The sequence below is a fragment of the Desmodus rotundus genome, chromosome 6 (genome assembly GCF_022682495.2).
Source record: "Desmodus rotundus isolate HL8 chromosome 6, HLdesRot8A.1, whole genome shotgun sequence".
Lineage (NCBI taxonomy): Eukaryota > Metazoa > Chordata > Mammalia > Chiroptera > Phyllostomidae > Desmodus > Desmodus rotundus.
The window spans coordinates 144,879,157-145,081,743 of NC_071392.1; the positions used below are offsets into that span (position 1 = coordinate 144,879,157).

General features: G+C 45.3%; 5 protein-coding genes and 2 pseudogenes across 6 annotated transcripts; 4 read left to right on the forward strand and 3 right to left on the reverse strand.

Moving 5' to 3' along the window:
• The first annotated feature begins 13,290 nt into the window (after positions 1–13,290).
• Positions 13,291–27,904, forward strand: NIPAL4 (NIPA like domain containing 4). Its single transcript, XM_024577115.4, has 6 exons — positions 13,291–13,578; positions 17,009–17,248; positions 19,820–19,876; positions 21,068–21,158; positions 23,646–23,806; positions 24,462–27,904. The coding sequence occupies exons 1-6, from the start codon at positions 13,542–13,544 to the stop codon at positions 25,088–25,090; spliced, it is 1,215 nt and encodes a 404-aa protein (XP_024432883.1). The 5' UTR covers positions 13,291–13,541; the 3' UTR covers positions 25,091–27,904.
• Positions 27,767–106,247, reverse strand: ADAM19 (ADAM metallopeptidase domain 19). 2 transcript variants are annotated; one of them, XM_045185059.2, is made up of 23 exons: positions 106,061–106,247; positions 103,038–103,123; positions 98,936–99,006; positions 74,652–74,730; positions 67,181–67,257; positions 58,868–59,060; positions 58,152–58,217; positions 53,478–53,549; positions 50,018–50,184; positions 47,630–47,714; positions 46,836–46,975; positions 44,985–45,162; positions 42,529–42,618; positions 41,607–41,802; positions 40,229–40,337; positions 38,672–38,876; positions 37,953–38,030; positions 37,740–37,848; positions 36,765–36,909; positions 35,842–35,926; positions 35,314–35,538; positions 32,716–32,868; positions 27,767–27,889 (listed from the first exon to the last, which is right to left on the reverse strand). In XM_045185059.2, the coding sequence occupies exons 1-23, from the start codon at positions 106,125–106,127 to the stop codon at positions 27,884–27,886; spliced, it is 2,682 nt and encodes an 893-aa protein (XP_045040994.2). In that variant the 5' UTR covers positions 106,128–106,247; the 3' UTR covers positions 27,767–27,883. The 2 variants fall into 2 exon arrangements, with proteins under 2 accessions (XP_045040994.2, XP_024432705.2); XM_024576937.4 differs by lacking the exon at positions 27,767–27,889 and adding an exon at positions 28,571–31,959.
• On the forward strand, positions 82,242–82,854 carry LOC112319450 (large ribosomal subunit protein eL34-like; annotated as a pseudogene).
• Positions 106,248–128,329: 22,082 nt separating the features above from the next.
• Positions 128,330–128,930, reverse strand: LOC112319484 (translationally-controlled tumor protein pseudogene; annotated as a pseudogene).
• Positions 128,931–133,072: 4,142 nt separating this feature from the next.
• On the reverse strand, positions 133,073–151,812 carry SOX30 (SRY-box transcription factor 30). Its single transcript, XM_024576787.2, has 5 exons — positions 150,792–151,812; positions 148,966–149,205; positions 146,853–147,032; positions 144,195–144,687; positions 133,073–133,622 (listed from the first exon to the last, which is right to left on the reverse strand). Exons 1-5 carry the CDS (start codon positions 151,810–151,812, stop codon positions 133,241–133,243), a joined length of 2,316 nt encoding a protein of 771 aa, XP_024432555.2. The 3' UTR covers positions 133,073–133,240.
• Positions 151,813–163,074: 11,262 nt separating this feature from the next.
• Positions 163,075–170,550, forward strand: THG1L (tRNA-histidine guanylyltransferase 1 like). Its single transcript, XM_024576900.3, has 6 exons — positions 163,075–163,404; positions 164,224–164,400; positions 165,149–165,318; positions 166,314–166,402; positions 167,866–167,973; positions 169,041–170,550. The coding sequence occupies exons 1-6, from the start codon at positions 163,214–163,216 to the stop codon at positions 169,200–169,202; spliced, it is 897 nt and encodes a 298-aa protein (XP_024432668.1). The 5' UTR covers positions 163,075–163,213; the 3' UTR covers positions 169,203–170,550.
• Positions 170,551–172,194: 1,644 nt separating this feature from the next.
• Positions 172,195–185,789, forward strand: LSM11 (LSM11, U7 small nuclear RNA associated). Its single transcript, XM_053927376.1, has 4 exons — positions 172,195–172,686; positions 178,061–178,200; positions 180,117–180,200; positions 180,628–185,789. Exons 1-4 carry the CDS (start codon positions 172,245–172,247, stop codon positions 181,036–181,038), a joined length of 1,077 nt encoding a protein of 358 aa, XP_053783351.1. The 5' UTR covers positions 172,195–172,244; the 3' UTR covers positions 181,039–185,789.
• The last annotated feature ends 16,798 nt before the right edge of the window (positions 185,790–202,587 follow it).

The window sequence follows — 202,587 nt, forward strand, 5'->3', positions numbered from 1 at the left end:
ACTCCCCACTGCTGTGGCCTCGGGTGGCCCTCCAATCTCAGGGTCTCTGTTTCCTCGTATTCAGACTGGACAGAATACTCAGAGGCCCTCCCAGCTCTGATTTCCTGATTCTTGGTCACTGCCCTTCACAGACTCAACGTCGTCCTCAGCTATGTGTCATACCGTCCAAGGGTTTTCATCACCAGGGTTGTAGAGCTGAGCTGGAGTAGTTGGGGGACTCTTAGTCCTGAGAGACGCTCAGTGAAAAGAAGATTCCACAGTCAGATACATTTGGGGGTCTCCTTGTGCTCTCTTCCCCTCTCGGAGATCCGCAGAGCTCCGAGTCCTGCAGAGCCTCATCAGCCTGGACTAACACCACACCTCCTTGTGGCCGTGACCTCAGAAACCCATTTCTCTACAACAGTTAAAAAAAAAAAAAAGAAGCCCTCCCACAGGAGAAGGGCCACTGACAGCACAGGAGTCATGACCCCTGGGCACAAGTAGGGCAGCGGGGACTGGCAGAGCATCCAGGGTTCCTGATGGAAGGGGGCCAGATGTTGGCTGGGGCTGCCTTACCAAAACACCTCAGACTGGGTGGTTTAAACAACAGAATTTTATTTTCTCACAATTCTGGAGGGGCAAGTCCAAGACCAAATTGTTAGCATGGTTTCTTCCAAGACCTCTCTCCTTGGTTTATAGATGTCCATCTTCTCTATCTGTCTTCACATGGTTTTTCCTCTGTATCCTAATCTGTTATAAGGACAACAGTCATATTGGATTAGGACCCATTCATATGACCTCATTTTACCTTAATGACCTCATTAAAGGCTCTGTCTCCAAATACAGGACCCATGCTGAGGTACCAGGGGTTAGGACTTCAACATATGAATTTGGGGGTCACCATTTGGTCCATAGCCCTGGGGAAACGGAAGGGCAGGTCCGGGAAAGGTGTGGTCTCTGGGGTCCCGGGACTGTGTGAAGGCTGCACTGCCCTGACTTTGAGAAACAGTTCTCGAACTCCACTATTTGCAAGACTCTGTAATAGATTAAAAATCGATCCTGGCCGTGACCCAAAGGAACACACGGGGTTGTCGGATGCAGGAAAAAACATACACACCATGAACTATGTGGAGAGAATATGGTGAGTCTAATAACCGTGGGCAGTTACTGAGCTTTCTCCATGCCAGACTCAGAAAAAGTGCCTTAAATGCTTTATTCACTTAAACCTCCCAACAGCCTGAAGGAGGTAGGTACTATTATTTACCCCCATTTTACAGATGAAGCTATGGAGGCACTGGTCTCAGAAGGTAAGGGATGGAGCCAGGAGTGCAATAAGCCTGGATTCGGGTCCGAGCTCTTAACCACTAAGCATATGATAGTAACGCTAAGGGATCCCAAGAGACATCCATACAAAGAGTTTTTCAAGATCATCGAAAGGAGAGTGTTCTTCCAGCTGGGGACGATGGAGAGGATGAGGGCAATGTCAGGAAAGACTTCATAGAAGAGGTTATTCAAGTGTAAGGGATATTTATATAATAAATTATACATTATATAGTATAGAGTATATGTAAGTTATATATAATATATAAATTATGTTATAAATATATGTTATATATTATCTAAATCAATTTATATAATGAAATGAAAATATTTTCTAGTGTTTCCTGTAATAACAATAATTATATGTGACCCCATTACAGTCACATATAATTATTGGCCTGTAGTTGGCCAATAATTGAGTAGTTAAGTAGTTGAATGTAATATGTAAAATGCAGAGTTCATTCCTGAATCATTTGAAATCTTACTGACAATTTCAGGTGATGCTTCTTATCAGAGCAATATTTCAAGTTCAAGGTAATTTTTTAAATATATTTATTGATTATGCTATTACAGTTGTCCCATTTCCCCCCCTTCACTCAACTCCATCCTGCCCACCCCCTCCCTCCCACAATCGCCCCCTATAGTTTATGTCCATGGGTCATACTTATAAGTTCTTTGGCTTCTACATTTCCTACACTATTCTTACCCTCCCCCTGTCTATTTTCCACCTATCATTTATGCTACTTATTCTCTGTACCTTTCCCCCCTCTCCCCATCCCACTCCCCTATTGATAACCCTCCATGTGATCTCCATTTCTATGGTTCTGTTCCTGTTCTAGTTGTTTGCTTAGTTTGCTTTTGTTTTTGTTTTAGGTGTGGTTGTTAATAACTGTGAGTTTGTTGTCATTTTACTGTTCATATTTTTGATCTTCTTTTTCTTAGATAAGTCCCTTTAATATTTCATATAATAAGGGCTTGGTGATGATGAACTCCTTGAAGTTCAAGGTAATTTTTTAAAAAACTAAGCATTACAATGACTCAAGAAAAGTCTAATTTGGCATTACTGACAACAGAAAACAAATTATACAGAAATCTTGATTACAGAAAGTAGATCTTACGTGTTCTCACTACACCAAAAAGAAGAGGGAGAAACAGGTAACTGAGAGGCCAGGGACGAGTTAGCTAACGTGGTCGGGGTGATCATTTCGCGGTGTCTGTGTACATCAACGCATGACGGCGAACACCTGAGTACACACAATTTTTACTTGTCAATTGTACCTCACTGACGTTGGGGGGTGGGTGGACTCTTGCTTATAAGAGCAAGATAATGTTGCTAAAGGGAAGGTCAAAAAGTGAAATTTATAGAATAAATACATATTAATTTATGAATTACAGATGTCTTTATTTAACCATTCAGACGTCGCTGGCTCAACAACAGAATATGCAGAAATACGCAATGATAATTAAATTCAGTCATCTTTGGTATTTTCACCAACTTGCATTTATATAAAGCCAGTGACTTTACGTAGACTTTATTTTGTGTTATAAATGTATGTTTTGTCATCAGGAGGACCGAGCATATTTTATAACGGTTTAACAGCATGATTTAGAACTTTTGAGTACTTAGAGACTTGTGGTATGTGGTCCTTTTGCCCCAGACCCTGCAGACGGTGGGAGGGGCTGGCTCTGACCCTGCAGTCAGTTCTCCTGAAGAGAACAAAGCTGGAGGTGGGAAAGGAACAAAGACACGTCGGCTTCCCTCTGGGTGAGGAGGAGAGTAACCAGCCCCCACAGCCAGCCCCCACTTCCTCATCTGGTTTGATTTACTCTGATTGCCTCAGTCTGCGCCCCTTCCCAACCTGTTCCCAGCCGGTCCCAGATGCTGCGCTGGCTGGCTGGCCCGGAGCTTCCGGCAGAAGGGGGAAAGCGGAGGGTTTCCCTGGGAAAATATGCTGTGAGATGCTATCAGAGCTAAAAATATGTGGCCCCTAAGCTCCACCCTCATTAGTCAGGATAAAACCCAGGGATTTCTGCCTTCTGGAGTTTCAGACCGACAGGAAAAGGGGAAATCAAAGAACCCCTGGTTGGCTGGGGCTTAACCACTTTCTGGCAAGGAGCCCAGCCCTGAGCTGGAGAAAGCTCATTGGACTCATTGGTGGCTGCAATGGGCAAGGGGCTGACTCTGCCCCTGGGGACATCTGGGGTCAGCCTGGGGTCAGCCCATCCACAGCTACCACATATTCTCATCAAATGTACTTCCCACGTTGTCAGTACCCCCATTTAATACGGGAGGACCCAGACTCAGAAAACAAGGCGGGTTGAACAACCACACACCACTGGCCTTTTCCAGTTCATCCTGGGGCCCCAGGCCCCCCACCATGACACTCACACCTGCCCTGCAAACAATGCCCCCCCACCCCACCTCACCTTCCTGTCCACAGACTAAACCTCCTATCACCCTTTGGGTCTCACTTGAAACACCCCCTCCCTCTGAAGCCTAGGTCTCAGGGGCTCTGTTAAATACTCTCCACTTATTCTATATCTGACCTTCTTGCTGTTTATGAAAATTACAATTCAATATTGTGTGACCATTTCATGGACACAGGCCATGACTACAGGGATCGCATCCCTCTCGCTCGCCATCATAGTGCCTGTGCCTGTCACAGGAGGTGACATGTCACAAGTGTCCCAACTATGTCCACTGAATGAATCAGTCCCTTGCCCTCTCAAAGAAGCTTGCCATGTAATTGGTGTTAAGAAGCCAGTCTGGCTTAAAACAGCAGCTGTCGTAAAAGAGAAGAGAATAAAGGAGAATTGTCTGGTGTCAACTATAAATGCTATGGCCGTACTCTTCTGGGTGGTAGGGAGGACCTGAGGTGGGATCATGCAAAGGGACAGGGACAAATACAAGAAACTAACAGAGAGAGGGGTGGGCATGAGGTTTGGGGAATAGCATGGAGCAGAGCCTGCGGGAGCAGTTTGTGGTGGTGGCCATTTTCTCTCTGTCTTCAGCCAAGAATGGGGCAAAAGCAAGTAACTGGTTAAAAGCTGGTGGTTGAAAACCCAGCTCTGCCAGGAACTAGCCAGCTCTCAATCTCTCTGAACATCAGGATCCACACTGATAAGAGTTAACAGCGGTAATGCCTATTTCTCAGGTTGCTGCCAGGATCAAATGATAGTATGCACAAACCAGCTCCTCACAGCGCCTGGCACAGCGTCAGTGCTCAAGAGCTGGGACTGGTCCAGACAAGAGGTCTCAGCCAGCTAGAGGCGCCCAGTTTTTCCTCTGCACCCAGGTGCCCCGTGTCCTTCTCTCCAACCTGAGTTTCCACTCAGGGCTCCCCGGGGAAGGTCAACGTACATCCCAGAAGATCTCACTCACCTCTACTCCCCATTCAGTGCCAAACTCTCTTCCAACGGATTCAAGAACCAAAAAAGCGTAGACGAAGAAGAAACCAGTAGAAGGGACTGTCACAGAAGCTGGGAGGTCAGATTGGGATGTTCTTCAAAACCAGAAGGAAGAAGGCAGGGCCTACTACCTCAGCCTATCCCTCTGTGGCATGCTCCCGAGAGGAACCCAGAGTTAATTCACAGCACCTGGGGAAGGCCAAGGGGAGGCCAATAGACGACTGGTTAAGAAAACTGGCCTCATCTGTAACTTGAAGTGTTTCCAAAACCCCAGGCAGACCCAGGAATGCCTCCCCAGCCTTCGTCCTCCCCAGCGGACAGAGGGTGTGCACACGGAGAGAAAGCAGGCCCGGGGGGTCCCGAGACCCGGGACTGGTGCTGGTTTTACCACCTCAGCCTCATTTTCTCCGTCTTTAAAATGAGCATGGTGCCCAGATGACCTCCAAGGACTCTTCCTGCCCCGACGGTCAGAATTCCACCCTGAGACCTCAGGGGACCTGATAATGAGCGAAGGGAAACCCAAAGTCTTAAAAGGACGGCTCCAAACCCGAGGAGGTCCAGGGACACACTCCGTGGGTCCGCGGCCTCTCTGAAATAGTAGACACGCGCACACGTGCCTATTTTCTTCTTCAGAGAGAGTGGTTCCTGAACAGCCGCAGCTCTCCAGGGAATCCAAGGTCAACGACTTCTGCCCGAAACTGGCCAAGTTTAGAATATATTCCCACGGTCTGGGACACGCTGGGGGATCAAGCACCCGCCCACTCTTGGTACAAATGAGGGTGTGTTTGCCTCCTCTGGCTGCTTTTACAAATTACCGCCAACTGGGTGGCAACACAGATTTATTGTCTTACAGTTATGGACGCGAGAAGACCAAAGTCTGGTAATGTAGTCCCCAGGTTAACATCAAAGTGTCAGCAGGGCTGGTTCCCTCAGGGGCCCACCTGTCCCCGGCCCCTAGAGGCTGCAGCTCGTGGCCTCGTGACCTCAGTCTCTGCTTCCTGCCCCACACGGTCTTCCCCTCTGACTCTGAACCCCCTGTGCCCTCTTATAGGGACCCTTGCAGGTACACCAGGCCCACCCAGATATTCCAGGATAATCTCCCCGTCTCAAGATTCTTAATTTAATCACGTCTACCAAGTCCCATACTTTTTAAAAAAGATTTTATTTATCTATTTTTAGACAGAGGGGAAGGGAGGGAGAAGGGAAGACAAACATCAGTTGTGGTTGCCTCTCACGTGCCCCCCACTGGGGACCTGGCCCGCAACCCAGGCATGTGCCCTGACTGGGAATCGAACTGGTGACCCTTTGGTTCCCAGGCCAGTGCTCAATCCACTGAGCCACACCAGCCAGGAGAAAGTCTCATACTTTACAATCAAGGTAACATATTCACAGGTTCCAGGGATTAGAATGTGGTTTTTCACTTTTGTTTTTGTTTTGTTTTGTGTTTGCAGGGGTGTGGGTGTGGCTAATATTCAGCCTACCACAGCCCTTTCGGAGAAGTCAACCTTTTAAATAACGATACCCTTTAACCCAGCAATTTCACTTCCAGAATCTCTCCCACAGGTATAACTATACACGTGTATAAAGGTGTACGTTCAGGAATGTCCACTACAGCAGGGTTTACAATGTTGAAACCTGAAAACAACCTGTCCTAATTCCATCTGTAGAAATGGAATTAAATAAATCATGGAATAGTCCTACGTTAAAGTATTCTAAACAGTGCAGTATCCTCAACATAATGGAGTACATTTATATGGACTAATATCAAAACGCCTGCAAGATGTATTGTAAAGTGAAAAGAGCGGAATGAAATGAAATCTATAGATTGTGTTCCCCTTTGTTGGAAGAATATACACTTTTGTAGATACGTGTGTGTGACTTCTGGATGGATGCCAAAGAATTAGTTAGTGGTGGTGGCTGCTTAGAGGTGGCCAGGGGACTGTCACCCTTCATTACATACCCTTCTAAACGGCATTTATTTTTACTAAAAGTATGTATGGCTTTTATAATTTAAAAACCATATGTTCCAACTGAAATTCAGCACTTCGACCAATAAAGAGGTGGGGGTGGGGTCCTAGCTCTGAGGTCATCTTTTGGAAGCCAGGATTGGGATGTGTAGGGCTGGTCCCCGCTCCCTGTGACTTCAGCCCCCATACTCCTGCTACTCCCTGGTCCCTCCCGCTACAGGCGCTAAGAAAAGTGTGGTTAGTGTACAGCTGGGGAGCTTTGCTGTCACACACCTGGGTTTGTTTCAGGTGCCACCACAGACAGCTTTGCGGTCTTGGGCAAGACTGTAACCTCAGTAAAACCTCAGTGTGAAGTGGTGATAACACCACTTACCTCTTCGGGCTGACACAAGGACTAAAGTTAGACAAGGTGAGTCTAGCACAAGGCTTAGCACGCATCGACTTGTAGGTGTTATTCTGAATAAGAGCAACTAAGAGAAGGCAGCACGACCAGAGAAGGAACTTCAGTTCAGTTCAGTGCAGGCAGCTTCAGTGTCCTATTGCTTCCGGTCAGCAGCCGGGTCACGGGATCAGCCTGGCAAGATCGGGCTTCCAAGGGCCCCTGTGTGTGGGAGAGATAGTTAAATAGCCCCTTACAAGCCGTACGTATAACAGTCTTGTGGGGATGGCCTGGTGTTACTATTGCGGGCAGTTATTCCTATCGTGGTTAGGAGTAGATGTTGCGAAGGCCTCAAAAATGCCAGACTTTCCTTGGGTCGTTGCGAGGGCTGGAGATATTCTATATTCTTCTCAGGACAGCAGTTACAGGGGTGTGTGATATTACAGATGTAATAATACATTGATTTTCACACATTTTAACATTTGCACACTGTTCTTTATGAAATGCTGCCCCAATAAAAGCGTATGTTCAAAAAGTTACATTTTTTATCCTCTGGCCAAAAGCCAAGTGTTATTAGCCTGAGTTCTCCTGAAAGTCCATGCAAGATTAATAGTTTTTGTCGGATTCTTAAAGGGATGTGGGACCCCCCCAAAATTAAAACTTACCAGCGAGGCCCTTCCCCAAACTGAGGACTGCTCCTTCATGGTTCTGCTGGGGTTTGACTAACAGACCACTCTGGGCGGACCAGGCTTTCTGGGGACACAGGACATGAGTTGAAGAGGCACAAACATATTCATTGGACCAGTCGCAAAACAAACAATGAAATATTTCGTTGGAGAGCAAAATGCAGATAATTATCACTAGTTGATCTTTGGTCCAACTTCAAAAAGGGTGTGGCTTTTCATTGGCCCAGAGCCCTGGTCAGCAGCCAATCCCGAGGCGTGCCTCTGCCCACGCCCCTTGGCCCCCATCCCCATCCCCATCCTGCCTGAGGTCCTCCACGGTGGGGAGGTAGCTTCACCCCCTGCCCCACCTGACAGACCGGGAAGAAACCTTAACCCACGTTCTGGATTCCTTTGGGGCCCCTCATCCAGGCCCGCCTCGCAAACCAGAATTTCCAGTGTGACTGTGTTGGCAGAAAGTTAATGAGCAGCCCAGGAGAGCTGGGCACCCGCTGCAGCAGGGTTTGCCCAGTTGGGCAGAGCGAGGTGCCCGGCCCTTGGTTTCTCCCCTTGGACTGAGGCACGTGGGAGGGATGCACCACGGAGGAGGGTCCTAGCACACACGAGAGTAAGCAAGTGGCCCAGGACCACACCAGCTACAAAGTGTCAGGGCTGGGAATCACACCAAGGCTGTCTCAGTCAGAGCCCATTCTTTTATGTGAAGCTTTTATATAGCGCAGAGCCTGGCCTACATCCCACAAACACTCAACATACAAGAGTGACGAATGTATTCTGGGGGTGGGGTCTCATGCTCATGGCTGGCACCCCACTCAGGGATATGTGGGAATTTCCTGGGACTCAGCCTAGCACCCTCGCAGGAGTGTTCAGACCCACTTGGCAACAATGTGCCTTTGCCACAGGGCGTTGACAAATGGGCCTGAGAAGCTCCCGAGGACACAATGCATGCAGTGGGGCTCTGGCCATTCTTCTGCACCTTGAGCCAGCTCTGAGGGAACATCCCACAGGAGCACTGGGCAAAGCTGTGTCCCCAGGAGACCACACAGCCTCCGACTCCCAAAGACAGTCTGGGATCTTCCAAGTCTTGGCATGAGTGGGGGGATGTCTCAGCACTGCTGCAGGGGAGGGGACAACAGAGATACAACGTGGAGGCCGAGGGGACAAGCTTCAGACTCCTACCCTCAATCAATGAAAGACACTCTCTTTTAGGAGATTTGTATGTTGTCCCACTAAGTAACTTTCTGCTTTGAAAAAAGATTTTGCTGCCTACCCTCATCTCACAAAAAACCAAACAAACCCACTTTGATCTGGTGCTTCATTTCATTTCATTGTACATGCCCATTGTTCATTGAAACAGCCCCAGATGGAAAGGGCCTGCCCCAGGCCCCGGTGCGTGAGCGGTAGAGGGAGGACTAGAACTCACATTCTCTGACTTTTTTAACCCCAACCTCTCAGATATCAAAGTTTAAGATGGATTTATTTTTTTAAATCCCAAAGGGAAAACAGAACCTAAGTTTTGTACTTCATTTTCAAGTTGATTCTTCCCGCTTTAAAGCCAGAGGCTTCCCTCTGGCCACAAAATTCACTACATCTCTGTCCTCCCTGTCCCCATATACCAGATGCTACAGGTCCAAAGAGATGCAGGGTCCAAGCATTGCTACAGTCCCCTGGACCCAACCCCCTGAGGTCGCTGCCTGAGCAGTGAGGCAGCAGGAGGCAAGGGACGGGGAAGAGACCACAGTGAGAGCTTTGAGGACCTGCTCAGAGCCCGGCTTAGCCACTTTGTTATCTGCCTGACCTTGAACAAGTCACCAGACCTCCTAGACTCAACTTTCATCAGCTGTAAAACTAGGATAACTTCATGTGCCTCGTGATGCCTCTCTAAGGGCCGGAGTTCAACACACGTGAAGAACCTGCCACACGGAAGTCGTGCAACAAGTCATAGTTCGTCTCAGTATTATCATTTTAACTGTTGCTGGTTTTCAGTAGGACCTGAAGTTCTTTTCCGTGCATTGAGTGTGTTAGGCTCTCTGCACACCCACTCCAAGTTTAAGCAATGCCGCACGTCCACATAGATTCCCTGCAGTGAACTCTGCCCTCCATAGGAATTTGAAACCTCTTCCACCTGTAGGCAGATATTCTGATGAGGGAATCCGACAAATGCGGTGTGATCGGTCTGCTGGGTTTCATCTCGGCTCCACTGTTTACTCATACAAGTTACTTAACCTTCCTGAGCTTCAGTTTTCTCATCTCTGAAATGGGAATCATAGTTGTACCTAATTCACAGGCTTATTGTGAAGAATCAATAGGACAATGTGTGTACTGGCTCAGCCTTAAAAAGTGGGGGGGGGGGCAGGGAACCCAACTCATTATTTGCCTGAAGGTCAGCCCTCTCTGCCCAGAACAAGAGCACAGTGGGGGATAAAAGTGCTGGATTGGCATTGAAGTACCACCGGTTAGGAGGGTGATGTGGGCCTGACCGTGCCCCCTCTGTGCCTCAGTTACCCATCTGCAAACCAAAGAGGTTGGATAAGTTGAGCCCTTCCAGCTTGAACTCTGAAGGACAGCTGCCCCGTGTGGTTTCGGGATGGCCCCAGTGTGTCCCGCCACTCCATGCAGAGCAGAAGCAAGAAGGGGTCTGGGAGGAAGGCTCTGGCCTCCTCAGCTAGCACCTCGAATAAGACAGCTGCTCTGGGGACTCACAAGCCCAGGTTGAAGTTCTAACTATACTACTGCGTGTGACCTTGGGGAAGTCACTTCACTTCTCTCAGCCTCAGTTCCTCTGTCTATAAAATAACACCTAAAATGGTACCCAGAATAACGGATTGTAGTGACCACATAAGCCAGTGCCTTCAAAGTGCTTAGCACGCAGAAGCAGAAGTCAGCACTAACATGGTGTTTTAATCGTCACTGGTGTCAATTGGTGTGCACCCCATCGCTGGGCAAGGTGCCCTTCTTAGAGCCAGTCTGAGTGCACCTGTGTCCATTGCAAACCTTATTTCTAATGACAGTAAAGCTCTTTATGAGGACAGTGGCCATCCTGGGGACCTACCTGGAGAAGGCAGGCCAGCCTCTGCATGTCAACCATCCAGATACTCATGAATCCAGGTCAGCCTGAAGATGGTGATGGCCATCTGTCCTTCCCAACCTGCCCAGAGGACCATCTCTACAGGGCTGGGAAGCACAGCAAGCTACACCTGCCCGGCCCTTTCACCTGGGGTAGGAACGCCAGGAAGAGAAGTGACCTGAGTCTCATGGTGTGTTCCTGGATCTGGGACCACCAGGCAGTCCGGCAGCATCAAAATGAGTGTCTGTTGGATTCTTGGCTTCTGTGTTGGATTACAGGCTGAGTGTCCTCTCTGGGCTTCAGTTTTCTCATTTGAAAAATGGGATACTAACAGAGCCTGCTTCCCAGGGGTGTTGCATGCAACGATTCCATGAGCACGCATGGAACATAGCAAGCCCTCTGTAAATAGCTTTCATATTACTCCCGTCTCTACTCTCTATGGCTCCTTCCATGCTCTTTAGCCATACCACACTGGAAACACACAGGGCACTGATTTGGGATTTCCTTTTGGCTGTGAAGCTGTCTGGAACAGTAGCGTTGATCTGGGATTCCAGTCTGGAAACCTGATTGAAGCCCCGAATCTGCCTCTCTGTTGCTCTCGGAACTTCTGGCCGTTTTCCCTCTCTGGCTCCCAGTTTCTTCCTCTATAACAACACTGTCCAATAGAAATGGAATCTGAGCCACATGTATAATTTTTCATTGTTTAGTAGGAATGGAGAAAATTAATTTTATTAATAGAATGTACTTAACCCATGTATTCAAGATATTTTGCTTTTTTTTTTCTTACTACGTTTGAAATCTGGATGGTTTTCAGCTTGGAGCAATGTTGGCCCTTGCCTAGGACATTTTGAGTTGTCACAAGGAGGGGGGCAGGTGTGTGTGCATCCGAAGGACAGAGCCCAGGGAGGCTGCTAAACAGCCTGTAGTGCACAGGACAGCCCCTGCGACAGAGAGTGATGTGGCCCGAGCTTCAGCAGAGCCCGTTTCGCACACACAGTACACACGGTTCAGGTTAGCCAAGTCCCCAGTAGCCACTGGAGCTGGTGGCTACCGTAGTGGACTCTGTGGCTCTGTAATGTGAAACATGTAGGCATGCCCTTAGAGAAGCCAAGTTTTTTAGGAATTTGAGTTTTGGTAAACTTGTTTTTCTGCTCATTCCCAAAGAATTGGCCAAAGAAGATGTGGCTGGTTCGCCAGTGCCTGGCTGGCTAAGGACGGAGCCCATCTGTCCAAGGCTGGTCAGACTCTTCCAAAGCCACCCGCCCTCCCTGGGAGACTGAGCCTGGAGCAGACAGTGAACCCTATTGTTCTTTTCTGGGGAGACAATGCTGCAGGCCCTGCTACCTGCCTGACAGGGCTATTGTGGCTCCGGGAGAAAAGGGCTTTGTCAGGACAGCAGTGAGCAGCCTGCGGGTTCAATGGGGCCCTTTATGTCTACACCCAGGATGCGCTGGGTGGCAGCCCAGTGGAGGCCCCGCCCCCACCTAGAACAGATGAGGACCCGGGGCCCAGAAAGGGTGTGGAAGGCCCTCCAGTAGCCCCGGCTCCTTCCACCTCAGCCCACTGCCCTAAAACGTAAAATCGTCTAATTCTGAAAAGCCCTCGAAGTACAGGGTGAACTCAGTACTGCTCTTAACTCCCGGCAAGGGGGTGCAGCCCTGTACCCTGAAATGCAGTGGCTCCACAAATCACAGACGTATACACAAATAAGGGTAGTAACAACACACGCAGGCATCTGCATATCAGTGTGTGGGCTCAGTGCTAGCACCATGCACGGGGACCTCGCCATGCTCTCCCAAGACTTAACAAGGCGCTGCTGAGGGGACGTGCTCCACCTCCATCGGCCTCTGTTTTCACTGTCACACAGGGGTAACACACACTTCCTCGCCCTGTTTTTTAATGCTGATTTGGAAAACACCATTCTCTAGATAGCTCATCCCATTTCGCTTTCCCCCAAAATAAAGAAGGTTCTTGGGGCACAGGGACTATGTATGGGCTCATTTTGGTGTCCAGTCACTTCACTTCCTTCTTTCATTCAATTTACCAAGCTCCTAGCACCCATTCATTCCACCGATATACCCACTATTTACTGGGCACCGACTCTGTGCTGCTGTGTACTGGTGCCCAGCACTGTCAGACCTGTGTTGTATGAATGAACAAGGCAGGGAGGTAGGAAGACAGGAAGACAGGCAGGAAGGAAAAAACCCAGCATCCTGGACGCCCCTGGGGGGAGAGAGCCCCAACTGGCAGGAGTTTCCCCTTCCAAACCCCACGTCCCCACTTCCACCTTGGCCCCAAAATTGCCCCCTCTCCCTCCATCCTAGGGCCCATCAACTCTGTCACTGGAGAGGGAACTGGGTGCCTGTCTCGGCTTCGGGAAGGGGTGGCGCCCGGGATCCCGCCCCCTTGCCTCCTGCCCTAAGTGAGGGGCGGCGACTCCCTCGCGGGGAGCCTCCACCCCAGGTAGGTATGCGCTCCTCTGCGGGCAGCTGCAGTGCGGGGTGGGTGTTAGGGGGTAGTGAGAGGGGTGGGCCCGGCCATGGAGTTGCCCAAGACACCGGGTGACTCCTCCCCGGGGACCCTCCCCCTCTGGGGCGCGTCATTCTCCCCACCCCTGGGTCCCGACCCCGGGCGGCTTCTCACACGCCGGGCCAAGCTGGGGACAAGTCTCGGCCACCTGCTCCGGAGCCCGGGAGCCTGGGGCGTCATCCGCGCGCGTCGGTGCGTGCGCCCAGGGCCCCATGGAGTCGCCGGTCAGCAATGCCAGCTGCGAGAACGGTGGGTGCAGAAGGGGGCGGAGGCAGGGGATGCGCCGAGGGGGACGCGGGACCGCCTTTCCTCCCGCATCGCTCCTTTCATTCGCATCCTCTGCTACCAGGCGGCCCAAAACCGAGGGGAGGGGGCTGAGTGGGGCAGTGTGAGCTCGAGTTGTTCCCCACCCAGTTCTCAGGCCTGTCTTGGGAAGGAGCAGGGTTCTGGCCGACTTCCCCCATCTTGGGAGCCGGGTAACTGAAAGGACAGTGGGAGTAAAGGGGGCAAACGGGGTAGAGAGGAGGCAGAAACAGGCATTCTTGGTTGCAACAGGTCACCCTAGAGGTGTGGGGTCCCGGGTGTCATTTCATGTATAGCTGCCTCAGATTCTAGCACCTGCCCAGGTCTGGCTGTCTCCCTAGGGCCCACCAAAGACAGAGGTGAGAAAGAACAACCCAGGAAAGGATGAGGAAGGACCCTTGGCTTTTTGTTGACTTCTTACCATGAACTGAGAAGTAGGCTGGGGCCCTTTACCTGCAACATCTCTTTTAATCCTTAACACAACTCTGGAAGACAGGTGGATACTATTACCTTACTGTCTCCATTCTGGAGACAGAGAATCTGAGGCTCTGAAAAGTCTGGTGACTTGCTCAAGGTAATAGAGTGGGGAAATGGTATAGAACTAGGGCTCTTGGATGCTAAACCTGTGCTCATACCACTATGCTCAGCTCCTTTCTTGGTGTGTCTCCACTTCCCCGCCTCATCTTGGAATTGCGGCCTGTGGGGGAACCCTGTTGTTCTAACTTCTCTCTCCAGTGAAGCTTTCAAAGCCGGCCTGTTGGGTGTTGGCTGCCTTTGGTTTCCTAGCCAGCAAGGTAGTTCATTTTCAGCCTCACCTTCCCCTGGGGAAGAAGACGCTCCCCAGCCCTGGCATATTCTGGAAGAGAAGCAGGAATGCGCTGGCCCAACTCTGCTTAGCAGATGACATCCTTCCCAGAACTGGGTTTCCTTTGGCCCTCAGCCTTCTCTCATTTTCTTTCTATCCCTATAGGAGAACTTGAGTCAATGGAGGGTGCTGTGCCCCTTGGGTGCTTCAGGCCTCCCCAAAACAGTCAAACCCACAGTAGGCCTTTTGGTTCCACCTGCTGGAGATGCCCCTTCAGGAGGGCAGGGGGTGGACGTGGGAATGGGCTTGACCTTCCTCTTGGCCCACGTCCTCCCGGGCTCTGGCTCATTTCCTGAGCTCAGGGAATTCCCCAGATTGGATTCCTGTCTCAGATGAGGAACAGGAGTGAGCAATCAGAACGAGCTTGATTAGGGGCCAAGATGGCTGCTTGTCTCATCTTCTCTCGGTTGTGACACGTCAGAAAGAGAGCTCTGCCACTGTAAAAGACACACAGGTGTCTCCTGGGGGTTTCACAGCCAGCTGCCACTGGGCTTTTGTGTGACACGAGTTGGCACTTCCCCTTCTTGGGGCCTCAGTTTCCCCAGCTGAAAGAGGGCTGTTCCAGCTCTGCTGTTCTGTGCTTCCACGCCCTGGAAGAAAGCTCAACATTGCACTTACTCAGGTCATCAAGACGCCACCCTGTGCTCTGAGTATTCCAAAGCCAAAGCTGCCTGACCCTGGCCTTCGGGGCCCTTCTCGTGCAAGCGTGGTCCTAGGAGATGTGCCTGGCCCAGGCTTATATCCTTGACACAGGGGCCAGGTCTAAAGATGACACCATTAGAAAAAGACCTTCGACCACCAGAGGCCACAAATTCAAATGCCTCCCAGGGCCCAGCACACAACAAGAATGACTGAAGGGAGCTGGGTGGGGACTCTGGGGCGTTGCAAAGAGCGTGTTCTGTTTGGGGCGGGGAGCGCTGCTCTGCAGCAGCCAATTGTTGCAGTGGGGAGGGGTGCCCTGTAAGGTACCTTATATGAGACGCTCATATAAGGTAACCAAAAGCTGCATTTTTATGGCAAATCTCCTGATTTTTAAATATTGGTGAAAAATTCATGTTTTAAAATAACCCTGAAGAGACCAAGTGCAATGCCACCCGCCTTGCCACCTGTTTTGTGGGGGATGCATAGTGGGTAAGAGCATGGGCGTTGGCATCAGGTAGGCTTGGGGTCCAATTCTGGCTTCACCAGTTACCAGCAGTGTAGCCTCCGACAGGTCACCGAATGTACCAGGGTCGTTTCTTTAGCTAAAACTCGGGCATGATCGCCGTGCCATTTGCACGATAGGAAGCCTCACGGGAAGCCCTGGTGCATAGGCCCATGTGAGTCCTAGCACTGGAGGGTTATTGGTTATGCTTTGCACCATTTCCTTGAGCTTGGACAGCTTAGGTTTTTGACTAAGGGTCTGCCCCTCATGCCCAAGTTTGTCCTGTTGTCCTTGGTGGGTTTTTTTTTTTAAGATTTTATTTATTTATTTTTAGAGAGGGGAAAGGGAGGGAGAAAGAGAGGGAGAAAAACATCAATGTGTGGTTGCCTCTTGCATGCCCCCTACTGGGGACCCAGCTCACAACCCAGGCATGCGCCCTGACTGGGAATTGACTTTGAAGGAAATAACTTGGGTTTATAAGAGGAATTGAACCGGCGACTCTTCAGTTCGAAGGCCAGCACTCAATCCACTGAGCCACACCAGCCAGGGCTGTCCTTGGTGTTTATGCCAGAAGGGCAAGCAAGGGTGGGTTGGCTCTGGGGCATGAGGACTGATTCAGACTCTCACAGACTCTAGGACTCAGAAAGCAAACTGAAGACAGGTTCTGAGAGGGACACTGATTCTTCTGAGGCCTGAAGACAGGCCACAGCCACTGACCACGGCACCAGGGGTCTCCGAAGCAAGGCCTGGGAACGGTCAGTCCTAACAAACTGGACGCTCATATTTGATCATCCTCAGACCTAGAAAGGGCTCTGGACTCTCTTACCTCACTGTCTTGTATTACCTGTTAGGGATCTCCACTGTGGCTGAAGTGAGGGATTCGTAAGTGAAGAGGCCTCTGGGAGGGATGCTCTGCATATGATTCTGAGCTGTTGAAGGCCCAGAGGCTGGGGGGTGGGAGGGAAGTGATTCCAATGCCGGGGTGGGAATATAGATTCAACAAGAGCTTGGGGGTCCCTGCCTTTGTTTGGCGCATCAGAATTGCTGAGTGGTTTCAGCTGGAGTTCTAAAGTCAGTCTGTGTTCCTAGGCAAAGTGTGTGACCTCCCATGGCTCCCAAAGTCATATCTATGAAACGGGATTTCAAGGTGGCACTTGCCTGACAGGTGGTTATAAGCATTTGATGAGTTCATGCCAGCCTCGTGTAAGCACTAGTGAACGTTAACCAGTGGTTTCAGGTGGGCGGCCCAGTGTGTGGAAGGAGCCCCGCCGTAGCCGAAGCATGGGGCCCGAAACTGGTCAGTCTAATATTATTAAAGTGTGCCAATGTCCCCAGCATGCCTTCTTCACCATGGTGTTCCCATCTAGGTTCCTTCATCACCCTATACTGCTCCTCCCAGCAAGTTCTGTGCCAGATCGTCGGTGACCTCACCCCCCAGATACCCAGCAATGTCACCTCTCACAGCTGGCAGGAGAGGTTCAGGAAGAACTACAGCTTCTACGTCGGCCTGGGTCTGGCCTTCCTGTCCAGCCTTCTCATCGGCAGCAGTGTCATCCTCAAGAAGAAAGGCCTCCTGCGCCTGGTGGCCTCAGGGGCCACGCGGGCTGGTAGGCTCCTGGGGGTGGGCGGGGGGAGATGGAGATGGGGTGCTGGGCGCCTGAACCCTCAGCCAGCCCTGTGAACCTCCCTTCACTGCAGCAGTTTGAGACCCTGGCCTCGAAGGGCACAAAAGGCTCACCATCATCCCCACTGGAAAGCCAGCCCACCAATAGGAGCCCTTCCTTTATAATCCGGTATTTCCTGACAACCTCAAGCTCGGCCAATTGGGGTGAAGAGAGGGATAGTCTCAGGGCCAAGAATCAGAACCCCCAGGTCTCGCCCTGGTTTTAGTGCTTACTATCTGTGTCACCAAAGACCTGCCGTGACTTCCCTACAAATGGAAATACAGACACCTCTGCCTGGAACAATGCCAGACACTGTCACACCGAACTCCCTTATGGGCTGCGAAAGAACTGCTGAGTCTCTGTCCACAGGGATTTGCTTGCTTGGAAAATAAGATGTGTATCCATGAAACAATTCTTGAGAAATGGAATCATGCATAAAAGAATGTATTCACTTAATTATCATTTCTGGTGTACCTGCTGCGTGCCAGGTGCCATGTTAGACAAGGGCCTCCGTGCCCCTGTAGGGCATTGAATTGAGTGCAAGGGACAGGCAGGTCAATAGGCAATTGCTCTATAGTGTGTAAAGTGCTATTGAGGGGCAAATCGGATGCAGTGGCAATATTTTGGAGGGGCATGTGAAGCCTGGGCTTTGGGCATTTTTCTGTAGAAGTGATCCAACAGCTGAGACATAAATAGTGAGGAGATAGCAAGGTGAGGGGGAAAGAGGAGAACGTAGTGTTCCAGGCAGAAAGGACAGCAGGTGCAAAGGTTTAGAGGTTCATGGGTGACATTAGAAAGCAGATATGGTTCAAAGCGGCTGGAGCGTGGTGGGTAAGAGAGGGGTTTGGGGCCAGATCACGATGGTCTTGTAAACTAGGCCTCAGATTTTGAGTGTAATTATAAGTGACTTTAGGCTTTTGGCAGGGGAGTGACATGCTCTGATTTATGATGACAGAAGGTCCCTGGAGGCTGGGTGGAGAATGGATCAGGGATGAAGTAGAAGACCAATGAGGGGAGAGAGACAACAGAACTTGTGTGGGCCTGGGAAAGAGCAGTGGGCACGGAGACAAGTGTGGAGTCTAGCTCTGAAGGTAGAATTTACTGGGTTTGCTGTTGACTGGCTGGCTCCAAGGGGCGGGTAAAAGCATGAGTCCAGGATGACGCAGCTTTGTGACTTGAGCAACCGGGGAGATGAGGGTGCTGTTTTGTGAGATGAATAATGCAGGAGGAGCAGGTTTGTGGGAAGATGACGTGTTCAAGTTTGGACGTGCTCTATTTAATTTTCTGCTATTTTAATAGCTTTGGAGATTTCAAACCTTAAACTAAAATGCTTTCAGAGCTCTTAACTTTTATGGGACATTTTAGGTCCTTTAGGAACCTAAAGACCCTCACAACAAGTGACAGACAATGTCGGGGTTTTAAGAGAACTGCCTTTAACCTAACCATTATCATCATCATAGCTGATGTTATTGAGCACTGACTATGCGCCAGGCTCTGAGACCATTATGGGAGCAAAACGGACACAATGCCTGGCTTCACAGAGCTTCCATTTTAGTGAGAGAAGTGCCGGCAAATAAACAGGTCGATTCACATCACAAGCGATAAGCACCAGGAAGGAGAAGAGCTGGGTGTGATGAGGGAAAACCCCCAGGGGAAAGAATAGAGACACTGGGTCAGGGAGGAAGGTCTCAAGGGCAGCCCCCCTCAAGCAGAGACCTGTAGAGTGAGCGCAGATCCAGGCAGATATTGCTAAGGAGACTCTTCTGAACGCAGAAAAGCACGGGCAAAGTTCTGAAGGCCGAAGGACCTCATCATTTTTGAAGAGCTAAGAGAAAGCCTGAGCAGCTAGATTGAATATTTGGAAGCCATTGGCCAGCTATACGCGGAGTAATGACATACTCTCTTCTACGTTTTTAAAAGACCACTGGCTTCTATGAAAAGAATAAATTACAAAGGGATGAGAGATGATCCAGAGGAGGCTGTTGCCTCAACCAGGCCAGAGGTGATGATAGTAACTTGGAGTTGGGCGGTGGCTGTGGAGCAGACACACGTGAGATGAACTTTGGAGACGGAATCAGCAGGATGGACCAGATGCAGAAGGTGGAGGAGTGGGAGGAACCAAGGGTGATTCCCTGGTTTCTGGCTTAAGCAACTAGGGGCATGGAGGTGTCAGTTACCGAGTTTCATTTGGTGGGTGGATGGGAAGCATTGAAAATCAAGAGTCCCATTTTGGACGGAGTTGGAGATGCCTGTGAGCAATCCAAGAGATGTGGGAAAGCAAGCAGATATGCGATCAGAGTACATACGTGAAATAGGGACCCCAGCACGTAGAGGGTACTTATCACTTGGGGAAAGGATGAACTCACCTAGGAGGGGGCCCAGCAGCAAGCCCAGAGGGTTAACCACAGCTAACATAGATTGAACCCTTTGAGACTGTGGAGCAAAGGCAGCGGTAGGAAGGGTGCCTGAGAAAGTGTGGCCACACTCTAACTTTATGTCCGTGTCTTTCTACAGTGGACGGAGGCTATGGCTACCTGAAGGACTCGATGTGGTGGGCTGGATTTCTCACCAGTAAGTGGGGACTTCGCTACTAATGACAGTGACCTACTGAAGGCAGAGGCAGAGGTGAAAGGAAGGGTGGCTGGGGCGTTTCTGTCTCTAGTGTGAAGAGTGTGAATGTGAGGCCCAGATGTTTAGGGGGGAACCTGACAGTCTTTGCAGGTAGAACAGCTCACCTGAATCTCGGATCACTTTCCCAACCCAAAGTCAGTTTTTCGTCTATGAAGCATGTGTCCCCAGAGAGGTTTGTACAGAGCTGATAATGATAAAGGAGTCACGTCTCAACTTCCCCTGGAGCACAGAGAGACATCCCTGCCTATTGGCATCTCTTAGATTTCTACATGGCAGAAGCTGGCACTCCTGTGCCAACTGCACTATTCCACAGGCAGTTTGTGGGTTCACTCTGAACATGGCTGATCTGCCATGTCAGGTTTGCCCAGATTTGCACGTTCACATTTCCCCCAATTTCCACCCATCCTCTCTGGCTTTCAAACCCTAATTGTTTCCGATGGAAAATCAGCCAGCTTTCCATTTATAATCGCCTACTTCAGGTTTGGATTCCAGTCTTAGCCGGAGCTATCCCACTTACCATCTGCTTTCATGGGGCAGACCTGGGCCATTTTCTGCCAGCAGAGACAGAAAAGGCAGTCGCAGGAGTCTGCAAACTGGAAACTCAAATGGGAAGAACTGGGCCCTTTGAGAAAGACACTTTCTAACCCAGCTGCCTGTCTGTTGTGGACTACCCACAGTTGCCCTGGGAAAGGGGACTCTATGGACCAGTCAGTACCTGAGAATTGATAACTGTAACTGTTTCTTTATTCGATAATTAACACTTTCTAGAATTTACCTTAAAGATGCAGACCAATATTGGCAGTCCCTGAGACACATTTAACCGTGCCTGTACTAGAAGTCAAGACACCTCGAGAACAGGATGGTGTCTACCCACAACCATGTCGTGTGACCTTGAACTCTGGGTCTAGCTTCCCCATCTTTAAAACGGAAGGCTTTGACCAGGATGATCTGGGCCTGACCTTGATTGGATTCTCCAGGGAGAGAGCACATGAATCAGGATTTTAAGGGAGGGTAGCCTGGGATTCTATGAATGGTCAAATGCGGAATGAAGCCGTCTCCACCCAGATTCATCTAGGCAGGAGATGGGGAAGTGGAGCCACAACTAACCTCTTCTCTACCTTCATTTCCTAGTGGCTGCTGGAGAAGTTGCCAACTTCGGGGCCTACGCATTTGCTCCTGCGACGGTCATCACTCCTCTGGGAGCCATGAGTGTCCTCGTAAGGTTGTTGTCACCTCTCTTGCTTTCTCTGGCTCCTTCCTACTTTCCTTTCTTTTTAAAATTTTTATTTATTGATTAGAGAGAGAGAGAAACATTGATTGTTATTCCACTTATTTATACATTCATTGGTTGAGTCTTTTATGTGCCCTGACTAGGGATTGAACCCACAACCTTGGTGAACTTGGACGATGCTCTAACCAATTGAGCTACCCGGCCGGACTTCCTATTTTCAGTTTGTTGGGGTCTGGCACTGCCAGTGGGGTCAACTCCCACTAGCGATCAGGGACGTGGGTCGGTCCCAGCTCCCAGAAAGCGGCAGCATGTTGTTCAGAGCTCTGGCTCCTTGAATTTCTTGCTGTCAGTTGCTGTATTGTCCCCTCAACTTACCGGGCAGTGGAGGGGCAGGCCAAGCCCAAACCAGCGGGAAGCGCTTCCACCGCCACCCATCTGAACGTCTCATGTCAACGTTGTGATGCCCCAACAGGAGAAGCTTACAAGTGAAAAGCATGAACCCTAGATGAACATTCCGAGTCCTCACCTTAGCTCTCCCACTGCGTAGTTACATTACCATGTGCAAGTCACTTAACCACTCTAAACCCCAGTTTCCCCACCTGCCGCACAGGGATGCTAATAACACCTGCCTGAGGGCATTGCTGCAGGGACCAAATGACATGGTGCACAGACAGTGCATGGTTAGGCTGGCACTGAAGCATAACCATGGCTAACATATATGAAGGGCTTACTATGTGCTGCATGTTCTAAGTGTATTCTGTGTACTGTCTCATGTAATCCTGACATCATCCCTGCTAATTAGAAAGTAGGGGCAACCTGATGCTGAAAGAGGTTAAGCAACTTGGACAAGGTCACCCAGGTCCTAGGAGGCTAGGCCACGGTCCCCATCCGGGTAGTCAAATGTCGGAGTCCGGGTGCTCAACGGCTGTGCTGTGTTGCCTTGCAAACGTCTGCTAGCTTTAAAAATAACTGATACTAAATTTGTGTGTTTCCCATTGTCCCATTCCTCCCCAGCCACAAACATAGCCCCTCTGGGGCGGGGAGGGGGCGGTTCCTGAAGCCCCATTTGAAGCTGGAGCCCTGGCAAATACTAGCCAACCACACCCAGTAGTCATAATTTTCTCTGTTTTGGTTTACCTTCTTGACAATAACTTGGCAACATTTATGCAGTCAGAAACAAAACAAAACCAAACAAACAGAGCGGGGGCTCACATTGCACAGCTGGCTGGTGTAGCAGTGTGATCACGACTGCGTATCTGATCAGGTTACAAATCCCCACCCGCGGGAAGTTGGGAGAGTCAGGAGCTCTCCCATGTGCGACCCCTGCCTGTGCTAATGCCACCGGACCCACCGGAACGGGCATGTGGGTGACATGTTTTTGGTAGTTTTAGAGGAGATGGGAAACATCCAGAAGAACTTGGACATCAGTGCCCTCTAATTGGTTCCTAGGCTGGATAACAGATTTTTACCCTAAATTATGCTAACTTTGTAAAGAAACAAAAGCATGCCCTAGCGATTATATCTATCTTGCCCAATTTCCCTCGCTCCTTCCCTCACTTCTGCTGGCTCATCTGGAAGATGTGAGGGGAATGAAAATTACATCATCTAGGAACAGCAAGGAAGTGGAGGTGTTCTGCCCAGAAAAGAAAGAGAAGACACAAGGAAGTCAGAATTCTCCTTAGTGATGTGTAGAGAAAAACCATAGGCCTTACAAGGAGAGAGAATTGGAGCTAAATCCTGGCTCAGCAAATAGTCAGTCGTATGGTCTTGCCAAGTTGTTTTAACCTCTATGAGACTGTTTTCTCTTCTGTAAAATGGGGATAGCATATTATACTCCTCAAAGAGTTGTGAGATTCTAGGGGGGTGATGAATGGAAAGTTCTAGTGTAATCCCTGTAGGGTGTGTAGTACAGGCCAAAGGCACAGTGCCTGTAACTGTCATCGTGCTTGTTTATATTGGTACCTACAAGAGGAAGAAGGAATGAATTTGTTCTGTGTGGCTCAAGGAACAGAATGGAATAATCAGTAGAAAGCACCATAATTTTGGTGTATAATTAAGATGAACCTACAATGCATTCATTTGCCTTGTGAAGGGGTGAGCTGCATACCACCAGGGGTATACAAGCCAAGGCTGAAAGCCACCTGTTTGCAATGCTAGGAGAAGATGTGCTCATTGGGCAGAAAGTTAGACAAGAGTGCTTTGAAGCGCCCTTCCAACGCTTCTGCTTTGGAATACTTTCCGTCTCTAAAATGAAAGAAACTCACGTGTCGTCCTCGCTTCCTCCGGCACACACTGTAACCCTCCCGTAAGTGAGTTGCTATTGCCAGCAGCTTGGGGGGGCTCTAGAAAATCTTCCCTAAGAGAGACAAGTGCTTCCTGACCTGTCGGCTCCACGAGCCCTTGCTCAGACCCTATTTCTCTTGGGGGCGCTGGCCCAGGCCTGGCTGCCTCAGCCCCTCCTCCTGTCCCCACCCGCAGCGCCATCATGTCCTCGTATTTCCTGGGAGAAAGTCTGAATCTGCTGGGAAAGCTGGGCTGTGCCATCTGTGTGGCTGGCAGCACGGTGATGGTGATTCACGCCCCCGAGGAAGGAAAGGTCACCACCGTCGTTGAGATGGCCGCCAAGATGAAGGACACAGGTAGGCACCAAGCCTGGTTAGCAGGAGAGCGCAGGGCGCTGCCCCACGTGGGAGGGCCGACTGGGCTGGGAGCGTCTCAGGTGGAGAAGGCAAGACCACATACAGGATTCCCAGCCTGGGATATATTATGCCACTTAGCGTGCTGAGGATGTGCCAGGCACTGTCCTAGTGCTTCGTCTGCACTGGCTCAGTCAGTTCAGGCTGCTAAGACGGAATACCGTAGACTGGGCGGCTTATAAACAACAGACATTTATTTCTCACAGTTCTGGAGGCCGCGAGCAGGGGGCCGGCAGATTGTGTGTCTGGCGAGGGCCAGCTTCCTGACTCTTACCTCACCATCTTCTCACTGTGTCCCCTCTGGTGGAGGGGACGAGGGAGCTCTCTGGGGTCCCTATTTTGAGGCCACCGATCCCCTTCATGAGGGCTCCACTCTCACGACCCAGTCACCCCCCAAAGGCCCCACCTCCTCACACCCTCACCTGGGGGTTAGGTTTCAACCTAGGAATTTGGGGAGCTACAATCAGCCATACAGCGTGCGTGACCTCATTTAATGCTACAAGAAAAAGCTCTCAGTGGAAGGTCTTGTTATTAGCCTTGCTTTACAAATGAGGACACTGTGGTCCTGGGGGTAACCCGTCTCCCTCTGCTCCTGAAGGGTACATCGTGTTCACTGTGCTCCTGCTGGTGTTCTGCCTCATCCTCATCTTCGTTGTGGCCCCACGTTACGGACAGAGGAACATCCTCATCTACATCGCCATCTGCTCGGTGATTGGGGCCTTCTCGGTGTCTGCCGTCAAGGGTCTGGGCATCACCATCAGGAACTTCTTCCAGGGGCTGCCCGTCGTGCGGCACCCCCTGCCCTACATCCTGTCCCTCATCCTGGCACTTTCGCTCAGCACGCAGGTCAACTTCCTCAACAGGGCGCTGGACATCTTCAACACCTCCCTGGTGTTCCCCATCTACTATGTGTTCTTCACCACGGTCGTGGTCACCTCCTCCATCATCCTCTTCAAGGAGTGGCATAGCATGTCTGCCGTGGACATTGTGGGCACCCTGTCCGGCTTTGTCACCATCATCCTGGGCGTGTTCATGCTTCATGCTTTCAAAGACCTGGACATGAGCCAAACGACCTTGCCCCACACGCACAAAGACCCAGCCCCTCCTCCTGCCCCAGAGCCCCCTGCCATTATACTAGAAGACAAGAATGTCCTTGTGGACAATATAGAACTCTCCAGCACCCCGTTGCCGGAAGAGAAGGCCAAAGTATTTGTCATCCATTCCTAAAGCTCGGAATTCACGACAGAGAGGAGGAGCCCTGCGGGATAGCCTGACTTCTCAGTTTCGGAGCCACCTGGTCTTTTTCAGTGCAGCTGTGACCCCTGGGCTCTCTTTTCTGAGACGTTCATTTATACCTCATTGCTGCTTCCAGGAGAAAAAGCCCCACCCAGTGAGTGGGGGGGGCAGAACTTCCTGGAAACACAGCCTCAGTGACCAAACACCAGACTTACATTGTCGCTAGCAGGTCCCTGTACCTCCCTGCCCACGTGTTTCCTCGGTGCCATCCATATGTTGCTGGGAAGAAGACAGAACGTGACCTGTTGAATGTAGCACACAGATGCATCTAAGAACGTCCCTGAGATGTTGGTCGTCAGGAAATCCTCCTCTCTTGTTCTCCTGGGGCTGATTGGCCACTCCTTAGCCCGAGGATGCTGTGAGGCTGGCTCCCTGAGGCTCGGAGAGCCGTTCGCCACGCCTCCCCATCCACAGCCGACAGAGAGCCGGCTTATGAAAACTGTCTTGCTGCTTTTGCTGCTTCCTCTTTGGAGACAGAAGCAAGGCCTCAGCTGACCTTCTTACTGTGAAAGTCACCTGACGTCTCAGGGAAACACTTCCACCAGCCTCGCTCCACAAGCAGTGGGGCCCGGAGGTCAGCATCTTTGTTCCCATGGACTGCACCCCATCCTCCCCTTCTCTCTCTCTCTCTCTGCACCCCAAGGAGCCAGCCACTGAGACGCTCAGGCAATTATCTCGGAGCTCAGAGCAAAGTGACAACCACAACAAAAGATGCTTTGTAGCCACACTCTGCTGGCCAAAGCCAGGGTTTCATTTGCCTCAGAGCACGGCAATTGCACTGCTCTTGGAAGTACCCTGTCGAGCTGTTGACAGAATGCACTTTTTTTTCCTCAAGGAGTAAACCAGAATGATCTGGGGAGATGAGGAGAGTGAAGAGCAAAGTCAGGACTTGGCAGGAAGCAGGCACTGGCCCTGTGGAAACCCAGTTAACTTTTGTGTTTACTCCAGTGCCCAGCCAAGACCCCGGGCGAAGAGGGCTCTGGGTAATTTCTGAGCTCCTGCCTTTGAGGCTTGGCCAGTGGGACCAGCTTTAAACTTCAGTGACCAAGTGGGGTGTAGGTTTGGCATGGGTGGGTGCATTCTGGCTGTTGGCCCGATTGCCACCAAGCCCTCAACTCCACCGATGAGCTTCCCGCCCTGGGCAGCAGCATGTCATGATGCTCTAACACCACCTGCCTTGGGGACTGCCTTTGGTCCCCTCACGTTTGGCCAGAGGGGTTCACGAAACAAGAGCATATGGAGAGAGATATAATTGGTACCCTTCCCCTCGTGCCTTCTTTCTAACTGCAGGAGTGTGGGAGTTGGTACAGGGACCATTGAAAGGCAAGTAAGGGAGCCAAGTGCCTCTGTAAAGAGGGAAGACTTGATCCTCAGCCCCCAAGTTGGGGTTGCACCTCCCCTGTATGGCTCCATCCCTGTGTTTACATACCACACCCTAAGTGCAGCCAAGCCCAGGCCAAACTCTTGCTGGACTTGGACCTCCAAGGTTCAGCTGACCAACGGGCTGGCTTCCTGCACCTCCAGCCTTAAATGCCCAGTTTTTAATGAATGTGGATTTGTCTGTGACTAAAGTCAGTGCAACATGCTGGATCTTGAGCACAGAAGTAATCTAAGGACCCTTGAGAGAGTGGTCTGCAGGGTCAGGAATAAAGACCTCCGAGTGTGTTCACTTTACACTTGTGTCTTAGCCTTCCTGGGACACGGAACAGTTACTCTGGTTTCACTAGTGCTGGGAAGCTGGTCCCCGATCTCTGGAGGGTTGTGGCTTCCAAGGAAGTCCCTACAGAGGTTTTCAACAGCCGTCACTAGAGTGGGAAAGGCTGTTTTGGGAGCAGAGTCAGTAGAAGACACTCACCCCTTGTTAATGGTTGAAACTCCTAGGAGCCTAGCGTAGTGCTAAGAGCTTCACATAAATTTCTCTTTAAGTCCTTACAAACCCCCAGCCAGATATGCTTTTTAGCCTGACTTTATGTATGAGGAAAGGGTCTAGGGGAGGTCAAGTAATCGCCCAAGGCCACACGGCCAGGAGAGTCGACCTTGATCTCTGGCTCCCAATCCTCAGCCTTAACCACCAGGCAGTGAGAGTGTCTCCAAAGGTTCAGTTTGCCCCCGACTGCAGTCTGATGTGACTGTGTTCATCTCCTTTCGATCTGTCCTGTCCCCCCCTTCAATGGCAGCCGTCTGTGATTCCGCTCCTCAGAGTACACGGTGGCCACGAAGGCCTCACAGGTGTCCTGAGCACATAGTTGGCGCTCATAAAAACATTTATTGAATGAAGGCACAACACCATAGTCCTTCTGTGGCCAGATGCTCTTGGGGCCATCTCAACCCAGAACAGATCCTCACAGAACCTCATGTTAAACAGAGCGACTCTGAAGCTGATGCTGAGCACTGAGTGACAGCCGGGTGCTGTCCCACAGGGCACTTCACTGAGGATCACGCCCCTTCAGAGGGAGCTATGGTTCCCACCAGGGTTCTGGAACTTACCGCTATCACACGTCTAGTACGGCAGCAGATGCAGAATTTGAACCCAGGTCCGTGCAGCCAGGCTCTGTGTCTTACGCTGCTGACCAGCCTGTGACGATCAACAGCTGGACACTGCAGCTGGTATAGATGACAGTGTTAGGCAGGCAGGGGTGTTTGGGTGGAGGGGCCAATTGCGTGAGCAAGCATTTTAGGAGTCCGGGCATTTGTGTCCAATGCCTTTGACATCCTTAGGCAAACTCATCCCTACAAAAAGTTAGAAAAGTATAATCGGATATCAAGGACCCCTCCCAAGGCTTTTGTGAAGATGAAATGAGATCAACCAGCACTCAGAGCCTCGCGTGTGTCCAGCACCCAGTAAATGTTACCTCCTATCCTGGTTGTTATGATTCTGTCTCTCTTACGGAACCTCAACACTCAAGTGGGGATCGAATGAGAGAAAGGGGGTGGCACCCTTTTGCAGACTGAGAAGCACTAATGGATGAGCTGTTAGCACACAGTGCTCTGGGGTCCGAAAGCACGCCCTAGCCCCGCTCCACCCTGCCCATGCAGCCCAAAAGACCTCGGGCAAGGCCTCCCCTCTTTGACGTGCATGGTCCCTAGCAATTAAGATGAGAAAAGCAGAAGGTCTCAGCAGCCTCTTAACCTCATATCAGGGAACCCAGGATCACTCATGCCTTTAGTGTCCCAAGACCCAATTAAACTGGACCAGCCTATGTCCCGGTACACAGAGAAGCAGCCCCTTCGACTGGTCCCGGGAAACCCAAGGCTTCTGTAGAGCTCCAGTCTCCCCCCACGGCCCGATGGCTGGACTGATGTCTTTGCGGCTCTCTCCCTCTGAGGAGCCTCCTGTGACAGATCCTCTCCAGGCTGAGCGGGAGGACATCAAAACTCACACACAGAAAAGAGTCGCCACCAGACAACATTTCAAATGTCAATTTATTTTAATTAAATACAAACAAGGAAAAAAGGCACCATGGCCCATTCAAGTATTTTGCATAGATGTACAAATATTGTAAACAATTAATAGGTGGACAAGAGAGAAGAGGATGTTTTCCATGAATAATCTCCCAAATAAAAGAAAATTCACATTGCCCTGGATCCCAGACACTTACATACACACAGTGGATGGTGTGAGAGGATGTGAGGGAGGGTAACTCTGGGGGTGCTCGGCTTGGATTCTGCAGAACCCCTCTTAGCACCTTTCCAGTTGGCGTCCCCATGGCTTTCTTGGTGTCCAGCAGAGCTGTTACAGGCGCATTTCACACAATCACTGACTTTAGAACTGGTCCCTGATTTAAAGATTTAAGTATGCAAGTCTTCCACCCCCTCAGCCAAATAACAAATTAGAACAGAGGTAAGGGGGGGCTTTATTCAGAAGGATTATTGCAAGAGATGGCGAGACAACTGCAATGCGGCTGAGGGACCCCTGCAGTCCCGGGAGATCCGCAGACGTCTCAGAGCTGGGGCAGGGAGGGGCTTTTCTTTTAGAGGGAGAAGTAAACGAGGCTACAAGACCCGAGGGCAAGCCGGCAGTTCGGACTGGGAGCCAGGTGCCTGGGCTGAAGTTCCCACTGAGACAGGCAGGGAGCCAGGCGCTGTCTCCCTCGAGGTCCCCTGAGGTTTACATTTCAGAGATGGCTCCCAGGCTCTTGAGAAAAACATTTCCAGGGTTGTAAAGCTGGCAGAAGGCTAAACGAGCTTTTAGAAAGATTTATGTGCATCTTCATCTGCACACGGGACTGGTTAACTCACCCCACCAAGCCTCCGGAAAGCTCCTCTCCTTGCCCTCTGCCTTGAGCCTGGACCCACCCTCCGCCTGAGCCGACACACAGCCCCTGCCCCCAAAGGCCAGGCACAGAGATGGTCCCTGACTGTACTGCTAGCCAAGTTCACTCCTCCCTAGAAAAGCAAAGGCCTCTTCCTCTGAGCTTTGGGATGAGGGCAGATGTCAAGCAGCTTGCCCAAGCATTGTCCCTACTGCAGTAACCCTTTCAAAGGAAGTCCCTCCTTCCTTAGGTCCAGATTTATCTTTGTCACCTCCCAGCAGCCTGTGGGCACAGGAGGGAAAAGGGGCACCTCATGGCCGGTCTCACTCGTGGGCAGCCACCTTGGCCTGCCGGATTGGCGATGCCCGGCTCTCTGAACACAGCCAGGAGTGAAGCATTAAATAGAACCTGCTGCCAAAAGTCTCTCAAAATTTAACGTGTCAACCATCTTCCAGTTCACAGTACAGTTTGATGGGATGGAGGTGGTATTAAAGTAATAGCAAATAGAAACGAACAAGAAAGCAACAACCCAACTCTCTTTTGGTTACGGTTCCAGGGAGGGTGGACTTCAGGTTCACAAGGCTCCAGCAGCCACTGTGGCATTTTCCCTTCCGAGCCTTCTGCCTCCTGACTTGAGGGAGGAAAGCTGGACCAGCCACAGGAACATCTGTGAGCCATGGGGGTGCCTTTAAGGGTGATGATTTTTTTTGGTGGGGGTTTGTTTTCACCTTGACCTTTCTGGGACCCAGCATTGAGGCCTGGGACAGTTGCAGTAGCACACTTCAATGGCAGGTTGTCCCTGACTCGGTCGACAGCAAAGAAGGTTGAGACTGGCCATGGGGGACAAACAACCAGGGCCCATGTCAGGGAGACAGGGGCGTGAACATCATGACTCCCTGAGGGAAGAGAACCCCGTTTTCCTGAGATCTTTCTAGAGCCGCCCCACGTGTGTCCCCGGGTGCAGATCCCAAACCTCCCACTTGTCTACAAACCCACGACTGAGCACCGTTGTGTGCTGAGTACTGTAAGAGGGGCCGAGGGTGGAGAGTGAAAGCTCAAGTTTCTTCCTTTCACTGAGGTTTTCAAGAGCCGCACAGCACCTTTCAGGGGGTGGGAGACAGCGCCAGAGAACATTCCAGAGACAAGTCGTCTGATTTAGCAGAGCACCACACAGCCCTCCTGCCCGGCTCTGGGGCAACCCCCCGCCCGGGCTGGTCCCAGCTCTCTTTCTGCAAGCGCAGGTAAGGGCAGTGACCAGAGAGAACACAGGGAAGTAGACCATAAACCCCTGGCTGGCCCCAGCTCAGACTCTGTTCCCTCAAGACTGCTGACTGCTGTTTCTCCAGGGGCCTGCAGAGACAGGTGTGCTCTCTGCTCAGGGACCAGACCCGGGGACAGACGAGGGTTCCTTGGATGTCTGCCCCCTAGGCCACTACGCCTGCTGCCGTTCCTGGGGACCTTACCTACATTTAGGTCAGGGAGTAGGGGGGAGACCTTCACCCTGCTGAGGTCACAAAACACATTGAAAAATAATCGATGGAGCCAGCCCTGGAGGCAGGACCCTGACGTGTAGGTCCAAGCACCAGATCCCCAGGAAGTCAGGGCTGCCGAGGGTCCGCTCTCCGCGGCACCGCACATGGGGTGGGTCCAAGTAGGGGAGGAGAAATTAAAAGCGCAGGGTACGTGGAAAGTGCAGAAGAGAAAACGAGGGCAACCAAGGATCATCTTTGAGAGTCAAGAGTCGAAACCTTTGGCATTAGGGCTCAGAGGAGGCCTGGTGCTCCCCCTGCTGTCTACACTGCCTACAAATAGTACCTGGCTGAGTCAGAGTGACCCGTGTAAATACGGGGATGTGGGGGTTTGGGGGCAGTGAGGAGGGGACTGGATTTGTTCACATGGCAGCAGAGCCAAAAGCTGTGACTCCAGCCAAGCCCTGGGCAGGGGCACAGCAGTGGCTGGTGTGACCCCCTCGAAATCTCAGAGCTACAAAGGCTGGGTAAGTTCCCAGGCTCGGTCTAGCCCAGCACCTTCGAGGAAGACAGAAGTGATGGAAAGCTCTCGTGCTTACCCCCCACCACAGGACGAGGAGGGATGGCTTCTCCGAGCTAAGTCCTCCGAGACTGCGGGCCGAAGGGGACTTTTCCCAGCTAGGCATCCTGGCTCAGACAGCGGGCCGTGGACACCTTTGAGGTGAGGGGCCAGGCGAAGGGAGGCTGGAGAAGCTGCCATTCGTCCTCTCCTGCATCGGCACACCCCTCCCCCCACCCCCGGGCCTGTATATTGCACAAAACACTTGGATGCTATTGGATAGTGGTCCCTCTGGGCCTCCGAGGAGACTGGGGAGGTGCTGAGTCAAGAAGGAGATTTTCAGAGATGCCGTGGTTCCAGGGGGAGGGGAGGAGGGGAGGAGGGCTCAGAGGCGGCCAGACAGGCTTCTTCCAGATTGCGGTGTTCAGAGTCCTCAAGAATAGGGGAGCAGCCCCTTAGGCAGGTCTAGATTCTGGAGCTAGTCATCCCCCCAGCCCTGTGTGATCTGTAGTCAGGAAACTGTGGAGAGAAAGAGGGGGGAGGGAGACAGACATCAGCTACCTGCTGATCAGGGGGTCACGGGGAGCCGTCCTCTGGGTTTTGATGGGTCGGATGGGTGACAGCTGGCCAGCGACAGGAATGGTTTCCCATGGAAGTCTGTGACATGTCTGCTAGACCGTCAACCCCACATGGTGACTGACAAGCCATCCCCCTGCCTCTGCCCCAAAGCTGCAGCTCAGTGCACAGATCTCCTAGGGCCCCCTGGGAACACAGGGAGTCAGCCAGCTTCCTCACCTCCCCTGTGCCCGACTCCTGGGACGGCAGGTGGAGACCACATCAGCCCAGGGAAGAGCAGTCATTTGTGCGCGTCCTACCACAGGCTGGCAGTTTATGTAAACTAACTGCCTTGACCTTCATAGCAACCTGGGGAGGCTGGCTTCATGCTTCTTATAGCCTCTCTCCAGGAAAAGAAACAGACTCGGGAGGGTGACTTGCTCAGGGCCACCCAGCCAGTCAGTGGCAGATCTAGGTGTGAAGCCATCACAGCCCAGGTTTCTAAGCATCACCTTTCACATGGAACAAAAAACTCCCTATCACCCATTTAGGGGAGAGTCACACAGATACCGAGAAACATTACGCATTTGTCCTTGGCCTTTGTTCTGGAGGTTCAGCCCTACAACAAGCAGCGTGAACTCTGAGGTTTTCTCAACCACAGTCTTGTCCCCTGGAGCCCTCTGGCTTCAGCTTTTACCTCGAGGGCTTCCGCAGACTCACCTTTGAGGCAGGTGCTCCCAGAGGCCGGGAGTGGTGAGGGGCAGTGGCAGTGGGCAGCAGTATGGGGGCGCCGCCTGGCCGGGGGAGGTTCTTGCGGCCTGGCACCGGGTTAGCCGGGAGAGCCTTCTGGGGTGGCCGGGGCCTGGAGAAATCCTGGGGAGAAAGCCACAAGCCTCACTCAAAGCCCAGAGGGGCCTGTTCAAAAGAAAATGTTCGATACACTATACTCTTGGATCCTGTTTAAAAAGAAGTCATGCGCATATGTGTTTTAGTGCTCAGGAAAATGCCTTTTGGAGAGCAAGTTGGCAGTATCTATTAAAATCAGAAAGAATCATCTCCTGATCTAACAATTCCACTCCCTACTACCGATGTCAGAGAACTACCTGCACAGGTCCACAAAAGTGAAATGACAAGGGCATTCCCTGCAGCACTGTTTGCGACAGCAGAAGCAACAATAGATAACCGTAATTTCCACCGATAGACACATTGCCGAATTGATACAGTGACATAGGATGCAGCCTTCAGAATGAATGAAGCAGTGCTGACGTGGGAAGGGGATCCAGTGTCAGGAAGCTGAGGCACAAGCTACAGAGGACGGTTTACATAAAACACACCACCACGGGTGGCCCTTGCGCCCACCCCCAGTGTCACCGCAACTGGGAAGTCGGCAAGCTGCGCAGACCGAACTGGTAACGGAGGCTAGCAATGGGGTGAGTGGGGAGGGGGCTCGCCCAGGTGAACCCGTTATGTTTCCAGTAAGACCATATATGTGTATTACCTGTGCAAATAAAAATAAGATTGAAAAATGACTGGTTCGCTATGGGGGACACGGTGAAAGGAATTCTTTCCTCTCTGCGTTTGTATCACCCTCATGCTTCATCACCTTCTCACTAAGGGCCTTCCCAGACCACCTTATTTAGAATCACAACACCCCCACACCTGGCCACCCACGATGGACCTGGTGCCCAGTGCCCTGGGGTGAGGCCGACACCATCTTCCTTCAACAAGCCTCCAGCATGGGTTGCTCAGGATGGTCTGAACGGACTTGCTCCCTGGTCTCTCTGCCCACGCTCTGTTCTCCCACCACACCCGTGTCGCCATGCATTGCTCTCTCCCCTCTTACTCCCTTTCTCTCCTCTCCACTGCCATGGGCCTCCTACAATTCGTATGTTGTAGCCCCAACTCCCAGTGCCACCGAACGGGACAGTCTTTGGAGACACGGCTTTTAAAAAGGTGATTAAGTTAAAAGGAGGCCCTAATCCAATCTGATCGGTATCCTTAGAAGAGGAAATGTGGACGCACAGGGAGACCCAGGGCAAGCATGCACAGGAAGGACCGTGTGAGGACACAGGAGAAGCCAAAGAGAAAGGCTGCGGATGAAACCACATCTACTGACACCTGGTCTTGCACGTCCAGCTTCCAGACTGTGAGAAAATCACAGTCTATTGTTTAAGCCACTCAGTGGCGTTTGCTGAGGCTGCCTGAGCAGGCTAATGCCCTCTCGTCTTCTGGCTCCTTCCTCTCGCTCCCTCCCTCTCCCCTTTCTCTGTCAGCCTCTCCCCTCCCCTTCTGCACTGCTTTTCCCAGCCCACCCCTGCCCCAGGTGGGAAAACGGGAAAGCTGAGGTTTCACCTTATCAGAAAACCAAACCTGATGCTCTCAGCTCTGTCAAACTGTGACACTGCCCGTGTCCCAGGGGCCCTCCAAGACCTGCTGCCAACACCACAGACCTTAGGTTCAGAGACAGGCTGGGCTCCCATGGAGCCCTCTGGACGGTGCCCAAGAAAAGCAGTCCCGGGAGGAAAATAAGCAAATCCCCTGCTCCCCGATGGGGTCACACCCAAAACACACAGTTAGACTCGGGAAGGCAGCAGGTCCGGCCACCGCCCGGGAAACATCTGTGCATGTGCTGCGGGCGCTCTGCCAGAAGCTATGGCGGCAGCCACCAGAGCCCAGACACGCCGGGTAAACCAGCAGCCGAGCAATGGGGGTGGGGCACGGCCCAGACCCCAAGCCACCTCCCAGAGCACCCTGCCCCTGACCTGCCCCACAACGAGCCAGGCCGCACAGGACCTCCTCCGTCAGACGTCCTGGCCAGGGGGAGACTCTGACAGGTACACGTTAGGGGTAATTCCTAAGATGAGAGAAGTGTGAGGCCACCAGACCCAGGCTTCGCGGGTCAGAGAAGGCTTCTAGGGAGACGGGGCATCTAAGAGATCTGCACGCGAGGGGGAGCTGGGCGTTTGGGAGGAGGAAAGTGCACCAGGAAGCAGAAAAAGCATTTGCAAAGACCTAGAGAAGAGAACAAGACCACGGGGAATGGAAAGCAGCTGATTTTGGGTGGAAGGTAGGTGGTGGCTTGTCACAAACTAGGTCAACCAGAGAGGAAGTCCTCCGTCATTCAGGGGCTGCCTGGGGAGGGTATCTCCCCTCAGCTTTTGCTCTCACCCTGTAGCTACTGGAAGGCAGAAACGGCAGTCAGCTCAGACTCGGAGAGTTCCATCGTCCCAGCCTTGGTAACCCCCTGCCCCACCCCATTGCTGGCGGCCTTAAAAGCAATGAACGCCCCCAGCCCAGGGTTGCTGAGAACTCACTTACCTGGGAGAGGATGCAATTTGGTAGGGGAGGCATCGGCCGGCTTGGGGGTGGCCTCCTAGATGACTCCTTCCTCTCTACTTGGGACCCGGCCCCTGGGGGGTTCCTAGGAGCCCTGATGAGGTGTGCTGGCAATGGCATAGGAGGGGACCCACCATGCAGATAGTCTGGAGGGGGCCGGGGAGGAGGCTGGAGGGGCTTCCGTGGGGTTTCAGGGGTGTTGGTCACCTGTATGCGTAAGACAAGGAATGTCTTAAGACAAAGGAACCCTCAATGCACTTAAGAACTCAGGGGTGCCCTTGTGAGATGACCAGAGGCCGAGGGAGAGCGGGGTGACTTGCTAGATCCTGGGGATCCCAGAGGTCAGAGCCTTTACAGTCATCAGGGGATGTCAGAACCAACTGGATGTCCCTGATGCCAAGGAGGTGGCTTTTGTTATCAATCTCACGGGACACAGAGGCTCTTAGGAAAATCCAGTAGGGTCCTGAGGGTAAAGGAAAAGTAGCAAAGTTCAAGGTGCAAAGCCCTTACCTTCCGCTTGCCCTGGGGGGTCTGCAACTTGAACGTCGGGTTGGCATGGCCAGTTCCACTGCTCTGAGACACCCTGAAGGGACAGCTAATAACAAGGAATGGGGAGAAGATGGGAAGAGGGGGTGATCATTGAAGGTCAGTGCCTGGCCCCTCTAACCCAAGCATGGCTAGTAAGCAGCTGTATGTTCCCCCCAATCTGCTCTGGAGGAAGTGGGATTGGTCCCCCTGAACTGCAGCTTCCTAGGTGTGAAGACATGTGACAATGGAGAACTCCCAGGGAAAAGAGCTGGCTTTATATGAAGCAGAGTTTTCCTCCGCACCTTCTCTTCACCCTTTTAAGACCTTTCTCCCCCAAGGAGACAGCGATGTCATCAGCCACCAGCTAATAGTCCCCCTTAGGTATCGAGTCACGAGGACCTGGGCTTTAAGATCCCCTCCAGGACAAGTACAGTTTAACACAGGACTCAGAGACTAGACATCTTCCCCATCCCAAGGAATGAATGGCTTTAAAAAAATAAAAAACTCAGTCTTTGTCTTGAGCTGCTGTCCAGCTACCCCTGGGAGTGTCTTGGGCTAGTCATTCCTTCTCTGTTGCCTCAGTTTCCAGCTCTTTAAATGGGGAGCAAATCAATTAGATAAAGGGTGGGAAATATATTTCTTCAACTTGACTTGGGTGGGGGCATTGTGCCGAGAAGCATTCTGATGTGGAGACCACGCTCAGCAGAGGACACTCACAGTAAGGCCAATGAGCACTGCCTGCCACAGCCTTGGACACGGCCGAGGGGAGGAGCAGCGTGCACCCTGGGGCGGCCTTCCCGGAATTAGACCCACCACCACACCACCAGCTTTTCCGCCTGGTACCGCACACAGAAAGCACTATGATCCGCAACGGACCCCAAGTCCTTCACGGCACTCCATCGTACCTGAACTGTTGCCGCAGCTTGGAGGGAAGGGCGAAGGGCTTGAGTTGGCTCAGTTTGCTGTTCTGCTTGCAGCAGTGGTACAGGAGCGCCAGGGCCACCAGCACGAAGACGGCTGAGAACACTCCGGCCAGCACGGGGCCCACACCTTCCCGGAGCAGAACCAAGAGACTGAGACGCTGTCTGCGCCACAGCAGTGGATTTCAAACAACATATTCTGATTCTTGTTCAGATACTGATTTGCATTTAATGTGTGTTACTTATTTTAACTTAAAAATTATAATAAAGAGAATTTTTAAAAGGCTTGGAAACCAAAGGGTTAAAATCCTTGAGATGCCCAGGGGAAAAATGTGAGTTTTTCTGAGTGGTTCATAATTGTATGCTTTGTCCATCTAGCAGGGGTGTCCAGCCTGCAGCCCGCGGGCCGCACGCAGCCCAGGATGGCTGTGAATGCAGCCCAACACAAAATCACAAATTTACTTAAAACATCATGAGATGTTTTTGTGACTATTTGTCACAATGTATTTAATGTGTGGCCCAAGACAACTCTTCTTCCAGTGTGGCCCAGAGATGCCAAAAGGTTGGACAGCCCTGAAAAGGAATCTAAACCATTATAATGTGCTCCAGGTTCATGATTACTTTCCACTGGCTGAGGAGGACTGCTTGCCACCCCACCCCACCCCCAACAGGATGAGATCATTCAATAACCTACAGTCTGCCCTTCTCTCTCTCTCTCTCTAAGATGTTTCACTCTACTCAGTAGAAACGACAGAGGAAAAGCAACTGAACTGCGCCCCACACTGGGCTGCCAGATGCAGCTGCTCCTCCCATACGGCCTCTCTTTCTTTTGTTCTCTGGTCTGCAAAATCTGGATAATGAAGCTGACTCATTATCCCTCTGCAACAGGCCACCTGCCCTCATGGCACCCACCCCTCCTCACAAAGGTGGGCAGAGACCCCGAGCAGGCCAGGCACTCACCCTCGGGGGGCATGGGCCCACTGTCGATGCTGCCCCCCTGGCCGGGCGTGTCGCAGAAGGGTGGTGCCCAGCCATGGAAGCAGTGGCAGTTCTGGTTGTTGTTGCAGACCTGGAGGGAGGGCCGGGAAGAGGCATCAGCACCCTGGAGAGCTCCAGCCTCCCCACAGGGCCTGCACCCGGGGACCCAGCTGCCCAGCCCCAGGGCACGCGTACCCCGTGGCCATTGCACTTCTTCCCGCAGCCTGCCATTTCAAAGAAGGAGGTGTTCCTGCACTGTCCTTCGAAGCAAATCTGCAGTGAGGAGGAAACCGAATCGTCAGCTCAACCTGGAACACACGGGACTCAGAAAGGCAGCCCACTTCAGGCTCCTGCGGTGCACATTTGGAAACCGGAAAAGCCAAGGACTGGACAGCAGTTAACTAAATCCCTCTATTCCTCTATTTGTAACTAGTGAGAAAACAACACATACTATATTGTGAAATCGTATCTGATAACAAATGTGTTATTACATCCTATATTAGTGTATGTCGGTTATATGTTAGTTACTTCATTGTATATTATGTACTAAACTAACTATTAAACTTAAAAATGATGAGGATGACAGCGGTCCGCTCTGTGCCAAGTACTATGTCCCAAGTGTTTTATATGTTGTTTTTAAGAACTTCATTCTCAGTTAACTAGGAGACGGTTACCACTATTTTCCCCAGGCTTCTCTAACTGCTAGTCCACCTCTTGCTTTACATGACAATTAATGACGAGGACAAAAGTGATCGTGATAATGGCCAGCCCGTCCAGGCGCAGAGGTGTGGAGCTGGCTGGGCTTTGAGCCCGGGTGTCTGCGCTCACACCTCTCGGTCACTGCCCTCGCTTCTTGGTCACGGCCTTCTCGGTTGCAGCCCAGCCCCTGAGGGAAGCTGCAGGAAGGGACTCACATGGTTGTGGCCACACTTGGTTCCGGCCATCACCAGGCCTGGGTCCAGAATGTCACCCTCCTCCTGGGGACTTCGGTAGACGTGGGTGCCCCGACATCGGATCTGCCTCCCGTTCATGACGATGGTGGTGTCGATGGACACTGCGTTGGACTCCAGAGGCCGGGCCTCAGAACTCTGACACTGGATCTTCCCACACTTGGCATCTCTGGCCCGAGAGAAAGAGAGAAAGAGAGAGAGAGAGAGAGAGAGAGAGAGAGAGAGAGAAGGAGGTCCAATCAGAGGCTGGGGAAGAGCTGAGGCATAGAAGAGCTTAACTTTTCTTGACCAGGGTAACAGGCTTCCAAGCCTGGGGAAGGGGCAAAGGGGCAATGCACCCGCTCTGGGGACCCACCTGGTGGACCTAGACCAAGGGAAGGAAACAGGAACCCTGTCTCCGCGTGGATCCAGGCCAAGAGCTGGACGTAGGGAGTTCTCTTTACTGCAAGGACAGCAGCCTAAATGGAGCAACCTGTCCCCCTGTGGTCCTTGTACCCCATGTACCCAGGTGCTGCAACCAGAAGCCTGGTGTCATCCAAGACTCCCCATTCCCCCTTACTCTTGGGTTCAAGCAATTTTTAGACCCTGTCAATCCTCCCTCCTATACATCGACCCAAATTCACACCATCACCCTTTCTTATCTGGACACCAGGAAACTGACCTCTGCCCCCAGTCTTGCCCCATTGGAATCTGATTTCCAAATTGCTCTCGAGTCAAGTCCAAACTCTCTCAGCCATGTGGTGAAGACTTTTTATGATTTGGTCCCTGCCTAACTATCTGGTCTCATTTCTAAGCAGCCCCCTCTACACTGTGCCCCAACAGTGATATTAGACTTTATATCACATGTTATCAGTTCTTTGACCACTGGTTTTCCACTTCTCATCTCTCTGCCAGGGACCCTCTCCCATGTAACAGCACCCAATCCACCCGATCTAACTGGAGAGTTTGCTCAGCTCCCAGCTTAGGCGTAGCCTCCTTTGAGAAACCACCTCCACCCACTAAGATCGGGCTGGGTGGCTCTCTCCACATGTCCAGTATCCCACTGCATTGTTAATGCAAAGTGCCATGTACTCAGCACAGTATCTGGCACAGTAAACCCTCAATAGATAGGGGATAGGCGAGCAGACGGATGAATGGATGGATGGGTGGCTGGTTGGCTGAAATGAATGAATGAATGAATGAATGAGTTAATGAACGAGGCTATTCAGATGAGGGTGTAATTAGCAACCTCCAGAAGTGACCCAAGAAGGCTGACTCCCTGCCCCACTGCAGAAAGGTCCCAAAGGAAGTCTGACCAGCTTTCTAGGAAGCGCTGCCCTCCACACCCTTCCCCAGGCTTCCTTAGAGCTGAACAGGGCATTGTCCAGCAATGGGCCTGGGTGAGATGACTGACTCCAGACAATTTATTTAAAGGCCCAGCTCTGGGGCCAGCCAAGCTGCTGGGCTGGGTGGAAGGGAGGAGGACAGCAGGAGTTGCTTTGTAACCTGCTCTTCTCACGGGGTCCGCCCTACGGTCATTACCTCAAGTTGCACTTCTTGTGTTCCCCATTCATGTCCTTCCCGCAGTTTCCAAAGGTGTCCCCGGCCACATTCACTTTCTCGAAGCAGAGATCAGGGGCAGGCCGGGCTCCTGAGTGGGCAAGAAACATTTATCAGTACACTAGCCAGCTTGACTAGAAGTCGGAAGCCCCTCAAAGGGCAGAGCCAGTCCTTGGTAAAGGGTCAAGGTTAAGAAAGCTTTTTGGGAGAGAATATTCAGCCTTTTCTTCCTGGACCCCCTATTAGCCTATCCTATCCCTACTCATAGAAAAAGGTTTTACATCAGTTTTTTATACTTTATTGAGGTTTTATATCTGTGCGTTTGTATGTTAAGCCTTCTCTCTAATAATAAAAAAAAACAGGCCTTGTCCTTTTCCAGGATTTTTAAAAATAGGTAAAGACATATGCAAACTTTTAAAGAAATAAAGTACGTCTTGGGAAGTTTTCTAACTAGCCATCTCAGTTCTTATTTCTCTACATCCTGGAAAAGTAATTGCAATCAACAATGCATCTTCTAGAGATACCTGTCTACCTTCTAGATAGAATTCTTTTGCACCTTTTAGATGTAATTCCTCTAATAAAGAACGACAGCACAGTCTAGTCACTGTTCTGCATCTCGCACTGTTCACTTAGTTCACTGTGGGAGGTGATTTTACTGAGACGTGCAGAGCTGCCTCCTTTTATTCGGCTGCACCATGCTGCACTGCGTGGCTGTACCAGAACTGATCTCAACGGACCCTATGGCGGATGTGTACAGTCGTCACGGTAACCAACAACACTGCAGTAATTATCCTCGTGAACTTATCATCACCTACATGTTCAAGTAGAATGGAAGGCACATTCCTAAGTGGTAGAATGGATGGGTCCAATGATCAGTGCATTTGAAATTTTTGTGTCTCCAAATCGCTCTTCACAGGGGTTGTATCTGTTTCCCCACACTGTCCACACTGCTGTGTCGTTACTCTTCGTGTTGTGTTGTTACAGTACTATTATCACCATCACATCGTTACGTTAACTCTTCAGTCCTTGCCAACCTGATATATAAGAACCCTATCTTACAGTAGTTGTAATTCGACTTCAGTTAACGTGAATGTGGGTAAACACCTTATAGGTGAGGGCCGTTTGCATTTCCTTTTCTGTCTCCATCCTCTGCCCACCTCGCTTTGGGATTTTTCTCATGCGTTTCCCTGCTCTGTGCACGTAAACCCTCAAGGAACTGGGGGAACCCAGTCCACTGCCTCCCCTGGAAGTCTGCCCTGACCCAAGGGTAGGATGTGGAGGCGCTGTTTTGAAGCCAAGACTCCACGCTCAGCAGGGGGGTGGCGGGCGGGAGGAGGGCCGCGCACCGCAGCTCACTTACCAGGCCCCCACAGCTGCTGGCACTGCTTCTGGTAGGTGAGGCACATGCCGTTGTAGCAGTAGGCCTGGCCGCCCTCGCAGGGGGTGCCGTCCATCTGGTAGAAGTTGGTGGGACAATGAGCAGACTTGCCCGTGCAGAACTCTGGGAGGTCGCACTGCCGGGCCTGCTGGCGGCACAGCGTGCCAGGGGCCAGCAGCTGAGCAGAGGAGAAGAGGGAAAAACACCGATGTTTTGCCAGCCCTCACCCCTCCTGGCAAAGGGCTTGTGAGCCTCACTCTGGTGGAGCAGAATTTCCCATTACTACCATTTTACATGACCTCACTAGTTCAAACCGGCGCAAACCTCCTCCTCCGAATAGTGACCTGAGCTGTCCAGGTGTTTTCACAAATGCTAACTCACTTCCTCTTCAGAAGAAGTAGGTGAGAAATAATATTTACACAACGATCTACACCTGACTAAGTGCTTCAGTAGTAACGCCTACTTGTGTGGAGCTCCTGCTCCAGTGCCCTGTACAAATATTACTCCGTTTAGCTTTCATGACAGTTTTATGTAATATACTTAGCTCTGTTTTATAGACTATAAAACCTGAGACGGCATAGGTTAATGTATCCAAAGTTAATGTATCCACGGGGAGTAAAAGGCAAAAAGAATCAGGTCCATTAATATGTACACAGAGATACACACACAGGCACATATTATAAACTCACATATTCAAATATTCAGACCTATTCACACACATACATGCAAATGTCTATACACACATTTTCCCCTGGGCATCTACATGCATGCCCATGTGTGCTCATTATGTGTTAAGGGGGTCCCGGCTCCATGTGTCTGAAATTCTGTGGCCCCGTCCATCATGGCCACAGCAGGGCACTGGGCGGTCAGGTCAGAGCCCTGGGCCTGGGGGAGGGCCACTCACCTTGCACCGGTGACAGCAGGCGCCATGGGCACACTCGGCCCCTTCTCTCAGGGTGCAGTCAGAGGCGTTGCAGCACGGGTTTTCACATTCCTGGAGGGCAATGGGGGCGGGCGTGAGCCTCCGGGGCAGTGGGACCTGAGACAGGAGTCTGGGCGGGCTCAGAGCCTTCACCCGCCTCCCGCACCTCCCCACCCCACCACTCCCCACAGGTCCCCGGAGCGCCAGCTCCCTAGTAGGCTTTACCAAATAACTACTTTGTAGCTTAACCGCTAAGGTAATGTGTGTTTATGGTAGAAATACACACACACACACATACAATCATCAGTGTCACCACAACTCAGACACAACTCCATTTGGGGTGTGGATGTTTTTCCAGGCATTCTCCTATACATGAAGAGAAACATGCACCTATTTTATAAAACCACAGTATCTGAACTGCTCTGTAATGTGATATAATACGCACGCTTCTCCTTGTAACCCTGTGTCCTTCCAACATGATTTGCAGTACAGCATGACACTACATGGGAGTTCTGACTTGTTTTCTCGCCCCCACCAGAACACCCCAAGACTCGGTCGTCTACGCTGCCCTCTCTGTGCCCCACACCTCCGCCCCCACCCCCGGCCTTACTATCCCACCCAAAGAGGCCATGAGGAGCAAGGACATCCGGCACCAGCTTGAATGCTGCCCTTTCTGTCAGCTCCTGCGGCCTGCTTCCTCAGACTTCTCCCGCCACCTGCTGCTCCTCCTCGACCCTCGCCGGCCGGCCTTTCCGGGATGGGAGGTCTCCCGGGTTCCACACTTTCCTCTCTTCCTTCCTGCCCTGCTGGTCCTCATGTGCTGACACAGGGCATGAGACTTAAAAGAATGACGGATGGCCAGTGCCTCTGAGGGGCCTCCTAACACTCCTGCTGTTGTCGCAGCTCACAGTTCTCGACACAAGAGGCAGGATTGGCCCCCTTCACAGACGGGAAAACTGTGGCTCAGACAAGTCCCATGCCGTGGCGCACCTGGCAAGTGTGGGAGCAGAACTCCAGCCACGTCTGCCTGGGGCCCACTCCGTGCATACTGACCACATCATAAGTGTTACTGGGCAGACCTATCGGAGCGACACGTGCCAGTGCCTAACTAGAGATCCGCCCGTTTTCCCTAAGAGAGGAAATAAGAACACTTCCCTTCCTTTAATCTCTCCCATCCTGGGCTCCAGGCAGGTCCTTCCCTTCCAATATACCACGTCTCTTCCCACCTCAAGGCATGGCCCCTCCCTGGACTGAAATGTGCCTTATCGCCTTGCACTCCTCACCAACTCCCAATAGCCCTCGGGTATGGGCTCAGAGGTCACACCCCCACCCACGTAGGGCAGCTCCCCTCATACTACAGAAACTCATAGCGCCTTGTCATTGGCCCTCATATTTAGATACTTTTGCAACTATTTGGTCAATCTGTGCTTCCCTCACTATACTACACGTGTCACCAGGCCAGGGACCACATCTACTTTTGCTGTGTTTGTCCTATGCCTAGCACCCAACTCAGTAAGTATCTGTAGAATCAGCAACTGCTCCAAATATAAGCCAAGCGGCTGAGCCCACTTGTGGGCTCAACTCCATGGGCCCCCCAGGATAACACAACACCCTCCCCTCTGAAGGGTCTAGGCTGGTCGCTGTGAATTTGCGATGGGGTGATGGGGTAGCAGAACCTTTAGCTGGGTCTTGTTTTATTTTGAAAGTTACTTGCTGATGTTTAAAAACTAATCAAACCATAGGGAAGGTTATAAAATCCAACAGTCTTTCCCACATACACAGACCCAAAATCTCATCCCCCACGGCTAGCTGGTACTCATTCATTCTCCCCCAAATTGTTTTCATGTTAACAGACATATTTTCACCCTTCCAAAAATAAAGACAAAACTATCCAGTTCTGCTTTTTGCAGAACAACACGTGGCCATTAAAAATGACAGGGCTATGCTGTATGCCTGTCACATTCATGTTCAAGATCAAAACAGCTCTGCTCCTTCTTCCTCCTAGCAGCCCCTCAGACTTGACCATACTTCCTACTTCCTCTTTCAATCATCTCTTCTCCAGGCTGAACAGTATGAGCTTATTATTTTAAGCATCCTCATAAGGCCCAGAGTCAAGTTCATATGACCAGCTGTGTGGCTTCCAGAATAAATTCGGTGCGGCTGGAAGCCTAAAAAGGCCACCTGCCACGGCACTGGTGAAGCTTGTGGTCTCTGGTTACATCGGACACCCACAAGGAAAACCCCACCCCAGCCTGGACAGAAAGAGTGACAACCTCAAACTGGGAGAGTATGCAGAAATGGCCCCATCGTCAACACTTACTCTCCACGTGGTATTTGTGATGTTATGGGACATGCACACAACCAAGAAACTTTTCGTTCTCTTTGGACTGGAGCCTTGAAATAAATGCAGATCCCCCACCACAGCCGGGACACCTTACCTCTTCCTCCCCGCAGTCACACTCTTCCCCATCTTCCAGGTACCCATTTCCACATCGCCGGCCTCCATACAGCGTCCTGGTGTCTGGCAGGTTCGAGAGACACATCCCGCCACCTGACTGCAAATACCTGTCCAGCTCTCTTTTGTTGCATCCATTGAACACTTTGGGGAAAGGATGGCTGGCGGAGAGTAAAAATGGAGTTAGCTGGATGTCTGAGCACCAAGCAGCCAGAACAGCTGTCAATCCTGCTGACCACTGGGCTGGTTCCACCTAACGGGACTCAGAAACCACCCCCCCACTGATGGTGCCATGAGCATACATTCTGCCCCCGCCAAACATCATCAATATATTAACTTTCAATTCCTTCTAAGAATTAAGAAATACTAACCACTCCATAATGGTTTTTTCACCCCTTCTGCACAGAGGAAGTACCTCAGAACCAGAGGCTGCAATCTCTGCCCTCTGCATGAACAGTTGCCATAGATAAAGGATCATAAGTGTTGCAATAGGTCTCTTGAGCCTTAGAGCCAAACACAACACCAGCCAACCCAAACTTCTTTCTGAAGCCGATACTAGATAGAGATTTTCTTGGGACAGAAGACTAGGCTAGAAAGGGCCGAGATCATGGGTTTAATTTTTTGTTGTGGAGCCAGTGATCGGATCTCCAGACTAAGGACACGGGCAGTGCTCCAAACTCAGCCAGCCAGCTCACAAACGCATAGTCTTTATCACAAAGGGTATAAAATTCCTGAGTCCACTACTGGGAAAAAGAATTAAGAGTCATATGTTCCATGGTAGCCCGTCAGCACTGCCATTTGGGTCTGTAACAGAGTTACCCGGATCCCAGTTCTCTAACCCACCTGGACGCTGAACACAGAGGGTTTCCCTGAGGCATATCAAGCATATCAGAAGGACTTTACTGGTAAACTGCTAAAATTTACACAGTTTAAACACAAATTGGAGTAGTGATTAACACAACTCTCAATTGTTTGTCTACAATAGGCTTCCTAGCTGGGGAAGAAAGAGGCAGACTTCACCAGGAGCCCAGGGGCCTGAGTGTGTCACAGCGGAGGTGCGGGGGGGTAACACTGGCCACTGGAGCTCCAAAGAAGCTGCATTTCTCTCGGAGACACTGCAACACCATTTCTTTAAGAAACATAAGCAAGTCTTAATGGTTTGGGGTGGGAGGAACGTAACTTCCCACCATGATGCCTCCCAAGGAAGGACTCAGGTCCTGGAAGAACCCAATGCTCTCTGCTGAGTAAGTTCAGACACTGAATATAAGTCGTTTGAATGAACTACAGAATTCTCTTTCAAGGGCTCTGGTTTAAAAATCCTCACAACTCCAGGGAGATGCAGCTGCCTTGGGCTTGCTCCTCCTGGTAAACACAGCCTACAAATTCCCTGAGGGGTCACTCCGGGGCGTGCAAATGCTCCTCTTTCTTCTCCCTGTTCTGGAGGCCACATGGGCACTTTCTAAGGAGCCTGGGAAAGAACAGTACACATCAAGCTCCCCTGGAATGGAGGGACAAAGAACTGTGACTGTTATCAAAACCGCTCTTCACCAAAAACTCACAAAGAGAAAAAGACACGTGTAGCCACGCCAGGTTTGTAGCTGAAGACCTAAGACAAAATTAAGTCTGTCTAGGGTCTCACCTGTACCAGGCCGCCTGCTAGAAACCTAGTGCTCCTTGCAGGCCCATGCTTTCTTTGTCCTCCTCCCATCTCTTCGGTGTCAAAAGCACATATTGCTCAAAGTTCTAACAGAGGCTCCCTGGGGCCAGCTGGGAGGAGCACTGGGTTGTGCATGCTCTGCCCTCCACCCCGTCCTTCCCTTCCTGCCTGACTCACCCGGTGGCGGCTGCCATGATGCACCCACCGTCAGCCTCGCTGGCTGGGCAGCAATTGGCAGAATCGTGGCTCATGCCGAAGTTGTGGCCCATCTCATGGGCCATGGTGGCGGCCACGCCAATGGAATTCTCAGAGTGGTCCTGCACAGGGAGAGATTCAGGTCAAGAAGACTGCTGCTCCCAACCCCCAACCCTGCCTTTACTTTTGGCCAAGCCTCACAGCTTGATAAAGGCCCGTGCTTTTAACTACATGCTGCACCTGCCAATCATATGGGATGGATGGAGGACGGACAAAGAGAGGATGGCAGGCTCCGTGATATCTACTTCCCACGTCAGAACTGAACACTCAAAGTCATTTAATAAGTAGTCACAAAGTCAGAGAGAACTCAAAAGAAGGCAGTAATTTCCTAGCCATGACTTTGAGACAAGCTCTTATTTCATAATGATACACGCAACATGAAACCTAGAATAAAAAATGTTTTTCATCTCTGTCATATTACCACCTCCCAACCCACAGTTTGGAAGATATGAAAGACCTAGTGATGTGTTAATGTGACCGCTTCTGGGTTTTCCTGAACTTGAAAACTGGGGATAAACTACAGTCAATGAAAATTCACCCCTGGCACCTCCATCCCTTATCACTTATGACTTCATTTTACACAACTGCTCTTTGTGATGTCAAAGCTTTTCTTTCCTCTAATAGTAACAGAGAACATTATTTTTGACAAGATGACCTGCTGTCTCGCGAGAGAGTTTGCTGCCTTCTGCAACATCCACATGTCAGCTGAGACTCACCATGTTGACTCCTCCAGACTGGTACACGGAGCACATGGCCATGAGGGGGGCCAGGCCGATGGTGATGCCCTGGAAAGACCTGCCCCTGCAAGAAGGAAGGCGACAGGGTGACTACGGAGGGGACTGAGAGGGCTGTTTCCATGTGCCCAGGAGCACGTGGCCACCATGGTGTCCCTTGGCCCTTCTGCCACTCCCAGACCGTTCCCAAGGGGAGAGGCCCTGGTATCACAGGCCAAATGGACAGATCCCAGGTTGCCACACCTCTGACTTCCTCTCACCCACTCCCTCACTGCTCTAGAAAAACAGAGAGTGAAAGGTCACTTTTCCCCACAATATACCCATAGCCCTGTTCCCTGGAAGGAAATGGGCAGGGCTTGCAAAGCTGCATCCCATTCCTGCTGCACAGGAAAAGCTCAGAGGGTGGGGGGTGGGGAGGGGAGAATGGCACAGGCTCTGATGCTGAAGTGAATCAGGCCCACTTCCACCAGCTGCTGGGGTCCCATGCCACATCCCTGGCCCTGGGGGACAGTGCAGGGCATTTTGGACAGCAGCTGTGGGGGCTGATGCTTCATTCCTGCATCACTCAGGGGCCAAGGAAACAGATGTGTCCCATCAGAAGTGTCAAGAAGTGCAGCTGGGTGCAAGAATGACCTATTTCTGCCTTTGTTTTGCAATTCTGATCCTACTCCGCCAACGGCCAAGCTCTGTTCCCCTGTTTAATTCATCCCTCTCTGGCTGTATATATACACCCAGTGCAGGGGCCAAGAAATAACTAAAACCCAGTGTTTTCATGCACGCCACAAACACGTAACTTAAAGTCTACATGGAAAGTCATTGTGCGGTACTTCAGTATCTCCGTGCTTGTCTTACCTAGAGCCTGCTATCTTTGCGAGCTGATACTATCTTACATATTTTGGGTCACTAGAACTTAGAACCTGAAACATGGTGGGTGCTTAATAAATGTGTGATGAAGTCAAGGCCGACTCTTCTTCAGAGAAACAAGATGTAACGGAATACATAAAATATGTGCAAATGTACATGAAGTCCTACTGGTGATTTCATAAACTTAGACAACGGCTCCGAGGAAGTCCTGCTGGAAACCTTGATTCAAGGTCTGGCCCAAAGCAGGGCCCTGTGCTTCCAAAGTTCGGGCCAGAAGTCTTGGGTACCCTAGGACTCTTCCGAGGTGAATGTACTCGTTGCCCAGGTTTTTGGTATAGTTGTTTCCCTGATCTTTTTCAATTATTTTTGAAATTAAAAAAAAATTAAATAAGCTTTTGTTTAAAAACTTCTAGATAACTTCTAATAACTTCTAAATAACTCATGGCTTAACAGGGAAACCAAAAGTGAAATGATAAACCACTTAGAAAGGGCAGTGCAGCATAATATTTTACAATGAATGGGATGCATCAGGACTTTCTTTAGAGTAAACAAATGTTGAAATGATTTTTAATTCAGAAAGGTATTTTGGCAAGAAAAGAAAAAAAATGATTTGATTATGTACGTGCCGTGGTTGTAACTGCCTCAGGATACCCTTGGAAGTCAACCCTAATAAAAACTAGCCCTGGCTGGTGTAGCTCAGTGGATTGAGCACGGGCTGTGAGCCAAAGTGTCGCTGGTTCGATTCCCAGTCAGGGCACATGCCTGGGTTGCAGGCCAGGTCCCCAGTAGGGGGCATGTGAGAGGCAACCACACATTGATGTTTTTCTCCTTCTTCCTCCTTCCCTTCTGTCTCTAAAAAAAAACAACAACAACTAGATAATCACCTCCAGGGGACTGTCACATGTCACCATGACCCTCATCAATATCTTCTCTTTTTCTCTCCGAACTGAAAGAAACACAATCCTTACCCCACCCCCTCAATGTCTCCCTCCCACCAAACACAGTCCCTGTACTAACTGCCACTCTGACTGTCTTGGCAGGCAGTCCTAAGCCTCCAGGAAAGAAGGACAACCCAGGGAGCCGCCCCACCCCTGCCCCAACTGTGCCCGCTTCAGGAGGTTAGCTCTGGGCTAGAACAAAGTGCCAAGATGAAGATGAGCCCCTCAGAAAGTCTGTTTCAAAGCTGCCCACGACCAGCAGTCGGTCGGTTCCCAAGGACACACTCAGCTGTCTCACACACTCAGATGAATGTGTGTAGGTCTCATTTCCTCATCTGGATTGTAAATGCTTTCGGGGGTTGTTATAACCCTCAGGCTTTGTAATATTTTCCAGCATGCACTAGGCACAGGGCACACATCTGACACACACTTGATTACAGGGACCAGAGAGTTGGGGCGGCCCCAGTGCAACCAACACTCAGCATCGGGAAAGGCAGGGGCAGAAAGCACAGGCTCTGTGGACAGGCAGGCAACACCGGGGCAATGGGTGTGGAGAAGGGCTCCTTACGTGACTAACTGCGCATTGTCGTGTTTCTTCTGAGTGAGCAGCTTGCGCCTCCAACGGAGAAAGGACCAGAGGGTAGAGTAAGGGTTCTCCGAAACTTCACACAAATCACCGTGAGTCCACACTTCCAAGCCCACGAGAGCAATCCGGATGTTCAAGGATCGGTAAAACTGATCAGTGAAACAGAAAAGCCACAGCGTCATCTTCATCTGTCAATGCTAGGAAGGAGCTTGTAAATCTCAGGCGGTTAAGTAGTATTCCGTTGTATGGATATACCCAATTGTGTATGGATGTTTTATTGGAAGATGTCCCCACGCATGTTGGAAGTGAATGGGTAGAAATGATCTACGAGTAGGTAGATATGCTTACTCTCGAAAGTTTCCTTCCCCATCACTGGAGGTGCTTAGCTTTCACTGAGGATACCGTCAACTGCAAGCATTAGACTGCAAAGGGCCAGGCGATCTCCAGGGTTCTGTCCAACCCAAGGGTTTGGAAATTCTATAAATGAGACCTGACTCTCAGGATCCTTAAGGGTAGAACTGTATCTAACTTTTATAACATAGTACCTTTCACGTCATATGCACATAAGCAGGATGAGCGCTTTCTTTAAAGCTAACTATTAGGAGGTGTGGGTATAAGAAATTCTTTGACTGGCAAAGCCTAGAGAACACTGAGGCAGTGACTTAAAAAATAAAAAAGTTGCACGTAAACCTAGGTGACATGAGCAAGGAGATACCATTTAATCCCAGACTGGATGACTTTGGGCAGGTACTGCCCCAGGTGAAAATAAAAAATCCGAGCACTTTCTAGGTACAAAGCACAGAGGCTTAGAGTTAAGTACCCTGCCCAGGGTCTCGGCAGAAAAATGGGGGAGCCCGGATTAAAGCCAAAATGACCAGCTCTCGGAGCGGACGCAGGACCCCACTCTGCTCAAGTGCGGGCGCTTTCACACACAGACGATCCACTTGCGTCCAAGAAACGGTGGGGGCAGGACGGGCTCCAGATGCAGTTGACCTCAATGGAAATTTTGATTTTCCTGTTTTGTGCCAGGTCGATCATTACAGAAAATAAAAAGTTTGGATTCCAATTTGAACTTGCTTCACCAGGGAGCTTTTTAAGGACTTAAACTTGGCTTTTTCGTGGTTAAGGAAACACATTTTGGATTGGGTTCATGATTCAGCAAATTAGTGCAGTTCATTCCAGGTTTGGTTCAACAACAGTTCAGTTCAAGTAGCTGGGTCAGCAAGCCTCGGAGAAGTAGGTCAGCCTTCCAGCCAGGGGTGACAGACATCAGCTGCTGGGGAGAGAACTGAGACCGCTTCGCAGAATGAATGGACTAGACAGCCAAGCTGGGGGCCTCAAGGACAGACTGGGGTTTGCTCTCTTCTCTTTCTATTTTTTCATCAGCACCCTTGGTTCTATCACCCAGACTGACTGCAGAGTCCACAAAGAGAGACCCAGCCAAGTCTCCCACCTGCCGGGTCTCCAGAACAATAGATGTCACGTGGGTAATAACGGGGTCTGCCTCCTGTATACACCCCAGGGACCAAGCTGTTCTTGTTTTCCCAGATGTTCAGTGTTTGGGTTGTAGGATCATTTAGATGTTATTGTGGGTGGAGTGAGTCAAGAGCGAGAGTGGACTGGACCGTGTCGCTGGAGCCCTTCCTTCCAGGAAATGCCAGGGTTCGCTTCCACCAGTCCCTGACAGCTGCCTGCAATTTCCAGAGCCGTCTGGGCCGAAGAAAAACACATGGCACAGATGGTCCCACATGGTGATTTCCGAATACTACCAACTTTGCTTGTAAATCCCTGAAAAATACCCAATTTTCTCCTTTATATTCCAGTGTTTAGGAAAGAATTTCTCCTTTTAGCCTAGGCTCCATGAATCCTTAGCAGGCCCAGAGTTAAAGCTTCAGAAGTTCTGTGAGTACCCTGAATTAGTACAATAAATGTTTAAATAGAGTCTCAAAGAGACTTGTGACCCCAAATATATTAAAATCTACATTTTAAAGCTACTCCTAGCCTGTCAAGAGCCTAGGTTGCCCATTCTACTGCATTTTGCACTACAGGAAATACTAATATATATACTTAAAAACCAAAGTATTTCCACGTCCCGAACCAGCCTGTTCTAGTAAAATTCAAGAATTTGGGTATTTCCTAAGAGCATGTTTAAGAGGTCTGCCCTAGGAAAGGTAACCATCTGCATGGTCTTTCTGCGACAGGAAATAATTTTAGAACCATTTTACAGATGGAGACTGTACAGATTGGTCCCCAAACACCACTCCTCAACTTTTACAATTCTGTCCCTTTCCCTTGCAGACCTACCTCAAATTTCTCCTAAGTCTGAGAATCCCCGGGCTTTTTGGTCCTAGAAGGAAACTTAAAAGAACCTTAAAGCTTTCTTAAACTGAACTCCTCTACGTCCTCAGTTCTCTGGGAGTCACTGCAGGGAGGAAGGGAAGGGGTCAGAGGACAACGCTCTCAGTCCTCACCCCTGCTTCAGCTTAGGGCAGTCCATTTCATCTGACTTTTCTGTTGGACTGTTTTGTACTGGCCTCAGCCTATTAATAACCAGTGTCACATAGCTGGGCCAGCCCTGTGGTTCTCATTATGAATGCAAGACTCCCTTCAGCAATAACCATCAGGAAACTGAAAAGATACAGGTTTATTACGTACAAGGTCTGGAAATTACACAGCACATCTGGGGCCACACAGTGAGGTGCGGGGGGTGGGGGGGTGAGGGTGAAGAGAGAGAGAACGGGCCTGGGTTCTGCTTTCATTGCGGTGAAGGGTGGGGGCCCAGGTTTTTGAGGGTTCCCTCTTCATCACTGAATGTGAAGCACAGAGTGGGAATTCAAAGCACAGGAAAAGAAAAAAAAAACACAAAAACCAAGTAGCCCAAATGATCACTTACGGAAATCAACCAAGACCTCTAAAACAATGAGCCTCAGTGGAGGGAGGGCGGCTCTTCCCCCAGGCCTGTGGTAGCAGAGTGTCTGCTGAGACAGCCCACTTTGAAGTGGGTGCTCCTTTGGAATGAAGGCTTAGGCAATCAGAGCTCAAGCCAGGCACTTGAATTATAAAAAGGAAAAAAAAAAACCCCAAAAAACAAAAAACAAATTTCAGGGCTTATATTACATAGAAAGTGGCATAAGATTTCATTTTAAAAAAAGGATTCCACCAGAAAATAAAAACAATCCAAAGCCACTGATTTAGGCCAACCCCTCTATTATGTAAATTCAACACAAAACAATACAAAACTTCCAGCCAAAGAAGAAGAGTTCGGTGGCTACGGTCACGTAGCTGAGCCTTGTCAGATGGCCCCGGGCCTCTGTGGCATTGCTGTTCCCTCTCAGAAACTGGCTGGGCTGGCCAGGTCACCAAGAGGCAGCTCAGGTGCTACGTGATCTCCTGTCCTCTGAGGTGCTGGCACCTTTCCCACAAAGTACACACCTGGTCTCACCTTATCAACGTAATTGGCGATCTCCAGGAGCTTGTGTTTGGTGGCATCCTGGTCTCGTCCGTTCTTCTGAAACTGAATGGGACAACAGAGCTAGGTAACAGGTAAGCCCCACAGAACCCCTCTCAGGACCCCTCCTATGCCCATTACTTGTCCTTGAATTAATATTTACTTTCTTCCATCTTCTAGGGGCATCACATTTACACAGCTGTCTCCCCACCACACACACACAGTGCCAGCTCGGGGACAGCAGAGCCCAGGTCAGGCCCATTTGGTGTCCCTAACTACAAGCTCAGTGCCAGGCCCGGAGCTGTGCACACAGCAGTAGTTGGGCAGTGAACTGAATTCTTTCTCCAGCTCTTGAAGTCAACCTTGTTCTCCTGTCCTCCAAAGGAGAAGGCATCCCACACACTCCCACCGGGCCTTAGCAGAGGGATTGGTTCGATCCCTGCCTTGGTCGTCACCCCAACATAAAGCTGCCATCACAGGGTTGCAACAGGTCCCCCTACATGTGACCCATCAACAGTGGTCAAACGTTACTGAACGCCTGCCATGGGCAAGGCACTGTGCCCAGGTGGGAGAGCCTGGGACTGGCCTAGAGGAGCTTCGGTGAAAACAGAGAGAGGGCCGAAAATAACCACAGTGGCAGCTTCTGTATTTAGGGAGTATATAATTGAAATGCACTGAGAAAACATGGACAGAAATAACTGCCATCAGAGGCCACATGAGTGATACAGAATGGGCGCTAGTGTCGAAGATCGTAAGACCTTGGCTTTGGTCTGGCACACCACGCAGATGGGCTGGTAGCGCCTCCCACAGTGAAGAATTCTGAGGCTGCATGGAACTCAGCAGGGAAGAGTGCTGTGCTCGATTGGAAATGCCTGCCATGGGTACCAGGACATTTCAGTATGTGGTCCCACATTCATCTTTCCTGCTTCAAAAGGGTAGCTCTTTCAGCGGCAATGATGAAGGACAGCTTCACAGCGTACAGATAAAATTTGCCAAAATTCACCTGAATTTTCAAATGATGGGCATGTCCTATCCATTATCACTGTTACGTAGAATCTGGGTACCTATCTGATTTACCTGGGATACACAACCGTATATGTTACGTCAAGTCCAAACCTTCCCACCCTTCCTCCACCCTATCCAGCAGGAATATTCAAACAAAAATGTGGGCAACTGTAATTGAACAACAATAAAAAAAAAAAAAAAAAGAATATCCAAACGAGAAACAAAAGAACAGCTAAATAAAACTCCCTGGGATGCTGGCTGTGATGGGGGTGTCTCCCCCATGATTCAAGGGAGAAAACCACCCTTTCCCATTCTTCCACTGCACTTGGACTTCCCCGCGCTTCCTCGGGGCTGCCACTCATCAGAACTGTCAATAGCCTCATGTTCACTATTGCCTTCTGAGAGTTAAACTCAGTGTCATTGTGACTTAAACCTTTATGAGGTGTTAATCCTGAAGTTTCTCATTATAGAGTCATCCCATTTCTAGACCGGTCTCATGCACAGAAAGCGTCGCAATATTTAGTGAATATTTATTATAATAAAGTCAGAGCCATACTTCATTGCCTTTCAATTACTCCTATCTTCAAGCACCTGCCTGATAAGTACCACCACAGTTCTAGGGGTGTATTGTGTTGTCCAGAAGAGTCTCGAGTAGGAGTCAGCAAATGTTTTCTTAAATGGCCAAACTGTAAATATTTTAGGCTTTACAGCTATACCGTCTCTGTCACAACTATTCAACTCCGCTGCCATACAGCTCAAAAGCCACCGGGGACAATACACACAGCAGTAGGCATCGAAGTAGTCCGATAAACCTTTATTTACAAAAACGCGGTGGGCTGGGTTGGACCATGGGCTATAGCTTGTAGACCCCTGATCTAAAGAAAGGACTATCTCAACCTTCAACTGTCTAGAATGACAGAGAAAGTGAAACACAGTGCATCACCTGGCCTTTTCCAACTCCCTCACCTTCTGCCTGCATCAGGAAAGTTCTCTGTATTCCCATTTTTACAGCTGTTCTGTCCCCTTCTGCAATACCCCACCTTGCTCCTCCCTCTCCTGGATTTGCCCTCTCCTCTGCGGCAGTGAGCTGAGCCCCACCCTAGGCCCAGGGAGTGGGCAGCTGCTTGGTCATTTGTACAGTGGACAATGCTCTCTCCCTCTCTCTAGGCAGCAACACTATCCATGCCCCTGCTCCCTGTGCAGAGCCCAGAGGAGGAGGCTGGCCTGTGTCAGCACCAGGTTGTAAATCACAGATAAGGCAGCCCTCCCACTCTGTGTCTTCCCATCCTTTCAGATGAATTAATTGTCAGGCATACACTTCTGCCAGCAGAGGATGAGAGGCCGCTTGAAGAGGGATGGGGGAGAGGAGGAAGGGGAGGGATTTGTAAGCCTGAGAGCCAGCCTGGCCTACTGTACCCCCCACTCCACCCCTCCCATGACTCATTCAAAGCCCAGGACCCTAAGAAAGCAGCAAGTTCCCCGTCCCCAGGCAGCATGAATCCCGCCTGTCAGGCGCTGCTGCTGAAGGCACTCTCCTCTGACACTGGGCGATGGCTCTAGGCAACACGCAGTCCCCAAGGCACCTGGAGCACTCTTCCTTTTGGGGGGTTTTCTGTGACCCTGGAGGTCAGGAGACGAAAGATATCCAACCCCTACCCTGCTTCTCCAGCTTCCATGGACTCGCATCCAGTGGGTTTTAAAACCCTGCACTACGATTCCAAAGGGGAGAGTGCAGGGCTGAAGCGGAGGGTCACCCCACGTTTACGACAGAGTGGCTGTGTTTCTATAGGCTCAACTACTGGGGTCCCAGGAGCTGTCCTCTGAGCCAAGGATTCTGGGGCTGAAAACAACAGTTCAGGACACTGTATTAGATGACCTCAGATGCAAAGCTTAAATGAAAAAATGTCCTGGAGTCAGAAGAGCTTAGCTTTCTTCCAGCAACCCTCCCGCTGGAGGCCAGCGACGGTCACCTCCTCCCGTGACCCTCCTCCCGTGACCGCAGAACCTTGGCTTTTAAATCACCTTTGGAGCTTGCTCCCCACGCTGCTCTCCCATCCTACACACACACCAGTCTTTGGAAAGGAAAACAAAAGGCTGCTTAAAATCAATACCGCCATCAATTAAAAAGCCAAACTCCTCAAAGCAGAACACGATGTTCCCCGGCCTGCAATGCCGTCTGCCTCCACCTCCCTGCCCAGTTAACAACTCCTTGTCCCTTCGGACAGCTCCAGGGCCACCTCCTCCCTCCACTAACACACGAAAGCAGACCCTTGGGCCTCAAGTCTAGCGTTCTTCCCACCACTCCGCACCGATGGCTCCAGCACCTGTGGTCTGGGACTGCAGACCACACACGGTGACCTCAGAAGGAGGCTTTTAGGGAAGCTGGCAACCAAGCCGCTTACACGGGGCCTGAGACAGACCAGAGCCTGGCTGAGTTCTGTCCTAAGGGGAGCCCTGGGCGAGCGTGTGTGACTTAGAGCACAGTCAGCTCTTCTCGACTTCCCATGCCCAGAAGATGTGCTTAGTCACGTGGTTGAGTCACTACATAAAGTGAGAACTGAGGTAAAATATGGCTAATTTAGGCAAATGTGGGCTCTGGGGCTTGAACCCATTCCTCAGGTGTCAACTTCAACATCACCGTCTTGGAGAAGTTTCACCCAATCTCCAAAACCGCCATGTTGGATCCCTCGGGGTCTGCACTCTACCCCTCTGCAATGACACGTCTTAGCAGCTCTGGCACCGGCCAAGGACACTGGTCGAGGATAGGGTTCGGTGCTGCTGTTGTGGGCTCTCTGATCCCAGGGGCAGGTCTGTCTATACCTCCTGGGGCCACGCACTGGGCATGGCACATAATAAAGAATCAAGAAATCGTTGATGAATAAATGAAATGAAAGAGAGAGAGAGAGAGATGGGTGTTCATCAGATCTTAGGGGTCCAGGCCTGCGAGGACCTGTCTAACTTGAGGAGCATGGGATTAAAGGCCAGACAGCTATTCCTCTAGGCCAGCAGTTCTCACTCTTGTCTGTGTGTCAGAACCAGCCAGAGGGCTTGTGAAAACACAGACCGTGGGACCCAGCCCCACAGTTTAGGATTCAGGAGTCCTGGGGCGCAGCTCAAGAATTTGCTTTTCCACGAGTCCCTGGGTGCTACTGATCCTCCTGGTCCAGGGACCACATTTCGGGAACCACAGCTTCAGGTTTTCATTGAGCACCAACCTGATTATCAAAACGGGCCCGTTCGTGGGCAAGAAAAATGTACTCAATCAGGTGATTCAGAACACACGTATTATCTGGGCAAAACAATTATTTTTTAAATCTCTATTGAGAATTCATTGACTCCCCGTGAATAAGCACTAAAACCGGAAGAGGTCTTCAGGTTTTAACACTTTAAGAAATGTTAATCCAAATAATGTGAATTGTATTGCTTTTTTCTTTTTTTATCTGATGAATGTATCAGACTAGAAGAGCCTTTTCCTGTGATTTTCCCCTTTCCAACTACGGTTAAAATAGCAAAAAGAGTCCTGGGTTGAATTTAAGCTCGAAATCATATGACAAACCAGAGACAGATGACTGCTTCACCATTCCTCCAGAGCAGTTGGACACCTGGAGTGGAAGCCACCAAAAGCGTCCGTTTTCCTGTTGAAACCCATCGCCGCCCCCTTACCTCTGCATAATCAGCCACGATGTACAGCTCCACGTACTTCATGGAGTTTAAATCGTCCCGTTTCATCTAAGAACAAGATAGGACCAGATCAGAGTGGGAGAAGTGGGAGACTTGGCCCCATTTCAAAAAACTGCTAAGCAGTGGTGCTAGTTTAATTTTGAACTTGGGCGCTAGCGGCAGCCCCGCAGTGGTTGCCTCCACCCTCACTCCGCCCTCCGCCCGCCACCTTGGTTATTGCCGGAAGCTGCACTGGGACCCTGGGTCCCATCCTTAGTCCCGAAAATCGACGAGCTGGGCGGGCTGGCCACTACAGGAAGCCCAGAGGCCAACGTACCGTGAGGGAACATGCTGACCATCAAGTTCCCCAAAACCACCAAACCCACATACTCTAGTTGGTATGAATAAACACAAGCATTCTGTGCATACGGTTAAGGGGCTGTTCCAAGAAGGGAAGCGTATGTTTTTTTTCCCTCACATTTTGAAGTTCCTGAAATTAGCATCTCAGTGTATTTGAAATGTAGGAGTGTTTTCCCCAAAGCACTATTCTATCAACTACAAGGGTATCCCACATTCAACAATGACTTAGGATCAAAGAAAAAGCTATTTCCTTCTTCTTTGCCACCTCCGTTTAATTTAGAATCACTCCTGGATCCAAAGTAAGGGTCCTCAGAGGGGACAAGCCTATCCCGAGGGTAACTTCTGCACTAAGAACTCACCCGGCGAAGTCCTTTCTTGATCTGGTTTGTAAACTGAAGACCCCAGTCCCTGGTGCTGGCTCCAGAGTGCTCGAACCCACAGTTCCCAGGAGGCAGCTTGAGATGTTCAGATCTGTAAATAAGGTGGTGGCCCTCACTGCCAGGGAGGGGCTCGATGATGTAGCTGAGGTTACTGTTCACCACAATCAGTCCTCTGTCAACAGGAGAAATAGAATCTCTGGTCAAAGGTTACGGCCCTGGAAAAGCCCCTTGCCCAGGCCTCAGTTTCCCCTATGCAAAATGACACGATTGGCTGTGGTTATTGGTTCTGAGCCTTGTTATGAGGTCATGCACCCTTTGGTGAGAAGCTGGTGCACTCAGACTTCCTCTCCAGAGAAATGCACGGGTATGTGAAATATGGTTGACAACTCCAAGGTACTAAAAGCTTAAAACCTCAAAAGGTTCTAAAAAGACTGGACCAGGGACGGTTAATACTTGTAAGTGAGGGTAGGACCAGGAGTCAAAAAAGCCTCCCAAACCCAAACCCAGCGTATGAAAAATCACCGGCAGAAACTTTACAGACGCAGAAAAAGATGGTATGGTGACCAGAGGAAGAAACTGGTCTGGGGGAGAGGAGACCCAAGTCCCGGTCTTAGATGCAACATGAAACTATCAAATGCTCTTCAACAGACCTCCTAAATCAGTCTGAACCTCCGTCTCCCCACGTGGAAATCGCAATGAGGATTTACTAACTCATGAGGACTCTTGGGATGATTAAGTAGGATGACAAGTGTCACTGTCCTTAGAAACCAGAGCGGGCGGCATCACCCATGGCATTCCCACTAGCCTCAACGTCCCCGTGTCAGCGAAGCAGCTCTGCGGTAAAGTGACATCCGCGACCAAGCATGCGTGACTACTCTTTCTCTTGGTTATGCACACTGGCATTGAATGTTCATTACATTCTTTCAGTCACTGAGATGTGATCAGGACATAAACCCTGTCCCCGAGGGACTCACAGCCGACTGGAGGACAGATATTCATTCCACAAACACTTCCTGAGCCCCTGCTATGGGCCAGGCATCATCATGCTGGATGCTGAAGAGGGAATAGTGAACAAGACAAAGTGCCTGCCCTCACGGAGCTTGGAGTCTGAACAAGGGCTTCATCGCTGTAGCATATAACAGAGACAGCAGAACGGTTTTGTCACCCCCAACACTGATGGACGGGATGCAGCTGCCCGAAGGGCTGCATCAGTGAGGCGTGTGAGAGCTTTATCTGGCCGAGGTGAGAAAGAGAGCTACAACTTATTATCAGTCACTGCTGCAAATAATCAACGGACGGGGGAGTAGAGGCCCAAGTGGCAGGTACTGCCATCGGTGATGCAGTGAGACGAATGCGAGGGGATGTACCCAGGGCTCCGAGGGAGGAAGAGGCCCGGCAATGGGCCCCAGGGGCCCCAGCAGCATTGCACATGCTCCAAAACCGCAGGCTCTCCTCCATCCAGAAAACTCCAGTTACATTATCTCCACGTGGGCCTTTGCCACTCCAAATGGAAAGGCCCTCTCTCCTCAGCTCTTTTGGCTTCCAGCCCTGCTCCTCACTCCTCGAGACCCCCGCCCAGGGTGTGCCCTTTGGGAAGAGGCTGTGATGCTCCCAGGAGAGACTACGCCAGGCTTTGATCAGCAGCAGCCCTTCCTGGAATCCATCCTGGGCTGACCTCATTCCGGTGCCGGTGCTGGTGCCGGTGCCAGTGAACCTAAAAGCTTCCCAGCTGCCTCGCCCAGGCTGACACAGCAATCCCAGAGTGATCCTGGAGCAGCCCACTGGCGGGACACCCAAGGTGCTCCCTGGACAGCTGGGGGTGGAAGTGGGGCGAAGAGCAAGGGTCACGTCCGCTCCCGAATCCAGACAGGAAAGGGCACGGGGCAGAGCTGCTGCGGGCATCCTGTTTCCAAACTATCTTCTCATCTTGGCTGACCAAAGCCCTTCCCGTCACCTCAGTTTCCCCCATTGGCTATGAACTTAGCAAACACAGAAGGCTGGACCGCAAACCAGCTAATGCTTTGGTGTGTACCAGGTTGTGGCTGTGAAGATAACAGCCAGTGAATGGAAAGTTCCACGTAGGGATTGGGGAAAGTTCCAATGTAGCTGACTAGGCATCACTTAAAAAACCTCTGGGCCACTTGGACAGAGGCCATGCCAAATTTCAGTGCAGGCTGAATAATAGTAATCATGGTGGTTATAAATGATTGAGCCTTTGCTATGGACCAGGCACTGTGGTGCTTTACACCGGCTTCCATGATTCTTACGAATATTATCCGTGTTGTACAAATGAGAAAACTAAGGCTCAGCAAGGTTAATTAACTGACCCAAACTCACACAGGTCACAAGGACCTAAGCAGTCTGGTTCCAGGTCCCACGACCTTAACCATGACCTTACAGGCCTCTGTCACAATAGTCCTACAGAGTGGGTTAGAAAGATGTCCCAGTTCACAGATGGCTACAAATGTCAGGCACTAACAACCCTCCTCTGAAGCGTGGCTGGCCATCACCCCACTGGTGTATCAGAAGTTAGACATTTCATTCCCACGTCAGTGCAATAAAGCACCATCATGGACCCAATTCTATAGATGAGGAAACTGAGCCACAAACAGATTAGGTAACAAGCTCTTGTCAGTCTCTGGGGCCAAAGACTTAAGGTCTGGTAAACTCTGGATGCTGTGCCCTTAACCTCTATGCTATCTGTCTCCATCAGTGAGGTCTAAACCTACGGTCAGGGACTGCTAGAATCAGAGTGCCTAGAACTGTATAACAGAATGTTCTACAGGGTGCATCAAACAGACAGATGCAGGAGACACAGACCTATGGAGGCCTGGGCATCGGCACTCTTAGCAAGCTCCACAGTAATTCCATGCACAGCCACACTCAGGAACTGTGGCCTGGAGCCCAGGGGGCCCCCTCTTCACACAGCCCCTAGCAATTCTGTTTCAGGGAGTGGGCAGATGACAAGTTGACAAACACAGGCTCAGAAGGACACTGGAAGTCCTCCCAGCAGTAGGGCTCCATGGCCCGCCCCTCATCTCCCCACTGAGGCCCCTGGCAACTCACCCCATGTCTCAGTTGCAATCCTCCCAGACTGCCTGGGGGTGAGGGAGAGATTGGCACAAGCCCCCACACTTTACAGTAAACCCCAGCTTTGACAGTGGAGGGATTTCTGAGAATCTAATTCCTGGGGCCCTCCCCGGTCACCACCCCCAAGTCCTGCTAGCTGCCCTCCTATGAACATTCACCAGTTGTTTATCCTTCTAGCAGCCTCAGTTGATCTAATTTGCTAAATATAAGTACTGGCAGAACTTCACCAGGGACGTGGGAGGGGGGCCCAGGAGGCTGGGTGGCCAGGACCTCACAAGCTATTCTCCATTTCACTCTCCATCCTATTGCTCATCGTTAAGAGCTTGATACAAATGAAATTGTACAGAGGAACCCTGGCAAGGCAGGCCAGACAGGCAGCGGGAGATTCAGGTTTAACCCCTGAATGAATGCAGGACTGGTCCTCGTACATCCTTCAAGGAACTAGGCAAGACTGCTTCCTGGGAATTTGTCCATTCAGAGCTAAACTCAGAGGGACACACCCTACCTCCCCACATTCAGAGCAGCCCTAGGAGTAATCACCCTGTTACCCTTCCTTCCTACCCCCTTGACCCCAGTTTGCATCCAAGTGAGAAGGAGCTATAGTAACCTTCCAAGACAGCAGAGAAGGGAGGAAAGGAGGCAGACAGGGGATATGCTCCCTCTGGGGAGGCACATGTGGAGAACACGGCCTGGTGGGTGGCGGGTGAGGTGCATGATCCGAACCTCTCTGGCTCTGCTGTCTACTAGCTCTGTGGGGAAGTCACTCAACAATGCCTCCCTTCTCACAGGCTCATAATGATAATCGACGGAAGTAATAAGCAATGTTTACTAACAATCAAAGTAACATTAAGTAGAAGAGCATACATCATACATCAGGGAAGGTACAAAGCATTTTATTTGACAGTCATTTTCAACACATGGGCATTGAGAACCCACTATATGCCAGGATTGTTCTCAGCACAGGGCATGCGGCGTGATGGGAAAAAAAGGCCCTGCTCTCAAGGAGGTTGTGCCCGTCACCCAGATGTGTCACTGTTGTTCCCATTTTACCGGGGAGAGAAACTGAGGCTGGAGGACTGAAGCAAGCCATCAGGTCCTGAACCAGGGACTGTCCAGCTTGAGGGTCTACACCTGTCACAACTTAATGGTACCGTCCGACGGGGGCTTACTCTATGCCTGACACAGAGGTAGCACTTACCCTCCTTTCTGCAGACGGAAGGCCAGGTATTCAAAGAGGAAGGGCCTTGCCATGCTGTGGCAAAGGGACAGGCAGGTACGCACTGGTGACCTATATACAAGCCACCTCCTTCTGTCCCAGGCACCCACCTCCCTGAGATTCTGCCCACTACTTGTGCAGCGCACAACTCCTAACACTAAGGGGTCATTTTAGTGGTCTGGTCCACTCTCCCTTTTCAGATGAGAGGAACTTGCCCAGGTCACGTAGTGAGTTACTGTTAGGGCTGGGGGGCAGAGCCCAGGTTTCCCGACCAGGCTCATTACTCACTATGGGGCCCTGACGCAAACTCCTCCCTGCTGCCTCGAGGACTCAGCAGCCTCCTGCCCCAGGGCACCATCTACAGAACTGAGTAAGGGCTTCGGGAGGCACCAGCCCCGCCAAGACAAAGATGAGGAGACAATGAAACGGAAGAGGACAGCTCAGAGATCACCCAGCCAGGAGGGGCGTTAAATGAAAAAAAATTACAGAATGGTATGTGTGGGGTAATCGCATTTGGATTAAATAAATCGTATATACACACAATTGTATAATTCAATTACATATAAACCCAACAGTTGAAAGGGTGGGACAGGATAAAGAACTTTGACTTTTATAGTTTTGCACTTCTGTATTACTAATGTTTAACACTAATTAGTTATGCAATGATAACTTTAATAAGCAGTATCATTAAAAATAAACTGACAAATCAGATTTAAAAAAATGTTTTTACTGCAATCCATCCCTCTCTTGCTGACAGACAGGGAGCTAGGGACACGCATGCACCCAGTGTTGCCCCACCCCCACCCTGTCTCACAGGGTACGCAAAGAACACTTCAGCCCAGTGTGGTCTAGACTCTTGGCTCATAATCGCCGCTCCTCACGCTGCTACTTCGTGTTGGTTTGCCAAGTGTCTGCGCCCGTGAGAAGCCCTGCGGGCACTCAGAGGGCGAGTCCTGCATCGGAGACTGACTTGAGGGGTATGCGCACCCGACATCCCTAATGCAGTGATGTGTGATGTGCCACATGTTTTTACTGATGTCGTTTACAAGTATCCACAGCTGCCACTCAGTTCTCAAAGGGTCCGTGCTCCAAATACAACGACAAAGCACTGCATTACATATGTGTATTTATGCTCTTTTTTGCAAGAAATATTTCTAATGGGATGCACAAGCCACTGATAACAATGGCCGCCTCTGGAGAGGGGAAATTCTGTAAAGTCGGGGTAAAAGGCCTATCTTTCATTTATACTCTTGTCCTATTTGAATTTTTTTTTCTATGATCATGTATTATTTCCTCAAAGTAGCTTAAAGAACTGGTTTGGAGAGAAGAGGGTGCCTGGCAATCATCTAGAAACTCAGCTGAATTCCTCTGTATTTGTATCGTCAGCCTGAAGATTCCACTTGGTATAAGTCCTACCTATTTTCTCCAATCACAAAGAGAACGTTTCTAGGAGAAGCACAATCGCTAAAACGATTTTCCATTGCAGCATCCTTTTATGAGCCTGGGGGTGGAGACCTGAGCATTACATGGGTTGGAAGCCTGCAGCTGCCGCAGCTGCTCCTTCTCCAGAGTCCAAACGGAGCCATCTGGCATGAGTCTCCAGCTCTTAAATCAGTGGAGCCCGCAGACACCCTTGGTTTCTTAAGGTGCGTAGTGAGATGGCTGGGAAAGTAAGGCGGGTGGACCTCACCAGAGGGAAGCATGCAAAACAGAAACATACGGACGGCTCACCAGGTTTTCCCCTGTCAGCACGGCCTTGGGAATGATTCACAAGAGGCCAAGCCAAGTTCCCACCACTCCAGACCAAGGGGACAGAGGAAGAGGCGGAGAGATGCAAGTCACACCTGCAGGTTCCCTTTCCTCCTGCTTGGGAAAGACAGTTGTTTACTTGCAGACTGCAGGTGGCCGTGCCTGGACTTGTAAACATCACCAGGAGGCCAGTTGGCTTGGCTCAACCAAGTCATTTGAGTGGGGGATTGGAGGCCACTGGTATGGCCTCCCATCCAAAGCTTGTTTCCTGCCTAATTCCCTCTGGCCTACTCACTGCGAAGCCTTACGGAGGAGACAGGGCCCAATTTATAAACAAACACGTGGGATCTGCAGCCTTGCATTTGCCTGTGAGCCTGGGTACCTGTGAGCATGACCTCACTGTTACAAGATGGTGTAGATGATAATAATCTTGTCCGCCTGTAGAGAGCTGCAGAGCTCACATAATACATCTCATTCTCTAACGTGCCTGTCATGGATGCCCATTTTACAGATGAGGGAAACTGAGAGCTCAGAAAAGTACTTCCAATGTCTGTCTTTCCTCCACCTGTGTAGGGGATGGGCATAGAGCAGGTGCCCAATAAGAATATGCTGAATGACAGAAACAATTATTGAAGGAATCAGTTGACAGAGAAGAAGGGTACAGGGTGGAACACCCACTGGCTCACGAGAGGCAGTCGTGGGCACACCCCCCCAGTTCTGCCGTCACTAACATCGTGTCGACAGCTTCACGTTGGTCACGGTAGGAGTATTCTTACCAGCCTATTGGCAGATGCTACAAAGCAGGGCTTTCCCTTTTCTTTTCTTTTCATAGAGACAGTTTACCAACACTTTGGATATAGGTATCACACTAAAACCCAGGCCATTAAACCCCAGGTAATTATTTTAGGCAATAAAAATACAGGACTTTCAGATCATCTTTTCTAAAAGGAGAGAAGTGTGGGGAGAGTCTAAATAAGTGACATTTATTACTTCAACATACATCTATAAAATCCCACTCTCTGCAAAGCACTTGGGTAGGCTGGAGGAGAGAAACAGATATCTGAGATATAATTTATATTGTTGAGGAACGTACATTCTTAGGGACTCACTGTAATGTACACAGGAATCACCTGGGGAACTTGGCAAATGCAGATTATAATCCAGTAGGTCTGGGCAGGACCAGAGACACTGCATTTTGAACAAGCTCCCAGGTGATGCCACCCCTTGCAGGTCACACCTAGGAAGCAAGGACTAGGAGGTGACTGAGTACTCCTATGTGACAGCTGGTTGTACACATTGGATCTCTATGAACACATCCAATCCTCAGCACACTGGGAATATTCCTCTTATCTACCTTCTACAAAGGAGACCATCGCAGCCCAAGGTCGCCCAGCTGGTGCACTGCCATTGCCTCAAAACCAGGTAGCCTGGCTCAGAGAATGAAGTCACTCTCTTTCCAACATGCCTCCTAGTTGCAACTTTTCAGTTAACTTTCTGTCTTGAAAATTATCCTTGCTTCTCCTTTCTCTCTTTTCACTAGCTGCCTATTTCCTTTTTTACTGCCTATAAATATTTCTTCCAGAAAAGAGCAAAGGAGAAATGGGAGTAAATGCTCACACTCATCAGTTTCAAGTGTATGACCCCATCTTTGACTTTGTGTATTCTGGCGCTTGGACATCTACTCCAACTCCTGGAGACAGTAAACAACTCGCCAGAGAGCACGCCTTTCAAATGCGGCTTTCACCCTGTGGCCCACTAGCTCCCTGCCCTGATCACCCCAGGCCAGGTACCAGACAACGAGGGGCAGCCCTTGAGCCTCGGATGGCACTGAAATTATTTAAACCATCTAATCCTCAGCCTCGCCCGCTCCTTCCTACAGACACCACAATAAAGACTTGCCAAATTTCTCCTCCCTCTGCCTCTCCAGACAGACCCCTGGGCTTCCCGGGTGACTCACCCCTATAGGCCCCCTCCTCTTGGGATCTTGATTGAATACAACAAACTGTCACTTCAATGGCAGCTGTCTCCTGCTCTGTTGGCCTCATCACACCTGGGTAACACTAAAACATCAAGTTCCTCAAGTTCCTGCTGGGCTCGGCCTGCCTCCGAACTGGCTTGCATATGTTCTCAGTGGACAGCTTCCCTAGGTCCCTGCCCAAGGCCAGCCCTGTTTGTCCTGAAAATTCCATACCTGGGGGGAGTGCCGGGTGTCCCCCAGCACTGTCAGGGCCTCTTACCTCATTCCCCGGCAGGTGCTGAGCGTGACACTGGACTGATCTGCCTTCCTCACCGTCCCGTGGTAAAAGCAGTGATCCTAAGTAAAGAGAAAGGGGTGGTCAGGCCAAAGAACACCGAGAAGCACAGCCATGTTAATGTCTCGTGAAGGTCGCAGATGATTATATACCTAGCCTAACCTCAGAGCCTGCTAAGAGCCTTCCAAACCCCCGTTTTATTTGATTCTCATAATAGCCCTGGAAGGCGGGACGGGCAGGTACATCGCCCTCACTGAACAGATGAAGGAGCTGAGGCTCAGAAGAGCGAAGGTTCGCCGAAGGTCCCTTCTGCTAGTCGGAGACCCGGGATTTCAGAGCTAGTTCAGAGCTCCTGCCATGACAGGATGTTGGCCAGAGAGAACACTGGTTTCTGAAGAGCCTGCCTCCCCACCAGAGTCACCTTTGTGACCCCAAATAGGGTTGAATAGGGCCCCCCCAAATTCCTGTCTACCCAGAACCTCAGAATGTGATCTTATTTGGGATAGGATCTTTGCAGATATAATTCAGTTAAGATGAAGTCACACTGGACTAGTGTCTTTTTAAGAAGAGGAGAGGCCACAGACAGAAACACACACAGAGAAAGCCATGTGGTAACAGAAGCAGAGATTGGAGTGCTGAAGCTGCAAGCCAAGGAGAACCACGGAGGACCAAGGGTGGCTGGAAGCCACCAGATGCTCAGAAGAGGCAAGGAAGGATTCTTCCCTAGACTACAGAGGGAACTTGACCCTGCTGGCACCTTGATTTTGAACTCTAGCCTCCAGAACTATGAGAGAATACATTTCTGTTGTGTTAAACCTCCAAGTTCATGGTACTTTGTTACGGCAGGCCTAGGAAATAGACCCCAGCTCCTCTGTACCTGCCCTGACTCGCTGCGCGCCTAGATCAGACAGAATTCGGCACCTATATACTCATTCATGGACGCACAGAGGTCTGATGCTGCTCTCCAGTCGCTGTGTCTCAGGGCCATCTGGCCTCCCCAGCCAGGACGGATTCCTCCATGACTATAAACAGATGTGGAGCACCGCTGTGTGCCAGGCCCTGGGCTAGGCCCCAGAGACACAACAGTGAACAAACAGACACAGCTCCAGCCTTTGTGGGTCTCATGGTCTGGTGCAAGCCAATCTTAATTAAAAAACCATACAGAGATATAGTTACAAACTGTGAAGAGTAGCTTGAAACCAAGGTTGGAGATGCCAGCAGAGTGGTTTATAAGTAGGGTAACCAGAGCATTTAGGAGGCAAACAAGGACACTGCTGAGCGCTAACGTGTGAAACCTGACAAATGGGCTTGAACCAGGACCAGCCAGGGCCCAGCCAGGGGTCAGAACAAAGGCCACATCCTTACAAGCTCCTTCCCAATGGTTGAGAGAGACAAGGTGGTCAGAACAGAGAGAAGGTAAAATCCCCAGGGCAGAGCCAGGTTCTGAGCAGGTGGTGAGAAGGATATGAACTATGTAGCTGTAGGCAGGGAAGCTGCTTCTCCCAGGCCCACCCCAACACCCTGAGCATGAGCAGGGCCAGACAGCAATCTCTGCCATTTGCCTACGGAATAGTCCAAGTGATCCATCAGCACTTGGATGTTCCTTGGTCCCTGGCAGGCAGCAATGTGACCTGGAGACAGCTAACCCATCCGTTTATCTTCTCTGGTTTCATCTCTTGCTCGGCTCTAGGCCCGAGTATAGCCTAATTAAATGTAGGTAGGCATTTTGGCATGCCCAGGCCAGGTTTAAATGCAAGCTCCATACCTATCAGCTGCGGAAACAGTTTTACAACCTCTCTCTGACCTCCAGCATCTTCAGTTTCTCCCTCAAGGGAGGTTGTAAGAACATTGTACCTCAAGGAGCTAGTGCAGCGCACCTGGCCCAGAGCAGGGGGCCACAAACACTAGCGATCCTTTGTCAAATGCAGAACGTGGCCTTGAGGGAGCAGGAAGCCCACCAAAGGGCTGAGCCTTTGGTCTGAGCTGCAGCCAGATCACAGCATACAGGCCAGGCTGACACTCGACCCAAAGTCCATCTCAGTCCGGTGCCCTGTCACCTGCTGATAGCCTGTTGCCTCCATGGTGGCTCCTCCACCCATTCCCGTTCAGACAGTCAGGAGGGGAGACAGGCACCAAGCCCCTCTTTTTGCATCAAACTCTCCTGGCCTTGAAACAAGTCAGATCCCCACTTTTATCAGGGCACAAAGGAAAGCCACTGTGCCGGGGGCTTGTGAAAGAAGGGAGGTAGGGACCACCCCCCTTCTAGCCAGAATTCCATCTGTTTCAAATGCCAGCCTGTGGCATGACTTCTCCACCTACCCTAGGCTCTGGGACCTGGAGGAACGTTATCAAGTGTTCAAGTTCTAAACCTGATCTTTAGAATTCAGCAACAAGGCCTTGGAACTCCATAACCCAGGATCATTCATAGATGGAAAACGGGGCTGGGCCTGTATGGGGTGTAATGGGGCTCATAGATATCAGAATGACAAAGAGTCAAGAAGTTCAGAAATATGGGTAAGCTTCAAAAATCCTGGTATCTCTACAGATAAAGAGAAATCAGAGCCTGGGGTGGGTGTGAAGAGCCCTTGTACCTCTTCCCGTCTCTGGACTGATGCTAACAGTGCCCACTGCCTGGGTGTCTCTGAAACAGCATCACAATGGACTTCTGTAACGTGCCTTACATTTCCAAAGGGCTTTCACACACATCCTCACATGGATAATAATGCCTGCCATGCAGTGTTAGTGACAGTAAGAGCTAATGTTTATCCAGCTTTTAGTACTGGACAAACAACTTACATCGATTTAAAATAAAATTCTGACCAAAGTTTTATGAGGTACCGTATTTTTCAGACTATAAGATGCACTCCCCCACCCAAATTTGGGGGGGAAATGGGGGTGCATCTTATAGTCCGAATGTAGCTTACTTGGTTGGCGGGGTGGGGGAGGCACGGTGGTGGAGAGGGTTTTTTCCCCCTATTTTCCTCCTCTAAAACCTAGGTACCCCTTATGGTCCGCTGCATCTTATAATCCAAAAAATACGGTATGTATTATTATTCCCATTTTTAAAAAGGGGAAAACTCAAGGTTGGAGAGGTTTTTTTTTTTCCAGCCAGTGTCTTTCATTTATTTTTTTAAAGTATATTTTATTGGTTATGCTATTATAGTTTTCCCACTTTCCCCCTTTATCCCCCCTCTGCCCTGCACCCCCAACCCTCCAGCATTCTCCCCTCTTAGTTCATGTTCATGGGTTGTACTTATAAGTTCTTTGAATTCTCCTATACCATTTTTCTATACCAGTTTCCTATACCATTTTTGACCTCTCCCCATCTATTTTATGCCTACCAATTATGCTTCTTATTCCCTGTACCTTTTCACACCTATTCTTCCTCTCCCCCTCCCCACTGAAAGCCCTCTATGTGATGTCCATTTCTCTGATTCTGTTCCTGTTCTAGTTGTTTGCTTAGTTTTTGTTTTCGTTGTTTTTCTTTTCTTTTTTTTTTTTTTAGGTTCATTTGTTGATAGTTGTGAGTTTGCTGTCATTTTACTGTTCATAGTTTTTAATCTTCTTCAATTTCTTAGATAAATCCCTTTAACATTTCATATAATAAGGGCTTGGTGATGATGAACTCCTTTAACTTTACCTTATCTGGGAAGTACTTTATCTGCCTTTCCATTCTAAATGATAGCTTTGCTGGATAGAGTCGTCTTGGGTGTAGATCCTCGCCTTTCACGAATTCAAATACTTCTTTCCAGCCCCTTCTTGCCTGCAAGGTTTCTTTTGAGAAATCAGCTCACAGTCTTATGGGCACTCCTTTACAGGTAACTGTCTCCTTTCCTCTTGCCGCTTTTAAGATTCTCTCTTTATCTTTAATCTTGGGTAACTTAATGATGATGTGCCTTGGTGTGTTCCTCTTTGGGTACAACTTCTTTGGGAACAACTTCTTTGGGACTTTCTGGGCTTCCTGGACTTCCTGGAAGTCTATTTCCTTCACCAGATTGGGGAAGTTCTCCTTCATTATTTATTCCAGTAAATTTTCAATTTCTTGCTTTTCCTCTTCTCCTTCTGGTACCCCTATAATTTGGATATTGGATCATTTAAAATGATCCCAGAAATTCCTAAGCTTCTCTTCATTTTTTTGAATTCTTGTTTCTTCATTCTGTTCAGGTTGGATGATTATTTCTTTCTTTTGTTCCAAAACGTTGGTTTGAGTCCTGGTTTCCTTCCTGTCACTGATGGTTCCCTGAATATTTTGATTTATTTCACTTTAGGTATCTTTCATTTGCTCTTTCATTTTGCAACCCAGCTCAATCAGTTCTGTGAGCATTTTGATCACCAGGGCTTCGAACTCTCCATCAGATAGGTTGGCTATCTCCTTATCACTTAGCTCCCTTTCTGAGGTTTTGCACTGTTCTTTCATTTGGGCCCTATTTCTTTGCTCGGGGCCCCTGATAAGTTGTAAGGGGGCGGAGCCTTCAGTATTCACCCCAGCAGGGCAACCCTCCTTGCCGCACTACGGGGCTGCCTTTTGGAGAGGGGTCAGAGAGGGAACAGTGCGGCTCACCTGCTCGGCTCTGGAGCACTTTCCGATGGACACTCCTGTGAGACTGGGAGTTCTTCGCCCCAGCTGTGTGGTATGCCACCTCCACGTGGTTTCTCAGCTGGCCCGCCCACCCGGTCCACCACCTTGCCTCAGGTTCTTACTGGTCTGATTGGTCTGTTTGACTGTTTAATTCCTTGGTTGTCAGAGTCCCATGCAGTTTGACTTTCTGGCACTTCTGGTTATTCATTGATTTTAGATTGGTTGTTATCCTCCTTTTGGTTGTGTGAGGAAGCGAAGGGTTTCTACCTATGCCTCCATCTTGGCCAGAACTCAAGGTTGGAGAGGTTTTATCCAGTGGAGATTCAAAGCAGCCTATCAGACCCCATGTTCAGCCTCTCTCAGGGAAAGCAGACCCAGCAAAGTACATACAAATTAATTTGTCAAAACTGTTCTTTTCGTCCACCAATAGATTCAAGTTCTAGTCTTTAAGCCTTGCCATTTGCTGGTTATCTGAACTTAAGCATGTTCCTGTTTCTCTTCTCTCAATTTCCTCATCTGTAAAATGTGGCTTTGCAAGAGATGTTTATAAATTCCCATAAAATCAGTGATTCATCTTACTCTGCCATAGCCCTGAGAATCAGATCTTAGCATTTCCAATTTTCAGAAGAAGAAATTCGATGCTAGTGTAGTCAAAAGGGTTGTTTAAGGTCAAATAGCTGAAGCCAAGCCTAAACCCTGGCTTCAGACCCCAAACTCTGTAACTCTTCCTACTGGAACACATTCACAGACCCATTCATTCCCCCAGTGATCTGACCCAGATTAGGGCTGTAGCCTACAGCCCCTTCCAGTGTATTTGATAAGGTTCCCAGAACTCCCGCTGTCCCAGGCCAAGTTTGGTAGTAGGGCATGGTCCTCAACACATGGGTCAAGTGCAGCTAAAGGGTTTATTCCATTCCCACTCTCCTTTAGGACTTCAGCTCCAGAAGAAGAAAGAACTAAGAGCTCCATGGGGTTGGGTGGGGGCTTTGCTGTCCTGTAGCAGGGATATAAGAAAACAATGGCCTATACCATACTTCGTCCGCAAACCCTTCAGGAAGGAGGATCATTCTGGAAATGGGAGGAAGGTCTCTCTCACTCCTCTGTTTCTGAAGGGCCTTTACAACATCTCTGCCTAATTCTGAGAGCACAAAGAACAAGGAAATGAACAGTCATGAAGTCATCACATTCCTGCTCCGCTTCTGGGCCTGAGGAGGCTACCCCAAGGGGGCTTCCACAGCAGGAAGCATGAGCTCATGGCAAACTTGGGCACTGAGACCCATTCTTGAGCTGCTGGTACACCAAGGCAGAAGCCAAGCTCAGAGGAGGGTGCTTTGTGAGGTTGTCATGGCTAAGGCTTTCGAAGCATGCCTGACCCTTCCCCACCTCCCCAGAGGCAGAGAACCAATCTCAAGGAAGGAGGTTTTGACCAAGGGGCATTGAGGAAGGTGTGTGGACATACTACAGCCGGACAGCCTGCCCAGAGATGAAAAAACACGGCTGAACTGCCTGCAATGGGCATGCAGCTATCTTGTATCCTGTCCTTCAAGGGTAATTTGATCAAGTAATCTGAGTTGGCAATGACAGACAGTGGCTGTCCTTGTCTTCCAGGCAGTCATGCTCAGCCAGGGATATCTGAAAGAATGGGCCTTTGGGAGACTTAGATTCCATGGGAAGCCTCTGCTGGAGGAGCCCTGGGGTTGAGAGGCCTGTCCTGCTGTCTTCACGCCACCCCTCCCACATCTACTCACCACTCTAGTCCATTAAGTCCTGCCCCAGAGGCTGCTCCAGAGCTCATCTCCCCTCCCCCTTCAGCCGGCATCAGCCTGGAGTCTAAGAAGGGTCACTGCAATGCCAAGTGTCTCAACTTGGGCACCAGTGACATTTGGGGCCAGCTAATTCTCTGTGTGGGGATTGTCCTGTGCACGGCAGGTGAGCAGCATCCCTAGCCTCTACCTTCCGGGTGCCAGTAGCATCCACCTGTCAGTCATGATAATCAAAACTGTCTCCAGACGTTGCCGAGGGTCCCTCCTTTGCTGGTTAAGATGGTCAAACATACAAATAGAATATTTTAGGGTAACTGTATGGGATTAAAATTGGTATAAATCATTATGAAGCATATTTGCTTTGCTTCATATTAGTTACCTGCATATTGACAAAAGTTTATTAAATGAATGGTTTAAAACAAAATCACTCCTGGTTGAGAACCAAAGGTCTGAGCCTATAGTTCTAATGGGTTCCCTGGTGGGAAAAGCTGGCAAACGGTGAAATGTGTGTGATTCACTACCTTCCATGTCCACCAGTGGGGTGTGGTGAAGCCAACTAAAATGTATCCATCTGAAAGACCATTTTTTAAATGACAAATTCTTTGTGCAAACATCCGTACTCAAAAACTACTTTGAGTAGAAAAAATAATCCAGTGTCGAGATGGCAGCAAAATAAGAAAACCTCCAAAACCTAAAATCTCATTAAAAAGGCAGACTACAAAACCCGTACAGATCCATATCAAAAAGGAACAATTAGACCATCTGATAGGGTGAGAGGACAAGATTACCAGTAAACCACTCCTTTTGCTTCAACTTCTATTGTGTGAGTACTTAACCTAAAGCAAATAAAATACATGCCTCACGTGATTTATTCCAATTTTAATCAGAAGCAATTATCCTAAAATATTTTTTGTTTGACCATTTCAACCAGCAAAGGAGAGGGCACACTTAGGAAACAACAAATTTGCACCTGGCTTCTCTTGCTGTCTCCCTTGGTTTTCAGGCAGCAGAAACAATCCCTTTGGAGGAGAAGCCATCTCCACCGGGTCTGCCATCTCCTCACTTCCCAGGCGGAGGGCAGCTGCTTTGTAGCTGTTTGCTGACCTGAACTTACCTCGGATTTCAGCGTGGTGGTTTGAGGGTTGCCGTTGGGAGTATACTGGGTTTCTGTGTAGGCTGGAGCGAAAAGGTGCCTGTGAAGAATAAGAACAGACATTTGTCACCTGAGGTGACAGACTCCACCCTCCCGGTGGAGGAACTATGTATGGCCAGTCACTCTAACTGAAGCAGGCAGAACTACCCCAAGCATGTCTGTGCAGAAGAAAAAGGGCGGCCACCAGGGCTTAAGGAACAAAAAGAAAAGCAGGAGGGAGACTGCTGTGAATTTCTGAATTTGTGGAGACCATGACTCAGTTCAGACAACCAGATGGAGTCAACAGAACAAAAGCAGTGGCCTTACATTTTTCTGGGTCTCGGGAATACCCAGGCAAACGCCTACTCAAAATGTACCTGGACTGATTTTTCTACCACTGCATCTACCAACTTTCAGTATTAGCACACCAATTCTTACTGAAGAGAACACCTCTCCCCTGTCGCATGTTTTGGTGAGACTGTCAATCAAGGCGTTGTCCCCGGCCCTAGCCAAGGGGGACCGTGATCCAAGCTGAGCCTGTGGAATAATGTCACCAGAGATGAATAGGTGGGAGCAATTCATCTGTTCCTTTGTTCCTGCTGCATGGGTTCCTGAAGCTGCCTCGGCCTGTCCTTTCTCAGACCTAGTGGTTCAGGTTTCCTGAGACCTGGTACTTCCATGTCTCACCCTTCCAATAAATCCTTTTTTTTTTCTAAAACTGGACCTTGGTTTTTCTTTTGCCACAGACCCCTTGAAGCTGAGGTTAAGAATGACTCACCAAAGGAAAAGCAACACCAAACAAGTTTCCTAGAATTCCTCTAAAAGTTAAAAAAAAAACAATGCAGCTCTCTCTAGGGAGCACGCCAGCACCTCTCCACACTCCTACCTGCCAGGCGCACCTTTTCCTCGCCTCTCTCTTCCTCTTAAGCTCCGAGGGCCTTTCTTCTCCCTCTGTAACTTGCTTCCTGAGCCTGTTTCTTCTACTGCCCACTTCTTCTACCTCTGTGACTTTCTAAGTAAACTCTCTCTTATAAAAAACACAAAAATAAAAAATAAAAGTAAAATAAAATTCAAGAGCCAAATGGATGCTTCAGCTAGCTCAGCCACACTGAAAGCCGAATGCATCTATAAAAAGCCAAGGTCAGGGGCAAAAGGGTTTGTAATGGAAGAGAAATTGGAGTTTAACAAAAAAAAAAAGAATGAAGTGGATCTCTATGTACTGATTGAAAAGAATGTCCAAAATTGAGTTAGATAAAAAATAAATTTTAGGAAAGTATGCATTGTCATAATCCCTTTTAATGAAAAATAATAATAGTACACCCTAATGTATGCATCGAAAACAACCGGAGACGCAAATGCCCAATGTCAACAGTAAGTATCTCGGGGGACTGAAGAAGAGGCTCATACTGTCAGTCGCATACTTCTGAAAATTGGTTGATTTTTTAAAATAATGAACACACATTCATTTTGAAAACTGAAAACCTAATTTGAAGCTGCTTTTAAGAAGAAAATATAGGCTGAGGCCAGCACGGAAAACCCAAGGAATCTGCAGGGACAGCCCCCATTCTAGAAGAGGTGACATTTCCCAGAAAGACAGAATCATTAAGGAGAGTCTCTAGAGTCACTAGAGAGTCACTTCCAGCTCTAAGTTCTGGGATCCCGACTCTCAGATGCCCCCCACCCCCGGAGGGCAGTCAGAGGGCAAATGCCACAAGAATTCTCCCTTGTACTATGTGAAGCCCTTCAACAGCCAGCCTTGGACAAGAAGAACAGGACTCGACAGGGAAACATAAAAATAAAGCAAAGCCCAAACCCCAGCTTGTGCAGAGAAACTCTCGTGGCATGGAAACTTTGAGTCAGGAATGAACTTCCCAGATCCTGTCCCCCAGTGCTTTCTCTTCTCCTGAGCACGTGAGCAGCCAAGGACCTAAGGGAGGCGGAGTCACCCATGGGTCCGAGGAGATAAAGTGTAGGCCCCATGAGGACAGAGGCCAAGCTACTTCCCTCACCAGTATGTATCAGTGTTTCACATTTACTCAATGAAAGAATGCCTTCACTAATTACTGAACAAATAAATGGATAAACAAAGGAATAAGTAAATGAGCGAGTCGTATAGCATGCTAGAAGCTTGGAACATGGTCTGGAGTCTGAGAGACGAGGTTCAATGCCGGCTCTGACATTGACTGTTTCTATGGCCATGAGCGAGTTACTTTATCCCTCTGAATGTTTTCTCTTCTCCAAAAATGAAGACAATATCCTTACTTGATAGGACTCTCAGTGAAATACAAAAACGCATGAAAAGGGCTTAACACCCAGCACAACGGATGGAATTTACCTATTTCCCTCTAAATCTCCCCAGCCAGGAACTGTCCAGTCCATCACTTGGGAGTGGTGGAAAAGCAATTAGCTTGTTCCTGCAGTACCACTTCCTGGGTCTGATTTCACAGACTGCGTAATGGGCAGCCAGGCAGGGGTTCAGAGTTTAATGGTCTATCCGGGTGCCAATGGATATAAATTTCCCCACAGAAAATGTACTCCTGATAAATACATTCTCCACCTCTTCTCAGTCTCAGGGGGAGATATTATTCATCCAGTGACATTAAGATGCTCCATAGAAAGCCACCCAGACTGAACCTCACAGGCGTCCACATTCTTGTCAGTCCTCAGCTACATCCTCAGAAGGGTCAGCATCTTTCTGCAGTTTCTTATTCTGACGATCTGCCCCCATCACCATGGGACTCTTAGTTCCTCAGCATTAAAAGGGACTTCGGGAAATGATAGCCAAATGCACTAGACTATGCGTTCCCTGAGAGCAGGAGGCATGGCTGCCTTGTTCAAGGCCTCTCCCCGGCTTCAAGCCCCTACCAGGCAGGCAGTCCACGTTTATTCGGTGAATAAGTGGATGAATGAATAAGTGGATGAATAAATGAGTGAATGAACTTCTACACCTTGTATAGGAACCTGCCACATGGCCATTCAGCCCTGGACATACCCAGTGACAGGGAACTCCTGTCACTCCATAGTTGACCATATCTAGTAGTTAAATCGAGTCCTTCCGCTGAACCAAAAACCACCTCTCTGTAACTGGTACCCACTGGCCTGCGTTCTGTCTTCTGAATCTGCAGGGAACAATCTGCTTCTTCTTCCACATAACTGTCCTTTTAGGACCAGCAGCAGCATTCATTGCCCAGGAACCAGATGAAAATGCAGATTGTGGGGTTGCACCCCAGATACACCGAAGCAGATAGAAACTCTATCTGGGGTTGGCGTCTGAACACCTACTGCAATAACTGAGTGATTCTGATCAGAACCACCGCCCTAGAGCATGAGATTTCAACACACTTTTAAGGCAGGTGAAGTTCAGAAATATCAAAGCCCCCATCACCTTCCTGCCTCCACCACATCCTGGATCATTCACAGCCTGAGAAGCCCAGAAAAGTTGCAGTTAAAATAGTTCACATGTATTTAAGTGTTAAATCATTTTGCAACACGGCTCTGAGGTACTAATCCTTGCCCCAGGTTGTGCCGGAGGACGCTGGGAAGTCGGACGTGTGGCTGTCCCAGCTCTCTCGGCACGGGGTCAGGTCTGTTGGTCCTGACCATACATTTCAGGCAGTTTTCTGTTCTGTCTCTCTTAGAAGGTGGAAGCATAAAACTAAAGCACCACCAGGACCCAGTAGTCCAAACCACAAGTTGCTGGTGATGATAGCAGCCTTGAGGACATCTATGCTGTCACAGAAAGAAGACTGAGCTCTTCAATGTGACTATGTACAGAGAACAGCAATAGGTATAAATACGCAAAGCACGGGGCAGAAAAAGACGATGGACATGTGAGAACTTCAGGGCTAGCTTGTTTGTTTGTTTGTTTGGGTTTTTGGGTTTTTTTGAAATAACCCTTTCCCCAAACGAGGTTGCAGATGTTGGCCAGGAAGGTCCTTCCTTCTTGAACAAAAGGAAGGCTCATGTTTCGTCACCACCACCTGTGCAATTCTACTGATAAACGAAACACTGCTTTCAAACGCTCCCCACTGTCCCAAGCTAGACCCATCTGTGATGCCCATGTGGTGCCCTGGCATTGCACTCACGACCAAAGACACTGCTGTCCCCCGACAGGCCACTGGGCAGCCCCGCTCGGCCCACCCGCCCCTTCTCTGACCACATCTTGTTCTCATCTCCTCCCTGACAAGGAGCTGGCTCAGCAGATCGGCAGGAAGCCGTCTCTCACCACTGGAGTGTGTTAGGGTTTTCAGGAAACGACTTGTGAGTGATGTGTGTCCAGGAAGAGAGAAGGACTATCCAAGATTTCCCACCCCGCCCCCTCCTTTTTCTGGCTTTGATGGAAAAGTGGTTTCTTCTACCCGCCTGCCCCTCCCTCCGGGCTGTCAAGCCCACAGGCAGGCTGGGTCTGTATCCCATCCCAATGCTACTATCATAGCAGCCAGCATTGCAATGTCCACTTGGGCAAAACCCCGGTTTCCCAGACCCCACAGTCCTCGGGCAAAACCTGCATCTTCTGAATCCCACCTGGGAAAATAAGCCCCCAAATATCAGACATAAAACATAAGGTCGCTCTCCATGGAAGGACAATCAAATTGCCTGGGACAGCCTGGATCGTGTTTGTACACGCAGCCAGACACCAAAGGCACACTGCAGTCCCACTGGCCCTGACCCACCTTTCCTAAGGCTTGAAGCCTTCCAGCCCAGCACCATCCCTTTAGGGACTGTCAGATAAATCTGAACTGCTTCTCTAGGCTTCACCTCAAGGCAAAGTTGCAAAACATCTCTGAGATCAACCCTTCTTCCTACTGTTTCTGATAAGCCAATCTGTGCAGACGAAACAGTAGAAGCAAGTATGACTCTGCTCATCCCACGGGCTATTTCTATTGACACCTCCTTCCCTAAGCTCTTGGTCCATCTTGCTCTTTCAAGAGCATCCGGGCACTTAGACACTGGTGATACTTGGGAGGTGTCATCTTGCTGATCCCTCTTATTTTCCCTGGAGGATCTTCGCCCTGCCAGCCTGTGTTGGTGATGACGTGAGCCTCTTTCAGGTCTGGCTCATACTCTTAATGCCATCATTATGGGACCTGGCCCAGTAACTGCACTACGTCCGGAAACACTGTGAAAAAACATAAAATCCCAGGCCCTACCCCAGACCCACTGAGAATCATATTCTCTAGAGAAGAACTCAGAAATGTGGATTTTTCTAGTTTTTCCAGGTGATAACTTTTTTCAGGCTCTGAAAATTCTCCTGCTCCACTGGGTCAATTTTAACATTTTAAAATTCTCTCCCTCATTTCTAGCCTCCCAACACCTAAAAATGCTACCAGCGCAAGATAGAGGGAAAGTCTAGAGCTCAGAAAGCTTTGTTTTGAGTACCAGCCACAACCACTCTCTAGATAATTGTCCTTTCAAACCCTGGAAATGAGTCAAGCGTTGCTCAGATCTCTTTCAATGTCGTACAAGGGCACTGTCAGGTCACAGGCCCCGGGAGGCCTGTTTAAGGTTCTTTGAAAAAGGCTATTTACCATTAAGTAGGGCGGCTCTTGTACAACCTTGTAAAACTAGAATGTAATTTGTAAAAACCTAATAAGATAGAATAGAGATGCAACTGATTTCCACAGTAAAAGAGATAATTCCGAGGTTATGCAGGGCAATTAAAAGAGGTAATTGCAGAGGTTATGCAGGGCTTTGCTGCCCCTAGGATATTAATTAACAAGTTGTATATTTACCTGAACAATCTATTTAACACTCCCTTCTTCCAATTTTTTAAAAAAGATTTTAGTATTTGTTTTTAGAGAGGGGAAGGGAGGGAGAAAGAGAGGGAAAGAAACATCAGTGTGTGGTTGCCTCTCGCACACCCCCTCCTGGGGACCTGGCCTGCAACCCAGGCATGTGCCCTGACTGGGAATTGAACTGGCAACCCTTTGGTTCACAGGCTAGCGCTCAATCCCCTGAGCCACACCAGCCAGGGCCCCTTTTTCCAATTTTTAAACCAGTTTTATCATCCTGCTGGCTCCCCCATTTGTCAGTGGATAAAGCTGACAAGAGCGTTTGTATGACAAGTGTTTCACTCGAGTGCCCATTTCCTAGATTACAAGTGGACGGAGTAAATAAATTGTCTCACAGCATTGTTGAGAGGTTCAAATGAGAAAATACATTCAAACACTGGCTCTGACCCTTGTTAGTTCTGTAAGTTGGGGCGAGTGGGACAACCTCTCCCTGACTCAGCTTTCTCATCTATGAAATGGGGAATATGAGCAAATCTACTCTGTAGGGCTTTTGTAAAATGTTAGGAGACTGCCTCATTAAGAATATTGGTTTAAATAAGATGAACAAATGTAAAAGAAGTCTTTGTACAGTATAAAGTTTCTGTGCATTACAAAATCAAGGGTGTCATTTTCTCCAGAAGTAGCTCTGAAATCTTGATAATTGTTAAATAGAGATACTAAGTTTTTGAGGGCTCATCATCTAGTTTCTCTCCTTTTGGGTATGTTCGGAAATTTTAATATTAATATTTTTTCACTAGCTAGGTGATACTATGCAAGTCACAAGCTACTTTGCCTGCTTCCCTATCAAATGAGAAAGGTGAGGCCCAGGACACACAGGCCCTGGGAAGGGCTGGAAAAAGCAGAGTGCTATTCTAGTAAATGGACAAAGCTTGCCCATATTTGGGACAGTAGTATAACAAATACAGTAAGTGTTGCTTTGTTTTCAAGGAAGAAAGAAAAGGGAGAAGAGATGGCTCGAGCTGTTTCAGAACTAAGATTTCCCAACCAGTGCTCGTTCCTTGTCTGACTCCAAAGGAATGGAAACAAACCAACTCGCCAAAGGCTCGGCCCTATTGCCAAATAAGGGACTGACACATCCAGGGGCCCAAGGCAGAGGCATTCCTTTTTGAGGGAACAGAAAGGCCACAGAAGGGGGAACTGTAGAGAGCAGGGATCCCCCTGCCTCAAAGGCGCCCGTGAGCAAAAAGGCCAGTTCCAGAAGCAGCACCAAGAAAAAGATGGCACTACCCACAAGCCTGGCCCAAAGTCAGAGGAGTCGGCATGTGTGTGTGCTTTTTTAACCTTCTATTAAGTTTGCAAACAATGCATTAAATCAATGCTCCTTTTCACCAACCACTTCCCATTACATCTTCTCCCAGTCCCCACAAGACCTGGTATCCTTGGGACCAGCTCCTGGTCCTGTGTTTTGCTTTTATGTGGGATACTAAAGGATGTTTGGATAAGCACTGTTTACTCCTTGGGTCCGCAGGGTCCTTATTTAATCCTCTTCATGCCTCCACAAAGATGAGCAAGCTCTCTGTGCAAACAGGGTCAGCTTCTTGGGATCATCAGGGAGCTTAACTGGCAGGGGCCTGCAGGGCCCTACAAATGGCTCGCCCAAGCAGAGTTTACAGATTTGTTTCACAGTGTCCTCCACGGCCCAGTGTGGGTATTTACTGGGAATGGATAAGAACAGTTAAGGGAAATGAGGTACTATTCACACTATTTCTCAGAAAGAGAAAAAAGTAAAACATAGCTTGACAGCAGCTTCCTAGCAACCAGTTTTTGACAAATAACCACAATGCTTGTTTATCAGATTAACCTGAAGGGAACGGCCAATGTGAGAGGTAACTGGTCATATTATAGAGATCAACTTTGTGATTAAGACACAGAGGAAGGGAAGAAAATAAGAACCTATAAGATCAGAGCATTGTTGAGAATATGCTGATAAGAGAGGTCTTCTGGGGACAGTGTCTTTAAGCATCCACAGTGGTGCAGCGTTTGACAGACCGTCGGAGGCCGTCCTACAGCACAGCTCTAATAAAACGAGGCTGTCCCGAACCCCTGGGAGTAGAATTGTTTACCTTCACACCAAGAAAGTTGGGAAAGCTCCAAAATCTGCGTGTGGCGTGTGCCAGGGCTGACTTGGTGGAGTTTGTGCTGTGAGACCCAAAGCTCTGATGAGGTTGTCGACACCGAAGAAACCTGTCAGCAGGGGCTATGGTGGACCAGCGTGTGCTGAGTGTGTCTGCAACAGGACCCAGCGTGCTTTCCCCACCGAGGACTGGAAAATCAGTGTGAAAGTATCGAAGGCACAAGCCCAGAGTCGGAAAGCTAAATGCAAAAATGAAGCTTTTTTGAGTAGTAAAAGCAAATATAAAAAGAAGAAAAGAAAGAAAGCAAAAAGGGAATAGGTGGACCATCCCATGGAAAACAGCAAACAAAAAGCGACTTGCCCTGTATGTGGGTGCTTGGCCCCTCTTAGGCTCTGACCCAGTGTCCCAGTAACTCTGATAAATCTTGCCCAGCATTTCTTTGCAACCTAAAGCACAAGTCACAGCAGAAGCACGAGTCAGGAGGGTTAGGACTCGGAAAGCCCTCCTAATTTGTCGTGAACATCTGCTGTCCCGGCCTCCAGCCTCCCTGCCACCTTGGGATAACAGTGCCCTGATCTGCATTTAGAGAAATGTTCCCCTTTCGCTACACGCTGACTGGGAGCACCCCAAGTCAGTCACGACGAGCCAGGACAATCTGGTGTCATATAGCTGCATTTCAAGACGAGTGACACCTGGTGAAAATGGCTGGAGCTGAGTCACCCCGGTGGTGGCACCAAAAGGCACTGTCTATGAAATCCTAGATCCTGTCCTTCCCGAGCCCCAGTCAGCCCTTCCTCTTTTCCTTCATTCTATGTGTTGCCCCATATCCTTTCCATGAAGGTTTTTTTTTGGGGGGATGGGCTTGAAAATGAGCAAAAGCAACATATCCAACATCACGAAGTCAGATTTTGCTTCTAAACCCATCAGTCTAAATAAACTAAAGTAAGCTAAGTGTCAGCAATAAATAATCCAAGAGTCAGGCCATCCAGACACTCCCAGAGGGCAGAGAGGAAAGATGTCCATGCCAGCTCATCAATAATTACTTATTAAGCAGCATAAAACGGTACAGACTGTGGGGCACATGGCATCAGAAAGACCAAGGTCCTCCTGGCTTGAATTCCTCACGTATTTGCCCTGGGTCTTTGGCCAAGCTGCAGCACCTCTGCTGAGTCTCAGGGTCTGCATCTGCAAGCCCACGCACACACTCCACAAATGTTATTGAGCCCAATTGTGTGGCAAGCACCGTGGGAAGCAGCACGCTTTTCCTGCCTCTCCCGAATCTCCCACCATGAAGATTACAGGAGGTTGAAGGGTGGCAGAATGTGCCTCCCCAAATACGCCGCTTTGGCATAGGATTATTTTGAGCTGAAGGCAGATACTACAATTTCTTTTCAGCAGGACATAAATTTTCAAAGGCCTCCCTCCTCCCTTCCGAACCAACGACAGAAGTTAATCACCAGACACAACTTTATATCCTATCAGCTTGGAGAAGGCACCAGAGGAATTTGCACAACAAATTGACTAGTCTTTATTGACCATTTATTTACCTACAGCTTACCCCCTTTGGAGGCCTAATAGTGCTTTCCTTTGTCCCGTCACTTCTTTACAAGTGTATCTGTCTTTGTTGAAGACGCTAGAGAAGCCTGAACTCTGAGTTATTCATTTTCCCCTGGGTATCTCCCATGTAGACATGTTAACTTCTGTTTGTTTTTTTCTTGCTAATCTGTCTCTTGTGACAGGGTTCCCAGCAGAGAACTTAGACAGGGAAAATTATTTTTTCCTCCCCTACAAGGTCTTCTGTGAAAGTCCTTTGCGAACACTAACAGGCCACACAGAAGGTAGGTCTCACTGTCTAGTTCTCAGAAGCCAAGTCACTGTTTCATGGCCCATCTTCCTTCCTTCCTAGAATTGTTGCAAACCAGCTTCCAAATTCCCCTAACAAGCTGTCCACATAGCTAGGGAACAGCCGTGCGTGTTCATGTGCGTGTGCAGAGGGCAGAGAAAGGCAGCCTACAGATCAGGAACCCAGGATGCTCATTGGACTTCGCGGGTCTCCTTTTCCACAGGTACATTTCTATCACCACGCAACTGAAAGCCAGTTTAATCTTCACCTTCTTATCCAAACCACAAATCTAACATCGACAAGTCAAGAGATCACAGAGAACAGACTGATGATTGTCAGCGGGGAGGAGGTTTGGGGGACTGGGTGAAAGAGGTGTAGGGCTGAGAAGTACGAATTGGTAGTTACAAAATGGTCATGGGGATGTCAAGTACAGCATAGGGAAGATAGTCAGTATATTATAATAACTATGCATGGTGCTAGGTGGGTACTGAAAATATTGGGGGAAACACTTAGTAAAGTACACGATTATCTAGCCACTATGCTATACACTTGAAACAAATAAAAAATAATATTGAATGTAAACTGTAATTGAAAAATAATTTTTTAAAAAAAAGAAGTCAAGAGATAAAGAACTTCTAGAATACTAGGAGCCTGACATCTTTGCCAACACTTAGAATCACCTCTTTCCCTAACACTCCAGTCTCCCTCCAAAGGAACCCCTTTCTGTGACTTGCCCTTCCCTTCCCCAGAAAGGGGGGCTTGGAAAAAGAATCCATGCCTGATATAAAGCAGCCATTATAGCCCCTTGGCCCATCTGGACCTCTCTCCAGGGAGACTGATGCAAGAGAAGAAAATGTGGAGGCTGCCAGTTTTCTGCAAACCCGTAACCTCAGGGGAAAAAGAAGGAGGAAAGGGGGGCAGGGGGCCACATGGGAGCTATGGAAGGGCCTGGAAAAGAGCCACGAGTACAGAAGGCATAAAGACCCCATTTCTCCTTCAACTGGCGGAGGAAAGCCTGGCCCAGTGCACCCATTCAATGATACCATTGTTCTCAACAGAAGCTGGTTTAAGAACCCTTAGAGAGGCCCCATGGAGGCCTCGGCTGCTAGAATGGGCAAAGATCTAACCTTCCTAAGAAGATCAAGTGCTTAGAATTGTAGATAAGGTGGAAAGACTGTCGGAGCACACGTGCAGAGCTGACCAGCGTAAGCACAGACCTTCCTTTGGAGTCACAGAAAGAATATCGAGGCTGCTTCTCACATAGATTTCGTCACGGGCTCCCCACCTCAATCCTGCCAAGTTGGTGACTGGGGATTACTACCTTCGTCTAATGAGAAAACTAAAGATCTGAGAAAGAAGGGGCTTGTCCGAGGTCCCTCCACAAGCTAAGGGCAAACCCAGGGATGGCTCCACTTGCTACTCACTTCAGCAGGAACCCCTCATGGGTTCTCGAATATCCTCGCCCTCAGCCCATATTCAACCCACAAGCAGTCTCCATGACTCCACCATAAAAATATCTTTGGAATCCATCCCCTTCTCCACATATCAGCTACCTCTTCCCTAAATTAGATCGCCAAAATTTCTCACTCAGGTTATAATGAAGCTCTTGAATGGGTCTTATTACTATTGCTGGTCTTGCACTTCCAATCCATTCCCTCCACTTTAGAAGTAGTCCCGCTCAAATGCATTTTGGGTGCTGTCACTATCTGGCTTTTAGAATATTCTTCGTCAGCTCCTCATTGCCTTCAAGATAAATGCCTAAACCCTTGAAAGAGTCTACAAGGCCCTTGCAGGACTCACCCCTGCCTGCCATAGCAACCTCTTCTCTCACCATTTCCTTCCTCCCTCTCGCTCTCTGCTCTAACTGTAAAGAATTTCTTTCCATCTTCAAATATTACTCTTGCCTTTGAGCCTTTGAGCCTTTGCGCCTGCTGCTTGGAACCATCCTCCCCTTGTATAAGCCACGCCCCTTACCACAGCCCTTCTTCTCACTCACTTCACTTCTTCCTACAAGCCTTTGCTGACCTCCCCCCACTGCTGACACACACTGATCCCATCTTACTACTCCACTGTGCCATTACTTACTTAAGTTCCCCTTCCCCGCACTCCCACAGCACAACTTCCTCCATCACAGCGTGTCCACAATGACTCAGTTCTCTGTCTCCTCCACTGGGCTCTAAGCCCCAGGATGGCAGAGACTGTGTGTTGCTTGTTACTGCTCTCCCAGGACATAGCTCAATGCCTGCCATGTGGTCAGCACTCACAGTATTTGTCGGATGAAAGAAGAAAAGAAAATAAAGACAATTAGTTAAGAATTCCCAATGAGTGGTACACTACAGACTCTCATCACTAGAGACTCTCATCAGTAAAGCCAGCGATTCCCTGACCCAGTAACTGCCCCAGAGTTAAGACCATCACCAAGGTGCCCAAAAGCCAATTCATTTAGTATTTGAGGTGTTAGCCAAAGGTGCGTGTATGTCAATGAGTTCTAAGTAGAGAACGAGTAAGCTTTCCTTCTTTGAATCAACATACTTCCTGGGTGGATGTAAATGCCATGTCTCAGGGCAAAACCAGTCCAGAGGCCCAGTAGCAACCTCATCCTCCCATACATTTCCCCCAGGATAGTCATGCTCCACTGCCTAAGCACAAAGACCGACGAAGAGTAGAAAGCATCTGACCCAGACCAAATATTTATACATTAATCCTGTAGCTTCCGGAGAGTCCGTAATAAGAACTGAGGCACATCCTTGAAGCTAGGGAGAAAATAGAAATCTGGAAGATAAGACTTCCAGTGCATCTCCCAAACCCAAAAATATGTCCGTACATCCATCCGCCCCCCACCTCTGTGACCTGCTTCTCTGGAGACTCCCCACCTCCCTAAGTTGTGAAGAAGCCGTGTCTGCCTGTGCTCAGTCCCTAGCAGTCCACAGCTCCACCCACCAGGTACACCTCTGTCCACTTGGCTCAGCCCAAATCTCCCATCAACGGGGAGGGGCAGGGGAAGAACTTCTTCTTATCGAAGATGCAGAAAACACAGTGTGGCTTTAAAAGGCACCTCAAGTATCTTATCTAGAAGTACCCCACCCATCCTGACCACATGGTGGTTGTGTGGTTTTACCTTAGGCAAGAGAGAACATAACTCAAAGTCAAAAACAGGAGAATGAAAAACTTGAGCTCTGAGCCACTCAAGTTCTTGGGTAGCCCAGCTGTGGAAGAAAAATAAACCCCTTCCCCATTCCCCACATACCACTCTTAGGAATGAAAATGATTTGGCTGGTTGGAATACTGAATTCCTAAGAGATTATTAGCACTACAGTTTTGACTCCCCTTGACCCAGACCAAATATTTATACGTTAATTTTTCAGTCTGAATTCCTTTTCATCTTTCCACTTACCTCTCCTCCCTCCTTCCCTCGTCCAAAGGCCCCCCTCCTTGTTCCTGCAAGACAGAGCTCCAAGCAACCCTCCACGGAAAATTTCCCTATCCCCCAGTCAGAAGTCCTCGCTTCCTTCCTGTCTCCTCAGCCCTGCACTTTCGACTCTATTATGGAAAACTGGAATCTGCCTTGGATTTTGCTGTTCCTGTCTCCTCTCTCTTAGAAAGTAAACTGCCAGAGGGCAAGGGTAGTGTGTTTGCTCCCAGTCCCCACAGCGTCCGGCTCACACCCAGGTGCTCAGCCAGTATTTGCTGAACTCCACCTTGCGGAATGAAGACCAGCTAGCTGTGGCTGCAAAGGCAGGAGATCCATCAATGGGTGGGTGGATAAACAGAATGTGGGAACTCCATACAAGGGAACAAGAACAACAAAAGGACTAAAGTACTGATACTAGCTGTTCAACATGGAGAAAACTCACAAACATTACACTAAGTGAAAGAAGCCAGTCACAAAAGACCACGTGTTGTTTAATCCTTTTATGTAAAAAGTCCAGAACAGGCAAATCTACAGAGACAGAAGGAGATTAGTGTTTGCCTTAGGACTGAAGGGGGTGGGGAGCATGGGGAGTGACTGCTTATATTAGTTTGCAGGGGCTGCCTTAACAAACCACCACAAACTGACTGGTTTAAAAAAACAAATTTATGCCCTGCCTGGTGTGGCTCAGTGAACTGAGTGTCGGCATACAAACCAGGGTGGTGGTGGGGGTGGGGGCCCAGGTTGGGCACATGCCTGATTTGCAGGCCAGGTCCCCAGTGGGGGGCACATGAGCAGCAACCATACGCTGATGTTTCTCTCCCTCTCTTTCTCCTCTCTCTAAAAATAAATAAATAAAATCTTAAAGCAAAACCAAACCAAACAAATTTATTATCTCCCAGTTCTGGAGGCTGAACGTCTAAGATCAAGTTGCTGGCAGGGCCCTGCTGTCTCTGAAGGTTGTTAGGGAAGGTTCTGTTCTGGGCCCCTCTTCTAGCTTTTGGTAGTTCCTTGGCTTGTGGCAGCATAACTCCATGCCGTGTTCATGTCTATGTCTAAATTCCCCTTTTTATAAGAACACCAGTCATATTGAATTAGGCGCTACCCTTTTCCAGTATGAGCTCATCTTAAGGATTTATATCCCCAATGACTCTATTTCCAAATAAGGTCACTCTGAGGTACTAGTGGTTAGGACTGCGACGTAAGAATTTTGAGGGAACACATTCAACCTGTAACACTGCTGATGGCTTCTTTGGAATGATGAAAATGTTCAAAAAATCTGAATAGGTGGGGCTGCACAACTCTGTAAAGATACTAAAAAATATTAAATTGTACACTTTATATGCACGAACTCTATGGTGTGTAAGTTGTAACTTAACAAAGCTGGTTTTTTTTTAAAGGCAGGAGGGCTTGGATTTAAAGGGTCTTCCCAAGCTCCACAATCAACCATTGATGAGAGTGTGTGCAAAAGAGTTATCTAAACAAGGGTGACAAGATGTGACTTCGACAGAAGCCAAAGGCAATGTGCCTTTATCTACCTATGTGTTCCAAGTGGATTCCCTTTGACCATTGATTAAACCTAGGGGGTGATAGCCTAGAAGTCCATTCTAAGAATACAAGGGTTCTCACTCCAGCACTGTTTATAAAAACAAAGGGAAAAAAAGAAAACAGCTTGAATGCCCACCAATATGGAATGATTACATTAATCACAGCATCTTGATTATTGCTGAATCTGGGTGATTTGTATATGGGAATCCATTACATTATTCCCTCTCTTTCCACGTGCATTTGGTAATTTTTCATCATAAGAAATGTTAAGATGTATACTTACAATGCAACATCATACAGCCATTAAAAATGAACCAATAAATTTACATGGAAATGCATCTATAATATTCTCTTTTTCTCTACTGTATGTAAAAATAGTACAGCCTCTGGGGAGAAATCTGTGGAGTGGGAGGTACAATTTGTCAAAATTTAAAACATTTAAAATATATATGCCATCTGACCTTGCAACTCTACATCCAGACACCAACCCTACAGAAATACTTGCAAATGTGTGGAAGCCCATTACTGGAACATTATTTGTAAGAGCCAGAACTTGGAAGCCTAACTGTCTATTAAAGAGAAACTGATACATTTTGGTCCATGCATTCAATGGAATTCTATGTTGCCATTAAAAAGAATAAAATAGGCCTGTAAGTGTTACATAAAAAGATACTGAAGACAAGTAATGAAAAAGACAATTACAGAATAGTATATGAAGTATGATCTAATATATTTTAAAACTCTATTATTTGTGTAGTTTTTTTTCTAGAATTTTATTATCAAAGTTTTCAAACATTTCCAAAAGTTCTTACATAAGTTTTTTTAATGATTTGGGATTGCCCGTGCTATTTTTCCAAGTGGAAAAAAAAAAAGGCTATAAAACTGAGGATACTGTATGACCCTATTCGGGTAAATACAGAGTTAAAAAAATCTGTGTAAAATAGTATGTGTGTGGTAAATGCTCTCTCACTGGACGCCAGCTATCAGTGTATTAAGGTAAACAGCCTGATGGTAAAGGAATCCTCAAACTCCAGAATCGACTTCAGACTTCCTCCAAGGGCACAGCTTCCCTGCACTTTGACAAGGGTCCAGCTAAGGCCAAGAGGGCAGCTGACAGCTTCCTCCCATTCATTTTACCCTGTGCTCCTGCTGAAGGGCCGCCAGGAGAAATAAGCTGGAGACAAAAGAAAACCGTGGACATCCTTCCTGGCTACACAGGCAGCCCTGGCTGCAGGTCCCTGGAAGGAGAGAGAGCCGGAACCGGTGAACAAATCCTGACCTTCTTATCGGACAGTTCAGGGACCTGCCAAGGGAGGGACCAGGCACTGCTTCTGCAGGCACAGAGAAGAGATACAGTTTGGCTGACCGGAGAACCCTGCAATGCTGTATTCTTCAGATACAGTGAGGTCAAACTGGGCACTGGCTGGAGAACAGAAGTGAGCTTCCTCCCAGGGGCAATGGGTTTTAAGGTCAAGTCCTCTTAATTACATTTGGAAACCAACCCAGGGGAATTCCCTCTTACTTCATTCGTAACTGTTTTTCTAACCCCACAAAATACAAAGAATAGTGATTATTCATTGGTTTCCCCCAGGGCACTAGGCATGGTATAAGTTCTTTAAGAGCATTGTGTTATCAAATTCACACGATATCGGACAAAGTGGCCACTCTCATTAGTCCCATCAGGCGGATGAGGAAACTGAGATGTGCAAAGGTGAAGCGACTTGCCAAAGCACATATCGCCTGTGGCCACGAGGAGCCAGGCCCTGGACCCAGCCTGCCTGGACCATACCACTACAGGACACTGAAATCCAAACTCTAACCAGGGCCTTGGGAAGGAAGAAGCAAAGAAAAGAGGGAGGGCAGAATCATGGAGAAGTAATGCTAGTGCTCACGGAAGAAGAGCATACTGACCAAGGATGGGGCATCTGAGGCAATACAAGTTCATGGCTAAGAGCCTGGCTCCGCCCTTCCCACCCAGGTGACCTTGAACAAGTCACATGGCTCCATGTCTCAGGGTCCCCAGCTGCCAAATAGGGCTCACTTAGGCACTACACTTCACAGAGTTGCTGTGAAGATTCAATTAGATGAACCACGTAGAGACTGCAGAACAGAGCCTGCTGTAGAGGCATCTCCTTCGCTGCAGCTACTACCGTGGCTGTTGGCATCACTATTCATATCTGACCCGCATTCCTCAGCCAGAATTCAAAGGCAGACTGAGCATGCGAGTACAGGACCGAGAACTTGGGAAATGCTGATAAACAATAACCACACACACGATTGTATTTGTCAATATGTTTTTCTCTCGCCACTTTCATATTTGAAGACAGTCACATGCAAGCTTTGCCTCACCAAGACACTTCAGAAAACATCTGTTCTTGACTTTGCATGAACGAATGTTGGCATGTATTGAAAAGCTGCTTGTTATGTGCCAGGCATTGTACCAAGCACATCAGAATATGCGTACATTATCTCTAAACCTCACACGCCCATGTATTCGTTTCCTGTGGCTGCTGTGTGACAAATCAACACACGCTTGGTGGTTTAAAACAACAGTAAGTTATTCTCTCTCAGTTCTAGAGACTGGAAGGATGAAATCAGCATTACTGAGCCAAAACCTCCTTGTGGTTGAGTCCACTCCTTGCTTCTTCCAGCCTCTGGTGACTCCCTGCATTCCTTGGCTTTTAGCTTTATCACTCCAATCTCTTCTTCTGAGGTACACCGCTTTCTTCTATCTATGAGCAAATCTCCTTTGCCTTCTCCCTCTGCCTTTCTCTTACAAAGATAATTGCAACTGCATGTAGAGGCCACCCAGACCATCCAGGACAATCTCCCCTTCTCAAGATCCTTAATTTAGTCACCTTTACAGAGAAAGCCTTTTTTTATTTTTATTTTTTGCCATATAAAGTAGCAAAGCCTCACATTCCAGGGGTTAGAATGCAGGTACCTCGGGACAGCAGGGAAGGGAGGCATTTTTCAGCCTACCCCACCCTGCAATGAAGGTATGAATGTCTATTTCCTATGCAGGTGGTAGAATATTATAAAAGGCAGGTAGACCTGAGTTTGACTCTTGGCTCTAACTGACATGTAGGATAAATTATGTGAATTCCTCACACTGAAGTTTCCTCATTTATAAAATGTGAACAAGGATAACATCTCCTCCAAAAGGCTGCCCTGAGGATTCAATGGGACCGTGCGTGGAATACAGGGACTGGCTCTCAGTAAAGCTCACTAAGGAGTAATTTCATGAACACAGAAAGCAAGTGACTTGCTGAAGGCCACCTAACCAGCAAGTGACAGTGCCAGAATTCCACCTGGGTCTCTGGCACCAAAGCTCAAGCCTGTTTCGCTCTATGGATTATGGTGTTTTGGGTTTATTTGCTCATGGCCTTCAGAATCAACACACCTAGGTCATTTCAGTTCCAGATGCTCCTTGACTCTCTCCTCCACCAACTGTATAGCTGCCTCCCTGCAGATCGCCACTCCTAATTACTGAGACTGAGTCTATGCAAAGGCCCCGCAGACAGCAATATCATGTTTCCAATGATTTAGAAATAATGGGGACCCTGCTTACGCAGGGGTAGGGTTGAGAATTTGGCTTGTACAAGATTGGCCGGCAATCCATTGCATCTGTGACTCCAGGGGTTCTGGACATCATGAGAACTGGAAATGAAATCAACCTCTGTCTACAACGCCACCATTGGAAATGGCATCTCCAATGGGACCACGAGGTCTCTACGGGGCGAGGTGCTGACCAAGCATAGCACTTGGAATTTAAATTCATTTAATGCATTCACTGCCTCAGAGTCAAGGCGGCAGGGTTAATTCAGTTCCTGATACTTAAAAAAAAATGTTTCAAAACATTTCCAGCACTCACAGGCAGCTCTCATCAAATTCTGGTGTCCCCTCCCATCCATCCCACTGTTTTCTCGGCACCAGTCTCCTTGGGTTAGACAACCTCAGCTGCAGGGAATGGGGAGCCCAGCTGCACGCTGAGTTTGGAAAAACATTTTGAATACTTGAGATCTGCCAAGTACTTGGTTAAAGAATGATATCCTCTAATTTCTTAAGCCATGTGTATTTCAAGTGAAATGTAATCCATATGTGTGCGACTCATTTAAATGCAACTCAGTGAAGCATGGTTTCCCAAAAGCACTGGGATATGGTCTTAAGCCTTTCTTAAGCTTCTCTTAGATCCAGGACGTTGAATTTCACCAACAACAAATCAAGAGAGAGATGTAGAGAGTTGTCCTTTGTCCTAGTCCTAGATAAGATGTTAACATGAGTACCCAAGAGGAAGCAGGGGAGGTGTGGGTGAGGGAGAACTCCAGGCCTGGGCGGTAAGCAGGGCTTTGCTCTGGGTCAGCTACATATTTCTACCAGGCCTCCTTGGAGGAGAAGTGCAGTAGTAAAAGGTGTTAACGAATCCATCCTGTCTAGTGCTGAGAAATTCCTTTCCTGCCTGCTAGTTCTCCCCTTCCCTTGTTATACAACTAAATAGGGTTGAGGGGGGGAAAGGAGAAAATTAGGGTGCTAAATGGCTCCATTAGCACAAATGGCTTCATTTTGCAGGTTGTAGCCTGATTTCCAAGCCAACAAAAGCAGTCTCCTTCGCCAGTGGTATCTCTGTGGGACTGATAAAAAGTCAGAGGTAGGAAGAGAGATTCGATTCCGAAATAATGGTGAGTACTATGCCCAGCAAACCTCTAAATGCCCCCATTCCGCTATGACGATTGCTGTTCCTCATGAGGTCTGAAGGTCAATACACACACACAAAATAAATATCCTTTCTTATTAACTAGATTTGTGCAAACAGGGTCTGTCATTAGCCAGGGCTGAAGCACAACGAATGGGGTGAGACCAAAGGACATCAGTCGCTTTTCCAAGCCAAAATCTCAATCTTATCATCATTCAGACGCAGGAAGGGCAGTACAGTGAAGAGATAAAAGTTCCAGAATGTGCTCAAGAGACAAGCAGAGAGAAGCATATGGCCAAAGGTCCTCTGGGCACAGTGCCCACTAGGTGAGCTGTTCATTTGCTTTTGAAGGTGACCTTGCAATGTAGTGATCCTGCCATCTAATAATGCAGCTCAATGAGCACCCCGCAAGCTGGTTCAACAGTTCAGCGTGTCCTCCACTTGGGAAGAAGGGCGCGATGTAGAGAAAAGGAGAAGGAAGAGAGACAAGGCCTACATCTCCCGGGAGGGGTGCATCTCCCCAAATGCCTACAGCTCAGGAAGATTCCCTTTCATTTCAGCAAACAAAGTTTGTTTTTTTTTGTGTGTGTGTCCAATATGGTCTCTGGGTTGATGAGGCAGTCCTCAGAGCATGGGGGAAATTACACGGAGAAGTAACATTATGGAGGGATACCTCAAAACTGTGGGTTGCAAAAATAGCACGGTAATCTCTTCTCTGTAATTTCCCTTCTCGTGTTTATGTTGCCTAAATGGTGGGTCCTGAACTGGCAGTTCATCCGCAACTTCAAGGCCCATGGTTTTGGAGGCTATTTGCCTTTGTCCCAGTGCCCCTTACTTCCAGGAATGTCTCCACGAGTGGAGAGCAGACTCCATGCTTCTTCCCCATCCTTCCTCTTGCACGGTATCCTTTAAATAGGAGGTGCTGGAGGAGCTCTTAGAGCCCAACTGGGACAAAACCCCCATTTTACAGATGAGAAAGGTGAGGCCCAGGATGGCCAAATGGCTTCTTGGCCAATTCCACATGTCTGTCTCTGAGCTCAGTACTCTCTCCACTGTACCACACAGCCCCCACCACAAGTAAGGCTCTCCTAACAACAGCTATGCACCAACATGTGCAAATTATGTGCGTATGTGTGAATAAACACAAAACAAGGGAATATGTACTTTATCAGAGCAGTGTAATGCCTTCACGATATAGGGTCGAGTCCAAAAAAACAAGTGTGGAACAACAGGTATAGTATAATCTCATTCCTGTTCCTCCCTTCCCAACAGAAATAGCAGCCTTTGTGTGTGCGTCTGTGTGATTGTGCGTGTCAACGTGCACAATCAACGTGCATGTTCTCACAAGCATAGGAAAGGTCCGGGGTATGCCCACCAAACTGTTGACAGTGGATTCTTCTTGTGGGTGGGAGACATTCATTCTTTTACTTATTACACTTCGGTATTGCTACAAGTTTTAAATGAGCATGTATTGCTTTTGCAATTACAAAAAAACCACGAGCGAGAAATAATAGTAGCTGCCATTTACCGAGTATAGAATCCAAGCCAGGCACTCTGCTGGGTGCTTTACACACACCCTCCCATCTCCTGATCCCCATGGCTCCACAGAGTGCAACGGTCATTACACCCCACAGAGGGAAACTGAGGCTTAAAGAGCACACCCAGCTGGAAAGTGGGAGTGCTGGGATCTGAACCCAGGACTATCTGACACGGAAGCCATGTGCAAGCCATTATCCCCAGGATATATGTGCACTCAGTAGAGTGTGTCTCCCATGGGAATGCATCCATTGGTTCTGAGTTGCTTCATGGCAGAAAAAGGCTGCCAGCTGCCATGCTATTGAATAAGGGGCCTTGGGGCTCCTGCTGCCTGAGCTGATGGCCCCTCTCCTGGCCCACCCCCCGGCTCTTCCATCTTCACCATTCTTGGCAACCTCTCCATGTGTGAATTCCATCAAAGGCCTGCTCACTGCTATTTTGGACCACGCATTAGCACGTGGGCTTTGATTTGATGGGAGAAGGCCAGACACCTCCAGATGATGAAAAAGAAATTAGAAGTGCCCTCTCTCTCTCCCCTCACAGTTCCAGAAGCTCTTGCCTACAGCCCCTGGGGGGCCTGACAATCCAATGAATGGAGAAATGTTCGGGGGTTGGGGAAGGGAATGGCACCTTCATCATCTATTAGGGCCCTTGAGCTTGCTGTGCTGTCGCTGGGAGCTGACATCTCCAGGCCACCCCCATGGCTCATTTTCTCACCTTCAGCTCTTGACTCAAATATCAATTCACCACTGAGGCCTTTTCAGACCCCCATTCCTAAACAGCACCGCCCTCCCCACCCCTGCTCTTCCAAGCCCTTTTATTCCTTTGTTTCCATAGCACTTGTCAGCTGACATACTACCCATTCACTTGTTTATTTGTTTGCTGTTCCTGCCAGTAGAGTAAAAGCTCCATAAGGGCAGAGCTGTTCCATTCACAACTGCTTTCCCAGTACTGACACTAGTGCCCAGAGTGCTATAGCCGCATAGGAGATGAGAAAAAATGAATGGACCACCCTGGCTGGTGTGGCTCGGTGGATTGAGTGCTGGCCTGCAAACCAAAAGGTTGCTGGCTTGATTCCCGGTCAGGGCACATGCCTGTGTTGCGGGCCAAGCCCCCATTTGGGGGCAGGCAAGATGCAGCCAATCGATGTATCTCACACATCGTGTTTCTCTCCCTCTCTTTCTCCCTCCCTTTCCCTCTATCTAAATTAAAAAAATTAAAAATAAATATGAATGAGCCAGTCAAGGAACTTAGAAACCAGAGCCAGAGGAGTCACTTAGCACAAGGCCCAGTTTGCCCTCAAAAATCACAGGATTATAAAAACCTTAACAGAGAGATTTAAAAAAATCAGAAAACCATCATCCCCACCCCCTAAGCTGTTTTGCATCCGGCCTCGCACACACCATGAATGAGAAGGTTTGGGAAATAAACACACTAGGAAGTCGTGTGCAGTTGGAGTTCCGCTTGCTAACACATGTTCAAAAACAAAAAGCCCAATTTAGACGAAAATAGCAGGAAGCTGTCCCCTAGGGATACCTGATGAGGTCATAGTGCTTGACTGTGCTGTTTCCATTTTTGTCAAGTCTCCTGCCTCCTGCCAATTCAAGGAGGCAGGGAAGCACATCCAACCCCCCAGCCGCTCACTGGGAAGCCACACAACAGAACTACACATGTGGTCTCTCCTTGAACCCAGACCCACGCCAAGAACACAAATGATCCTGGTCTCCCCTCTCTCATTTACCTGCTCTGTGGCCTTAGACAAGTGCCTACCCCTCTGAGTAGAAGTTTCTGCATCCACACACAAGACCGTTGTTCTCAGTGTTTTTTAAAAGTGTCTTCCTGCTATAACTTCCTTTTTCTTGCAAAGGCTCCAAAACAGGAGGGAGGGACGAGTGCTGGGATCCCTGCTGGGCCAGCCCAACTCCTAAGGATTTGCGCATGACAGCAACCCCACCACTTGGACTGCCCAGAGGAAGCTGAAGGGTCAAATCCTCCATTTGGGGGCAGAATAGGGTGGATTAGATTAAGTGACAACAGGGAACATTTAGACTAGAGCTAGAGGGCAGGGGCCATGAGAAACTAAAGCCGACCCCTGAGAGAGATTATCAAGAACAGACCCTCTGTAGGCCGTTCCCTGCAGGACAGAAGGATGACTAGGCGAGGAGAAATCCCAGGCATGCAGAGCCTGCACCCTCTGGGGACAGAGTCAGCCAGGTCTGTTCCAGGGAAGTGAGACAGAAAGAACACATTCTTGGGCTGGGTTGACGCTCAGGAAAAAAGTAGCTAAAGTAATTGAGATGCCCATCTTTCTGCAGGCAGAAGGAAGACGTGGGTGAAGCCCCATTACTGCACCTGCTGAAGTCACATTTCTACGACACTTCTGATGCCACTCACCCTCTTTTGACTCCATTCACTCTCGGTTGCAAGGGTCCAGAAGCCCAAATTGGGAATAATTTATATTCTCACGTTCCACCCGAGTTCATTAGCCATTCCCACCCTCCTGGATATGGGAAGGTCCCCAGCCATCCCTTTCTTGGCAGTAATGTGTCTGATTACTCATCTGCTTCCAGGGAGGCTGCCAAGAGGAGATGGGCAGTTGTCCGAGTCCTTCAGCCTCATCTGCAAGGTCTGTGTGGCAGAGCCCAAGTGGGGAAATACCAAAGGCCTTCAGGGTCTCTGGGCCGAGGAAGGAAAGCTCTCCAGTGGCCAAGCAGATTGGGAATGACCCGAGAGCAGGCAACAGACACAGCTATGCATTATCTATCTATGCACCTGCTCAATAACGTGAATCAAGATATAACTGTGTATGATGGCAAACCAGTGTGGAAACGTTTCTGACTCAGGCCACCACCCAAGATGAATGAGGTTAGAAAGGTGGATGCGGCAGCTCGATGAAGCCGGGAGACTGCTGACCATGCCCTTATTGGCAGAATCTCAGACTGAGCCCAACCAAAGCAGATGGAGCAGCCAGGGTTGGAGGCGCAAATCCCAGAACACTCCGCCTTGCCTCTCTCCTCTCTGCTGTTTTCCTCTAATCTCCTTTGCTTCCTGCCATGCCCCGAGCTGCAGCTAGTATGACAACTGCTGGAGTCCTCTAGTCCATCCCTCCTTCACTCATGTGCACACTCACACATATACGAACTCTAGGAAACCCTGGAAATAAGCTTGTTACACAGTCCAGCAATTTCACAGTAAGTCCAGAGGCTGTGGAAACGCTGTCTTTGCAAGAGGCTCCCCACAAAGAAACCAAGGGTTGAGAGAGAGCCTGGGTCCCTTCACTGACTGCTTCCTTACGAAACAGTGGCACCTGCGTCCGGCGTTGACATGGAAATGAATCGTTTCATTTTAGGCAAGGGAGGGGTCCACTTACTCATTCTTCTCCAGGTCCAGGATCAGCTCTCGCCCCTCGGCCATTACCCTGAGCTCAGCTTTGAGTGGATGCTAAAAGCAACAACAAAAGAATGTCAGCTCCTAAATGCAGGATGGACGCTCCCAGAAACAGACACAGGATCTAGCACAGTCCTCTGACATTGATCCACAGGAAGTGAAAGAGAAAGGGTCAATTGCATTTCCAGCCCAAACATAAAATAGCTTCAATCCCAGAAGGACCAATTTCCCTCCCCCATCTGCCTTCTCCTAAAAGACAAAGGAAAAACTCCCAGCTGAAATGTGGTGTAAGTGCTTGTATGCGGGTCTGGGAAAGGCAAATGCTGGAAAACACAATCTTCAACAGCAAATCTTGTGTGGGATCAGATCTGGAATCCAGGGCTGACTCTGACACTGCCATGATGTGAACTTGGACATGTTACTAGACCTCCTTACAGCTTAGTGCCCTCATTTATAAAACAGAGATAAAATGGGGCTCTTGTAGGTTTAAGTGACAAAGTGAATATGAAGAACTGATCTGGCATACAGGAAGCCTCAATACATGGTGGCAATTATCTAAAATGCCAGGGAAAGCCTATCATAGTGGGTTCTTATTTTATATTATTTTGTTTGGATACCCCCCATCATCTCAGAGAAGACAACTAGGAACACTTCCAGCTAAGGTTTTTTTAAGCCAAAGGAAGACACATTTTACATACAAGAGAAAATCTGCTGATGCCCAAAGTTGCTATACATCCAGCACAGGTTATTTAAGGTATCATACAAATGACCAATAAGCAAGAAAAACAGGTTCAACATCACTACTAACTCCCCCCTCCAATTTTTTTCAAAAATACCTGAAAAAAACCCATGCATCACAGTGCAACAGAGCACACTGTACAATGGGCACTCTCGTACCCTACCAGGGAGACTTTCAGCTGATACCACCAACTCACTGGAAAATAATTTGACAGTACAGACTGAGAGTTTTTAAGTGTCTGAAAAGAGTTTTTATGTCTGAAAGGAACGAATGGAAGAAGGGGCAAAGCCTTACTATACACAAACATGTTCATTAGTTATAACCCTAAATAATGAAATATAACCTAAATGTCCGAAATAGGAGAATGGGTAAATAAATGACAACCCGTTCACGTGACGAAACACTAGAGTCATTAAAAACAAAGACTTTAAAGAATTTCTGAAGTATCAAGAAAGTATAAATGATAATTATGAAGCAGACACTCAAAATATACACAGCATGTTTTATTTAAATATACTTTTGCAAAAAGGAAAAAGCAAAGAGAAAAAAAACCCTAAACCAACAAGTTACCATAGTTACCTCCAAGGCAGTGGGACCCCTGGTTAACTTTATTTTCTTTTGTGAAACTCGCCGTGTTTTTATAATTGCGTAAGGAACCGGCCTCTTATTTCTTTTTAACCTTATTATTGTGGAAAATTTCAAAGAAATTAAAAATCAAAGTCAAAGTAAATCTCCATGCTTCAACAATTCGACTTCCAGCGGTTAAACTACTTTTCAAGGAAGAAATTATTGATTTTCATCTTTAAACCTGTTTAAAACAGCATCTATTCTCTGGGGTATTTTAAATATGTGCTCTCCAACTTGATAGCAAGGAACTGATAAACTCTTGAGGTCTCTTTCAATCTACAAAACTCTTGGGAGAGTTTCTGCCCATTTGAATGTGGAACTGAAAAGTTAGTTTTGGCGTGTCTGAGAGTAGGTCATCTGCTTTGTCATCCCCCTCTGGTTGGGGGCCTGCGTCCTCCAAGCACATTTGTTCCTCTGACTCGCCTCAAACCCCACTTCCCAGTAGCGTCCTGGGCAACCCTGAGCGCTTTCTGGGCTCTGAGATCTGAACTTTCTGATCCAGGATGCTTGAGCAACCCTGTCCTTTGCTTCTTTTATTTTGCTACTTTGTCTTACTGACTTCTCTTAAGAACATTTCAAAACCACGGGGAGAGGAAGTTAGGTGGATGTTTGCCCAATAACTTTCACTAAGGGATTCACTTCTCTGTTTCTGATGCCCTGCTTCAGCTCTGCTAACACCTCTTCTGGTTGCTGGTCCTTTGCCACTTTACTCTGGGCAGTTCGGGAACAAGGGCCCTGCGCAATCGCATTAGGGTTCAGGGACACCGTCCCAAGTGGTCATTTGAGAAAAAGCACGTGGCAACTGAGCGGTAGTAATTCTCTTATCCAAGAGGTAGGTGGCCATGGGACAGCCCGCACAAAAAAGGAAAGTTGATACAAATCAAAGCCCCGTTACCTCTCCCCCAAAGAAACACAAACTGTAACATGAGAACAAGCTCAGACACTGCTATTTTTTAAATATGATGGTCCTTGTTTCTAGGGAGACATTTCATCTAAAGCAAAGAAACAGCATTGCGAGGATCTGTGCAGCCTCCCAGGCCAGCTTCAATCAGCTTTTCTCTTGCAACTCCACCCAGTGCTAGGAATGGGTGACTCCACCTCTCCTAAGGAGCTAAGCCACTATTATTGTATTTACCCCAGGGAAGGTTAAAATTCCTTTCACTTTAGGGCTGCATTAAACAGATCTTTAGCTCCATAGGGTATTGGAAATCTGTCCTATGTATTGCATCCTCATTAAGATCCAGTATTGTATTTACTATACAGTGAGTGTTCAATCCATGTTTGATGAATTAATTATGCAAATGAGAATAAGAGGCCTGAGTGGGACCCGCCTACTTCTCTCTCCCCTACTCACCCCGCCCCTCTCTCTGACATTCCTTCATTGGTTCATTCAGCAAATACTTATGGTGCCAGGCCCTGGGATGACTATTCGTACAAAACGCCATGATTCTGAGCAGACAATGGCTGGGAACAAAGACAGGATCTGGGGCTCCACTTTGTTTCTCAAACCCTTCCTGAGGATGCCCAGCATCCCACAGCTGGACGGAACAGAGAGGCCGCTACAAAGAGTATCAGAGACATTCCTCGGCAATAATGGATAGGTTGGACTATCTAAGATCTGAATTTTTAAAAATAACCTGCTCAAGGATGGCCATCCATTAATTTGTCTAGACTTTTCCTGAAGCTATTTTCAGCCTTTCTTACTTTTTGATGAAATGAATTCAATGCATTTATTGTCTTTAGGGTAAAATGTTACTTGCTTGTCATTTGTCCTAAAATGTGTGCTGTAAGTTCTCTTAGTAAATACAAATTGGAGCATTTTTTTTAACATGTCAATATTACTCTAACCATAACTTTAAGGATTCCAGGCATTCTCCCTCTGTATTTACCTTTCTAGACTCAAAAGCTACAAAGTCTGAGATCCTTCCTGACACCGCTCTCTCCTCTCTCTCCTACTATAATCTTGCTCTTACATGTTGCCCAATAAATCACTGACCCTTTGAAACCGAAGAGATCCTATTCACTACCCACTCTCCCAAGCCCTCTCCCTTCTCATTCCCTCTAAGCCCTATTTTATCAATGAGGAAACTGAAGTTCAGAAAGTGGAAGGTCAACAACCACATCTTCCCTTCTAGCTCCCCCATGTAAAACCCAGAGCCACAAAGAATATCCTGGATGCACAGGCCCTCTGTACAAGAACAGGGGAGTGTTTTCTGTCTTCTCCCCAAGCTCCTTGATAAAGCCTGTGCATTTTGCTGGTGCTGTAGCCCAAGATGCCCATTGGATTTTAAGATATATATTCCCTAGTACTAGGCCCCTACCTGGTCTCTTATTTAAAAAATAGTTTGGATTAGCATTTTCTCTCTAAGTGCATCACCTCATCAATAAAATAAAGCATGTATTATGTGGAGCAAGAAAAATAATGCCAATGTTTAATCAATTCCAAATGAGTTGGTGATGTTTGTGACACACATTTGCACTTAGTTTGTATCAGCATTAACATGGATTTTCATTTCCTCAACTAACAGCATTTGAACGTGTTCTACAGATTTGTCACACGACGAAGGGAAGTCTCATCTGGGTTTCCAAAAATGACAAACAGACAGGATAGAGTGGGTGAGACAGAACTAACGGTGATGACAGTTGAGTAGGTGGCCCAAGCCTCACACTGTGAAGTTGTCAACTCTTGCCTCTGAAAATGGAGAGCTTTTGGTCTTACCTTTTCGCCCATGGGGCTTTCTGCAGTCTTCCACTGAGGTATTATTAGTTCATGCTGTAGCGGGGGGCTGCCCTCCCCACTTCCTCCTGCCGATACAAGAAACACAACCATTGGAATCCCAGACCTCTGCACCCTAGCTAAGCCAGGCATGCCCTGCCAACTGGGAGGAGGAACCCCATCTTGGGTCATTAGAAGACCTGCTGGATTCCAGGCTCTTGGCACTTATGGGTCAGGCGCTCTGCTAAGTGTTGGTAATACAGTGCCAAACAGGTAGCAAGGTCTCTGTACTCTTCACAAAGTGTATCTTCTAGAGGTGAGAAATAGATAACACACAAATATTCTCAAATGGTACAACAGAGTCAGGGCATAAAGAGACACTGAAGAGGGGTTCCCTATTTTAGACAGGATTGCCAGCAAAGATGGCATTTAATTGAGAGACCAGAAGAAGGCAGCCATGCAAAGATCTGGAAGAAGGGTGCACCAGGGAGAGGAACCAGCAGGCACGATGACCCTGCGTGAGCAGAAGCAGACTTGGCCTGTTTACCAAAGCAGCCGAAGTTAAAGGTAGCTTGAGTCTAGCAAGTGAGGGGGGAAGTTGATAGGAGAGGTGGTCAGCAAGACAGCCATGGGTCTGATATCACAGAGGCCATGGAAAGTGTCTTGATTTTATTATAAATAGATTTGGAAGGCACTGGAGGGTTTAAACACAGAGCAATATGATCTGTATTCAGTTTTTAAAAGATTGTTCAGCCTGCTGGGTGGCGACTGGAAGTGGAGCGGGGTGGGGGGGGTGGTGCGGGGAGAGTGAGAGTAGAAGCACAAGGCAAAGCTGGAGACTTGCAGGAGTCCAGCCTGTGAGAGATGATGGTGCCTCAGACTAGAATGACATCAGTGAAGAGGAATGAAGTGGTTGGATTCTGGGCATATTCTGGAGGTCAAGCCCATGGGTATTATTTCAATTGAGCTTCAGTTTTCTCATCTGTAAGATGAAAATGATGATACCTGCCTGCCCATCTCACAGCATTACTTGGGGAGAGTCACTGTGAAATTACTTCTCAACCCACAAAGCATCATAGCATGGACCTGAGCTTCCTAATGGGAAACCCACCTTTGGCTATCACTTCCTACTTTCCAAATCAATCTCACCACCCAGTTCTCCTTCACCTTCACAAAAGCCCTGGGATGTGGGTTGCAGGATCCCTATTTTGTAAGAAAGGAAAACTGAAACTTGTGTGAAGAAAGACATGGTCAAGGCAGTGGCAACCTCAAATACAGGTTGTAGACAATCTTTTTTTTTAAAGAGTTTATTTATTTACTTTTTAGAGAGGGAGAGAAACATCGATGTGAGAGAGAAACATTGATCGGTTGCCCCTTGCATACCCTCAACATAGCCCCATGAGGTACTGACCAGACATGTGCCCTGATGGGAATTGAACCAGCAACCTTTTGGGTTGTGGGACAACGCCCAACCTCCTAAGCCATACCAGTAAGGGCCAGACAATCTTAATAAAGTGGTCATTTCCCAAGACCTAGTCTCTACAAGAATAGGCCAAACCCATAAGACTCCTGGGGACGAGGGTGAGGACTCCAAAATCTATTCTTTCTAAACGCACATCAATCACATAGAATGTAGCAAGTGATGGAGCGACATGGTTGTTTTGTTGGAGGGGTGCGACTATGAGTGATTAACTTTCCTTTCAGATTAGTGATGTAACGTATTCTCAGACAAAACATATCCTAAAAATAATCTCATTAGATGTGCATTAGAGTTTCAACATATTGGTAAAAAAAAAAAAAAAAACAACAACCCAGAAGCAATGCATTTTATTCATTACACGTTTTCTAAGTCCTTAACTATGTGCCGGGCAGTATGCTTGGTGCTTCATCCTCATAGGGGGCACCAGAGCATAGTTCCTGCCCTAGTGGCTCTAAAGGTCAAGATTGTTTGCAAAAAAAAAAAAAAAAAAAAAAGAATTATATGATACTTAATGGAATATTTAAAAATGAAATGATCTTTATGCTGAAAGCAATCTAAAGGCTCCATAATGGAGGACCACAGGACATTTTAAGAAAAATTGTTCAAAATTCGTAAGTAAGGCAAAGAGAAAGCAGGACATCCTTCAATATCACATTATAGCATTGTTTAACAGGCCCTTCCATACATCACTGAATGATCAAGGGGAAGTTACCTTTGTCTGACTTTTTAAATTTACTATTAATTAAAAGACTATGCTCACTTATGGGTCAACTGGAGATTTCTGACTGGTGGAGATGCAAACGACTTCAGTATAGTAGAAAGATAACGAAGAATCCTGGTCGTCTGGCCCTGGTTGTTGTATGGGGTTACTACCCACTTTTGCCTCTGTCCCAGCAAAGGTTCCAACATTCTTCCTCCAGTGCTCGGACCGCCCCCCCGTTCCTCTAAGGCTTTGAACCAGCTTTACCACTCCACTCACCGCCTCGTTAACGACCCGAACAAATCTTTGCCACCCATTCATCCTATATTTGGATGAGAGACATGTTTTTAACTTTTTGAAGATTATACTCCTGCAATTTCTTGATGGAATTTATAGTCATTCAAATCCTCTTTTCTGAGAATTTAATGATGTGGGAAATGCTCATTACGTGAAGTAGAAAATGCAAGCACAAAACTGTACATACAGTATGGTTCCAATTTTATCAGTATATATTTATAGGAACACACACACAAAGACTGGAGAAAAGAGGAGAGACTAGAAAAGCAGCGGAAAGAGAAGCCAAAAGCAGGAAAAAAACAGAGGAAAGAGAGAGGGGGGAGGGAGGGAAACCAGGGAGGGGACCCGCTGTTTTCTTCTTGTTCGGAACCTCCACCACCTCCCAGGGCGTGCAACGTGGGAACAAAGCGGGTATCCCGGGCTGGAAGACCTCAGGGACGCAGCCCCGCGCAGCCCCGCGGAGTTGCGAGGGGCAGCTCCCAGGTCCCCGGGCCACCTAGCCCACCCGTCTCCATCCCCACCCCAGCCATCTCTTGCCCGGCCACTTACTTCTGCTCCACACCGGCAGAGCGAGCGCCAGCAGGCACAGCCGGGCGGCACACACACCCCTGGGCATGGTGGCAGCGGCCCCTCGCGCGCTCCGCACTCACAAGCACGCAGCCATGCCAGCACCCCAACCAGCCGGCGACGCGTCTGGAACCCACTGACCGCCCAGTGCCTCCCGGCCCTGCTCCCAGCCATCTGCGAGAAGCTCCGCCCTGCGGAGGTGGAGGAGGGGATGGGGATGGGGATGGGCCCGCCCAGAGGGAGGTAGGAGGGACCGCCAGGGGGCGGAGTCGGTGGGACCCCTTGGGAGTCCGCCGGCTCAGGTGACCCGGAGCTGAGCCGCAAGGCTTCACTGAAGGTGGGGCGAGGCCTGGGCAGAGTCGGGGCTTGGGCTTGCGGGAGTTAAACTAGACCCCTGTCTGCTTGGGCTTGCGGGAGTTAAACCAGACCCCTGTCTGCACAGCGGCCGTTTCCTCTGTCCTGCACTGTGCCAGACGCCGTGGGTGACACTCAGAGGCTACTCAGCTGCACCCATCCCCAGAGGCTGCCACGCTGGGAGGGAGGTTTCGAAAGAGTTAACGGAACCATCAGACACAAAGAACTAAGTGCTATATAGAGTTGTTTTCTTAGCAGAACACAAATCAAGGAGCCATTCCTTCTGACTGGGAGAAGAGGGAGGGCGGGGAAGAGAGGGATCCCAAAGAAGACATCTGAGCTAGGGAGGGGGAGGACTGTGGCCCCAGGCGGAGAAAATGGCCCAGAGAAACATACTAGGGAGGGAAAGCCTGCGATCTCAATTGGAGGAAAACCGGAATTTGGGGTGGTTAGGATTTAAGGCTTTGGAGGGCTTACTATCTGCTGGAATACTAACGATAACCGAGAGACGGACTTAGCACTTAGTAAGTTCCAGGCACTGTCCTCAGCACTTTACACCCATTAACTTACTTAATTAATTAATCTCGGAAAAGAGCTATTTTTTATTGTCCTTTAATATGTGCCAGGAACTCTGCATACATCATCTCTTTTAATTAGCCCCATAATCTTCTAGGGCAGGTACTAATCGTATCCTGTTTTACAGATGAGAAAACCAGACTTGAGAGGCTAATTTGCCCAAGGTCAGTTGCCTCTTTAAAGGTTCTATCTCCAAATACAGTCATACTGGGGATAAGGGCTTTGACATATGAATTTCGGGAGACAAAGTTCAGTCCATAATATTCCATCCTCTGGCCCCCAAAATGCATGTCCTTCTTGCATGCAAAATACATTCTCCGCATCCCAGTAGCCTCCAAAGTCTTAACCCATTCCAGCATCAACTCCAAGTCCAATGTCTCATCTAAGTATCTACTCTACTCAGATATGGGTGAGACTCTGTGTGTGGTTCATCCTGAGGCAAAGTCCTCTCCATCTGTGAACTGGTCAAAACCAGACAACTTACTTGCTTCTGAAAGGGAGATTATAGGATAGATATCCCCATTCCAAAAGGGAGAAATCAGAAAGAAAGGGGTGATGGGTTCAAAGCAAGTCCCGAAACCTAGCAAGGCAAATTCTACTAAATATTAAAGCTCCAGAATAGTCCTCTGGCTGGATGCTCTGCTTTGCAGGCCCACTGAGACAGGAGAGTCATCCCCGTGGCCCTAGGCAGTGGCCTTGCTCCCTCAGCTCTGCAGCAGCCCCACACCTGGGGCTTTTTGCTGCAGCCCTGCCCCTTGAGGCACTAGGCAGGAGCCCCCTGGCTCCCAATACCTGGAGGGGCACCCAGTCTCAGAAACCAAGAAAATAGCATCTTGCCCTCCAGGCATATAGGGGGTATCCAGGGGTATTGTCTCTATCCTGACCATCTCTGAATCACCTTCGGGGTTATTTTCCCACTTCCTTGGAGGATAAAGCATGCTCAGTAGCTCTATTGTTCTGTCCTGTAGAATCCCAGAAGTCTAGAAGACTTTCTGTATTTCATCCTGACTCTGTTCTCGTTGGTCCAAACTGGCAGAGTCTCTGCTGATATATTCGTATTTTGCTGTGTGTGCACTTTTTCACCCAAATTTTTGTGAGAAAAATAAGGGTGTGCATTATACATGGGTAGTACTAATTCTGTATCTATGTAAATGTTTTTAATTCTTTTATTTATGAGCTAAAAGTATAACTCTAGAAAGCAATAACGATATCCTTATACAAAATAATACCCTGGAATATGATAATCGGTTTTGTTTCTAAATATAAATAAATACATAACTGAATTAAAAAATTAAAATGAAAGATTTTTTTTCCTGAAAGTTTGGGCCAAAAAACGTGGGTGCACATTATACATGGCAAAATACAGTAATTGCATCTCTTATTCCTGGTTTCTGTTACAAGGGCTGATTAACTGCATGGGTCACCTTATAGGGACACCTTGACATCCTATTAGCCCTGTCTCCTAGTACAGTCACATTGGGAGTGAAGCCTTCCCCATGCTGATGGGAGTAGGGGCATAATTCAGTCCATGATGGTAGACTTTACCCCTAGAGCCAAGAAACTAGAATCCTAGTCCCAGCTCTCTCTAATGAGCTCTATGACTTTGGATAAGCCATGTCTGTCTGGGCCTGAGTGTCTGACTGATGGATGACCTGGGAACGGGAACGATTGCCCCAATCCATCCCACCCAGAAGCTGTGAGAAGCTGTTGAGATAATGGTGGTGAAGCTCTGTACCCGGTGAAAAATGCTGAAGGGCCGAGTCTAATGGATTCTATGGAGCATCTCCTTGCAAAAGGTATACAAACTCCAAACTTGCAATTTGCTTCCATTTGCTGGCACTCAGAAGATCAATATTTAATCAGCATGTACCCCCTACCCCCAAATTGGGAAGTAGCTCACAAGAAAAAAAGTCTAGTGAACTTTTTGAACTCTGACTAAGGAGTGAGAAAGTTTCTGTTCTGTCTCTCATCCATCCCTCTCACCATTATACACAGGAACAAACATATACGCAACTTTTGACCCCTGGAAGCCTTCCCATTTATTTGTAAAGAATGTATTTGTTGTTTATAAAAAATACTATATTTCTCTACATAATCTTTAAAATATTCATGACATTTAACCTACTAATTATATTTCTGGGAAACTATCCTAAAAAAATAATCTGCAATGCATACAAAGATTTATGAACTAGAATGTTCATAGTGGCATTATTTATAATACTGAAAATACTGGAAACAACTTAAATATCTAATTGTGAAGGAACAGTTAATAAATTACAAAATATCCATATGATGGATTATTATGCAGTCATTTAAAACAACATTAAAAAAATGTTATCCTCTGATGCTAAGTGAGAAAAAAACAAAGTCCAAAATTACATTTAGGTATGACCTCAGCTATGTAAATAAAAGACATTTTTAAAAAGACTAGAAGGAAATGTGCCAAAATGTTTGCAGTGGTTACCTCCGGGTGGTCAGACGATGAATGAATAAAATCTTTTGATTTGGTTTGTTTGAGGGTTGTTTTGGTTTTTGTTTGTCTTTTTTCTTTCTTTTTTTTGGGGGGGGCCTCTTTCATTTTCTACAATACTTAGGTATGACTTCAGTAGTGGGGGTTGGTGGGTAAATAGTAAACACAGGAAAAGAACTCAGAAGGAATAATGGCTAGTCCTGGTGTTCTAGAAAGTTTTGCATGCTAGGCCTCTCTCCTCTGATGTTAGGGGAACTGAGGCAGAGTTACTTACAGGAACCAGTGCCAAACTTCAGGAGTCCAGGTGACCCAGGTCACTGTTCCCCTCTACACGACACCATCATGGTTTGGAGACGGCCATCCTGCCCAGGGTTAAGTCCTTTTGCTCTCCTTAACCAGCTATGGGACCAGGGGCCAAAAAACCCATTTCTGTGACTTTGTTGCCTCTTCAGTAAAGGATGCTGATGGATAATGGTAGTTCCTAGCTGAGGAAACAGTGATTGATGATAGGGAATATATAAAATGAAGTCACTTTAATCAAGCTGATAAAATTATTAACGGTATGAAGGTTAAGATATAAGGAAAGAGTCCATCCTTGTTCTAACTAGCCCCAGGAACTTAATTTTTATTTAACTTTTCCTGTCTTGAGTCACTGCCTGGATATACATCTGACTTCAGGTAACCCTCCCCCGAAGGACCTTCATATCCAGGCCATCTGATTGCCCCCTCAATGACTCAACAGACACATCACCTTGACATCCATTATCCAGACACCCCTGAATGGCCGGAACTCCTGGCTCCCATCACCATGTCTGCCTGACATCTGACTCAGAACAGTCCTGGAGCAATCCTAGAGCCAAGCACGCAGGACTGATAACTCTCAAGGACACACTTTTTACTGTAATAACTTTTAACTTTTCTTTCTTCTTTAGAACGCTTCTGGGGTTTTGCCTGACTGTGTTCCAGGTTGCAAACTCCAAGGCCCTTGAATAAATCTTTATCATTTATTTCTAGCAAAACCTCTGGACTTTTTGAATTCATTCAACATAGCTCATTGAGTTTTTGTGAGGCTTAAATGGGTACTTAGCATAGTGCCTCTCACATAGTAAGCTGTCAGATGCTAGCTTTTATTATCTTCATTCTACCGCTACTAAGTACAGGCATGGGGAGCATATTTTTAATGCTTAGCTTGTGCTTTTAGTTGTGTAGTGTGCAAAGAGTCTAATTATATACTGATTCTCTCATTGTCATCCAGGGTAATGATTCATATGATACCGTAATTGTCTTTTCCTTACCCCACCCCCACTCCATTGTTAGGCCCTTTTGCATAGGGGCTGGACCTTGTTCTTGTCTCACCCTCCCAGCGTACGGAAGGCACAACTAAATTTTTTATTGAATAATAAGTTACGACTTAAATGATTAATAATAATTACTTCATTCTGGCTCTGCACAGACTTCCAAGTTTCTCACGAGTGAATCGTCTTCATTGGCCTTTACTCTGAGAATAACAACGTTGGCCCTGTGAGACCTTTGCCACCATCTTCCTGGGAACTAGCACTTTTTTTGAAGTTCAGTTTTTTCAGGTATAATTTCTATACATCAACATGCTCCTTTTTTTTTTTTTTTTAGTATATACGGCTATGAATTTTGGCAAATGCATATGATCAAATTCCACAATCGAAATCACCCCCAAAACTCCCCTCCTTTCTCCTGCCACTCCCAAGCCCTGCAATCACTGATCTGCTTTATGCTCCTGCAGTGTCGTCATATATATAGAACCATACGAAATGTAGCCTTTGGAGTCTGGCTTCTTTTATTCAGCATAATGCATGTTGCCTATGTATCAATAGTTCCTTTTTTACTGTTCAGTAGTATTCCATTGTGTGGATGTACAAGAGTTAATCTGTCCATTCACCAGTTGAAGAACATTTGGGTGTTTCCAGTTTTTGACGTTTATGAATAAAGTCACTATACTTGTAAATATGCAAGTTATATGTGAATATGTTTTCATTTTTCCAGAGTAAAAACTAAGAGAGGACTTGCCATATCTCATGGTTAAATACATATTTAACTTTGTTAGAAAACATAAACAGTATTTTGCAAAGTGGCTGTATGATTTGGCATTCCCACCAGCCATGTATGAGAGTTCCAGTTGCTCTGTATCCTCGCCAGGACTTGGTATTGTTGGTTCTTTTGATTTTAGCCATTCTAATAGCTGTGTAGTTCCCCAGCAACTCTCTTGCTCTTCAAATACTCCACGAAGGAACCAGGTCAGGATTATTGAATCCATTTTGATAGAAGAAATTAAAGCCTAAAGAGGGTCTTTTACTCAAGTCTCTTGATTATGTTCAAGATTTTAGTCTTTAGTTCTATTTTTGTTCCCTAAAAAAAAAAATCCAGAGAAAAAGCAAATCCCCCCCCAACCCTTGGACAACCCATAAATCTCTCGAAATCATTCATCCAATAACATTTATTGAGCACTTATTATGTGCTTGACATTTTCTAGAATCTACAAACACATAGATTCCTAAGACAAAGTTGCCACTATAACAATTAGGGTAGGGGACAGTGGGGGAAAAGAGAGACAGGGGTAGGAAGTGAGGAGAGAATCAAATGGCCAGTTGCGGAAGGTGATCACGTTTCTCAATGTGTGATTTTCTTTCTTAGCATGTTTAATGTGAAAGATTGCATTACTGTAATTGGCCTTTGCATGTTGAACCAGTCTGGCATACTGGGACAAATCCCACTTGGTCATGGTACACAATTCTTTTTACACATCGTTGTGTCAGACTTGCTAACATTTTGTTGAGAAATTTTACATCTATCTTCATGAGAGATTTTGGTCTGTAGTTTTCTTGTAATGTCTTTGCCTGGTTTGGTATCAGGGTAATGCTGGCCTCATATAATGAGGTAGGAATTATGTCTTCTGCTTCAATCCTCTGGAACAGATTGTAGAGAATTAGTATAATTTCTTCCTTAAATGAATTCACCAGTGAAACCTTCTGGGTCTGGTGCTTTCTGTTTTGAAAGGCTATTAATTATTGATTTAATTTTTTATGGATATAGGCCTATTCAATTTCTCTATTTCTTCTTGTGTCCCTTTGATAAATTAGGTCTTTCAGGCAATTGGTCTATTTCATCTAGGTTATCAAATTCATGGGCATAGAGTTGTTCATAGTATTTCTTTATTATCCTTTTAATGTCCATGTGACCTGTAGCAATGTTCTCTCTTTCAGTTCTGTTATTAGTAATTTGTGTTTTCTTCCCTCCTTTCTTAGTTGGCCTAGCTAGAGGCTTATTCATTTTATTGATCTTTTCAAAGAAGCAGCTTTTGATTTAATTGATTTTCTTCAATTTCTTATTTTAATTTTTATTGATTTCTGATCTAATTTTTATTATTTATTTTCTCCTGCTTACTTTGGATTTAATTTGCTCTTCTTTTTCTAGTTCCCTAAGGTGGAAGCACAGATTATTGACTTTGGATCTTTCTTCTTTTCTAATATATGCATTAAATGGTATAAATTTCCCTCTAAGCATTGCTTTCACTGTATCTCACATATTTCATATGTTGTGTTTTCATTTTCATTTATTTCAAAACAGTTTCTCTCTTGAGATTTCTTCTTTGTCTCATGTGTCATTTAGAAGTGTATTCTTTTATCTCCGTGAATTTTGAAATTTTTTAGTTATCTTTTTGTTATTGATTTCTAATTTAATTCCACTGGGGTCTAAGAGTCAACATTGCATGATTTCTATTCTTTTAAATTTGTTCAGGAGTAGTTTATGGCTCCGAATGTGGTCTGTAGTGGTGATCGTTCCATGTAGTTTTGAGGAGATATGTATTCTGCAGTTGGTGGTGAAGCAGTAGTCTGTAGATGTCAGTTATATCCGGCTGATTGATAACATTGTTGAGTTCAACTATCTTTCCTGATTTTCTGCCTGTTCTGATCTGTCCATTTGTAATAAAGAGGTTGAAGTCTCTGACTAGGTTAGAGAAGTCATCTTTTTCTCTGCAAATCTAAGTTCGTGCCTCACCCAGTTTGACGCTCTATTGTTAGATGCAGACGCATTAAGGATTGTTAGGAGGTTTTGGAATATTGACCCCTTTATCATTATGTAATACTCTTTTTTATGCCTGCTAACTTTTCTTGATTGGATGTCCGCTCTGTCTGAAATTAATATAGCTGCTCCCACTTTCCCTTGAATAGTGTTAGCATGGTATATTTTTCTCCATCATTTACTTTTAATCTACATATTCCTTATATCTAAAGTGAATTTCTTGTGTACAAAATACAATTGGATCTTGGCTTTTGATCCACTGTGATAATCTCTTTTTTAATTGGTATATTGTATATTGGTATAATTGGTAAATGATTATTGATGGAGTTGGATTAATATCTATCATATTTGTTACATTTTCCTATTTGTTGTCCTTGTTCTTTTTTCCTTTTTTTGTCTTCTACTCTTTTTCTGCCTTTTGTGGTTTTGTCTGAACATCTTAGATAATTCCATTTTCTCTTTTAGCATATTAGCTGCACTTTTAAAAATGTTTTTTTAGTGGTTGCCCTACAGTTTGCAATATAAATTTATAGCTAATTCAAGTCCACTTTTAAATAACACTCTACCACTTCCCAGGCAGTGTATTTTGTAATAACAAAATAATTCTATTTCCTCCCTCCTGTCCCTTGTATATAAGCACATATATATACACACACGTGTGTATATATACACAGTATATATGCTTTTACATATACGCTGATGCTTTCTTTGTTCTCAGGTGCTACGGATGCTGTTGATAACGAAGCGCGTCAGAGAGCCACTGCTCTTGGACGCCATTGAAAGGAATTGCTGCCATTTTTTGCCACATTTTCATACTTTGGACAATTTTTCTCAACAGTTACCAACGTTTTAAAAAATCAGGAAACTTATTATTGTTAAAGAGATCCTTACCCTGGCTTCTCTTGAAAAATTAGAAGGGCGGGAAATAGTAAGCCTAAGTTTCTCCATGGTGACAGCTGGCTAGAGATCAGTATTAGCTGCTCTTTTTAGGTAGAACATTAGTTCTCCATTTTGTCATAGTCACCAACCACTCAGTCCACATCACTCTTTTTTTTTTTTTTTTTAAGATTTTACTTATTTATTTTTAGAGGGAGGGGAAGGGAGGGAGAAAAAGAGGGAGAGAAACATCGATTGGTTGCCTCTTGTATGGGCCCTGACTGAGGACCGAACCCACAACCCAGATATGTGCCCCGCCCAGGGATCCAACCAGCAGCCTTTTGGTTTGTGAAACAACACCCAGCCAACTGAACCATGCCAGTAAGGGCTCATTCATTTACTTTCTAGGCACTTGATTTTGTTGTCCCTGCAAAAGGTGTGGAGACATAATACAGAATTTTGAGGAGGTGCATGAGAGAGCTGGCTATCCTATCTGATTCATTCAGGCACCGGGGCAGGGCGAGGAGGTGGCTTCACAAAAATGCAAGCTGGGCAGCTGCATCTGACCCCACTCTTAGAAAGGCCCTATCCTTAGCTTAATGCTCTGCTCTTGCTAGCTTGAAATTCTTAATAATTTTTGAACAAGAGGACCACACTCTCATTTTGTACGGAGACCAACAAAGCCTGTGGCTGGTCATGCAGCCTCCCCACTCTTAATGGTAACCTTCCCATCACCAGGTGCTAAGGACAGGGTGTGGAGGGGAAGATAATTCCAGGGTCAGGTATCTGGAGCGCACTTCAGAAACCGTCTCGTTCGGTAGACAAGGTAATTATTTCATCTTACAGCTAGAGCTACCAAAGTCCAGAAAGAGAAAATTGGCTTCCTCAAGGTCATGGCCAAATCCTGAAAAAGGAGCCAAATCGGAAGGTTCAAGTGATGAGTCTGCAAGGCAGTGAATACTAAGGCTGGCAGTGCGTTTATATATCTGCTGTACCTCAGCATACCAATGAGGAAATTCCTGTTTGTCACTTAGCTCAGTAAACTTTGATCTGCTTAAAGCTGAAGGAAGTGAATAAAACAGAAGTGGGGGGGGGGGCGGTTGGGAGTGAGGGGGGGTGATCTTTAAACAGGTCAAGAAAACTGTATAAAAGGCCCAGTTTGGGATAAAGATTGTGAAGGAGGAAAATGTCACATGTGAACTCCACCCGTGTTTGTTACAAAAGGCAGACCACCACCTCAAGTAAATTGCAAAAGGCAAAGGCATTCAGGGAATGCCAATATGCTGCCTGATTTAAAATGGCAATCAAGGTTCAAGGAAGCACGTAATTTCAGCTGGCCCCACTTAGCTGGAAAATAGCTCAATTACTTGTAGGTCCTGGTTGCTGTTTTTAGGTTAATGGCCGCATACACCCAGTGAGAGAGCCGAGTCCCTGCAGCTGGTTGAGTGGAAAGCTGTACTAGAATCTAGACAAATAAGTCAACTCCAGGTGGTCTTGCACCTGTTCACATCTGGGCTTGTGTTTTGGGCGGGGTGAAGCCTCCTCTCCCACGCATCCGCCCTCTCAAAGATAGTCAAGGAACATAGGCCTGGGCATAGAACTCCATCCCCACAGCTACTGTGCTTGGCTCAGTGAAGGGTATGTGCCCCTAAGATGGACCAATGAACATCCTCCCCAGGACTCTGACAGCCCTATCAAAAAGTAGCTTTCTTTTCTTCTGAGAAGGTGAACAGGGTTAATTTGGGGCTCTGAGTTGTTCTTTGGTACCATTGCAGGGAAAAGTCTGCCTGAAAATGAAGTCAAACAGTGGCAAGAGACAGAAAGAGAGAGACAAGCATCTAATAATGTTATTTGACTCTGTCCATCAAGCCATGTCTAAAGTAAACCAGCCCCTTGAACTTCTCATTTCCTCGAGCCCCCAGTTTTGTTTTCTTTTTCGTTTAAGCTTGTCTGGGTTAGGAGTCTGTCCCTTGTTGCTGAAAATGTCTCACTGATATAAAGGGCTTCTCCAACCTAGGCACCGTGTCAGGTGCCGGGATCACAACAGTGGACGAGACACATGTCACTCGTACATTTGTGGCGCTTAGAGTCCAGTGGGAGGATGGTAATAAGGAAGCAACTAACTGCACAAATAAATAAAATATAATAATTACACATCGGGGTTTGTAAACAAGAAGATCTAAGAAAGAACATAGGGGAGGAGGACTACTTTAGACAGTGTGGTGGGGAAAGGCTCTCCACTGAGTGCCTTTTAAGCTGAGAGTCAGTGGCATAAAGAATGGGGGAAGAGAGTTTCAGGCAGAGCAAACAGGAACTGCTCTTAGGCTTGAAAGGGCCTGATTCATTCAAGGAACTGAAAGAAGGTCTTCATTTATTCATCCATTCATCTATGTACCAAACGTCTACTAGGCGGTGGCTTGGTGCTAGGCACAGGGAGACAGAGATAAATAAAAGCAGTCCTGACAGCTTGGCAATACATACCGAAAGCCATAAAATGTTCACAGCGTTTGACTCAGCAATTCCACTTCTAGGAATGTAGTCAAAAGAAAAGCGGAGAAGGATGTCTACAGAGACATAGCTACAAGGATGTTCGCTGCAGCATTATTTATATTTTTAACTTTGGACTGAAATGCAACATACATACACACACTGTGTACACATACTGTACACACAGCTCAACCATTTTCACAACCTGGACACACCCACACGACTGATACCCAGATCGAGAAAGAGAACATGACCAGCAACCCACCGACCCCCTTTTGACCCCTTCTGGTCCTGAGTCCCCCTCCCGCTAAGGGTAACTGTTGGCCTGGTTTCTAATCGTATAGATTAATTTTGCGTCTGTTTGTACTTTGTATAAATGAAATCACACAGTATATGGTTTATGGGAGTGGGACTGTGGGAGTCGGGACGTCCTGGCTTCTTTCGCTTACTGTTATGTTTGTGAGAGTCCACTGTATTGTTGACGTAGTTATAGATTGGCTATTCTGCAGGGGGCGCTGTGAGTGGCATGTACCACAAGTTATTTATCTGTTCCGCTAATTATAGACCTTTGGGTACTTTCCAGACTGAGACTGTTATAAATTGTGCTGCCGTAAACATTCTTTTGGTTAACATATGTCTGCATTTCTTTGGGGTGAACACCCAGGAGTGACATAGCTGGGTTATAGAATTCTGGGTCATAGTATCTATCCACTTTAGAAAATATGGCTACACAGTCTAACAAAATGATTCCACGAAATTATACCCCACCAGCTTTTTAAGAGAGTTCTGGGTTCACTTGGTATTTTCCATTTATTTACTTACTTACTTACTTATTTATTTATATTGGTTTTAGAGAGAGAGGGCAAGGTGGAGACAGCCAGAGGGAAAGAGGCAGAGAGGGTTGTTCGCTTATTTATGCATTCACTGGTTGATTCTTCCATTTGCCCTGACCGGGGGTGGGGGCGGGGGCAGGTGGGGATCAAACCCGCAGCCTTGAAGACGACACTGTAACCAACTCAGTTACCTGGCCAGGGCAGCATTTTCCCTTTTTAAAACCTTTATACATCTGATGGCTGTGTCGATAATCTAATTGTGTTTTAATTTTCATTTCCTTAATAATGAATAACACTGCAAACTTCTTCAAATGATTATTGGGCATTGGATACCCTCTTTTCTGAAGAGTCTGTTCAGGTCTATTTCCCATTTTTTATTGACTGGTCTATTTTATTCTTATTGGTTTGTAGGAGTTCGACAGGCCATCAGTCAGATACATATGCAAACATCTTCTTCCACTTTATGAGGTGCCTTTTCACTCACTTTGGTGAGAAGAAATTCTCAGTATTAATATAGTCAAATTTATCAATTTGTTAATGGTTAGTATTTTTCGAGTCCTCAAGAAATTGTGTCCTACCCCAGGATCAGAAAAATGTTCTCCTATGTGTTTCTCTAAAAGCTCTACTGTTTTCATTTTACATTTAGATCTACAAGCTACCTGAGTTGATTTTTTTTTTTATGGCGTGAGGTACGAAAGGCATCTGAGGAGGAGGGAGGAAATGGTACAACAAGCAGTGAAGGGAGATAGAGAGATAGAGACAGACCACCCACAAGTGGCTGCCCTATCAGGCTAAGGGGTTGAGCCTGCATCCTGAGGGCAATGGGGAGCCACAGACAGATCAAAGGCAAGACAGATGGGCTTGATGGCCTTTGCTTCCCTTGCAAGGTGTGAGGCCTGAAGAATGCCATTACAGCAGGAAAAGTAGTCATATTTTCTGTCTCTGCACTGGACTCCATGAGCTCTTCAGTGGCTGTGAGGAGGAGAGTTTGGGGAATCTTTCACAATTATCTCCACAGAGGGTTTTCATGATTTTGACCATGACCCTCAGAAAGAAATACCTTTTACAATACAATTCAACTGAATTTCACTGAACTGTGTTTAGAAACAACACCAACAACAAAACACTGCCCTAGACTACTAACTCCGTGATGGCAATGACCATGACTGTATAATCCCTTTGATTATCACTGCAGCCTCTACGACTGGCACAATGCTCGCTCCACGGCGGGCCTGTAACATTACTATTATTACGAAGTATGTAGTTACTGAACAAATGAATAGATGGATGGACCAATAAATGATTCAAAATACCTTGCAGACTACAAAGAGTTGTACAGATGCAAACAAGTTCTGTTAGCATCCAACCTCAGAGCTATATTTATAAGACTGTATGTTGACAAATCACCAGAACAGGATGCTGAGGGCAGAGTAGAGCTGGGATTTAATACCAACAGTGGGTGGTGCCCCTGTACACACCATTGGAAACACTGATATTCCTTCCTGGGCCAGGCCTTTCTACGTCGCCCTGCTTCCTCTTTTACAGACCCTGAGTAATTTCGGTGGTATACAGGAGCATGAATCAGATACCAGATGAGAGGGCTTTCTTTGATGGCCCAAAGATTGTATCTCAGAGAGTGGAACAGAGGTACAAGGTTACCTTTTTCTCTGAATAAGGATCTGGGCTTGAAAAACACACTGCTGTAGATATCTTGAAAGTGCATTTGCCTCAGGGAGGTCATCGGGGATCATTTAAGCCCGTCATTTCCTCCCAGCCTCTTGAAGCTTATTGATCAGTATCAATTGCAAAGCTGCTCCCATAAGTTCTCAGTAACCCCTAAGTTCTCTAGGTAAAAAGCCAAGCTGAGGAACCAACTTTTAAAGGAGCAGTTTGCCCAAAGATTAGCAATGCTAACTGGGGCTGAGCAATGACTTCCTTCCTGTGTCAATATTTCTGCAAGGTTTGGGAATTAATATCCCATATGAAGAAAGGCTTGTCAGAAGAAAGAACTGTCTTTTTCAAAGAGCCAGAAACCTTTATGATGGATGAAGTCATCATGAAAAGACCTTTAGTCCAGGATTGCACTCACAGTTTCATAGTCTTAGATGACTGCATGGAGGTTTCCAGTGCAATCACATGGAGCCTTTTCATTCAACAGGCAAGCCAAGGGTCAAGACCAGGTTCTGAAGAAGCCTTAGGGTTCAGGATTGAGGGACTCTGGGACACAGGCAGACCTGTGTTGGAATCCAGTCTCCCTTCTTACGTGTTTTTTAAGTAATCACTTTGATCAAGTTAAAGAACACACTTCCCTGAGCTTCAGATTCCTCATCTGTAAGGTTTCAAAGGTGTTGTGAGGGTTAGAAGAAATATGGACAATAATTTAGCACCGTACCTGGCACAATGTAAGTATTGAATAAACAGTTCTGTTGCTGCTGCTGGTGGTGCTGCTGGTGGTGGTGGTGATAATCTTTGTTATTATTTTGTTCTAAATCGATATGAAGAAATATAAGATCAAGTTCATACTCAGCACCCAGTTGGGAAGACAAGCTGGATTCCCAAATAACCACAGGGGTGAGAATGACTAGCACATTCCTATCTCTTGCCTTTATCCATCTTGTTCCATCTACTGGAGAAGGCCTTTCGCACCATTTTCACCTTTTCAAACACAGCCAGACTTCATTTCAAATGCTGCTATTCCGTGAGGCTCTCCTCGGTCACTAAAATCAAGCAAGCTGTCCTGGGAGCCCCCGTGTCCCCACCCTCCGTTTGTGTGAGTCCCCTGCAACCCTTCAAGAAGCACCGCTTCCTACCTGAGCTCATTGGAGTGAGTTTCTGCTTCTTGCAAACAAAAGAGCTTTGATTCAGATAACTCCCATGAATGCAGTTTTAAACCTATTGAGTGTGAAGGTGTTGGAAACGCAAGGGAGGATGGAAACGAGCCAGACAGGGGTGCAATGTGGGAGTCATGGGCTGATCATGAGATCTCTGTGGAGGGAAAGGCAAAAGACTGCCAACATGACTAATTTCACAAAGAACTTAGGTAAATTCTGGTCCCACTATACGAAATCACACTACCCCTGAACACCTAGTGTGTGTGTGTTGTGGCCGGGCACTATTTAGGTACTGGCAGGGAATGCAAAGAAGGGTAAAGCACAGCCTCTGCCCTTGAGGAAATTACATGTTTACTGAGTACAGGTACAGATTAAGTGCAAGGATGACTATCTCGCAGCTCTTTCTGTCAGGGGTCTTAAAGCCTGAGACAGAACAGGACAAGATCACATCAAAGAATATACTCACCAGTACTTTGCAAATGGAAAATAGTTTTGTAAATATAATTGACGTTAGTGTCCAGACCAGGAATAATAACAGTCCAGAGTTATGTAGGACCTACTATGCCAAGCACAGTGACAAATCTTTTATACTCATTTATTCCCTGGAGGGAAAGAGTACCCTAGAAGTTGGTACTAATATCCCATTTTACAGATAATGAAATGGAGCCTCAGAGAGGCAATGTCCTTGTCCCAGGTCATGAAGCTCGTGATAGTAGATCCAAAAATAAACTCACGTTTATGTTTAGCAGATTTTTGACAGAAGTGCTAATGTAATTCAATGGGAAAAGGATGACCTTTTCAGTAAATGGTACTGGAACAACTGCATATCCATATGGAAAAAAAAAATTACCCGGAATTACAGAGCTAAAAGTAAAAGCTAAAACTACAAACGTCTAGAAAAAATTATAGGAGAAAATATTCACAACCTTGAGGCAGGCTGAGATTTCACAAACATGACATAAAAGTATAAACCACAGAGAAGAACTGATAAATTAGATTGCATCAAAATAACAAACCAAAAAAAACTTCTGCATTTTAAAAGACACTACTAAGAAACCGAAAGAGCAAACCACAATCTGGGAGAAAACATGTGCCGTGCAAATATTAGATAAAGAAAGGACTTGGAGCCAGAATATATACAGAACTGAAAAGTCAATAAAAAGAAAGTAATTTTAAAAAATAAGATTTGAACAGACCCTTCAAAAAAGATATATATATCTTTTTTCTATATATAAATGTATATTTATTTATATATATTTACATATATATATATATATATATAAATGATCAGCCAGCACGTGAGAAGATGTTCAATGTGATGCGTTATCAGGGAAAGACAAAGTAAAACCACTGGGAGATATCACTTTACCCCACTGAGAATGACTAAACTTCACTGACAATACCAGGTATTGGAAGGATGGGAAAGAGCTAGAACTTTTAGAGAGTCCACTCTCACAAACAGTTTGGCAGTTTCTTTTTAAGTTAAGCCTACACTCACTCTGTGACCAACAATTCCACACCTAGGTGTTTCCTCAAAAGAAATGAATGCTTGTGCCCACAAAAAGATTTTTATAGTTATATGCACCACGACTTTATTCATAATAATCAGAAACTGGCAAACTCAAATGGCTGGACAGATTGTGGCACATCCATACAATAGTATATTATTCAGCAGTAAAAAAGAACTGTAATATGTTCAACACTGATGAATCTCAAAAACATCTTTGCTGAGCAAAGGAGGTCCAAAACAAAATACTATGCACCTTATGATTCAATTTCTATGAAATTCTGGAAAATGGAAAACTAAGCTGCAATGACAGAGAGTAGGTTGGTGGTGGCCTGGGGTCGGGGAGGGAGAGAGGGTTGACCAGAAGGGGCAGATGAGAATTTCTCGCGACGGTGGAAGCATTCTCAGTCTGGACTGTCGTGGTTGTATGGTGCACTTGTCAGTACATTTGTATGTGCACTCAAAATGGGTGCATGTTATTACACCTCCAAAAAATGATTTTTTTTAAAAAAGAGCCGTGAAACACAGTGAATTGTTCCTTAAGCCCTGCAGCAGGGAGAGGCCTCCGTGGGTAGACCTGCAGGGGAAGAAACATGGGGGTGGGCAAGGGCAGGGAACCTTCAGGGAACATATCCGTCTGCCAAATCACTAGAGGTGGCAGCCCCTGCTCGGGTCCCAGCAGGCGTGGCATGCTGGCCCAGCGGCAGCAGGGTTGACCAAAGGACAGCAATCTGGAGCAAGTGGCCCCTTTTTTCCCACTCAGCTCCCTGGAATCTAGGTCAATAACCTGACTTAGTTCTGAGTTTTTCATGAATACCCTCATGGCCTCTCTCCTCCTCCTGCTTCTTGTGCCTCCTTACTCCTTAGGAGAATCTCTCTCTCTCTCTCTGGCTCCTGCTCAGCTGCCTGGGGCCCCTCAGCAGGTCCCTGGGCAGCATAGAAACTGTAATTGCCATTGACTCCCGAGCCCTCTGCCTTCTCCTTCAAGGAAGCCCCAGGAAAACAGTGGGTGGAATAAATCCCATTCTCCTAAGTACTGTTCTTTTAAAAAGCTGGAAAGTTGGGTTGAGGAGTTTGGGGCTATTATTAGCACCAAACACTATAAAAAGGAAATGCCACTGATAATCTTAGATGGCTGTATTTTTGTATGGGATAACTCAAGCTTCCTTCTTAGAGTTCCCAGTCATAAGAAATACTTAATAAAAATACTACCTCAGGTCATACCCTCAAACCCAGCTGAACATTGCTGAAATCCGTTGGGGCTAGTCAAGTCAGGACTGACTGGGAAAACGAAGACTGCATTTTTAGACCATTTTTATGGCTGCTCCCTTCTGAGTGCCTCAGGTCTGTCCTACCGGAGGGAAAGAACATGTACAAATATTTATTTGTTGGGACTATGTGGAGGCAGCATGGCAAAGGGGGTGGTATGAAGGCTCTAATCAGACTTACCCAAGCTTTGTCCCTGTGTGGCATCAGGCAAGTTGCTCAACCCTTCTGAGCTTCCCCTACAAAATAGTTGCTGCGAACCCTATGAATTAATGCCTGATGTCTGGCACTTGGTAAACTTTCAGTAAATGTTAATTCATTGTTAGCTTGCTCTCACCATGGGGACTACCAAAGCCTAGTTTCGCCTTTGGGAATTCTACGCCCTATCACGATACAGAAAGCATACAGACAGGGGAATAAAAGAACAACACTAATGAATGATGAGATGTCGTGATGGTAAATTTGTTAAAAAACATGAACTTCAGTTTTCAGGCACAGCTGGGCCCTTGCTTCCAGATTGATTGGAGAGCAATTTGTCAATGTGTGTCAAAAAGCCTTTAAAATGTGTTTGCCCTTGGGAAAACAATGAAGCTTGTGAGCAAAGAGTTAGCCAGGATATACTTAGAGTAGCAAAAAGTTGGTAACAGTCTTCTACATGTCGAACAACAGAAGTCAAATGCATATTCAGACATTATAATTGATGACCATTTACATAAAGCAGGTTATAAAACTGTATGTACGATGTTGGTCCATTTTGAGGGAATGACCTGAAGTGGGGTTTCTGTTAAGGATTTCTTGTAACCAGGAACTCTAAAAAGGAAGCTTGACTACTCCCTTATAAAAATGCAAGCATACAATATCTGTATATTTATATAATTATATCTATATCTCTATATTGATATACATCTAAATATAGTCTATAGGCCTTGGCTTAACACGATGGCTTCATGTATGGGTAGTACTTTTAGGTGGGTTTTCTGTTTCATTCATTTGTATTTCTATTGCTTTTATATAAAGAAAAAAACAAAAAAAATTTTGAAGTTTGATTAATACTGAAAACAAAGAGAGAACAAACACAGCACAGTAAGCACGTAAGTAGTGACCCATTTTAACTTGACATTTCTATGAATTCTGAGCCCTTACTTCCCTTTCTACAATACAGACTCACTGTGTAACTTTGGGCAGGTTCTTTCCTCCCTGGCTCTCAGTTTTCCATCTGTAAAATGCATGAGTTGGGATAGGTCAGGGACGCACTTTGATCTTGAAGGTCAACTCCATAGCATAACTAGGGTCTACCTGGACCACCTCTGTGAAGGCAGGCAAGGGCTCTGTGATCAACAACGCTTGTCATCGACATAAGAATGAGGAATGACACAGGAGGACAATGTAACAGTCTCTTAGAACTCTATGAGTTTGGAGCATCTTGAAGCAAAACTATTAACCTGAATCTGGGAAGTTGTAGGGGTTGGGGGTATCCAACTCCATGTATTCACTTTGGTTAGGTGGTAGCAGATCACTAATTTTCCTCCTTACTCCACAGAACCCAAGACATAACTTGGAATTTGCTGAAGGAGAAAGTCATGCCAATTGTGTCTCCAGTGTATTTTCATCCATCACCTCTTGTCCCAAGAACAAGGACTAAATCTGCAGCTGTTATTCAACTTCTTCAATATGAAACCATTTGAACACCACAGCTGTTAGAAACCTAAAACTGATTTCAGCTTTGTTCTTGGTCCATGTCTCATGTTTCGTGAGAGTTTCTAAAAGCCACACTTTTGGGGATTGAGTCAGAGAAAGCCACTTCTCCTAATCATCCTCCCAGGAAGCAGAAGGGCTGGACACTCACTCCCGAGGGGGACTTTCCAGCATGAAGTGGAGCTTTTTCTATTCCTGATTTGATGGAACGAGGCCCCTTGACAGGGTGCCGACATTCCCAAAGTCATATGATGAATTCAACTTCCACCCAGCTTTGCCCACTGGCAAGCAGACAGGGATGCTTTGGCAAGCGCTCTGGCTCTCAGCAGCTTGGCTATTTGGAGGAAGGGGCAGTCTGGAGGGCTTTCCTGTATATCAAGTTCACCATGCTAATCTACCCTAGCTTCCACAGAGAACAGCAGGCTGTATTCAGGGGTCTCAGCAACAGCTGTGCCTTCCAAACCAAGACGCTGTTGAGAAAGATGATCTGAACGTGGGCTGTGTGTTTCAGTGGGATTTGGTGGGACTTTCCTAGTCAAACGGCCCTTTGTGTGCCTCTAAAAGATGAGGCATTAACCACACGCATGGCTAAAGCATGATGGATGACTTGGAGTTCTCAATTTATTTTTGGCTGGTGCTCAGAACTCAACCGTCAAAAATGCCTGGGTATCTCTGATGGACAATGCCCAGCTTGTTCAGACTTGTTTTTGATGGAGTGGTTAGATCCAGGTTTGATAAGCTAACCAGAGCTGGACTGTTACAAAGGATGACTCCAAACTTCCTCTTAGGGCAGTAGAATTGTGTCCTGAATCAGTAGCCTCTATTATCATCTTTGTTTATATTTGGCATCTTTACCCACTTCTGGGTCTTCTCTGACATCTACCCATTTATTACAAGGTGTGGCCCTGCGAAGACTGGGACATCAGGAGGTCGTATGCTCAAGTCACTTCTACCCAGCTCCAGAAAGTCACCTGCTCGGTCGTGGTGCCTTCTCAGGAAAACACTTTGCAAGTGCAAGGGCTCCAGGATTCATCAGTGCTCTGGACTATCTTCTCAGGCCAAAGGGAGTCAGAAGTTGGCCTGCTGTACCCCTGCCTCTCACATTAAATACCAGGCACCGTGGTATGTAGTAGGTACTCAATAATGTGTAACTCCTACCTATTAACTAATGCAACCAATATTATTGAACGTGTCACATGTTGCAGGCACAGTGCTAGGTGTTAAGGATAATGCATCAAGCAAGAAAGTCAATGTTCCTACTCTCTTCAAGCAGCAGGGGTTGATCAGGAGAAAAGAAACAAGGAAACAAGTTAATTGCATATGGCAGAAAAGTGCTTATATTTATCTTGTTAGTGTAAAATTCCTCCTGTTCAAGCTCTCTCCACCCCTTTATCTATGTATTGGGAGCCATTTTCAAGTTAAAAAGAGTTTAACAATTGCATTAAATATGAATTTGGAAAGGCATCGAACTACTAGCTCTTAAAGGGATGGGGGGAGAGAGAGAAATAAAGAGACAGAGAGAGAGAGAGAGAGAGAGAGAGAGAGAGAAGGAACATGGGGTGTTGGTGGGAAGGAAACCCTGACACTGTGCCATAGCTCCCAAACACTATTTTGGTCTGAACCCTGGTGGGTTTCAGACTCACCCAGGGAGCCTTTAAAAGATGCAGACTCCCAGCTCCCACCCTGAAATCTTGAATTCTGGAGGTCCAGAATGGTTTTAAAGTTTCCTGGTCATTCTGATGGACCATCCAGACATAGGAAGCACTGCTTGTCAGCCAGCCTGTGAATCTCACCAAGGCCGACACTACAGGACTGGGCTTGTTATTCTACTCGTCACCATATACTTAGTTTTCTAGTTTCCAGGATATTTGTCCTAGCTGGCCCTCAGGGCACTTAGAATCTAGCAAACTATGTAAATGAAAAGGATGTGGGACTATAAAGCAGGAACAACTAGCTTAGTCTTTGAGTTTTAGAGAAAACTTTCTGGAGGGGAAGAATTCTGGATTAGTTAGAATTTGGCTCAGCTGCATTTGGCAGAGAACACAAAATTATACTGTATTAAACCAGAGAGAAATTAATTTTTCTCATATGAAAGTCTTAAGGAAAGTAACCCATGCTGGTACTGTATTTTAGATTCACTTGTGGCTTTTCGACCATACTCAGCACAGGCCTATGTGGTCCAAGATTCCAGCCACCACTTCCATATCCTGCCAGTAGGAAGAACAAAGGAGCAAAGAAGGACATAGCCTCTCCCTTTAAAGGTATTTTCTGGAAGTTGCAGATGAAACATCCATTGACACCTTATAGCCTGGAATTTAGGCACTTAGCCACACCTTGCTTCAGAGGAAGCACAGTTTAAAATACAGGGTTTTATCACTGGAAAAAAAAAAAAAAAAAGGAAAACAGCCATTGGGGAGACAGGGGCAGAGCTCTAAGCTGAGGTATGAAGAATGAGTAGCAGTAGGCAAGGGAAGTCACAAGGCAAAGACTATCCAGAAGCACTTTTCTTTCCACATGTTCTATTTCTTATCCTTCATATTGCAACCCAAAGTCCCAACACTAGTGAGCCTGCCTCTCTAGCCAATCAGTGCTCAGATCTAAAATGGCCTCTCAAATTACATCAAAACCTATCGTGTCACAGAAATAACGGCTGCTTGGAGATACCCCTTCCTTCTGGTCAGTAAAAGAGCTCACACTGAAATCTCATCATTGAAATTTACTGGGACAAAGTACTGAAACCGATTAGGAAAAACTACAATCCTAATCCTTTCATGGGATCAGTTCTGGCGCATCTGCCTGAAGCACTATTGTGCAAACATACAGGGTGATCACTTGTGAAGCTATAGCATAGGATAAAGAGTTCGTGAGAAAATACTGAGGAAATGCAAATTTGTGTATGTGCATGTCTTATGATTATGATCGTGTGAAAATGGGTGCATATGCACAAATATTAGGAAAAAATCATAAAAACAATTATCTGATGGATTAAAGGTTTACTTCACGGAAAATTTCCTTTAGAAATACTGTTTCTAAAGGAAATAACAAGTGAAATTTGAAGTAAGTAATGCAAACTTTACATAGTGTCAAAGGTAGGAGTACTTAAGAATCACATGAGGAGTTCATTTAAAATGCAGATTCCCAGGCTGTAGCCAGAAAGATCTGATTTTATAGGTCTGGGAAATGGGTGCATTTTTTTTTAAGTTTAAATGCATTTTACTTTTAGACAACCTACATGACATGTTTTTTCTTAAAAACAATGCCTCTGCTCCAAATAAGTCAAGGTCAAAATAGATGAAGAGCTCAAGATAACATCAGTCGTGTTGGCCCTAGCCGTGCTGTGTGCATGAAAAGCAGCAGCCAGGTAGGATGACAGATCCAAATTGTCACCTTCGTCGACACGTCTCCATTTTCTAAGCCATCCTCAAAGGAAATGGCGCGTGGGGTCACACCATCCTCACGGCAGTCCAGCAGAGCAACCGTGCCGTCTGGATTCATGTTTTCACCAACAAAGAACTGGTGAGCCTTTGAAATTAGCAAGGTTGTTCTTGGTTTGCTCTGCAGCCCCTGTCATAAAAGCCTTTACTTTTGCTGGCCTCTGTCCTTCAAGATTCCCTTTGATTGCTGTCATGTCATCTTGGACATCCTTCCTTTAGTTTTCTTTCGTGAAGCTGGTTTGCTGCTAGTGATGGTTCAGGACGATGTCAACACCAGTGATTACGGTGCTTTCGGTACCTTCGCCCTGGGAAACTTCAGAGGAGGCATTTCCACCAATAACCAAGTCATTAATGTCGCCCCCTGTCCTACTGACCATCTTCCCCTCTACTTCCAGGCACAGCTCATCTGAGACCTGGATCGTGTGACTATCGGAGAACATCTCATCATGGCTGATGAGGTCCCGGGAGATGATCGTGATGGAGGCTGGAAGGAGACCAAAGCGGTGCTGGCTGAGCACAGCCCAGAGCTGAGCACAGCCCAGAGCTGAGCACAGAGCCACTGGAGCGACGCTAAGGGGGACCGGGAGAGGAATGGCTTGCACTTTTAACGAGTACCCCAGGTCCCAGGTCCTTTTGTTGGAAGTGAGGCAATGATCACATCAGAAAAAAACACCGAAATAGCTGGTGTCCCAGAGACACCTATTAAAGTACCAAGTTGGGACATTATTGGTGCCAAGGCTGCCCAGCTTACACTGTGCTAAAGACTCTAGGCTGATATTCCACTATCATTTTGGGGGAAACAGGAAGAAAATTTAAAACAAAGACTCCATAGTAACAAAAATGTCTTCTGTCCCTGGCTTATAAACTAAAATAGCACTGAAAGGTAGAGCTTTAATAATTTTTCTTTTAGTCTCCCAAGTCAACTTGAAGCTGTCCAATAAAAGCACCCCTGATTATCTCCAGTTCTCTTACAGTCCCCACGCATCCTGTAAGTTACCCCATGCCTTTGCCATAGGCTGGACATCAATTCAGCTAAAATCTGCCTTTTCGAATGAAGCAGGGCAATTTAAAACTCTAAATCTGGACCTCACAGTCTATGTAAGCGAGGCCTGTGGATGATTCTATACTCATTTTATTCATTGTGTAAAGTGACCAGTTTGTCTCAGTTGCCGAGGAGCTTCTCTGCTTTAGCACCGAGAAGTTCCATGACCCTGAACCCTCTGTCCCTCAGTACTGGGATGGCTGGTCACCCCACACCTTTCCATTGCCTTTGGCCTGTGTAATAATGTACAGCTTAAAAGAAAAGACATTCTCCAGGAAGGCTGGTCAGCCTCTCAGACAGTCTGTCAGGGAACATAGGGGCAAACACTTAGCTTTTGAAAGATCTTCCTTTGAATACATGTAAGATGCTGTTCATTATTGTTAGAAATAAAAATGTTCCTGAAGTGGTTTCAGAGAAGCCAGAGACATAAAATTATAGCAAACAGCCCTTCCCATCTTCCCTTGATTCCTACAAGCATTCATCACTTAGTGAAAAGTTTACCAATGTTTGGGTTTTAACATCAGAAAGGAGACATGTAAGGCTGGACCGGGCAATGAGAAAGCTGAACATACAAATAAAGAGTAAATCTGTCTAGAAGATATGGGATTTTTTCATCAAGTAAACTTAGATAGAAAGTAACTCTCTATTACACTTAACTTTAGTTTTATTGTAAAGGCTTTGGAATTTTTGTAATATCCTGAAAAGATGATTCAGAAAGCTAAAAAAGGATGTGCCTCAGCAGTCAGTTCAAAATGTAGAACAAAACTTTCAGAATTACCATGCCTACTGAATACATTAAATTCATACTTCTTTAAATTATTGTAATTCATAGAATACCCACAATTTCATTTCAAAATCAGTTCCAAAGTTCAGCTTTCAAAAGCAGCCTGTATTTTTGACCCAGGAATAATGCAGTGGGTTTGCACTGTGAAAACTGTGCTTGTACGGGAGTTGAGCACATTTGCCCAACTTGAATTCCCAGGTGCAGTATCAGCTTTCATGAAAAAGTCAACAACAACAATTTACAACTATTTTTCAGCTCTTCATTTTTTTAGACCATCAGATACTTATTGCAGAAAACATTTTATTTGGCCACTGGCTTCTCACAGTAAAAGATTTAAGGGGATCAATACAGAAAACCATATGTGAAGTCAACAGCTATAAAGCAAAGCCACGAGATCTAATTGCAATGAACATTTTCCAAAGTGGACTCTCTGAGATGTTAGTAGACATCACGTTCAAATGAAAAAGGGGGTCTCAAGCTAAACAAGTCTGGGAAGCACTGTGACAACCAGCGTTCAACATGTTCCTTCACTGCAAGACTTCTGACAACCTTAACAATGATGATGGCACAGTCCAAGGTGGGGGCGTGGTATGTGCTTCCCAAACTTACGTGACCAGATAGTGTCAGGTGCCTAAAAAGTCTGGGTTCCAACCAATACGCTTAGAGGAACACTGCCCTTTCCTTTCTAAATTTGATATGTCAGCTACTCAAAAGTGGAGACTAAATCTATTTCAAGTCTATTTGCAGTGAAAACAGTTTTTATTTGCAAATAGCCAGAGCACAGAACAGTTGGACATTCTAAGCCTATTAACATTTCAACATACTCTTAAAGGAGGCTATTCTTAGTACAAATGTCATTAGCTTCCAGTTTATAATAAAAACAAACAAGGCAATGAGACCTATTAGAAAGTGGCTGTGGCTTCAAGCTTAGAGAATTTCCCTTTGATGACTTGGAGAGGCAGGTGAACGGTGCCAGTGCGGCAGAGCTTTGTATGGTCTGGAGAGCCTAGTCAGGGCCCACAGTGGGCTGAGGAACTACAAACGAGCAGCTATGGGCTTTCGTAGGTAGGCATACTTACCTGCAACTGGGTACTTGTCGACATTAGAGCTACCCACATGTCACAGCCCAAATTATACAGTGGATCTGCAAACTATTTAAACTTCTGATTGGAGCACTGAGGAAGAGGAGGAGGAAGATTAAAGAGTTGCCACACCTTAACAACTATTAAAAAGAAAATTGGGGAAGGAATTGGTGGTGTAGGCCTAGCCTGGAGTAGTCAGGAAACACTGACCCACGCTCTGTATCATTCCTTACACAGGCAGGCCCCTAACCACATTGTGTTGAGAATAAGGTCTGTGATCAAAACCCAGTTTAACATTAAGTGAGATGGGGTAAAGTGGGTCAAATCATCAAATGCATTTTTTCCTTCACGGGGTAGACATCAAGTGTGAAGATAAACGTTTCTTTAGTTTTGAGGTGAAGTAACATTTGCTCTCTACCAAGAAATTCGTTTGCTCTTTAACGACATTGAAATGACATTGCACAGAGTAATAAAGATTATAACATATGAAAATAAAATTTTTATTGGGAAGAGGACATTTTACATACAATTAAATATATGGTTGATGAAATGTAATACATAAACAACCTTTGCTTAAGGAACAAATACAGATTGAGCAAAGGAAGAAGTTAAAAGCTTAGAACAGGTTTCCAACAATTTCCAAGCAGGCTTAAGTAACAAGATCTCAATTTGCATAAATTGTACAGATCATCGAGGGAAAAGGTATTGGTTCGTGGCTATTTCTGATCATCAATTCACTCTGTGTCTTGTAGATCTTTTACCATGATCCCATCTTTGGTGATTCCGATCCCATTCTACAAAGGTTCTCTCCATCCGTAAGTGGGCACTTACCAAGAGGTCACATTGCAAGTAGGATTTTTTTTGTTCTTTGCGAATAAACAAATTCCAACATGCTCTTACACGAACTCCATGGTCTTAAAGACAGCTGCTTGAACCAAATCTGGAAGAGCCCTTCCAATATGAGGAGTGCTTAAGTCACATGGACACACGTGTTCAGAGTCTGGAAATGGCATTGGGATGTGTGCACAACATCTTCACTAATAGAGTTTCGGTCTCATGTAAGCTAACAGAATCTGTGATTCTGGAGGCTACTAAGTAAAAATAAATATCTGTAGGTGGTATGGAAAGCATCCTCATTTTAAGGATGCTCATTTTGCCAATTTCTATCCCCCAAACAGAAAACATCCAACATGAACGATTTTATCTGTTTATTTAATTATAATAAAAGTAGAACAATGAATACCAAATGGAAAAAGATATTCTAAATAGATGATCAAAATGTTCAGAGACAGAAATGACTAATTTAGCTGAAGGAATTACCTCAGGTGACATTAAAACACATTTGCAACTTATAATTGGTTATCAGTATAAATTAAAAGTGGTAACTGAGTCCCAATTCACTAAAAATTATCAAAATATTTTCCAAATGTTACATAAAAATTGACATCCATAAGTATTACATAAAGACCAAACAAAAATCATATAAAACAAATAAATAAATGTATCCTGAAAAAAATACAAATCGCATTTGTCATGCCAGATGTATACTCCCTTTTCCCTCACATATAATTGTGAGGATTCAGAATTTTTCATGTTCCAAGATAAAGTGACGATAATATATGTTGATGCAAATTTCCGCCATAAAAATAAACTACTTCGTATCTTAAATAGTCCTACGATGAAACATCAGGACTCCAGTTTCACTAATAAAAACTTAATGAAGGCATAAATTGCGCTTGGTTTGACTCCTCAAATCATGGCTGAAAACTCTCAGCAAAGCATTCTAGGCTTTTTTTTTTCCCCCTCACACCAACTGACCCAGAATATATTTAAAGAAATGTTTATTTTCTGTGCATATTTGTTTAAAAATTATAAATTCCTGAGCACTTTTTCTTCTTTCTCCTCGTCACTGTCGGTAACATTGACTTGCTGGACGCTAGAGGGAGTGGATGTGGGGACTGTCAAGACGTTCTCCAAGACGCCGATGTCCAGCTGTGGCACGAGAGTTAGGTACTCTTCCCCGCCAAGGCTGTGGCTGGTGTAGTAAGGGGTCCCATCCACGCTCTCACAGCTGCGAGAGTCTTCGCTGTGTGCGCGTTCATCTGTGTAGTCTCTGAAAGAATAGTCTCTATTTAAAGCTGAAAACATAGCCTCATGTTTTTGGTACCTGTCTTCATAATAACCAAGGCATTCTGGCATTGAACTTGGAAAATTTCCATAGGCAAAGGGAGGCCGACTATAAGGGCACGTGCTGCAGCAGAAAGACAAAAAAGGGATTAGATCGCACCTTGCCTGGACACTGCCTCGCACACATACATTGATCGAGTTTAACTGCATCCTCTCTGGGGCCTGGAAGGTTTCTGAAATAACTTTCTGCCACCACTTCATGTATTCATTTGCCCTTTTACTACTGCTTAGCCCCAACGTAAAGTAAAGGGCAAAGTAAGCTTGTGACTGACATCTGTTATCAGCCTTCGGCTTCCTGTTGCGTCTTGATAAAGAAAATTGCTAATCTGGGCCTTTCCTTCACAATGCCCTACACCTTGTAAGGTTTTGGAGATGCAGGCGTGTGTTGTTCTGCTGCGGAAGCTGGCGGTAAGCAGTACAGCAGTTATTCTTAGGAGTATTTCAAACAAAGCTTACGATGGAAAAATGTGTAATTAGGTTGAAATCAAGAGATCCTGGGGAAGCCCTGAAACAGAGGGTAACAGTTTAACTTTTTAATTGACATTCAATAATAAAGTAAATTAAAAACAGTCAGTACCAGAAAGATTTAGAATTGATGTTAAACTGCCATTGCAAAGATCTTTTCCCCGAAATTTTGCCATTCAAACCCACTTGGCAAAATATATATATTGTTGAAGTATTTATTCTCCCTTTCAAAGGCACAGAACAGGAATGGTAGGAAGAGGTTCCGTATACAGAGAAGTCCAACCAAGACTTCCCTGGACTCATGGGCTCCACCTAGTGACAAAGAGCGTAAACATAATGAACACTCTCATTAGCAAAACCCAAGACATGAGGAGTGTTTCATTCATGCTCCCACATTTTAAAAAGAAATCAACTTTGTTTTCTCCTCTTTAAAAACCTAAGTATGATCAACTACTAAACTGTTATCTCCAACTCTTTGAAATTACTCTTTATTCAGTGATTTGGTGTCTCTAAGTGCCGGGACCTTGCCCATGTTAAATATCACAAATGTGAGGCAAAGTTTCTCAAATGTTTCAGGTTTCCACTCCTACTGGCACATCCTCCTTTGGGCATTTTTAATTTAATACCTATGTCCTGAATGCTGTGCTTCCAGCGACTGTGACTTGGCTCCTGTAACTGTTCCACCTTCAGATTCTCCATCCACTGAAATCCAGATACTTTAAGGGGGTACTTAAAGCTGCCTCCCCCACCAAGCATTCACATCAGCTAGAAACAATTCAGCCACTATTTTTCTCTGGACTGACTGAATATAGGCAAGATACTAGGCACGGGTTGGTGGAGAACTGGTTTTAAAAAGTCCTAAAATCTAGGTATGTACTAGGCATGTGCTGAAGTCTACAGTGCAAATACCACATAGCTATACTAGTATGTTATAAAAAAATTAGTGTTATATCCAAAGAACAAAATGATCAGTTAAGACAAGGGTAATCCTAAAAGGTTATAGGGGCAAAAATGATCAACCATAGAAGCATGGTGGTGTAGTGGAAAAAGCATTAAATAGATTTATCAGAATAATGGTATTAGCCAGCATGTAATAAGCATTTACTCTGTTTTCTAGGCAGTGCCTAAGGAGTATGTATGTTATCTTAAATATTCCTTAGAGTCACTCTGTGAGATAGATATTATAATATCTCCACTTTATAGATGAGGGAACAGAGCCTTAAAGAGATTAAGCTACTTGCTCAAAGTCATGTGTTTGGTAAGTAGTAGAATAGAATCAGGCAGACTGACTCCAGAGCTCGTTCTCCTAACCACCACGGCACACCACCTAAGCGCTAGCTCTAGCTGTGCCACTTACAAACCTGGTCTTAAGTAAATCTTAAGTTATCTGAACCTTAGGGCCTCCTTGTATAAAATAGGGATAATATTGCCTATTCTACCAACTTGAAAGTTCTACCAACTTAAACTCTAATTTTCTCACAAAAATACATATTTTTACAGAAAAGGCCTAATGCCCTGTTAATTCAGTAGCAATAACATGCCAATTGTCCAAAGTGATATATTTCTAAATATCACTTTCAGTTAAGGAAACTTGGACATCTCGGTAAAATGGCTGATTCCAGGACTGGTATAAATAAGGTACAAGATGAGTCTGGGACATATTGTGCCAGAGAGAAAAAAAAAAGCTATTAAATCAAAGATCAAAGACACAGGAGCAAAGTTGTAGCCAAATGGACAAAAAACTGAGAATCAAAAGTTACAATAATAATGACTGTAAGGTATTAACACATACCAAGTATATAAAAACCCACTTGTTCATAATGATATTGCCAAAACAAAACAAGATTCACTGATAGGTGGAAAGAATCAGGAGTTGACCCTGCCTTTCCATATTTCAGAGTAATCAAATAGTGGATGAGGGAAAGGTTTTCTTCATAAAAGAATTCCAGCTAATGAATGAAGGAATACCAAATCAGAAAATCACCGTTTTACACTTTCATGGTTCTGCGTAACAATCAACATAGCTACTAAAATAATCACGCTGGTATTTCCCAGCCTTAGGTGACCACTAGGATTACATGGGGAAACTTTTGAAGAATACAGCCACCCAAGTTCTGACCCTCCAAAATTCTGACTTATTTGGTCTGAGGTCTTCAAGTGATGCTACGGCAGGGAAGAGAATTGAGAATCCCTGCTGTAGGTGGGGAAGCTTATGATCAGATTGGTCATTCCTGAGCCAACAGATCATTCGAACATCACTAATAAAAAAGACTTTATGTACCTCCTAATGTGATGCAGTACAAGTACAGAGACCCTCCTTGAGGTATCATTGCAAAAAAAAAAAAGAAAAAATTGAACCTGAGTCTATCCAGTTACAAGATCCAACTATCATTTTACAGGAAAAATGTGTGATGTGTTAAATAATATCCACAGATGTAATAAGCCAAATCCAGGATGTGGATAATCTCTTGTTTCTTCAATAAATACACAGCATTTTAAAAAAAGCTTAAGTACTATTGTAGCATAAAGGAGGCTTAAGAAACATAATCATATCCAACGTGTATTCCTCGCTTGGTTCTTGTCTTAGACACACCAATTGTGAAAAGACTGTTCTGAGACAATGGAGAAAAATTAAACAATAAGTAATTATTAATTTTTAGGTGTAAAAATGGTAAGAGGTCATTTTTTCCAATCCTTAACTAGTAAATATACATACTTATGTATTTACAGGTGAAATTATATGATGTCTGTAAGTTGCTTTATAATACTGAAGACACCTTCCCGCAAAAGTGGGGGGGGGGGGACTAAGTGAATCAAGTTAATTGTTGAAGTTGGCTGACGGATACACAGAGATTAGTCCATCTGCTTTGCATATGAAAATTTCTATCACAAAATGTAAATAAAACAAAAATAAAATATTATTCATAGCTTCTCTGCCTTAGTAATATGCACGCAAGGTTCCTCCATGTCCTTTCATGGCTTGATAGTTCATTTCCTTTTAGCACCGAATAATATTTCCTTGTTTAGATGCGCCATAGTTTATCTACTCAACTTATGAATAAAGCTGCTATGAACATTCATATGCAGGTTTGTGTGTAGACATAAGTTTCCAATTCATTTGGATAAACCAAGAAGTGTGAATGCTGGATCACATGGTACGAGTATTTTTAGTTTTGTAAGAAATGTCAAACTGTCTCCCAAAGTGGCTGTACCATTGTGCATTCCCACCAGCACTAAATTAAGAGTTTTCTTTGCTCCACACCCTCACCAACATTTGGTGTTGTCAGTGTTTTGGATTTTGGCCATTCTGATATGTGTGTAGTAGCATCTCATTGTTGTTTAAATTTGCAATTCCCTAATGAACATTAGGAACATCTTTTCATATGCTTAATTGCCATCTGTATATCTTCTTTGGTCAGGTCTTTTGTTCATTTTTATTCAGGTTGTTCATTTTCTTATTGTTGAGTTTTAAGCATTCCTTATATATTTTGGATAACAGTCCTTGATCAGACACATCTTTCACACATATTTGCTCCCAATCTGTGGCTTGTCTTCTCATTCTCTTGATACCACATTGTTTGATACTGCAGCTTTGTAATAAGTTTGAAATTAGGAATTCTAAGTCCTCAATTTTGTTTTCCTTTTTCAAGATTGTTTTAACTACTGTTGGTCACTTACAGTTCCATATGAGTTTTAGGATCAACTTTCCCATTTCTGCAAAAAAAGCCATTGGGATTTTAAGAGAGATTGTATTGATTCTGTAAATCACCTTGGGAAGTATTGCCATCTTAACCATATTAAGTCTTCTAATGCAGGGGTGTCAAACGCATTTTCACTGGAGGCCACGTCAGCCTCGCAGTTGCCTTCAAAGGGCCGGATGTAATTTTAGGACTGTATAAATGTAACTACTCCTTAACTAGGGGCAAGGAGCTCGGTGCTGCCGCCAGGTAGAAACAAGGTGCCCGGCCGGATTTGGCCAGCGGGCCTTGTGCTTGCCACATGTGTTCTAATGCATAAATACGTACACATTTCCATTTACTTAGGTCTTCTTTAATATCTTTCAGCAATGTTTTATAGCTCTCGGTTTACAAGTCTTGCACCTCTTTGGTTAGATTTATTACTAAGTATTTTGTCCTTTCTGATGCTATTATAAATGAAATTGTTTTCTTAATATCCCTTTTGGACTTTGCTCACTGCTCGTTGCTAGTGTATAGAAACACAAGTGGGCATCCTTGTCTTTTCCCAATCTTAGGCAGAAAAGCTTTGGTCCTTCATCACCAACTAAAACTTTAAGTGTTGACTTTTGACAAATGTTCTTTATCATGTTGAGGAAGTCCCCTTCTGTTCTTAGTTTTCTGAACAACTTTGAAATTAGGAATCGATTTTTATCATGAAAAGGTCTTGGATTTTATCACGTTTTTTCTGCATCAGTTGAAATGATCAAATGGTTTTGTGCCTTCATTCTATTAATGAAGTCTATTACACTGATTGATTTTCAGATGTTGAAAACATTCCTGGGGTAAACCCCGCTTTTTCTTGGTTTGTAATCCTTTTATTGTGCTGCTGGATTCAGGGCACTAGAATTTTGCTGAGTATACTTTACTTCTATATTTATAAGACATATTGGTCAGCAATTTTCTTTCTTGTGGTATCTTTGGCTTTGGTAACAGAGTAATGTTGGCCTTAGAAGTGTTCCCTCTTACATTTTAAGCGTTTGAGAGCAATGATGTTAATTCCTCTTTAAATGTTTTGTAGAATTCACCAGTGAAACTATCAAGTCCAGGGCTTTTCCTTGTTGGGGGTTTTTTGATTACTGATTCACTCTCTTGATACAGGTCTATTCAGATTTTCTGTTTTTTCTTAGGTCGGTTTTGGTAATTTATGTATTTCTCCATTTTATCTAGGCTACCTAACTTGTTGGCGTACAATTATTCATTGTATTGTTCTACAATCATTTTTATTCCTGTAGGGTCAGAAGTAACGTAACCAATTTCATATCTGATTTTCATAGTTTATGTCTTCTTTCTTTTTCCTTAGTCTAGATAAAGGTTTTGTCCATTTTGTTGGCCTTTTCAAAAAGAACAACTGGTTGACTTTTCTCTATTTCCTTAAATTCTTTATTGTTTTTCTATTTTTATTTCATTTATCTCTAATAATTATTATTTTCTTCCTTCTGCTAGCTCTGGGTTTTCTTTGCTTTTCTTTTTCCAGTTCCTGATGGTGTTAAGTTAGATTGTAGCTTTGAGATCTTTCTTTTTAAATATAGGTCATCACAGCTATAAAATTCTCTATCAGCACTGCTTTCACTATAAAATCCCTTAAGTTTTGTATGTTGTATTTTCATTTACCTCACAGTATTTTCTAATTTCCTTCGTGATGTCTTATTTGACCATTGGCTGTTTAGGAGTATGCTGCTTAATTTCCATATATTTGTGAATTTTCCACTTTTCTTTTTGTTATTGACTACTAGTGTTATTCTATCATAATTAAAGAAGAAACTTTGTATGCTTTCAATTTTTTCAAGTTTTTGAGACTTATTGTGTGATTTAACATATGGTCTATGCTACAGGATATATCATGTACGCTTGAGAAAATTTATATTTTGGTATTGGATGGAATGTTTCATATATAATATATAATAAATATACATTTAGATCTAATTGGTTTGATCAGTGTTGTACAGTCTTCTATTTCCTTTTGGACTTACTGATAGTCATCCATTTTGGATGGATGATCTTCTATCCATTATTTAAAGTTAAGTATTCACAGATAACAAAGAAAAGCTGAAACAAGACAAGGATATCCACTCTTGCCACTTTTATTCAACATAGTATTAGAAGTCCTAGCCAGAGCAATTAGGCAAGAAAAAGAAATAAAAGATATCCAAATTGGAAAGGAAGACATAAAACAGTCTCTATCAGTAGGTTATAAAAATCTACTAATGGAAAACCCTAAAGATGCCACAAAAAAACTCTTAGAACTAATCAACAAATTCAATAAATTTGCAGGACACAAAATCAATATACAAAAACCAGTTGTCTTCCTATACACTAACAACACACTATCATAAAAATTTAAACAACAATCCCATTTACAACTGCATCAAACAGGATAAAATACCTAAGAATAAATTGAACCAAGGAGGCAAAAGACCCATACACTGAAAACTGTAAGATACTAATAAAAGAAATTGAAGAGAACACAAATAAATGAAAAGATACTCCACGTTAATATTAAAATTCCCACACTACCCAAAGCAATCTACAGATCCAATGCAATGACTATCAATGTTCCAATGGCCTTTTTTTTCACAGAAATAAAACAAACAATGTTAAAATTTGTTTGGAACCACAAAAGATTCCAACTAGCCAAAGCAATCTTAAGAAAGAAGAACAAATCTAGAAGCATTACACTTCCTAGTTTTAAACTATGTTAGAAAGCTATAGTAATCAAAATAGTATGCTACTGACATAAAAACAGACACATAGGTCAATGGAACAAAATAGAGAGCCCAGATATAAGCCCACATGTATATGATCAATAACTTTATGACAAAGGAGCCAAGAATATATGAGGAAAAACAGTATCTTCAATAAATGAAAAATCAGATTGCCACATGCAAAAGAATAAAGCTGGACCCCTACATTATACCATAACACAAAAATAAACCCAAAATGGATTAAAAACTTGAACATAAGAACATAAAACTCTAAGAATAAAACATAGGCAGTAAGCTCTTTCATATTGGTCTAGGGGATGATAGTTTGGATTTGACACCAAAAGCAAAAATAAGCATGTGGGACTATATCAAACTAAAAAGCTTCCACACAGCAAATGAAATGGTGCATTTAGCTAGGTATTAAATTGTTCATATTTAAATTTCATACTTCTAGATAGTTACCACAGAAGTATTCCACGTTATCTGAGTCTGTCATGTTTGTTTGGGGTCTTTAAGTTCCCTCCTAAATAAGATTTAGGCAAAACATTTTACATGTCTATAGATTAGATGTGCATTATTATGGGATGTGGGTCCACAACTTAAATCAAATTCTTAAATAGGACGATAACCCAAACAAAAGTAAAGGATAATTGCTTTTAACCTTTGATATGTTGTCTGAAACTTTATAGTTAAGATGCTATATATTCTCATAAATCTGGGAATTTTGTTTTACTTACCTTCCCATGTATGTGCATGTATATGCATGTGTATACATATGTATACATAAATATATGTAATTATATTTTCTATATATTTTAAGCTAACAAATTCCCATTTGTCTTTCATATCCTTTCTCTATATATAATTTCGACAGACTTTTAAACACCTTTATTTACTCAGTGGCCAACAGAATCAAGATCCTAGATATCTCTTTGTTTGCAGAAGTATAAATACTGCAAGGAGGAGGAAGAAGAGGAAAAGGGGGGGAGAAGAGAATAACTAATCTAAGAAATTAATAATACAGAAAGAGAGTGTTTCAATAAGTAGAGTATGAAGATGGTTAAGATTGGAAGAAAGGAAGATTTGCTCTCAGAGCTAGGGATCAGCACTTTTGAGTTTATCTATTTTATAAAATGACTCGTTGACAAATGGCTAATGTCTTTGATTTTTATTCTAGATATACAGGGCAAAATGGACTGCTTGGAAAATATGCATATTTGATATATTTATATAGTTGATATGTATATCAAACATCATTTCAATTATGGTACTAAATAATTCCACACACAAATGGATTAGATTAGGGGAGAATATTCTTTATAGAAGATTCTTTTATCAGTTGCAAGAAGAGAAAATAGGAAAATTGAGAAGGAATCAATTAATTTTGTCATTTAGCTAGGCTAGATTTTACCGAAATATACTATCTAAACAAGTCTAAATAAGATTATCCATTTCCTTGGAGAAATTATCATCATATACATACAAGTAGAAGTTAAAAAAGCAATCAAAGAATATTATAACTTATAAGGCTGATTTTCTGTTTTGGAAAACTATATGCAGCTTAATTATAGCTGACATACTGCTTTGACTTTCTTAAATGAAATAAAAGTTCAGTATTATATTACTAATTCACCTCATTTGGTTCCTCCAATAGCATCATTATTAATTGACAATATAACATTAAAGATACAGATATAATTTCTGTCCTCTAAGGACTTTCTTTCCAGAGCTTCCTTGTAAAATATGCTTTAAATTATCAGATAATTTGTACATTAACAGACAACTCCTACAAGCCTTGTCATGAGTAAGAAGGATAAACTTCCTATGCTTTTATCTATTTATTACATATGGAAGTGTTACCCACCCCAAAGTCCATTTAACTACATGAGTTTCCATTCAAAAGTACATATTTTCCATATGCATCTCTGCTAGCAAGTAACAGCTGCCAATCAAGGAGTCATTAAACCGAGAAGCCTCACTGATACAATGAAAATAACAAACATGGAATTCAAAATCAGCTAGACAAACTAAGTTTGACCACTGGCTCTGTCATTTACCAGTTGTGTGACCTTAACGAAGAGATTTAACATCTGATAATTTATCTGAAAAACTGGGGAGTATTATACCCAAGTCACAGGATTGTTGTGAGAATTATATGTAATAATGCCTTGTTCTCAAAATGCTAAAAAGAACAAAGGAATAGCAAGCATTTCCCTATGATTCTAGATACTTTCCTATGATAATGAATGCCTTGGCTGATAATTTCTAGGGGAAATTCTGGGGTTAAAAAGGGCACTGAGAGGGAGTGTGACTTTGGACTAATCATCTAGAGTGAGAATGTGGAGCACAGCCTCCTCTAGATGCCTCTTTTCCTCCTTTCCTGTGAGTAAATCGGTCCAAGTCTTTCCTGTATTACAAAATGAATTATGTAACATAACATTTCTGCAATTTGAGTTTGTGGATCTTCACACTGCAAGACTGATCTCAAACATGCTCATTTATTAAATTTCAGCTCTGTCCTTAGCACTCTGTCCTTTCTAGAAAACACTGTAAAATTCTCTAACAATTCTCTAACAAACTGTTCAAACCTGGAAGATAGCAATGAGAAGAAATTATCAACTCCTGGCCTTGAGATTTGGTTCCTTGAACTAAAAGACTTCGAAAGCTGCTAAAGACAAAAAGAACCTACAGGATAAATGAAACAAACCTCAAGTAGCAAAATCTCCCTTTCTCCTGATCTGCTTCCCTAGCTCCCCTTTCTTCAGTCCTGGGCTAAGTAAGGACTTGAAAGCAAGCAATTCCACTATCTATAGCTCAAAAGTTCTCTCCTCGAGGCATTGGTGTACGTGAGCGGAGAGCAGTTCCACATTCCAAATAAGTAACCATAGAAGACTGGTGTTAAGACACCTAACACTCCAATCTCAAGAGAAACTCTACATACTTAAAAACAATTGAAAAGTAGAGGTTAACACAGCTCTATTAGAACGTTTACAGGGAGTTAATTTCTATCACTCCAAAATGAAGTGACAAAATTTGTTTTCCCTGTGATTCTGGATACTTCCCTATGATAATGAATTCCTTGGCTGGCAATTTCTAGGGGAAATTCCGGGGTAAAAAAGGGCACTGAGAGGGAGTGTAACTTTGGACAAATCATCTAACCTCTCCGGCCAAGTGCCCTCCTCTATACCCTTGCTACTCAAAGTGTGGTCCACAGACCAGCAGAACTGGCATCACTGGGGAGCTGGTTGGAAATGCAGAAAATCAGGCCTACAATACCCTGGCGTAGACTACTACTATACACCAGACCTACTGACTCAGAAGCTGCACTTTAAAAAGATCACATGTGATTCATATACATATAAAAGTTTGAGAAACACAGCTCCATACAGTAAGGGAGGTGAGCTAAATGATCTTAAGGTCCCTTATAACTAGTTTCTCAGGAAGAAGCAGATCTGACTACACTGGCGCCCATTGTTCACGCAGCAACAGTCGGCCGGAACTGAACAGCAGTTGCCCTGTTAGATGGGGTAGGCACTCGCTTTGCCTCCCCCAGTCCTTATCTAGCCCCTTTCATGTATTTATGCTAACTGCTTGGCCCCTATTCAGCCTGTAACCTAAATTAGATTCCACACAGAATTGAAGAAGTCTCCCTTTCAGTAAAAAAGAGATGCCTTCAGAGGTAAAAATTCATTAGATGTATTTTTAGGTGAAAGGAAATAAAAGATCACTTACCTTGATGGGAAGTAGTGAGGTCCAGGTAGGAAGTAAGGATGATGAAAAGAAAATCGTGGTGGTGTCCCAAATAGTGTGGCTGGATGGCCAAGGGGAGCGGGCTGGTAGACGTGTGAGTGTGGAAGAGGAGGAGCCTGGGGGATTGGCGCACTTCTGGGACAAGTGGAAACGCTAGGGTACTCCTTGGGAGGCTGGATGGTAGAGGCTGCAAATCTGGCGTGGGCAGTACTTGCACTACTTGAAAGCCTGTTGGTGCTCTCCGGAGACACAGGTGTGGGTCTCTTTACAGAATGATTGGCTTCAGATGGCAGCTGATGAGCATCCGTTTGGGAGGGCCCAGCAAAGCACTGGGGTGGGAGTGCTGGGCGGAGGGGCAGACTTGGAGCCTGGACGGCCACCTGAGCTGTACTGGAAATGGTGGGCTGAAAAAGTGTGATGGGGCTTAGGCGCTGGACTGCGGGTGTAGGCAGCTGAATGGCAGGCGGGGCTTCACCTTCAAAAATAAAAATAGCAGAAGTCAGGCATTAATTGAGCCATTCCATGGGTTTGGTTTTTTTTTCCAGTTAAATTTAATAAACCATGCAACTAGAAGCCTTCAGTAACTACCTTAACCTAACAGCATCACCCTATCAATCCACTCTATTTATTTCCTTACAGCATTTTGAACAAACTGAAGTCATCCGTTTACCTATATTTTTTGGTTTCTCTTTCTCACCTAGATTCTAGGTGCCATGAGAGGGGAGACTTTTTTGTTCTGGGCACTGCTGCTATCTCCAGGGCTCTAAATTCTGCTTGACACTGAATAGGCATGCAACAATTTTTTTAATGAATAAATGAATAACATTATTAAATGATGGAATATAAGACAAGTATACGTAATGCTGGTACGTACGCACAAATGTTTCTAAAAGAGATGATAAGAAACTACTGACAGTGGTCACTTTTAAGGAGGGGTCATCTGGGAGAGGAGGCAGGGCAGGGGAGCAACAGAAAAAGCTAGACTTTCATTTTATACCTATAAGTACTGTTTGAATTTTTTATTATCTAAACATATTAATTTTATTTCTAATATTGATAGAGGTTTTAATGGGTCATGTTTCTTTTGTTTTCATATACTTCTGTATATTAAACTAAATTATGAATGACATTTAATTTTTTAATTGAAAAAAACTAAAGAAACAATTAGTAAAAGTATTTCACTTCACTGCATTCAATGTGACATAGAAGGAAATTCCCAAGTGAGAGCAGGACTTGCCACAGGTCAGTCTGTGACAGGCACGAAAGGAATACTGTTGCAGCAGGGCACGACAGACAGGGCAGGACTTGTAAAGACAGGTAAGACGGCCCTGATTTGATCTTCCTGTTCCTGAGGAAGCAAGGACTGCTGATTGAGTTACTAAATTACCCAAATGACAGCCTTAACCTAACCTCAGCTAATCTTTTCCGAAGAAATGGAGAGAGAAGCCCCAGCAATAGGGTCATGATCTAGGTTATTCTGGTGCGGTTAGTCTTTGTTAACACAGAAGATGCGGTCCAAGAACAGACTCAGTGGTTAGAAACGGCTCTGCCAGAGGCTCAAAGGAGTGTGGATCTCCTCTCAGCCCTGTCCAGACAACAACTTTCCACCCTTCCTTCTCCAGACAAGGCAGAGAGTACCCATCTTGAACATGGAGGTAGGGAGTTAAGGGGTATATCCACCTGTTTCACTGGATCAGAGAGCCTCTGACCCGGTGAAGTAGAGGCCACACGGGACCAGGGTGTAAATGAAGCTGTTCTGATTCTCAGTTGACGGGGTTACATGGGCACAAGCCTGAGTGAGGCCCTTCCTGATTAATCAAGAATAAAGTCACTTCCCTCCTCCTTGCTCCCTCAGAACCTGTCAATCTATCCCTTATTAGAAAATATCATAAATCTTTATTATTATTTACATATCTCCCACCCCAACCACAATCATGAAGCTGGGAGCCTGAGTGCAGAAAGTGTTTTATTCATGTTTACGACCCCACCATCTGGCGCAGAACCTGGTTCATGACAGCTGAGAAAGGGACGACCCGATGAAAGAAGGAACTAAGAGGTAAGCCTATGGCTAACAGCACTCTACCACTGACCTGGTGTAAGGAGATCTAAACCTCCTCTAAACCACTATGAAACCACAAAGCCTCTCAAAGTTGTATTAATTGAATTATCGCTGCACTCAAGTCATCGGCTCCTGAAAGCTACCTCTGATTCAGACTTTTTTCCCCATGCCCATTATGAGAAGCTCACAGTCCTCAGTAATGCAGATGGTATTTCTAGGCGAGGGAAACATAAATGACAGGAGCTGTACCGGCCATGACTCTAATCTCGGTTACTGAAGAACGGTCTCATCTTTCAGCTGGTAACAAATGTTCTTTTTTTCCAAAGACATTTCCATAACAGCAGGGGTACCAATGGGACATCGGGGTGTTAAGTCATACACATATTTGCTACTCCAGGAAACCTAGTTCTTTGACATCGACTGAACATTTTCTTTCTTCAATTTAATGTTTTCACTTTCTCCATTTTCCCCTCAATATTGTTTCTCTAAATTCTTAAGCTAACAGAAATAAAATTTCAACTCGACGTAAAGTTTTCACAGAGCTATTTAAAAATTCATAATCTACAGTAAAACCAACTCACCAACTGGATGAATGATGGTGTTCTGTAGGCTTGGAATTACCACAGAGTAGGTAGGTGAGCGATAAGGATAAATTGTTGTAGGGTTTGTAGAGGTGATATTCTGTGTGGTACCAGAAAATACATTGGAAACACTCAGAGGGAAGCGTTTTCGCTTCCCTGGCCGAGGCTGATAAACCCAACCTATAGAAGAAGATAAACTATTTTTAATCTGCACATATAGACCCCATTTAGCCTTTAAATAGTTCTTTACATACAAGGTGAAGCAAAATTAGGTTTACAGTTGTTGGTATGAAAGACAATACAATAATTAATGAATAATGCAAGAATAAACTCTGTTCTACATACAACTATAAACCTACTTTTACCCTACCCTGTATTAAAAGTCCATAATGTTTCTGTTTTTTAAAAAATAAGTTATTGCCTAAATTATCTTTTCAGCTCTATAATACTACTTCTGTGTATTTTAGCATATATATCCATATTCTTCTAACTGTGGCCAACATTGTAACCCATGATTCCAAGGAAGACAAAGTCAAATGTCTTATACCCAAAGACACATCGAATCTGTAGTAAAATCAGCATTAAAGGCACTGAGTTTGCATCCCAAAGCTTTTCTTCTACCTATAAAACAAAGCTCCAGTAAGACAGTATTCATGTCCTCCTGTTTTCTTCCTTTCTATAAGATACAAGTGTCTCTATCTTGCACTGAAATTGTCACTAATGAGCAATCACTATTTCTATGCCTAACTTAGGAAGAGTCGCTCACCTAGACCTGGCAGTCTCCACGTCCACAAACCACCTAACTTCCTTCCAAAGCCAGAGGAGTGGAGCTATGGCAGCAATACTCACTGTATAACCCAAAGGACAGCTGGTTCCCTATAATCACTGCCTCTGCCCACCTCATTGCACTCCCCCCCACTCCCCAACCTCTTTGCTCATACTTTAGAAAAAAATAATTGTTTTTCTACCATGCACAGTCATGTTGGCTGCTGTCCACTGTGCATTCACCCAAGCTTAATCTTAATGTCCTTGCTGCTGGGGAGGAAATCAGAATTCATTTCAAACTACATCATAGTAAAGATAAATCTCTCCACCAGAATGCAGGACTATGTCCTGATAACTATACATATTAAAATAGAGCATGGCCTTATGTTAATACCTGCATTCTCATTGTCTTTAAGTGGGCACTGCATTTTTTCTATTGCTATAATTTTAAAACTTCATTTTCTAGTATGGGGAGAACCCCCCAAATACACAATTATTTATAAAAAATTGTGTATTTATTCTTACATGTTTAAACTTCAGTCACCTTCAATATACTCTCCATTTAATATACCTACTGAGTTTTTTCCACTGCTCTAAACAGTTTTTAAACTTGTTTTTGATTTTGATGACTTTTAGTGCTTCTGCCATTTTTTTGTTTCACCTCTTCCACATCAGCAAAAGGTTTCCCTTTGAGGACTTTTTTCATCCAGGGAAGCCAAAAAAAGTTGCTTGAAGGTAAGATTACATGAATAGAGAGGGTGGGGCATGTGGGAGTCACGCCATTTTCGGTCAAAAACTGCTGAACACTCAGTGCAGCGTGGGCAGGTGCATTCGTAAATCACCCATCATGAAATAGTCAAACTCATTAAGTCTTCAAAAAAAACCTCACTGAAGCTATACGCAGCCTCTCACAACAACGCCAGCTGGCACACTGCTACAGATGGGTTCCTAGAACATTCACCTAGTTAGGGAAGCCTCTACTACAAGGGGTTCACCCTTTGGAAAATAATTCCAGTCTTTTTGGGTCCCCCCTCGTATTATAGCCTAGAACTCTGGAGCTTTTACCTTCATAATTTTATATCTATATATTTCATCAAAAGCACAGTAAAACTGTATGTTGCCTAGTTTGCATTACCTAGCAAATAAGAGCCCAGATATCCCTCCACTTGGTTCTGTTTAAGGAAACTGATGCCCAGTAACAATTCCATCTTTAGCAGTTGTTTTTTTATTGTACATATCAGACTAGAAAAAACATTACACATTGTTTCTTTCAATCTTAGCCTAACCTAATCTTTACCTAAATAAATTAATTTAAAAGAAATGAGCTTTGTTCGATTCATTTAATTACCAGGAAATTCCTCTCTGTGTTTTTCTTTAATCTTTTGTGCTTCATCGTAATACGGTTTCTTTTGTTCTTCACTAAGTTTGTTCCACTCCAACCCGAGCTGGACACTGATTTCTGCATTGTTGGCTGCTGGGTTAGCTTTGGCTAGTGCTGGCCGGTGGATCCTCGCCCAAACCATGAAGGCATTCATGGGTCGCTTCACATGACCATTTCTGTCCTTACTGAAGGGAGTATCTGGTATTCCTACGTAACAAAAGTTAAGAGACTAAATTAACACGTCACAGACATACACGCAATTTCTAAGTGAAATGCACCATTTACATTGATTTTTTTAAATAGCTGGAGAAAATATACACTTAAATGGACAAAGAACTGCCAGTGTTCTAGAACTCCTCATCACCCCCAAACTCAGCATTCTAAACTGTAGCTCGGATGGCTCTGTTCCTCAACAAAATGTGTTGTTGAAGACATTGTGGGGTAGTGTTAAAGACAGTAAACTGCTGGCTTATTACTTCTTTGAACTTTATCAATACCTCTAAAAATCATTAGCATTTACTTTATCTCCCACTAAAAATATTCTATTAATGGGACACAAGAACTATGATTTATTGATGACTATAATCCTAGCACTAGGTAGGTGTTTTCAAAATGTTGAAAGGAACTCGTTTACATGCTGGTGTGGTGCCCATTCAAGCAAAAATATTTATAATATTATAAAACTATATTAGTTTTATTTAATTATGAAGGTGAAGCTCCTATCAAAATGGGTCATCAACACTATTCCCATGTCCTGGGAGAAAATTAATAAAAGTGACTTTTTAAGAGTCACAGATCCAGTTGAAATTAAAATAAAGTTGACTAAATTCACATCTGTTATATAATTTATCAAAAACAATTGTCTATAAACTTCTCCTTTTGTTTGTGCATTTTTTTAAGTGCACAAAGTATGAATTAAGTATTGTGAAGAAAGTCTTCCCTTTCTTTTCTTTAGAAAATAAAAACATTTAAAATCTATTGAAGATAAACACAAGGTGGGGTAAGAAGAATCAGTAAAGGAAATAACAAACAATAAATATAAAAGTTAATGAAAATATGAAAATTAATGATTTCCCATGACATTCATTAGCATAGTGTTTTGTCTGAATTAAGCCTTAAAATAAGAATTTTCTAACTCTATATTTGGAAATAATGGACAGAAATAAAATATTTACTTATAGTTGTTACCAAAGTTAACTATAGTCATTTTTTAAAAAACAATTTTTCTAACTTATTCTATAGTATTTTCTTTTTCCAAATTTCTTTAAGTCCTTAGCTTTTATAAAACTAAAATGATAGTTTTCTCCTAGAAGAATGTTTACTATACATTTTTAAAGAAGAAAAATCACCTCTAAATTCAGTAAAACTTTCCTGTTTAATAATATCCATTTTTTCATTAAGCACCATTTTTTCTTCTTGTTACACATAAAAATATTGAGCTACTGTAATACAATATTTTAATTTTGTTATCTGCAGCATATAAACCGAGGGCTTTGTATTATCCAGCAAAAATATTTCTATTTTTATGTGTAAACTTTAGTAACATCTAAATCTCAGCTTCACTGGGTCTTAAAACAGATTTTTTTTTTAAATGTTTGGTAATTTTGAACGTGTTAGTGTATTTTACTGGAATACGTGCAAGTCAATCAGAAGCGATACCTGTGCAGGCTTTGCCCTGAAAAGAATCGGTTCCATGATTTTATTTTCTAGTTTAGGCTTCTGAACTGCTGACATGTCAGCTATGGGGCAACATAGACGAAATCTGAAAACCAGATTCCCCTGGCGTCTAATACCTGCATCTGAGGGAAGCACGGTGAGCGGGACATCTTTGGTTTCAATTTTTACAGAAGGCTCCAGTAAGGATTGCATTTTAAGAGGCACTGGTGTCAAGGGGACCTTGGTCAAGCGTATCAGCTCTGAAGGTGGAGGTCCCTGGAATTGGATCTGGGCCCCAGGGGAGACGGTGTGGACAGTCAAAGGGATCCTAAGGTCTTGATGGTGCGGCCCAAAGGCGCTGGACGGTTGGGCCAGGAAGACCTCCTTGCTGCCATGGAGCAGCCCATTAGACGCGGACTCCCTGTCAAGCCTGCAGTCCTCGTGGAGTTTCTCAGGCTCCTCGGTTTTGATGATTCCTTCTCTGATGGCCGCCAGACTTTTGCCTTCCCAGCCTTTCTCCGGGTCCTTCATTACCTCCTCCGCCTCCAACTTGCCCTTCTTCCGGTCCCCTCGGCGACTCTCCAGGGCCGACCCAGGGCCTTCCGCCTTGGCCGTCCTGGAGGTCCTCGGGCCCACCTCGACTGCCCTCCGAGGCCCCACCGAGGGATCCAAGTCCCGCCCGAGCTCCTGCTTCTCCACCTTGACCTGCAGCGCCCGGGGCTGCAACGTGTGCAACTCGGGCCTGCAGGGGACGCCCTCGGGCGTGGGCGGTGGCGGCAGCAACAGCAGTTCCGGCCGCAGTTCGGACCGCAGCTGCCGCAGCCGCGCCTGCGCGGGCGAGGCGCTGGCGTCTTCGTCCTGGGCCTGAGGCAGTGGTGGCCCTGGCGGCAGCAGCAACACCTGCTCCGACTTCACCTTGAACAGGCGCCTTGCCAACGGCTGTACGCCCGACGCGGCTGCCTCCCCGCACGGCGAAGCCACGGTCGCAATGGCGGCCGTGCACAGGGCTGGAGGCGACAATGGGGGCTCCGCGGCCGCTGCCCGAAACGGGGTGCCCTCGACTGGCGGCTGGGGCGGAGCGGGGCGCAGTGGACGCGGCGGGGTGGCCCGTGGCAGTTGGCGTGGCTGAGGTGGCGGCTCCCGCCTGGTTCTCTCCATGGGGGCAGAGGGTCGCCCCGGCCTAGTCCAGGACCGGATTGTGAGCTCAGCCGTTTGTTGGCGACCTCCCCCTCCCTCTTTCGGTTAAGACCCTTCCAAGGCCTTTGCTACCCAGAACCCTATGCGGTTCAAAAAGAAGCCCTCTGTCGTGGCCTCGCCCAATCACAAGCGTCCCAGTACCCCCGTACCGCCAATTAACAGGCGCGTTCTCCGGCTCCTCCCGCCCTCCACTCTCGCCTTGTGCAGAGCTTCGAATCACCCGCAATGGCCCGAGCCGAGGCCGCTGCACGTGCTGCCCATTTCCCCCATTTTTCTCTGACTCTTCCTCTCTTCTGGAGTTCTCTTAGGGCTGACCGTTGTCCTTAGTTACCCCTCCCCCGCCCAGAGGGCCAGACAATGGTGTTGCCCAGGAAACTGTGGTTCTGCATCGCGTACCTCCAGGTGATAAAGTCGCGTGAGTCCCTTACATGGTCTGGGGAACCCAGCCTTGTACCTGGGGTTTGCTTGTGCTGTGAGGGGACACAGTGGACCTTGAGCATCACAGGGGCCTTTGGGTGTTTGCCAAAGGGAAAAGGAGGAAATTTTGCAACTTCCCAATAACCCCATTAGTTAATTCCCTTGCTGGGCAGGATGTTTGTGTGATTGTGCTAGTTGAACTTTAATCACCAGTCCTGTGGACCCGGCTTGTATATTACATCTCAGATTCATCCACTTCTTTCCGTTTTCTCACCATTGCTTTGTTCCAAGCGTCCGTCATCTTTCACCTGGATACTGCTGTAGCACTGTAAATCATACCCCTGCTTTTTACTTTTGTCCCTTGTATTCCACCTGCTAGGGATCTTACAAAAATACAAATCTTAGTTCTGTCACACTCCACTCTCCTGAATCTTACCATGGCTCCCATTGGCTGCCTGATAAAGGTCTAATGTACTTGACAAAGCCTATAAAACCCCAAATAGGTCGGGTTCTAGCTCTACTCCTAGTCGCCATTCTAGTCCTGGCACTGTGGGGTCCAGCGACACTGGCTTCTCATCATCCACTCTCCTACCTCAAGGTCTTTGGATATGCCCCCAGTGCTAGTCCTCCCTTAACTCCTTCAGCTCATCTTTCAAATTGAGCTCAATAAGCACTTACTCAGAGAAGTATTCTGTGACTCTGAAAATCAGGTCCAATCTCTTTTATGTAGCCATACCTCTATCACTTCTCTTAAAGCTCTTACCACAATGCATAATTATATATTATTATTATTATTATTATTAAATATCATCATAGTAGTATATATTATACTATACTATATATACTATATAGTATATATTGTTAAATATGACCAAGGAAAACAAAAAAGTCTTGTATTTATTAACATTTGCTACATTCTAAATGATATACTAACTAAAAGCCATAAATTTATCTTGAAACAGATATTTTTAACCAAGACAAGTTTTCTCTGAAAGAAGACCTGCCCCAATTCTCTTATTTATTTATTTTGAAGAAGTTTTTGGAAAAGCTTTATTGAGATACAACTAATATACCATAAAGTTCATCCATTTAAAGTGTATGATTCAATGGCTTTTGTATGTTGTGACTATCTGTGAGTTTTGTATACATCACCATAATCAATTTTAGAACATTTTCATTACCCCCCAAATAAACCCTGCACTTCTTAGCTGTCACCTGCTAATGCTTCATTCCCCCTAGCAGTAGGCAACCGTTTCCTATCTTGATACATTTGTCTATTCTGGACATTTCATGTAAATGCAATTCAATTATATGTTGTTACATGGTCCTTTGTGACTGACTTCTGTCACTTATCATAGTGTCCTCAAGGCTCATCTATGTTGTAACATATGTCAGAACTTCATTTCTCTTTATTGCTGAATAATATTCTATTGTATAAATATACCACATTTTAATTATGTATTAATCAGTTGACAGAAATTTGGGTTTTATCTCCTTTTGGCTATTATGAACAACACTGCTACAACTGTTTGTGTACAACTTAGTGTATGACATACGTTTTTATCATATTTTTATTACTATTCTCCTTACACCCTGTTTCACCTCAACCCTCCCCTCCCCCTACTTCCCCTGCACTTACCACACTGTTGTCTGTGTCCATGTGTCCTTTTTCTTTTTTTGCTCAATCCCTCCACCCTCAACTCCCCCCCCATAACTATAACCTGCTTTCCATTTATGAGTCTGTCTCTATTTTGCTTGTTAGTTCAGTGATCTTGAGAAAGAAGGACAAAGTTGGAAGACTCCTGATACCTAATATCAAACTATATTATAAGGCCACAATAATCAAAACAGCATAGTACTGCATAAAAACAGACACATAGATCAATGGAACAGAACAGAGAGCCCAGAAATAAACCCATATCTTTATAGTCAATTAATATTTGACAGAGGAAGCAAGCACATACAATGGGCTAAAAAGAGTTTATTCAATAAATGCTGTTGGGACAATTGGACAGATAGGCATAGAAAAATGAAACTAGACCACCTTACATGATACACAAGAATAAATTCAAAATGGATTAAAATCTTAAATGTCAGACCTGAAGCCATAAAAATCATAGAAGAGAACATAGGCAGCAAAATCTCAGACAATGCTCATAGCAATATTTTATCTGATATATCATTTCAGGCAAGGGAAACAAAACTGAAAAATAAACAAATGGGGCTACATCAAACTAAAACATTTTTGTACAGCAAAGGAAATCATTAACAAAATAAAAAGACAGTCTACAGAATGAGAGAACATATTCACTGATACATGTGATAAGGGCTTAATATCCAAGATTTATAAAGAACTTCTAAAACTCAACACCAAAATAAAACAACACAGTTAAAAAATGGCCAAAGGACCTGAATAGATACTTCTCCAAAGAGGACATACAGATAGCCAATGAACATATGAAAAGATGTTCAATGTTACTAATCATCAGAGAATTTTTGTCAGAATGGCACTCATCAGTAATCAACAAACAGCAAGTACCAGCAAGGATGTAGAGAAATGGGGATCCTTTTGCACTGTTGGTGGGAGCACAGATTGGTTCAGCCACTGTGGAAAGCAGTATGGAGTTACATCAAAAAATTAAATGAAGCTGCCTTATGATTCAGTGATTCCACTTCTGGTAAATTATCCAAAGAAACCCAAAACACTAATTTGAAAGAATGTCAACAACCTATACTCATTGCAGCATTATTTACAATAGCCAAGATTTGGAAGCATCCCAAGTGTCCATCAGTAGATAAGTGGGTAAGACAACCATGGTGCATTTATACAGTGGAATGCTACTTGGCCATAAAAAAGAAGAAAATTTTACCCCTCGCAGCAGCATGGATGGGTATGGAAAACATCATGCTAAGTGAAATAAGCCAGTCAGAGAAAGGCAAATACCATATGATTTCACTTGTATGTTGGATCTAGTGAACAAACTGAACTAACAAGCAAAATACGGACAGACTATCTTTGAGGGAGGGAGATAGAGAGGGAGAGAAACATCGATCATTTGCCTCTCATAAAATGCCCCAACTGGGAATCAGACATACAAGCTGGGCATGTGCTCTGACCAAGAATTGAACCAGCAACCTTTCACTTTGTGGAATGATGCTCAACCAACTGAGCCACACTGGTCAGGGCTGCCCCAATTCTCTTTCTTTGTTTTTTTAAATTAATTTATTTTTTAAAGATTGTATTTATTTATTTTTAGAGAGAGAGGAAGGGAGGGAGAAAGAGAGGGTTTCTTATCTCTGTTGTCAAATGTAGCTAACAGGAGTTTTTACGCCTGGCAGTTTTTACACAAGGGTAGTGGTTCTCAAACTTTTCTATCCTAGTGAAACGGGAAAAGTTGGTGTGTGTGCTCTCTGTCACTACCAGAACCAATATATAGACAGGGATTGAATCTTAATGGGTGCTTTATTCAAATGCTGGTGATCTGAGAATATGACGGGTTATGTACCCTAAAATTCATCTTAACATCTCACCTCAAGCCGACCTTTTGATAAGAAGAAGACAAGGGTAAATAAGGGGTTTGGGAAAAAGGTTAATCAGGTAAGAGGTGCAGTCTCGAGGCAATTTTACTGGTCTTTATCTGATGATCAACAATTCTTTATCTGCCTCACCACTGTTTCCTCCCTGGAACAGAGGCTCAGACACTACTGCTTGCAGACGCCCTGGGCACAAAGGTTGAATTGCTTGTCTACCACCTGAAGTCACGTAGGTCACGTATTCCAGTTCCTGGAATAACAGCTTTCCACAGGCATTAATCACATAAGCCTATCAAAATACTGCAGCTAAAATCTTTAACTCTTTATGTGGTGAATCACATTTATTGATTTTTGAATGTTGTACCAACTTTGCATTCCTGGAATAAATCCCACTTGATCCTGGTGTATGATCTTTTTGATGCATTGCTGTATAAAATCTTTTAACTCTTCAGTTCCCCTATCATCCAGACACTTTCACATGCAAATGATTGAAGAGTACAAAGAGCTTTTATTTATGTGGCTTTATCTATCAGTATTTGCTGTATTATAAATAAAAACTGAGGACTTAAAAAATATTTAATTATCAACTAATTAAGATATCAATACTAAACCAATTACATGTTGACATAACATATTTTCATGATAAAACTGTTTTCCAAAAAAACAGGAGAGTGGCATTGTGAATCTAATGTCTGGCTTAATTAAAAAAAATGCATTGTATTCTCATGTCTGCTTCTGCTTTCAATCTGTTGTGATTCACATGTCATACAGGCTCTAGAAAGCTTCTCTGTACATTCAGGAGAGATTATAGTGAAAAAGGCAAATGTTATTTTAGAGTAATTATGAAAATTGTATTAACCTAGCCGAACTAGGGTTTAACTGATAAAGCCAAGTATGGGCATAAACAGGGGCCGATAAAAGAGGCAGAGAAAGAAATTAAGTTAGTGTTGATTTCGGAAAAGGCTAGTTAATTCAATTTGAATTAGTAATTCAGAAAAAGTGGTGTGACAGTCCTCTGGGACAGCAATGCAAACTGTGTGAGAAGTGTGTTTTCAGCAGAAAGCGAACTTTAAAATCAAAAACAGCTTTATTGAAGTTTGATTTATACAATTAAATGTAAAATTCAGTGAGTTTTAATAAGTTTATAAAGTTCCATAACAATCATTACAATCCAGTTATAGAGCATTGTCTTTTTCTTGACAGTGTTTTGTAATTCCCAGCGAACACTTCTTTTTTTAATTTATTCCTGAATATTTTTTGATGCTGTTCTGAATGTAATTGTTTTCTTTCTTTTTTTAGATTTTATTTATTTATTTTTAGAGAGAGGGGAAGGGAAGGAAAAAGAGAGGGAGAGAAACATCAATGTGTGCTTACCTCTCACGCACCCCCTGCTGAGGACATGGCCGCAACCCAGGAGTGTGCCCTGACTGGGAATGGAACCGACAACCCTTGGTTCACAAGCTGGCACTCGATCCACTGAGCCACACCAGCCAAGGGCTGTAATTGTTTTCTTAACTTCATTTCCTGTTGGTTGTATATTTTCATTGCCTTATTGCCCTAGATAAAAGCTCCAGTTCAATGTTGAAGTGATGAGAGTGGACATCCTTGTTTTGTATCCAATGTTAGGGGGAAAGCATTATCTTTGATCTTTAATTTTGATGATAGTTGTAGGTTTTATGTAGAAGTTTCCTTCTATTCCTAGTTTGTGGAGAACTCATCATCTATGTTTGTTGGATTTTATCGAATGCCTTTTCTATATCTATTGAGATGATTATATGGCTTTCTACATTATTCCAGGAGTCAGCAACATTTTCCAGAAAGGGTCATGTAATAAATAGTGTTTTGGTTTTGTGAGCTCTGTGATCTCTGTTGCAACCAATCAACTCTGTTGTAGCATGAAAGCAATTATAGACAACATGTGAATGAATGGGTGTGATTGTGTTTCAGTAAACCTTAATTTACAAAAACAAAAGCTTGCCAGATTGGGCCAGGGGGCTGTAGTTTGCTGATCCCTGCTTTATTCTATTTGTATGTGCATTACAGTAATTGATATTCAGACGTTATGCTAACTTGCATTCCTGGATAAACTCCACTTGGTCGTGATGCATAATCCTTTCTATACATGACTGGATCCAATCGCTATTCCTTTAAGAATTTTAGCATTTATATTCGTGAAGGGTATTGTTCTGTAGTTTCTTGGGATGCCCTTGTCTGCAGCTTTGGTATCAGGGTAAAATGAGATTGAAAATGTTCCTTTCTCTCTTATTTTTGAAAGGGTTTGTGTTTGATTGGTATTATTAGTTCCTTAAATGTTGATAGAATTCACCAGTAAAGAAAATCATCTGGGTGTGGACTTTCCTTTAATTTAGATATTTTTAGTATCTAAACTAAATAAGTTAATGTCTTTGATAAAGGTCTATTCAGATTTAATATTTCTCCTCGAGTCAATTTTATCATTTCTGTCTACAAATTTGCCCATTTCAACAGTTGTCAAATTGTTGGCATGAGGTTGTTCGGAATTGTCCTTTAGAATCCTTTCAACTTCAGTAGGGTTCAGAATGCTTCCTCTTTCATTCTTAATTTTGGTAATTTGTACCCTTTCCCCTTTTTTCTTGGTCATTTTACTAAAATTTCATGAATTGCATAGGTCTTTTCAAAGAACCAACTATCAGTTCCCCTGATTTTCTTGTTTTGCTGGTTTTTGAAAGTTGATTCTGCTATGGTCTCTGAATTTGAATTAGGAAATAATTCTTCCCAAGCAAATGACTCAAAAATTTATAGATTTTCTTTTAACTTTAATTTCTTTTCCTTAAAAATGAGTAACAGCATAAGCTAAATAGAAAAGCAGTTCACATTCCAGATTCCACTTTTACATGGATGTGAAGACTTCAAATTCCTTCTTCAATAAACTGGTTGAGCCATTGGGAAAAAGTGAAATATATCTGCCTATATACATTTCACTACCAACTTCTGGCACATTCAGGGCCAAATTATTACAGGGCACTCAATACGTAGTCTTATAAATAAGTCCTGGCTAGCTATGAGGTGAGCATGGCGCTGTCTCTGTATCAACAGTGACATCCACATTGTTTCAAGATCTCTTAATGCCTTTCCTGTTCTAAAAAGGATTAAAGCTTTTTGTGATTTAGGATCTCAAAACATTTTCTTTTCTTTTTTCATCTATCTCTTCCTTTTAATCAGCACTGCATATCTGAAATAGTGAAGTAGATTCTCAGTTGGCTAGCTGCCTCCAGGTTCTCTTCGCTTCTGTCTACCTTTCACACCATAGCCAGATAGATTAACTTTCCATCTCTTTGTGGGTCTTCATGTGTCGCTCAATCTACCTCGCATATATTACTCACATTCCTGAATTTATCCAAAATGTCAAGTTCATCTCATCTGCATGAATTACTTTTTGATCCAATTCCATCCCAGTAAACAAGATGTTGGGTGGGATTTTTCCTGTTGTTTGGAAGTTATACCTAAGGCCCAAAACTGAGAAGGTAAGATGTGAGGTAGCCCACTTCTAAATTCAAAGAGCCCCTAGAAGTTTAGGCCCTGAAAGACTTGGGTTAAAAAGGCTAGAACCAGATTTGTTCTGTAAATCACCTTTCTACCCTGAGGTGATACAGGCATGAATAGGACTGAGGGAGAAAGCTGCCCACCTTGGGGGAGCATAGTCCTCTTGACCAGCATTTGAATACTAACACTAATACATATTACTGACTGGGAAGGTGTGGGATCTGCTCAAGATTCTTTATGGGAATTGCTAACCAGCAGGAGAGGAGGACATGAGGAGCAATTATTAGGGAAAATGAAGTTATTTATTTTTACCCCAATGAATTGAGATTTCTAAAAACCCAATTTCATATACAAAAAAGGACTTTATTGTCATATTTGCTCAACTAATATTTGTTGATCGCTTCCCATGTGCCCAGCACTGTTCTAGGCATAGGGGATACAGCTTTGGAAAACATTAAGTGAGGTCCCTGCCCTCCTGGAACTTGTACAAGTCTAGGAGTAGTGCTGGTTCCAGGTGGATGCTCAGTATCCTCAGAGATATTTTCCCCCATCTCTCAGATTTTTATCCTTTGGTATATAGGCCTAACTCATGGGCAGACTCTTCCCTCTTGAAGGCAGTGTGCCCAGCGGTGTAGCAATTCTAATAAGAAGAGAGACTGTTTTTCCCGGCCATTCCAGTAGAGTATCCAGACTGTCTCATTGACCTGGCTGGGACTGGCGCACGTCTCTGAGCCAGACTGGTCATGTCTAAGTTGCTGGCGAGGCCACCACAAATATTTGTGCAAATGTTCAATTCAAAGAGGACAAGCAGGGGCTGAAATCCAGTTCAGGAGTACTTACCAATCCTTTGACTGGTTCACTACTATGCCCGCTGGAGAGGGGGCCCTTTTTGTAATTCACACTGAGGCACTGCAGACACTAAGCAGTCTTGGTCATATGCTCACCTCAGAGCAAAGGTGAGATGGTGTCATCCTTACATGAACTAGATCACCTGAGCGTGGGGAAAGGACGGTTGGGGTGCCATTGCCAGAAGACAGGACAAAGGATGCTGGGCAGGCAAAACTACAACGTCAAAACCATGACAGAACCAGGCAGTCCATTCCTGGAAGCAATATTGTATATTACTTCCAGCCAGAAATTTGATTAGGGTGATTCAGAGTGGGGAAGGAGACTTTAGAGACAAATTAGTCTTTCTTCTTACCCTGTCCATGAATTTCATTTACATAATGCAGCTCTTAGTACAAATGAAATGAGTCAGCATCAGGGAAGACAAATTGAAATATGACTTCCATACCAAAGGCAATTACTTTTCTCTCTGTCAGGCTCAGTGAGTAAGTGATCTCCTAAGTAATAGAAATTTTTTTGAAAATAGAGGTCAGTATCCAGTTAGGTCATAAATATCTGTTGTGTGCAGGATCTTTTTAACTGTGTAAAATACATATAACATACAATTGAGCATCTTAACCATTTTTTAAAATTTATTCATTTTAGAGAGGAAGGGGAGAGAGAATCATTGATTTGTCCGCTTATTTATGCATTCATTGGTCGCTTCTTGTATGTGCCCTGACCAGGGATTGAATCCACAACTTTGGTTCACCAAAGCAACACGCTAACCAACTGAGCTACCTGGCCAGGGCCTACCATCTTCACCATTTTAAGTGTACAGTTCAGTAGTATAAAGTACATTCATGTTGGTGTGCAGCCAATCTCTAGAACTCTTTTAATGCTTTCCAAAATTGAAATTCTACACCCACTAAACAATTCACCTTTCCCCGCTCCCCTCACCCCGTAACAACCATCATTCTACTTTGTTTCTCTATGAATCTGATTACTCTAAGCACCTCCTTGAGTATTCAGAATCAATCAGTATTTGTCTTTTTGTAACAAGTGTTGTTATCCCCCCCCCCCCCCCGCCCCACAACAGGCCAGGCTTACTGCTAAAGGGACTTGGAGCAGGAGACCCTGGGTCTGCCCTTTTTCTCTGCCCCCACTCTAACAACCTGGAATGGAGGTGGGAGGCATGGACTGGTTCTGAGATCCTCTGGATCATCCCCCTCTTTTCAAGGCTTAATTCCTATCCCATTGAGGGGTGGGCCAGGCTGTGGATGAGGCAGAGGCCTCCTTATGTAATCGGCCTTCAACTTGGTGGTGAAAAGTCTTTCTTCCTGCTTGGCATGGTGCCTGGTTGTCCCGAGGCTATTCTTGGAATCAGCAGGATCTTGCTAGGATCCCTTGAAGATGAGTAGCCTTGCTCCCTTTGGCTCTTCCAGCTCTGTTTCCAAACCCTCTTCAGGAAGGTGACTTCATAGGCAACTCCCAGCTCCTCCCTCCCCCTGTAACCTCTGAGATCCTTCCTGTGGGATTGGTGGTGATGATCTTTTCCAGGCCTCCAAGGCTAGGGAGAACTGCAGTGAGTTTTCCCTGTGCTTTCCTCGGCACATTACATTGCTGCTCCTTCTCATCTATATTGGCTTAGAAGGCTCCAGAAAAATCCGGGTGTGACATAGTTAGTGGTCTCTACATTCACATACATCCCCAAACTTGAGGGGAGCAGGAGAGATGACACCTATCAGGATCTTTCAGTGACTCTCTTGGTGCCCTCCTACAATGGCAGCACCAGGAAAACTCTGGAGCTTCCCAGCTGGCAAGTGAGGAAGCAGTCCTCCCTTCTTACCTCCCCTTGAAGGCTCACCCACCTGCCATTGCTTGTCCTGGGTGTGGGGTGGGTGCTCAAGGCAGGTGGTAGAAGAGGGACATGTGGGGAGGGAAGGAAGTAACATCCTGTTGCTCTAACATATATATATATACACATGTATATATATACTTATATATAACACGTACTTATGTGTATCATCTATATATCTGTCTCTCTCCCTGGATGGTTATGTAAGAAACTGGAAATAGTCATTGCCTAAAGTAGGGAGTTGGGAGTTAGCAAGACACTTTCCACCATATATCCTTTTATAGTGTTTGAATAATGTTTTAAGGATAAAACCAATAATTCAAGAGATTTGTATATCATAAAGCATAATACAAATAATAGGTTTTTATTGTTACTATTGCATTATCTATCTAAGGCAACAAGAAATAAAGCATTGGGTCTTGGATTATTTAATTGTGAAAATGTTGACCAAGTTAATTTAGAGTCCATTTTCCTTCAATATTTAATCACATTTGAAAATACTCAAGGTGAGTGGAAAAATATAAAAAATTATGTGTATTACAGGTTCGTGTGTTCCCTGTATAACACACACACACACACAGAAGAGAGACTGGAGGGAAGCTTCAATACTTTGACATGGGGAGGGGAGAAAAATGAAGTATTAATTATGCTTTTCTGTATATCTTACATTTTATTTTTTTAATAACACGTTTTGTTTTACTTTTTTTCGAGAGATGGCGAAGGGAAAGGAGGGAGAGAGAGAGAAACATCAACGTGCAGTGAGAAATACATGGATCCATTGCCTCTCACCTGCCCCGAACGGGGGGACCTGGCTCACGACCCAGGCATGTGCCCTGATTGGGAATCCAACCAGCGACCTTTTGGTTCACAGGCTGTCGCTCAACTCACTGAGCGACACCAGCCATGGCTGTATATTTTACATTTTCTACAACAAATAAATTCTATTTTGAAAGAAAAAAGTCATACACTTCAAACTTGGAAATTTTTTTAAACTTCGTCACAATGATTTGTTGTAAGACAGGAGAAAAGCCACAACTGTGGGTCGTGGGAAGGGGAACATTGGAACCCACCTTCCAGGCTCGGAAGTGGACTGAGGACTACAAGGAGAGGCGAGAAATATGCCGACCTCCTCTAAAGCTAGAGAGGCCAGGAAGAGACGCAGAACTTCCGGGGGCGGGCTCTCTCGTCCTTTCGTCGGGGCGGGCGATGACCGCGGCTTCCAACGTGAAGATTCGCGATTACTGGGCTTTCACTTCCGTCACTTTGAAACGGTGCCTGCAATTGGGGCCGACCATGGCAAAGAGCAAGTTCGAGTACGTGCGGGAATTCGAGACGGACGACACCTGCCTGCCGCACTGCTGGGTGGTGGTGCGGCTGGATGGCAGGAATTTCCATCGGTGAGTGACTGGGGCTCTGGGCCGCGCGGCCGGCTGACGCTTCCGGGATCGCGGGCCCAGTGGCGTGGTCACCGGGGTAACGCGGCAGCCAATGAGCGCGCGGCATTGAGCATCATTCTAGGTGCTGGCTATGACAGATTTGGACGCGAGCTGGTCTGGTGTTAAAGGCGACAGGGTGTCCCGCTGGCGAGAAGCGGGCTGGGGTACCTGTGAGCAGAAACCTGATGGCAAGGACCTTGTGGAAAAAGTCACTTTCGGGCATGGTACTTCTGCTCTTCAGCCGGTTGCCCAGCTGTTTTGTTAGAGTGCTGACTGTTCAGAGTCCCACTTAGGCCTTGCTGTGGGCAACACTTGACAGTATGTTCTTGTTTCATTATCAGTAGCAGGCCACATGGACTGGGCTCAGGAGGAAAAAGGTCAACAAAGGCAGAAGCGTAATAAAGGTGGGAATATAGTTTTTTAAAAAGTGCTATTTTAATGATTATTGTAACAAACATTTATTGAACACTTCAAAGGAGCCAGGCATAATTACATTTGTTATCTTCGCCTTATCGTCAGGAAAATTCTATAAAGTAAATACTCTCTACCCCTATTTTATAGAAAAGGGGATTGAGGTTTAACAATTACATCCCCTTTTCTCAAATGGTCAGGACAAGAAAAACCTGAATTCTTAAGGTGATGGAGTAGGTCGTGGCTGGTGGAATGTTTGGACTTGCCACACCGTTACAGCACCTTCCTCTTTGAACATCCCCTTTGATCTGTGGTGTTAATGACAAGCTCTCCTGCATCCATGCCCTTTTCTCTCTCTCTGTCACAAAGGTTTTCTGAGAAGCACAACTTTGCCAAACCTAATGACGGCCGTGCTCTCCACCTAATGACCAAATGTGCCCAGACAGTAATGGAAGAACTGGAGGACATTGCGATTGCGTACGGACAGAGTGACGAGTACAGCTTTGTGTTCAAGCGGAAAAGCAATTGGTTTAAGAGAAGAGCCAGGTAATCCCATAGCCCAGCTCCTTCAGAATCTGTCCTGTCAGCATCTGGTTTCTGCTTATATTAAACACAGACTCGCAGACCACAGATGATGTCTGCGGCGTTTGCAACGGCAGAATGTTTGTATATTCCCGTTTGGACTGTTGTTCTTTGATCTGGTGGCTGAGCATTCCATATCCCTCTGTAGCTGATTCTTTCTGCTCCATTCCCCATCACCTTAGATTCTGGACTGCTTTGGCATTGAACATTAAGACCAGAGAAATAGACCATGGAATATGATACTATGATTCATAGGTTGGCTTTAGCCAGTGACAGTCTGCACAGGTATTGCAGTATTGCTTAAACTTTTAATAAAGGAGGATTTCAGACAAAACAGACAAATCTCATATTTGAGTATTTCAAACTCTTGCAGGAAATAAATCATATAATACATTGGTATTTTTTTATAACAATAATTTCTCTCCTTTCAAGACTTAAAAAAAACCTCTCTTGAACCATAAATTCACATTATACCATAGAGAAAAAAATTCATGTTAGTAAATTATAGGACTAGGGGGAGAGGCAGGCTACATTTCAAATATATAACTGAAATATTAAAACAGTTTTTCTTGGTCCCTCACATTTTATCTGTAGGTTTGCTGGCCAGTTTTTGTAATCTCTCTGTCACACACACAGCCCCTATCAGGGTGTTGAGTTAATGTCTCGTCTGTTCTCTTTTCTTGCTCCACCCACTGTGCCTTACCCTCGCAAGTAAGTTCATGACTCTTGTGGCCTCCCAGTTCGCCTCCAGCTTTGTGTTTTATTGGCCGGATTACTTTGAAGACCAGCCCCTTCTGTATCCCCCGGGATTTGATGGAAGAGTTGTGCTGTATCCTAACAACCAGACCTTAAAGGACTACCTCAGCTGGCGGCAGGCGGATTGTAAGTGAAAGGAATTGAACAGATGCAATTAAACCACCAATTCCAGACTTGAGAGGTGGTAATCTGGCACAGGTTTGGCTCACATGTATTTTTGTTTGGAATGAAAATTTTTTTTTTATTTTATTTATCTTTAGAGAGAGAGGAAGGAAGGGAGAAAGAGAGGGAGAGTGTGTGGTTGCCTCTCGAACACCCCCAGCTGGCAACCCAGCCCACAACCCAGGCATGTGCCCTGGCTGGGAATCCAACCGGTGACCCTTCAGTTCACAGGCTGGTGCTCAATCCACTGAGCCACACCAGCCAGGGCTGGAATGAAATATTTTTTAAAAAAATTTTAATTAGTTGAAAGTAATTGAAAAATTGGGAGATTTCAGGTAAATACTATTTCCAGCTTTTTTTTTTTTTTTAATTGGAAGTTCTGGCGGTAGTAGGTCTATATTCCCACTTACTATTGGACAGAACCTCTGCAGTGGCTGCTGCCTTTACACACACACACACACACACACACACACACACACACACACACACACGAGCCAGTGTGCCATAGTCTCCACCAGTCCCTATTTCCTCTCGGGGTGGGGGGTAGGTCACCTACTCAGGGGGTTTGAGTTGTGACTCCTGCCCTACATGACTGTGATGAAATATTTGTGTGACTTTCTCATTTGGTGTATCTTGATTTTGCCAGAAGAACTGGAGAAGAGGTGGGTGCAGTGTAAATCCCATAACCAGGAAGGTATTCCTAAGCTCAGTGCACAAGTTAACAGATTTGTGTAAAGCATAACTTAAATGACAGAATAAAAACTGTTAGGAAATAAGTGTGTTTCTTGTTGCCCACTTCCCCCCATGTTTCCTGTGTATGGTTTTGGGAAGGTCGGTAAATATCTCTGAGATCTCTTTCCTTTAAAGAGGGTAGAGGTGGGGCTCTCGTATTCTTTGAAGCATGAATACTGAATAAAGATTATATATGTATAAACAGTGCTACTTCATTCTCTTGACAGGTCACATCAATAATCTCTATAATACAGTTTTCTGGGCACTTGTACAGCAGTCTGGACTAACACCAGTACAAGCCCAAGAGAGATTACAGGTATAAAGGTCTTACTGTGTTAATGCTTAACTGTAGTCTCTCCCATGATATTTTGCAGCCTTTTAAAGCTCTCTCTCCAGCTTTGTTTGGAAAGCATATAAAAATCAGACTAGTGGCAGCTCTGCTGCTTGCTTGTTCTGAGATGCTCTGTGAGTTACTTCTACTCCCTGAGCCTCAGCGTCCTCCCCTGGAAGATGGAAGCAGTGACGTTGGCTCTGCATTCCCATGTGGTAGCACTTGGCTGGAGCTGAGCTTTGACTGCCCTCCTTAGACAGGGCATGTGCTCTTCTTTTTCTGCCAGTCCCTCCTGGCCTCTTCCCTCATGGCCAGGCCCTGCTGGGCACCTGCAGTTTCTCGGGTCTGTGACCCCAATGTGTTGTAAAGCGTCTAGGCTCTGGGAGTCAAGTAATCGTACTCATACCATGTTTCTGTTTGATTTTGTCTTCTCTGACTTAGTTTTTTAGAGGTAAAGTGTAAAGAGTAACAGTGCCAGCCCCATAGGTTTATGGTGAGAATTAAATGATGTGATGCATGTAAACCACGTAGGCGAGTACAAAGCACATTGTAAGCAGTTAATAAACACTGGCTTTTGTTATTAGATGACAGTGCTACTTGTAGTATAACTAACTCTGAAATGAAATGATGCATTGTAACAGCTCTTAATACAATGTCTGGTCCTTTATACTTATTCAGTAAATGGTTACCATTGCTAAAATGATGATGAAGATTTATATACAGGGTCTGGTACAAATAATGCCCCTTTTTAATTACAAAATCATAAGCATGTAATTCTGTAACATAACATTATCACACTCAAGCACACTATATGACATTTTAGGTGAAATGTTCGAATTAAAACTATAAATTATTATTACACCCATGTTATTACCATACCAACCATATTCATGTGGGCGTTACTTCTGCCGCACGCTGTATCGCAATAATAGGAATACTAATAGGTCTATCCAGCTTGGAAGAGCCAAGTTTAGATTTTTTTTTTTCTTAGAAGAATAAGAGAAAACTGTAGTTCTGGGCAATTTGTGTAAACTCTGTAAGCTTCAGAGCCCTCATCTCTAATATGGAGATGGTTATGAGGGTCAGATAAGAAACATAAAGTATCTAGTACAGAATAGGTGTCTCACTCTTCCTGACCCCCTCACAGTCATGACTGGTGAAGCCATTGTCTGCTACAGAAGAGAATTTCTTTTTTTAACATTCAATATTATTCTGTATTAGTTTCAGGTATACAGCATAGTGCTTAGCAGAAGAGAATTTTATCAATTTATACATCCAAAGATTGGAACTACTCTTAAAATGCAAATTCTTCAGTATCAAAAGATGTTTGGTAAAACATTTTCACTTCTTGATTTGCTTGTGGAAGTTTAGGTAGAGGGTGGAATGGTACATGGTTAGGGTAGAGATAAGACATACAAAGCTTGGTATATCTGTTTTTATTTTCTCAGGGAACTCTGGCAGCAGACAAGAATGAGATTTTGTTCTCTGAATTCAACATCAACTACAATAATGAGCCACCGGTGTGTAGGAAGGGGACTGTGTTGATATGGCAAAAGGTAATGCTGTTGTGCCCCAAGAGAAACGGAGGTCAGGGAAGAAGAGAGTCTGTGCCCGTCCCGAGTTTGTCTTCCCTGCTACCTGTGTGCTGCCGTGACTGCAGCTGCCAACACGAGTTAGATCCTTCCCAAAACAAGAAGCTATTTTTGATGCTTTCTTTCGTCAGTCCATGCCCATTGTATCAGTTTGTCAGTGAACTTTGTGATCTTGAATCTCTCCTGTAAGTAGAATCACAGAATTTTAGAACTGTGACACTTATTTTTCTGTGTCATAATCTCTCCTCAAATCAAATAAAGCCCTGCTAAAGGGTTACAGTGCAGGTATAAGGAGTGTTGCATTCATAACACATTTAAAGAATACTTTCTCCTACACTGGATAATACCACTAAATGGTCCATCTGTCCTGTGGCACTTGTAATAGGAGGCCCTAAGAGACACTGATGTGAGGATTCTGACACTTGCAGAATACTCACGAGATTCCCTAGACGTTCATACTTACCTTAATGTTCCATAATGGGTCTATGCACTTACCTAAGTCCTTCATTCTACCAGTATTTTCCCTCTGTACCAGCTCCTGGCCACAGTGACTTCTCTAAATGTATTTCCTTCCATCCAAAGTAGTTTTTCTGAAATGAATGTTTTCAAGTATTAAGGGGAACCTTGGGAGCTAGTCAGTCATTCCACTAGCAACTTCAGCTTTTTCACTAGTTTTTTTTAAAGTACATTTGTTCTTTGGAGACTTCTTAATGCAGGTGGGAACGCAAAACTACCATTAATTCTACAGTTATTCTTAGAAAAAAAATGTTATAGTTATTGCTAACAAGGAACAAGAAATCTCTGTTCCTAAGATGTTCTTTTAAAATATAGCAACATAACTCTCTTTAAAAGTATTTTTCATTATAAAGAAGTTCATGTGTGTTGAGATATATGTGTATCTGTGTATCTCCTGGTAAATATATGTATGTCAGAAGTATATAAAGTAAGAAAACGAATCTCCCTCACATCTCCCCCTTCTCTCCCAAGCCCACTCTTGAGTTCACAATGTCAATATTTTAACTTACCTGTAGGTGGGAGACGTCACGACCAAAGAAGTTAAGCTGCCTGCAGAAATGGAAGGGAGAAAGGTGGCAGTGACGCGAACCAGGACTAAGCCAGTGCCCTTGCACTGTGATATCATCGGGGATGCTTTCTGGAAGGAGCACCCAGAGATCCTAGATGAAGACAGCTGACCCTTTGCTTTCCTGTTCTGCTGTGCTTAACCACGGAAGGCCCCCCAAGTCTTCTGGCCTTAGGTGGCCCTAGTATCCCTACCACCCAGGACAGTGTCCCAGGCGTGACATGACTCTGGCTGGGAGGGGAGCAGGGAAGGAAGGCAAGGATGGGGTGAGGGATCCTGTTGTTTACGTAGAACACCTTTTCTGCAGTGTTAGAACATGGTTCCTTTGGTAGAAGTGCATTTTTAAAAAAATTGTGGTACTATTTTTATAAAGTGAGAACTATTTTATGCCTTGCCGAATGAATCATTTTTAGATTGTGGCACAAGACTTACAAAAACCTGCCAAGCTCTTTCCACCCATAATACAAGATGAGCCCAAAATTTACTCTGGCGCACTTGTTCTTAACTAGAGAATCCAGTGACCTTAAATCTCACCTTTCCCACCCATGTACTTGGCATTCGTCTTTGGCAGACCTGGAGATAAATGTAGGCCAGTGCCTGTAGGCTGTCTGTGAATTCAGGAATTCCAGGGAAGACTCGGCGTGGTGTCAGTCTCCAAGTTGGCAACCTTGGCTAAACAAATGAGTAGTTTGGATGTCCTCCTTACTCAGTCCATAGATACGTTTGGTGGAGTTGATCAGCATGACCATGGTCTTGCCAGGGGCATTGTTTGCAAGGCCACTTAGTCTTTCTAAGAAGAGTCATACGTATATTTGAGAAGAAAATTTGTGAGAATGAGCGAACTAGCAGAGAGAAACATTCACTCCATGTCCTTTAGATATTTGTTTTTAAAGTCACCTTGTCACCTGTTGGACTTCCTGAAAAAGATTCTGAGGTAGCTTTTGTGTAAACAGAACAATGACATTTGAATTGGAGAGCAGAGGGGTCAACACTCCCCTTGGGGTTACAGGTGGTAGGTGTCAGCAGAGCCCCAACAGCTCCACCTGGTGCTGGCTTGTGGAGGTGGGATGGGTGAGGCGCCCAGGGAGCCGCAGCAGTGATTTCACGTGCCCAGCTGTTGGCCTCTGAACCCGGGGAGAGAGTGGGGACAGGTGGAACTCACATTGCCTCTTGTCCTTGTTTCATATTTTAGAGGAAAGAAGTTATTTGGCTCTATTAAGAACTAATTAAGAGACAGCCCGTGTCCCAGTGCCTAGTCTTGCATTGCAGAATTTACAGCCAAGAAGAAAATGTATTTTTAAAAGAGCAACGGCTGGTCTCATCCCTCACCAGTTGATGCCCCATCTGTCCACGCCTTGTTTTCCCTTCCTGTTCTTACCCCGCAGGAACAGGAGATGTGGCTCATGCTTAGCGATTGATGAAATCTCTTTGAGAAGGAAAATAAAGGTTTCAGCTCCCTAGGCCTAATTTTTCATTTATTTTTCTCACACAAATGCAGTATATGAGTCCCACGTGTGTGTGTGTGTGTCTACATAAGCCAGAATGTTCATACCTTTCATCACAACGGTGGTTCACAGGTTTCTGGGTGCACAAAGGTACTTGGAATGCTTGTTTAAAACGATGACTCCCTATTGCCCCATGAAGATTTGGGTCTTGGTAATTTGGTTTTTAACTCCAAAGGGTCCTGATGCCTATGGTCATTGGTATACTGTATCGTGGGCCACAAGGTATACTGTGATAGGCCAAATAAGGTAATAAATAATGTAGCTCTTGACTGGCAAATACAAGTGGTAAGTAAATTTGTAGCACTTCATATCAAAACAAGGCATTAAAATACAAGTTTTCAAGACAACCATCCAAAGAAATGTGCTTTCTGTGCATGCTATGCAATACTACAAAGGCTGTCATTTGATTTTGTCATAAAATTCGGGGACAAACACTTGTTTTCTTGAATTGTCAGCAGCTTGCAGCTCTGAGTTTTGCTTTGGCACAGAGTTTTGAGCAAATGAATATCCCAGGCTTAATACTCATGCCATAACTAAATCTATACTGCTATTATTGCTTGGTGGTTTTTGTTATGTTGTGTGTATTCATTCCAATGTATAGTGCAGTTGTAGAATCATTTTCATCTTGCTCTCTTAAGATAGAGAATAGTATTCTCTTGGAAATCTAAAGAAACTACGATACACAAAAGCAGCTGGTGTAGAGTTAATACTAGTGATAGTTTTGAGGAGGGGTGGCACTTAGATTTTTGTGGCCTGTAGGTAACTGGAACATCTTACCTCTGCTGGATGAGGGGATGATTAATACCTGGGCCTTTAGTGAAGACTATCATTTTAATATTAAAAAGTGTTTTGCTGAGCTGAGTTTGTAAAGTACAACCAGTCTTGTAAATCCTTCATCCTGTGTTCCAAGAGCAGAATCATTTCTTCCAGTTGCTCAGCAATGCTTGAAAAATCAATGATATAATGGTTTTTCTTTAATACTAAGATTTCTGTGTTAATGCAAATTACTTTTTAAATAGGATGTAGGAAACGGAGGAGTGGGATCCACCCACTCTTCATGATTTCATTGTGCATTTAGCCAATATTAGCTAACATTCATGGAGCATTTACGCACTCCGTGCACTCTATCTTCCTTGTTAGGGCAGTTCTAGTACGTAGAAACTATTAGTTATGTTGAAGATGAGAATGTAAAGACCCAGAAAAGCTAAGTAAGTTGAGTCTAGGGAGGCTTAACCCCGACGGCACTTAGCATGAAAGCAAATTGGGACATTTCTAGCCCTCTTCCTGCCCCTTAAGCTAGGAATAAACAGCTGTCCCAGCGAGCAGAGACACGCCTGGGGAGTTTGTTAACATACTGGTCCCGGACTCGACCCCAGGGAATCTGGAGTATTAACGAACGCGCTAAGTGATATACAGACAGGGAAACAGCTTTAAAACAGAGTAACCCATCGCCCTAGCGCTGAGGCGGTCGCGAGCCCGGAAGAGCCGCAGCTAAGCGGCCACGCCTCTGGGCTCGCGGACGGCGGGCAGGTGCTGCCCTCCGGCGGCCGCGCCGGCGCAGTGCGACCCCGCTCCGCGGCTGCGCAGTGCCGCCCTCTGGCGGCTCCGCTCCTTCTTCCCATCGGCCTCAGCTTGCGGGCCTTTCAAACATGGAGGAGCGGGAGCGGGGGGCGAGGTCGCCTGGCGCCGGGAGCCCGGCGCGCCCGCCCAGCCCGCGGTTGGATGTCAACTCGGACAGCTTCGACCCGCTGCTGGCCTTGTACTCGCCCCGCCTGCCTCCCATTCCCTATCCCAACGCGCCCTGCTTCAACAACGTGGCCGCGTACGAGACCTTCCTCAGGACCGGGTCCCGGGGCGGCGGGCGCGGGCGGGCGCGGGACGCAGACCCGGCCTCAGGGGCCTCCGCCGCCGCTCGGCCCTCCAGCAGGACGCGCCGCCGTGCGGACGCCCCCGCCCCGGACCCCGAGCGCATCGAGCGCCTCCGCCGCCTCATGGTGGTCAAGAAGGAAGGGGACGAGGCCGACCGGGACGGCCGCCGGCCTCCCGGCCGGAGCAGGAAGGCGCCGCGCAACGTGCTCACGCGAATGCCCTGTGAGTCCGGCGGGCGTGGCTGAGGGGCTGGCGGGCTGTCCGGGAGGTGGCGGCCGAAGGGGCACTTGCGGGACGATGAGGGGCTTGGCGTATGAGGGTCTGTGGGCTTTAGGGGGAGGGGCTCGTGAAGGTTTGCCGAGATAGTCGGCGACTGTTGGGGAGGGGGTTTGTGCTTGAGTAATGTGGGAAATGGGAGCGGTCGTCAGAGTGACGAAGGGTCCGCACGAGCCCTGAGGCAGAGTGGAAACAGCTGGAGAGGGGATCAGGCGCTGTGGGGAGGGTCTGTTAGGCAATGGGTGTCGGTCTGCACAGGTGGTGGGGCGATGCGGAGCCTGCAGAGAGTATCTGCAGGAATGGGGGTGGGGGCGGATCTGAAGAAGTGGGGCCTGGAGACCATAGGAAGGGCTTGCAGAGGTGACGGGAGGTCTTGGGGACCACAGACGGAGGAGGTGGTGCACAGCCAGCATCAGGGGAGTGTTTGGTTGGTGGGGTGTGGGGAAATCTGTTCAGATGGCGCAGGGGGCATAACCTCAACCCCTGGACGTTAGGTGGTAGCTCATTCTCCGGGGCTGTAAGTAGGAGAAGGGCCGCAGCCTCTCGACGTGCTCCTGTTCACTTCGCCAGATCTCAAGTGCTAGAATGCAGCAGGCACAAACACCACTGAACACAGACTGGTTTACAGCTCTTGGAGCCTCCTAATAGATCCTTAGAGCAAAGCTGTAAACGGCAGAGGTTGCTAAAGTGTGAATTAGGTCCTGTATAAACGGAATAAAAACAGCCCAGGGTTATATCTTCAGTCATCTGGCGAGCAGTTCTGACATCTGCCGGGTGAATGCAATGACCTACTTAGCCATTCAGAGCATCTGTATCCTGACAGCTAACTTGTGACATTATTAGGTCCCTTTCTTTGGAATGGAGGGTTGTGCTAAGCAAGGGTATGTTTTGTTTTATTCCTAGAAATGTGTTTATTAAGAGAGAAACATCCTGAAAAGCTGTGTGGGCAACGAGAGTATCGTTGCCCACGCTTAGGGGTCACCCCAGATTGCTTGTCCCGCAGTAACACAAAGGTGCGGTATCATGTTTCTAAAGTAAGAGCAGTTTGGGGGACCTGATTTTGCCTCTATTTTTTGCCACATCAGGTCTTTGAAATACGCTCCAGGTCTCAGAATGTAACATTCCTTTCCATTTTGCCAGTTATTGCTTTGCTCCTGAGATTGTCAAGGAAAAGAAGTATTTCTCTGGCGAATGACTAGCTTCACCTGGGGAGCACCTTTGCTATATTGTTCTGGCAGAGTGTGAAGCCCAGCTTTGATGACTTCCCACTTTAAAATGCATGCCTGGAATCAAGGCCTCAGTTTGCTCTGAAAATTTTAGTCGTGCCACTGGAAACAGCAGTGTGTGTGTGTGTGTGTGTACATGACGGAAATGGGTAGACGTCACAGAGAGTTATGACCTTCAGAAAGCCAAAAAAAAAGAAAAAGAAAGAAAGAAAAACAAAAACAAAAACAGAAGCATGGATGAAGACAAGATTTATTCAAGAAAGAGTTCCTGTAAGAGGTAAATTTTCAACCTTGAAGTCAAGGAAGACCATGGTTACAGATAACAGTAATTATTTGAAAATCAGGCTGTTGAGGTATAATTTACATATAGCAAAATACTCCCTTTTAAAGTGTTTTGAAATCACCACCATAGTTAAGCTACAGAAAATTCCATCACCCAAAAAGGTTCCTTATGCCCCTTTGTAAACCAGTTGATAATTTTATTGCTGCTAATTATAGCTACTATTATTGAGCACATATGTGCTCTACATTTTGCAAAGCCTTTTAAGTGCATTATATCTCATTTTGCCCTTAGGTGCAACTTCATAGATGAAGAAACTGAGGCTCAGTTATTACCTGTTAGGGCCTAGGTCATGTAGCTGGTTAGTTGGCAGCTGAGAATCCTGGGTTTGTCCAACCCCAGGGCCTCTCTCTGTGCTTACCCCTTACGCTCGTCTCGGGACGGGGAGGAGAGGACGTCATTCTCATGTTTCCTTGTGTGCTCGTTTTTGGTATGTGGAGGGTGCTGCATGTGTGAGGCAGAGGGTTTGTGTCCCGAGCAGTGAGAGTGGAATTTGGGTCCAGAGAGGGGCTTGTTGCTAGAATCCATGGAAGAGCCAACCTGAAGAGTTTCTGTTCAACTTTGTGATGACAGAGTGGGAACTATGGTGTATACTCTGAAGCAAAAGCACTTTCAGGGCAGATGTTTCTAGGAGCTAAGTTTCTGGTGGTAAAATGCATTTGGGGGTGGAGAAGAATGCAGGTTTGACCGCCTCTGTGTGAACACCGCCTCCCCCACTGCTAGCTGTTTTAGTTTAGGCCAGTCCCTTAGACTGTTCAGGGCCTCAGCTTCCTCCTATGCGACATGAGGACCACGATAGACTCTGCAGTGGTGAGGTTTAAATTAGTTAACACCTTTAAAGCATTTACAACAGTAATCTTCCTTAACGTGCAGGAAAATTCTCGGTGGACATGAGACAACGTCCCTGGTAGACTGCCATCAAAAGCTCTGGTCAGTCATTTGCTGATGGGCACTTAGGTTGCTTCCTGTACTTAGCAGCAGAGAGAAAGAAGGAGCTTATACCCTTTGCAATGGCATGGGTGGAACTGGAGAGCATTATGCTAAGTGAAATAAGCCAGGTGGCGAGGGACAAATACCATATGGTCTCACCTTTAACTGGAACATAATCAACAAAAGAAAAAAGCAAACAAAATATAACCAGAGACATTGAAGTTAAGAACATTGTAACAATAGCCAGAGGGGAGTGGGGAGGGGATAGTGGGGAGAGGGGTCTGCAGGAGCTACTATAAAGGACACAAGGACAAATTCAAGGGGGAGGATAGAGGTGGGGGAGGGAGGTGGGACTGGCTGGGGTGGGGTGGAGGGATGGGGAGAAAATGCAGACAATTGTAACTGAATAAAAATAAATAAGTAAATTAAAAATAAATAAGTAAATAAAATGTTGGGGGTGGGGGAAGCTCTGGTCAGGATGCATGTACTCTGCCTCTGTTGACTGTTGGCTCAGCTGCTTACTAGGTAGGTAGGTGACTTTGAGCAGATTATTTCAGTCTTCCTGAGCCTTGGTTTCCTCATCTATAGAATGAGCGGAAATAAGTCTACCTATGTGTTAGTTGTGAGGATTAAAGAAAATAATGGTGCATATAGTTAAACTTACCACAGGGCCTGGCCCATACTGAGGGCTCAGTAATTGCTGATAATGATGGTGATATGGTTGGTTATGAAGGAGATCTTAGTTATTGGAATCTACTGTTTGAATTTTGTGATGGACATGAGCAGGGAGAAGTAAGAGTGGAGTTTAAAAAGTCACCTGGATTTCAAAGGCTATGGCCCAAGCACAATGGCAATGGAAAGGGGGATTTAGAAGAAAAGTTTTCTGCAAAAGAGAGGCACTTTTTTTTTTTTTTTTTTGCCTTTGCTCGTATTAAGTTTTTATTAGCTTAGCTCATACTTATTTGGAGATTGTCACAGAGACTGCTGGAAAGAGATTCAGAATGTGAAGCTCATTTCGCCTTGGCAGTTTGCTCTGATAGGTGGTGCTGGTGTTGTGCCTTTGATCAGAGAAGGAGAGAAATGCTTCCTGGAACTACACCTTACTAAATTTTTGGAAAGAAAAAAAAAATCAAGAGAAAGACACGGATGTGAGAGGTGAAAGACATGAGTTTCCTATTGGTTTAATTAGAATAAGAGACTTGTTAAGCTACATGTTTGTCCTTCCTCTTTGATTTGGGGATGTGGAGGGAGAAGCAGTGCCCTGTTTTTTCCAAGTTAGAAAAAGAATTGCCTTTCCACTCTGTGGAAACACACATGTGTAAGGGGGTGAGGTGGAGGCAGTGTGTGTGTATATGGGCAAAGAGAGTAATCCAAGCACTGTGATCAGTTTCTAAGAAATTGAATTATAGAGGTTTATTCCTGAATCTAGAAGCTAACTAGTCCTCTAACTTCATTTTGTGAATGAGGAAACTTGGACTTGTAGAGAGAAAATTATTTACCAAGGTCACAGAACTAGAGGCGATAGCCTGAAAGTTGTTTACAGCGTTGGATTTAACACAGTTTATAACACATATCCAGATACATGTACACACACACAGACGCATCAGAGGGCCAAAGAATTTTAGACTATTGCTAGAGGAAGGGTAGATGATGAAGGTCAGACCAAGGTTCTCACGTTCCTTCCCAAGGCTGCTGTTTCTGCCACTCCGCGTCACCTGTGCCTTCTTGCTGCATCTTCAGTCTGACGTAGGCTCCTACTTCTCACCGTATGTCACTTTCTTCCAAGAGTATTTTCTTTTATTAATTTATCGCTGCCATTATTTATAAGCCCATCCATGAGTGAAGAATGAGGTCAGGAGTAAGCAACAGAGTTATCCAAATTGAACTGCAGAACTGTTGTTCTATTTTTGTGCCACTAGAACGAAAATAGTCATATTTTGTTTGTTTACTATCAGTGGCAGTAACCTCCAAAGAATTCTGCCGTGCAAACTTGGGAGGGAGGGAAAGACTGAGACTGTGTATGCATGAATGTGAGAGTGTGTGTAAGAGAGAGTATGTGTGTGTGTGTGATTTTCTTTTGAGAGGTTGTATATACTACATAGTATAGGCAGCAAATTGTGAAGGGTAAATTAACATGAAGTAATAAAAAAATTCATCTCCATTCCCAAGCTCTGCAAAAAAGAACCCATCATAGTAAAAGCTGGTAGTGTAATCCCTGCATTGTTATGCATTGCCACACTGCTCTTTTTACATGCTGCTCATCAGCAATCTCATAGGAGCCAAATGTTCAGCAAGTGCCTTACACCCAGCAAGGCTTGGAATACAAGAGGTCTGTGACTGCTGGTATGAAGGTGATGTACATTGAAACACTTCAAACATATGAACAAGAGTTTTGGTGCTTTGAAGGAAGGGCTCGAGCTGGATATGTGGCTTACGAGAGTTATCCTAAAAAACATTGTCTTACAAGACACAGAATGAGAAGAATCTACCTGCTGTGTACATTTAGTGTGGTATTTCTTTTTTGCCCAGAAAGGTTTTAAATGATGATGCATCTTAGAGTCATAGACTGTGGGATGTACAGGTGAAACTTTTGGGTGATAGCCATGCACGTGGTTTATCCACATTGTGGTAGAATCTTGTCTCATTCCAGTGTGTGTTGCCTGTAACAGCCGTATTGCCCATTGGGCCTTTCTGTTCCCACAGTGAGGTTGCCACAGCACAGTGCTGCCTTGTGGTGCTGGAGATGGATGGGTGGTCTTGGTTATTAGTTCTGGGAATGACAGCGGATGTTCGTACTCTGCTGACTCTTCTTCTCTTGTTTCAGTGCACGAAGGCAGCCCTCTGGGTGAACTCCATCGCTGTATCCGGGAGGGGGTGAAGGTGAATGTTCACATCCGCACTTTCAAGGGACTTCGGGGCGTCTGTACAGGCTTCCTCGTTGCATTCGACAAGTTCTGGAATATGGTAATTAAGCCTTCCTCAAGGGGCTGGAGAACCTCTTGGGGATTAAATCTTTTATAAGTCTAAAGGCCCTGAATAACCTTATTCAGCAAAATCTACAGAATAACTTCCCAGAAGAACTAGAATCTTTACACTCTCTTGGGAAGCAACAAAAAAGTTCTTTTTATTGTTTTCTTTTCCTTAAGGCAGTGGCTTTCAGTTGGGTAACTTTGCCCTTCTCTCCCTCCCAGGGACATTTGTCAATGTTTGGGGACATTTTTTTTGATTGTCACACTGTGGAACAGGGTGCTCCTGGCATCTAGTGGGTAGAGGCCATGGATTTTGCTGCATGTCCTACAATGCAGACAGCACCCCAACAACAAAAATTTATCCAGTGCAGAATGTTTTTAGTGCCAAGGTTGAGAAACCTAGCCTTAAGGAATAATGACTTCTTTCACCTGTTTAGTAATTTTACATTGATTTCCTGTTAAAAATATTTATCGACATCTCACTTTGGCTGGGTACAGTGCTAAGTACAGAAGTTTCAGAAAGGAACTATCACTCTTCTGTTTTTGGAAAGAGAAAAAAATACAATAAAGATTACATTTAAAAAAAAAGGATAAGGTTAGAGGGGAAGCAGACATATTTATAAGCAAGATACTTTGTATGGTGTTTGCTTATGAAGACGTGTAGGCACACTCCCAGCCTTCTAGAGGCTGTTGTTTACTAGATATTTGAAGAAAAGAAGGAGTATGTTACGTTGTAGCATAATGCAGCGTGAGGCAGTTGAAGTAGGAGCCAGCAGGGCTCCCTACTGTTTCTCTTCCATATGGTCCTCTGTCTCCAGCTTTTCTTTTCCCTGTGCTTTGTCTCCATCCATGCATTCCCCTGGATGATAATAATAGTTGCTAATATTTAGTAAGCACTTATGTGCCTGATACTATAATAAGAACTTATATATAACTTCAGTGAGTGAATTGAGATATATTTCTGTTTCATTTCACAAATGAAGGGATTGAGGCTACAAATTTTGGAAGATTGGTCCAGATCACACTGTTAGTAAGTGGAAGTACTAGGACTTTATTTTAGTTCTTCCTGACTTTTAAAACTATGTTTTCAACCATCATGGAATCAGAAAACCTGGATTTGAATCCTAACTTTACCACTTGGTAACTGTGACTCTAGGCAAGGTAATTTCTGAGGCTGTTTTCTTGCCTCTAAAATGTGGAAAAAAATATTTTAGTATTATGATTTTACCTTTGAAGGAAAAGGACTTAAGAGAACATATATAATGACAGTGCTGGTAATGATAATGTCAGCTTATATTTGTATGGTGATTTACACTTTCAAAGTAATTTCTCACACAGGATCTTGTTTGATCCTAACAGCTGTCCTGTGTGGCTGATCTCTCAATGACGATTCACCAGTAATTCAGTGTGTAACTCTGGTCAGTCTCTGTTATTTGCTGTCACAAAACTTAGAAACTGGAAAAGGAGAAGAAGCAGTAGAGTAGTGTTTCTCAAAGTGTGTCTAAGGCTGTCCTACAGCAGAATCACCTGGGATTTCTGGTTAAAACAGAAGGTTTCTAGGCTTCATCCCGACCTACTGAATCTGAATCTCTAGGAGAGCAGTAACCTTGGATTCATACTTTAGTAAGCTTCCTAGAATTTATGCACAGTGAAATTTAAGAACCTCTCTGCAGTTGTAAAGGCCCCTTACCACAGTAGAAATTCGTCTTACATGGTCGTAGCCACCCGGGAATCCTACTCGGTGGGTGCCAGGTATTATCATTTTTTTTCCTGCCCAGTAGATGAGTCACCTCTTAAATTTAATTATGCTACAATTAGATGTTATTCTGCCTTTTAAATTTCTTTTTCTGAAAGCTATAGAAATAATATTTTTAACTCTGCCTTGTTTTCCCCTTTGGGCTGTTTCTCTAGGCACTTACTGATGTGGATGAGACCTACCGAAAGCCTGTTCTAGGCAAAGCGTATGAGCGAGATTCTTCATTGACTCTCACCAGGGTAAGCCACTCCTCCTCATTTCCTGGGCACCCAGCATGCATTCAGCCTGGTAATTAAAGTCACTGAGCCCAGTGAGCACGTTTCACTGGTGGGAAGGCCCTAGTGCTATCAGCCAGGTGTGTCTGGACCAAGGTTTCCGTCAGTCTGTCTTCTTACGCATCCCGCTAATCTCAGATAGGTTCCTGCTTCTGCCCTGCAACAAGTCACCTCTTATAAGGCCTAAAAGTCTTTCTCTTTTACCCTGCCTTTGCTCTTGACATACTTGCTGATTTATCTGAGTTGTGGGTAGAAATAGAAAATTTATTCCTACCTTTTTAAAAGTTGCAAAGCAATTTGTCCACAGAGCACAGTCAAAGAATTTGGTATTTTTTCCTGTATATTGGAAGAGGAATGTAAGGGCTAATATTTGTCATTGCTTTCCTTATAGCTATTTGATCGACTAAAACTTCAAGATTCTTCCAAGAAGGAGGCAGATTCTAAGTCTGCAGTTGAAGACTCCACTCTGTCCAGATACTCCCAGACATCCACTTGGAAGGTAGCTTCAGTGTGGGGAAGAGGAGACACTGACCGGGGTTCACGCAAACCTTCCCGCTCCGTTCCTTCCTCCCTGCAGGCGTCCACAAGGGAGGAGTCCCGGTCAGAGCTGTCAGGGAGGACTCTGCGGACAGAAGGGTCTAGTGTGGGAGGTACCTTTTCTAGAGCTACCACGCTTTCTAGGGGCCAATCCCGTAAGAAAAAGAGAAAGCCCAAAGTAGATTACCAGAAGGTATTCACTAGACACATAAATCAGATTTTCATTCGAGGTGAGAACGTCCTGCTGGTTCATCTGGCGCAGTGACCAGCTCAGCCTCATTTGAGCTTTGGCTTTTAGAAATAAAATGCATGAACCGCTGCTGTGCTGTATCCTAGTGTCCCAGTGAATCTCTGAGTTGGAATGATTCCCTCTGGTACTGCATGTATTGAAGAGGGAGCCGGGCTTGGGCTCTCTGGAAGATGAGTGCCCTCAAGGGGAGACAGGTCTTGGGAGGGTGGGCGTTTGTATTAATATCAAGGCTAAAGCTGCACATGGGTACACACATCTGATTTGGGATCATGGTCTACTTGAGACACTCAAACCAAAGATAAGACCTTCCATTTGAATCAGGAGTTACGGTGTCAGTTGAGTTCACCCCATGGGCTCTATAGCATGGGGGAAAGAAACTCTCATTGTACAAGCTGGTACCCTGAGTACTCATGAATTTGAATCTAAGAGGAGCAGTATACCCTGCCGTGGAGCCCTGTACCCACATTTTGTAACTGACTGTTAAATTTTGCTCTCCACCATTCTCTCTTAATCAAGAACTGTGATCTATTATCTGTGGATATCTGTAAGAGCTATGAAAGCTACCGACTTATGTAAGGGTAGAATATGAATAGGTGGTGTACTTAAAGCAGCCAGCAATGAATGCCCTGTTTTTATCCCTCTCCTTGTTATGGAAAGGAATAGGGGACCTCCGCGGTCTTTCCTTACCAGCGGTAACTTCTGTGAATGGCATGCCAGGTGGGACTATAAGATGCTCACGTGGGGCTTCTTGTCCTTCTCTCTAACTTCTTTGGCATGGTGCTAGTGCATGTACCCTGTGTATTGCCCCTTTGTGACATGTCCTGTGAGCTTTATATCAATGGACTGTGACCTTCATGTCTGGCTTCAAAGAGAGTGCTGCATGAACTCAGTAACGTACACGCATCATACAGCTGAGAGTCCCCTTTCCAGGCAGGGCTGGCCCGGTGTACCGTATCTTCCAGAATGGTTTTCCATGAGACAGTGGTGGTAGTTTCATTACTCCCTTGGGTCAGGCCAAAGAGGTTCTCACAAACAACAGTAGGTGCTAACCTGTAAGGGACACCTTGCTCACAGCCTGGCTTCAGCCACAGGAATACCACAGCACTTGCTAATACTACTTGAGTCATATTCAAGTGCGGAATAGGCAATATCTTGACACAGACTGTTAGGCAATATTGATTTTTTGTTTTTATATTTGGTTTTATTGTAGATAATTTATGTTCAAAGTGAGAATAAGAAATAGCTACTAGTTAAAATGCTTGAAAAGAAAAATTTCTCCTGCTGTATTTGTTGTGTAACTTAGATAAGCCTTTGGAAAGCAGGGTGAATAAAGTTGAAGGAGTGAGGATGCCTTGTCCTTCTGCTAGCTGGGTCATGGGCTCATCATACAACAAAAGGAGAGCAGGCTTAGTCCCTCTGTGCCTGTTTTTCCCCATCAGACACTTACCTCACAGGAGCACTGAGACAATTTTAGGAAGGCATTTCAAAGTCTCTGAACATGTATAAGTGCCATGAGTAGTTTTTACTAACTCTGTTTCATAGTTTGGTAAGAATTCTTATGAGCAAGGCAGGTGATACATGAGAGTGATCCCCGTAGGGTCATAGTTATGATCGTGCTGTGGTCAGAAGGTAGTGACATCTTCAGGAACTGTTTTCCACATCCCATTCCTTTTCCTAAGGGACAATGGACGTTTCAGAAGAATATCTTCAGTAAGAGGAGAGTAACATTTCACTGCTGTTCCCCCTACATCCTAGCCCCACCCTTTTCTCATCACTCTCAGAAAGACTTCCCCTCAGCTGCTTAGAGGTTTATGGGACAGTACCAGAAGGAGAATGAGCATCTAAAAATGACACATCCCCGCAAGGGAGTTTGGGGAACTGTTTTGTTTATTTGTTTTTATTTTAAAATGTATATTAATTATGCTTTTAGGGCCAGAGCAGACCCACTAAACGTTCAAAGAGGCTCCATGTCACAAACTTGAACAGTCATGTTTGGGATCTGCCAGACTAATCTCTTCTAAATAGTGTGTCTAAAATCTCGGTTCCCCAGTTAGAAGTTGTCTTGTTTAACCATCAGGCACCCAGGCTCTACCTCTTCACCAGTCTCCCCTGTTCAGCCGTCCCCATCTGTCTTCCCTCTTGTTCCTCAGCTAGAAGCTGTGACGGATACTAGATTTTCCCAATAAAGTAGAGATTTGAAATAAAAAGGAATATAATAAATTTCTATTCATTCTAAAGATTTAATGATGCCTGGTTAAATCTAACCTGATATATTTTAAACACATGCTTTCTTTCAGTGTTTGTATGCAATTTTCATAATCCATATAGGATTGATGTACTTCTTTTCTGCCCAACTTGACAATTCCAGCTCTGAAAATTACTTTAAAACTGTGTGACCTGCTTTATGTGCCCATTTATGTGTTTGTTTTGGACGGCGATCCTGGAGTGAATGCACTATCTAGTAATGTACTTTTTGTACAAAGCGTGATACTTTTTTAGAGAAGCCAGTTTTTAAAAATCATTGCCTTTTTCCTTATTATTGGAGAAATTTTTCCTAAGGGATTAAAAATAGGTCCTAACAGTGTATATGCTGCTTAAAAAAATGCGCTAATCTAGGCCATCACAGTAAACTCTATGGAAATAACTGAAGCCTCCCTCAGGAGGAGAGGAAAGGGGCAGAAGCAGCTAGAATGGTAGGGTCCTGGAGGCCCCCCCACGTACCCCGAGGGGCTCAGAGCAGCTGCGCAGCAGCGCACCTGGCTTCGGGTGTTCTCCAGAGACTTGGATTTGGGAAACATGGTGGGAATAGCACTGATTTTTGAGTATCCAACTTTGGTTCTTCAGAGTAATGCCTAAACTTGGGAGTGCTTTTTCTAGACATTTTCACAGGGCATACCTGTCTTCTTGTTGAGGTGCTCTTAGGAATTTCCAGCTCCGTTAGGTAAGAACAAGGAATTAAGAAATGGAAGGTAACAGTCTCAACACCCAGAAACCAGGTGCATTCTTTGTACATAGAGGTAATTCTACTGTCTACCACGAGAACTTGCACTTCAGGTTGTTCGTTCTAGTGTCTGGGAAGCATTTGTGCTTCCTTTTGGGACCATCCTATGGCAGAGGTGGGCCATGGGGGAGGCAGCCAGAGTGAGCGGTGTCATCAGCCCCCGGCTCTCTATGCAGGGTGTGTGTCAGGTCAGAAAGCCCAGACGCCGTTAGCGGTGAAGTCTAGGTGCACAGGAATTCTTGCTCTGAGTTGTCAGTGGATCGAGAAGGCTTTTTATCTATTTTTATGGTGAGATGGTCCAGGAGCACTTTCAGAGACTGTCAGGTCATGAGCTCTGAGCTGTCCTTAATCCTCAGAAGCCTTCAGAGATGTGGGTGTACTGCTGCTGTCCCTTGAGAGAAAATAGAAACCTAACGTGATGAGGACATATTTGTATTCCTGTTTGCTCTATACCTATAGCAGCCGACACAGGTAAAATCGTGAAATAGAATAGCTTCTGTAAATTACTTTTTAAAATTTTGTCTTTAGGAAAAAATTAAATTATTCAAAGACAGCTAGCTGTCACTGGTGCTGCCCTAAAGTTTTCCAATTCTTTGTGTATTTTTTATGAATGAGATGATTGCTGTGGGAAGGTCAAGGTTTATATAAGGGTATCATGTTATAAATATAATGGTTTCCCAACTGTTGTAATTGCTTTTTTCCTGTGTCAAATGCAGAATGCAGTCAACCCCTTTTCAGTAACTTCTGTTCATCAGCCCGTGTTTTTCTGGGCAGTAACTCCCAGGCGGCTTTTCTTAGTGATTGTAAAGTAAGAATATCTTATCTGGGCCTATGTTGCAAAGGTGGGTAGTCTGCCATTGCTTTCTGGCAAATTGAGTTGATGGATTTAAGATAAGCCTGTGGGGTTCCTGTCACTGTTTCCTGGGCTCTGAGGAAGGGTTGGGCCTTCTTTACTCTTAGTGTTTTGAGTATTTTTCAAATGTTTGTAAGTTCTCATGCACTCCTCTAATAAAAATGAAAGCTCTCTGTCAAGAAATGACTTTGGATGGTTCGGAGATCTGGGGAGAAAAATAAGTACACCTGAGACCTTCAGTTCGTCTTTTATTTATTGAGAATAGAAAGTAGTTTGATAAGCAACCGGAGGTAGTGCTTCTTTAAAAATACTCTCTGAAAAGATGGAACTACCCCTCAGGAAAGCTATAAAAGCTATTCCCAGGACATTGCAATTGCTTTTGGTTTTTGTCCTTTGGAACAAACGTCTGATGTTATGTTTTTAGAGCTGTGGGGGGAAATGTCTAAAAAATTTAAGGGATTTTATTTAAACGATGATTATCCGGCTGAATTCTGTGGGAGCCAGATTCTAGGGCAGCTGTCCTGTTCTTCTTCTGTTGTCCTAACACTAAAGCAGATAGTGAGTGATGTCTGGAAAAGTGATTTATTTATTTCATACTGACATCTTAAGACATTAGCCTTCGGGGCTACCCTGGGGATACTCCTCTGCACCGTGACATATTGCTGCTTTTTTTTTTTTTACACAAGGCTAAACCTGGATGACTCTGAATTTAGAGTTTTTCTCTTCATATACCAGCTGCTAAAAGAAAAACTGTGACTTATAATCTTGTCTTGAAATTACTCCTAATGTTAAGTTCACCTAACCCCTTCCTGTTTAGGGAGGATTGCTGCTAGTAACATCAGTTTGCATTGTTCTGCCTTAGATATGTGCCACATGGAAGTCTGGAAACTGGAATAAATACGATTGTATCAATGTACTGGCTGCTTTGTCTCTGCTGATTTTGGGGGGGAGGGGAGAGGAGGCAGGGAAGTCTGTTACCAAGAGAAGATACCCACTGACCCAGAAAGTTAAAACATTTCAAGCAATGTCATTGTTGTAACCTTGTGCCTTTTCTTTACCAAGGCCACATATCTAGATTTCTGTCCTTGGGGTAACTTTGTTCCTCCAAGTTTATCTGAAGTTCATGCTTAGAAAAGAAACTTGCCCCACATTGTGAACTGTCTCTTCTAAGCCCCAAGCAATGGTGATTGCCCTGTGAATTCATTCCACCCTAATAGCTCACTGGCATTAATCCACTGTCTTCAGGATCTGCTGAGGTCACCATTGACTGCTCCTTCTGAATGTTTTACTACATCTAATTGATTCTCACTGCTTCCAGGAATATCTGAATTTGCCATCAGCTTTTCTCTGTGCATGTAAAGAGAATTGAACTGTGCAGAGATTTTCCACATTGATTACTTGGTCTCCTTTGTGTACTTCCAGAACCAAGTTACCTTGGGAAGATGGACAAACAAATCAAATTGATTCTTAGAGAGGGAAACCTCAAGTTTACTGTCAAGACCCAGTTTTGCACTTGGAAAGAATATCAAAGTGGAGCTCAGCTGACCTAATACCAGGAAATTTCTAACCACCAAGGAAGTGGAGGAAAGGGAGGCAAGATCCAAATGCTCCAGTTCTGGCCATTGCTTTTTTGTTTTGCATCTCAAAGATTTTTGATTAAATGAGAATGTCCTCATTAATCAAAATAAAAGCAGAAGAATCAGCTTGACATTTGAAATATACAGTGACAGTTAAATGTTCGAAGAAGAATGGAGGCCAGTGGAATGACATATATCCGTCGTTCTTTCCCTGTGCTTTCTGGATGGGAGTGGCAAGGAAAGAGAAAGTCTCTTGCTCAGCTAAACTACATTCTCTCTTTGGGTTAAAGTGAAGCTTTTTTCAGTATGCTAAATTACCACTAGGTGGCAGTGGGTTAAAGAGAACTGCTTTCCTAGAGGTCCCAGAAGGACCTACCTCTCCAGATCTCTGTCACTGCTGCAATTAATTGTTAAATGCTCACCAGTCTGGACTGAGATAATCAGACAAAACTAAGCTATAATCAACTCAGGTGGCAATATAAATGTTTCTTACCAATATTGAACTTACCTAATTTGAAGCTTAGGAAGCCTGACTGATGGCAGTCAGCCAGTGAACATGCTTGGGGAAGAGTGTTTAGGAGAGAAAACACCCAGTGTCCACTATTTTAGGGAGTCTCTCGCTATTCTCGCATTATGGGGTTCCTCCTTTCATGTTGGAGGACCATCAGCCTCACCCAGCCTCTTCCCACCTGCTGACCAAGAATCACAGAACACTGTCTTCATGCCCCTGTTTCTCAGCAGCTCTCTCAATCTTGGAAACAATTCAGTTCACCCAGTATCGATGCCTGGGAGCCCATTTGTGAGAAAGGTTGCAGCTCTCTTGTGATTCCACCACCAGAACTGAGCCCCCACAACTGCAAGCAAATGTGCTATGGATTCAAAGGAAAATTTGTAGTAGACACAGAAAAGTCTGCAGTTTGAGGCTGGGCACTGGGCAGAAGGAATGGGTGGATGGTGTGAGGAAGTCTCTGCACTTCATGTCAAGGCCTTCAAAAGACCTTCCCCTCTTTACCTCAACACATAATTTCCCAGTGGCCTATAGTGAAGAGCAATACAGTACATGAAATAATAAATAGATATTCAAGTGAATACCTAAAAATAAGATTACAATAAAAAGCTTTGTCTCATGTGTTTGTGGACCCTGGCAGCTTGTATACTTCCCTGAGTCACACTCTGTGACAGGGAAGAGGACAGAACGTTCGATAAGAAATCCTGTCATTTTTGAGCATTCCATCCCTGTGCCAAGCGTGTTACATGCATTACTTACAACCAAATGAGAGGAGGACTTTTGACCCCGTTATGTATGGGAGGGAACTGAGACACGTGTTAAGTAACTTTCCAACATCTCTCTGTTAATGGCGAATTTGCATTTCTATCTAGGTCTGACTCATAAGTTTATTGTTAGTCAATTGCACCTTAAAAATACTTAGATTTCTTAGGCGTTGACCAGAACATTTTAAGGGCAAGCTGCGTTATCCCCTTAGACTAATCAGATGCCAGAGGGAGGGCTGAGTTAAAATGTGGCTCGTTGGTGTGCTCAAGTGTGTCTAGTCTCTTCTGACTCCTACTGTTCTTTGACGAGAAGTGGGCACACACTCAGGCCTTCAGGGCTTCCAGAGAGGACCAGGGCAGAAGGGTGGCTGCCAAGTGAGTGCCAGGAGGTTTTTCACCCACCAGTTAGTCTGGCCATCAGAGGGGTTTCGATCCAATGATCTTGTTAAAAAGATGATGGAGTGGCTCATGGCCTTTCCTAGCTCTTCAGTATGCGTTTAGAAAATCTGCCATCCCTTTCTTTCCAATATTCTCCAGCACTTGGGAAGAATGCTTTCTCTCAATCTTGACTGGAAATTCACCTTACTTTAAAAACTCTTCTCAAAGCTAAATTATGGATATGCTAAAACTATAGAAAAATAAAGGACCCATAGTCTTTCTCCTGAGACCTAAAAGGGGGTACAAGCAGAAAGGGCTGGCAAGTTGTCTGTCCATCTTGTAAAATTACCCATCAACTTGATGTGTTAATTTCCAGAATAAGGCAATCCTGAGAAGAGCCCACTATCCCAGACTCATTCACTAGTTACTCTGGTGCCTCAGTTCCTGCATCTCTAAAACAGGCACAATAACACATGCCTCATAGGGTTGCTGATAGAACGTGTTCAGTCCCAACAGCAAAGACTTAACTGTCATTCACGCTGTGATAACTTGCTGTGTGATGTTCAGCAGCTTTCCTTACCACCCTGTGCTTATATTTCATGTCCTGAGACCAGACCTGGCAAACAAATGGACACAAAAACAGCATGTGGCCATCCTTTATTCTTGTGCACAGGTGTTTGAAAGATTGTTTCCAGGCTGCCTGAGTTCTCCCCACTTCCTCAGCTCTCCCCAGGTTAAAACTTCAGAATATCATCAACTTCCCCACTGCTGGGAAAGCTGTGTGCTCCCCCAGGAATGACATTAGGCTCCATGGGACATTCATTAGTTGAGGTTACGAAAGGACCACAGGGCACTGGAATGGTAATTTCCTACATGGGACCCCAGTGACCCAGAGCAAGCTAGCTCAGCTGGCCTGAGCATGTGGCTAATGAGGGAAGGGTCATGGTTTCACTCCTGTGTGGGCCAATTAGTGTCACGTGGAAAAGCATGCTCCAGGGGCATCAGACAGCAGCCTTACATGTGTGTGGCACTGGTCACCAGGATGGCTCAGTGTAGCCATCCTCACTATTGAAAACCCAGCCCAACGCCTACATTTTCTTTCTTATTATTACATAGCCCATTGTTTCCAAAATGTGGGTCATTTTCAGAACACCTTCATGATTTTTGCCTTACCTAAGTAGGCCACTGCATTTTTATTTATTCAGTATTTTTCTATAAATTGATTCAGTTTTTAGCTTGCTCTTAAAAGTGATGGTACATCACTTCCATCAATGGGAAATTGGGAAATTTACCCTAACTTTAGAGTACACATTAAAATACAACTGTTGAAATTAAAATGCTCATCTTCATACTATGTGCAAACACCTCCTGAGCTACAAGTGATCAGTGTACTGTGTGTTAATAAATGTTGCAGGTATGTAAGCTGTGCATGTGATAATAATACATTGTTTTATAATCAAATGGTCACATCAGCAGAAACAGTATTTATAAAGCAATGGCTTTAGTGGTAAGAGTGGGAAGTTTCACACTTGATGTGATGAAATTATTCTTGCAGGAATTTTAACACCAGACATATTCCTAATAGCCATAAATATGTAGCTATAAAACCTAAACTCTGAAGAAATCTTAGGTTTAATTTACATCTAGTTTTAGCTCAAAATTCATGGCTTTTGTTCGCACTTCTTGCGGGTATCATTAACACTGTCCGTCTTACATATCCTCATCATTATCGTCCGTTTTGTGATTAAACAAAAGCCTAAACATGCAAAGCAGATGCATTGTCTTAACAACATTCTTGTTCCCCTCCAGTTATGCGCCAGACCATGCTAACCTCCCCAGTTGGCCAGTTCCTTATGGAGATCCAGATACAACCAATAGTGGTGTTGGTAATAAAAATGTACTCTTCAATTGATTGAGTATGTTACATGCAGTCCAGTTATGAAAATGTGCACTGGAGGACAGACACACAGAAAACAGACAGACACACACACACACGGGCCTCTTCAGGGTGCAGAGAGAGCTCAACCACTTCCATTTTTGAGGCTCCCAGTACATTAAAAAATGAAGAAATGTCAAAGCAGAGTGGTAAAAGTGGTGTGTATTTTACAAATTCAGGTTGAATGATTGACAGCTTTCAGTCATTTCAGCAATGTGGAAACACAAGGTCGTCTGGGGTGCAGAAGGGTGAGAAGGTAAATAACTGTCACGTTTCTTCTCATGTCCCCCATGCCTTGTGGATTCGTGCTGCAGTCACTCATTGTTTCAGGGCCATTTGGGTTGTTACTCTTACAGCTTTCTCATCATCCTTGGGAAGTCATTATTTGGTAGCAAGAGAGCCAGACCAATTGTATAAGTGCCAAGACTTACTAAGACCAGAAAATCAAACATTAAGAGGCAAGAATGCAATTACAGCTTTCGTCCATTGCACATGGACATGATGACTATGCCTTTGACCACAGGAACTGCTCCGAACGACTGCCCCCTCCCTTACACACAGACACCCACACTCCCACGGTAAAGAGCAGGGCAAGGACTCCATGCCATTAACATCTACAGTGTGCTCACTGCACAATACTTGCCGGAACAGTAAGGTTGGGTCATTGGGAAGAGGTATATGTATTTATATAAAATAGTATAAAACTTACATTTACTTAGGAATGATCTACTAGGATTCTCTTTGTATGGCCTTGTTCTAAGACTCTTGCATACTTGTGATCTTTGCCTCTGAGGGCAGAGAGTGATTCGTTCATTTGGTATTCTGTGTGAGCAACCTGTGGCTCACATTACAACCTCTCCCCTACCCTTGCCAAGTCCAATTACACCTCAGCAAGGCCTCTGGCCCCCTCCTCCCCGTCCCCAGAGTTCATCTGGGCACATCTGTTGCTCCGTGAAAAGTATTTTGGCAGAAGCTGCCTTCCCCTGTGCTGGGAGTCATCTGTCCTGGCTGGCTTAGAATGGTTTTTAGTTACTTTGTGTGTGTGTGTGTGTGTGTGTGTGTAGAGAAAGGAAGGGAGAGACATTTGTTTACCTTTATATATTGTTTTAATAGAGATCAATGCTATGACATCAAACAAGAGTGATATAGCAAATTCCAAAATGGTCGGAAGAAACTGGTTTAAACCCTCAGTTTCAAGAGAAGTGTGAATGTTTCCCGCCCACTCATGTCAGACCTTCCTGGATATAGCCCTCAATGACCATACTCGCCTCCGGGCTGTCTTGCGTGGGAATTCAAAAGTTAATGCTGACTACTTCATTTTGAAAGATATTACCAGTGATGCATTAGACTTATCTGTGGTCACAGAGGTCTTACCAGAAAGTAACATATCTGGGAAATCATACTGCACAGGATTGCCAAATGGTAAGCCACGGCATCTTGAATTATATAACCGATGCCGCAGTTGTCGGGGTAGCTAGAACCTCTGGGCCAGTCACCTCTAACCACAAGCGTCCACAGCTTCATCAGGATTCCTCTGGGTGAGGGGGTTGATTGAATGGAACAAGCTACGAAGGTGTGGCCCATGGTTATGTGAACATCGAGCCTAATGAAACTGATGGCATCCAGGTGGTTATGCTCCATGTCGAGGAGCTGAGTGCAGCGGTTAAGTTGCTTCACATCTCAAAGGCCAGTGGTAACATATGCCCGAGCCCATCATGGACAAAGGCACAGGGTAGCTACCAAAGGATTTCGCATTCCAGGTGCCCCAGATGTCAGCACTGCCCCTGCATAATTTGCAGGGCCCAGTGAAAAATGAAAATGCAGGGCCATTTGTTCAAAAATCATTTCGAGATAACAGCAGAGCATTAAACTAAGCAGAGTCCTTGTAAACATCCATGAAGCCAGCCCTGCAAGAAGCACAGCCGCAGGCCAAAGGAGAGCCAGTAGGAAGTTCAACGGGGGAGGCAGAGGGGTGGGGGCTTCTGGGCAGGCACAGCGCCAAGTCTGTCTTCACACATACTGGATTCTTTCCTCTGTTCGTGACTGACGTGCCCTTTCAGTGGTGTCCAGGATGGCTGTGCTCAGCAGCCACTCTAACCATGCCTGAGTGGCCTTCGAGTTAAAGTATTACCATTATTTTGAAATACTTTGAGAAAGTTCCCAAAGATTTGAAATCCATTGACATAATCTCAGAAATTCTCAACAGTGCAATTGTCAATGGAAGGAAAGGAAGAACTGTTAGATTCTTTAAATATGACCCCAATATTGTAAAATTTGGAATGGTTCCAAAAATGTGACTTTTTAAAAATATTACATGAACAAAGTTTATAGTTAGTGATGACTATCAAGAATTGAAAGAAACCATCATTAAAAAGTCTTGATTGGATTAAAAATTCCTTTATCTGGAATGCTATTTCAAGCATAAAATCTGATATTAAAGAGCTATATTCATAAAAAATTCAAACTTCTCATTAAAAATTAAAGAGATTATGTTTTAGAATTTGTATACAAATTTAGTATTTAGTATCTTCCCTAAATTTTGAATGTTATTTCATATAATTATGAAATATAAAGAAATCATAATGAAGGCTTTTCCTAAGTCCCGTATGGATACTCCAAGTCCCCTTCAGTGTACACCAGTGTGAACCTTAAACCGTTACCGTTTTTTAGGTGCGTTATAAAGTGGAAAATGTTGGAAGCAGCGATCTAGCCAGCAGCTTCCTGGAGGAGTCCGAAGTAACTACTGCTTTCACCCACTGGTGGTGGCAACAGACAATTGAGATTTGGCTAAACCAGGATTCAGTCACGGTGACAATTAATAGTGCCTCATACTATTAATTGACAGGAGACTATGTGACTGTGACAGGAGATCCTGTGAAAACGCTCAGAACAGTGCCCGGAGTGTAGGAGGCACTCAGCGCTCGGCAGTAGTTATCACCAGACACTTCGGATAACCAGTGAGTCAACACATTCTGCTGACTCCGTGTCCACAGTGCCTTGGCTCTGTTCTGGACCTTACTTTCCATTCCCCTTATTCCCCCCCACCATAATTCAGCATTTTATCACTGCTCATCTGACAGTCATATTAGCCTCTTAACCTGTCTTCCAGGTTCTAGTGTCTTTGTTTTAAACCCATCTGGTTCAGTGAAGACACTTTAGGTGCAAAGTAACAGAATATCCAGCTTCAACTTACTCTTTCATACATTAAAACATTCAAAGTTTCCAGAGTTGGTTCAGCAACTCAACAGTATCAGGACTCAGGTTTAAGGGGTGTGTGTGTGTGTGTGTGTATGTGTGTGTGAGAGAGAGAGTGTGGTTTGGTTTGGTTTGTTTTGCCTTCCCCCTCTTGGTCTCAGTATGGCCGCTAGAGGTCCAAGTACCACCTCCACTCACGATGACATCCAAAAGCATGGAGGAAAGGGGTGTTCTCCTTGTGTACCTCCTTTTCATCAGAGTGGATAATTCTTCCAGAAAGCCTCTGAGAGTCCCTCAGGACATACCTACCTGCAGCCAGTCACAGGCACAGAGTAATGGAGTCACAACAGTCCGTTTAGATGTCTCGTCGTTTATCCTTGGGCTGGGCCTACCTCCCGTGAGCATAGTGCTAGTGCTGACCCAAACAGAACTGGGATTCCGCTCTCCGGGAAACTGGGAGGGCTGTTGGTAAGTAGCCGAGTTCACCCAGTTCTTCCTATACGCTGTTGGCAAGTTCATCTTGCATTTCTCCCTCAACAAGAATTCAGTCTGCTGAGTCCCTTCACCTGGAATGAAGTATTTGGTCCCTAATCTGGCAGATGAAGTCAGATTTCGTGAGCAAAATCCTCTTGGAGCATCCTATACTTTTCCTTCAGAGCTCCTTATCACACTTTATAATTATACATGAATTTAGAGAAGTGCATGACTAGTATCTCTACCCAACTAACTCCAGAATATAAACTCCATTAGGATTGTGTCAGTGTTGTTCATCCTTATACTCAAAACCTAACACAGTAGGTATTCATACATACTTGTTGAGTGAATGAATGTCTCTATACCTGTCAAAGGAAGCAAGCAGAATTTCAACTTAGATATTTAATCTGGCAAAAGCAGGTTTCTACATAGCTATCAAAAAAGGTTGAAAGAATTTGGTACCTCAACATCACGAACATTTTGTTAAAGAACTAATTGCCAAGCCCTGTGTGCACGTGGGACCATTAGTAATTCTGTAGCTATGCAAATTAAAACAGTGATGTATGATTTATAGCTTTAATAACATTCTGAAGGCTCTTAAATTTTAATCACTTGCAACATCCTTTTTAATATTCAATTACTTTATTAACTAATTAGGTCACTTGCTGAAAAAGCACATAAGGCTGGTGCTATTTTAATATCAGCTGATCCTCACAAAATACCTTTGAAATTGTGCAAATGGTTTATTTATTTTAAACAGATCATTAAGATGCTATAATTAATAAACCAATTACGAAAAAAGGTCTGATAGTGATAAATGCGCAAGTACAGTAGCAGTGTCCAATGAATTCGTCATTTTTATACACGTACATCAAGGGGCAAAACTTAAATGAAAAGCCACTGTAAAAAGTGCTTTCCTAAATAATTAATTTGTGTGATGACTGATAACCCTATCACGGCAAACCTAACTTGAGGCTTGTTCATTCCGCAAACCTGTATTGTGTTCTTTTGTTTCATTTAATGACACTCACGATGGAAAACCCACGGCACACTAAACTTGGTGTTCCTTGATTACTTACAAGGGCCTTCATTTGCAGACAGAGTTGGGCACTTCACGACTTATCAGTGCGTTGGAGTAAGCCAGGCCTCCCAGAAGGGAATCGGAGACACACACGGGGTCAGCAGCGTCCTTGCTTATTGATTTCCCAGCACCGCGTTAGGGTGTTCAAAGCAAACAAAGTGAATGAAGAAAGCTAAGGCCAAGCGTGGGGGAATTTTCACCCAGCATCTTCAAAGAAGATGGAGGATCTTAGCACTAAGCCCATGTTGCTCATGCACAGAGATGTTGGGACTAGGGCTGAGGGTGGGTAGGGTACAGTTATTGGGCTTGGGGAGGAATTTTATTCTAGGGTTAGAGTGAGGTGGGAAGAACCAAATTGTTTTGCTGGGCTGGGAAAGAACACCATCAAATTCTAGGGGTCAGGTAATTTTTCTGTCCCCCCCCCAAAAAAGAATATAATAAAAACACAATATCCACCATTTACTAAGTGTTTACTACCCCTAGACACTGTGCTAACTGCCTGAGTTACCTTCTTGGATAGTCGAGGGAATTTGTTTAGGTGACATTTGTTTACTGAGCACCTCTGGGACCGGGCACTGTTCTAAGCAGTGGGGATACTGACAGTGAACTGGGGTTCACATTCTATTGGGGAAGAGGGACAAAAATCACACATTGCGAGGAAACAAAATATAAGCAGTAGCTTTAGGCAGCGTGAAGTGCCATGAGAATGGAAGACTGTGGCAGAAGGGGACTGGGGCAGCTTTTGTGACTGTGTCATTGGAGAAGGCCTCTCAGAGGGAAGTGACACTGGTAAATGGACAGGAGGGTTTTGAGCAACTTCGAGGTTGTTCTTCCCCCAGCATCATCAGTTTTTTCTGCTTTGTGTCCTTTTGAAGTTAGCAGAGGTGAATGGGGAAGGCAACTAGGGAGAGAGACAGGGAGGCGGGGTGGGGGTGAGAGTGGCAGGTAAGGAAGAGACTGAGGGAAAATGGGAGGTAGCATCATTGTGTTGCTGTTACTATTACCATTCTTTTGCAAGTGTGGCCGCTTTTTTGCAGTCAGACTCCCGTATGGACTTGTGTGCATTTGGTTGTTCGTGTGTGTGTTGGAGGGTTCAAAACTGCAGAGATTGCTGTTTCTCATCCCTGCATCTTCCTGCCACTGCCATGCTCTGCAAGTGGTTACAGCTGTGTTTTATGCATTTCATCTGTTTTGGCACCTTCATGATGTGCTGAAGAAACTTCAAAATATTCATAAAATGTCCACATTGTCCCGTGGATGCTGAATTCCTTGGGAAGAGCAACCTAGCCCCAACAAGAAACCTGAGGTGGCACTGCTCAAATATGTGGGGGAAAATTATCATTCTGCCTACCAGGAAACATCAGAAAGGGCTCCCATAATCTGTCCGTTGTGAAACGAGCAGTGGTCCAGCAAAATGTGCACCTCTCTTCCTGGGCCCCTTACCTGGTGGACTGCTGGGACTTTTTTTTTACATTCATGGGCCCCAGTGTATACCCAACTCCCAGCCCAAACTGAATGATCTCTGAGAGGTGTTTTAACAATATTCTTTTCAAATGAGACAAGATGTCTGCAGCTATACCGCTCTGAACACGTCTGATCTCATCTCATCTCAAATGAGGCAAGAAGAGATTAACTATAAGCAGACCCCTATAGTAATGGATAACTACTTTGGGGGTGGAGTTCCGCCAACCCAAAGTGGATCTCAGTCAGGAATGTAAATGAAAGGGGTGTGCTGGTGGTACTTGAGTATTAAGGAAGAAAATACCTGTGAGTTTTGCAGGGAACATGAGCAAGAAAAGGCTAGTTCTGTGCATCTTTCACGTCCTCAAAGCAGACTGGGTTTTTTGAAAGTCCTCACTGAAGTCTCTATTTCTTATTCTTGTGGCTTTCTGTAACTACCACATTGCTCAAAATAAATTATTCTTATCAATTTTTGTTCCACTTAATCACTAGCATTGTAATAGCATTAAAATCTGTAAATTGTCATTGCACATGTCTATTTCTGCCACATTGAGTATTAAATAGATCTTTTCTAAGAAAATGAATTATTGTAAACTATTTTTTCTAGAAAAATTTAAAAAATACTAAAAATTTGGGAACACAGTCCATTCATGGCCTGGGTCATCTTTCCTATTAAAAATCTGGAACAGGAACAAGATGGTTGGGTTTTCAGGCCTGCAAAGGGCTGCAAAACCCAGCCTGTGAGCCTCCACATGTGCGGGTGGCCTGTGGGACACGCATCTTTTGCTCAGGAGTGGATGCTGCAGGGTCTTCTGCCCTCTCTCAGGGACAGATCAGGTGAGAGAGAGCAAGTGTGCCCAGAGGAAACAGTCGCGGACACACCAGTAGTGCACGTGCTGGGACTTAGCCACTCCTTCCTCACACCTGGTAGTAACCAAACCTCTTTGACTGACATCCTATCCATAACATGGTGTTTGGTGTCCCGCCACAAATGTGTGTATTTATAAAATAAATGTGTATTCCACAGTCATTCTATACAAGTATATTAACCATTAGTAAAATGTATTTCTCTGTATTTTAGATAAAATAAATACGAATAGATATTCCATTCTCGTCATGCTGCAGCGGACCCTCTTGGCGTTCTCTCAGGCCCCATGGGAACCGACTGTTGAAGATCACCGCTCTGAGCAATTGAGGTAACCGTAGGTAAACAGGGTATCTTGCAGAAACGTGCTCTGTGTTGATGGGGAACAGATCTATTGCTAGGGGCATCTTAAGAACATTTGGGGCATTTATTGCATAAGAATCTGGATGCAAAGGGCATTAAACAACATTCTGGCCTTGGATCTTCCCTGGAGCTTCTCTCGGGATCACTGGTCCAGGCTTTCAGAGAGATGTGCAGTCGTCTTGGACGCCAGCGCTGCCCCGGTGCTGCCTTCCTCATGTTACCGTCACGATTTTCAGCTCGTTAGAGTGCCGTGGTATTGTCACGTCGCAAGTGCTTTTCTTTGAATTTTCTCATTTTCATTTAAATTCATATGCTTGAAAAGATCCTGTATATTACATAAATGGAATGCCAGACTACCGTGAATAGAAATTTTAAAAATTAAGCATGTACTTATTAAATATATAAAAACACCACAGTGAGATATCACCTCACACCTGTTAGAATGACTATTATTAGAAAGACAAGAGGTAACAAGTATTGGTGAGGACAGTATTGATAGAGAAAAGGGACCCCTTGCCCACTGTTGGTGGGAATGTAAATTAGTGCAGCCATCTTTTCAAAAGGTTTGAAGTGTGTTTTTACCATTCGACAGTGAACTAAAAATCCTTTAAATAAGGAAATGTGAAGCTACAACGAACAGGAATTTAAGTAATGACTTAACATTACTGAAGAATTTTATGAGCCTCAGCACTGATGGCTGAATTCTGAGGATGTACCTCTCATAGGAAGCCCACAGAAGAACCCCCAATCTCGGGCCTAGGACCCACCCATACTTGCCATGTATTAAAAATGTTACATATAAACTTGACAGAGAAAAACACCACCATCTCAGATTGCACTCCCAACCTATCATCTCCCCCAAATAGTTCTAGAAAGTGGTAAGGTAAAGGGAAAAAGAGAGAATTGAATAACAAAAGGAAGTTGTTATGAGGGGTAAATGAATATTATTATTTACATACTTGAGTTTAAGCCACTTATTTTCTAGCATCTAAGGTATGCAGGTGTATAAACGAAATGCACCACAGTTTTTTAAGGATTTTTTTCTTAAAAAAGAAAAATTTTTTATCATACTTGTACTGAAAATGATACAAATATGTCTGCATCTGCCTGATAGCGCCCGCGTGAGTATGGCATTGGAATTCCTTCCAGTGTTTCCCTACACAGTCAGGGTTGGAGTCTATTATTGCATATCCAAATATGTGATTTCCTACTGGATTATGGTCATATTTACATGAACAACACGACCTGTCCTCTACAAAACCACTTCCTCTGTCACTGAGCCAACCCATCATCGGAAGTTTTGGATTTTTGGTTTGCCATCTGTTATGTTAGATGAGGTGGTAGTTGTGTTGGTAATTTTTATATGGTTTTAGGGGAAATAGATCTTACATCCCCACAAATAAGGTAATAATCTCTATGTAGGAGTCCCAGGTGATGTTTTATTTGATGAAGTAGTGACACAACTGAGACTACAGGGTATTAAATACATACTTGATGCTAAGGGTTCTTTCAAAAACAACCATAATTCTCAGCTTGTGGTAGGACACACATTTCTTTAAAAAAGAAAGAAAATTACTTTCCTGTTGTGGGGCGTTTGTGGGACTTAATTCCCATTTTTTTAAAAAGTGTATTTGCATGGTGTGCATGGGAATACAACTGAAGAATAAAGTCTGAGGTTGTGTTAGACTTTCTCCTCGATAATGCCAAGGGGAGAAAATGGAGTCTGATTGCGGACCCTGTGTCCTACTTGCTCAAGGTCTCACATGGACCCGTGATCAACACCTGAATCACTGCCTGCACGGGGGGTGAGGGGTTCCCTCAGAAGGTCCCCCACAGTTCCCAAGCTACCTGCAGACACATAGAAGTTTCATTTTGAATGTTTTCCCATTCACTGGAAGTTCATCTTTCACCAATTTGATCCTGCTATTTCCTGCCTTTCCCACTTGGAGATGACTTCTTTGTTTTAAAGAGTCTTGGCAAACTGTGGTTTACTAGAACAAAATAGAAGACATTTTGAAACACATACGTTGTATGCCTCAAATCAGCTGGTCAGGAGAAAGCAGTTGTTGTACATCAGAAATGTGGCCACCCGTTTGGAAAGACTGTTAGCACAAGTGTAGAGCTACAAAGACACAGTTGATTGTTAACCTCCCAAACTCAATTCAATGTGACAGTGACACTTCACAGCACATTGCATCCAATCTCATTTGAAGCTGACAAAGATCATTTCTGCTTTACATCTATTGGTTTATTAATGGTCTACAGCCTTTTAAGCAGATGCATATTCATTAGGTAGCCAGCTGTTAGGAGGTTCCCAGATGTCGAATGTAACTCTGTCTTGGAACATTTTTTTTTTCCTTATCATGAAACAAAGTAATTGAGGCCTTATTAAAGAACCAGTTAATTACTAAAGCGGTACCTTATGGCACCCTTTTTATCATTTAAATCTTGGAACTCTTGGGACATCTAAAAATGTTGGTAAAGAGATAGTATTTAGGAGCCAACCCTTGTTATATATTCATACAGACAGGTAGTGTGTGTGTGCAAACATACGTGTACTGACTTGCTTCCATGTGGGAGGAAGTAAAGGTATTTGAAAAGTTCTTAACAACTGAAAAATTTTCAGCTACAGTACCCTTTCCTTGGTTCATTATAGGAATTAGATCCAAAGGATGACATTGATAAACCTAGAAATTAATTAAAAGGAAAAATACTTTAATATTTCTTTTATCTAATCTTATCACTTTCCTATAAAAAATGACTTGAAAAGTTGGTCGTGTAACTTATGCCTCAAGCTTCATCTTATATTTTTCATTAAAGTTAGTATTTTTTCCCTATCAAAAATAAGAGTTTAACTATTGGCAATCAAATTAGGGTTTTCAAACTGCCAGGTATTTCTAAATGTCCTTTAAATCCCATTAGAAAGATACCAATTCAAATATTTCCTTGAGAACAACTTAAATCTAGAAATTCCATTTCCTCTTTTATTGGTGGCTGGGCATCTCATATCTGTTTCTCAAATGCAAGAGTCACAAATTCAGATAAAAAGTTGCCAAGAGCACGCAATTTTTAAAAAGCATTGTGTGCACTTTTGGAAATGGATTCCTTAAGCAAGCCATCCAAGGTCGTCCACCTTGAATGCAACTTGCTCTTAACTTGCCTTCAGAAGCCTTTGTGTTACACTATTCCAAAGCTGCTGAAATTTTTTGCTTTTGAGATTTGGTTAACATCTTATTCTAAGTTATATCGCCATTTCTACAAACAAGGACAAGGTTTACTCTTCAGAAGAGATGAGCTTTTATTTGCTCTGTGGCTCATCTCCTGTTGGTGACCTTTAGAAAATGTAAATAGATTTTATAAACATTCAGTGCTTGCTTAAAAACATCTTTAGAAACGATTTACTAGTTGTCTACTGTGTGTGGAGTGTTACACAGCATCTGGGAAAACACTGTCAGAGATCAGGGATAAGCAAAAGAAAGCAGGCGATTTATCTGAGTGGTACATACAATCTTTAAATTAAAAGGTCTGAAATATTAATAGAGGAATAATGAGGGACGGTGGAATGACACTAGATTTGGGTTTCAAAGACCTGCCCTAGGAGACCTGGCTTCCCTAACTACTTTGGTCTTGTGGAGCCTGTTTCCTCATTTGTAGCAAGGGGGTGACTGGCCCACCTTCTTAGCTGAGGGCCATCGTGAGCATCTGGGAGGAAACAAGTGGGAGTCCACCCATCCGTAAACTATAATATGCAAATGCATGTCAGCACTGTTTGATACACTCAATTTTTACTTGTAAGTGGCCCCTTACATATAAAAATTCATATCTTTCATATATAAGTGAACTGTTAATATACTTCAGTATTAATTATTGACAGTTAAATAACAATTGTCATACAATTTTCCATTTAAGTTTTTCAAAGTTCAACTCAACTTTTTCAAAGGGAGTCAATGACAACCGTGGCCATGAAAGCAAATGGAGCCTTCAGAGTACACTGTCCCTGGTGGTCAGAGTCCCCTCCGAGGGGCTTCAAGGAATGAAGTGATTCCTTATCTCACCACCTGCCTGTCTCCTCAGTTCTACCCTTTACACTGAACTCCAGCCATGCCCGCTAAACTTCCCAAGGCATATAGGTCAAGTGGCTGGCTCCTCTTCATTCTTCAGATCTCTGCATAGAAGCTCTCTTCTCAGAGAGGCCTTCTTGACTTACCCTGTCTCGATGACGACGAGGCCTCTCTTGTTCGTATGTAACAGCAACTCGATCACCTTCAGAACGCTTACATGTGCGCACACTCCCATGTGACCGTGTGCGTCCCTGCTGCAGTCAGTGTGGTACATTAGTTAACCTGCGGTAGTGCAGGTAGCGAGGATGTAAGAAGTATGAGTAAACACAGGGAAGAAATTTTGGGTAGTGGTCTTCTGGTTTAGTAGCCTATTGTCCTAGGGCACTTTCATTCCCTAGCTGGGAGGGTTTGGGTTTTCCACACTTTTTATCATGCTGTTTGAGCATTGCTTTCCTTGCTGTAATTTTTGATGACTGAGAAGTGAAAATATCATTAAAAAAATCTAGGAATACTGGAACCCAGTTCACAACCTAATATTTCAGCTGCATTTTTGGAAATATTTAGTAAAACTCATATATAAATTACCAGACACAAAAGATCACATCTTCAATGTCTCATTCATTAACAAATGTTGCTTCTGTGCCTACAATATGCATTAATTTCCAAAATGAAGCTCCTCTGGGATGAGAGGGAATTCTGCCTAAAATCTCCTTCTTCCTTCCATAGCAAGAGCTCCGCCAAACATTCTTACTGAAGGCTGATGGTGCTGGTCAGCTAATCAGCGTGGTCTCTGGTGTGGGGGCCTTGTGCACCAATGTCCTCAGAGCCACTGGCTTGCCTGTTCTGTTTGTCAGAGGGAGGGTATTGTTCTCCGGGGTCAGAACGAGGATGGGAGCTGATGGATGTGAGCAGCTCAGCAGAGCTTGCTGCTGCGGTTCATGAAATGGGTGGTGACCTTGCTGGATTCCTCCTCCAGTGTTGGGATCAAACGTATCTGGGATTTATAAGGAACTTCATGAACGTGGATGAACTCTTTCTATAGCCATA

Bases quoted from the DNA above. Each gene is read 5' to 3' on its own strand.
- SOX30 (XM_024576787.2), bottom strand. From the start codon at position 151,812: ATGGAGAGAACCAGGCGGGAGCCGCCACCTCAGCCACGCCAACTGCCA. The intron at 147,033-148,965 runs GTAATTAAATGA...CTTCTTCTATAG, and splicing joins ACACAGAGAGGAATTTCCTG to GTTGGGTTTATCAGCCTCGG. The intron at 144,688-146,852 runs GTGAGTTGGTTT...TTATTTTTGAAG, and splicing joins CACCATCATTCATCCAGTTG to GTGAAGCCCCGCCTGCCATT.
- LSM11 (XM_053927376.1), top strand. From the start codon at position 172,245: ATGGAGGAGCGGGAGCGGGGGGCGAGGTCGCCTGGCGCCGGGAGCCCG. The intron at 172,687-178,060 runs GTGAGTCCGGCG...CTCTTGTTTCAG, and splicing joins CGTGCTCACGCGAATGCCCT to TGCACGAAGGCAGCCCTCTG. The intron at 180,201-180,627 runs GTAAGCCACTCC...CTTTCCTTATAG, and splicing joins CTTCATTGACTCTCACCAGG to CTATTTGATCGACTAAAACT.
- THG1L (XM_024576900.3), top strand. From the start codon at position 163,214: ATGACCGCGGCTTCCAACGTGAAGATTCGCGATTACTGGGCTTTCACT. The intron at 166,403-167,865 runs GTATAAAGGTCT...TTATTTTCTCAG, and splicing joins AAGCCCAAGAGAGATTACAG to GGAACTCTGGCAGCAGACAA. The intron at 167,974-169,040 runs GTAATGCTGTTG...ACTTACCTGTAG, and splicing joins CTGTGTTGATATGGCAAAAG to GTGGGAGACGTCACGACCAA.
- ADAM19 (XM_024576937.4), bottom strand. From the start codon at position 106,127: ATGCCCAGGGGTGTGTGTGCCGCCCGGCTGTGCCTGCTGGCGCTCGCT. The intron at 67,258-74,651 runs GTAAGTTCAGGT...CTCTTTACTTAG, and splicing joins CCACCACGCTGAAATCCGAG to GATCACTGCTTTTACCACGG. The intron at 35,927-36,764 runs GTACGATGGAGT...CCTTGTTATTAG, and splicing joins AAGCTGCGGCAACAGTTCAG to CTGTCCCTTCAGGGTGTCTC.
- NIPAL4 (XM_024577115.4), top strand. From the start codon at position 13,542: ATGGAGTCGCCGGTCAGCAATGCCAGCTGCGAGAACG. The intron at 19,877-21,067 runs GTAAGTGGGGAC...TTCATTTCCTAG, and splicing joins GTGGGCTGGATTTCTCACCA to TGGCTGCTGGAGAAGTTGCC. The intron at 23,807-24,461 runs GTAGGCACCAAG...CTGCTCCTGAAG, and splicing joins CGCCAAGATGAAGGACACAG to GGTACATCGTGTTCACTGTG.